We start from the raw sequence: 256967 nt of genomic DNA, 5'->3' as shown, positions 1-256967 counted from the left end.
CTGTCACTTTGGAAATTTCCCCATTAATATTTCCTATTATTTTTGGTAAAGTTAAGCTTTCAAAGTTAAGAGTTTCTTCTAAAGTGTTTTTATTTTATAAATATTACTTTTATAAATATTAAGTACTAGTAAATGTGTAAATAAACATTATATAATGGTTATGGTATAGGGGTTCCAGATGACTGACAGGCAATGTCTCGTCAGACAGTCAATAGGTGTGGTTATGGTATATAAGATCTACAATGTCTAGGTCTACAGTCATATCGTCGACCATTAATGGTCGACAGTCAAATGGTCGACGGTGTCCAAAGGTCGACATTGAAAAAGTCAACAGGGTCCAAAGGTTGACAGTGAAAAGGTAGACAGGGTCCAAAGGTCAATAATTAAAACAACAAACTATCACCCTAAGCGTGCAGGACGCTGTGGACCTGACACCGGATTCCCAAGGCGTTAGTATTAATACATCTAATGCGAATCATTTGGGAATATGGAAGTCCTTGTTTAAGACCCATAACCCTTTTAGTGGCAATGTTGCTGTGTGCAAAGAAATGCCAGTATTGCTCACAGCAACTCTTCTTTTAGTGTAGATAATTACAAATAAAGCCAAGTCAATTAATTGAAGTTTAGTTAAATATTGCACCAAAAAAAGTCACTGTGAACAACGCTGGCATATTTAGCGGATATTTTGAGGATCTCTTACAGCAAAGCTGGCACTCAAAAGGGTTAATAAAAAGTTTTGCTTGTCAATTTTCACACCTATTTTGACATTCCCTTGGCACTCAAAGAATTAAGGGGTTTATACACGGCTTGGGCTGTTAAGGCCCATACACACTACACGATATCGTTCCCAATATCGTTCAGAAAGGGCTTTATGAATGATATTATGAACAATATCATCCAGTGTGTATGCTGTGCATTGTTAACGATGCGCACTCCCACGCATCATTAACGACCCCCTGCCCTCGTCCAGCATGTTCGGAAGAGGGAGGACATAATCAACGATGGCCATGGTGCAGCATGACTGTTGTTCCTCTGCTGCTGTTGCCCCCCCTCCCCCAAGTGTATATGCACTTGCCAATGCCGTGCACCCCCACCGGGTCCCACCGCCGCCAATATTGGGGTATAGTACATAGTCTGTACGTCCCTTAACATTAGACTGCTGTGATTATTGCTGTAAAAGTTGTATCTTGTGAACTTCATTTTGAACACCATAAGCGCAATACAGGATCAGCTAATTGCATAGTATTTTTACTAAAATACAATTTCAGATTTAAAAAAAACCCTAAAAAAAAAAAACACAACAAGTAGAAGATGTGGATTGATATTGACACTGACACCTTCAGATTGTGGGAACTGTTGTGGACAAGCAGTGAGCACAGCCTTGCAGCATTGTATTGTATGAGAATGTAACACTGCTTAGTATAAACACAGGTATATGGATGCATAAGGTACAAATGGTAAAACATACTGTTACGTAATACTGTGCTGGATTTTTAAAGAGTCACCCATAAAATTGCTAATTTAATCACCATATAAATTGCTGCATACTGAAAGGACTATACATTAACTTGCTAATTCAATCAGAGAGCTTTCAAAAGAGAGACAATGAGATGCAGCTGTCATTGTCTACATGACATTACCTATTCATCCCTAAGCTGTATATCAAAACAGTGACTGCTCCCTGACAGAAGGTGTGAATGTGTTACCTTTCCACTGCCAACCATCTAGGAGGCACACAGCACTGAAAACAGAACAGCAGGGATCAAAAGACACCACTAACCCACTATTTGATCTATTTTTTTTCTTCCATACACAGTGATACCACTTTTACACTAGAATCCTGGGTAGGACCTGGAATTTGAACACAGGAAATTTCCAGGGCATGCTCTGCATCAGACCCCATTCATATCCATTTTACACCACCGCAAAAACGCAGTGTCCCTTTACACAGGACTTCTACCCAGGTCCTGACCTGGGTAGAACACAGCTAGGACCTTGGTAGAGTGCGGTGTAAACGGGTCATCAGACCTGGCTCCCGTTTACATCAATGGGGGGACGCACAACCTGTGGACTGCATCATCCGCCGGTTGGACGGGGATGGGGGGGGGACACAAACAGCCCCCGCTGCTATCTGCTATACTCTGCAGACAGCAGCGACGGCTGTGTGCGGCATCCATTCACCTCCCAGACAAGGGCTGGAGGGAACACGAGGGCTGGGGGGAGCCCAGCAGCTTACCTTAGTGCTGGTTTTGCCCCCAGCACATCAGTCCGGATCCCGGCGGCGGCGATCGGCGCTTGGAGATGATATCATCTCCAAGCAGCGGCTCAGGAACCGTCTGCACCGAGTGGGGGAGAGCTCCGTTGTAAAAGGTAACATATGCCAGGTCGCACCCGGCTTGAAGCTATGTCCAAAAACCCGGGTGCGACGTTTTGGTATAAAAGGGGTATTACACTGCACTTCAGTCTGGGTTATTTCCGGGTAATGCCCTTTTACACTGAAAATGGATCAGCCCTGTCTTTTCTTGCTGCTGTCATTAAAAATGGTCTGTTCATGATAAGGGGAGAAAAGGAACAGGAAACTCTTTAAGTTTTTTTGCTTTATTATTCTGAAAATATGCATAAAAGTTTTCATACATTTGTAATCTTTATATATATATAGATGTTATACATTCTCATAATGAAAGATAAAGATGCATATGAGTAAGAACAGGCAAAAACTTGGAAAATAGACCAATAGTAAAACTTTGTGCCAAAAAGTTTAACATCTTAGAACACTTTCCAAAACTGTGTTTCGTAACACACTACATCAGTGGTCAGGGAACAGGGGTAAATTACCCCAAATGGGGTAAATTACTGGGGGTAATGGAAAGTCTACTCGCATATAAAGCTATTAACCATACTGCACCAGCATATATCTCTTTACTTATCACAAAATATCTCCCATCTCAGCAACTCCACTCTGTTCAAGATCTGTGTCTCTTCTGCACGGATCACTAGCTCCCATTCACTATTACAGGACTTTCATCGGGCTGCTCCCACCCTATGGAATTCCCTTCCACGCACAATAAGACTCTCTACTAGCCTCCAAACTTTTAAGTGTTCCCTAAAAACTCACCTGTTCAGGCAAGCATATCATATTTAAGTACCACAAGCATAACCCTATGAGGCACTTATGTATTATATAGCTTCTCTTCTGGACCTGCAACTTGGTGGGACTGCTATGCTATTACTTCACTGGCTCCCCATTCCTTTCCAGGTTCTCTTTAAACTCCTCACCACCACCTAGAAAGTCTCTCTCCTCCTCCACTACTCCTTAGCTCTTCACTGATCTCTATCCACACTCCCTCCCGTCCTCTTCGCTCCGCCGCCGACTGACCTCTCACCGAATCACCTCCTCCCACTCCCATGTCCAAGACTTCTCTCGCGCTGCCCCCCTGCACTGGAACAACCTCCCGCCACCGATCAGGCTTTCTGATTCCCTTACCTCCTTCAAGCGCTCCCTCGAAACCCACTTATTCCGATTAGCCTATCCCTCCTCTTCCTAACCTCTTTTGCTCCTCCTATCCTGCCTACCCTACCCCTCCATCCGTTCCTACTTAGCCTATTGTTTTTCATTCGTCCACCCACCTCCTTTTAGTCTCTTAACTCTTATGAGTAGGGCTCTCCTTCCTCACGTACTCACCCTACCTCTTTACCTCACCAGTGCTCCTGCACGGTTCTTCTCTTCCTTTACTTCATCTTCAGTCTCCTCGACAATTTCCACACCTACTTCAGAACTGATGCTGATTTTAGTTCTACCAGCTATACCCCTATATATGCTGTATTTTATCAACACACCCCGTACGTTACCTTGTAATTTGTTTTTTTGTTTGCTATGTACGGCGCTGCGGACACTTTGTGGCGCCTTATAAATAAACGTACTACTACTACTGGTGCCTCTCCCTGTGTTTCCCTCCTACAGATGTAGCGCCGCTCATTCAGTGCTGGGGCTCACCAGACCACATCTACTGGCGAGCAGACGCTACATCTGACTGGGATGTGCATCCCAGTTTCATGTCACCAGTGGACGGGAACCCTGCCGGTCTCTGCTTCAAGGGACCCCACTGCAGCCCCGTTCAAAGGACCCCACTTTTCTGCAGGTTCTAACACTATTGCTCAAAATGGCTACAATACACATAGCTATCACATTAATGCTTGATTCAAGGCATGCTATCTGGTCTAAAGCTCACAGTAGACTATGCTTTTAAAGGTGAGCAGTTACCGACACACCTGTCACTAATCATCTAGGGAAATGGCCAACATGAGCTATGAAGTACAGGTGCAAGAGAGAATGTAACCACAATAAGACTAATTAAAAAATGAATCTAATAAACATTATACACTAAACATCGGCACACCTTCCCTAGTTTTGGGGTGCCCTATGGCTTGTGACCACATTGTTTAAACAGAAATTGTAGGGGGCTCTGCACTCACTAAATTAAATGATATAAAAAAATAGTGGAGATTTAGTTCATGTATTGATCAATGCATTTAAGCCTGCAGCCCCCTTCACTGGCCCCGACTTTTCTGAAGGTCCTAACACTATCGCTGAAAATGGCTACAATACACATAGCTATCACATTAATGTTTGATTCCAGGCATGCTATCTGGTCTAAAGCTCCCAGCAGACTATGCTAATTTTTAATCCTCCACAGCAACGTTTCAGTGCTCACGCATCGTCATCAGGCTCACACAGCACACTTTCCACAAACAATACATATCCCACAGTGTAGGACGCCAAGCAAGCCCCCAACACAGGGTGCAAAGCCAATTCACATATCACAGGTGATTCAATCAAAATATCTTGTGAGAGGACGGATCCTCTCCAGTGCAAAAACAGATACAAATTTACAAGTGCTGACTTGCATATTAAAACAAACAGTGTATCAAATATCAAAGTATTGAAATATTAAAATCTTGCAGCATGATTTTTTTCCCACACAAAATAACATATCAGGAACAGTATTAATTAAATAATATGGCCACATATCACCAATATAAAGTTAAAGTATATTAATACTAACAAACTCGAACATCATTAGCAGTGTACCCTGAAATTAGAGGAGCCACTATTAATAATTATAAGAGATAATTAAGTCCGACTGACTCATTCAGGCCATTAGGTGTCACAGTGTTGAGGCGGACTATCCATCTCGCCTCACACTGTAATAATCTTAACCCGCGGTTACCTCCCCTGAAGTTATCTTTGATATGATCAATCATCCTATATTTCAAGGATGTCAAGGTGTGTGAATGAGTGTCAAAATGCCAGGCAACCGGCTGCTCACTCTGACCCACAGTGATCGCCTTTTTCATGGCAGACCTATGGGCCGCCATCCTTTCTTTAAAGGAACTTTTCATGGTATCACATGCTTTGTGATACCATGAGCATTTATTTTAGCAGTAGAGAAGTAACTTACACCACCATTGTTACTATGTGGAACGTTGCTGCATTGCTGGAGTGCACATGGTTTTGCCCATTTTCCAAACAAATTTGTACTGCGATCAGATCTGAATAAGGGCCTCTGTGTAACACGTTGTTACTTTTCTTTAAATCGAGTAATCTTAATAGAACTATAATATTTTTCTTTTTTTATCATTAGCATGTACAATACAAAAAAATGAATTCGGTTTAGAATTTTTCATACATGCACAATTGCAACAATTATTTAAATAGCTTAACATCGGCATTGCATGTGAGCGTGTTTGTATGATTGTAAAGTGAACTCACACACAAGGTTGGTGGTTTAAAAGTTGTTTCCAAACTAGTGGCCAAAGAAAACAAATCATCTGTACGCAAGCACCTACATTTTAGTGGTTACATTGCAGAAACAAGCTGTACAAATTTACGGTCTTCTGTACAAGGGTGAATTCACTTTGTTCTTACTTTAGAAAGCAAAATTCTGTGCTCCCAAACTGTCGCTTTTGGTGATTGGTGAAGTTGTAACATTATGTATTTAAAAAAAAAAGTGTGTGAGTCTATTGTAATATGTATTGTGCAACTATTTATTTTTTTACAGTTTCTTATATAGAGCAGGGTTGCCGACCCTCCCGGAATTTCCGGGAGTCTCCCGAAAATCGGGTCCCCCTCCCGGCCCCCCGGAAGGGTGGGCAACCCTCCCGGATTCAGGGGGGACCCCCGCTGACCCCTGGATCGCGGCATTAAAATGCCGAAATCCTCGGGTCTCAGAGGAGGGGGCGGAGCTAAAACGGCACAATCGCGTCATTTTAGCCCCGCCCCCTCCATGGAGATCCGTGAATTAGCTGCTTTAACAGCATGGGGGCGGGGCTTCAAGATGTCACTCGCAAGCCCCGCCCCTGAGTGGCTGCTGAATCTCTCCTCTCCAGGCTTCTCCCGGAGAGGAGAATCTTAAAGTCGGCAACCCTGATATAGAGCACACATATTCTGCATCGCTTTACAGTCCCTGCCCCAGTGTAGTTTACAATCTATATTCCCTACCACATGTACATACACACACACATTCTAGGGTTAATTTGTTGGGAGCCAATGAACCTACCAGTATATTTTTGGATTGCGGGAGGAAACCGGAGTACCCGGAGGAAACCCACGCAAGTGCGGGGAGAATATACAAACTGTGTTTGCGCCCCTGAGTATCCTACTCCTGTTTTAGATGAGCTTTCAAACTATCATTCACCTCAAAGTACACATAAGCACATTACTTACTGATAAACAGTAACCAAGGTAATTCAATTATCTGCTGATAAAAGACAAATGTAACATGTCAACAAAGGTGACAACTCTAGAGAGACACACTTGAGAAACAACTATACAAAATACAAGTCTACAAAACATAGCAGCTAGTGAATTTATCAAAGTACAGTTTAGAAAACTGTAACCTCAAAGCACATTATATTACTATCAATAATAAGTTTCTTATATAGCGCAGCAAATTCCATTGCACTTTGGCATATGGGGGAAAATGTTATAGGGTGAGAGAATCAGAAAGAATCAAAACTGGTTTTACAGTGTAAATGATTGCTACTTAAAAAAATAATAATGGATATTTCTTACCAAATCTCTCACTTTCTGATTCTCTCACCCTATTACATTTCCGCCCATGATGTTTGATTTTATAGCTGCGCACACATTTTTTATAAAATGTCCCTCATATCTGAATTTATTGTAGTTAATATTGCTCTGAAAGATGGGCATTGATAGACAGACACATCCCTTTGTAATTTTGGTTTTAAAAAAAATTCAGTATATATAAGATACGCATAAACAACTATAAGCCGCCATGACAGGGTTGACATCTGTCAGTGCATTATAAAGCTACCTCGCTCTTTCTCCATATGTACACACACACACATATGCATCTCGGTAACAATATTTTCAACTGCTGGAACTTTTCACACGTGTGTCAAATACATCAGTAAACATCACAATGGATTTTATATACAGTATATAACAGGCAGCACAGACGGTGTAATGTTTGGCATTACTGCTTCACAGCACTGAGGTCATCGGTTCGCTTTCCACCATGGCCTTAACTGTGTGGTTATACGGTCGTTAGGTTGACACATAATATGTCTACGTGCATTCGGTCGACAGCTGAAAGTCGACATGGCTTAGGTCGACCCATGAAATAGGTGGACATTGCTAAGGTTAAAAGTGTTGGAAAGTCAACACAAGCATTAGGTCGACAGTCATCATATTTCACAGGCTTTTTTTTGCCGACATGTGCCGACAGGAGGTATTTCATGCCCTAACATCCACTAGGATGTGGAGGGAGAACAGAGTAGTGTGCCGAGTGTAGCGAGCCATGTGAGGGGACGCAGTACACTTTGACGGTGTCCATGTCAACCATGTCGGGACAAAGAAAGTGGAAAAACTCATGTCGACCTTTTGACTGTCGACCTAGCCATTGTAGACCAATGCTTGTGTTGATCTTCCAACACCGTCGACCTATTTCATGTGTCGACCTAAGCCATGTCGCCCTTCAGTGGTCGACCCAGTGACCCATGCCCACTGTGTGGAGCTTGTATATATTCCATGTGCTTGCATGGGTTTCCTCTGGGAAATTCAGTTTTCTATCACAATCCTAAACTATAATATTAGGTTTATGCAGTTCCAACAAAATGATCTAGGGCAGCGGTGGGGAACCTCTGGTCCGCGGGCCGTATCCGGCCCTCGGAGTCGGTCTTTGTTTCCCGCCCGACAGCTGTACAGCGAGTCAAGTACAGGGGAAATCTCACGAGAGGTACCGACCTCTCGCGAGATTTCCCGACCTCTCGCGAGATTTCCCCTGTATGAGACTCCCTGCACAGCCAAAGGACCACACAGACCGGCGACTCGTAACCTGCGGCAGCCGCCGGAGTGTCGGACGGCTGCGCAGGACGAATTGTATGTTTTTTTGTTTTTTTTTAATGGCCCCCAGGGAATTATGCCTCAATGCAAACGGCCCTTTGAACCCAAAAGGTTCCCCACCCCTGATCTAGGGAATACAGATTATAAACTCCACTGCAGCAGGGACTGCTGTGAATGGCCAAAATATTTGTAAAGTGCTGCAGAATATGTGTGCACTTTATAAATAAAGGCCCATACACACTGGGCAACTTTGAGCTGAAAATCGCTCAAAACACCAGGTTTGAGCAGCTTTCAGCTCAAAGCCACCCAGTGTGTATGACCCGGCGATGAGTGGTGAGCGCTGCTGCACGATCCCGCAACATCGCCAGGAAGGCCGTTCATCTGCTGGTTATACCAGCAGATGAGCAGCTTTCAGGACAGCTTTGCATAGCGCTCCGCTATGCAATGCTGTCCTCCCCCCTCCATCGGCTCCGGGCTGGGGGAAAGCCGCTCAGTATGTATGCACTGAGCGGCTTTCCCCCCAGCGATGAATGTGATCATCGCTGTCCATACACACTGGGCATAGTTGCCCAGTGTGTATGGGCCTTAACCGATGATAATATTTATAGAAGACTTTATTGAGTTCACAAAATACAGTTAAAGAAACTTGTCAGGAAACATGAGCAGTCTTAAGGAAGTTGTAATAATTTAAGGTAAGTTTTCGTAATGAGCATGATGAGTTGTGAACGGCTCTGGCGTCCATACAGGATAAAATATACATCAAGTTTACTGAAGTACGCTAAACAGTTACAGACAAGTTTACAAATCTGGATACAGTATATAAATAAATACAAAAGGAAAAATGGCCCTGTTCACAAGTACATACCTTCAAGAGTTGCATTCATTGTAAAAATCAAAATATATAATATTACAATAATTTACAATGCAACAATATTCTACGGTTCCTTAAAAAAAAAAAAAAAAAAAAATAATAGTAATGAACAGTGCCTGGGGAACGCTAATCACATTAGCTTGACATTTGGTTTAACCCCTTCCTGACAGCTAGTTTTTGCGTTCCTGACAGAGCCATTTTTTTCAAATCTGACATGTCTCACTTAAGTGGGGATAACTTTTTTTTGCTTTTACTTATCCCAGTGATTTTGAGATTGTTTTCTCGTGACACATTGTACTTCAAGTTAGTGGTAAATTTGGGTCGATACAGTCTGTGTTTTTTTGTGAAAAATACCAAAATATCGTGAAAAAATGGAAAATTTAGCGATTTGCAAAATGTTAAATTTTCTGCTTGTGAGACAAATAATCTTACCACTCAAAATAGTGAATAACTAACATAGACCATATGTCTACTTTATGTTGACATCATTATTTCAACTTCCTTTTAATTTTTTGGGACACTAGGAGGCTTACAATATGAATAGCAAATTCTCAAATTTTCAAGAAAATTTCAAACACTGATTTTTTTAGGGACCAGTTCAGTTCTGATGTGACTTTGAGGGACTTGTATGTGAGACACCCCCATAAATGATGCCATTTCAAAAACTGCACCCCTCACAGTATTCAAAACAGCATTTTGAAAGTTTGTTAACCCTTTAGGTGTTTCACAGGAATTAAAACAAAGTGTAGGTGAAATTTCAAAATTTCTTTTTTTTTGCAGATTTGCAATTTTAATACATTTTTCTAAGGAACACAGTACATTTTACTAGAGAAATGTGACTAAAAATTGATTCCCCCAATTCTTTTGTTTTCATAAATATCCTATATGTGGCCCTAGTGTGCACGGTGACCAAACCACAGGCTTCATAATAGAAGGAGCACCTACTTGATTTTGGAGCCTCCTTTTTATGAGATTATTTTTTAGGCACCATGTAGGTTTCTAGGCACCATAACATGCTAAAAGTTAGGAACCCCCCCACAAGTGACCCCATTTTGCAAACTACACCCCTCAGGGAATTCATCTAGGGGTATAGTGTACATTTCAAACCCGCAGGGGTTTCACCAATTGTGGTACAACTGGGCAGTGAAAATGAAAAATTATTTTTTTTACACAAAAATGCAGTTCTGGCTCCAAATTTGTCATTTTCAGAAGGTATGAAGGAGACAAAGCACCCCAAAATCTGTGCCCCAATTTCTCCCGAGTACGGCAATGCCTCACATGTGACCAAAAAATACCAGTTGGGTGCATGGCAGGACTCAAAAGGGAAGGAGTGATTTTTGGATTTTGCAGCTCAGATTCTGGTGGAATTTTGGTGGGTGCTATGTCGCATTAGCAAGACCCCCCAAGCACCAATACAGTAGAACCCCCCCACAAGTCACCCCATTTTGCAAACTACACCCCTCAGGGAATTCATCTAGGGGTATAGTGTACATTTCAAACCCCCAGGGGTTTCACCAATTTTGATACAAGTGGGCAGTGAAAATGAAAAATTACATTTTTTTACACAAAAATGCAGTTCTGGCTCAAAATTTTTCATTTTCAGAAGGTATGAAGGAGAAAAAGCACCCCAAAATCTGTGCCCCAATTTCTCCCGAGTACGGCAATGCCTCACATGTGACCAAAAAATACCAGTTGGGTGCATGGCAGGACTCAGAAGGGAAGGAGTGATTTTTGGATTTTGCAGCACAGATTCTGGTGGAATGAATGGTGGGTGCTATGTTGCACCAATACAGTGGAACCCCCCCACAAGTCACCCCATTTTGCAAAGTACACCCCTCAGGGAATTCATCTAGGGGTATAGTGTACATTTCAAACCCCCAGGGGTTTCACCAATTTTGATACAAGTGGGCAGTGAAAATGAAAAATTACATTTTTTTACACAAAAATGCAGTTCTGGCTCACAATTTTTCATTTTCAGAAGGTATGAAGGAGAAAAAGCACCCCAAAATATGTGCCCCAATTTCTTCCGAGTACGGCAATGCCTCACATGTGACCAAAAAATACCAGTTGGGTGCATGGCAGGACTCAGAACGGAAGGAGTGATTTTTGGATTTTGCGGCTCAGATTCTGGTGGAATTTTGGTGGGTGCTATGTCGCATTAGCAAGACCCCCCAAGCACCAATACAGTGGAACCCCCCCACAAGTCACCCCATTTTGAAAACTACACCCCTCAGGGAATTCATCTAGGGGTATAGTGTACATTTAAAACCCCCAGGGGTTTCACCAATTTTGATACAAGTGGGCAGTGAACATGAAAAATTACATTTTTTACACAAAAATGCAGTTCTGGCTCAAAATTTTTCATTTTCAGAAGATATGAAGGAGAAAAAGCACCCCAAAATCTGTGCCCCAATTTCTCCCGAGTACGGCAATGCCTCACATGTGACCAAAAAATACCAGTTGGGTGCATGGCAGGACTCAAAAGGGAAGGAGTGATTTTTGGATTTTGCAGCTCAGATTCTGGTGGAATTTTGGTGGGTGCTATGTCGCATTAGCAAGACCCCCCAAGCACCAATACAGTAGAACCCCCCCACAAGTGACCCCATTTTGCAAACTACAACCCTCAGGGAATTCATCTAGGGGTATAGTGTACATTTAAAACCCCCAGGGGTTTCACCAATTTTGATACAAGTGGGCAGTGAAAAAGAAAAATTACATTTTTTACACAAAAATGCAGTTCTGGCTCAAAATTTTTCATTTTCAGAAGGTATGAAGGAGAAAAAGCACCCCAAAATCTGTGCCCCAATTTCTCCCGAGTACGGCAATGCCTCACATGTGACCAAAAAATACCAGTTGGGTGCATGGCAGGACTCAAAAGGGAAGGAGTGATTTTTGGATTTTGCAGCTCAGATTCTGGTGGAATTTTGGTGGGTGCTATGTCGCATTAGCAAGACCCCCCAAGCACCAATACAGTAGAACCCCCCCACAAGTGACCCCATTTTGCAAACTACACCCCTCAGGGAATTCATCTAGGGGTATAGTGTACATTTAAAACCCCCAGGGGTTTCACCAATTTTGATACAAGTGGGCAGTGAAAAAGAAAAATTACATTTTTTACACAAAAATGCAGTTCTGGCTCAAAATTTTTCATTTTCAGAAGGTATGAAGGAGAAAAAGCACCCCAAAATCTGTGCCCCAATTTCTCCCGAGTACGGCAATGCCTCACATGTGACCAAAAAATACCAGTTGGGTGCATGGCAGGACTCAGAAGGGAAGGAGTGATTTTTGGATTTTGCAGCACAGATTCTGGTGGAATGAATGGTGGGTGCTATGTTGCACCAATACAGTGGAACCCCCCCACAAGTCACCCCATTTTGCAAACTACACCCCTCAGGGAATTCATCTAGGGGTATAGTGTACATTTCAAACCCCCAGGGGTTTCACCAATTTTGATACAAGTGGGCAGTGAAAATGAAAAATTACATTTTTTTACACAAAAATGCAGTTCTGGCTCAAAATATTTCATTTTCACAAGGAATGAAGGAGACAAAGCACCCCAAAATCTGTGCCCCAATTTCTCCCGAGTACGGCAATGCCTCATGTGTGACCAAAAAGTGGCAGGACTCAGAAGGGAAGGAGTGATATTTGGAGTTTGCAGCACAAATTCTGGTGGAATTTTGGTGGGTGCTATGTCGCATTAGCAAGACCCCCCAAGCACCAATACAGTGGAACCCCCCCACAAGTCACCCCATTTTGAAAACTACACCCCTCAGGGAATTCATCTAGGGGTATAGTGTACATTTAAAACCCCCAGGGGTTTCACCAATTTTGATACAAGTGGGCAGTGAAAAAGAAAAATTACATTTTTTACACAAAAATGCAGTTCTGGCTCAAAATTTTTCATTTTCAGAAGGTATGAAGGAGAAAAAGCACCCCAAAATCTGTGCCCCAATATCTCCCGAGTACGGCAATGCCTCACATGTGACCAAAAAATACCAGTTGGGTGCATGGCAGGACTCAGAAGGGAAGGAGTGATTTTTGGATTTTGCGGCTCAGATTCTGGTGGAATGAATGGTGGGTGCTATGTGGCATTAGCAAGACCCCCGAAGCACGGTGAAATTATGAACCTAATATTCCATAGATGTGTGGTATATTTTAAAACACTCCTTTATACATAGGCCGGGTTTGTCGGGGCAAGTGTCACACTGGAAAATAGTTTGCTTTCTTATTCCCTTTTTATAGCAAACTTTGCACCTTTTTTGTGTCCTGCCCTTTTTTCCAGTGGAGGGGATTTCATCAGGAAAATGCTGCCCTGGTACAATACGGGGGCCAGTACTAGAAGTACTGGGGCCCTCTGCCTGCTGGTTCCCAAATATTAGGCCCTTTATGACTTCCTCTTGAAAGTGCATAAATGTCCCCCTCTGGCCGGTAGAACGGAATAGCACGTAAGCGTTATACAGTGCCATCTGGATGATATACACGGCCACCTTCTTGTACCAGATTTTTGTTTTCCGCAGGGCACTGTACGGCTTCAGTACCTGATCTGAAAGATCCACTCCGCCCATGTACCTATTGTAATCCAGGATACAATTAGGTTTTGAGGTGTGGGTACTGGTACCTCGTACAGGGACGGAGGTGGTACTGTCTCCGTGAATTGTTGTCAGTATAAGGACATCCCTCTTGTCCTTATATTTGACCAACAACATATTTTCGGTGCATATTCCCCTGCTTTCACCCCTTCTCATTACTTGGGCAATGTGCGTTTTTGGGAGGCCTCTTTGGTTCTTGCGCACAGTACCGCAAGCTGCTGTACCTCTTGAACCAAGGGCCTTAAACAGGGGGATGCTGGTGTAAAAGTTATCCACATAGAGGTGATAACCTTTATCCAGGAAGGGGTGCACTAAATCCCAGACAATTTTCCCACTAACACCTACGAGGGAGGGGGGGCATTCTGGCGGTTGAATTCTTGAATCCTTCCCTTCATAAACCCTAAACCTGTGGGTGTACCCTGAGGTGCTTTCACACAGTTTATACATTTTTATGCCATACCTTGCCCTCTTACTGGGAAGGTACTGGCGGAATTTAACCCTTCCTTTAAAATGTATAAGGGACTCGTCGATACAAATAAATTTTTCTGGGATGTACACCTCTTCAAATTTGGCACTGAAATGATCAATGACCGGCCTGACTTTGAATAGCCGGTCAAAGGTGGGATCATCTCTGGGTGGGCACTGTGCATTATCGGTGTAATGTATAAATTTAAGAATTGTCTCAAATCGAGTCCGGGGCATGGCCATACGGTAAAATGGAGTACTGTACAGAACATCTGTACTCCAATATTGCCTAATTTCTGGCTTTTTTACTATGCCCATATGAAACACCAGACCCCAAAACGTCATCATCTCTACTGCATCTACAGGGGTCCACCTAGCAAATGATGACGTGGGGTTTTGAGCAATAAACTGCTGGGCATATAAATTAGTTTGGTCCACCATTAAATTTATAAAATCATCAGAGAAAAATAATTTGAAAAAGTCAATTTCTCTGAGACCTGTGGAATCAAATTGGATTCCTGGCATGGCCAAAAACTCAGGAACCTGGGGCTCAAAATTGTCTGGTGGTGGGGTCCATACGAGATCAATTATTGGGGGGGGGGTCTCAGCTGATCTACGGGGGCGTCTTTGAGGGGGTCCCTCATCACCAGAGGAGGAAGAGGAGCTTAAGGCGAATCCTTCAAATTCCCCGCTTGCATCACTGCCTGTGTCAGAGTCAGAGGCAAGCATGGCATATGCCTCCTCCACTGAATACATTCTCCTGGATGACTGGGAGGACATTTGGGAGGACATTTGGGAGGACATTTGGGATGCCATTTTTATTTTTGTGTTACAGGTAGTGAAATGTTTCAACACGTGTATAGTGTAGGGGGGGGTACAAACTTTATTTCAACCCGGGGGGTATGTAGGTTGTAGTGTGTATGTAGTGTGCAGGAAAAAAAAATACTTTATACAAAAAAAAAAAATGGAGGGGTTAAAAAAAAAAAAAAATTGAAGGGGTTAAAAAAAAAATTGAAGGGGTTAAAAAAAAAAAATTGAAGGGGTTAAAAAAAAAAAAAAAAAAGGTCCTGCGCCAAAAATTGAGCACAGATGTTGGTCAGTAACGTCTGTCACTGAACAGCGCTCAAAGGCAACAGGAATTTGATCAAAAAAAAAAATATATAGATCAACCCTGTGCCGAAAAAGATGATCAGTGATGTACGTCACTGATCAGCGCACAGCGGCCACAGGACACCCACAAAATCACAGTGTGTGTAAAAAAAAAATTAAAAAAAGACCCCACAGCACACACACAAAAAAAAAAGGTGATCAGTGATGCGACACTGATTACCAGTGAGGTGCAGCAGGTGCACAACCTTTGGTGCAACTGACAGGTATATATAAAAAAAAAAAAACCTCTGTACCCCCAAAAAAGTTGCTGATCACCTCAGATATAGTGATCAGCACAAAAGGCGGGGGCAGCAGCCAAAAAATTTAGCACTCTCTATCACTCTCTGTCACTATCTCTCTCTATCTCTCTATCTCTCACTATCTATCACTCTATGACACTGCAGCAGCAGCACTGACAGGTATATCTATATATAAAAAAAAACCTGCGCCCCCAAAAAGTTGCTGATCAGTTAATTTATACTGATCAGCACAAAAGGAGGGGGCAGCAGTCAGTTATATCAAAAATATATAGCACAATCTGTCACTATCTCTCTCTATCTCTCTCTATCTCTCTCTCTCTATCTCTCTATAACTATCACACTGCAGCAGCACAAAATATAGCACTCTGTCACTAGGCCTCTCTATCTATCTCTCTCTCTCTATCTCTCTCTCTCTATCTATAACTATATCACACTGCAGCAGCACAAAATATAGCACTCTCTGACACTATCTCTCTCTCTATCTCTCTCTATCTCTCTCTATCTCTCTATAACTATCACACTGCAGCAGCACAAAATATAGCACTCTGTCACTAGGCCTCTCTATCTATCTCTCTCTCTCTATCTCTCTCTCTCTATCTATAACTAGATCACACTGCAGCAGCACAAAATATAGCACTCTCTGACACTATCTCTCTCTCTATCTCTCTCTATCTCTCTCTATCTCTCTCTATCTCTCTCTATCTCTCTCTATCTCTCTATCTATCTCTCTCTATCTATCTCTCTCTATCTAGCTAGTACACTGCAGCAGCACAATTTCACAGGAAGGCACAAGTAGTAACAGGATCCAGGAAGCAGTGATGAAGCAGCGATCAGGTAAGTATGGAGCAAGCTATGGAGCAAGGTTCTGGTCAGTATGGCGGCAGGGAGGTACGGTGACCGCACTGCACGCTATTCCAGACCGGAATGGCGTCTGCAGTGCAGTCACCGTTAGTTTAAATCCCCCTCCTTGGCTGTGATTGGTCCGTCGGTCCGACGAACCAATCACGGCCTTTGGGGGCGGGCGGGGTGCGGTGGGGTGACACCAGTGTCACCCTTACACCCCGCGGTGATTGGTGCTGTACTTTACAGCACCAATCACCTCTGATCCCGTGTCACCGGCGAACGTTATTCGCCGGTGACACAGGAAAACGCTGTAATTGGCTGTTCACACTGAACAGCCAATCACAGCGATCGCCGACGGGGGGGCGGCATCGCAGCCCCCCCTGGGCATGCACGGACATGTCTGCTGTCAGGGACAGCAGACATGTTGAAACTGTCACCGCGTCTATAGACGCGGTGACAGTTAAATGCCATGACGTACATTTACGCCATGTGTCGGGAAGTACTTCCCGACCATGACGTAAATGTACGTCAAATGTCGGGAAGGGGTTAACAGGTAGCACTAACCTTGAATGATTATCAAAGTTCTCAGATGTGACACACTAGCATCTTTGTGGTTTGAAAATTAACAGGATAACCTAGAGTTTAGGGTTGTTTGGGCAACACATTTTAATTTCAATACCTTTTGTTTGCAAGAAAGTTTTCAATAGAACGAAATTGCACTTATTTACCATATGAAACGCAGGCAGTACTCATGAGTTACTAATAGAACACTTGTTAGTACTGTACATAGAATTTTTGTACCAACAAATAAAAGAATCAGCGAAAAAAATCAAAACAATTTTCCAATCGCTACACTTGATGTTAAGAAAGCTAGTACAGATGAAGAATTAATTTATTAACAGTTTCTTATATAGTATAGCAAATTCCGTTAAACATTGATACAACAAACTGGGTATTTACAGACAGGTAAAGGTAGGAGGGCCCTGCTCGTAAGCTTACAATCTCTGGGGAAAATTAATATTATGGTAACTATAATATTTTGCCTCTGCCCTTCATCCCTCAATTCAAAGATATTATCTCTAGTCTAAAGGGAAAATGTAATAGGGGAGCTCTTCATGAGTTTGTTCGATGTTTTAAAATAGCAATAACTGAAAAGGCAAAACTAAAAAAAAAAAAATCTATTGTAAAGCGCAACGGAATCTGCTGCGCTATGTAAGAAACTGCAAATAAATAAAAAAAATAAATAAAACTAGGTTGCCTTTTAAATTATTGCACCAAAATATTGGGCAGACTCGCCAGGTCTGCAAGTCTAAGGGCTGTTTCACACAGTACGGTTCCTGCCGCACGGTGAAATCCCGTACGGTCAGGGAGCCGCGCCGCACTCAGAATTTTATAATGGCAGGGATGGCCACAGCCCGGCAGCCGTCCCTTCCAGTGGGGGGATCCGGCTGCAGCCGTGCGGCCGGGCCGTGGCCGTCCCGTGTGAATGGACACAATAGTGTCCATTCACAACTGCTGAGTGCGGCACGGCTCCCTGGCCGTACGGGATTTCACCGTGCGGCAGGAACCGTACTGTGTGAAACAGCCCTAAGGCTATTACATTTAGTCCTAGAGGTATTTACAAGAACATAAAATACATATCAACGCCTGTCCCTATGTGCAGAAAATATATAAAATTATAATGTGTGCATATTTTACATAGTGCAAATGTTATAAATATTTTTTTTTTGTTTTCAATACCTTGCATATTCCATTCACTGTAAGATCATTAGAACAGACATTACTAGTCATAGACAGTTTTGTGACATGGTTTTCCTTTTCCCTTCATCTTAAATATGGTGTACAAGGGACAGTGAAAAGGCTGGGTTGTGTCAAAAAAATGTAGCCTGTGGCTACAGGAAGCTGTATTTCTAGAAGGGGGATTCCTCTCTCTCCTATCACCCAGAGTGTCACATTTCACATGCACTCTGTACGAGAGTTTTTAATATGTGGGAGGTGGACAAAGGGGGGGGCGGGGGGGGGGGGGGGGGACACTTTGTTTGGTCAAAGAATTTTGGCTTCAGAAATCTCCTCACTGGAGAAAACTGGTCAGTCTGGATGGTGGAGGGGCAAGTGATAACCTGGAAGAGACAGGAAATGACTTAACCCATATACTGCCAATTGTTCAAATAAAACTTCATCTGTTTCTCAAGTCATTATATGGCACCCAGCAGTAGAGAGAGTCTCAAAGAAAGTGGACAGTGCTTAGGTGAAGAAAAAAATCTAAAGTGCATATAATCTATATATAATCATCTAAATACTGGAGTTATTATTTATTCATTCTAATAATCCCAATTGGTGACAGAAACCAGTACAAACCTAAATTGTCAGCTGAGTTATATAAAACTACATTTGGTACATAATTGTTATTTACTCATTTACCCCAAAATAAAATAACATCCCATTGATACTAATGTTAAAGATGCTTTTTACAGTCAGGTTTTCAACAAGATACATAATTGTAATGTAGAGCAAATCACTATATATATTTATTGATCTATTTATTTTTTTATTATATAAAAAAAAATTAAGCTGGAAAAAGAGATAAAATTGTGAGAGATAAAGTACCAACTCCTTTTCAAACAGTCTATAAAAAAGGTAACTTAGAAGTGGATTAGTTAATACTTTATCTCTCTCTCTCTCTCTCTCTCAGAGATTTGATGAATATCCGCGTTGATGTGAAATATTTCAGAAAAATTCACATTTCTTCCACTCCCTTTATTACAAAATTAATAGCATACATAATTTGATACAACTTTTATACCAACCAAATTAACCTGAGGACAATTAATTATGAATAAAACCTTAAAAAAAAGCGGTTTTCAATTTAGAAAAGTATGTATCTTATTTCTAATCATTTACGGTACTTGTGAGTTATCTGGGCGTCCGATTTGGGTACTTACGATTTGCATGCGATTTAGCATGCGATTTGCATAAGATTTGCTATTCATTTCATTACCCCACTATCCCCAAAGTGTGTCTATCAACGTGAACCCGAAGCGTGGCGAGCGCAGCGAGCCCGCGAGGGGCGGCGGTACGCGTCCTCCGACCTTTTCATGCCCTACTATCCACTAGGGCGTGGAGTGAGAATAGAATAGTGTGGCGAGCGCAGCGAGCCACCGAGCCCGAAGCGTGGCGAGCGCAGCGAGCCCCGCGAGGGGACGCGGACACCTGTGAAGCCCGCAAGGGCACGCGGATACCTGTGAAGGTGTCCGCGTCCCCTCGCGGGGCTCGCTGCGCTCGCCACGCTTCGGGCTCGGTGGCTCGCTGCGCTCGCCACACTATTCTATTCTCACTCCACGCCCTAGTGGATAGTAGGGCATGAAAAGGTCGGAGGACACGTACCGCCGCCCCTCGCGGGCTCGCTGCGCTCGCCACGCTTCGGGTTCACGTTGATAGACACACTTTGGGGATAGTGGGGTAATGAAATTAATAGCAAATCTTATTCAAATCGCATGCTAAATCGCAAATCGCATGCGATATCGCATGCAAATCGCAAATCGCATGCGATATCGCATGCGATATCGTATGCGATCTAGTACCAAAATCGGACGCCCAGATAACTCACAAGTACCTCATTTACTTGATACTCCCTCTTGCAGAATGTGTCTAGTGTAATCCTCTGTCTACTCCTGGCGCCCATTCACTTCAGGTATGAAATTTGAATGGTCTACTCTAGTATATAGTGTATAAAGCATGGTTGCTGACTTTCTGCCTGCTCTCTCCGGGAGAGAGCAGCCAGCTCAGTATGGCAGGGGGGCGGGCCCAAAGCCGGGAGGAAAAAGGGGCAGAGCCACGGCTGTGATGTGCTGTTTAGGGGCGTGGCTAGAGCGATCGCGTAATTTTAGCCCTTTATATTATATACAACAATGTGTGTTAAGTAACGTATATACAATGTCTCAATAAAAAAAAAAAATTGTTTAGAATTCTCTTCCAATGAGACACACTACCAATCTTGAAAGCGTCAGACGTGTTCTCAAAAGCTACCTCTTTATTAAAGTTTTCTAACTGACATCCTAACCCAGCATTCTAAGCCGATCTATAGTTGGAATTTAGAAATATTTTCCAGGAACGCTTTGCTGCTGAGATGCACAGGGCTGCTGAGAGGACCGGCAACATTTTTGGGGTGCAGCCTAATCGTAGAAGTTGTGACCACGCCCCCTTATGGAAAAATCAAGTAAAAAAAATATTGGTGAGGCAGGGGCAATTCGAGGAAGGGGAGCGATCACACTGCAACAGAGGCTTGGAAGCAGCTGCCTCTCCACAGTCTAGTACACTGCAGCCGGGAAGCGGTCATCTATTAGAATGAACTTAGGTCTACAGTCATTAGGTCGACTGACAGGAAGGTCGACCTGACTTAAGGTCGACATGACTTAAGGTCGAATTTGCATAAAGGTCGACATGAGGAAGGTCGACTGGTCATAAGGTCGACAGGCGGTATTTCATGCCCTAACATCCACTAGGGCGTGGAGGAGGTTATTAAAGCTGTGGTGAGCGAAGCGAGCCACCGTGCCTGAAGCATTGCGAGCGAAGCGAGCAATGCGAGGGTCCGATTCTCATTGCCAACTGTGTCCATGTCGATTGTGTCGACATTCGGTTAAAAAAACAGTAAAAAACCCATGTCGACCTTATGACCAGTCGACCTTCCTCATGTCGACCTTTATGCAAATTCAACCTTAAGTCATGTCGACCTTGGCCCATGTCGACCTTAAATCAGTTCGACCTTCCTGCCAGTCGACCTAGTGGGGTCGGCCTATTGACTGTAGACCTAAGTTCATTCTGACAGATGTACCGATTGCGCGATATGTCTTCTTCTTAACACATGTACGCTTTCATTTGGTCCATATTGTAAATCAGCAAATAATGTGTGCACTGCATATTAAATGATAGGTGAATATGTAAAGAAAAAAAAAGTCCCCATGTGTAAGGGAACACCTATCATTTAATATGTAATGCTTATGCAGTGCACACATAATTTGCTGATTTACAATATGGACCAAATGAAAGCGTACATGTGTTAAGAAGTAGACATATCGCATCAGCTGTGTAGCCCAGTAGATGGCTGATATATCCCTACAGATCTATTAGTCATCTGGTTGTGTGTACAGGTGGTTGTGCAACTGATGCAAGGTTTGCGGATGACTGACATCTCAACTGGGTGGGCCCATTTAAATGACTGCCCAGTTGTGACATCAGGCACGTCACAATGAGAGGATGATTGGTAAGTAAGTATATATACACTTACCAATGATATACCCAGCTATAATGTCATTTTCAAGCACTGTAAAATGACAGATAGAAGCTGGTGATCAGTACGTATATTCTCTCTCTCTCTCTCTCTCTACTTTATTTCTCTCCAAGAATTGATACATCTTGCCCAAAGCCAATTAAAATGTTGACAAGCAGAAAGGGGACACAGTTAAGTCTAACCCCCGACATGCTAATATTGCAATTACAAGCATTTTAATGGGTATGGGTCATTAGGTCGACCCATATTAGGTCGACCTGCATTGCGTAGAACACTGAAGGTCGACATGGCTTTTAATATAGCAATGTTCTACTGTTTTAAAACTTTGACCATACAATTTTTTATTAATTACTTAATTGTAATTAATTACAGTTCTTTTGAACTGGTTTAGCGCTGCTTCTTCCTTTTTCTCTTTCGACACATGAAATAGGTTGACATGGCTAAGGTCGACAGGGTTGGAAGGTCAACACAAGCATTAGGTTGGCAAGATCAACAGTTAAAAGGTCGACATGAGTTTTCACATTTTTTGTCCCGAATGTCAACATGAACACCATCAAAGGGTACCACTGTGGTCGCCATGCTTCGGGAACACTATTTATTTAGTGTTTTATATAGTGCAGCATAGTCTGTTACTCTTTCCAATTGGAAACAACAGTGATTAAACAAACTGGGTAGAAACAAACCAACATAGAGGTAGGAGGGCCCTGCTCGCAAGCTAACAATTCTCCCTCCATGCCCTATTGGATGGTAGGGCGTAAAATATCGCCTGTCGGCACATGTCGGCTAAAATAAAATAAAAAGTTAAAAACTTGTGTCAACCTTTTGGCCGTTGACCTGGCTATTTTAGTCATCCTAATGCTTGTGTCGACCTTACAACCCTGTCAACCTTAGGCTGACACATGACATAGGCCGACATGCAGGGCCGGTGCTAGGGTGTCCGGCGCCCTCCTGCAAACCATAAATTTTGCGCCTTTTCACATTGCCACAAGCTGCAGCCTGATTGTGGGAGCGTATGCAACATGCGTTCCTATGGAGGATCTCGGGTGCATGTACATGTATGCATACACCATCTCAGTGCTGTGTCCGCAAAATGTTGCAGGCACTAAAGGTGCCCATACACACTGCGAGAAGCGCATACGTTATGGGCTAGATCGCATCGCACGGCATGCATGCAATGTGTGTGTGATGTGATCCGAAAGCAGTACAAAAAGTATGTGCAACACATACTTTTTGTACTGTGCGATGCCCGCAGGAACGCACATCGCATCGCAAGCTGCTATTGCAGTGTGTATGGCCACCTTTACTCACATAACCCAGCCCATTATTTAAAAAGTGTCTAAATTAATATAAAAAAATTCTACAATTATTTAAAAAATTGGGTACTCTTTACTTAGATGGGCGCCCGTCGTGGTCATCGCGGGTACATTTATGTCTGGCCGCGACGCGACCGACGCGATGCCCGCGATTTCCCATTGAAACCCATGTTAAACATGGAAATCGTGTCGGTCGCGTCGCGGCCGGCCATAAATGTACCCGCGATGCCCGTGACGCGATGCTCCCGATTTGACATAGGAATCAATGTTAAAAGGCCCGATGGACACGATTTTACTGCTAAATGCCTCAATGGACCCGATTTGGCCATAGGAATCAATGTTAAATGGGCCACAGAGCCCAAATAAGCACAATTAACCCTTAAATGTCCCCCCAAATTTTTAACGCCACCCCACGATCCACGCCAACCCGAAGCGTGGCGAGCGGCGGCGGTACGCGTCCTCCGACCTTTTCATGCCCTACTATCCACTAGGGCGTGGAGTGAGAATAGAATAGTGTGGCGAGCGCAGCGAGCCACCGAGCCCCGCGAGGGGACGCGGATACCTTCACAGTTATACGCGTCCCCTCGCGGGCTTCACAGGTGTCCGTGGCGACGCGGACACCTGTGAAGCCCGCGAGGGGACGCGTCTACCTGTGAAGGTATCCGCGTCCCCTCGCCACGCTTCGGGCTCGGTGGCTCGCTGCGCTCGCCACACTATTCTATTCTCACTCCACGCCCTAGTGGATAGTAGGGCATGAAAAGGTCGGAGGACGCGTACCGCCGCCCCTCGCGGGCTCGCTGCGCTCGCCACGCTTCGGGTTGGCGTGGATCGTGGGGTGGCGTTAAAAATTTGGGGGGACATTTAAGGGTTAATTGTGCTTATTTGGGCTCTGTGGCCCATTTAACATTGATTCCTATGGCCAAATCGGGTCCATTGAGGCATTTAACAGTAAAATCGCGGTCAATCAGCCTTTTTAACATTGTTCCCTATGGGAAAATCGCGGTCATCGCGGGCATCGCGATTTACCCGCGATGACCGCGATTTCAATCGCTGGCGCCCATCTAGGTAAAGAGTACCAAAAATTGTTATAAACATGCAAGTGTCCGTGAGGAAGAGGGGGCAGGTCACAGGACAGTGTGTGGGCGGTGCAGGGAGCTGCTCAGCCTCTCCATACTGTGGCCGGCTGTCAGACAGGCACTGCGGGCGGTGTGCAGGCTGTGTGCACTCGCAGTGCAGGGAGCAGCTCTTTATACTGCCGCCCGCCCGCTGTCAGACAGGTGCTGCTGGCAGCGTGCAGGAGGCAGTGACAGTGAGGGCTGAGGCAGCTTTAGCAGAGCAGGGAGGGAGACAGCGCCTTTTCAGCATGGCGCCTCCCTGCTTTGCAGGAGCTGCTGAGTGGGTAGCGCCGGCCCTGCCGACATGGCTAAGCCCTGTTGACCTTTAGCAGTGGTTGATCTAATGACCGTATACCATTTTAACAGTGTCAGTTTTACAATTTTAGCATGATGTTAAAATAAATGGAGCGATAAACAGCCAGCCAATCAGCTCCTGTCTGACATTTTTCAAACACAGTCTGTGACATGACAGGTAGGATCTGATTGGCTGGCTGTTTATCACTCTATTTTATCACTATTGAAGCTTAGTGCATCTGGCCCTCTATCTGATAAAATGCTTGTAATTTAATTATGAAGATGTCTGGATTCTGGGGCTTGACCTAACCGTGTGATTGTTGACATTTTAAATGTCAAAATCAGAACTGCATACATGGTAGTGGTTGTAGTGTGCCAGACACATGCCAAAGAGCACAAAACGTGTCTGTGAAAGAATGACAGGTCCACTGGTAGATAATGAGTTAATTTCCTATCTTTTCTACAGGAATCCGCAGTACTAATCCTTTCAGGGTAGAAAAGGTTTTGTGATTCAATTACTAACAAATGGGACCCATCCCCCCAAGTCTGCAGTTTCAGAATGTTCTACTACCTGGTGTTCTCACCCGCTGGCTGCACAATACTCTCCCAGAACAATGCTGACCCTGTACTGTGATCTAATAGTGCACTGTGTATGTTTCTGTTACGGTATAAATACAAATATGCATATATGCATTATCATTTATATATTAAGATTTCTTTATTTATATTATACCAACATAAGACACTGGTGTGCTGTACAAGAGACATAAACTATGTCAATATATACAGAGGAGCTGATGCCGAGGTTGAACAGTACTGCGTTGACACTTGCAGGCATAAATATTTATTATGCAATTGCATGCACATGTAATGTTGGTAAGAACATGATCTATGCAGGTTTGTACACCAAATATATGAAAGATATGCTTAATTTATATTTAAAAATGTTTTCATGGTGAAATTGGCTGTTAAGGTATGTACACACAGTGAGATTTTGGCAGGAGATTTAGACTAGATAGTCAAAATCTCCTAGAAGGTTAGCCAAAATCTCCCTATTTTCCACCTGCTTAGTCAATATTGTCTAGCATTGATTGTTTAGCATAGATTGACTGTGCAGGCAAGGCAATTTTTGACTAGATCATAGACTATCATTACTAATACCATGTTCTCTTTGCTGCCCCTGCAAAAACCCGTGTTTTTCTTGCTGGATTGTTAGGGGGCACAGACCCCCTTCATACTGCACCTCAGACCCAGGAATTTCCCGTGTCTGCCCCTTTCACACTGCTTCCCCTGGTCTGCCTGCCAACAAGTGTGTGGAATCTGAGAGCAGCTTTGATTGGCTGTTGGGAAATTTGTAAAAATTGCTCTGATTGGCTGTTTTAAAAGCAGCTTTTATTGGCTGACTAAAGATGATCTCATTAAAGAGGCCTTCTTTCCCCAGCACACTGCATTGATTTTATCATGGCTATTACCCCATTTAATAAAATAATAATAATGACAAGACATTTCTGTTTTTATGTACATATTTTATTCATATGTGCAACAAAGTGCTTCACACTACAAAACGTACTGTTGTGTCATAGTTGCCTACCCTCCTGCATTTTGCAGGAGAGTCCCTGAAATAACAGCAATCTCCCTGTCTCCCTCATTAGTCTAACAATCTCCCTCATTTCACCTAGCCCACATTCCACTGTTACATTTTTTTGGGAAAAAAGGAATGAGAGACAGATACATTTATATTGAATCATCAGCACCATTTCCCAGCACTTTAGCAAGTAAATTAGCTCTTACTAACTGCTTTAGGCTCATCTACATTTTGATATACAGATGTAGCAGGCTACATCTTTGCCTGGAGCCCGCCAGAGCCGGCAGCGCTCACCAGTGAAAGGGATCAGGTGTGCGCCGGGCAAAGATGTAGCCTGTCGTCGCCGGTCCCCCTCGCTGCCGTACTGGGGGGGGGGTTGGGGCAGCGAGGGCGGGGGAGGCGGCAGGGACCGGCGGCAGGCTCCGTTACCACGGAGCACGCAAGCATCTCTTGCGCTGTTGATGTGTTGTGTGTGAACATATAGATAAACAATTTCTATATCAAAATATAAATAAAAATTATATAAAACTTTAGCACTTTTAAATAATGCCTAACATAACATATGTACAGGCCGGCCGAACAGACATGTAAAGAAAATACTGTAACCGGCTTAAACAGTTTTACAACTCTTGGTAACATGGGTAGACAAGGCTTAGGGCAGATGCAGGTTGCTCGTCACTATGTGGAGCAGCTGCATGCTCAGGGGCACGGCATGTAGTTGCTGGGTGTGGTGTTCCAGCTGTATACTCAGGGGCCTGGCGAGGTTTTGGTGGAGGGTGTGCTGTTCCAGCCGTGTACTCAGGGGCATTGGGAGGAATTGGTGGATGGTGTTGAGTTCCAGCCAGATACTCAGGGAAATGATGAGGCATTGGTGGAGGCTGTGACATACTGTGTGCCGCCATGCTTCCTTGGCCTGGGGGAAAAAAAATTGGTTTGCCCTCTGCTATACATTGGATAACTACCCTCAAAAGTATTGCGTGGTGGCTGGGGCTGTGCATAGCCTTGTGTCCTACATAAAAGGCTATTAAGGAACTCCATCTGTGTCTCTCGATTTTCGCGGCTTATACGCTCATGCATACCAACATTCGCTGAAATGAAAGAGTTCTGTAGCTCACGCTCATTGTCCATAAATCGCTGGTGGCGAGCATCTTCGTGCGCTTGCATAGATTCATCCATTTCCTTCAGGTGTTTGAGCATTACAGCGGTCATTGCCTTTGTGGCCCGCTTCTTCTGTTGTGGAACATTATAGACTATGGGAAGAACAAACACAACACATAAGTACAGCAGCCTATAATATTGATATTTCTGCACCTTTCAAAAATACATTGTTGGTGGCCATACACTAAGGCCATAAAGTCTGCATACCGGGTTCAGGGTGGTCAGAGGGGGATTGGTCATTCAGACCTGTTAGCAATGTTGCTGACAGGCCTGAATCAGATCCCTACTATACACGCACACGTTGGTGTTAATTCGATAAAAATACATAAATAAAAAAGCAGTGTTGGCTGATACGTGTTGGAGGCCTGTTCTCTCCTGCACAATAGCTACATGCTGCAACATTTTTTTTAAACTGTGGACTGTGTTATATTGGTGTGTGGAAAATTATGAAAAAAACGTACTGTTGCTGCGTAACTGCAGATGTGGACTCTCGGATCGGTGCGTCGCTTCACGGGCTGCACTACCATCAACTCGGTGCGCTGTTCCAGACGCTGATGGTGGTCGCTGCCTTGACGGCGGTAATGAAGCTTCACCCACTGTGGAAATCTGCGAGTGAACTGAAGTTTCCAGGACTTCATCTTGGACTGAGCAGGAATCCATTTCACTATCTCCAGGTCAATGGGTGCTGTTGCTGCTGCATTATCTTCGCACACACTTGCTGTACTGCCAGCAAAAGTGCTGGAGGAGGACAGTGAAATGGGGTTAGCCAATGCAGAGTTCCCAAAGATGACATTGCACTGGTCATAAAATGGGCAGTCCATAGGTTTTTGGCCAGTGGCGTAACTAGAAATTTTGCGCCCCCCTGCCAAAAAAGCTTCTGGCGCTCCCCACGCATATATTCATTCTTTTTTTTACCTATATGCTCGTTGCCAGGGGTTTCAGGCACTGTACGCACTGAGCTCCACAGAGAGAGAGAGGGGGAAATATGGTCAGAGAGGGGGGAGAGATGAATGGCAAGAAGAGGGGAACAGATGGTGGGCAATGGAGAGGGTGATAGATGCTGGGCAGGGAGAGGGTGATAGATGCTGGGCAGGGAGAGGGTGGTACATATGTGTGGAGAGAGAGTGGTACAGATGTGGGGAGAGGGTGGGGAGGAGACAGATACTGGGGAGGTGGGGACAGGTGCTGGACAAAGAGGGATTGGGGGACAGATAATGGGCATGAAGAGGGGGACAGATCCTGAGCAGAGAGGGATGGGGGACAGATAATGGGCAGTGAGAGGTGGACAGTGGCCTGTGGCGCTGTTACTGCCCCACATAGTGACAATCTCCATACTATTATACAATGTTGCCAGGTTCCAGGCTGGAAGGCTGTGTAGCAGGTGTCGAGGCTCGAGCACAGTGCAGGTCACAGCCAGCCACATAAAAGCACACCGTTGCACGTCTGCTGCGGGGACCAGCGCACGTATTAGGTGCAGATGCACTGCTTACCTGTCCAGTTGAGAGCAGGCACGTGCAGGCAGGGGGCAGCCTGCCAAAAGAGGATAGCAGCAGCAGGCTTTCAGAATACACATGAGTGGGGTGCGATCCCCAGTACAACTACCTCATGCGCATGTTTTGCTGGATGTCAAGTAGCACTCCATGGCTATCCCTGTCACACACCCAGGCACAGCCCCTGCACTTGCAGAGCCCGACTTGTCTCCTGGGGGGGGTGATCCACCCCGTGTATCCGTCCTCCTCCTCCCTGCGTACAGTCAGTCCTCTGGCTGTTTAGTACAGTATGTAGTGGCGGCGCTGCATGACACAGTTGTCATTATGAAAGTTGGGACACGTGCTGCTGCAGCTGAAGACACAGACTCGCGAGATGATGAAATCATCTCGCGAGAGTGTCAGCACAGCTCCGCAGCAGTGGAGGACTGCTGGCTGTGTGTGTGTCCCAACTACTGTCCTGATGTGCCGCCGTCTCTCCTTCAGAACTGGCCGCCCGCCTGTTCACCCACCTCCGCAAAATAAAAAAGTGTGTGTGTGTCGGCCCCCCCCCCCCCCCCCCTTCCTGCCCGACTGGGCCCATGTAAAGAGTACCCTCTCCCCCCCACTCTCAGCAGTCCGGTTGCCGGAACCCGGCGCCCACGCAGCCCCCTCTCCCCCAAGCAGCAGCGGGGGCTGCCTTACAGTATCTACGCCACTGTTTTTGGCATCACGTGCAAAAAACACGGGTCTGTGCCGTTCGGACTGACATACATCCGTGTATTACCCAGGAAAAACCCTGAAAAAATCCTGTGTGTAATTCCCGGGGCATAACACCTGGGAATTTCACAAAGACCCTTTTCACACAGAGACGCGACACTGGAAATTACCGCTCGCCCTGGCAAATACCCGGGTTTTCGCGGCAGTGAGAACGGGGTATTAGAAAAAAACGCTTAGTCAAAACGTGCAGTGCATCTAGCCAAAATCTCTCTCAAAATTGCTTAGTTAAAATTATCCATTAGCCAAAATCTCCCCTTGTGTATACCCCTTTAGGTGTGAATAACATATACAATTATTTTGGCTACAGGAAAACCGCGTGAATTGTTTTTCATGTTCTTAAATGGAGCTACTGTACTAGTGACAGCACAGCCTCGTATCAACCCAATCCTGCAAGCCTAAAATGGACCAAACCAAAGGGGAAAATTGACATGTTTGGTGAGATTTAATAGGATGAGAGATTCAGAAAGTGAGAGATTTGGTGAGAAATCTCTCACCCATAACTTCCATTTCCCCCCTATATTCCATATCTAAGCAGGGTGTATCTCATCAATCATAAATACTAAAGCAGGGTTGCCGACTTTTACAATCTCCTCTCCGGGAGAACCCCGGAGAGGAGACTGTCTACATCACTTCTGGGGGCGGGGCCTGATGGAGACATCATCAGTCCCTGCCCCCAGTAATGCAAATACGCGGGTCTCCGATGAGGAGGTGGGGCTAAATATGCGCGAATTGCATATTTAGCCCCGCCCCCTTCCACCAAATGCCGCAAATCGCGGCAATTTAACGCTTCCAACACCACAAGGTACATGAGGGAGGAAGGGGACAGCCGGAATCCGGGAGGGTTCCCCCCCCTTTCCGGGGGACCCGATTTTCGGGATCCTCCCCGCCATTCCAGGAGGGTTCGCAACCCTGTACTAAAGATTAGATTTCAGTGACACCATTAGGAATCACATACCGAATGTGTAATCGTATCTACTGCTGTTGTGAAACTGCACAAAATGTGAATACCCTGGCATAGATACTTTCTCCACCCTTCAGTTCCAGATGGCAACCACACTTGTATCCATATTCTAGACATTCAGTTTATACCCCTTTTTTTACACATACTACCTGGGATTTTAGTTACAGACCGCCTTTCACACTACATTCAGACCCGGGAAAACGAACGTCCAAATGAATCTCACCATACATCAAGCATTGTCAGTGAAACTGTAGACAACAGCTAGGAGCTGGTTTCATTTGTAAGGCAATATGCAATATACGCATCCTAAAGCCGAGGTTTACATTTATGGTTTTAGAGCTACAGAATCAAATGTGTTTTCTTTCCCCTGTAAGAAATGAAAAATAACTTATATTTCCAACTTGTGTGTTGTTTGAATAATATCATTAAAATCAAATGGCTAAAGTACGGTTATATAAATGTGGAATTGTTGCCCATAGCAACCAGATTATGACTATTATCTTCAGGTAGGTGCTAGATAAAAACTAATAGAATCAAGTTGGTTGCTATGGGTAACACCTCCTCTTCTAGAAATTCACACTTAAGTAATTATACCTTCAATTGTTATACACACAGCTAAGCAGTGTGACAGCTCTCCAAAATCAACATTAGTACCTCATATTCTTAACCCTTTGAGTGCCAACATCTGTGAGAGATGTTCAAAATGTTTGCAAGAAATGCCAACATCACTCACATTTGTTATATAGATTCAAATAAAAAATGTTGTAAAAAGATTATATTTCCTATATAAGATAAACATTACAGGTCATTATGATGAATAAAAATGTTTTATTGGCAACTTCCACATTTTGACAAATTCACTTGGCGCTCAAAGGGTTAAATAGAATAAAGTACCATTCTTATTGTTGTTGTTTTTTAAATAAAGGGAGTTTATACTAGTGAATAAGACTGATGTGTGCTTTGTACACAAATTGCTGTATAAATAGCCTGGAGCTGGAGGTGCACCCCAGTTAGGTTTTTGAATGGAAGTATGGTATATATTTTATTTATAAGTGGGATCTCAATATGGTGGCATATGGGGCCTGCAGCACCCTTATGTAATACAAAAAGACCTATATTAATAATGAAACCAAAGGTTTGTCTGTTCTTCAAAAAAAACTGCAGATAAATACATACACACATTTATATATATATATATATATATATATATATATATATATATATTAAACTATTAGTATCGGCAGCACTCACAATAGTGAACCAAGCATGCAATATTTGGCAACATTTCATTATATCAAGAGCCGATGATACAAAAAGATTATCAAACATGACGTCATGCCATACCTGTAGGGCATCGGCTTTAAGGTTTTTATGGGGGTATGGGTAAAAACCAGACCCGCACAAGACCCCGGAATGCCGGGCAGGCATCAAACTCTGCATTCCGGAGCTTGTAGTGTTCGGTCTGAGGGGTGTCCTGTCCCTTGGGGCTGCCTGTGACAGCTGTCACCAGGAAGAGGAGGGAGAGGATAAAGCCTCCCTGTATGGTCCGGTCATATAGCGAAAACCAGAACTGTCTGGACCACATGGGGAGGCTGTAACCTCCACTTCCCCATGTCGCGCCCCCCCCCCCCCCCCCCCCCCCCCCACAAGCTCCGGAATGCAGAGTTTGATGTCTGGTCCGGCATTCCGGGGTCTTGTCCGGGTCCTGTTTTTTACCCATACCCCCATAAAAACCTTAAAGCTGATGCCCTTAAGGTACGACATGACATCACGTTTAATCAACTTTTTGTATCATCGGCTCTTGTCCGGGTCCGATTTTTACTTTATCCTGGTTTTATGGATTTTGTGCTATTAGAGGAGTGTTGCTTCTGACAATTTATATATAAATTTGTGTGTATTTATATATAGTTTCTTATATAGCGCAGCATGTCCTGTTGCACTTTACAATTGGACACACACACACACACACACACACACACACACACACATACATGTACCTTTTGTATGGAAGTGTTTTAAGGCAGTGAAAGTATCCAGTGGAGCGTCAGATCTTTCTTGTGACATTAGACAGATACTACCACCATTTCTTTAATTGTACAACAAAGTTCTTTGTAATCACGTCCGGATTTATATTGAGCACCCTATTTATATAAAGCAGAATAGAGTCATGTATCAGTGCAAGACAGCAGCCTGCGTGCTCAGCCATAAGTACCCGGACTGATAGGTGACATGCACTGTGTGTGTGTGTGTGTATATGTATGTGATTACCCATGTGTGTTGTGTGTGTGGCGGGAATACTCGCAGCTCCTCTCTGGTGCTGAGACAAGGGTGGAACCGGCCACCACAACCACTTACCATAACAATAAGCAGTGGCCAGTACATACGCGGCTAAGGCCATTCACGCCACTAAAATGGTTGTTACTAAAGTTAATTAAATACGAAAAGAAGTTTAATTCACAAGACAACAAGTGACAGAAACCTGACTCTGCCTTTCATCCCCCCCAACCCCGCGGCCAATCAGAGCCCTGCATTCAAACAGCGCCCCTCCCTGTCACAGGCACGGAGAGGGAGGGGGTATATCTGTCACCAACTACTAGAAAGTATCCGTCACCTCCAGCAGCGGCTACACATCGCGACGACAGTAGCAGCGGACTCGCACCTGGGCGGCGCAGGTAACACGGAGCAGCAGAATGATGATGATGATGAGCGAGTTCCCACGTAAGTGTCTGTTGTACTGGCAGCGTGTCCTGTGTCAGCGTGCACCAGCCTCCTGCCTGTTGTGTTCCTACCTCGTTTAAACTCTGCTAATTACAGCCAGCAGGCGCTCATGTGCGCCCCATCCGGCCGCACGATGGTAGCAGTAACCTGTCCCGAAATCTGGGGAACAAAGACCGCACTGCGAGAACTTTTCTGCCCTATAAGTTAGTGCCCTGGTCGCTCTCCCAGGCAGCACGGGCAGCCTGTAACTAGCCAGGGCAGCGGGCTGCTGCGTGGTGTGAGTGGGACCCTGATGGTGTGAGTGGGGCTGGAGTATGAAGTGACAGCTGGAGGGAAATAGAGGGAGGAGGAGGAGGGGGCGCACAGAAGTTCCTGTTTCTCTTTGAAACAAAGAAACACCAGTCAGTCTGTCAGTGAGGAGAAGTTTACTTTGCAGGAGTTCTGTACCACCAGTGCCCCCCTCCCCAGCATGGAAGGGATCAGTGAGTATGAGATGGGTGATGGGGCATAAATGATGACGGGCACTGTTGGGGATGTCCAGACTGCCATGTGCGGGTCTGCCTTTGTCCCCAGCAGCAGCTCCTCATACTGATTGCTGCCTAGTAATAATGCCACAGAGCCCCCCCAGGTGTGGGGCCCGGGCTTCTCTGGATAGTGATGGAACGTCTCCCTGTGTGAGTGTGCGGGGACTGGCTGTGTCAGTTGGGATACTCGGGAGGTTCCATCAATTGTCACCTAAGTTCTCAGCGCGGTGTCTGTAGGAGAACAGCTCTCCTCGTGTCAGGCAGACGTGGGCAAGGTGAGAGCTAATGTAAGAGCTGTGATGTGATGCCATACTGAATTAGTCACAGGGGCTATCCTCTGTCTTCCAACAGGTAATTGGTAATAAGCCCTGTGTCCACATGGCCATGCCCTGTGCACGTACGCAGCGGCAGCCCACCTCCCCCATCCTGCTTCTTCTGGGAGAGGAGGAGGGGGGCGAGGAACATCCATTTGCTCTATTTGGTTGGTGGGAAGGACCTTGCTCTATTCTGCTTGTTTTGGAGGGAGAAGTTGTAGAGGTTTTTTTCCCCCCAAGCATTGTAACAATCACAGTCTGGGGGGTCTTAATCCTTTTGTTTTGTATGGATACAGTTGTAAAGGTTTCCAGTAACCCAAACACATCTATTTGTTGTAATATACCCATTTTGTTTCTCCATTGAAACATTACTATTCTATTTTTGCCTGGTGTTATCCAGGCGTGTAGTGCACAATAACAAATGGGCAATTTTGAAATTGAAGGGGACAAAAACATGTCGGCACGGACGGTGTAATGGTTAGCATTACTGCCTCACAGCACTTAGGTCATGGGTTAAATTCCCATCATGGCCCTAAATGTGCAGAGTTTGTATATTCTCCCTGTGCTTGCGTGGGTTTCCTCTGGATACTCCAATTTCCTCCCACACTCCAAAATGTACTGGTAGGTTAATTGGCTCCCAACAAAAATGAACCCTAGAATGTGTGTGCGGGGACATGTTTTAGGGAATATAGATTGTAAGCTCCACTGGGGCAGGGACTTGTGTGAATGTTTAAATCTTCTCTGTGAAGCACTGCGGAATATGTGTGCTCTATATATATATATAAAAAAAAAAAAAAAAAACTAATAAATGTAACTTAACTTTCCAAACAAAGTTCACTGCCTAAAGTTGATACATCTATCGTAAGTCTCCTTTTATTTTGATGTTGTCAAATGGTCTTTGCTGAGTTTCAGCCACTTGCAAATTGGGGGAGGGAGTGTTGGGAATGGGAAGAGGTGAGAAGAGGAATGTGTTAATAAATACTAGTGAGACAAAAGGTGTGCATGCCTCTTCCTGGGGCAAACAAACAATGTTGATGGCTATCTATAGACTAGAGAGGACCATGCTGTGCTGAATGTGTGTCCCTCACCCAGTAGCTGCAGCCATTATAAACCTATGTTCATGAAGGCATAATCTCTTCACTTTATTCACCAATGATGTCACCGTGGGATAGATGTATGAAGCGGTGATAACAGAGGCGAAGTGAAAGAGTGCCTGGTACTTTATCACCGGCCAATCAGCTCATAACTGTCCCCTTCTCTCTTTTTTTTTTTTTTTTTTTTTTTTTTTTTTAAATTTAAACCCAGTCTGTAATTTAACAATCAGGAGCTGATTGGCCGGTGCTAAAGTACCAGGCACTTTATCACTGCTTCATACATCTAACCCTGAATTCTTAGTAAACAATTGTGTACATTATCTTGATTATTTGTGTAGTTCTCAAAACAGCTTCCATAAAAATCTAAAGGTTTTTACAGTGGTAAATCAAATGCACATAGTGAAATATGGGATTGCAATAAAACTAGTGATGGGTAATGTGATGTTTTACTCATATGCACTTCTTTAGTTCACTTATACACATCCTGACTAATGTGATTTTTATGTCACAGGGCCAGACTTAATAGAGGAAATGGAATCTGTCCCCAAGACTGACAGTGATGTTGGGGAAGATGACAGCAGTGTGGAGTTGGAAGTGCCCGGTGCTAAAAGGAAACGCAGAGGAAATCTCCCCAAAGAGTCTGTGAAAATCCTGCGTGATTGGCTATATGAGCATCGCCACAACGCCTATCCATCCGAGGCAGAGAAAGCTATTTTGTCTGGACAAACTCGCCTCACTGTGCTGCAGGTATGTAGCTAGGAATGTGTGTGCTGGGGTATTCATCATGGTTTTGACTGTTCCTAACAGAATAAAACCAGGGCATCGTTGTTACATCAAGAAATACACATTTGTTTAATTTTTAATAAAATCTATCTATCAGTGCTTATTGAATCCAGTTTGCATGGCACACTGACAGTGCATATTTTCTATATCTCTTTGCTGGAGCACAGGTGTAGTCACAATTTAAAAAGGTTCACAGGTGGTTTTAATGATTTCATTGGTCAGGTGACATGAAGCACATGCACATTATACATACCTCCCAACATGACCCTTCCAGGAGGGACAGAATGCTCTATTCCTGGACTTCCTTTTTAATTTATGATTACCATAAATTTGTTCTTATAAGTTAACGTGTTTAAAACCAGTTATAGCATTCATAATTTAAGAGGGAAGTCCAGAAACGGGGCATTCTTTCCCTTCTGGAATGGGCCATGTTGGAAAGTGTATGGTTATATCTTGTTTTTCTACTGAACAAAAAATCCTAGGTTATTGCGCAGCAACTGGAGACTTAGTTCAGTGGAAAAGTAACCACCTGGGTCCATTCACCCAGGAATCCTTCCCTGGTACCCAGCAGGTTTTTACTGTGTGACGTTCCCAGTGAAGTCTAATAATAATGTTTATATGGCGCCACAAGGGTTCCGCAGCGCCTGCCATTAAATAGATAAACACGAATATAGTGATTTACAGTACAAATGCAAATTAGGACAAGTACATGGCAAACAACAGCTGCAGCTGAGGCAATTATAACCGTGGCAGAGATATACTCTTAAGGTGCCCATACACATTAAAATTATTGCATCTCGGTTTTGCGATATTGTGTACAATAATTGTAATGTGTATGGACACCTTTAGAAAAGCACATGAGGAGAGAGGCCCTGCTCGTTCATTCTCAACCCCCAATTCTGCATCTGTGAACTTATACCATGAATAGTGTGACTAGGATGACCGTGGTCCATTAATTTTGCTGCATCGTGTAAGGCTGGGAACAATTAAAGACAAGTTCAGTTGAGGAAGAAGAGATACAAAGTTTATCATTTTAAATGAACTCCAATGAAGATAGTTAAAATTAATATTTCTTTAGGTCTCCAAAAGTGCCCAGAACACTTTCAGTACACTAAAAATGAACCACAGCATTAAGAGACCACTTCTGGTGCTCAGTTGTATTAAACATGGTCTTAATAGTGTAGACCAATTATGCATATTAATTATAGTATAGGGTGCTACTAGCACAGCATTTGTTGTAGGCCTACAATACTGTTGACTTTGTTCAGATACTAAACTCATTTTCATCTCTGCAGATCTGCAACTGGTTCATTAATGCCCGTCGGCGAATACTGCCTGAAATGCTCCGGAAGGATGGGAAGGATCCCAACCAGTATACAATTTCTCGCAAGGGAAACAAGACGCCAGAGCCCGCTGCACCTGTTATGCATAGGGTGGCTGAGTTCCCCCCTGTTAAGCAGATTGAGCTCCCTTCAATTACACATATGGAACACAATACAATTCCTAGTATGTTGGTTGTTCCCCCTATGGCTTCTGGCATATTGCCTCTGATTTATCCCTTCAGGCACCCAATTCATGCTCTTGCCACAGTCAGTCATGAGCTGGTAATGCAGAAAGTGACACCCACCATGAAGGCTGAAGAAGGTGGCTCCTCAGCAGAGCTGCCCAACAAACGCAGTTTCTTCTCTTCTGAGTTTGGACAAACGCCCTCATCTTCCTCTCCTACTTGCGACGTTGAAGGTGCAAACATCAGCAGATTGCAGATCTTGGCGCATGTGGCTACACAATGCATAGCTGAAATGGAGGCTGAAGAGGCTAGGCGTGAAGCGGCTCGCTGTGCCCTGAATTCCTTACAAACTTCATATTCCATTAAGGAGGAACAATGTTAACCTGACCAAACTGCATTCTGGGTTTTTTGTTTTCTTAACCCCTAAGATTGTTCAAACCATTTCCTGGATTGTGATTGACTTATATTCTTTTATTTTAAGACCTACAATGAAGACCACAAAGGAGAGGCTAAACCAAAATGGAACCTACCATTTTTAACTCGGCAAAGAATGCACAAACCCCCATCTCTGACTTGGGGGCTCTTTGCAAAGAGACAAGGTCATAGGTTTTGTTTTTTATTGACTTCCAGTACTTATGCTGTTTACATTTGGTATCGAATCCCCCAACTGCTTTTATTTTATAGTTGGAATTTATATGATGGCAAATGGGCACCTTGAGACACTATGGGTGGGGTGGCCATATTAACTGAACCCTCTAGCACAGTGTTCTCCCAATATGCTGCTACCCCCCTCTGCACTTTATCGTCACAATGACCAAAGGTCACTCAGCAATAAATAGGAGTATCACTACAGCTGGCTTCTGGAGTAGGTGACTTGCACAGAACAATTCTTCAGCCTTCTCGGACATGCTCAGCATCTTGCATTGCTGCTTGGTGGTTCAAGTGTTTTGTGGGGAGGATTGGCAACTCATTCTCATTAACTGAGCTTCCTTCGTGACACTGTGTTTACTTAAAAAATCTTTTCTGATTTATGTACTTTGAAACTGTGAATGTTTAAATGCTGTTTATATGGTCAAAGAGTCAAGTATTTTTATTGGGTTGTGGCAGGGTTTTTTTTTTTTTTTCTTCCCATCTGACTCTTGTTGTTAATTATTTTTTGTAAGAAATAAAACAGTATTAGTTTGAAATGTATTTTTATACCATGACACTTAGTCATCTAAACTGTATAAGCATGTCTGCATTCAAGAGCATATTCTTTATAACAGGGTTAGATCCATTGAGTATTGTCCTTTAATGTATTATAAATCTGATTGTTCCCCAGTAAAACCACTAGATGGCGTTACATTTACACAAACCTCTAATCTCCTGTGTATTTTTTGCAGCCAGTTTATCTAGGAACCCTTTCACAAGTGTGTGTGTGTGTGTTTCATTCCCCCCTCCTTCTTCCTTTTTTTTTTTTTTTTAATATTGCTGCACATGTAAAAAGCTCGGGCGAAGCAACGTGAAAGGTCATAGACTTTTAAAAACTAAAATTCTAGAAATTACTACAAAGTTGCAGAACTTCTTGCTACTTTTATACTAATGTGTAAAATTATTTAGCTTATTCTGGGTATACACTATGCTGTTATTGTGTACAAAAGAATTTGAGTAGACACTAGTGTGTATACTCATAGGAGCGCTTAAAGTGTTGTGACCTCAATCTGAAGCAGCTGCTTGAATGGGGAGGGTCAGTCCCCAAAAATATATAGAAAAAACAGCACAAAAAGCAGCGCTACCAATTAAAGATGAGTGAATCAGATATCAAAAAGTAACAACAATTTATTAAAAACAATAATTAAAAATACATATATAGCAGCATTAATTATCCCATAGCATATGCATCACAAGTGGGCACAAATGGAGTGTGTGCACATAAACATTTGAAATAATGGCAATAAAAGGTGACCAGATCTCACGTGTCGGTATTCTACCCCGTCCGGGGTGGAGGATTAAAGTCCCGCACTGTCCACACTAGGTAGTCCCATATGAATTGGCGGAGTCCAGAGTAACGGCGATTTGTATTCCTGTGGGCTCACCGAGGGAGTGGCTGTTGTTATATGAGCCTACCTTCAACCTCGCGGCCAGATATCCAGGTAACGTCCAAGTTGGTGATGAATTGAGCCGTGGACTTCCAGGTGTTGTTTGGGAAATATGGTGGTCAGGTAATTGAGCAGGAACCTCCAAAGTGTAGGTTGAGATCTTGGTATCAAGGGGGGGGCCAACGCGTTTCGCTGTCCAAACGTCAGCTTTGCCTTGACAAATTCATCACCAACTTGGACGTTACCTGGATATCTGGCCGCGAGGTTGAAGGTAGGCTCATATAACAACAGCCACTCCCTCGGTGAGCCCACAGGAATACAAATCGCCGTTACTCTGGACTCCGCCAATTCATATGGGACTACCTAGTGTGGACAGTGCGGGACTTTAATCCTCCACCCCGGACGGGGTAGAATACCGACACGTGAGATCTGGTCACCTTTTATTGCCATTATTTCAAATGTTTATGTGCACACACTCCATTTGTGCCCACTTGTGATGCATATGCTATGGGATAATTAATGCTGCTATATATGTATTTTTAATTATTGTTTTTAATAAATTGTTACTTTTTGATATCTGATTCACTCATCTTTAATTGGTAGCGCTGCTTTTTGTGCTGTTTTTACTATGCTGTTATTGGTCTGATCCACGGTTTATCTGCAGATTGTACCAATAGTCGCATAATGTATAGCCACAACTGATCAGCAATGATTGAACGGCTGGGCTTGAGAAATGTTACAGTATGACCTACCGAATCAGATCAGTTAAGCATTGTGATATCTCAGTGTATGGCCACATCATCTGCTTGGTTTAGGCTGTGGGGTAAAATGTTTGACAACGTTTGCCCAGAATTATTATTATTTTTTTTTTTTTTCCTCTACAAATTATCATAGTAAACCTCTACAGAAAACTTATTGACTATTTGCAGCTTCCCCATTGTTAAAAAAATAAATCTATATTATACTGACATTGGGATGGAGATAGGTGTGTGTCTTTTTATATTACATGTGTTTTTTTGCACATGTGGGGTAAGTGTGTAGTATGTGTTTTTCATTTCTCTTACATAGGGCCAGATTCTCTAAGCTGCAAAAGTGATAAAATGGAGAGTGATAAACAGCCAGCCAATCAGCTCCTACCTGCCATGTCACAGACTGTGTTTGAAAAATGTCAGGTAGGAGCTGATTGGCTGGCTGTTTATCACTCTCCATTTTATCACTTTTGAAGCTTAGAGAATCTGGTCCAGAATTATTAAGATATATATTTCTTTTGTCGGGTCATAGGATTTCCAAAACTGAACAGTGGAAAAAATAAAATATATATGTTACTTCTATGTTAGTTGGGCGCCCACTATATAGTTAATACGCTGATACTCCCCACTATCCATGTCGGCATGGAGTTGATTTTATATAGTGTGGTGAGCGCAGCGAGGAGACGTGGAAAACTAAGCAAATAGCTTAGTGGGCGCCCAACTAACATAAAAAATATATATATATATTCCTACAATTTTTGCAGAATTTAGGGATACTCTGAATTACTAATATGCAACAGTTTTATATTTTAACTCATACTTTCATTAATGTAGAAGTTGTAAAAATTCTGTGCAATCCCACCATTCGATATTGTTAAGTTTTAGTTCATTACATGTTTTATGTGCAGGTCTTGCACATGTGTTTTTTATATAAAAATTTTATATATTTTTTTTTTTTCTTGTTACTTTGTAAATTTTAAGTGAAAATCCTTTTTGAGTGTATTCTGAACATATTTTTCCACTTAATTTTAAGCAACTGTTTTAAATATGGTTGGATGAAATGTAGGTACCATGTTGACAAAGCCAGTATTTGCTGTACATAAATTTAAATGAAAAATTTAATTTGACAGACTTAAAAGTGTTTTTTAAATAGAAAATCTGTTTCTTGCCTTCTTTTATTCCCACAAATCCTAAGTGAACTATTTCATACTTTGTAACAGGAAGAACTTTAAAAGCACATCCTGTCTTCTGAATTTATTTTATGTTGGCTGTTTTGAACACTTTGCGCTAAAGCCACTATAGATACCTACACAAACCCACTCAGTTATGGGTTCTGAAGTAAATGGCCTCTCACAACTGATAAGCTGTAGATATATTTTAAAATGCAATGCTTTTTTAGAAGAAAATTCTTGTCTATGTTACAACCTGATTGGGTGTAAATATGCTTGCCATTATTTATTTATTTGGTACTTGTGTACTTTCACAGCTCCCATCGCATGCCATATGTAGTGGCATGCGATGGGATGCGATTTTTAACAGAAATGCATCCAAATGCATTGAAATTAATATCAAACATGTTCAATGGCCCCCAAATGTCATTTTTTAGGCTGTACCACCCCCACTATCAACGCGAACCCGAAGCGTGGCGAGCGCAGCGGTACGCGTCCTACGACCTTGTCATACCCCCACTATCCACGTTGGCGTGGAGTTGAGAATGGAAAGTGTGGCGAGCCACCGTGCCTGAAGCGTGGCGAGCTGAAGCGGGCACCTGTGAAGCCCGCGAGTGAACGCGTATACCTGTGAAGGTATCAGTGTCCCCTCGCGGGGCTCGCTGCGCTCACCACACTTTCTATTCTCAACTCCACGCCGACGTGGATAGTGGGGGTATGAAAAGGTCGTAGGACGCATACCGCCGCCCCTCACGGGCTCGCTGCGCTTGCCATGCTTCGGGTTCGCGTTGATAGTGGGGGTGGTACAGCCTCAAAAATGACATTTGGGGGCCATTGAACATGTTTGATACTAATTTCAATGCATTTGGATGCATTTCTGTTAAAAATCGCATGCGATGCGATCGCATGTGATTTATTTTGCTATGCGATGGACATCGTGGGAGCCGTGATTGTACACAAGTACCATTTATTTATTTAGGTACTTGTTTCCTAGCAGGGCGCCCACTAAGCTATTTGCTTAGTGGGCTATTCTGCGTAGTGAAACCACATCGCATCACATGGCTTTTTGTGCCTTGTGATGTTTGCGATGCGATCTCTGTAGTGAAGTTATTCACTGCACCCTGAGTGAAATCGCATCGCACATCGCGTGAGATGAGGGGTGAGATTTAATAGGATGAGAGATTTGGTAAGAAATCTCCAGTTTTTTAAAGGGGCAATCATTTACACTGCTAAACCAGATTGATTTTGCAGTGTAAATGATTGTAACTTTAAAAAAACTGGAGATTTCTTACCAAATCTCTCACTTTCTGAATTTCTCATCCTATTAAATCTCACCCCTGATCGCAGTAGCTTATATGGTAAAACACCTAAAACAGCACCACTCTCCACGTCACCTTGAAGCGTGGCGAGCGGCGGCGGCGGAACGCGTCCTCCGACATTTTCATACCCCCATTATCCACGTCCGCGTGTAGTTGATGTTATATAGTGTGGCTAGCCACCGAGCCCAGAAGCGTGGCGAGCGCACGCGGATTACTTTACATGTATTCCGCGTGCGCTCGCCACACTTCGGGGTAGCGGCGTGGATAGTGGGGGTGTGAAAAGGTTGGAGGACGCGTTCCACTGCGCTCACCACGCTTTGGGGTGACGTGGAGAGTGGTGGTGTTTTACCATATGACCCTACTGAGATCGCATATCTCAGATCTCACGCCACAAAAAAAGGCCATGCGATGCGATTTCGGTAGAGGGAGCAGGGGGGGCTGGGGACGCTGCGGGGGACACAGGCGGCATAGAGCCGGGCAGGGGGAGCCGGCGGGAGCTGTCAGTGCTAGAAAAAAAAGGCTATACAATGAATGGGCAGCCTGTGATTGGCTGAGCGCTCTCTCAGCCAATTGCTGACTGGCTGAGAGAGCGCTCAGCCAATCACAGGCCGCCCATGCATTGTATGGGCTTTTTTTTATTCAATACTGACAGCTCCCGCCGGCTACCCCTGCCCGGCTCTATGCCGCCTGTGTCCCCCGCAGTGTCCCCAGCCCCCCCTACCGCCTCGCCGCCCCACTAGTAGGTCCCAAGTCGGGTGGTCGGACGTGCAGCAGGTCCGACCACCCGACGCAGATCCGATGCGCACGGGACCGCGCATCGGATCTGAGGGGACATCAAAACTAGCCGATTTTGGTCCGATTTCGGCCAGATCCGACTGATCTGGCTGAAATCTGACCAAAATCGGCTAGTGTATGGGGGCCTTTAGGGACTGAGCTTGTCTGGTTGCAGCACTTCAGGGTATCTCTACTTAACACTTAAGGCCCCCATACATTAGTCTGACTTGTCCTAGGGACAAATCTGACCTGATTTCCCCTGCAGCTCCCCGGGAGGGGGACACACGATTAGGCACTTGATGTGCCAAGTTTTGCATATGATAAATTGCATGGATTTATCATATGCAGTCCCCGGGGAGCTGCAGAAGGAGGGAGCCGTGCGGGGGACATCAGCAGGCGGGGGATGCCGGCTAATAGAGAGCCAGGCAGGGGGAGGCTGTGTAGGGAGCCGGGCAGGAGGAAGCTATTGCGGTGACAGCGGGAGCAGGGCGCCGGGCTGCACATAATCTTATGTGCAGCCCTCACGACTCCGATCCGATGCGCACGGTACTGCGCATCGGATGTGACGGGATGTCTACAAGTGCGTTTTGGGCCAATTTCACGCCCCGATTCTTCCGAATCGGGTGAAAATCGTGCCCAAAACACATAGTGTATGGGGGCCTATAGATTCACATTTTTCTCTGTATGTTTATAGAGAAATCTCCTATCTTTTTACTTTTGGGACACCCTCTTAGCACTAGTAATTACTTTCACATACCTTTTTAATATTCTATGACACCTTATACTATGTGACACTTGTGGTTAGGGAAGCCAATCCCGGGGCATTTTTTCAATCCCGGGATTGAAAAATGCTCAATCCCAGGATTTCCGGGATTGGCTTCCCTAATTTGAAAAAAACGCCCTGGCCACCCTGCACATTCACAGTACTTACATTTGCGGGTGCTGGGTGGGTGGGCGAGCGTGCAGATATTGCTGGGAGCCAGGTGAGCTGCAGGTATGTCTGCTAGCCGGGTTGCTGGGAGCCGTGTATGTCCGGAGGTCGGGTAGCTAGGCAGGGGGGCGGACGGGTGGTCGGGAAGCTGGGTGGGCGGTCGGGTAGCTGGGCAGGCGGTCGGGTAGCTTGGATGAGTAGCTGGGCGTGCACTGTGCTGGACTGATAAGGTGTTTTGAGCCGGGTTGCTGGGCGGCTGTGTGGCCTGCGCAGCGTGACAGCTGACCTCATCACGCTGCGCAGGCCGCACGCCGGGTATGGGAGAAGCCGGGCAGGGTCTGAGCGAGTGCTCAGACGCTTTCCGGAATTAGACTGCGCATGCGCAGTCTAATCCCAAAATCCTGGGATTGGAATCCCGGCATTTTGGGGGCCAAATCCCGGGATCCCGCCGATCCCGGGATTGGCCACCCTACTTGTGGTATAGTTTATGTAATGCCCCGGGTAGGGGCACTTTGGCTGGACTGGTCTGGGGCTGACCTGCGTTCCAGATGTGAACCCCAGAGTGTTAGGGTGTTTCGCTACGATCGCCACCTATTCTATTCTCCCTCTATGGGGATTGTGAAACCCCACGAGGGAGAATAGCCAGTGGCTGTCTGGCCCCCGTGTGTCGGGGTTTTGACTGTCGGGATCCCGACATCGGGTAAATGACTGTCCACCCCCCAAAATAATCATTAAGGTGTAGGGGAAATGTTGCCCAAATGAATGATAGTATCCACCAGTGGTTGGTGATCACCCATCCCGATGTCCCTGCACAGTACCTCTCTCACCCACAATATCAGTGTACATTATTCCACCCCCCTTGCCATGTCCATGCATGCATCTCTTCCTCTTTTTATCCCTGTAGAGCTTGACAACTCCACAGTAGCCAGTACTGTGCCCCACTGGTCCCAGTACCCAACAATGGTTGGTGCTCCTGATGTCCAGGTCCCTCAAGTGCCTTCACTGTCATCTCACACCAGTGCCATGTGCAGCAGTTATTTTACTACTAGGCCACCAATCACTGTGAAACATATCTACCCATACTGTACTTATAGAGTGCTCAAAGTGTGCCAGTATATGCTGGCCTAGTATACCAGAATTTGAAACATAGATTTTGGGTTATTTTTCGTTCCCTGAATCTCGATCCCCCGCTTCCACTGCGTCTCCCCCAACCTGGCTGAACAGACACCTGGGAGGTATACATGAGTAGCCAGTACCTGTCTACCTACTTCTGTGTGGAATGGCCCTGATCTGAACTGAGATGTCTCTGACATAAATTCAAATACAACTCTAGTAAAAGGTTCAAATTTTTTTTTTACAATTTTTGTAAATTAACAGTGCTATCAGAAATCCTGTCACATCAGGACGTCGGAAAGTCGGTAATGTCAAACAAGTAGCGTATTGGTCGTTCCTGAACTTCTTGACCAAGGCATGCTAGAATATCAGGATTTGTTCAAAGCACCTCTAGTCAAAAAGTTTATTATGTATAAAAAATTAAAGTAAATTGTGCTTACCTGTCACTCCCAGGTTCAGTTATGTGGTGGGAACATACAGAAGGAGAGTCTCTCATACAGCACCGGGAATCTCCAGAATGCCCCCACTGGTGATCGCCGGCGGAGAGGTGCTTCATCTGACTGGGACGCGAGAGCGTCTCAAACGCGTGCATGTCTCAGTCACTCGGCAACGGGGAGCGGAAACCCTGCCCTTCTCTACTTCGGGGGGGGGGGGGGTAGAAGGGAAGTGGCGGAGATCTCCATTGGAACGGGTCATGCGAGCATCTCGTGCACACGAGCTGAACAAGTCCTGCTCCATCTGTAGCTGTGGTTCTAATTGTCCATACCTTTTATGGTTGGCAGCCACCAGCACTGGTTTAGCCTATCATATATAATAATAATAAATAATTTGTTTTGGTCATGGACCCCCAACCTGAGGCACCCTTGCAAACATCCTGAGGCACCCCAAGGTGCCTAGGCACACGGTTTTGTAACCAATGGGTTAAGTCAATTTAATGATGATGGCGCTTACATTTAACATGATGGCGCTTACAAGTAAAGGGTTGTCAGTCAGCTCTTAACCCACAACTGCACACCTTGTGGGTTATTCTAGTTCACTCGCAAAGGCACAATCACTCTCTAATGGACAAAACCATGTGCACTGCAGGTGGGGCTGATGGAACGTGTGCAGAGAGAGTTAGATTTGGGTGGGGTTTGTACTTCACACTGATATCTAAATTGCAGTGTAAAAAATAAAGCAGCCAGTATTTACCCTGTACAGAAAAGATAAAACACCCAAATCTAACACTCTCTGCACATGTTACATCAACCCCACCTGCAGTGCATATAGTTTTGTCCATTAGAGAGTGATTGTGCCTTTGCGAGTGAACCAGAACAACCCTCCTTGTCAGAACCCTAGATGTGAAATCTCCAGACTTGGTTAGCGTGTGCTTTATGCTGCAGCTGATGGGGCAGGAGTATACCTGCATGTCTAATGGGCTAGGTAGCTGCACCTGATGATGTGTTGTTAGAGACACAGGATCGAAGCAGAAAGCAGGTAACTGGAGGAGGTGGTAAGGAAGAAACGTCCACCCTGGCACAACAGAGCTTATTCAAATGTCTGCACACTTTTTGTTATGTATGCTTTTAGAACAAACTGCAGTGTTTTGCATTTATATGGTCACAGTTAAGTCCAGGCTCGCTACTGCAGTAGGGAGAGTCTACCTCATTATCTGCAGCATTGATATTCCTGAAAGCTGAATCCATGCTTGTGCACCCTTTCAAGTCAATGGGAAGCAGTGACTTTACAACAGCATTAGTGTGAGTGATATACAGTACCTAGCAGGGGCGTGTTTACATGATGTCTTTGTACAGCACTATGTTAGAGAAAGATAAGTCCTACATTTCTCTGTGCAAAATAACAATGAATATATATTTTTTACTTATGGTCCAATCTAACATTATCCCAAATCAGCCTACTTCATCTGATTTACCTTATATCTATGCACATTACCTCGTGTAATTTCTCACAAATATATTTCTCTTTAAGTTACAATAAGGAATGACTTATCCTCTTCCAATTTTACTCCCCGTGCTGCGGTTGAAATGGCAATCTATAAATGTTCTGCAGACACAACTTAGCATTAATCGCACAGGCGTTAGCGGGAACCCTGTCGACCTAAACATATCTAATGACTTGTCAAACTAATGACCTGTCGACCTAGAAACATGTCAACCTTTTCCCATGTCGACCAAACGATTGTCGACCATCATGCTGTAGACCAAATGATCCCAGCCCGTTAGCGACTACCTTAGTCGTCTGTACATGCAGTTCAATCCTGACTATATCGTAAATGACATCATGCTCCTGGATGTGGCCACTGAACAATATCGTTTGTAACATCATTTAGTGTGACTGCACTTTATCGTTTGTCAGGTAGTTCAAGGGAAATTGATACACATTGCATTGTTTATTGTGTTGTCTAATGTGTACTAGTCACTTTTCTTTATTCCTGAATGCAAATGAATGTTGGTCTTCCTTTTGACAACTTGCATTTGCAGTAATGGGCTTTTTGGAAATAATTTTCTTTTCATCGGGTCTCTGGATACTAATATTAAAAGTAAATGTTCTAAATTGGTATTTAACTAATATTCCTCAATTGATAATTGGAGGATTTTAAATGTTCTGCTGCCTGTGCATATTTTTAAGCTGAGTACACACGGGGCAATTTTAAGCACATATCTCTGGCAATATGGTATTAAAATAGATGTTCTATAGTGCATCTTCCTTACCATTCCTACTATAAAGCTTTGTTCAGAGCCAGTCCTAGTTGTGACTTTTGAACTTACTCATTGAAATTTCCTGACTTAGCAGTAAGTATAATGCCCCGTACACACTATATGATATACAAGACCGCTGATTATCCTTAACAGCGGTGCCGTGAGAACAAACAACCTGCAGGTAATCACTTAACGATATCATTCAATGATGAATCGGTTTCCCAACCGAACATGCAGTCACTGACAATATCGTCAGACTGCATGTTCAGACGATAGGGGTTATCATTCATGATCTGCTAACAATATAGCGGGTACACACTGAACAATATGCATGATATCGTTAATGAAAATTATATAGGGTGTGGTCTAGTTGGCAACTGAGGTGGACGCAGGACACATGAGCTCTGGCTCAAGCCCTGGTCCAAGCGCTGCTCCCTACCTCTCCCCACAGCGGAGGGCTCCAGCATTTCACAGCTGCCCTTGCTGTTGACCCGGGGCTGTATCATGCAGGCAGCGGAGCCAGACTTTATGGAAAGAGGGGGGCCCTAGAATGCACACCCTGTAATGAGAGGTGCTACCTTGCTTAGACTTTTAGCTATATGCAAGACCGAGGGAGTTTGCAGGCACACTATGCACTCATTACTGCTAACATATATTCATTTTATAATTAATTTATGAGGTTGTAAGCATACATTTGGCCAAAGATATGTACCTGCCCAACGCGTTAAGGTCACCTCTTTAGAGCAGTTCCCAAGCACTATGGGGTTCATGCCTGGGGTGCCGGGCACTCCCAAACCAGTCCAGCAAAACCACCCAGATCATCACATAAATAAAATATAGCTGTGAAGTGTAATAGAGTGTAAAGTGTAATAGAATGTAGGGTATGTGTAAGCAACTAATAGTGATAAAGGGTGTGTCAAAAGTATATAAAAAAAAAGATTGTGAAAAAATACATATAAAAAAGACATACATAGAAAAATGATGATATGTTTATGTGAGTCTATGTGTAAAGTAGCGGAGCCAGGAGACCGACTTGTCTGATCTCTGATCTAGCAGCAGGTATAAAGGCCCCCATACACTAGGGCGACTTGTCCTTAGGACAAGTCGCCCCTGACCTTCCCCGGCTGCTCCCCGGGGGAGCTTGATTAGATTGGCACTTGATGTGCCATTTTTTACATGTGATAAATCGTCTCGATTTATCACATGTAAAAAAACCGGGGAGCAGGGGGGGCTACAGAGGTGGGAGCAGGGGGGCTGGGGACGCTGCGGGGGACACGTCTGTGTCCCCCGCTGCTGGGGACGCTGCGGGGGACAGCGTCTGTGCGAGGCGGTAGAGGGAGCAGGGGGGGCTGGGGACGCTGCGGGGGACACAGGCGGCATAGAGCCGGGCAGGGGGAGCCGGCCGGGAGCTGTCAGTAATGAATAAAAAAAAAAGCCCATACTATGAATGGGCAGCCTGTGATTGGCTGCTGAGAGCTCTCTCAGCCAATTGCTGACTGGCTGAGAGAGCGCTCAGCCAATCACAGGCCGCCCATTCATTGTATGGGCTTTTTTTTTTTTTCAATACTGACAGCTCCCGGCCGGCTCCCCCTGCCCGGCTCTATGCCGCCTGTGTCCCCCGCAGCGTCCCCAGCCCCCCCTGCTCCCTCCACCGCCGCACCGCCCCACTAGGTCCCAAGTCGGGTGGTCGGACGTGCAGCAGGTCCGACCACCCGACGCAGATCCGATGCGCACGGGACCGCGCATCGGATCTGAGGGGACATCAAAACTAGCTGATTTTGGTCCGATTTCGGCCAGATCCGACTGATCTGGCTGAAATCTGACCAAAATCGGCTAGTGTATGGGGGCCTTAAAGCTTTTGGCCGAATGGGATATCTCAGTTAAAGGGCCTTATTCTAGTTCACTCTTTCTGAAAAATTCCTTCTTAGATGGACAAAACCATGCGCACTGCAGATGTAACATGTGAATTAGATTTGGGTGAGTTATTTTGTTTCTGTGCAGGGTAAATACTGACTGCTTTATTTTTACACTGCAATATAGATCTCACTTTGAAGTAAAACCCCACCCAAATCTAATTCTCTCTGCACAAGTAACATCTGCCCCACCTGCAGTGCACATGGTTTTGTCCATCTAAGAAGGATTTTGTCAGAGTGAACTAGAATAAGGCCCAAAATCCCAAATTAATTAAAAGAGCAACCCCCTTCATATGGGGGTTTTTTTTTTTTCTTGCAGAGATATCTAAATAGACTTCCATGACCCGGCTTTTGCTGTGCCCTACACAATGTTAGATATTTTTGTTTGTCCCAGATGGGATTCACTAGGGGCCTATAACGGGATGCAGTTAATACGCTCGGCACGCTATTTTATTCTCCCTCTATGGGTGTCGTGGACATCCACAGAGGGAGAAAGTTTCGGGATTTCGGCGGTCGGGATCCCGACCGCCGAAATCCCGAAACTTTCTCCCTCTGTGGGTGTCCACGACACCCATAGAGGGAGAATAAAATAGCGTGCCGAGCGTAGCGAGGCACCGGGCCCGCTGCGTGGCGAGCGCAGCGAGCCCGCAAGGGGGGGCCATCCATGTCCCCCCCCCTTGTCGGGATTTCGGCGGTCGGGATTCCAGTGTCGGGATTCCGACCGCCGGCAAATCGTATCGGATCCCCTATAACACCTACTTTAGCTGAGTGTGTGGCCTGGTTGAAGGTATAATGTGATTATATGCTTATATGATAAGGTTGATTAATGCTATACTAAATATGTTCCAGGCTTTTCATGTCTTTAGGTCCCACCTCCCAATAATAGGATGCTGGTTATTTATATACCTTTACACTTTTTTACTCTTATACAGTTTAATTCCTTTAGTGTGTCTCTACTTTAGAGTTAAGGCCCTACTGAGTAATTATATATGTAAGAACTGAGAATTCTCTTTATTTAAAAAAAAAAATGTATGTGTGTCAACTTACCCGATATGGGTGGCAATGTTACTGCCTGTCCCCAAACCCATGTGGTTACTGTATTTACTGTTAGTTACTGTTTTTAATTTTCCCTACAGTAACAATGCTTTTTCTTCTTTTTCCTGATTCCTTCCTTTTCCAGGGGATTGTCTGACTTTATTTACACAAAATATTATATTATTCACCATGGTTGAGAATAAATGGTTTTAGAAAAAAATATACATATGCGTACCCAGTAATACTGAGTGATGGTTTATGTATATTCATTAAATGTTAAGGGGTTGAATTCTCTTAATAGGCACAAGGCAGGCGTGGTGATGTTACAGGAGACGCATTTTATTCTAGCTCTCCACCTGTGCTTCGGGACCGTAGATATCCGGTTGGCTATTTTTCCTATGGCCCCTTTAAAAGGAATAGAGTAGCCATTCTATTCCATGCATCTATATCCATTACCTTACACCAGGCATGTCCAAACTATGGCCCTCCAGCTGTTGTGAAACTACATGTCCCATCATGCCTTGCCACAGTTTTGCTGTTAGGGAATGCGAAAACTATGGCAAGGCATGCTGGGATGTGTAGTTTCACACTATCTGGAGGGCCATAGTTTGGACATGCCTGCCTTACACTCTTCATTAGAAGATAAAGATTTCATTACTAAGCTACAGGTATCTATTCGCCCATGGAGGCTTTCCTCCCATCTTTTGACAGATCCTGTAGTTAAATCCCATATAGAAGACAGTAGAATTTCATATTTTGCCTCAAACTCCCCGACGGACACCTCCACTACAGCATATTGGTGTGCTCTTATAGCCATATTCCGGGGAGCAGCTATATAAGCTGGTGCTCGCTATAAGCGTCCGTATGTACAGATACAAACTGATTTAGAAGAATTAGAGATGCTATAAGCGTCCGTACCTACAGTTACAATTTGATTTAAAATAATTAGAGAATTGGAAACACATAACCAGACATGCCCATCTAGGGAACTTCGTAAAGAGCTGTCAGCTGATAGAAGCCACCTTCAAAATCATTGAGCTGCAAGCACTCAGCCCACATTAAATACGGTACAGCAGAGCTTCTATTTAATGGATAATAGAGCAGGACGAATGTTGGCCTGTAGACTTCAGGTCCATACACACTGGGCGACTATGCCCAGCGTGTATGGACAGCGATGGTGACAATCGCTGCTGCGGGGAAAGCTGCTCAGTGCATACACACTGAGCGGCTTTTCCCCTGCCCAGCGCTGACAGAGGGGGGAGGACGGCTTTGCATAGCACAGAGCTATGCAAAGCCATCCTCAATCCAGCTCATCTGCTGGTATTACCAGCAGATGAGCGGCTTTCCCAGCGATGTTGCGGGAGCACACAGCAGCGCTCATCGCTGGGGCATACACACTGGGCGGCTTTGAGCTGAAAGCCGCTCAAACAGGCTGTTTTGAGCAGCTTTCAGCTCAAAGTCGCCCAGTGTGTATGGGCCTTTCAGGTCACAACAAGCCATAGAATTAAACGTATTTTGACTTCCACAAATACAAAGATAATCAACCCAGCTAAGATACAGTAGCTCAACAATTTGCTACATTTCATTCGCAACTTTATAATCTATCCTCTGACCCCAGTCTCAACTACTATAGTCCTTCCTATCCCACTCACCCTCTCCCATATGTGTCTCTAAATGGAATTTAGTTGCTGGCCGTGTTCAGGTATCAGAGCATCAAAATCATATTACTGTGCAAAAGATCTAATATTGGGATATTGCTTTTCATCCAAATAGCAGCAAAAAAATGAATGAAAAATAAAAACAATGCTTGCAGATCTGATCAGTCAGACCCTATAAATTACCGTGTAACTATGACATACATGTTGGCATGGCAATGATTTATAAATCGCTACTTGATAGAACAAATTATTTTGGTCATGAAATGTCTCAGATTCCCATAACTATTGATGAAGCCCATATAGATTCTTTGAAAACAATCGGCTCCTGATTGACATTTTTCAAACAGTCTGTGACATGGAAGTTAGGAGCTGATTGGTTGGTTGTTTATTGCTCTCCATTTTATCACTTTAGAAGCTAAGTGCATCTGGCCCTGTGTCTTTCTCGAATTGTTTAAATAATAAGCAGACATATAGACTAATCCCAGAAGCTAATAGTTTCAAAGAAAGAACAAAGAACATATGCCTTCTACTTAATGTTAAAAATATTACACTTAAAATGATAAATAATTAATACACTTAAAAACTTTCTTTGTGAAACATCTTGTTGGGAAAATATTAGTAAGTTACTGAAATAATATAGTGCAATTTTACATTGCATTAAAAGTGCCGAATCTAAAACAAAATATCTTTCCAATGGCAGAAACTGTGGGCAGCAATAGATGTTTCACCAGCTTCAGCAGGAATACAGTCACTCAATTAAGGCCGACATCTGAAATAGGTCAGCATGGCTAAGGTTAACAGGGTTGCAAGGTGGACACAAGCATTAAGTCAACAATGGGAAGTTTGACATGAGTTTTTCATGTTTTTTTTTTTTTTGAGTGGACATGTGCTGACAGGCGGCATTTCATACCCCTCCACCCACTACGGCATGGTGGGAGAATAAAAGTGTGTGCTCGAAGCATGGCGAGTGCAGTGGTACACTTAATACGGCGTCCATGTAGATTATGTCAACATTCACTGCAAAAAAAAAAAGTGAAAAACCATGTTGACCTTTTGACAGTCAAACCTTATGCTTGTGTTGACCTTCCAACACTGTCGACTTTAGCATGTCAACCTATTTCATGTTTTGACCTAAGCCCTGTCGACCTTCAGTGGTCCACCCTTGTGGGGTATGCTAGCAAGCCTGAGTTTATACCTGTGGGGTATGCTAGCAAGCCTGAGTTTATTCTACATCAGAGATATGCAACCTGTAAAACCAAAATATCCCATAATGCCATACTGCAGTTTTGCGCCACCCACAAAACTGTAGCAGGGCATGCTGGGAAATGTACTTCCATAGCAGCTTCAGTCCATCTCATTGCTAAACCCATTCTGTAAGTTGTAATGAAGTAGTTTGTGGTTGTTGGACGGTAATAATACTTTAACAGAAAAAAATTACATAAATCTAGAATAGATTATTTAAGATTTGTACATATATTATGATTCTTAAATAATAGTACAATTAATATCTTCTTATGCAAACTGCTATAGCCCTTTGTTTTATCACATTGCAGTGGACTTCATGCACAGAATATCACCGTTTTGCTTCATTATTACACACAATAATTTAGTAGACCATATTTTTTCTGTAGTTTATCTGTGTGTACTCAGCAGGAAGGCTTCATCCGACCTACATGGCACCATTGTGTTTGATAATGTGCAGTTTGGCCTGATCTATAATAGACTCATTTGAGGACAAACCACACTAAGGGCTTAATTCAGCATGGGTTGTTAATTAGAGAAAAAGCAGTTGCCTCCGATCAAAAAGAAGCCGCACAGAAAGAATGAATAACCGGCCTGTTCAAAATTATGACTACATCACAAAGAGCAATGCATTCGCAGATCGACGCAAAAACTGAACCATCAAACCATTTTTTCCATCTAAGTTTAGGGCTTTCATTAATCTGCACAGGTTCTCAAAGTTGGTCCTCAGTGCATGTTTTGCAGGTCTCCTCACAGAATCAAGTGAAATACTTAGCTCCTCCTGTGGATCTTTTAAAATGTGTCAGTAATGAGTGCACCTGTCGGGTGACCTGGAAAACGTGAACTATGTGGGGTTCTGAGGGCCGAGTTTGAGAAACACTGATCTAAAGGACCAAGCTGAAAGTGGTCATTGCTGATGTCAGAGACGCACCCAAAAATGCCTGGGTTTTCATAAACACCCAGAAAATTCCATGTTTCCACCCGAAAAAGCTGGCTTCCTGTTAAACTGCAGCAGCTATTCATACTTTTTTTGCAAATAATCATCCGGATTGCAAATTCTCAAATTAGTGATCCATGCTGAATTAGGCCCTAAGAAACGAGCAGACTCACGCACGGCAAGCCTATTTTGTTACAGTATGAATAGTCAATCCATGACTCAGGCTCTATTGCTCTTTATTGGGTGCATCCCTAGGAATAGATATTTTTGTTTTTTCCAAAATTCCAAAACATGTTTTTTTTTGTATTTAAATTTATTTTTGTCCTAAAAATCCTGTTTCCACGTCTACAAACGTGAAGTTCATTCCTGTCCATTGTCACGTGGGGAAGAAACCTACAATCATTAGTAAAGTCCTCAAAAAAGTGTCAGGGGGAGGGAGCTCATAATGCCATAGATGTATGATAATCATTGTCATTATACAGTGTGACTTTCCCATTATTGTTACATGGATACTCAGCATCACCATACAGAAGTGTTATTGGTATTCCGACACCTGGCACCCCTATACGTTTATAGAGAAGTGTGTTCATTAGTGTATAGAAAGTCCACATAATAATTAGAGGTTGCATATTATTGGTGAACAAATATTCATCATTTATACAGCGCAGCATGTTCAATGTTAATGTATAGGGATAAAAGTGCCAAATAACCTATGTATGGAGATACTATGCATCATTACACAGCCAAAGGAGTTCATTACTAGTGTATGGGCTTGGTCATTGTTATATAGTACAGTGTGCTTTATTTCTCATTATGTTGCTGGCCCACCTGGCAGACTACAGCTTTCAAGAGCGATATTATTCCCTCCATTCCAAAAATAGGGTCTAGATTGAGAAAAGAGATTCAGAAATTTAATGAAAACTTGGGTCAGCTGCTAGTGAGGTCAGCAATACATTGCAGTGCAGAGCCTGGTATTGATTGTGCAGAGCTGGTCATGAGTGCCCTCTGCTGGGAGCACAACACTGCATTTACATACGTTGCAGAGCAATGTGTTTGTCTAACTGGTGGAACAATGCATCGCAAGCCGCTGTTCTATTTCAACACATGGAATTTGGGGCTGTAGTTTCTGAGTGTTGATCGGCACCATACAAATCTGCATGCTCCTGCTCAGGAGGAAGAGGGATGCTAGGGGGGTGGAGTTTATTCCTTATTGCAATAGGTGCTACTTATACAGACAAGGGGAGTGATACAAAGATGGCATACCATCCAAAACGAGGGTGCAGTCTTTGTGCAATTGTGAGATTTTGAGTTGCCTTATTGCCTCGGCCCACGTAAGGAGAGGGGCTGCATAAAAGGAATACCCCTTCCAGAAACCTTCCACTTTGGGTCTCTTCCCCACATCGACATGAAAAGCCCCTTATTTTTAAGATAATTAGTTGAAAAGTCCTGACACATCATTTGTGGAGCACTCCTGGCAGCACCAGGTGTTTCCCAGGATTAGCAGCCTAGAATGAGCGTGCTCTTGTGCCTTCTCCCTGTGTCTCCCACTTGAGTCTGTAAGTTTATATATGCCAAACCCTGCATTCCCCATGATGTGCGCACTAGAGGCTCCAGAACTCAAAGTCGCGTCTGTGCCTCTGGCACATATATCTCGATGCTGTCCGCACTCTCTGTAGCAGAATTCTGACGCACCGATGCTGCGCGTTTAGCTGCCATAAGCCTTTTGCGGGCTTCCTGACGCTGTTTGTCACTGTTGGAGGTGCCTGGTGTCTTGTCACGGCTTAAGGGGGGCTTGGGCCGGGCTGGCTTCTTTGGCACAGGGGGAGGGGGCCTCTTTATCTCCTGTGAAATGAGAGAACAAGTGAAACATTATGAATATATTGTAGCTCTTTTTAATTCACTGGTGAATAAGATTCCCTTTTCCCTTCCTTGTAATAACTAATTTGCAAATAGGAAAACAGCAGAAAGAGATAATAGTTTAGAAAGACAGTAATTCTGGTGAAGGTAATAAAATATTGTGTTCATTTGAGAGGATAGCAAGTGGCACGGTTTTGGGTAGAGAAGACAAAGCCGTACAGAGACAAAAGTACACCAAGAACAAGGATGTGGAGAGAATAAGGCAGTTGTTGTGTTGCGGAGAGTCCTGCAGCTTGGGAAAGATGTTACAACTGTGATGGATAAAGACTGTGGAAGTAGCTTTGGGTATTACGATATAGGAGCTGCAGCACAGCACTGGTGCCTTGATAATGGTGGACACATTTTGGTTCTGTTGCAACAGTATTTGGACTCGGATAGTGGTTGGGTTTTCTGGTACAGACTGATTCAAATGGACAAATATTATGCCTTAAACAGAGTGCTCTAAAAGAAACTTGTTTGTTTAAAGATCTTGCAAAATGGCTCAAAGGGACTATGGCCCTTATTCTGGATCACTCGCAAAGGCAAATTCCATGTGCACTGCAAGTGGGGCAGATGTAACTTGTGCAGAGAGAATTAGATTTGGGTGGTGTTTTACTTCAAAGTGAGATCTATATTGCATTGTAAAAATAAAGCAGCCAGTATTTTCCCTGCACAAAAACAAAATCTCACCCAAATCGAAATCTCTCTGCAAATGTTAAATCAGCCCCACAGTACACATAGTTTTGTCCATTTGAGATGCAATTTGCCTTTGCAAGTGAACCAGAATAAGGGCCTATATTACCAAACCAATAAAAAACTACCATTTTGAAATGTATAAAGCCAAGCATTCTCACATGAAACTGTTTGTGCTAAGTAGTAAGAGGCCAGTATTAATATATATTATGGTACTTGTGTATTATCTGGGCGCCCATCGCATCGCATACCACTAATTAAGGTATGCGATGGGACCCGATTTCCGGGCGCACAGACCCGCACTGTGCGATAAAATATCGCATCACATGCCATTACAAATGGCATGCGATGCGATATTAAATTGTACAGGCACCCTGATGGGTGATTACTATGTTAAATGCACCCCCATTGTTAACGCCACCCCCACTATCAATGCCCACCCGAAGCGTGGCGAGCGCACGTCGGCGTGGAGTTGATTTTAGATAGTGTGGCGAGCGGACGCGGATTACATGTGAAGTAATCCGCGTCCCCTTGCGGGGCACGCTGCGCTTGCCACGCTTCGGGCTCGGTGGCTCGCTGCGCTCGCCACACTATCTAAAATCAACTCCACGCCGACGAGGATAGTGGGGGTATGAAAAGGTCAGAGGACACGTAACGTCGCCCCTCGCGGGCTCGCTGCGCTCGCCACGCTTCTGGTGGGTGTTGATAGTGGGGGTGGCGTTAACAATGGGGGTGCATTTAACATAGTAATTACCCATCAGGGTGCCTGTACAATTAAAAATCTGGTCCAATTTGGTTGCATCGCATGCAATCGGATCGCATGCGATGTGACCAAAACCATGCCGTACGATGGAAATCTTGGGCGCCCAGATAATACACAAGTACCTATATTATTATAGAATATATGTTATAAATAAATAAATAAGACTCTTAAAAGACTCACATTTCTATCAGGGGTGTCGCTCAACACCCAGCCATTGGCCTTGAGCTGGAAGAGTTCATCAAATTTCATGCTAATATCTTCTATGGAAAGCTGCAACAGGTCCCAGAATCCGGCAAGGTCCTGTGCTGAGGGGCGTGGGTTTGAGTTTGGATTCTAGAGATCAAATAAAAAGAAGCAGTTTTATTACTCTGTACCTTCCTCTGTTGCATTAAGCACTAAATCTGAACAATATACACTATTAAGAAAAGTCAACTGACTTTATACATGCTCTATCATGTCCCTCAAAGCCATGTGAGATCAGCTGCTTAGCAGAACTCCCTCAGTGAGTGTCTCATGAGCATAACTACGCCAAGGGATTAAAATGTCCTCAAAATCTTCTGTGCTTTCCACATTAAATCTCTATGCAACATGGGTATTTTCAGCTGTGATCCTCTTGCTTCTCTGCAGCATTCAACATTGCAGGTTTGTGTAATGTATCACAAGAAGTGCACAGGGGCTAATCAGAACATGAGTTGTTGACAATGATAGAATCACTTGCTCTTTGAAGAACATTAGGTATCGGTGGTGTCCTAGGTTAGCTGAAGGATGCATGTAGCATAACACAATTCTTACTGATGACAAATGTTGCTGTACAGTAGTGTGAATATAGTCCATCAGCAATGTGTGTGATTAGCAGATGCATTTTTATTAGAGATGTGAGGGTTTGGTTTTATCCGGATTACTCTATTCTTAAAGCGGGATCTTATTGGCTATCCAAAACATGTGACAGCCGATAGCCAGAGAAATCCGGGTAAAACCGAACCCGCACTTCTCTAGTTTTTATACAAACGCACACAGAAAAACATTAATTTTACCTTACTGTATCCATAAAATGGTAAAATATTTTAAAAAGTGGATAAAAAACTACAGATGGTGGTACACAGGTAGAAATCTAGTACAACTCATGACTTTACCCTGGTACCGTAAAGTTTGTTTTTGATATTGGCGTTCTTACAATTATCTGTTTACATTGCTCCCTCAGAGACCTGCGTTCCTGTCATGAGTTGCTGGAATATTCCAGTGCTGCCCAGTGGCGGAACCTGTGGGTTGTGCAAAAAATATAATTTGGCCCTCCTCCTCCACCCCAATCCAAGTTCGCAATATGCAAAAAAAGCAGTGGATGGCAGGGAGAGACAGGAAGAGGGTGAAAGGGTCAACAGTGGGCCCCTTAGTTCTCAGGTTCTCCGGTGCAATGCACATGCTGCACCAATAGTAGTTCTGCCTCTGGTGCTTCCCATGTACAGTTTTTATGTAGGTGTTACACTTATGATACTTTGCGGCATCCAAAATAATTCTGGGTATTGTGGCAGAGACAGCATCTGTCTCAGAAATGTGGAGAATCCAGACCAGGTTTTGGAGCAGTAGCAGGAGCAAGGTTGTGTAATCAGCAGCACCTGTGATCTCCTGATATAAGTGTTTTCAGGGCAGAGTGTAAATGCTCTTGATGGTGGTTTAGCTGCCCAAGCAATAAGGACAACTGGAGCATTTTGGAAGAGTCTGTACTATGCTATGATTACTTGTATGGTGCTGGCAGTACCTACACTTGCCTGTGACCTGACCTGGTATACTGTCTTCTGCTACCGAAAACGTAGATCAAAGACTTCATTGGAGTCCAGTGTATGTGCGTCTTTATCACAGTATATTTATTTATCCACTTTCATAATTATACTAGCGCTTGCCCATGGCTTCGCTCTTGTGGATATCTCATATTTCTCAGTGGAACGAAAGCTCGACATACATTGTTCAATCTACCTCGTATACAGGTCGTTCTAATCAATTGTATGTGCTATAAAACATATACAAACTGCTTACGACCGCAAGCCACCCCGACTGATCATATCTGCAGTGGAGCGACCTCTCAACCTGTGGGACCGCCATTGCACTTAAATACCTCATGATGTGCACATAATCGATCGCACGATCAGGCTAAATCATGCATTTGGGGCTATAATCGTTCTGATGTACGACCAACTTAAGACGCTTGGAGTTTAAGGCCTCTGGTTTTTCCTTCATTGCTCCTCTCACTGATGTCATATTGATATAAGACATCCCCCATTTTCTTTCTAGGTCACTAAGCTAGAGAATAGTGGAAATACAATCTGAATACATCCGGTACTTTTTTTGCGTGATGCTGGAACGAACAAACACATAGCTGCAGTCAGGAATGGGCGAGCTGCGGCTGGGAGCTTGTCAATTCCCGGCAGAATTAACCCGACTGCTTATGAAGTCAGGCTCGCTCTGCCAAGATCCCCTGTTCAATGCTGTTGGGGGACACAGCATTGAATAGGGCCCTGCAGCCATCTCCCAGTTGGGAATGGCTGTGGGAGGATTGACTAGCTCCCTAAAAGTCTGTTAGAAGTAGATTTCTAAAAAAAAAAAAAAAAAAAAAAATTTCTATGTATGAATACAACCCTTACAGTTTTATTAGTTATACACATTTTGGAATAAATGTACAGTACTTTATTTGAATGTTTCAGAAATAATAAAATATCTCTACATATTTATACTAGTATAATTACTTTAACATAAAAAAATGTAACACAACTAACTTCCTAAAGTAGTGAGCCCCTTTGGCCAGGTTATACTGGTGAAAAGAGAAGAAAACATAATCCACTGTGCTTGGCTTTAGTACACATTTAGTTGCAAATAAAGACTAGCAGACAGAGGCGTAGAACTAATGCACCCATCCAATAAAACTGAAACTCACAAATGAAAACCAAGTGATTCTCAGAACAATGTTCTATAAATGGAATCCTCTTACTTTCCTAGGACTCGTGCCGGAAATCCTGCTGTGTGAGGACTGTGATCGATGGGCTACTGTACTGCAAGCTTTTTATACCTCATTACACTGCAACAATAACTGCACATTAGAAAACTGAGAATTTGGGGGTCTATGGGCAGTATTCAATGAGGATAATTTGCCCTGTTTCACAGCGAATTTGTGCTATTTTTGCGTTGGAAGGTGATTTTTTTTTGGGTCAGAAAGTGAATCACCCTATTCAACGTGCACTTCTCGCTGTCTTTCTAAGTGATTTTCGCTGTGTGTCGCCATGTAGCAAATCGCCATCTTTTCATGGTGAAGTGGAAAGCGAACTTTTAAAATAAAGTTGTTGTTGTTACATTTGGTGTAAAAAAATCAGGAATTTTATTCTGAGCAGGGGCATGCTATTTTTATTCTTGTGCTTATATTATAGCACATGAATATATATTTAATTAAAAAAAAAAAATCTTTTAACACATAGCAGCCAGCAGGGGGCCGGGAGCCGAGAGCCGCTCATTAGATATTCATATATTCACTGCTCCCGATCATTACATATGCACGATCGGGTGCAGTGAATACCCGGTCCCCTGCTGGCTCTCCTGGGGGGCAGCCTGTGCTGCCTGGCTCCCGGGAAGCCCACCTCCCCCCCACATACGTTCTGAGGCAGGCAGGGAGACTTCCATCTCCCTGCCTGCCGCCGTCCTCAGGCTCCCTGCGGCGTCCGCTGCAGGGGTTCACATCCGCGGTCAGGGGCAGCGAGCCCCTACCTCATTGAATACTGTGTCAACGAGGGCTCCAGCCTTCCGGAACACGGCGATTAGGGACATTGAATACTGCCCTATGAGTTATTACAATTTATTATTATAAGAATTTTTGTCCAAAGCGCAGCGAGCTCGCGAGGGGCGGCGGTACGCGTCCTACGACCTTTTCATACCCCCACTATCCACGTCGGCGTGGAGTTGAGAATAGAATAGTGTGGCGAGCGCAGCGAGCCACCGAGCCCGAAGCATGGCGAGCGCAGCGGATACCTGTGAAGTCCGCGAAGGGACGCGTTTACCTGTGCAGGTATCCGCGTCCGCTCGCCACGCTTCGGTCTCGGTGGCTCGCTGCGCTCGCCACACTATTCTATTCTCAACTCCACGCCGACGTGGATAGTGGGGGTATGAAAAGGTCGTAGGACGCGTACCGCTGCCCCTCGCGGGCTCGCTGCGCTCACCACGCTTCGGGTTGACTTTGATCGTGGGGTGGCGTTAACAATTGTGGGGGCCATTTCACACTTTAGGGTGCATATTTGGCCTCTGTGGGCCATTTAACATTGTTTCCTATGGAAAAATCGGGTCAATTGAGGCATTGAACATGAAAATCGGGTCAATTGAGACATTTAACATTGTTCCCTATGGGAAATCGCGGGCATCGCGTCTGTCGCGTCGCACCCGATTTTTAGTGCATTCAATGGCCGCGATGCCCGCGATTTTTTTACCTGCGATGCCCACGATCAAAATCGTGGGCGCCTTGCTAGGTAAAGAGTACCGAAACATAAAACCAGTGTTGATCCTGCCACAGGCAGTCTTCGTGACCATAGACTCAGTTAGGGAGACCATGTTCCTCATTACTGCGCCACTGCCGTGTATGTGTACACAGTTGCGGAGGGCTTTGCAATGGCTCCAATGGGTGTCTATATCCTTTTTTTGGGAAGAAGCTTCGGTACTTGTTTCCTAGCACGGCGCCCATCGCATACTGTATTTAGTGATGTGCGTTGCGATACGAGCTTCCCTTTAATTTAACAGGAGTGCTTGTACAATGAAATATCCCATAGCATCGCATGCCATGCGACTGGTGTGAGGTCCAAAGCACCAGTTCAGACCCGTTCACACTGCATAAATAACAGGTCTGAACCATGTAGGATCCTTCTTTTTAACCGTTTTGAATCACAGGTTTTCTTAAACCGGTAATTTATTAAAACTGGCGCTTTCACACTGCAGCTATAACAGTTTTGAAACGGTTTCAAATCAGAAAAATACCGGGTTATAGCTGCGGTGTGAAAGGGGTATATTAAAGTGCTTGTTGAGAGGTGTCTGAATCACCAGTAATTTCTCAATGATGTGCATGATCAGCTAGGCAGCACGCACTGTGAGAAAAGTACAAGATTCGGTTGCAAAGCTGACTTGCATACAACTCTAAATCAGGCCTCTAATATACAAATAGAAGGGAAATGGTTGTAACAACATATCTGGCATATAGGTACATACATTTAATCATTTGTACATAGCAATACTATACAGCAGTTTAAAATATATATCTCTTGCTACATTCCCACTCTGGGGATTAAAGGCTTTACTAATTCTCCCATCATATCTCCTGAAATAGTGCAATTTCCAGCTCCATAATCTGCATGGCTCTGCACAAATCACTCCCTCACACTGATCTGTATAATGTGTATCTATTCAAAATGTAAATCCCACGCTGACTGACTAGCCATTTCTACTAACTTTATCTACTGCCTCTCATACAGCCCATAATCTTGCTGCCACCCATAACAGCCCATCTTAATATTCTTCCTGACAGTTAAAATTAAGTTTCCTTATTTCCACCATTTTGTACATTTCAGTGCCAATTGAAACAATAGAGAGAGCTATAGGGCGGGATGTACTAAAGGGAAAATGCGGTAAAATGGGAGTTTTACCGCATTTTCGTCCGCCCCGTCTCCGCTGGACAGGGTATCGCCACCCTATGGGCTTCTCTCGCCGCACGCGCCCCCCCCCCCCCCTCCCGTCCTCCATTGTCTCCTCCTCCCCCAGCAGGTGTCACAGCCGGGAGGACATCCGGCTGCAGGGGGGAGGAGGAGACGCAGGGGGAAACTGCCAGCCGGCGGGAAGTGATGAAGACTCCCGCACACCACATTACAGGTATCGCGGGGGTCTCAGTCACCGCAACCCGATGCTAGCCGCATATGTTAGTACACAGAAAATAATTTACATACACATGCTTTTTATCATCTCGCCACTGCAATCCATTTTGAATGCTGCTGCTAGGCTGATCTTCCTCACAAGACAGTCTGCTGATCTGCTCTGCCAGTCCCTCCATTGGTTGCCTGTATTTTACCACATTCAATATAAAATACTTCTACTCACATATAAAGCTATTAACCATACTACACCAATGTACATCTCTTTACTTAATTCAAAATATCTCCAGTTGACCACTTCGCTCTGCCCAAGATCTGCATCTGTCTTCTGCACGGATCACTAGCTCCCATTCACTATTACAGGACTTTTATCGGGTTGCTCCCACCCTATGGAATGCCCTTCCACGTATAATAAGACGTGGCCTCCAAACTTACAAGCATTCCCTGGGAACTCACCTCTTCAGCCAAGCCTATTATATTTAAGTACACATAACCCTCTGAGGCACTTATGTATCTTACAGCTTCCCTTCTGGAATTTCAACTTGGTGGCACTGCTATGCTATTACTGGTGCCTGTCCTTGCATTTCCCTCCAATTTTCATATAGATTGTAAGCTTGCAGCAGGGCCCTCCTACCTCCATGTTACCCAGTTTGTTTTATCACTGTCTACAATTGTAAAATGCAACAGAATTTGCTGCACTATATAAGAAACTGTGGTACATGTGTATTAGCAATATGCTTAGTGGGGTATTCTGCTTAAGGAAATCGCATCACATGGGCCATTTTAGTGCCATGCGATGCGATTTTCCTATGTAATTTCTTCACTGCTCTCTCCGCCCTGGGCCACTGCATCGCATCTGCCGCAAAATCGCATGCAATTTTATATGGTGTGCGATGCCATGATATTAGGAATACACTAATAAGATTGTATGTCCCCCAAATAGGTTTAAAGCCCCCCCCCCCCACTATCCACGCCACCCAGAAGCCTGGTGAGCGGTGGCGGAACGCGTCCTCCGACCTTTTCATTCCCCCAGCGCAGCGAGCCACCGAGCCCGAAACGTGGCGAGGGGACGCGGAATACATGTAAAGTAATCCGCGTCCCCTCGCCACACTTCAACTCCACGCCGACGTGGATAGTGGGGGAATGAAAAGGTCAGAGGACGTGTTCCGCCGCTGCACGATGGATAGTGGGGGGGGTGGGGGGGGGGGGTGTGTGCGTTAAAACCTATTTTGGGGACATACAATCATATTATTGTATAGTTAATATAATGGCATCGCACACCCTATAAAATCTCATTCGATCACATGCGATTTTGCGGGACATGCGATGCGATGAGATGGCCCGGGGCTGACAGAGCAGTGAATAAATTACACAAAAAATTGCAACGCATGCCCTGCAAAATCGCATGCGATGCGATTTCCCTACGGTGCCATATGTAGCAAAACTGGGCGCCGTGATAATACACAAGTACCGAAACTGTAAATAAAATAAATTCTGTTCAACAAGCAGCACATATAACAGGAGTCTCTTAGGTCTAATTTGGGTTCTTAGTATGGATTGGCTGCTCATACAGACAGACTGGCTATTGGGATACTTTTCCTGTCTGTAAAAGATGGGACAAAGGGGTTCATTCTGGTTGGCTCGCTAAGCAGTGGGAATTTGCTGCTTAGCGTGCCTTCTTATGCCGCCTGCCCGAATGGTCACCCCCACTGCCGCGTGAATATACCCGGTGCTTTGCGAATGGATGTTTTGCATAAACATCCATTCACAGGGTAGTGTGCGGGGCCAAAATCATTCGATTGTCAGCGACCATCGAATGATTTCTACCATGCTCACAAATGTCAGTCTGGGCTGACTTAGACTTGTGGCAGAGAACTGGGCGAGCAGCTGACGTCCTGTGATATCAGCACCCGCCCCCCAGCAAACAGATGCCCGCCTGGGTTCCCAAAGGGGCACCAGGAAATGCAGGGCGCCACAACGACTATACAAGTTGGCGAAGTCGCCCACACAGAAGCCCTGTACATTTGCATATGAGAATATGTGCATGCACAGAGCTTAAACATCGGTCCCCCATGCGAACACGATGGGGACAGAGTCAATTAGAATAAGGGCCAAAGTGCCACTATAAAGGAATAAAGCAAATTCCTTATCTGTCCCATATGAAGACTCATGGATCATAATAGGTTACATTTTCATTCACTGGAAGTTGTAATCAATGATGTCGTGCTTGCTGACACTATAACTTACAGATCAGTTTTCTTATTTTTTGCACATTATTTGTTTTGATGTGCAAGGCCTTCTGGGACGTTTGTGATCTTCGGCATTCTCCCGGCCATTGCTAAATCTTTTGTGCCATTCAAACACGCATACATGTGACATAAAGTATGCCCTGTAAGAATCGGTCAACATACTGAAAGATTCCTTGGGTGGTGGTGTTCAATTTAACACAATATTTTAAGCTAACATGTTGCTCTACTTTTGAATTAAGCTTTTTTATGACGCACAGGAAAAACAAAACTTCTGTGCGAGAGGGGAGAAACTTGCAAAACTAGCTAGGGCTAACACAAATTTAAAAAGTCAAAGTAACACTCAGAGAAAATTACAAGCATTGTTAATCTGCTAAAATAAAGACAAAAAAGTGAAAAGCCCAATCCATTTCATGGATCTCTTACCAGGTTTTGCTCACACAAGCCGCGGAACTGCTGGAATTTCTGTGACATCAGAAGCTGAGCACTGCCAACCGCACTGAGTAGCTTCCCAATCACTGTGAGCAGAAGGCAGAGGTCAGAGTAAGCAAATCCAAAGCAGAAAAAAATGTTCATTTGGGACATGAATTAGCCTCTCTTTTGCCAGATGGGCTCTTGGCAAACTGCAGAAAGATAGTTAATGGGAATACTGTCTGTGTCGGCTTGGTGTAGATCACTGTGCATGAAATCTCAGGTAATCGCATACTGCTGTAACAATATGGAATCTTATATAAGAAGCATGGAAAACACTCATTTATGTTAGGCCTCTCAGAGTCGGGGCAAAGCACATGCTCTACACCTGGGGTAGCCAACTCCAGTCCTAGAGAGCTACCAACAGTTAATGTTTTCCAGATCTCCTCACAGAATCACAAGTGAAGTAATTAGCTCCACCTGTGGACCTTTGAAAATGTTTCAGCTAGTAATGAGTGCACCTGTGCAGCAGCAGTCTGGAAAATGTGAACTATTGGTAGCTCTCGAGGACCGTAGTTGGCTAACACTGCTCTACACTGCTGCATGAAGATGGAAGATTTTTAGAATTGCAGCTATTGTTAGAAATGTTCTTTCCCGTATAAATAAGTGTCAAAACCTATAAATATCATGTACTCTGTAATGGAATATTAACCTTTGCTCCATAAAAGTCAATATATTGTTTAGTTTTAAATGGAGTCTGGAATCCAATCAAAACACTAATGGCTATGTACTTTAAATTCAAAGCATCATTTACTGTAAATGTGTTTAAAAGCATGCTTAACCCAAACATAAAGAACATGACTGCTGGACAGGAAAACCATTCCTTCTTCCCAAAACAGGACTGAATTAAAATGCATTGTATTTTTAGTTACTAGCCATTTATTTTTAAGGCATCTGTTATGTTTGGGGAGCACAGGCCTAGAGGAAAAGCAAGAAAATAGGAAGAATAAGACTTGGGCTTGATCAGGAGCCGGTTCTGTAAATTGTCTCTTAATATATACACACACACACACACACACACACACATATATAGGGAAATATAGAATCTGTACTGGGGCGTAGCGAGGGCAGAGCACAAGCTCCGGGCGCCGAAAGATCACAGGGTGCCGGAGCCATGCACCGCCAGCCCAGGTCGCCTGATGCCCGGCTGTGCCCCACAATTGTCAATTCAGTCTCCCGCTGGACCGCTAGGCTCTTGCGGTCCAGCAGCCAATCAGAAGCAGCATTGATGGCTGCTGGACTGCAAGGGTCTATTGGATAGCGGTCCAATGGGAGACTTGAAATGAAAATAGCGGCGGACAGCCGGGCACAGTGGGGAGCGTGCAAAACATGCCCTTGCTCCACCACTGAATCTGTATTGTGCTATAAAAACATTAACGTTAGAGATGCACTAACTGTAGGATTACATTTGACATTTGGGTGTATGCTAGGGATTTTTTTTTGCTTTTTAAAGATTTGGCTTCAGTCACTTCAATGAGCCAAGTCTAGATTTTCTGCACAAGGTGGATTAATTATTTCCAGTAGAGAACATTAACACTTTGGGGGAGATTCTCTAAGCTAAAAATGCGGTAAAAACCCCGTTATCGGGGTTTTTACCGCATTTTGGGATGCTGTAAGCATCCCCCGCCGGGTTACCGCGGCGGGGGGCATCGCCAGAAAAATCTGGCAATGCCCCATAGAAGCCAATGGGCTTCTATCGCAACCCTCCGCCGCCCCGCGCCGACCCGCATCGCCCCCTCACCTGTGTCCGGGCAGCACAGCGCAGTGCTGCCCGGACCTGTGACCTCCTCCCTGCACTGATCCTCTTCCGGGTACAGGGAGGAGGAGAGCCCGGCGCAGCAGCAGCGCCGGGTGTGTGAGGGAGGGGGGAGCCGCCGGGACCTGCTGGGCAATGTTCCCTCTAATTTTACGAAGGCTTTGTGCAGAAAAAGATATTGGCTGTGCAACTTTGGAAGCAAATGTACATTTTTGTGCGTCACATAACGTATACAGGCCTAGGTTTCGAGTTCTGTTGAGTTAATAAAGCAATTTGAATGTTTACAGACTTCACACACCACACATATAGACTATAGCAGTGATTTTCAACCTTATTAAACTCGTGGCACACTAAAACAAGATTTTAACCTTTGTGCGCTCAGTTGTAATGTCTGTGCGCGGGTTCGGCGAGTTGTGTGCGCGCGCACACGCGCACAGCTTAGAGGGAACACTGCTGCTGGGACCCGGCGACTCTCACCGCAAAGGACAGCTCTTAACGCAAGAGCTGTCCTTTGCCTTAATTATCGCATATGTTACAGCATATGCGATAATTAAATATGCGATGGGCGGCGAAGGGGGGGTGGAGATTCTTAGAGAATCTCCCCCTTTATATGTAAAGTAGGGTACAGAGTCTGTTTAGTATTCTGTAGAATCCATAATGTGTATTCAGCTATATGACTTATGTGCCATATTAAACAATCTAATTATTTAATTGAAGATGTGATGGAGGTGGTGAGCACTTTCTCCAGATTGACAGAAATGTACTAAAAGAAGAAACATTATAAAAACCTGGCATATCCCAGAATTTAAAATATACTGACGTGTTATGCTTTTAATATTGCTGCAGTTTTACATTTTTAGGGATAACCCCAGAGAAGCACTATACCAGCAGATAAAGACCAAGGCCAAGGCTCTGCCACCTAAACATAATCTGATACACCAGATGCAATAACCAAGATGGAGCTTTAAATACCTTCTTCACACATGTTGTTATCACCCGTTTCTCTTTGCATCTGTTTGCACCAGCCCTCTAGTCTTTCTGTTTCAGCTTGCAACAACTTCAGGAACCAGTGCCCGTCCCTGCGGCATGCCCCAGTCTGAGCTGGCTCTGAAGAAGGGGGAGAGGCTGCAGAGTCCAGCCAGGGGTCAGGAGGAGGAAGGGCTGAAGCCTCCATTTCCCCACCATCTCCATAGGAGAGGTGCTTTTTGGGGAGGGGTACCGGAGGGCCAGGGGCAGGTTGGCGAGCTGGAGGGCAGTCGGGCACACTTTTGTCAGATGAATTGCTGGGCTCTTGTGTATCAGAGTCTGTTTCTTGCTTCGAGGTCATGCTGCTGGAACGGCTATTTCTGTTTGGGAATGAAAAAAAATAAAAGGGAAATGAAATAAGTTATTGAGTTTCCAAAGAATGCTCATCATTCTGGAAGAGGGCATCACAAATAGTGGATCAGTCTCAGAAGAAGACATACTTTACTATAGATGAACACAACACAATAAATATGCAGTCTAAAAAAAATAAAACAAGGAATTGAATAGGGACTATAAGCTACAAAAAGAAAGGAATAGGCATAGATATTTAACAAAATATACATAAATACAGGACAACCTGCCACAATATATTAGTTACCACACATATCATACATATGCATTTATTTATGATGGGCATGATTCAGGAGCCATGCACATCAGAGCTGGCCATGACCAATTTGGCAAGATTGGTGACCCGCTGATGGCTGGCAGTGATATGATCACACTGGTGGGAGGTCACATAGTGTGTTGCCATCTGTTCTATGCTTCTCCCCACCTCGTTAGTGCCAGTGGATGGATGGTAGAGTTGCCACCAGATGTTATTTGTAAAAACAGCGGTATTACAGTACGTATTTTTGTTTTTGGCAATGCAGAAAAAAAAATGATGGCTGTTATGCCATCGCTGAAGGGTCATGTCTGTTGGCAGCTCCTCTTGGGTGACACGGAGGCTTGCCACCATGCCTGCTGGGAGCACCTAGGATTCGCCAATATGGCTGATGTCTAGGGCCAGTGGTTACTTTATACCAGTACGTTGGTGGAGCGACCATTTTAAACTATTTCCCTGGTGGTGCGGCCACTTTATACTATTAATGATAAATAATAATGTTATTTATATATCACTTTTTTCCTAGCCTTTCTCCTTAGCCTTTACAGCACAAAACCAGCTTAACAGTAGATACTAGTGAAATGTTGTTTAAATAGTGAAATACTGAAATTTTTAAGTCTTCTCACGTGGAGGTTTTTGAACTGCGAGGAGTTCAAGGCATTTTTGTACCATTACCAGTCCTTCATCAACAGTTCACAGAATCAAGCTGGGCAGTATGGAATCAGAAGCTGCTTCAAGTACCTTGTGCACTGGCCATATAGTGCTTTGAAAGTCAGTAAGCCAACCTTGAAAATTATTTGCCATCATACAAGTAGCCAGTGAAAGGAGTAGAGAATGGGTGTTATGTGGCTGGAACAGGACTTGTTGGTTAAAAGCCTGGCAGCTGCATTTTATACCATCTGAAAGCTGGTAGAAGGCATTGCAAAAATGTAGACGTGATGATACAAATGCAGGTATGACTTTAGGCAGATCTCCTGAGGGAACTATCCTAGTGGTTGTATTGATTGGATGGCCACTTTACATGGTAGTGGTGTGTGATAGAGGTCAAAATATAAAACTACCATGGTGGTGACGGAAGTGTGTGTGTGTGTGTGTGTGGGGTACCTTTAAAAAGTTATTTACTGATGCTGTCAAAATCGCTGTGAAGCGCTATGTCACAGTCTTGCCGCTTTCACCTACGCAACATATCACGCATCAGACCATTCCTCTCCACTGACGCGACCAAAATTCTCATTCACTCTCTTGTCATCTCCCGCCTTGACTACTGCAACATCCTTCTCTCTGGGCTACCTCTCACCCGCCTCGCACCTCTCCAATCCATTCTTAACGCTGCTGCTAGGCTCATCTTCCTCTCCCGCCGCTCTACCTCCGCCTCCCCCCTCTGTTTATCTCTTCACTGGCTCCCCATTCCTTTCCGAGTTCTCTTTAAACTCCTCACCACCACCTACAAGGCTCTCTCCTCCTCCACAGCTCCCTACCTCTCTTCACTGATCTCTATCCACACTCCCTCCCGTCCTCTTCGCTCCATCGCTGACCGCCGACTGACCTCTCACCTAATCACCTCCTCCCACTCCCGTGTCCAAGATTTCTCTCGCGCTGCCCCCCTGCACTGGAACAACCTCCCGCCACCCATCAGGCTATCTGATTCCCTTACCTCCTTCAAGCGCTCCCTCAAAACCCACTTTTTTCGACTAGCCTATCCCTCCTCCTAACCTCTTTTGATCCTCCTATCCTGCCTCCATTCTCCTCCGTTCCTACTTATCCTATTGTATTTCGTTCGTCCACCCACCTATTTTTAGTATGTTAACTCTTATGAGCAGGGCCCTCCTTCCTCACGTACTCACCCTACCTCATTACCTCACCTGTGCTCCTGTCCTGTTCTTCCCTTCCTCTACTTCATCTTCAGTCTCCTTGACAATTTTGACACCTACTTCTGAACTGATGCTGATTTTAGTTCTACCAGCTATACCCCTATTTATACTGTATCTTTCAACACACCCTGTACGTTACCTTGTAATTTGTTTTTTTTTTTTTGTTTGCTATGTACGGCGCTGCGGACACTTTGCGGCGCCTTATAAATAAACGTACTACTACTACTACTATGTGCTGAGCAATCCTCAGCAATCTACATTGCTCAGCAACACCTCCCCAAGTGTAGACCTCTCAAGTTAAGCTCATACTTATCTCCACGGAGAATTCTACACTTACATATGCACACCCCTAATTGTACTGAACTTGTGCATGCCCAAATCCATGCATGTATCCAAGTGTGTTCTAAGTTTCGGAGCTGCTGATCTAATACACCACATTGCTAATGCATAAATGGTCTGCTAGGAACGAAACACATGAAAACGTTTTAGGATGATTTTAGAGGGTAATTTTGATTGATCGAACGCGGCTGATTATCGATGAACTGCGCGTGCATATATGCCACAATGCAAGTGCGCGACACTGGCAGCAATGAACTCCTGCTACTCCTTTTGATCACTGGCCATGCACAAGTTGATTGACAGAAAGTAGGAGCCTGTGGGTGGTAGCCAGCCGTTTAGTGGGAGTACTAAGTACAATGCAGGCGAGCCAAAAGAAAGGTAGGCATGCCTAAGCATTTTAGGGGAGGGTATGTGATGTCAGCAACAGGCCGGATATGCCTGTTTTCATCACAGCCGCCGAGTAAGTCCAGGGCTGCTCTGAGCCTGCCAGTGAAAAAAACATTTGATGGTGAGCAGCTTGTGATGCGGGATTTGGACATATTCACACTGCTGCAAATAGATTTGCAGCCATTCACATCTATTTGTACAGCTCACACATTCATTTGCAAGGTGGAAATTCACTGTCTTAACTGAACGCTGGCCGCTGCAAATTTGAGGCCATGCGATCAGGTCTCAATTACCCCTTAGTTTCTGAATGAATGGAGCTATACATTACACTTGGTATTCAAGACCAGAAGTGAACAACAAATCCCAGCAATCTAATTGCATCAGGTAATATGTAAAAAGATTATTTTATTTTAACTTTATATTCATTGAAATATATATTAGATCTGCACTCAGTCCACCAATGAGATAAATGGGCGGTGCTCCAATTGAAAGGAATTGTAATCCCAAAATATCTTAGCAGGAAGTAGGCTCAGAAGTACAGCAGAATACATGGCTACCTGGTGCTATGTATCCTGTGGTACTGCTGTGATGTCTTGATAAAGATCCCTGCTGTGGATCTAATTGTCAACCAGATTTGATGATTTAACACAACTACTTAGGAAGTAAAAAGCGGTGAGTGCCCACTTTTCATTGATGTGAGGATGGATGGGAGAGCAGGACAAGGAATATTGCACAATAACCCATCCTAAAGAGCCATTGAGTATAAAGTGTGAATCAGGATTACCTCCACTCTTCTTCTACCTGGATCCCAACAGACTGGAATTTGGCAGGAGGGGGTGGCTCAGGGATAGGCACTGGTTGTATACTATCCACCTAGACAACAAAAAGACATAAAAAGGTGCTAAAATACTTTTGTTACAATTATTATCCTTTACTTATATGGCCAATTACAGAGGACATAAATGAATAAGCAAAAAAACAGTGATGTACAGTTGAATACAAGAGAGGACAAATACAGGGTACATAACTATAGCTGCGTATTTTGGTAAAACACGTGAATTCTTATGTTCGGTTACAAAATTCTTCTTAGTCTTCTAACATAAGAATTTCTCTCTTCTATATTTGGAGATTAGGAACATAATTTCTCCTAATAGAAAGGATCCCTACACAAATCCTGGGATCAGTGCAGTGAAAGTGCTATTTATTTTGTGTCCATAACTATAGCTGCATTAGCAGTGGACATTGGAGTAAGTATCCTCGTGGCAGGAAACCCCAGGATTTGGGGCCCATCAACGATTGTTTAAGTAAGAGAAGGAAAAGCACACGAGGAATGAGGGCCCTGTTCGTGACAGCCTACATTCTAATGGGGAGGGGCAGACAAACAGCGGTGACACAGATGATGGGGTTCCAATAGTGTATTATCTTAAACCTGATGCTTCTCCCATTAAATACACTGAGTAGTAATTGATAGAGGTAGTGCATAGTTTATATTTAATGCACTGCTAACCAATTGCAGAATGTCAGACTTAAGATCAGCAAACCAAACAGATATGAACAGGACAAGTTTATCTCAAACGGGACACCCAATGTAACATAAATAGACATCACATAGAGTTAGATTTATTCAGCATAACTATACTGGATTTAAACCAATTCGTTATGCTATTCGCACTGCAATGAGCGTTGAAGAAAAATTTCTCCAAAATGTAATAGCTTTGTGCACTGCATTGAAATCCTTTTAGGTCCCCACAGTAAGGGTAGCAAAGGGCAGCCTGCCCAGTATCCGTATGACTACATAGAGCAAGACGATCATTCACATGTGTTCAATAGTTTGGCCAATAACAGATGTGTATGCGTACATATTCCTGCGGGTTAAAAACTTTTTTTTTGTATCGCTGTCTCACCTGAATTCCAATGGAAGATAGTTTGCGTTTTGGGAGGGGTTCTGGGGCACGTGGCTCTTCTTTGATTTTTACGGCTGCATGTTTGGGGGGCACCTCAGGTGGAACTTGCCTGATGGGAGTTGGGGGGCAAACACGGGTCACACTGGGCGCCCGGGTACTTTCAAGGCTCTCAGTGGAGGTGCTGAGCCCAGATTGGCTGTTGCCTTCACTTTGCCCCTCCTGTGCATCCAGATAAGAGTCCTGGGCAGATTCAGTACTACTTTGTACAGTCACAGATATAAAGGGTTTGGAGGTGGTGCGAGGGGGAACCGGTGGGGGGGTCTTCTTGTAACCCACCAGACAAGAGGAGCCTATTGGAAATAAAGGAGAAGACAATTTATTATGCAGAACAATTTGTGTCTATCTAAACACATTTACTTAAAGTTTCACATGTAATTGTATTGAAAAGGTAACTGACCTTCTGATCTGGTAACAAACGCTAAATATAGTTTCCACATCTGTACATTCAGGCTATAAACATAGCTGTGCATGGTTTGTACCACAACCCCAATTAATAGTAAAGAACATGAATCATATTCATACAGAAATCAATAATCCAGCTTTATTAAATCATACAACCGAATAGACTAAACAAGAAGAAGCTGAAAGGAAGATCTATGGTCAGATATCAGGAGTCGACAAAAGCATAGTCTAGTATGGTTCGATTGCCAACTCCAAATATGTTTTTGTGAGTCAGCCCTGTTCTAAAAAAAAACTCCACGCTACAGACACCCTTCAGTATGTGACTCAGATGCTAGAACCTCCAGGATATTTCACATCTCACAAATAACTGAAGAAGAGCCCCTATCTTTTCACCCTACAACAGTGGTTCCCAAACATTTGTGAATCATGGCACCCTAGAGTATCAGATTTTCTTTACGGCACCCCTAAGTGAAAAGTTTCTGATTGAGAAATTTGTCCACATTTTATAATTGGAAGCATCTAGCACTAGTTTTGCCTATTACATTAACCATAAATAATTTCAATTGGTCCTGCTCCACCAATCCAGGACACCAGAAGGTTCCCCCGAGGCACCCCATGGTAACCACTCAGACTTTGGAAACCACTGCCCTACAAGATCCCAAAGAAACCAAGACCCACTCCTATTGTAACGTGTACTCTAGCTCCAGCTCGGCTTAAAGATCTGGGTAATGTTACCTAAGAATCAGAACATGGATATATAGATCCCCCAAGGCCCTCAGAGTACAATATTAGACCTACATGGATCAGTATTATACAGCATTCTGCATGCAGATACATCAGTGAAAAGAACACATCTTAATATCCCTATAAGGTTCAGAACTAGTAGCTGCACAGATTCTGCAATGAATTATGACACTGCAAGAGACAGAATATACAAAACGTGGAAAAACTAAAGCATGCACCAGGGGAAAAAACCAGGGAGGAGAAAGACGCGGATTCCTGCAAAAACTCATTGGAATGCAACACAGACAATAAAACTATGCACAAGCTATTCACATATTGCAACTCAATGTACAAATACAGACACATGCACACATCAAAACAGACAGGAAACTACAGACTCAGCACAGCAGAAACATACCAGACACATAGTATTACATTCTGCATAGTGCACATATGCAGACACACACCCATCATTTCAGGGATTAGCGTGTGACTGAATCCTGATTGCTTCCCTTGATGTCTGACCTACATTTCCTGCTCACATTAGTCGGTGACAGATCCAGAACAACTTATTCTGCTCATAGCAACTTTGCTTAAACTCACACTAAACACACAATTGTCTCTTTTTAACTCGGAAATGTCGAGACACTCTAATAATAATAATAATAATAATAATTAAAATATATATATATATATCTCTATCTCAATTTTTTATTTTATTTATTTATATAGACAAGCAAAGATTGGCGGCAGGTGTTTCCTGCTGTGGAATTATTGGGAGGGCCGCCGAACTTTACTTGTCTATTTGGGGACCAGGCAGTACTGAGGCCAGGAAGAGTACCCATCCAGCAATATTAATTATGTGGCTGTGCTGCTCCAACGCATATATATATATATATATATATATATATATATATATATATATATATATATATATATATATATATATATATATAACAAGATATGGGGGGTCCCCTTTCTGCGCTCTAGAACTATGGAGCAGCACCTCTGAGGGATCTTCTTTTAGGTAAGATCCAGGGAATAGAAATGAAAAAAGAAAGTGGGGTTTCAGAGGGTGCTAATATATCACAACAATTTTGATAAAAATGGTATTTATTACAACCTCAGTAAAAATTACAATTACAAAAATAAACAATGAAAATAAAACTCTGGTGAGACATTATGAGTCGCAATTGGAACGATGACACTGGTGGTATAGTCAATTCAGAATGGATTTGCTTATAGAGCAAAATCGAATAGAAAACCGAATGGGCATTGAATGGTTTCCCTACAGTCGATGCAGATTTGATCCCAATGCGCGCTTCCGTGTAGTGTAAATCGAATAGTCTTGTCATGTACAGAGCTGTACTACATAGTCAAATCTAATACATTTTGCGTACCACTTGATTCTATTCAAATCACTATATCAGGGCATAAAATAACAGATCTATCCATCAGCTTTATTAAACCCTAGAGTAAAATCTGTCTTTTACGCTAGCAAAACACCATGGAGACAATATACTATTATTATTTACCGATGGAGGGAAGAACCTGTGGCAAGCGCAGCAAGGGGCTTTGTTACACTCGCCCCCGTGTTGGAGTATCGGCAGTCTGGATTACGATGTCTGTTTACTGACCGTCAGAATCCCGACTGTTGGGGCGTCATACCACATCCCTTACTTGTACCTTGACAAGCCATATTACAATGCAAGGGGTGTGAATGCAATTTGTTTTATTTTAATTTTGTATGTATGGTATATGCTATGTGTTTTTGCATATAGTACTGGGCAGCTTTGTTTTTACATGGGAAGTTAAGTAAGCAGACTTTTCTTTCCAACCATCTGCACATCCTGAATCTGTGCCTCGTTACAGCGTAAAAGGGTGTCAAGTTATAGTGAGGCACCAAGACACTAAACCAACAATTAACATAAATAGATACAGAACTATTTTCATCTGGTCTAGAAAGTGATTAATTAAATCCAATTAGAATAGATTTACTGAAAGCCGCTTTAATAAATTGCCCAAATTCAGAAACCGAAAACAACAAGGCTACACTAGCTATAGAGCATCCACAATATAAAAAGTCACATAGGTAATTGGATTAGGGTGTGTGTGTGTGTATCCACACACCTCTAGTTGAGTATATCTAACCAAATATGTCAGTGTTGGCATTTTAGGGGACTAGACCTATTTTATGCCCCTTTCAGACCGCACTAAAATAATGGTATTTTGCCTTTTTTTTTTTTTTAAACGGTAATATGTGCGGTCTGAAAGGTGCGGAGTGATTTTACCATTTCCCAAAAAAAACGTTTTTTGGAAACTGTAAAAGAGCAGGGTCCTACCCGTTTCAGACCCTTTTTTTTGCTGCCTGAACGGGTCTAAAACGGTACCCAGGCAGCAGTGAACACTGTTGGTCCCCAGCGCAGTGCATATTTAATGAGCCGACTGCTCATTACATATGCACATATGTAATCCGCCCTTCATTACATATGCACATATGTAATGAGCAGCCAGCACTGCACTGCACTGCACTGCGTTGGCTCAGAGCAGATCAGCTACTGCTCACTGTCAGACCCCCTACCCATATGAGTGAGAGTAGTGAGAGAGAGAGCTGCTGCTGCTGCTGGGCTGGAGGGAGAGAGATGAGTGTCAGTGCTCACTCCCTGTAATGTAGGAGGGCAGAGTGATGCTGCTTTCACACCGCAAACCTGCTTTAGTCCAGGTATTTACATGCGATGTGACCCATTTAAAAAAAAAAAACGTTTTAAATACCTGGTCTAAGCAGGTTTTGCGTTGTGGAAGCAGCATTCGTCTAGTCAAAGGACCTGGCCATCTCAATATATAATCAGCAGGTTTTAGTGCAGTATATCTACCAGATGCACACAGCTAGATATATGATAAAATTTAAATAAAATAAACAATGAATCTTGTTTATATAACTAAGTTCTTTGGAATATACCCTTTGTTTGAAAAGCATCTAAACCATTTTATGCCCCTTTCCCACTGCAGGCTTTACACGGTAAAATGCCGTTTTTTTTAGCCTTTTTAAACGTCTAGAGCTGCAGTGGGAAAGCTCCAGGTTGCTTTACACGGGTAACAAATACCGGTATTTGTTACCCGTGTAAAAAGCAGTGTTTTTACCGTGTAAGAGACGTTTTTTTGGCGATGGGAAAGGGTTTTAAACGGTATTTTGAAATCATAATAAAGGTTAAGAACATGATTGGTGCATGTGATGTTTTTAATGGCAGGAAAGGTTTACTAGAGAGTTTAAACGTGTTGCTTTGTGGTTTACACGGGTAAGTGTGAATGGATGCTGCTTTCCCACTGCCTACCCGGGTAAAGACCCGTTTTTTTTAAATGGGTCTTTACCCGGGTAAGAGCCACAAAGACCCTTTCCCACTGCAGCTTTTAAACGGTAATTTACCGTTTAAAAGCAGTAAATGTCCCATTCACACTTACCCGTGTAAACCACAAAGCAACACGTTTAAACTCTCTAGTAAACCTTGCCTGTCATTAAAAACATCACATGCACCAATCATGTTCTTAACCTTTATTATTATTTCTAAATACCGTTTAAAACCCTTTCCCATTGCCAAAAAAACGTCTCTTACACGGGTAAAACACTGCTTTTTACCCGGTTAACAAATACCGGTATTTGTTACCCGGGTAAAGCAACCGGGAGTTTTCTCACTGCAGCTCTAGCCGTTTAAAAAGGCTAAAAAAACGGCATTTTACCGTGTAAAGCCTGCAGTGGGAAAGGGGCATAGGACAAAAACTGCTTTTAAACGTTATTTTAACATTTAAAAGCTGCAGTGGGAAAGGGTCTTTGTGGCTATTACCCGGGTAAAGACCCGTTTAAAAAAAACGGGTCTTTACCCGGGTAGGCAGTGGGAAAGCAGCATAAGTTTAAAAAAAATTTAAACTTGCTCACTAGGGGCCTTATTTTGGTTCATTCTTTCTGACAAAATCCTTCTTAGATGGACAAAACCATGTGCACTGCAGGGAGGGGGGGCAGATGTAACATGTGCAGAGAGAATTAGATTTGGGTGAGTAATTTTGTTTCTGTGCAGAGTAAATACTGGCTGCTTTATTTTTACACTGCAATATAGATCTCACTTTGAAGTAAAACCCCATCCAAATCTAATTCTCTCTGCACATGTTACATCTGCACCACCTGCAGTGCACATGGTTTTGCCCATCTAAGAAGGATTTTGTCAGAAAGAATGAACCAAAATAAGGCCCTAGATGCTTACTGACAAGCCTCAGATTATTTTACTTCTTTTAATATATGAATTAAATGGTAATTATTATATAATACTGTACATTGAGACATATTTAAATGAGTGGGAAGGTGGGGGTACTAATCACATATAAATTTGAATTTCACTTTACGGGCCATATTAAATTGATATATCGCGGCTGATCTCATGTCTAAAGCAATGGGAGATTGCAGGGCAATATCCATTTGATTTTTATTTTCTGCGCTCATTAAAGTTGGGTTGCAGATAACCCCTGGGAAAACTAATGGGTGTGAAGTGAAAAGTCCTGTTTGAGCACTCAAACAGATGACTTTTCAATCATTTGAGCTCGCCACTCCCGACCGGAGAAAAATTTGAATAGCTCCGTTTGGCGCCCTCTGAGGTCTGCCACCGGACACACATTTAAATACAGCCCTGATAATTTAACTTGCTTCTCCCACCTGGGTGTAAATTCCCTGAGATCCAGTAAAAAAAAAAAATCATTAATACAGGTTACCATTTATGATCACATGGGTTGTTCTGAATTACTTCTGACATTTTTTACTGATGCTTAAGTGCTAATATAATGTGTGCAAGATTCATGATGGTGTAGAGAACATGCACTGGATTAAACAGTAATATACCCCTTTCACATCGCAAAATGCAGGGTCGCACCGGGATGTTGAAACGGTTCAGTCCCAGGGAGACCCTGCATTTTGGTCTGTTCACATCCCCTCAGCCAAACGGCAATATTGCCAGTTCGCTGACGTCATCCGGGGATGCAATGCTGCTCCAAGCACTGCCTCCTCCTTTGGTGTGAATGGGAAACGGGTCACTCGACCCGATTAACCTGTTCACATCACAAAGCATCACGGCAACGAACCGTTAAGAACCCTTCTTTTTTACCAGTTCGTATTGCCATGTTGCTACAGGTTTGCGGTAACCCCTTTCACATTGCACCAATTGCTGGCCGAACCGGCAAGAAACCAGCATGAACCCGGTAATTAGGTGCGATGTGAAATGGGTATTAGTGTCTAGTGATTTAAAAAAAGAAAAACATGCATTATCTGTATAAGTGTTCTAAGGCAATACAGCTCCGATAATGAATGACTGATAATACAAGTGTATGCAGAAACGGGCAACATTTAATTGATTGTAATATAAGGTAATAGACTGTAGATACTTACTGTATGTAACCATCTGCTGAGAGGTGTGTGTGTGTGTGTGTGTGTGTGTGTGTGTGTGTGTGTGTGTAATCAACTGTTCAAGGACAACCCTAGAATTGCTTTGGAGTTGGTTTTAGGACTACATGACAGTAAAAATGCACACCTCTATAGATATGATAAATATGTAAAATGAATACTATGTTTGAGGTCAAAAACCCAGACTGTTGCCCAGAGTAAAGGTCAAGGACTAGATCGCATCGCATGCGATTTGCGTGTGATGTAATCCAAAACTAGTTAAAAAAGCACGGGCTGTACAGACTATGTGCTGTGCGATGGGATGTCCACGGGAGCACGCATCGCATTGCATGGCACCCTCGCACAATGTATGGGCACCTTAAGAGGACTTGTACTATTTGTATGAAGACCCTTCAATGTATTAATGAAATAAAACATGATTACTTTTATTAGCCACCAAGGCCATCAATTATTTATTGTTAAAGTGAGCTTTTTCCAGTTAAAAGAAGAAGGTGCCTATGCTAGAATCTGATGGCCGGTAACTAATACAAAATTCCATTCACAACATTCCTAACACACAGCTTCCTGAATTGGGGCTAGCTAGTAATATCACCCACCTGCAAGAAGCTCCATCTAGTGATCAGTGTGTGGTGCTGCCATGGCAAGCAATAGGAAGCAGCCTGTAATTGGTTGAAACTGTGGGATGTGTCTTAATGAAGCCACAGACTGGTCACTACAGGAAGCTTCAAGGGTAGGAGGTGAAAAAGATGAAACATCATCTTAAACTGAACATTTAAGCAGTGACAGCAATGCAGATTACAGTGTGCAATAATCTATAAAATCATGAAGTTACTCACTCTGCAAAAACACCCCTATGGGTTGAAAATAAGCTATCATGAAAAAGGACAGCCAAACAATGCATACATAAATGACCTCAAAATAATAAACATTAGAATTTGGAAACCAAATAACATGAAAGGAAAATAGTAAATTTGCTACACATACCAAACTAGGTATTTTCAGATCTGATACAATAGTAATCATTCCTTTCCTATGTTTTGGCATTAAATGACTAAATACAAACAATACTTTGATACAATGAACTATTAACGGTTTTCAATTAGTTCCTAATTTAAAACATTATTGTTAGAGTGGCCCCAACTTTACACTTGACAATCTAGCTATATCACATGCTGATTTTTATTTTAATCTACTGGAAAACTTTCACTTTTTACTTTAATGTATTGTATCAGGCATGCATATTATTATATGTCTGGCTTTGTCTCTAATCTCTCATTCCATTACTCTCCAGTAAATGGCCGCCAGGCCTCAGGTGGTGGTTTCTAAGCAACAGCTCAGTTTCCTCCACAGTGTTGCCGTGACAATGCTCAGCTAGGAGTCATCCTCATAACCCTTTTGTTAGTATAGCAACAAATTTAGGTCCAAGACTACATAGTAAATTAACATGATAACCAAGGTTTGTTTTTCTTAAGAAGTAACAAAAAATGGACAGAGCAGCAATCACATTTTGGCAAATATTCTAGTAGATTGTGGGCCATGTAGCAATGATTGTAGTATGCAGAATACATGTAACACATCTTTTAGAAGCAAATGCTCAGACTTTTGCTTGTGGTTTGCTAAAAGTTTTTTTAGTTCTATTTTTCTGTAGGTTTTTTTCAGAGAAAGGGTCAGTTAAGGGTCAACAGCCCGGTCTGTGGCAATCCCAGACTTATATTTGACTCCAAGCCAAATGCTTAAATTGCTAACAAAACAGGTGACAAGTCTTATTTAATTTAAACGCGTCAACACTGTACCATTTAGAAATAGGAAAGGAGTAGAGCCTACACATTGATGTCAGAAATTCTAGAAAATTGAAAGGCTACTTTCTCTTGGGCATTTGTACAGCGCACAAAAAAGCTGCCTCCACTGCATGCAAGTGGCCGAAACGCTACGGGTGAAATTGAATAGGATGAGCGAATCACAAAGTGAGAGATTTGGTCAGAAATCCTCAGGGTTTTTTTAAAGTGGCAATCATTTACACTTCAAAATCAAACTGGTTTTGCAGTGTAAATGATTGCCGCTTTGGTACTTGTATAGTTTCACAGAGGCAGTTACGTAGTCAGCGTAGAGTCCTTGTCAGAATCAGCATCGTGTTCCCGCAGCCAGCGTAGTTAGCGAAGTCAGCGTCGTGTTCCCGCAGCCAGCGTAGTTAGCGAAGTCAGCGTCCCTGTCAGTACGTTCTCGGCAGCGTTACACAGTTAGCGTAGTCGGTCATTATTGTTTCAGATGGATGACAGGTGTAAATGTGTTCCTGAAACACCCCCCCTATCCACGCCATCCTGAAGCGTGGCGAGCGCATGCTGTACGCGTCCTCCTGATCTGTACATAAACCCACTATCCACGTCGGCATGGAGTTGATTATATAAAGTGTGGTGAGCGGCCGCGTAAAACAAGCCCGAAGCGTGGCGAGCGTATGCGGATTACTTGACGAGCATTCCGCATCACCTCGCTGCGCTCGCCAACTCCACTCTGACGTAGATAGTGGGGGTATGAACAGGTCGGGACGGCGCATACTGCTTCCGCTCGCCATGCTTCGGGCTAGCGTGCATAGTGGGGGTTTGAAATGGAGGCATTTGGCAGTATGTAATATGGAGCACTGGCAAATACTTCCTTTATTGTGCATGAGACGCACTTGTGCACCACCCCCCCCCCCCCTTTGTGCACGAGACGCACACGCTACTGAACCCCTATCCTGTCCGTGTCCCTGAAGCAGACATGGGCAGGGTTGCCGTACCCTGCCGCAAGAATTACAGAGACGCACAAGCATATGAGATGCTAGTGCGTCTCAGGCAGATGGAGCGCCTCTCCCTCGGTGCCCGCATGATTGCCTCTCCGCCGGCGTCCGCCAGCACAGGGGATCTGGCGGTTACTGGCGCTGTGTGAGAGGCGCTCACTAGGCCTGCCAGGGATGCCGGGAACAGAGCAGCAGCTCGCGGGGACAATACGGTGACTACGCTGCATGATGGGGACACTACACTGACTACGCTAGGCAGCCGTTGGGCTATGCTGACAACGTAGTTTAGCCTACACTGAAAACGTAGCATAGCCTGCCGCCGTGGAACTACACAAGTACCGCCCTGGAGATTTCTTAACAAATTTCCCACTTTCTGAATCATGATGTAATATATTACTCACAAACATGGAAATCCCCTGTCTATGCATACTTAGGAGTATATGTATGAAGCAGTCAAAAGAGCTTTGAAGTAACATTTATTGAGTGCATTCTATAAAATAAATTATACATAGCAGCTGATTGGTTGCCATGGGCACCTCCTTCACACTGTTCACTGCTTCATACATCTACCCCTTTAAGCTGGGTACAAACCTAGATTTATCTGTCCAATCTGTCTGGTAGGAACAAAAATCTGGTAATGTATGGGAGCAAAGGACAATCAACCATTTGCTCTCAAACACTGGAAAAACACTGTTTAATCTCTTTGATTTAACACATTTATAATAACACTGTTTTTGTACGTTTTCCAGTGTTTAGGAACAAATGGTTTTATTATTTGTTCCAATACATTACCAGATTTTTGCACCCACCACAAAGATTGGACAGAAATCTTTAGGTGTGTACCCAGCTTCAGTCTCAAGGACCATTTACATTACATCTGATGACTGATGTAAAGCCCTGTGTGTACACACACACACACACACACACATTGATTTGCTTTCGATTTTCTACTAGATCTGGCATTAGATCTCCCCATTCAATTTAGCATTAGATCTGTACTTTTGCATTTGATTCGATTTCGATTTCACAGTGTAGGCACAATGTACTCATTCGATTTACTGGATCGAATTCGAGATTTTCTTGGCTGCACAGTCTATTTTTCTTTTCGAATTTGAGAAAATGGGAGCGCGCATCGAATCGAATGCAGATCGAAAGTGTCCTAAAAACCATTTGATGTGGCTTTGATTTTGCTTCTAGAAGCAAAATCTAATCGAAAACAGGGAAAAATCTAAGCGTGTGTACACAGCTTTACTGTGATAATGACTAGAAGGCCTTATGCATGGAAAATGAATGTCCTGTACTTCAGGTGCAGTAATCTCTAGCTAGAATGACTGTCTCTATAGTAACTATTGCTCTCCACGGTAGTCATCGCTATACTCACTAGAAGAGTAGGATGCTAATAAATATAACAGGCTGCAATCAAGCCTATACTACTTTTAAAAAACAGCTAGTATGGGCTCAATAGCAGCATCTCTTTTTTATTTTGAATGAATATTAAAATGCAAGTTAAATTTTATATAAGCTACAATATTTATGTACACATTTCATATCAAAGATGTTGCTGTTGTTTATTTGATGTAGTCTGTGCCAAAATAGGAAGTTATCTTGTTCAAGCCCAATGCACATGGAAACACACTTCTTAACCACATGCGATTACATTTTCAGTTTGCTCCCACTGAGATTAATGCAAGTAATGGGCAGTATTGATAGAAATCAGAATCGCCAAGATAAGGTGCTCAAAACGACACAGCACAGTGCAATTTTAAACAAGAAGTACAATGTCCTTAGGAACAATAATCTATTTTTTGTACACTTAGCATCTTAAACACACAATTTTAACACCAGTTAGTATGTAGCCTTAAAGTCTGATGGTTTCTCTAGTTGCATCAGCTGTAAATGAGCAGAGCAGCAGGGTGTGTGCAGGGCTAAATCTGGAACTAAGGCATTATAATTCTGTTATTACAGACATAACCAACCAAGCCTCCACCTCATTAAAAAGAATCACCACCTTTTTCTGGCAGTAAGCCAACTTTTTATTAATATAGCACCTACACAATATGAATATAGTACTTACACATTGATAAACACAGTCATTGATAATATGAAATGCCGGTGTTAATGCCACTACACTGAATTGGATTGGAATCAGGTTCATTACTAGACAAATGAAAATGATGATAATAATATTGCTACTCTATACACACACACCACTTATTACTTGCTTTCCACTAACATAACAAATATCTATTTAATGATGTGCACTCACTATCAACACGTTGCACATACAAAGTATAATAGTACCACACTTGGTATCTGCCTAATGAGAACACACTTGCACATAGTAAACAAAAACTCTGAACAGACAATATTACAAAGTGAAGCATTCATGCATATTATCAGGCATGAAGGAAACATATGATCCATGCTGGCAAACATGATTTACATGTATATTACAAGCCCTGCTGACAGATGACACAGAGTGTATCATATTATTGTAACAAATAAAGCTGGGGTCCTTGCAATTAAGCCCTGTGAAGGCAAATCTAGACAGACCTTGTGTGTTGTCCTCTGTTCTTCAAGTGGATCTTCCGTCTTGTGGGATGCTGAGTTGGGTGTATACTCAGTACCACCCTATTGTGTGTTAAATTACATAGGCTTACATTACATAACTGGTGAGTAATGGCACAAAGTCACCGCACCCTGCAGAGCATTGCACCCCCACACTATGGAGTATAAACCCACAACCCCTTCTTTAGTTCAAACCACCCCCACAATGAAAACCTTACATGGCTTTATTCTTGTAAATGAAATCAACAGGCTGCAGAGCATCACATCACTTGGCACCACATCACTCCTAGCGCCACAAAACTATAACGTTCCATAATAAGAATGATGGCATCTGATGCACAGTCACACAAAGCAAACTATAATAACATACAGAACAAAATGTTCTATTTTCTCTGCTGTGTTAAAAAGGGTTAAGTGCGGTGCTGTCATACTTAAAAGTACTGAGCTGGCAGTCACTCCCCTTTTTAAAGAGACGGCGATAAATGAAAGCTTTGGGCATTGTTCAGAAAAAAACGCCAGAGAAAAACCACCCCTCATGATATAATTGTGCAGCACACATAGCAGAGTATATGCATTTTCCCTAAATAGGACTTCTGGCAAGAAATAGCTTTATTTTGTATATTAAATTATGCTTTGTGGAAGGTTATTAACTGACTTCTATATCCTGCATGGAAGTTAAAGGAAAAGTGAGGGGGAGGAAGTGGGATGGGTTGTGCATGTGTGACACAAAGCAGTTGATGGGAACGCATGCCTTACAAACATCACTATCCAGGAAGTGACTAAATGCATTCTCTGCCAAAGCCGCATGTACAGCACGACTGAGTATGGACACACATACAACTGATTTCCTGCCAGCTGCTCAGCCATGCTTTCACAGACATCCAGATGGACAGCTGGGGTGCAGCTGCTTTTATGGGCACATCAATTTATCGGAGTGGACTATGCCTTGTGTACACTGATGTTTACTTATTATGGTACCCACTTATCAATGAGTTTTAGCTATTTATAACTTTTTGCATGAGATAAAGGGTGCTCCAGCCAATCAGCTCCAACACATGACTATTAGGAGCTGATTAGCTGGAGCACTTATCTTACGCAATGAGATTTAAATGGCTAACACTAGTTGAAAAATGGGCCCATAAGTAATTACCGTAAACATAACATTTACGATAAAATTAATAATAATGCAGCAAAATATTATATTACACGTGATATACATTATAATAGAGGAGCAGAAGTATACATTTCAAGTAAAAGTCCTGCTAGCTGGGCTTTCTCTAAGTATGATATATCATTGCTAATGTCACAAACCGGATAGTCACCATCATCCTGGCTTACTTGCATTATAGCCATTAATTGATTATTCACAGGAACCAGAGCAGATTAACTGTGACACAAAGCCTTAGCTGACACTCTAGACTTCTGTGAAAACTACTGCTAATGGCACGAGAAAACACAACAGCCAATCTGGGATCTACACATATATTCATGTGAATTTAGCCTATTAATCAACTAGAAAACAGTGGTATCACTACTAAACAGATGATACAGTAAGGATGCACCTTTATTTCGGTTTAGACAAGCAAATGGCCTACACTATCTTCTACCATACTTATGGCCCCTACACAGGTAGCGAGTCGCTGAGCGCTTTGAGCAAAGCTAGACCGCTCAGAATGCTTAGCATGATCACTCAGCACACATCGAGGTGCCAGCAATGTGTGCTGAGGGATCTGTCAGGGCCAGTGTTCTCCCCTGAGAACACTGGCCATGACCAATTAATAACCTATGTGCGAGTTCTTGATTGGCCCCAGATATGGGGCCACGCATTTACATCGCTGTGTAGATTACACATCAAGCAATATTCAGGCATTTTCTGAGCAATTTAGTGAAATTATTTAAAAAAAAAATCGCTCCGAAAATGCCTTAATATCGCTCCGTGTAGAAGGCCCATTAGAACTGACTTTAGAAATTAACTGCAAATTAAAGAGTTCGGCATGAGAACGGATTGCGGGGCCCAAATAGTTGAATTGGCCTCTATACGCTGTGGTGTGAATTTCGAAACCATTAGATTATCAAATGACTGCACATGCATTGAGATTGTAGTGCGCATGCAAGTAAAAATAGCAACAAATATAGGGAAAATATATCTCCTTGTAATCCCTTTGCATTTGGGGGGTGGTAACTGTCTTTTTTTCTGGGAGTGGCAGCAAAAACACAGGTGTGCCCTGGTGTTTTCAGGGAGGGCGTGTGACATCAGCGCTGGCCTCAATTAGCCTGCATCTGTCACACAGTTGTTGGAGGGTCAGACTTAAGGCCCCCATACATTATGCGATTTGGGACAGATTTCACCCGATTCGGACGAATCGCTCTGTGAAATCGTCCCAAATCGCATTTTTTGACACCCTATCCGACCCGATGCGCAGTCCCGTGCGCATCGGAGTCGGGCAGTCGCACCGGCTGCACATAAGATTTCCTAAATCTTATGTGCAGTCTCCGGGCAGGGTCAGCGGGCGGGGGACGCCGGGGAAGGTGAGCTGACAAATAGTCAGCAGGCGGGGACGCCGGGCATGGGGAGAGGCTGGCAGGGGCAGCTGACACTATAGACAGCGGGCGGGGGGACGCCGGTGAATCAGCGAGGGGAACCAGCTCACTGCTGGGCAGGAGGACCAGGCGGCAGACGCAGCTTCAATACAAACGAATGGGGAGGCAGTGATTGGCTGAGAGAGCTCTCTCAGCCAATCACTGGCTCCCCATTCTTTGTATTGGTTTTTTTATTCCTTGAAGCTGCGTCTGCCTGGTCCTGCCCAGCACGTGAGCTGTTCCTCTCCCCGGTGCACCGGCGTCCCCCCGCCCGCTGCCTATGTGTACACTGCCCCTGCCAGCCTCTCCCCATGCCCGCTCACCCTGCCCAGCTGTTCCCTGCTGCTCCCCAGCGTCCCCCACCCGGCTCTCCCCCTGCAGCTCCCCGGGGACTGTATATGATAAATCCATGAAATTTTTCATATGCAAAATTTGGCACATCAAGTGCCTAATCGTGTATCCCCTCCCGGGGAGCTGCAGGGGAAATCAAGTCCGACTTGTCCCTAGGACAAGTCGGACTAATGTATGGGGGCCTTTACATTTGCACAGAGTGGAAAAATAATTTGATGGTCCATGAATTGTATAGGGATGTGCAACATTTTTGCATTCCCTTGGGTGATCAGGTCTGATTCAGGGCCCATGTTGGAGAGATGCTTTATTTCAAAGTTGTGGTTTGGGTATTGAAAGGCAAATATCCCACCATTTTTTTTGTCATGAATTTGCTGCAAAAGGCACTGAGATAAAACTGCATTTTCACTCTGCGCAGTAAGGGCAATTTTTAGCAGAAGACATTTACAATCACACTTTGAAACACAAGCCATTCACAAGCTCTGTTGGATTCACACATTTCAAAATGAAGGTGTAACAATTCTGAAAATGATTACTATTTTTTTTTTTACTTTTGACAGAGCCACAATGTATTCATGCAAAAGGAGAAGTTATTACGGTCATTAGTGGATCTGTAAGGATTATTGATAGACGTATCTGCAGGCTAATGTTAAATAAATATAGGAAAATGCACTGCGGTCGAACAGATGCAAATCGATGCCAATGAAATCTGATAAAACAGCCTTCAAAATGTATGACATGCTACATGATTTAATAAGATGTATTTAAACATACTCCGAAAATGTCACCCTCCTAATTTCAACATATAGAGAATATGTATTGTGTACACATAAAAAGGTCTAGTTTAGCAGAGATGTGCAACACTGCAGGGCATTTTGTGTCACTAGGGTCTAGCCTAAAATTTCACTATGGAAATGGACCCAGTGCTGTGATCTCCCTAACAACTCCTCACTAGAGAGCTATATCCTTGTTTATACATCCTGTATTTATTCCTGAGAGACAGAACAGTAGTCAGCGATTGGCACAAATTGGACTGTCCAGACAATGCTGTAGCTGTAACATCTGACACATGATCGACTTATACAAATAGAGGATTAAGGATACATAAACAGCAATAACACTATACTAAAACAAAACTTCACTGTGTGGCATTTGTATGCTCTCTCCCCAATTGCATGGTCTCTCTCCACAGTCCTACATGCAAATGTGTTGTAGACAGTGAGGTGCGAAAAGGTAAGTAGCTCAGGAGGCAATGGCTAGTGCCAGAGCCAAATTATGAGCCCATGAGTTCATTTTCATATTATCCACAGGTGCATTAGTATATACTGCTGGAATGTGGGGAGTTTCCATGGGGGACATGCAGAAAAGGCGAGCAGGTGAGGCACTGCTTCATATATCATAGACTTTTTACTCCAGAGTTTTGACTATAATAAAAAAGTATTAGAATAATGCAAAGAAGATATTTAGAATATATTGTTTTTATATACTTTATACAGTCACTGTTGGCTCATACTGGAGTATGACTAGAAAGGCTCTGCCTCACCTCACCACATATCACTGGTTCTAGGTAATTCATTCACTCAAAATCTTTTTACAGAGACGAAACGCACCAGTGGTTTATTTTCAAGAATAGGTGAGACAGCACTTCACAACTTTCTATTGATGGGACCAGCAAAACATTAAGCCAAGTATATGCCAGATGCCATATTGTAAAAGTTTATATGCTGCAAAACCAGTCAGGCCGCTACATCGAAATACACTGAGCTGTAAATACACTAGGTTAGTGTAAAACTTTCTGGGTGGCTACCAATATACCCTTTTCAGACATACTCCAAAATCCCAAATTTTTGCACATAAACGCGCATCAATCCGGGATTTTGGTATGTCTGAAAGGGTCAACCTCCTTTTTACCTAGGTTGAGGACCCAGGATTTAGGACCCAGGTTGACCCTTTCAGACATAAGAAAAACCCGGGTTTTTCAGCAAATTATCGGATAGAACTGCTTCACCCAGTAATTTGCTGCTCTAAGTGTGCAGTCTGGGAAAATTACCCAGCAGTAAAAATGCTGGGTAATTCCCAGGTAGTATCAATACTTTCAGACATATTCCAATATCCCAGGTTTTTGCACATGAATGCGCATTAACCTGGGATTTTGGTACGCCTGAAAGGGTCAACCCGGGTGTCAAAACCCAGGTCTCTGACCCTTCTTTTTACCTGGGTTAAGGACCCAGGATTTTCGACCCGGGTTGACCTTTTGTGACATAAGAAAAACCCGGGTTTTTCAGCAAATTATCAGGTAGAACTGCTTCACCCAGTAATTTGCTGCTGTAAGTGTGAAAGGGTGCAGGCTGCACACGGGAAAATGACTGAGCAGTCAAAATGCCAGGTAATTCCCAGGTAGAATGTCTAAAAGGGGTAATATATTTACGCCTATATAATTTATTTATTTCAGACAGAAAAGTCTGAAAATCCTGGCAAATACACGTCATTTCAAATGCCGTCTCATTTTCTGGGAGCAGCCTGACCCCCCTTCACACAAAAGAACAAATTACCGGGTTGCAAATTTCTGCTTGGTAATTTGCTGAATAACACAGGTATTTATTTTGTGTGAAAGAGTCAACCAGGGTCATAAAACCCATGTCCTCGACCCTGGTCAAATCCATTTAGGACACGGGTGTACAGAAAAAGGACCAATGTTATTTACAAAATTATTGGGTAGAACTGCTTCACCCGGTAATTTTGTTTTCTGTCTGAAAGGGGTATTAGTCACAGTCTCCTGAGTTCAGAAGGAGTGCGTTCTATCAGAATTAACAAGCACATTTGGTATTTCTACTTATACCGTGTTCTCACTGCGAGTGAGAACTACACGGCTTTTACCCGGCATTAAAATGCTGGGGACTGCAGCGCTGGACCCCCGTTCTCACGTGCTAGGCAAATTCCTGGGTGAAGAAGTTCTGCCCGGTAATTTGCCTTTTAACACAAGTTTTTATGCAGTGAGAACGGGTCAACCGGTGTCTGCATACCCGGATCTCATACACCGGTAAAAAGAAGGGTTTTACCAGTGTATGAGATCCAGGTATGCGACCTGTTCACACTGCAAAAAAAAACATGTGTTAAAAGGCAAATTTCTGGGTTGACATGCTGGACCCGGGAATTTGTTGTTGTTTTAGCACATAGTATATAAAACTAGGTCACATATTTATGGGACTTAGATGCAAACCAGTGCAATGGATTTTGATTTATCTCTAATGTGCAAACTTTAGGTCATTACATCTTGAAATAGGTTTATTAATGGGCTGTATGGTTGCCACAAAAAAAGAAAAAGATTTCTAGAATGACTGCACACGTAATACAATCATAATAGTCTTTCTCTCGAAAATTGTGATTTTATATATGCATGTGCATTTTTACATATATTGTATGCATTTTTTTAATTGATCTTTACATTTGTGCAGATGATTAAACATTGTATTGTTTTACAATATAAACCTGGCCAAACAGGTTAAAGTCAGGTACAAACCTCAAAGATCTATCCAATCTAACTGATGGGAACAGAAATCTGGTAATTTTTTGGTGCAAGTCAGATAATTGTAGTCTATATTTACATACTATATTGTAACTCTCTGGTGAATTAAATGTTATATCAATTTTATTCAGGCGTGCTCTTCAGTATTGTGCAATTTAGCTTTTTGATATTTGGAGACAATAATCCAGAGGTTTTTAAACTCGGTCCTCAGTTCCCACGTCACCCAGCAGGAACACAGGTGTACTCCTTACTCTAAAGCCGTGTACACATGGCGTGATGTGCTAGCCAAAATTGTCTGGAAAGGTTAGCCAGAATCATACACAATGTGTACACTGTGATGATAGCAATGCGCAACCCAGTGGCAAAACTATCGCCTGGCCAAATAGACTGGGCAGGCAAGGCAATTCTTAAAAAGCTGCACACACAGTGTATTTGGCCTATGGCCAAATCAGCCTAGTCAAAACCGCCCATGGTCTTAGTCAAAATTGCTTTGCCTGCGTGTCCATATGTACACCTCTTTAATACATTTTAAGAGTTCCGCAGGTGGAGCTATTTATTTTTTATTTATTTTTTTTTAATTTTTTTTATTTGAGGCATGTTATTTCACATTACAATTTACCATAATGTCAAAAGCATACATTACAATGTTTAACACTTGCTCCATAACAATGAAAATAAAGGTATAATATTACTTTAACCGTGAATCATTTCTGAGTGGTTACTATTACATTCAAACACAAACTATGATGTATTTTTTTTTTTTTTTTTTTTGTTCTATGTTCGTTTGTCTATATCTTGCTAGCAGAGTTATCATACTATTTCACAATATTGGTGCAGAAATCATTTGGAGCTATTTATTTTACTTGCAATCATGCGAAAAAAACCTGGAAAACATGAACTATTTAGGGTAGTGATGACCAAGTTTGATAACCTATGAAATAATACGTGGATAAGTGGCATTTGCACAGCGCTCGGACAGGGGCTGAACCCTTAGCAGCTTACACCTGTAGGGGGGAGTCCTGTCCCCCCCCCCCCCCCCCTACCTTTTTAAGAATCTGATGCAGGTTTTTGGGGTGGTGTTAGCGCTCTAGGGTTGCCGTAAAGAGTGGATAATGTCTAAAGTCACTGGTAATTATGATCACCAATATATACAGTGTCCAGTGGGACAGGGAAGAATAGGGAAACATTACACAATCTTAGTAAAGCTCTGAGCCAATGGTGGTGCTGTATAAACAAACATTAACACAATTTAGCATAAAGCAACGCCTATGGTATGTTCTGTAAGAATTTAAATTGGAATTCAACAACCAGCTGAAGCCTCTAGGCAGACAACGCTATAATATTCTAAATATAGAACACTGAGGTGACATCAGCTAAGTATCTGTACTACTAAAGGGGAATAGGTTTGAATGAGAACACAAGAACTAATCACTTACAGATTAACACATACAGGTACTATTTAAAGGTATTATGACAGTATGTAGTCCCAAAGCAGGGGTTAAGTACATTGTAAGACTTTAGATGAACATTGTCAAACTGAACAAAACATTTTTTAGACAAATACACAAACGCAATACTATGGAACACATGTCCTAAACAAACGGGAGTGATAAAATGGATAGTGATAATCTACCAATCACCTCCTATCCCTACCATGGCAGTTAGTAGAAGAGTGGCTGATACTTTATCTCTCTCCACTTAATCACTGCATTTCCCATACGTACTGTATTTGCATTACCACATATGTGATGCAATGTCAAAAGTAATGCTGGTCAGGAAGCAGGCCACTGTACAGGTTAAGTCTTTACATTCATTTTTGGAACTTCAGAATGAACCCCTACAGTAGGCTTAAGGATGCAAATTGCTCTTCAATAACTTTATGTATATACAAGGCCGACATGGGTAAACAGGGCTGGTTGAATTATACCCCCTCCTGTTGCATATTAAATCATGATGAGATGCAGTAAGGTAGCCACCAACAACTCAGTATAGGCACAATCAGTATTTTCTTTAATATTATACTTATTGATTCAATTATAAATTCTAATAAAACAATGATGCAGCTGTATATACAATACAATACATAAGTCCTAGTTATATTACGTTGGCTCTTTCATTCCATTTATTTTTGCTATTATTATTTCATAATATCCTGTGTTCTGCCCTAGAGCTCAATGTATCTGTTTCCAGAATGTAGCATTTTATATATTGTAATAAGATATTATAAACTGATGTAGAGTTGAAAGCTTGGCTTGCATTTGCACTTACACTCTGTAAACAGATCGAACTGCAGACATTGACCTGTATGCAGAATTGTACACATCTATATGCTTGAAACAGCTGTCATCATTATTAGTGCACACATGCACCAACCCTATAACCGTTGCAAGACATCCATCTGATTCACACAAGTCAGTAATGCTTGCAATTGCACCTCCACACCCTCACTTAACTTGGCCTTCGTGCTAATGCCCCATGACAGTTACCCCCATTCAGGTGGCAGTGAAGTTGTGACAGATGTACACAACTCAGAACCACCCAAAGTGTGCTTGGGAGCAGGTTCAAACCTGATTGTACGGCTGCGTTTACGCAGCACTGACGATTATCAAATCACTGAGCATTCGTACGGTACACAGTACACATGCATGAGCTGTTTGTGCATTGGGAGCATGCGATGGCTAGCCATTGCAGGCTGCCCACAGGTGTGTCCCAGAAAACGTTGGCATTCTGCGGCCGTTGGGAGGGAGGGCCACTGACGTTAGGAGCGGCCTCCATCTTCTCACGAACATTGCAGCGCTGAGTCAAGACTTACTCAGCACTGCGACGAGGGGAAAACCATTCGATGGTGAGGGTTTTTCAATGGTTTTCCCCTCATGTGCATGGATGCGATTGCATTTGCAACCGTGCACATGGGCGTGGGGGATGTGGATGCTGCAGTGCAGCATTAACCTGTACGTTGTGCTCCAAAATCTCACAGCCCAACAATCAAGTCTACATCGAGCTCATAGTGCAAAATGGACTTCCATGTGTTCTGCATCAGCCCTGTAATGTGTAACTTATAAAGCTGCCCTGTACAGACTTTTCTCAGCAGAATAGCCTAAGCTATGAACAGAATGTGCTGCTTTTATCTTGTTTGCATTACCAACATTTACCCTACTAGCTTCCAAAAATATATATTGATCCTATGAATTACTGTAGGATGGGTTATAACGAATTATCTGCAGATAATTGTACAGTGTATGTACGAAAACGACCAGAGAATATTAATCTGACTGAATAATGCCAAATCATCCAGCATATATACGTCACAATATTTTGAAGTTGCAAGTCAGCCACTTTGGGTAGTGTATGAATCGCCACAGCCCACTGACTGACACTTCCCCTGTTCACAGTGGAGGAATGCAGCAAAGTCTCCTCCACATGGGAAGGAACCCAGGCATCGTGGCCATGTTTTTGCAGTGTATGGCCCTGATATCTATTGGGTGTGAGGCTGCTAGATAAAATGTTGGTCTGAAGGGCATTTATCTGACCATGTGTATGTCCAGCATAAGGTGGCTTCTGAAAGTATATGTTGTGGAGGACCTCATCATTTTTGGGTTACTGCAAATATAAAATATTTTTGTATGTCACTTTATTTAATAATCCTTTCAAAATGTTATTAATTATATGTTCACTGATGACCGGTATTATGCCCAGATTTTAAACCATATAGTAACGGTCTATCCCGTAGCAGCTTAGGGTTGCTTTTTTTGTTCTTCTATTGTTCTTATCTTGACCTTTACATTATGGTGTCATGGTATCCTTACTGGCAGTTGGCAGTGGAGGTTGACAGAGATCTGTGGCTGAGTCTTCCTTGCAGAATGGGAGACTAGTGTTCTCAAAAACACAAACCTTACCAATCCAATGCTTGTTTTCCTAAGCTCTGAACCAAGTGGGTTATAGGGACACATTATAATTATTAAACATAATATCTCTTAGAAAAGGGAAAATTATATATTATTTAAAATTAAACATAAAATGGGTGCCCCCTGGACAAAAAAAAAGTAAAGGGGGAAGCATCCCAAATTATTACAAAGATATTTTTAGCATGCAATATAGAATAGCTACACATATACTGGAGAGGGCCCTACTAGCATGATATATTTATAGGGTTACGGTATAGATGATAGACAATGTTTAGGTAGACAGTCAATATGGTCAAGCAAGTTGACAGCTAAGAATGGTCAACATACTTTAGGTCGACATAAGCTTTAGTTTAGTTTTTCATGTTTGTTGTGTCTGTCAACCTATATCTACATGTACACCGTATAAGTGTACCGCTTATTTATTATCAGTTTTTTTATATAGCACACACATATTCTGCAGCGCTTTACAGAGAATATTTGAACATTCACATCAGTCCATTCCCCAATGGAGCTTACAATTTATATTCTCACTCTATGCCCACTTGGATAGCAAAAGTATGAAAAAAAGTGTTGTTGTTTTTTTTTTTTTTAAATAACATAAAATCATGAAAAACCATGTCCATGTCGATCTTAAGCTTGTGTAGACCTTCTGTCAAAGTCGAGCTAGGGTATGTCAACCATTCTTAGGTGCTGACCTAGACATTGTCAACTCAGCGACCGCATACCATTTATAGTTATTACGAATAAAAGGAAGGCTGAACTTGGGGATCATGTCTTTTCAACCTGAATTAATGTAACTACTACCTAATCTAGTTTGTACAGTACATCTGCACCAGTTGGAAGACTAGAGTACAAAGTATAATCCTGCAGCCTGACCTTGTACCCCCCCAATCCAATAAACAGATCAGTCTTGGGGCTAATACACAACTAGCTTTATTTAGAAAGCAACCTGGGTTATACATTATTATGGTATAATCTCTCACATAAGGGTTTAGGCAATGTCCCAAATAAATTTGTTGACATCAATAAATTGCACATTACAAGTAGTCTACATCCAACCATCATCAGGTCCTACAACCTCAATTTTGATCCCATGAAGGCAAGCCAAGTCAATGGCTGGATACAATGTCATACATAGAAAAACAAGTGTACAAATATAGACAAAGCAGTGACATTTATATGACCCACAACAAGTTAGTATTAAGATCCTGTGTACCTTATTGAGGGTATCACCTGAAATGCCCTAGATCTTCAGTAGTCCCATGCTATGACAGTTGTTCAGCAGTGTAAGAAGAGCAGTAGCAGCTGTCCTAAAATGATCATGGTCAGAGCAGGCCTTCCCTCTGAACCAATCTCACCCACCCTAGGCTACGGTGCATCACAATGCTACCCAAACCCAGTACATCAGAGTTACCAAATCCTGAAGAGAACTGCAGTGATAGCAATCTCACAGATAGGTATAAAAAGTATCAAGCTAATAACAGGAAAACTGAGACCACATGGGGTAGCATGAAAAGCAGTATAGAACTGAGCAAACCGGTAGACAAACAATGATGTTCACAGTGCACTACAAAATATATTCGAGAAATCCACAGCAAACAATATCAGACAGAATGCTCCAAACACTAATGGTGGCATTACAGAGCAGACATGGGGCAAAAGGAAGTCTGTCAAAAAATAAAATGAACAATGCTTGTTATGTGCAGTGCAAGTTTAATTAGTATTTAAAACAATCCCAAACCATTAAAATCCTTGCATATCCAAAATAAAATGCTAAATGTGGCATATGCAGAGTCATTTCACTTTGCCAGCAAAAAAAACCAAGGGTTATCCCTGCCCAGACACAAAAATAGTGCCAACCTCAATGCCATGCGCCAAATAAAGCAATGCCAACTGGCACGATGAAGCTTGCATGCATGACAAAGGCAAGCAAAACATTTAAGCCACCCCAAAATAATCACCATCTATCCCCTGCGGTTGCAGAAAGCAATGGCACATTACCAATTTAACTTTCATTTTCCGATTACAAGCAGAACAATTGTACTCCTACAGTCCAGCAAGAGTGTGGCCCACATCCACATGCCAGCATCACTAGCAACTCTGCCTCTCCTCAAGCTACAGATCATGGAAGGATGCTAGAGAAAGAGCACGGCCAGCAGCTTACAGCTACTCCAGCATCCCAATGGTTAATCATCCCACCTATTATAGAACATAAGTATATTTCGCACATTTCCCAGCTGGCATTTGCTTTGCCCCACAGCATAGGAAAGGGCAGATATGAATGGCGAGCTCCAAGGGTGACATTTCTAAGCAATTAGGTACAGAAGAGGGCTGCATGCCCGGGTCACCCCGCTACAAATGAGTCACAGAGAAGAATGGCAGCCGCGGTGGGCAGGGGGCACATTACACACAGAGGGCAGGAAGACAGGGCACTCACATTGCCTCCACAGCACTTGAAACAAAGCCAGGGTGATGGAATCAGTGAGTGGGAGAGACAGGGAGGGGTTCCGTGCTTCTAGGGTCTCTAGGAGATTCTCAGCATGGGCACAAAGGGGTCCGGGTGCCAGATTGGAGAGGAGGGATGGCGGGGGCAGACGTGGACGGGGGGATCCGCCCTATTCATTCATAGGAAATTCTGCAGATGACTGAAGAAAACCCTACGGAGCCTCGGCTACATGTGTAGGATGAGCAGGCCGGAGGGGAGACGCGGCGGCTGTGGCTGGCTGGGGACGGCGATGCTGCTGCTGGCTGGGGGAGGCAGCTGCTCCCCAGGTGACAGAGACAAGGGACAGACACGGACACTTACCCTCCTGCCTGCTCCCTCTCTCTCTGCAGCGTCTCCCCTTTAAGAGGAGGGGCGGTTTGGGTTAAAGCCCAGCTCCGATACCCCTCCCCGCCATGACATCACCTCCAGCAAGCCAGGGCCTAGCCGCTGCCCATCATCATCCGCTCGCAGCCTCACACACATACAGCAGTGACGTAGTGGTCGTCGGCCGGGGAACAGATCACAGGCGGCAGTAGCCGCCGCTTGCAGAACAGACTATTTTTATTTTCTAAGCCACTTAGGCGCAGGCACGCATTAGGTGTAATGTACAGACAGCGGCAGCACAGGCGCCGTATATCCGCGCGGACGGGGGACACTAGTGCTGTACTACTGCTGTAATTACGTTACAATCAGCCATTTACCTTGTGGCCCCTGACGCCTGCAGGGTGGTTGCTGCTGCTGCACGCTGCACTGGTTCCCTGTGGCTGACTGACGCTCTCCTACAGGAGGAAACAAATGCAGGCGACCCTGTCTCCTAGGTGACTGTCAGTGGACCCTTCCCCTAACACACATACTGTACAATAGCAGGCACCTAGTATCAGTTTCTTTAGGTCTCCAGCCTAATAATATTCAAGTCTGTTTCTGTGTCCTGCTGTAATCCCCGCTCAGCTCTGACCTGTTATGTTGTTATTATTATCCTTTATTTATATGTGCCACAAGGTATCCACAGCACCCTATTACAGAATACAAAAATGAATAAGTGAAAAAGGCTGTGGGCGGGATGTTCTAACATCCGCCGGGTGTGGTATAGGGTACCGCCAGTCGGGGTACCGACAGTCATTAGCCCAACGTCGGAATCCCGACTGTCTGGACTCAGACAGCATGGTGAGCGCAACTAAGCCCCTTGCCGGGTCGCTGCGCTCGCCGGTCATGGACCCCCACGAGGGAAAATAGTAGGTGGCCATCGGGAACCCGGCTGTCGGTGTTATGCCTGTCGGGATCCCGACTGTCGGGGACCCCGTCCGGCACCCCTCTTCGCCAGACATAACCAGCCTCCGCATCCATACATACCCTCCATCATTTCATGGGCAGAAACCAGTACACATTCGGAATGGTGGTGTGGCTGTGGGCAAATGGGCGTGGTCACCGATAAAGGGGCATGGTTAAGCTCCCTTTCCAAATGTGTACTGGGCATTTTTTTCATATATATGCCGCTAGGCGCTCCCCCTCACCTCCCCACTGAATATGCCACTGAGCGCTCCCCCTCCCTGCTGAATATGCCGCTGAGAGCTCCCCCTCCCTGCTGAATATGCCACTGAGAGCTCCCCCTCCCCACTGAATATGCCACTGAGCACTCCCCCTCACCTCCCCGCTGAACACTCCCCTCACCTCCCACCTCAGAGATCCACCTATTTCAAAAGCTGTGTGAGCATCGGGGGTGGGGCCGCGGGCTGCATGAAGTCATGGCGCGACGCATGCTGTCCCAGGCTGCAATGCACCACTGGGAACAGGTGCACTTGGCTACATTATCTTACCCCGCCGTGTCTGATCAGACCATCACATAGCAAGCCTGGAGTCAGAGGAGCGGCTGGGAAATTTGAAAAAAAGCGGTACATTCGGTACATTTGTTTTTAGCTGGTACAGACCATAAAAAAACAGTACTGTACCGGCTAAATCGGTACAGTTGGAGGGTATGTCCATACTAATCACATATGCACTAACATATGCGATTATTAACGCAAAGGACAGCTCATGCGATAAGAGCTGTCCTTTCCAATGCGGCGCCATCCCTGGCCTTCTATGTCTAAAACCCAAAGTCCCTCTGCGTATGTGCAGAGTGACTGCGCCGGCTGCGGGGCATGCTGGGAGGATCCCTCACACACCACTTTATCTCTTTCAAATGATTAGTAAATAGACCCTTTAAGCTTGCCATCGTTTTGTACTGCTGAATGTGTCCATAAGCATAAGTTGTGTGCACAGCCTAACAATTGCTCAGAAAAATACAACAAAATGTATTCATATTAAAAAAAAAAAAAAAAAATTTAAATAATATCCATCCGTATGGACTGATATGCCATACTCATACTTAGGGCGAGATGTACTAAGCCTTCAAAAGTGATAAAATGGAGGGTGAAAAATAGTACAACCAATTCAATTACACCTTACAGTAGCACAAACTAGTCACATAGGGCCTTATTCTAATTCACTCTTTCTGACAAAATCCTTCTTGGATGGACAAAACCATGTGCACTGCAGGTGGGGCAGATATAACATGTGCAGAGAGAATTAGGTTAGGGTGAGTTATTTTGTTTCTGTGCAGGGTAAATACTGGCTGCTTTATTTTTACACTGCAATATGGATCTCACTTTGAAGTAAAACCCCACCCAAATCTAATTCTCTCTGCAGAAGTAACATCTGTCCCACCTGCAGTGCACATGGTTTTGTCCATCTAAGAAGGATTTTGTCAGAAAGAGTGAACTAGAATAAGGCCCATTGCGCCGCACATGGTGTCCCTGATTCACAATACATCACATATGCAGGGGTGCCGAGAGAGGGGGGGAGCAGGTACAATTTACCCGGGCCCGGGCCTGTCAGGGGGGCCCTGGTCTGGACACACAGGTTTTTTTTAATTTGGTGGCTAGTACCCCCAACATGACCCATTCCATTAGGTACAAAATACTCTGTTCCTGGACTTCCCTGCCAGTGGTAGTTACAGAGGTTGGACTCCAGCACAGTCCAAAATTCAAAGAGGGGCAGTCACATCAACTGAAAGTGAGTCCAGGACAGTGATGCTTGGGGTGGCAGTATATACTGTATGACCCCCCCTTTTTGAATATTGGACTGTGCTGCAGGCTCACATCTGTAACTGCCACTGGCAGGGAAGTCCAGGAACAGAGCATTTTGTAACTAATGGAATGGGCCATGTTGGAGGGTATGTGTAAATCCTTTGCAAAGAGCATGTAACCCCTGGCAGAGCATGTTAACCCCTGGCAGAGCATGTAAATCAGGGCAGACAGGTTAATCCCTGGCAGAGAATGTTAACCCATGGCAGAGCATGTTAACCCCTTAATATGCAATGAGCATTATGGTGTGTGGCATAGCGTGTAATAAGCATTATGGCATGTGGTATAATATGTAATGGGTGTGTGACGTGTAATAGGCATTACAGTGTAAATTTTTGTACGTGTATCCACCTTGGAAGCAGTGGCGTAACAACGGGTGCGCAGAGTGTGCGGGAGCTCCGTCCGTGGGGGCCCCAGGAAGTTGTTGTACCGGGGCCCAGGATTTCTCTTGGCGGCCCTGCACATATGCACAAAGTTCTCATTATTGTCTCTGGCTACTAACACATTTACATATTGCTATGGCATTATTATTACATCTCTATGTATTATTTAGTGTTGACATTATTGTAAACCAATGATATTAGAGGCTAGGAACTTCATGGAATAATGAACAGCTATTGTATGAGCAAAACCCTATAGAAGCCTATGGGCTTCTATCACCGACTACTGCAGATGTCTACCCCCTCCCTGTCCTCCATCAAACTCCCTCATCTCCCTAGCAGTATGTCAGAGCTGGATGTCATTCCTGCTGCAGGGGGAGAAGGAGGCGCCAGAGACAGTCATGCTGAGCCGGGGATGTGACGAAGAAACCCCCCCCCCCCCCCCCCCGCACACCACATCACAGGTATCACAGGGGTTCCTCCGTCACCGCTTTGCGATGTTAGGCACATATGTAAATACATGTGCGCTAGCAACGCTGCGGCGGCGCGGCGAGGGGCCGTGATGTATTTTAATACATCCCGCCCAGATTCTCTCACGGTCTGATTCTCTCACCCTATTACCTTTCACCCCTTATTTCCTTCATATCGCAAGTATATGAACTATGAGATAAAGGTGCAGTGTGCTGATTTTCATATAAAAGTATGTGTAATAACTGTAACCGCTGTCTAGCCTGTAAGAGCGTCCATAACATAAAGAAATAAAGAAAACATTTCCCCTAACTCAATTTTAGTAAAAGACTACAGCTGTTCAGGCCAAATAGAAGAACACTGAACAAGTGACACGGAATGCCATTATGTACTATTGAATCATATGGGCTTTTGACCTTTTGCATTTTGTCCCCAAATGTTAAATTTCTCTTTGCAGTATATTGGAGAGATAATAAAGTTATTTCATGATATAATGTGGTGATCTATAAAAAAAACTCTTGCCAGCTCCCAAAAGATCCCATCCTGGAGGATATGGTTTACATAAGTGATATTGTTGTTGCTATCACTCTGCTATCTCTCCATGCATGCTTTCAGAACTTGTTTTATTGACCCAGATCACCGTCCTAATGGAGAATAATTGCAGTATACTCTATCTCCTGTGCTCAGATAATTAATTGCAGAGTTACTGATAAAGTGCCTTAATCATATGGAAATGGGAGTTTATACGTATTCTTAGGGCCTGGTGTATCAAGCTTCAAAAATGTATAAAATGTATAAATAATCAGCGAGTCATCCCCCAACTGTCATTTTCAAACTGTGGGGCATATATATTAAGCCTTCAAAAGAGATAAATGCAAGGGTGATAAAAAGAGATAAACATCCAGCCAATCACATCCTAACTGTCATGTTGCAGGCTGTGTTTGAAAAAAGTCAGTAAGGAGCTGATTGGCTGGACGTTTATCTCTCTTTGTCACCCTTGCATTTATCTCTCGTTAAGGCTTAATACATCTTACCCACTGTCTGAAACATGGCAGTTAGGAGCTGATTGGCTGGTGCTTTATCTCTCTCCATTGTATAACTTTTTGAAGCTTGATACATCTGGTCCTTAATGTTTCATGTGTTTACTGCAGGAAAAAGCACCTATAAACAATTTAAGTGGATTTAGGTGTCCCTATAAAATGAAAACTATCAGTGTTTTTATTTCACTTTATTCTATTGCACAGCAGAATAAAAAGGGAACAGTACGCTTTCTACCTTAAGGCACAATGCATTCATCTGTATATGTCAGGCTTCAGTAAGAAACTTTTCAGTACAGGAAATCCTGTGTGCAATATAGGTGAACAGGAAAATAGTTATGATGAAGGGACCAGAAGAGCTGACTCAGTTGCGTTAATAAGATAATATCAGAAAATAGTAGGAATGGGACAGAATTCAAAATGGGCAATTCAGTAATTTTACGTTTAAAGGTATTAACAGGGCTTCAATGGGTGAATGCTGCACCATTAGCGCATAGGGTTGCCACCTTTGTTAGAAGAATATACCAGCTGCAATATATAATGGTTATTATAAATGCTGAAAGGAGATATGATTCTCTAACTGTTTAAGAACATCCATCCTTACATTTATTTAAAAAAAAAATCGTTACTGGAAAAATAGGGCCTTATTAAGAGAGTTACACTTTTTGTGCTACAAATGTATGTATGTATATATGTATGTACAGTATGTATATATGTATGTATGTGTGTGTATATATATATATATATATATATATTCTGAAAAAAGCATACTTTTGTGTGTGTGTTGAATAGCAGCTATAATATCAAGATAATGTCCGGCTCCAAACCCTTATATAGGGTACACACCAGAACGATCATAATCGTGCACTGATTTCCGTGAAATCGTATGATGGTAACACGATCTGTTGGAGAACACGATCTGCAAACGATCTGCTCACGATCTGTACCCAATCCAATGTAGATGACGAAACTTTAGTGCAGCAGGTAAAATCTCCAAAGCGATCAAATGACGCGCATCGGATCGGAATTGCATTGAAAACATGCGCAATGCTGCTCTTTTCACATACAATCGGTCGAAATTGCATTGAAATTGGAGGAATTGAGCCCAAATCGTTCTGGTGTGTACACAGCATTAGTATTTCTGCAACAGATATACTTGGCACAAAACAACATAGAGGTGCGAGTAGTAAATGCATGGGTCTTAGTACCGTATCTCTCCTCAATATCATAATGTTTAAAACACAACAGAGATTATTGTGAAAGAGTTATTGTTAAATTAGAAAATCATGTGTTCCATATAAAATGCCGTTAACTGCAAATTCCCATGAAGGGCACTATTCTATTAGCCTGAAATGTATTTTCAGCCGGTCAAAATGTCTGGATATCGTGATAAATATCCAATGGTCATTATCCCAGTATCCAATTAGCAGCTGTTTGTCTAAAAATAGACACACAACTGGTGAAAACGCTGAAATCAGGGATGTCTCCAAACCCATGTGTTTACGCCCATCTGACACCTGCTTATCAAGGATTAGGTTTCTAAGGAATGTCAAGCCTAATACCCAATAACAGCAGGTATCAGGGTTAAGGGACACCGGTAACAGGGCTCATAGGATAGCCCCGGCCAAACCAGCAGCTGTAAAGTACCACAGCTAATAGGATAGCATCCAAAGTCATTGTTTACAGCTTTTGGTACTGCTTTCCTAGCACGGCGCCCGTCTCATTGATTGTATGCCTTAAGTTTAAGGTACTTAAGGCATACAATCAACGCGATGGACCCGGTTTTTTAATCTCATGGATCTTATGCATCCATAAGATGCATGAGATCCATGAGATAAAAAATCGTGAGCCCCCAATAACCATTGTTAACGCCAAACCGAAGCGTGGCGAGCCCGCGAGGGGCGGCGGTACGCGTCCTCCGACCTTTTCATACCCCCACTATCTACATCGGCGTGGAGTTGATTCTATATAGTGTGGCGAGCGCAGCGAGCCACCGAGCCTGAAGCGTGGCGAGCGCACGCGGACTACTTTACATGTATTCTGCGTTCCCTCGCGGGGCTCGCTGCACTCGCCACACTTCGGGCTCGGTGGCTCGCTGCGCTCGCCACACTATATAAAATCAACTCCACGCCGACGTGGATAGTGATAGCACAGAGCTATGCAAAGCCGTCCTCAAAGCCGCTCATCTGCTGGTAATACCAGCAGATGAGTGGCTTTCCCGGCGATGATGCGGGAGTGCGCAGCAGCAGCGCTCACCGCTCATTGCCGGAGCATACACACTGGGTGGCTTTGAGCTGAAAGCCTCTCAAACTTGCTGTTTTAAGAGGCTTTCAGCTCAGTCACCCAGTGTGTGTGGGCATTTACATTTCCTACCATTCACAATGATGTTTGCTTTATAATTGTTGCACTTTGTATTTGCTACATAGGTAACCTTGGAATTGAATCAAGCTACACATTACAAAGTAAATAATCTGTATCTAAACTACATGAACACGCCTTTGCTATACACCATAAATGATTGTTTGCCCCTGTTCCACTTTTCCAGGCATGATTTCACACTTAAAGGTGCCCACACACTAGAAAGATCTGCGATCTTAAGATGTGCGCATAAATTAGCCTTCAAATCTTTGGTCTGCCCTGGACCAAAGATTTCAGGCAAGCGCACATCTTTACCAAAGATTTTTCTTAAGATCCCGTGTGCGTTCCTATGGATCGTTTGTTAAATCTTCTGATCTTTCGTGCAGCACGTAAGATCAGAAGATTCAGCTAAAGATCCACGGGAGCGCGCATCAGTCCGAAATCGGCCGATTTTCGACCGATTATCGGAAAACATCGGACGATATATCGGCCAATTTATCGGAAATCGGCCCAAAAATCGTTCTAGTGTGTGGGCACCTTTACAGCCAGTATGGAAATTAACAAACATTTACAAACATAACTAAATCAACTCAGATCATTAATAAAAATATTTCCATTCTAACATATTTATACAAAATGATTCTATACACAGTCTGCACCTAGTTTCACCTGTTCGTGAAAGGCAGCATATATTTTCTGCCTACCGAACAGGGAAACGCCACCCTCAGTGCATCAAGCGAACCTTATTCAGGTTAATTCATTCGCACATACCCGTGCAAATGGCAAACACACGCATGCACTATGCAATGCTACACCCATACCACATGCGAACGTGAGTGTTTGAAACGGTACCCAAATGGCGTGTCCACAAGCTCATCCTCTGTGTGTGCGTACAAACATCCTCTGTGGGTGAATTCATTTCAGAATCAGAATCAGAATCAACTTTATTGGCCAGGTGTGCTTGCGCACACTCGGAATTTGTTGTGGATATACAGTGCAGCATCAAGCAGGGATGAAGGGGGGGGGAGGCATTACATAGGTTACATTGACACATTTCATGCTGGCAACACATGCTCACCGAGTAGCACAGCTGTATAGCAGGGACAGTACAGTATCACACAGAGAATATATACCCGCCAAGCTGCACAGCGCCTAGGCAGCCATCAGCGGCGCCACTGGTCGCTGCAGCAGCCAGGTAGGTGACAATATAAGCAGGGACAGTACAGTGTCACACAGAGAACATATACCCACCAGGCTGCACAGCGCCTAGGCAGCCATCAGCGGCGCCACTGGTCGCTGCGGCAGCCAGGTAGGTGACAATATAAGCAGGGACAGTACAGTATCACACAGAGAACATATACCCGCCAAGCTGCACAGCGCCTAGGCACCGCACAGCCAGGTAGGTGACAATATAAGCAGGGACATTACAGTATCACACAGAACATATACCCGCCAAGCTGCACAGCGCCTAGGCAGCCATCAGCGGCGCCACTGGTCGCTGCAGCAGCTGGGTGGTAACAGTATGAGCAAAGATACCGCAGTTATAGCAGGGACAGTACAGTTATCACACAGGGGAAACACAGGGTACACAGGGGGTTACATATGCTGAGTGCACAGATCCTAGGCAGCCATTTGCGGCGCCAGCTTCCTGTAGGGGAACCAGCGTGGAGAGCCAGCAAGGGGGGGGAGGGGGAGAAAGAGTCACTGGGGCCTGATGGAGTCAGTGGGGCCTAGGGCTGGAGTTGGGCCCCCCCTGGCTTGAGTTCCAATGGACCAGACGTACCTCCTCCCTGGTGGGGTGGGGGGACGACGCCAGAGGCATAAAAGGTCTTCTGCAGCCTCTGGTGCTGGGGATCAGCAGCTGGGGCCTGCGGCCTGGTCGCTTCTCATATGTGGGTCAGCCGGGCGCCGGGGGGGGGGGGGTGGGGGTCCGCAACCGTCTTCGAGATCATGCCGCCAGGTCCTCCCTCCTGAGCCCTGAGCCACCAGTGTCTTCCCGGGGGCCAGCTCCGTGCCGCGGGTGTCTTCGGCAGCGGCGGTGTCCAGTGCCGCATTACCTTCCGGCTTCCTCCAGTGCCGCAATCCCTACCGGCTTCCTCCAGGCACCCTTCTGCAAGGAGGTCGTGGGTGGTGAGTGAGGGGACAGTGAGTGGACGGACACCAGTCGGTATTTTGGTCCGTCTGTGATCGATTAGCTTTCCCTGGCTCTGTCCTCGCAGTAGAAGTCTCGCAGACACGCTGCTGTGTATCGGTCGTGCCGGGCCATGGCGGTGCGGCCGGGAGGGTGGACACCGTGACCGTGCCGTCGGAAGCCGGTAGCTGCCGGTAGCTGCCGCCAGGTCACCTTCCATCACCCCCTCTGTCCTCCCTCGTCTGCATCTCCCCGCTGCTCTGGGGGCCGGGGATGTAAGCTCCGGTGGATGGGAGGCTCGCGTGTGTGCGACCATCCCCGGCCCCGACCGGAAGTATATATATATATATATTTGCAACTGTAACAATACGCACGCAGCCAACCTATTCTCCAACGATTAATTAATGACATGATTAGTCTCCTAAAATGCTGTTTAATGGAACTCATTTACTTATTTAGTGGGCAATTATAATTATGCAAACGTTTTAGTACATGGCTGATTGATATGTTTTACATGTATTAATTCCAATACTCAAATTAGATATATGTGTCCTACAGATGTTGTGGATATCAATGTAAAAAAAACATAGGTGCGCGTTTTTTTTAAATGTAAAAATACGTATTTATGTTTGCAATCTATACTGGCGTGGTTAAAGTGCACTGGAGGGCGGCAGTTCGCCCCTCGCCCCCCCCCCCCCCCCCCCCCCGTGGAAAGGGGGTACCTGCTGCGCTGTCTGGGGAGCGGGTAGGGGGGTCCATGCCGGCTTCTGTCAGGAGCCTGCAGTGGTGTCCTTGCCGCGCCGGGTACCTGCGGCGCTGTGTATAAAGCTGGCGGCGGCGGGGGGTCCCTGCAGTGAATAAGGAATAACTAGCGCTATCCACTGGGCTATGCGGCAGCGCGGGAAGCACTGCCGGGTTTGAAAACACTGGCTGCACGCTGATTGGCTGAGATTCAGCCAATCAGCGTGCGGCCAGTGTTCTCAAAACAGAAGCGTTTCCCGTGCCGCCGCATAGCGCTAGTTATTTCTTATTCACTGCAGGGACCCCCCGCCGCCGCCAGCTTTATACACAGCGCCGCAGGTACCCGCGCGGCAAGGACACCACTGCAGGCTCCTGTCAGACACCAGCATGGATCCCCCTGCCCGCTCCCCAGACGGCGCAACAGGTACCCCCGGCACCGGGGCGCCCCGTCCCTGACTCGCCTGGGGCGCTCCGGTATCTTGCACCGGCCCTGCCGCTAAGCTGCTTCCCTGCGAGGCTTGAGAGTCACATTTTTTGGGTGGGAATGATTTAGAGCTTGAGCACTGCAAGTGTTCGCACAGTGCTGTGAATCCAACACCCAGCACTGCCCACTTCTGCCCACTTTCAACTTTTTTGAATGAAACTTTATTTTTCATTAGCAACTAACGCTAGAAGGGCTAGTGGCGCTGTCAGTCCTATCGACTACAGTGTAGCAGCCCCATCAGCCCTGCTGGCCCCAAACCCCCCCCCCCCCCGAAAACCTGGGTCAAGTGGGGTACTTGCGGCAGAGGTAGCCCACAGTGTCTTGCACCGCCGGATGCCGAAATCCGGACACCAATCTCCCGCAGTGAAAGTGAAAGCTGCTTTCACTTTCCCTGCTCTCCCAGAGACCAGCGCCCATCTTCAGCGTGCAGTTCAGAGTCTCCTGGAGTGTGGGTGAGTTTCCCCTGTAAAACTGTCTACTGCTGTCATGCTTTTACAGTATTCACAGTAGTTGATTGGAGTCATAGGTGCCAATTTATGTTTTTGCTGGTGGGTGCTCAAGCCAAAAATATAGGGGAGTGGCTTCATGTGAAAGTGGCATGGCCACAAAATAATTCTGATTTATATTGCACAGCACAGTTGTCTCCAATATTCCAATTATGGCAACAGTGCCAAATACATAAATGCCCACACAGTGCCAAATACATAAATGCCCTAACAGTGCCAAATACATAAATGCCCACACAGTGCCAGATACATAAATGCCCACACAGTGCCAAATACATAAATGCCCCAACAGTGCCAAATACATAAATGCCCCAACAGTGCCAAATACATAAATGCCCCAACAGTGCCAAATACATAAATGCCCCTACAGTGCCAAATACATAAATGCTCCCACAGTGCAGGTACATAAATGCCCACACAGTACCTGTGCCAGCGACAAGGGAGTGCAGTGAGACACGGATGGGTGGGCCGCTGCTGAGCAGGTGGGTGCTCATCAATTTCCATGGGTGCTCGGGCCCTCAAGCACCCACAGAATCGGCACCTATGATTGGAGTGCATTTGCAGTTATTTGTACCAGCACTGTACTACTATAATTTGCATTTTATGTGACTGATGTGCTAGTCATTTCTACTTTCTCCTCTGTCAGCTCCATTTTATATATTGCTGTCCACTTTATTTATTTTTCCTCCTGTAACCAGAAGGGTTAGAGGTTAATTCCTCACAAGTCACATATTGAAATACAAATCACTCTAGGTTTCCCTACCATGCATTTACCTATTGTGTATATTAGTGCACCCCTGTGTTTTAACATTCTAAACGGGGGCACACATAGACAGTCTCCCTCAAGCTCATATCCTGTAAGGCTTTTGCTGCAGGTCTGCCTGCCTGAGCACAGTGAGCAGGATGTTATCCAGGAAGGTTTATGTGTCAACTGCTTTATCCCTCCTGGTCAGTCCTCTGCCCTGGTTGTACAGGAGCCTCCTTGGGCAACTTTTTAGCAGCTTAGTGGCACTTTATTAGATCGCCTCCAGCCTCCTATGGACACACCTGTGGCTATGACACCCATTGTGCAGGCCCCTCCGCCATGGGTGGATACCTTATCTAGGACGGTACAAATCTTGGTGCAGAATACTGTAGCAATGCAAAAATTACTGCCAGCTGCTATTCATGTTACTAAACACCAGCTCACCATATCCTCCTCCCCATCAGTTCCAGTGTTGGAGGAATATGATAATACTGGGGATGAGGGTGAGGAGAAGGATGACGATGATGATGATGAGGGTACCACTCTGCCAGGGTCAGGGGCACCAGAGGTACACACTACAGCGGTACCAGCCTTAATTGATGCTATACGACTTGTGCTCTTATCTAATGAAGACGAGCCGGCACCAGTAGCAAAACAAACTGACGTGTTTAAAAAAACAAAAAGTCATTAAATTCAGTTTCCACATTCTGATAACCTAATGGAAATCAGAATGGATCAATGGGAAGCTCTGGGGAAAAAGTCCTCTATATCCAAGAGGCTTCTTTCCAGATATCCTCTATCACCTGAGGATTGTAAGTTATGGGAGACACTCCCCCCCAGTCGATTCCCATGTAACCCGACTGGTTAAACCATTGGTGCTTAAAGGAGCCCACGGATAGGCGCATGGAACAATGCCTTAAGTCCATCTTTATGCTCACAGGGGCGACACAAAGACCCACTTTGGCTGTGTCCTGGGTTGCAAAAGCTTTTCTGCCATGGCTTCAAGTGCTGGAGGCTGCCGTCTGATGCATCAGAGGATGCCAGATTATGTGTCTCTCATATCAGACTGGCGGTATTGTATATTATGAAAGCTCTGTCCTAAGCTAAAAAGCCTCTGCCAATTCTGTACTGGTATGTCGCATTTTGTGGTTACGACCCTCGAAGGCTGATTTAGAGTCTAAAAAGTCCCTAGTAATTTTACCCTTTAAAGGGGACATAATGTTTGGGGAGGTACTTAAAAAAATTGTAGCTTCTCTGGCAGCTGCCAAGACCACGTGTCTCCCATCAGCTCTCCCGCTTCGACCTTAGTTTGCCCCTTTTCGGTCCTTTCATCCCCGAGGCAAGGCCAGAGGCCAAAGCTTCCCTCGCACATCCAGTGCTTCTAAGCCAGCCAAGTCTAAGCCCAAACAGGCCTGGGCCACTAGACAGCCCCCAGCTAAGCCTGACAAACCTACAGTATGATGGGGCGGGCCTCCCTCAAAGGGACCCCAAAGTGGGAGGCTGACCTCTGCACTTCACACAGCAGTAGCTCACCACCACAGCAGATGCTTGGGTGAGAGAAGTTGTTTCTCTGAGATACTCTGTATCATTCAAAAGACACCCCACAAAAGTATTTTGCACAGGCCTTCCATCCAACCCACAAAAAATGAAAAAGCTAAGAGAAATAATACACTCGCTGTTACAATCTCAAATGATTGTACCAGTCCCACAACATCAAAAAGGGATCGTATTTTATTTGACCCTGTTTCTAGTTCCGAAACCAAATGGGACTTACAGATCCGTTCTAAACTTAAAGGCACTATACAAGTTTGTCAAAGTGTTAAAATTCTGCAAGGAAATGTTGTGGATAATAGTAGTATTGGCAATGGAGCCGGGGACTATATGGTGTTTCTAGATATATGGGATGCTTATTTGCATATCCCTATTCAACCTTCACACCAGCAGTTGCACCATTTCACCATCCTAGCTTATCCCTTTCATTTCAGACCCTCCCATTTGGCCTAGCGATGGCACCCAGGATAAAAAAAAAAATCATGGCAGTCATGGCAGCCTGTCTACGACAACAGGGCATCAAAGTATTCCCTTACTTAGACAACCTCCTTCTAGGGGACAAATTACTGTAGGTTCTGTCCGCACACCTGCAGACAACAATAGCTGTTCTTCAGCAGCATGGATGACTTCTCAATTTGGAGAAATTGTCTCAAACACCACCTCAACGGATGCTGCATCTGGGGGCACTGCTGGACTCCCATGCACAGAGGCTATTTCTAATGCCAGACAAATATCAGACTTTGCAACAGAGAATATACCAATTCTTTCAATGCCCCATAGTCTCGATCAACCTGGTAATTCTGAGCCTTATGGTATCTATCAACGTTCAATATGGTCAGATGGGCGCAGTTTCACTCACGCCCTCTGCAGCATCACATCCTCCTAAAATGGGAGGATCCGATCCGATCAGAACCACATTTATGACTCTAACTCATCCTTCCAGTGGTGGCTTTAACTATCCCATCTGAACCAAGGACATCCATTTTGGTTCACCAATTGGATTCTCCTAAGCACCGATGCCAGCCTATGAGGCTGGGATCGAGGGATCCTCAAGCCAGCTTCTGTCAGGGCTCGGGTCTCTGGTGTTCCTGGCTGTGGCAGCAGTGGCCCAGTGGTGGATGCTGGAACACTGGAGGCTTTTGATATGGACAGTTCATATGAGTATCCCTGACACTGTGGGCACAGCTAGGTGGGGGGAGTTGACAAGACTCTGGTCAGAGGCGCGGAGTCTAACACCACTGACGGTTTTCACCAGGGACCCCTGCAAGGAGGTTTGGACTCCGCTGTGTTCGGTGGCTAGGTCGTGGCCCTCTGACCTGAGTTCCCCACAGCTATCTGGCGATGGACGGTGACTAGTGGCAGTGAGCTTGGAGCTTGGAACTGAGGAACTTGGAACTTGGTACTGGATACTTGGTCTGCGCTGGCCTGGGAGGCCGGAGAGATAACAGCGGCTTGGTGAGCCAATGGGTAGTCAACGGCCTGGAAGCCAACATGGAGGGTTGATGGCCTGGGAGCCGATACAGCACTGTAGATGGCCTGGGAGCCGGAGGAAGTGTTAACGACCTGGGAATCAACACAGTACTGCAGACAGCCTGGTAGCCGGAGGGAATTTGACGGCCTGGGAGCAGGAGGGGTATTGACGACCTGGTAGTCGACAGGAGCTTGTTGATGACCTGGGAGTTGACAGCATGGGAGCCAACATGGGAGTTGACAGGAAACTGGAGAGTTGACGCTTGTGTTGACTTGGGAGAAAAAAGGTGGTATGGCCCTTTTAAGGGCAATAGCAAACTCTGCTGGAAGATGCTGGAGCGCTCTATCATTTCCCTTGGGAGCTGGTGATGGCAGACAGCAAGGAAGATAACCTGGCAGTTGAGGATTGCCAGGGAGCTTTAATATCAGCAGCAGATGACAGCAGCAGTTTGCTCAGGGTTTTTCACAGGGTAATCACAGAGTCTCTGGACAGGATTATGGAGCCTTAGAACGCTGAGAACTGGATACGCACAGGAATCAGACAAGTTGTTCAAGGCAGGGAAAATGGGCCAGAGGCCTCAGCTATATCCCCTTTGTTGGTCTGTGATTGGCTGCAACCGCAGGAGCAATTAAGTCCAGGAAGTACCTGTGCACACCTTTGGTCACATGGGTCAGTGCACAGGTCAGAGTATCAAGGGAACATGGAAATCATTGGACAACAGAGTCATGTGATTGCAGGTGTCATGGCAGCGCCCATGTGGCGTGGGCCTGGCCTGGGACCAGCGTGGGACGCTGGCAAGAGTTGAGGGTAATGCCACTCAGATCCTGCCATGAAGAATACCCAGGGACAGTGCTGGACAGGGGCCTGCACCACAAGACACACCAGTGAGCGGTTAAGGAATGCGGACATGTGCGCAGATGCGAATGCGCACCCTCTTTTCTGACAGCTTCACGGACTCACTGTCAATTCCATGGAAGTTTTGTCTTCCATGCACCTTTCCTCCAGTGTACATGATACCCAGAGTTCTCAGGAAATTCAAACATGAAGGTGGGGATCTCCTATTGATAGCCCCATCATGGCCCTGACGTCACTGGTTTGTAGACCTGCAACGTCTGTCAGTACAGCAACCATTTTGTTTGCCTCTCCGATCGGACTTACCCAGTCAGGGGCCTTGCCTACACCCAGATCTACAGTGTCTGTCTTTGACAGCATTGCACTTGAGTTTGATATTATATAAAAGAAAGGATTCTCCCAAAAAGTAATCCAGACAATGCTCAAAGATCATAAACATGCTTTTGCCAGAATATACTATAGAGTATGGCATTCATATTTCTCCTGGTATGCGGCTCTGGGCTATGACACAAAAGTGTTCAAAACAGCAAGAATACTTGCTTTTTTACAGAGAGGCTTAGACCTGGGTCTGAGACTAGCTTCGGTACTTGTTTCCTAGCACGGCCACAACGATCATGATCGTGGTCATCGGGTGTAAAATCGTGGGCATCGCGGCCATCGCATGCACTAAAAAATCGGGTGCGATGGGCCAGACGCGATGCCCGCGATTTCCCCATAGAGAACAATGTTAAATGCCTCAATTTACCCGCGATGACCATGATTTCCCATAGGAAACAATGTGAAATGGCTCAATTTAACCAAATTATCATAGGAACAATGGTAAATGGCCCAAAAACACCCCTGAACATTGAAATGTCCCCCCAAAAGTAGTTTAGGCCACCCCGCGATCAACGCGAACCCGAAGCGTGGCGAGCGCAGCGAGCCCGCGATGGGTGGCGGTACGCGTCCTCCGACCTTTTCATACCCCCACTATCCACGTCGGCGTGGAGTTGAGAATAGAATAGTGTGGCGAGCGCAGCGAGCCCCGCGAGGGGACGCGGATACCTGTGAAGCCCGCGAAGGGACGCGTTTACCTGTGAAGGTATCCGCGTCCCCTCGCGGGGCTCGCTGCGCTCGCCACGCTTCGGGCTCGGTGGCTCGCTGCGCTCGCCACACTATTCTATTCTCAACTCCACGCCGACGTGGATAGTGGGGGTATGAAAAGGTCGGAGGACGCGTACCGCCGCCCCTCGCGGGCTCGCTGCGCTCGCCACGCTTCGGGTTCACGTTGATCGCGGGGTGGCGTGAAATACTTTTGGGGGGACATGTCAATGTTCAGGGGTGTTTTTTGGGGTTTCTGGCCCATTTACCATTGTTCCCTATGATGATTTGGGTAAATTGACCCATTTAACATTGTTTCCTATGGGAAATCGCGGTCATCGCGGGTAAATTGAGGCATTTAACATTGTTCCCTATGGGGAAATCGCGGCCATCGCGTGTGGACCGTTTAAGCATTTTTTGCCGCATACGACCCGACCGACGCGATTTTCACTGTTTTCAATGCATTTCAATGGAAAAATCGGGGGCATCGCGTCGGTCGCGTCGCAGGCCACTAAAAATTACACCCGATGGCCGCAATTGTGGCCGTGCTAGGAAACAAGTACCCTAGCTTCATTGAAAGTGCATATCTCAGCCCTTTCCATCTGGTTCCAATGGAAGATTGCATTTATCCCAGACATATGTACTTTTCTTCAAGGAGTGATACATATCCAACCCAGGGTTGCCGACTTTTATAGTCTCCTCTCCGGTAGAACCCCAGAGAGGAGACTGTCAACATCACTTCTGGGGGTGGGGCCTGATGGAGACATCATCAGTCCCTGTCCCCATTAAGGCAAATACTGCAATATGCGGGTCTCCGATGAGGGGACGGGGCTAAATAAGCGCAATTTGCATATTTAGCCCCGCCCTTCCACCGGAAAGCCGCGAATCACGGCAATTTAACGCTTCCATCGCCACCAGGTACATGAAGGGGGGGGGGGGCGCGGGATCTGGGACGGTTGCCCACCTTTCCGGGGGGGGGGGGGGGACCAGGAGGGGGACCTGATTTTTGGGATCCTCCCGGCCATTCCGCGAGGGTTGACAACCCTGATCCAACCTCCATATGTGCCACCAATGACACCGTGGGATCTGTCCTTAGTTTCGCAGGCTTTAGGGAACCTCCTTTCGAACCACTGCACACAGTAGACTTCAAGTGGCTCACAGCTAAGACGGTTTCCCTGTTGGCAATTGCGTCTGCTAGACGTGTATCGGACTTGACTGCTTTCTCATGCCGTCCCCCTTTTCTTATCTTCCACTCAGACAGGGCGGTTCTGAAAACCAGATCTACACACCTCCCTAAAGTTTCATATGAACCAGGAAATTGTTGCCTTTAACTCAGAGGATCTGTCTCAGGCTGAGTGTTCTTTGGATGTAGTTAGGGCTCTAACTGCTTTTATTCGGAAGTCAGATGCATTATTTGTGCTCTACAGTTTCCACAATAGGAGCTGGCCAGAGAACAAACAAACTGTGGCTCACTGGATACGATTGGTCATTCAGCAGGCTTACCAACAAGCTGATCTTCCATTACCACTGTGTATTCATGCACATTCTACCAGGTTGGTGGGTCCCTCATGGGCGGCATGCGAGGGGCGTTAGCTGAGCAAGTGTACAAGGCTGCAATGTGGTACTCTCCCTTGAGTACTGCTATTGGACATCCCCAATGTCACCCTGTGGGGATTTTGAAACCCAAAGAAGAAAGCAAGAGTTATGGTAGACTTATCTTCGGTTAACTCTCTTTCTTCGAGGTTCATGGGACCCACAGGGCATCCACCCTTAGGTATTCCTTGGGATATACAAGATGTGATTTAAACAACCTTTGTCACTACTTCCCTTACTCTGTCTATATAGGAGTGCTCTGGTATGTTCATCCCCTGTCTTCCTCTTTCTCTGCTTCCTGCTATTGACCGGTTAACAAAACTGAGGAGCTGAGACAGGGTTATAGGGGAGAGGAGCCGTGCATGCATCCTGGGATGCCTCAAAGCTTTGCTGATTGGTGCCACAGCCCTCTGGATCCACCTACATCACCAATGTCACCCTGTGGGTCCCATGAACCTCGAAGAAAGAGAGTTAACCAAAGGTAAGTCTATCATAACTCTCATTTTCCTGCAGCCTAACTCTCTCCAACCCCCCACGCAGTCCAACAATAACACTCTCAGCTAGTGCCTAAACCTAACCCCTGTACTCCACCCACTAAACCTAACCCTCTCACCCCACAGCCTAACCCTAATTCCCCCTTCTTGGTGTCTAAACCTCCTTCCCAGCAGCCTATCCTTAACCTTTCCATACCTGGCCTGACTCTAACCCACCCCACATACTCACTGATGGGCTGTTTGTATTCTGGCTTGGCAATATTGATCCTTCCGATGTTCCGGTGCTGATCTTCTATCACTGTATTTTGTCCACTGCCAGTGCATCAACAGACACACATCTTGTACAGAATGGAGCAGCAGTGTAACGGTGTAATTACCCTTTATTTATCTAATCTGAGCAGTGCTGACTAATCATGCTCCCCTGGAGGCACCTCCCTCCCTCCATCATATAGGGTAAGTGATGACGGTACTTTTTTACTAGAACGGCGCCCACGATTTCCATCCCCTGGAATACTGCGGCATGCGATGCATGCGATGCGATGAGATTTTTAATTGTACAAGCACCCATGCCATGAGATGTGATGGGTGCTTACAATGAGATGTAACCCCCAGTATACACTCCATCCCGAAGCGTGGCGAGCCCCACAATGGGCGGCGGTACGCATCCTCCGACTTTTTCATACTCCCTCTATCCACATTGGCATGGAGTTGATTTTAGACAGTGTGATGTGCGCAGCGAGCCACCGAGCCCGAAGCTTGGGGACACGGATTACTTTACATGTATTCCGCGTTCCCTCGCGGGGCTCGCTGCGCGAGGGGACACGGATTACTTTACATGTATTCCGCATCACCTCGCAGGGCTCACTGCGCTCGCCACGCTTTGGGCTCATATTCCGCGTCCCCTTGCGGGGCTTGCTGCTTTCGCCACACTATCTAAAATCGATGCAAAATCCGACGTGGATAGTGGGGGTATGAAAAGGTTGGAGGATGCGTACCACGGCCCCTCGCAGGGCACGCTGCGCTCGCAACGCTTCGGGATGGCATGGATACTGGGGGCTACATCTCATTGTAAGCACCCATCACATCTCATGGTATGGGTGCTTGTACAATTAAAAATCACATTGCACAACCTGGCCTGCCATCAGGAATTTTGGGGCTCGCAATGCTGTCCCGGGCATACCATTTGCTGGCATGCGATGCTATGCGATATTTAATTGTACAAGCATCGCACGCATCGCACACCACTAAATAAGGTACACAATGCCATGCGATGGGCACCGTGCTAGGAAACAAGGACCGTGATGACTTCCAGCCACTTCCCAGCATCACTGGCTTATTTATTTTTTATTTGAAAAGTGCAGAAAAAATACTATTTTAAATGTTCCAATGCAGTCACATTGCACCTTTCTTGCCAGTTTGCAACAGATGACATATGGCCTGAGTCAGAGTTGGATGTAATGCCAACTTTTTCGCAGATGAGCGATGTTTTGCTTCTGCACATCCTTGAGTATCCTTGGAAACCCTTACTGTGCATTCCAAAATTGCTTAAGATAGCTCATGCAGTCGATTATTAAATCACAATGAATGAGGAGACAAACGCAAAGCGATTGTAAATCTTGTTGGAGACTAAAAAAGGAAGTATTTATATATGCAAAAAAAACCTGTGTTGTGGGCAGGTCTGCCAATAGGGGGACGTTGTGTGTATAGCTGTCCCGGGCCCCGGCCTCTAGAAGGCTCATTTTGCCCACCGCAACCGCCCCCCCCCCCCCCCCCAACTGCCTCTGCTGTGCTGAACAAAGCAGGTCCCGGAGCGCAGGCTTATTCAACCCAGGACGCCGGCAGCCAATTAAAAAGCTGCCCTGGCTTTTGAGCCAATCAGAGCTCACGTACCGGCAGCCAATCAGAGCGGCTGCCAGTACACGAGCTCTGATTGGATCACCAGTCGGTGCTGCATTTTAATTGGCCGCCGACATCCTGAGTTGAAGAAGCCTGCGCTTCGGGACCTCCAGGCTGCAGCTCAGCTAACAGGAGATGGGGGAGCAGGATCTCGATTGTGATAAGTCAAGTGAGGAGTGGGAGGGGGGGCTGGAGCCCAGACTGGATTGGTCATTTCCAATCCGGGGCCCCAAAATTCCTGATGGCAGGCCTGGTTGTGTGCATGTAATGGAAGTGTATGTGGCCGAGTTCTCTCTCACAGTAACGCTGCCATAGTGAAAGTTAAATATTTCAATCAGCTTGACTCTGGCCCATAGCAACCATATAGTCTACTTACCTTGTATCTAGAACCTTCTAGAAGCTAATAGCTAGGATCTGATTGATTGTTATTGGTAGGTAACACCTCTAAGTGAGGGAGGAGGTGACATGCTAGTGTTTCCAATTTATCACTGTTGACCTTGTATAAAGAATATGAGCCATCAGTGGCGCTGGAACGTTTTTAGGTTGGGGGGGGCAAGATATAATCTCATTTTGGCGCCCCCTAAATTGCTATATGTTACCCCCTGATAGTTAATGAAATATGTTTTCATCAATAGTAATAGAGTAACAGAAAAACACTATAGTTTTATTAGTAACAAAATAACATTTGTCCAGCACATGCCCCCACATCCCTCATATGTCCAGCACATGTCCCTATAACCCTCATATGTCCAGCACATGCCCCCACATCCCTCATATGTCCAGCACATGTCCCTATAACCCTCATATGTCCAGCACATGCCCCCACATCCCTCATATGTCCAGCACATGTCCCCACACCACTCATTTGTCCAGCACATGTCCCTATAACCCTCATATGTCCAGCACATGTCCCTATAACCCTCATATGTCCAGCACATGTCCCTATAACCCTCATATGTCCAGCACATGCCCTCACATCCCTCATATGTCCAGCACATGCCCCCACATCCCTCATATGCCCAGCACATGCCCCCACATCCCTCATATGTCCAGCACATGCCCCCACATCCCTCATATGTCCAGCACATGCCCCCACATCCCTCATATGCCCAGCACATGCCCCTACATCCCTCATATGTCCAGCACATGTCCCCACATCCCTCATATGTTCAGCACATGTCCCTATAACCCTCATTTGCCCAGAACATGTCCCCACACCATTCATATGCCCAGAACATCAATTGTTCACACACTCCCCATAACTTAATACATCCCCAATGTACATTAACTCAAATTGTGAGCAAGTTTAGAGATCTCCTCAACTTACTTTTTTTGTTTTGCTGCCTGGATCCCTCCCATACACAGCAGGGCAGACACGCTGGCCGCAGCAGGATGGGGTTGGAGCGCGCTGGGGACCTGGATGCTAGATGCCATGCCCATGCGACGCTCGTCGCTGAAGCAGCAGGGGGCGGGCGGCCGCTGCGTCGGACACTGTAAGTGTCAATCAAACACCGCTGGGCAGGACGGCCGGCAGGGAGGGGACTGAGTCTGACAGGGAGGACGGATGGAGAGACCCGGCGCAGCGGCGCCAGCGCGCATAGCACTGCAGGATATGTGAGTGTAGAAAAGACCTCACACATACATCAAGACACAGACGGGCCCCGGCCGGGCTCTGGGGCCCTTCAGATCGCCGGGGCCCGTCACACATGTCCCCCTTGACCCCCCCCTGTCGCCGGCCCTGACAGCGCCCCCAGACAACGGTACTTTAGTACTTTTTGCCCCCTCGCCCATGTGAGCCATACAGTTCTAATTAGAGCAGCAGACGAAGGAGTGCACGGACCAGCAGGCAGATCTGCACAGTTGACGTTTCACTTTTTGCAAAGCCCATCTCAGAAATGTTTAAAAACTAGCATTTGTATATTTTGGCACTTTAGCTATGTATGGGATAGCATCATAGGAGCTGGAACAGTGGAGGCATTGGTGTGACTTGCACCCACTGAAATATTTGAGAGGCACCAGTCCTGGACCCAGTGCTGCCTTCATCTACAGTTAATACAGGCAGTATCAGGGTGGACATAATCCCCTTTCCAACTGCTCCAACTCCTCCCTCCCCACAGCCCTTCTCTGCCTGCCTCCAGAGCCCTCCTCCTTCCTTGCTCCCAGTTCCAACCTCTATAATGTGTGACTAATTATTGTGGGCTATCCCTTCCTCAAAGACCAGGAATGCACCCGCACACTACATATGTTTCTCACCTCTTCACCTTCAGCTCCCCTTTTTCCTCTCACACCATTTCCTCGTGACACCTCAATAAACAGTGAATGGGCCATTTAATGTTTGTATTTTACTTCTAATACACTACTATCCTCTATGCTGTTTTTCAGATAGGTGGTGTGGTGGGTAAGTCCAGCTGTCCTTGAGGGGGCATCTTTAGAGATTTAGGAGTGCCACAATGAAAATAAATCTTGACACCCCCCTTAAAAATGGTTGTGGCACCCCTGAATAGTGTCCAACACTGAATCAGACCAATAGATAAGTTTGAAAGTTAATCTTATTTCTGGGGCCCATATAATATATTTGGGGCTAATTCCCCAAAAAGGGGTGTTATCTGCAAATATTAATTATCACCTCTTCAGCTCCCCTTTTTCCCCTCACACCCTTCCTCATGACACCCCCTGAGATCACTTTAGCTTACACACTGCTGGGATGGGTTTCCTATCGGAGCACATGTTCCTGGATGTGATTATTTAAATACATATGAGCGAAAATATATTTCTTAATATATCGTCAACCGCGACAAGAAATTCTTGTCCAGCTGTCCTTGAAGGGGCACCTTTAGGGATTTAGGAGCGCCAAAATTAAAATAAATCTTGATGCCCCTCCCCCCCCCAAACTAAAAAAGGTTGTGGCACCCCCGGATAGCGGCCAACACTGAATCAGGCCAGTAGATAGGTTTGGAAGCTAATCTCATTTATGGGGCAACTTTATTATGTAATATTTGGGACTAATTCCCCAAAAATGGGTGTTAGCCGCAAATATTAATTATCACCTGAATATATCTAGGAGGATCCCTGCTGTGATCCCTCCTGCACCGCTGCCATCAGCAACCCCCATAGGTTTCTATGGGAGATGTAATGCTGTCCGATGTATCCACATCGGGCAGCATCGCAGTGGGTCCTGGACTTATTGCCATTCTGAGATGGCAGTAGCCCATTGTAACCTATAAGCTGCTCCTGCTGGTAGGATGGGATGGTGCGGTCAGCAGAGGCATAGCACTGACCACGCATGCACAAAACCCCTGGCACCTGGCGAAGGTTGTCCATGCGTCTCCAGGGACATACATTTAACCAAATCCCGCCCAGATCACATTGCATATGTAATCCTTTATTAAATGGGTCCTATGCGAGTAGGGTTAGGGTCAGCTCAAGTAAAAGTTCACAGAATAAAAAAATCATGCATGTTGCCCCAAACTTGAATAATATATCCTGTTTTTTGTTTGTTTGTTTTTTGGCGAAAAAAACTGTCAGACAGCAGAAATGTGCAGGGTACCTTTGCTGTTGAATAATTTGGCAAAAGCTACATAAAAATATTTACAAATATATAAAATAACTGTACTCTGCCATACAATACTGTTTAAATAAATAACACATGCAGGTGTGCGCCTGAAATTTGGGGGCATGGCCTCGCGACAAGGGGGCATGGCTTTCAAATGACATCACTCACGCGAGGCCACACCTCATTTTGCCACTGCTGCCCATCTGCCTGCGGGAATAGATGCTGTGCACATGTGCACAGCATCTATTCACTGCTGCCCAGCGGGTGGCAGTGGGAATTCCCTACTGCCCCCTCCTTAACCTGGGGCACTGGTGGCCCTGAGCGGGATTTATTATTTATTATTATTTATTAACAGTTTCTTATATAGCGCACACAGATTCCGCAGCGCTTTACAGAGAATATTTGACCATTCACATCAGTCTCTGCCCCAGTGGAGCTTACACTCTATATTCCCTACCACATGTACATGCACACACAGACATTCTAGGGTTAATTTTGTTGGGAGCCAATTAACCTACCTGTATATTTTTGGAATGTGGGAGGAAACCCACACAAGCACGGGGAGAATATACAAACTCTGCACAGTTAGGGCCATGGTGGGGATGAAACCCATGACCTCAATGCTGTGAGGCAGTAATGCTAACCATTACACCATCCGTTCTGCGGGAATGTCCCCCCCCCGGCGCGACTGCGAAACCCCCCCCCCCCGGCGCGACTGCGAAACCCCCCCCCCCCCTTCATACCCATACCTGTCGCGCTGCTGCCCGGCCGCATCTGCGTCACTGTCCCGTCACTCGCTCCCGGCACCGGCTCCTGCTGATAATGAAAAGTGACTCTTAGAAAATGGCTGCCAAAACTGTCTGCAATACGGGGGCAGCCATTTTCTAAGTGTCACTTTTCATTATCAGCAGGAGCCGGCGCCGGGAGCGAGTGACGGGCAGTGACCGCAGATGCGGCCGGGCAGCAGCGTAGCGGGTAACTATAGCACCGCAGCCCCCCAGGCGCCCATAGTTACTCTGCGCCTCCCCGCCATGGCGGGGGCTGCGGTAGCTTAGTTACGCCAGTGGTTATTACTGTATACATTCCTAACCCCCCATTTGATCACTGATATTATAGACAAGTGATTAACCCTTTGAGTGCCAACGTTGCTGTGAGAGATCCTCAAAATATCTGCAAAAAATGCCAACATCGATCACAGTGACTGTTATTTTTTTGTGTGAAATATTTAACTAAGCTTCGATTCATTGATTTGGCTGTATTTGTATTTATTTATACTAAATGTGATGCTGGCATTTTTGCGGATCTCTCACCACAACGTTGGCACTCAATGGGTTAATACATTCTGACTCGAAATTTGATGTATCATAGAGGAACACAGCATAAGTAAATAGCTGAATGGCCTCTAAATGCACTTTTTTTTATCCTGCCGTTGCTATAATAATTGTTTTCTTATTGGTTGCTGTGTTGAGTAAATCACGTATTTTATCTACCAGCCTTCTCCCATTAATTATTATCTAGTAGTGGGGTAAAGCTCTTTTTATTAAAAAAAAACCAGTGACTTGATTTAATCGATAAATCATTTATTTCAATGGTCTCTTTCTGCCAGGAAGAACTGGAGTAGCAGAGATACAAGAACCACCATGATATTTAATTTATAGATTGCATCTGGTCGGCGGTAGCCTGCAAATATATAGAGCAAAGCTACATTTAGCATTTCTCCTGCTAGATCCGCCACATTCATCACCAAAAGGGTCATTCTGAACAATGATCTATTAAGCATATCATATTCAAAGCAGTTCACTCAAGTCCAAATTCAGGATGGCTTGGTAAACGCCGAATCGTTATGCGCTGAAACGCAGCCCGGTCAAATGGCCAACCCCCCAGCCACCGAATCCTCTTGGTACCATGCGAGGGGAAGTACGTGAACACATTCCCTCCCATGCATCCTGAAGGGGAGAGAAATCATTTGATGGTCACTGATCATCGAATGATTTTTCTCCCCTTCAGAAATAAAAGTCAGTCTTAACTGAGCAGGGATCGGCATGCCTGCGTTCCCAGACGAGTGCCCAGCGTTTTCTTGGGGATGCCCATAAAATGATGGGCATCCCCCCTATTGTATGTGAACCTGCTGCCGGTGGCTCAAAGGGGACCACATGCGACGTCTCCACTCAGAGAAGTCGCACAAGCATATGGCATGACGTTCAGTATAAAGTGGAAAAGGCTAAATAGGGCTTAAATATATTTAGAGCAAAATACTTGAACAACCGTAAATAAATGTACTTGTAATAAGCAAAGGTTACTAAGTACATAAATAAGCAAAGTTTACTAAGTACATAAATATGTATGGAAGGTACCACATATGCTCTACAAAGGTGAAGTCAAACCTTTTGCTCATCTACTTACATTTTCCCATGCTTATATATGACCTATAGAAACAGCAAATTTCACCATTAATAATTCATTAACCCTTTGAGTGCCAACATCTCTGTGAAATATGTGCAAAATATCCACTAAAATTGCCAGCGTCGCTCACATTTGTTATATATATTCAAATAAAAAATGTGTAAAAAATGATTATATTTCCTGTATAAGGTAAACACTACAGGTAATTATGATGAATGGAATAGTTTGCTTGGCAATCTTCACACCTATTTTGACAAATTTACTTGTCACTTAAAGGGATTAATAAAAACTTTTGGTACATGTGTATTAGCAGGGCGCCCACTAAGCAAATTGCTTAGTGGGCAATTCTGCGTAAGAAAATCGCATCGCATGGGCTGTTTTAGTGCCGTGCGATGTGATGCGATTTTCCTATGTAATTTATTCACTGCTCTCTTGGCCCCGGCGGATCGCATCGCATCACATCGCATTGCACCTCCCACAAAATCACTTGTGATCGCATGCGATTTTATAGGGTATGATGCCATTACATTAGCTATACACTTGTATGACATGGAATGAGGTTTTAGGCACCCCCCACTATCCACACCACCCCGAAGTGTGGCGAGCGGCGGCAGAACTCGTCCTCCCGACCTTTTCATACCCCCACTATCCACCTAGGCGTGGAGTTGATTTGATATAGTCTGGCGAGTGCAGCGAGCCACGAGACCGAAGCGTGGCAAGCGAACCGAGCCCACGCTTTGGGCTCGGTGGTTCGATGCGCATGCCACACTATTTAAACTCAACTCCGCACAGATGTGGATAGTGGGGGTATACAACGCTTCGGGGTGGCGTGGATAGTGTGTGTGTGGGGGGGTGCCTAAAACCTCCTTGCATGTCATACAAGTGTATAGATAATATAATGGCATCGCACCCTATAAAATCGCATGTGATCACATGCGATTTTGCGGGAGGTGCGATGCGATGTGATCCACTGGGGCCAAGAGAGCAGTGAATAATTTACATAGGAAAATCGCATCGCATCACACGGCACAAAAACGGCCCATGCGATGTGATGCAATTTCCCTACGCTAGCGTACGTATGATAATTGGGCGCCCTGCTAATACACAAGTACCAAACTTTCTTTAAAAATATTCATTTATTTTTCCCTTTCTTCCATTTACCAAAGAGGCAGTCTGGTAAGTAGCACCCATGGTAGTAACATCTGGGTAGGGTTCTGTCTCTTCATTACCAACCCCAATAGTCTACAACACCTCAGTCAGATAACAGAGCTGGGAAATGGCTTCCTTTTGTAGGAAAAATTCAGCAATGGCCCGTGCTCTCAATGTGGCCTATATAGACCAGCACCATATATTTACCATTTAAGACATCATATTACAGTGCATGTGAACAAGAATGGGGATTATGCTAACCTTTAATTATCTAAGTACATATACCGCCATCATTTGTTGTCAGTAGTTTACAACACCGTATAGGTCTCAAAATGTGCTGATGTGTATCCCCATCTGGGAACAGATCCGCTATGATAAATGCTACCAACAATCTATCAGAGACATTGGTTTAAATGGCAGAAAGAACCAAATAAGCAAGTCATTTTACATTAGAATGCCCATTAAAAATGTATAGTTTTAGAGTTATACTACAAATATTGATATATGCCAATTATTTAGCAGACTGACTGAAACAGCACATTGATTGGAAAATTATTTTCCATTTGTGATAGCATTGTTTTCAATGTGTTTTGTGAAAAGTAATAATACAAGCAATTGACTTACTTAATAGGCACTTTGCACACAGCAAGGCACCTATAATAAGGTCATGAATAAGAAATATCTCTGCAGCATGAACTGATTTTACTAATAAATATATGAATAGTTCCTTTTATTTACTGTTTCACTATGCGAATGCTAAGGCAATAAAGAGAATGAAAAAAGCACACATAAACACTACCCAGCGGTTTCATACATTCCTGTTGGGAACATTGTTACATATATAAATAAAAAAAATAATTCAAAAATATCTGATGAATATATGTGGATGTAGCTAAGGCTGGTTACACACTTGCTAATATAACATGTGTACAGCTGACTAACGATATCAGATTCTGTGTATAGCCATTATACATTATCCGTGAACAAAATGGTCTGTGCAGCACTGCAAACCTGATATTGGGCCTTATTCTGGTTCACTCTTAGAAGCACATTCCTTCTCAAATGGACAAAACCATGTGCACTGCCGGTGGGGCAGATATAACATGTGCAGATAGAATTAGGTTAAGGCCCATAGATTGCATATATATATATATATATATATATATATATATATATATATATGCAATCTCTAATACTGCCATCATTTATTAATTGATTCCACCTTGCTCCAGTGCCAAAAAACGTGTACATACCATCCACATACCCTATGCAAGGGATAACAAAGGGAGGGGGTTAAATGGTGGGGATCGCCAAAAACAAGTGATCCTCGCCATTTGACCCCCGCAACGGCCGCTCACCCTATTTAATGCACCAGGGATTCCCCCAAACAGCGAGCCTCACTATTTTAACGACTGCATACGTCATTTCCCCCTCACTCCAAAAACCTAGCGAGGGGGAAACAGCGTGTGCAGGGGGTCAGTTGAATACTGACCCTGCGAGCTGTGACAGCGAGCAAGCTGCACTGCTCACTGTCACAGCTCGCAAAAGGCATTGAATACACCCCTATAACACAACCAGAGCTTCATGAGAAATGGCATTGTAGATGTAGATGGCAAGATGATCACATGGAACAATGCCAGGGATTGTACAGAGTGATTACCTGAATAATATTTAGAATAGTGCTGCATTATATGGTAATGAAATGACCTAGAATGGCCTGGGATAGTGTTATATGACACAGTGATACTTTATACAGCATTGCTGCAATTAGTTAAAGACTTATGGAGAGATTACATTGAGTTATGAATATGAATGAGCAACATATACTATGCCAGATAAAGCTTTATCTACTGTAATGCTCAGTCATTCTGGCAGATGTAGCACAGCTTTAAAAAGTTTATTGGCTTAGGGTGAGATGCATGACAGACTTTGGGGTTGATGTGTCTGAAGCAATGTGAGGCTCTGCAAGTTGTCTTAAGGACCTAGTCCTGCTATTGTTAACTCACCGATGTGTCTGGGGAGTGTCCGGCTGGTGATTGGTAAAGGGGGAGACATGGACTGCAAGGATGTAGTGTCGTCATCTTGGGAGCAGCCGGCCTGAATGGCACGGAGGTAGCTGTGGCTGCGGGAGCGGAAGTAATTGGGCAGATGGAGGTCAAAAGCTTCAGTTTGGGATGGTTCAGGGTTCCCAAACACAGCCTGAACCAAGGGGTAATGCTCTCTCTTTTCTTCTACTGCCATTGGGTACCGTACACTTTCCTCCTCTGGGACTTGAGACAGGGGGTAGCGCTCCCTCTGCTCTTCAGGCAACTGACACAAAGGGTATCGCTCCCTCTGCTCCTCAGTCACCTGACACAGTGAGTATCGTTCTCTCTCTTCTTCCTCTACTGGACAAAGCTGGAATCTTTCCTGTTCCTCGGGATCTTCGCATAAAGTGTATCTTTCTATCGGCTCTTCTGGAACCTGACACAAAGGGTACCGATCCCTGTGCTCCTCTGCCACTTGGCATAGCTGGTATCTTTCCCTCTGTTCTTCTATTTCTTGTGTTTGGTACTGTAGGAGGCAGAGTGGTTCAGGATCCTGTGATGGGAGAGAAATGTCACCATTTTTTATTATTTAAACACTCCAATAACTATTATGCCAATGAGCCAATTGTCATTCTTAAGGTGCCCATACACAGGTCCAACTTTTCTCAGGACAAGTCGGACCTGATTTCCCATGAACTCCCCTGGCAGCTCTCTGGGAGGGCTTCCATATGATTTGGCACTTGATGTGCCATTTTTTACATGCAATAAATGGCATGTGATTTATCACATGTATAAGGACTTCCTGGGAGCTGCCGTGGGGTTTAAGGGAAGTTTGGTGCGATACATTGCGGGTGCTACAAAACAACATAGATGTTCCACTGATGGATCTGATTCCGATTAATCCTATGTGCTGCACATAGGATCACAGAATCCGATCCAATGCTCAGGAATGCACATCGGGTCCGAACTGATGTCAAACATCTCTAATTTGGCCAGTTTTCATCCAATATATTGGACCTAATTGTCGGAATTGGATGAGAACAGGCCAAATCACACCAGTGTATGGGCACCTTTAGAGATGTTTTCCTACACTACATGTGAACAAAGGTGAACAAAAAAAATCCATTGGCCCAGGATGTCTCTTACTCCAAAGGCCCCAAGTTCTGTTTTAAAGACTAAGGGGGGTATGCAATCACCGTCGAGCATCTCCCGTAGGGGAGATGCTCGACGGGCCCTATTCAATGCTGTCTTCCCCGACAGCATTGAACAGGGTTTCCCGGCAGAACGAGCCCGACATCTCTAGCTGTCGGGCTCGTTCTGCCGAGAACATCCGGGAAGTGACGAGCTGCCGGCTGCAGCTCGTCACTTCCCGGCCGCAACTCGCGGCCACGCCCCCTTCTCATCCCGCTGCAGGCGGGACATTGAATCCCGCCTGCATGTTCTCGGTCGAGCTGACCGAGAACGGGACCGGGTCACGGCGGGCGAGCAAGCTTGCCTGCCGTGACCTGAAGATTGAATACCCCCCTAATAAGTTAATAAACACTTAAAGGACTGAATTCACAGAAGTGGTATTATGAATTTTTAGTCAAGTCATTTTAAAATGAGACATACCCTTCTTAGCGCTCACTAAAGGTGTTATGTCCTCATTTCAGTAATTGACAAACAAGAGTCATTTAATATTGGGGGTAATTCAGATGTGGTTGGAGTTGCTATCACTGCTGCTTCCTTGGTGATGCAGCACTAATACTGTAGCTCTATATGGTGATGCAGCAGGAGGCATCTATCACAAGTAGGTGCTCCTGCCGAAGTCGAGATCCCACCTGCATCATAGGATGCAGACATTGGATCACTCACCATCAGTTGGCTTGCGGGGGGATGAGGACGGGGATGATCCTGGACTTCACTAATGTTAAATACTAAATGCATATCACTATGGTATTTAGTATTGTTAATAAATGGTGCTCAAGGTTTTCTAAAGGTAATTGAAATAAAAAAAAACGTACTTGTGTAGTTGCACGGCAGCACTTTTCAGCGGATCACATGCAAATTGTATGCAAATCGCATGTGATATTTGCATACGATTCACATATGATTCGATACGCGATGCTATTTAGCACACCCCCACTATCCACGTCACCCCTAAGCATGGCGAGCGCCGCGGTACGCGTCCTCCCAACCTGTTCATACCCCCACTATCCACGTTGGCAGGGAGTTCATTTTATAAAGTGTGGCGAGCGCAGAGAGCCACCGAGCCCAAAGTGTGGTGAGCGGCCGTGTAAAACAAGCCCGTAGGGTGGCAAGTGGATGCGGAATACACGTCCAGTAATCCGTGTCCGCTCGCCACGCTTCGGGATAATTTTTTGTGTCCGTTTGCCTCACTTTATAAAATCAACTCCACGCCGATGTGGATAGTGGGGGTATGAACAGGTCACGAGGACGCGTACCACTGCGCTCGCCATGCTTAGGGGTGACGGGGATAGTGGGGGCATCGCGTATGGAATTGTATGCAAATCGTATGCAAATATCATGCAATATTTGCATAATATTTGCATGCTATTTGCATACAATTTGCATATGATGCAATCCGCAGGGAAGTGCCGCCGTGAAACTACGCAAGTACCAAAAAAAACAAATAACTCTACCGTTATTTCTTTAATGAGGGGTATTCAATGCAGCCGGCTAGGGTGGTTGTACTGTGAGGATAGCTTCTCCTCACTGAAAATAAGCCCTCCGCACCGTCAAACCCCCTCGCCGTATTCAATGTTTGGGCAGAGGCCGGTGAGGATTCCCTTAAATGGCGAGGTTTGCCGCAAATGCAGTGAGTCCCCTGCCATTTTAATGGCCACACTCGCCGTTTCCACCTCGTCTCAGGGCGAGTGGCGAGGATTCATAGAATACCCTTACGCAATCAGGGCATTGAATACCGGTCAATAGCGCTAATTATGTAGTCAATAATACATAATAAATAAATTACCTTTTTAACACATGAAACAAAATCAACCAGGTTTTTTTTTTTTTCATTTTAAAGAATTTTAAGGTTCAAATGAACAAATTATTTAATGTTACTAACTGCCAATATAAAAAAAATCAGAATGATAGTCAAATTGATTAGGAATGATAAAACTTTACTTTTGTTATTTGACCACGCTAAAACTGATAGAAGGCATGCTGGGATGTGTAGTTCATCAACAGCTGGAGGGCCGCTTATTGCCCACCCCTGTGACTAGCCTATAGTAGATTATGGGATACTGCATTGTGCAGTGCACTCTCCCAAGTTGACCCAGAAGCACAGTGATAGCTCTTCCCTGGGACAGGCTCATAATATATTTTTCATTGGTATGTTAAATACATGTGAAAATATTAATTTGTACTTCACAAATTTAAGCATTAAAAAATGTATCACATCCTCAAAAACAAAAGGTGTGTCGTATCATTTTTAGCTCTTCCTCTAAATGGCTAGGAACATTTCATCCTTCCTTACTACAATAGTATTAAAATTATTTTGACACTTTCCACTCAAAATAATCAAATGTAATGAAAATCGATTTTGAGGCATTCAATTAGCTGATTAAATAATTGCAACTAATTGATCCCACAGGGGCCAACCAGTTAGCCCTGACAGATGGAAATATTGTTGATTAGTTCAACCTGCACAGAGGTAGGCAATACAAAATTCCCAATAACCATAATCACAGCCATGAAAATGCATGGATCTGGGAACTTAAAGATATATGTTTGGAGGGCACTTTCGCACTTTAAAAAATGACTCCTTGAATCGGTAGAATGGAACCTGTGGCAAGCGCAGCGAGCCACTGAGCCCATAGGTTGGCGAGCCCACAAGGATCTTTTTTTTTGCGATAGCCCCCATCCCCTATCAGAGTACCAGTGGCTAAGATTCTGATGTCGGTAATACAATATTACTAATCCCCGTGGGTTTATTGAGAAGGGGTGATGCTAAAATGGCAAAATTCTAAAACAGGGGTGGGGAACCTCCGGCCCGCGGGCTGGATATGGCCACCACACCCAGTATGTCCGGCCCGCCCACCTGCCTATATTACAGCCGCCCGCCCGCCTATATTACAGAAGTATCATCCGCCCGGCCGCCTATATTTCATACCAGCCGCCGGGGATAGCTGCTGCCGCCGGGGAGATGTGCATAAGACGCGCCCGCCAATCACTGCCGGCGCATCCCATCCACAGCCACTGTGACTGGCGGGCGCGTCTTCTACACATCTCCCCGGCGGCAGCAGTAGCAGCCATCCCCGGCGCCTGGTATGTAATATAGGAGGGAGGGAGGGCGGGCGGGCGGATGATAATACATCAGTAATATAGGCGGGCGGGCGGCTGATACATCAGTTATATAGGCAGGCGGGCAGCTGATTAATCGGTAATATAGCCGGGCGGGTGGCGGGGGAGATGTGCAGAAGACGCGCCCGCCAATGCTGCTTCTCTCACCCTCCCTTCCCCTGTGACTGACACATCCAGGGGTTGTCATTTACCCCTGGATTCACCCCCAAACAGGTTAATGTGATTATGTCTGATTCTCATAATCAGACATAATCACATTAACCTGTTTGGGGGTGACACCCCCCCTTCCTCCACACTGTCACTTTTTATGGTGTCTCTGCCCACATGTATATGTCGCTGCCCGTGTGTATAATGCCCACATGTATATGCCGCTGCCCGTGTGTATAATGCCCACATGTATATGCCGCTGCCCTGTGTATAATGCCCACATGTATATGCCGCTGCCAGTGTGTATAAGCCCACATGTATATGCCGCTGCCCGTATGTATAATGCCCACATGTATATGTCGCTGCCCGTGTGTATAATGCCCACATGTATATGCCGCTGCCAGTGTGAATAATGCTCACATGTATATGCCGCTGCCCGTGTGTATAATGCCCACATGTATATGTCGCTGCCCGTGTGTATAATGCCCACATGTATATGCCGCTGCCAGTGTGAATAATGCTCACATGTATATGCCGCTGCCCGTGTGTATAATGCCCACATGTATATGACGCTGCACTGTGTATAATGCCCACATGTATATGTCGCTGTCAGTGTGTATAATGCCCACACGTATATACCGCTGCCCGTGTGTATAATGCCCACATGTATATGCCGCTGCCCTGTGTATAATGCCCACATGTATATGCCGCTGCCAGTGTGTATAAGCCCACATGTATATGCCGCTGCCCGTATGTATAATGCCCACATGTATATGTCGCTGCCCGTGTGTATAATGCCCACATGTATATGCCGCTGCCAGTGTGAATAATGCTCACATGTATATGCCGCTGCCCGTATGTATAATGCCCACATGTATATGTCGCTGCCCTGTGTATAATGCCCACATGTATATGCCGCTGCCAGTGTGAATAATGCTCACATGTATATGCCGCTGCCCGTATGTATAATGCCCACATGTATATGTCGCTGCCCGTGTGTATAATGCCCACATGTATATGCCGCTGCCAGTGTGAATAATGCTCACATGTATATGCCGCTGCCCGTGTGTATAATGCCCACATGTATATGACGCTGCACTGTGTATAATGCCCACATGTATATGTCGCTGTCAGTGTGTATAATGCCCACACGTATATACCGCTGCCCTGTGTATAATGCCCACATGTATATGCTGCTGCCCTTGTGTATTATGCCCACATGTATATCCCGGTGCCCTGTGTATAATGCCCACATGTATATGCCGCTGCCAGTGTGTATAAGCCCACATGTATATGCCGCTGTCAGTGTGTATAATGCCCACATGTATATGCCGCTGCCCTGTGTATAAGCCCACATGTATATGCCGATGCCCGCGTGTATAATGCCCACATGTATATGCCTCTGCCCTGTGTATAATGCCCACACGTATATGCCGCTGCCCTGTGTATAATGCCCACATGTATATGCCGCTGCCCTGTGTATTATGCCCACATGTATATGCCGCTGCCCGTGTGTATAATGCCCACATGTATATGCCGCTGCCCTGTGTATAATGCCCACATGTATATGCCGCTGCCCTTGTGTATTATGCTCACATGTATATGCCGGTGCCCTGTGTATAATGCCCACATGTATATGCCGCTGCCAGTGTGTATAATGCCCACATGTATATGCCGCTGCCCTTGTGTATAATGCCCACATGTATATGCCGCTGCCAGTGTGTATAATGCCCACATGTATATGCCGCTGCCCTGTGTATAATGCCCACATGTATATGCCGCTGCCCTGTGTATAATGCCCACGCGTATATGCCGATAATTGATAATTTTTATATGGCCCCCGAAGGGTTTTCAAATTTTCCAAATGGCCCTCGGTAGAAAAAAGGTTCCCCACCCCTGTTCTAATAGAATCTCATCATATTGGCAGGGTTAATATGCCTGCTTTCTCTTTTTTGTCAGGATAACGGGTGCGCTGTGCGCTAGTGTCCTGGATATTTCAGACTCTATAATATTGGGTGATCTTAATGGAAAGGACTTCTAAACATAATGAAGACAAAGCAATTAACTTATCATAAGATTTTATTGCTCATATATTTAATTATTTCATCTGTAACGCCCTCCGTTTTTTGTACTTGTGCATTATTGTTTGATCATTACTAACAGGGACTAACTGAGAGGTGCTCTGTTTATCTAGTGCAAGATAAACGCATTGTGTTTTTTTGTTATATCTCTCTCTTCTCTCCTCTGAACATGTGTGGCCGTCCAGTTGTCCTCCAAATTCATGCCAAGAAATCAAGTAATTTGCAGTTTATGCAAATACAGTTTACTCACGTTGACAATAAGATAATCTAGACCTATATTTTAATCATGAATAGCATTTTATTGCAAATACTGGCCACTAGGTGGACCTCTATAACATGTATAAAACTTCATAATTCAACACTGCAACCAGTATTTGTGGATTTTCTTAACCGCTTCAGTGGTATGCCTGGAAATTTCCAGGCATACCAATCATAAGTAGGTGTGCACCATTGGTGCCTCCAGTTGTCCACTGGCACACCACCTCTAGGGGCAACCCCCCCTCCCCACACACACACACACATAGCTCCCCATACCACTTTCCACCCCCAACAGTCACCACGCCAACGATCGTAAGCCGTGGCTCCCCTGCTGCTGCCCCCACCGCCATTCGCAGCAGTGACCAGGCCCCATACAGGAAAATTTGAGGCTGTTGTGAGCGCTCGGCAGTTCGGGTGCCCAAACACATAAATGCCCGAGCAGCCCCGAACTTCCCTGAGCGGCTGCAAATAGTCAAAGCCAGCAGCAACCCCAGGGAACAGGGGCTGCTGCAGAAGGCATCGGCTGCCCCTTCTGTGGTGAGTATTTCTGGGGCAGGACAGACCTGCCCTGGTAGGTTAATGATATAAAAAAAAAAAAAGATTCATACTGAACACACATACTTTTATTATGTTTGAATTGTTTTTTTGGTACTTGTTTCCTAGAACGGCCACAATCGCGGGCATCGTGTACCTTAAAGTTAAGGTACACGATGCCCGCGATGGACCCGATTTCCTTTGAAACCAGGTCCATTTTACCGTCAACGTGGATAGTAGGGGTATGAAAAGGTCGGAGGATGCGCACCGCCGCCGCTCGCGGGCTCGCTGCGCTCGCCACACTTCGGGTTGGCGTCAATCGTGGGGTGGCGGCGTTGAGGGGGTAAAATTGGGGGTCTGGGGAATATTTTACATTGAATCCAATGTAAAATAGGGTCGATCGAGTCGGTCGCATCGCATGTGATTTGGTCGCATGCGATGCGACCGACGCGATTTTTCCGACACGACCACCCCGATGCAAATCGGGGTGGCCGTGCTAGGAAACAAGTACCTTTTTTTTTTCTAGCATTTTAGTGATAGTTTCAAATACTATGTATTGCAAAAAAAATGAAAATTGAACAAGCAGCTTTCTAATAAACACAAAGTAAAAATACAAATGTACTTAAAGTCACTGAATAATGATTTTTAGTATTAAATATGTTTACATGTGTTTTTCTATCATTAAAAATGCATGTAAAATGAAAATAAAATTGCACCTGTGAAAGCATAGCCTAAGGCAGAGGTTCCTAAACTCCCCCATTATAGTCCAGAATTTAAGGATAGCCATACTTGAGTACAGATGAGCCGTGTACACACGGCAGCAAAAGGGTCTGAAATCGATGGGAATATGGTCGCTGACGACCATATTGCCAGTGATGGGAGTGTGCCCCGGCGATAAATCGCCGGGCGCGTGCTCCCGTTTTCAGCCCCATTATAATCGCTGGTCGCAGGAGCTTGCTCCTGCGACCAGCTGATTACCTCTGCAGCTTCCCCGGCAGAGGCTTCTTTTCATCAGCGACCATCTCTGGTCGCTGATGAAAAGGAGACACTGAGCAATATATTGCTAGCACTATATTGCAGAGCAATATATCTCCGCCGTGTGTACGCACCTATGGTTAAATCAAATTGACTGAGGTGCTAGTTCATACCCCTTTCAGACAGAAAAATCCCAAAAACCCAGGTATTTCCCGGATACAAAAACCCGGGTACAACTAGGCAGCAAGGGGCTGACCCCCTTTCACACAGGAGCAAAAACCCGGGTATTTCCCGTGTCGACCCCTTTCACACAGAAGCCGGATTTTTCCTGCAAAACTCTGTGTGTCATAAGAAAAGGACAGTTTTAAAGGCCACACAGAGATGAGGTCATCAAAAGTGGGTGGTGACTGCTCACTGCATTGCATTAACCATGGCATGACACAAGGATATGTTGTAAACAAGTTTTATTGTTTTTATATACTGGAAGGTACATGTTACCTCACATGGCTGTCAGTATATTTGCAATGTTTGAGTACACTGTGGCATCTTTGACTGTCCCAGTCATCTGTTTGCCGATATCCTCCTCCCCTCTTGCTTCTACCAGTGGGCCATACTATCCTTTTTTCAGCTCCCTAATGACCTCAGAGGCCAGCTCCATTGCCATGCCCTCCCAGCCATTCAGAGAAGCCTATCCTCACAACCAATCAGCCAGCACCCCACATGGAGAGCCAATCAGTGCCTTACAATGTGTAATAATCCCAAAAACCCGGGTCGTTTCCTTTCAGACAGCCGGCGACCCGGGTTTTTGGAATCCAGACCCGGGAAAAACCCAGGTAAATACCTGGGTCGAAGTCCCGGAACTTTAGACCCGTGTTGACCCTTTCAGACAGAAGAAAAACCCGGGTCGACACGGCAAGAGCAGGGAAATTCCCGGGTCTTTTTTTCTGTCTGAAAGGGGTATTAGTCACCTGTGCTAAAGGATGGATATCCTAAAAACCATTTGCAGTAGACTCTATTGCATTGCAGCATGGGCAGTGTAATGGTTAGCATTACTGCCTCACAGTGCTGAGGTCATGGGTTTGATTACCACAATGGCCCTAACTGTGCAGAGTTTATATATTCTCCCCGTGCTTGTGTGTGTTTACTCCAGGTGCTCTGGTTTCCTCCCACAATCCAAAAATCTACTGGTAGGTTAATTGGCTTCCAACAAAATGAACCCTAGATTGTCTGGTTGTGCATGTACATGTAGTAGGGAATATAGATTGTAAGCTCCACTGGTGCAGGGACTGATGCGAATGTTCAATATTCTCTGTAAAGCGCTGCGGAATATGTGTGTGCTATATAAGAAACTGTTAATAAATGACTAAATAAATACTAGAGATGAGTATTCACATGGTTCCTCCTACCTCTTAAACCATCCCTGTGGTGTCTCTTTGCCAAATTATAAAAACCTGACCCTTTTTCTCACCTGGCACAGGCTGCTCTCCTCTGTTACACTTTCAGTCAGTTGATTGTAATCCTCATCCCAGCTCGGAAACTTTGGAGGGGACAGAATGTCCATGGAGTCCACACGGTCCAGACTCCTGAGGGGAAACCGCAAAGAATGTTATAAAATATATGTCAGTTTTTATTTTTCAAGACAGACAAGTCAACCGATATAGGGGCAGATGTATTAAGCCTGGTGAAGAGATAAACTGGAGATAAATTGGAAGGAGATAACGCACCAGCCAATCAGATCCCAACTGTCATATTTCAAACACAGCTGATTGGCTGGTGCGTTAACTCTTCCAAGTTATCTCCACTTTATCTCCAGTTTATCTCTTCTCCAGGCTTAATAGATCTGCCCCATTGAGTGAAATACTTGCCTACTTTTGAAAACTAGTTTCAGGGAGGTTATAGTTGGTAGTAGAATTTTGCAAAGCGCCCCATTGAGGGGGTGTGTCATGCTCCACCCAAAGGGTGTGTCTAGTTCCATATATGGAATGATTGTGAAAAGAGATTGTGAGCATGGGTTTGTACTGCTACATCTGAGAGGAATCTTTTAAAATGACTGATATCCAAATGTAGATGAGCCCCAAAGCAGTTAGTAAGAGCTACTGTACTTGCTAAAGTCAATATAAATGTATCTATCACTCATTACATTTTTCCTCCAAAAATGTAACAGTGTAATGTGGGTTAGGAGAAATGAGGGACATTGCTAGACTTATAAGGGAGAGAGGGAGATTGCTGCTATTTCAGGGAGTCTCCTGCAGAATGCAGAAGGGTAGGCAACTACTGTTTGTATAGAGAAATTCAGTACAAAGTACCTAACGATACATAGATTAAAATAATTATTTATGGGGAGAATGCATCATTATTTTTTTTTACATATATACATAAATAAAGCAATGTTCAGAGTGTTTTGGGCTCTTGTTAGTTTCGGTGTCTTTGCATCCTGAACATTATCAGGAAAAAATACACATATAAAAAAAAGTGCATTTACTACATGTGCATATGTTCAGCTGAATGTATCTCTAGACTTATATCATACCTCCCAACATGACCCCCTCCAGGAGGGACTCAATGCTCTGCTCCTGCACTTCCCTCTTACATTGTAATTGTCATCACCTATGTTGAAGAACCTTTCTTAGCAATCTACCTGTTCAACACAAATGAGGGTAATCATACATTAATAAGAAAGTCCAGGAGCTATCCTCAGAGAGGGCTCCATGCTTTCATTTGGCGAAATCCAAGCCTCCTTCTCAGTCTCCACCAAGCACTTTTATTTCTCCAACTGCGACATTGGTTACAGAGCACAGCCCCCCCCCCCCAACAAAATAGTGCCAATACCCAAATACATCCTTCATAGACTTAATAGAACAAACACCAAGGGCTCCATCACCTGGTTGTACAATGTACTCACGGACCCGCAGCACCCTGTTAAAACACGCTCCCAATGTAAATAGGAGCATGATCTTACGAGCCCTCTATCTGATGACGACTGGAAAACCATCTTCCACAACTGTTTCCATATCTCCAAATGTCAGTCCCATACAGAACAATTCTACCAACTGGTACACAGGCTATATCGAACCCCGGCCCTCCTCCACTCAATTTGGCCATCCTCCCCCAACACATGTTGGAGACAATGTGGAGGAGTGGGAACACTACTCCATATATTCTGGTCTTGCCCTAAACTGAAGGGGATGTGGACTAGGGTATTCACGTTGCTTTCGGATCTCTCCGGTGTCCCCATATCTCCACACCCGAAAATAGCTATATTCCATTTGTTCCCGGATTTTGTCCCTAAAGATACCCATTATGTGCTCGGCCATATCCTAATATCGGCCAAGCTGTTTCTGGCCAGTCACTGGTGGACGCCTCTGGTTCCTACGACCCTAACTATCGAAGAAGCGGTCCATAACCACTTCCGACTTGAAACGGAGGGTTCCGCCTGCGTTACTTCCTATACGCCTGCTACAGCAAAGTGGATGGCCTGGCTCGCTTAAAAAATAGCGAAGGCTTAAACATACACCTCAGAAAGAGCTATCCGCACACACACGATTTCTACATTCTTTCTAGAGTCAACTATAGTTAAAAGTGGAATTCCACTGAAGACTTCTGTATTGTTATAACCGTATGTCTGTACCGATTGTATATTTATTACTTGTTATTGCAAGTTGTAAAGTGTTGTTTCCCCCCCCCCCCCTCTTTTTCATTCTGTACACCCCCCCCTCCCCCCCCCCTTAGCGGTCTATTCGACACGCTCTTCAAAATCCAATCAAAATTCAATCTTTAAAAAAAGAAAGTCCAGGAGCAGAGCAATGTGTCATGTTGGGATGTATGGTATATAGTTCTATAACAAATATGCTTTATAAACAATATCATTCAGTGGCCACATCCAGGAGCATTCTGTCGTTGACAATACAGGGGGTGATTCTGGTCTGGTCGCTATGTTGAGAATTTGCAACGGTGACCAATGTTTTCTGCCTGCTTATTTGCATGTGCAGGCCTTCACTGCGGGCACCCTCGGAGACTTGCATAGTCTCTGTGGCACTCACAGTGGGGGGCATGGGGGCGTGCAGGAGGCGCGTTTCCCGAGCATACCCACGAAAATGCTTGGTGCACCCAGGAAAACGCTGGGCATCCACATGTGAATGGGGCCGGCTGCCAGCCTTCGGTGGGCAGGCAGCTGATGTCACCGGATGTTCACGGAGCAGGGAACCACTAATCTAAGGCACCAGGGTGTGACTTAGATTAGAGAGCGCTTCAGAGATGGCCACCCATGCAAGGCACACTTACCCGTGGATACAAATACCTTAGCTTGGTCCATATATGACCAGTGACAATAATATATATGGTTAATTGGACATAACTAGTTCATCTTCACACCATATATTTCTCCGCTTGAAGCGGATTCAGCATCTCAAATATACCCTGAATACAATATATGGAGGTTGAGCATAGTACCGATTAGCTAAAAACTTCTGGACTGGTATAATTAAATTAACGTTTCTATACATCTATGAGTATAACTGGGTTTGTTTTAATTAATTAGACTTTTATTTCCATAAGCTGTGAAAGTTGCTGCTTACAATTGTTACATTTATGTTTTATTTGATTGATAAGTCTGATGATTTATCTGATCACTCTCTATATATAATTAATTGGTTGTGAAATAGTGACCCAGTAATCTATCTGGGAGCTGCTCTGTAGTTAAAGCATTTGATCTATTCTGTTAATTTTTAAGGTGGTTTAGGCAGTTCAGTATATCAGCAGGAGTAGGGTGGGATTTGTCTTAAACTGGTCACACCCGGTTTGTGCTTTAAACCTTTGCACCCGATTATCTATGAGATCATTCAAATGATGCACTAGTCATTTGTTAAATAAAAATGGTTGTTTCAAAAATTCACTGAAAGGTGGTGCTATGAATGTTCCAAAGGGTTATACATTGTAATGTCCAATCACCTGCACATTAATGGTTAATATGCTTGCTCAATATTTCATGTTATTTAATAAATGACACGGGCATCATTTGAATTATCTGTAGTTTCAGTTTTGTCTCATTCTGAGCAGTAGAGCCCTCTAAAGTGAGCCTGGTAACGTATTTTTCGCTAACCCTGTATTTGATGCACTGTCAATAAAAGTAATAAGGTCATTGGGTCACCAGCAAGTTGTTAGGCAGTCATTAAGTTGAAACCATTAGGTCGACATATGTCTAGGTCGACATGGGTTAGGTTGACAGTCAAAAGGTTAACATGGGGTTTTCCATTGTTTTTTGATCCGACATGTGCCGACAAGCGGTATTTCATGCCCTACCATCCACAAGGGCGTGGTGGGAGAATAAAATAGTGTGCCGAGAGTAACAAGGCACCAAGCCCGAAGCATGGCAAGCACAACGAGCCATGGGAGGGGACACGATGCACTTTAACCTGTGTCCATGTCGACTATGTCGACATCCGGGTAAAAAACCAGCGAACAACCTCATGTCGACCTTTTGACTGCCAACCTAACCCATGTCATCCTTTTTGCATGTCGACCTAGACACATGTTGACCTAAATGCATGTTGACCTAAATGCATGTCAAACTAATAACTGTCTAACAACTTGCTGGTGACCAATTGATCCACACACCCCCCCCCCCCTACAGTTCATGGCAACAGTCCTTCTACAAAACTGTCTCCGGGTGGCAGTATCTGCACAGGAAAGGGTTGTGTAACTGTAGGACCATTAGCCTATTCTTGTATGGCATCCACATAAACTTGTGCTGGTGTTATAATATATAAAAAATAATTCTGGTACCTCTGCGTGGTGCTCTGCTCGCTTAATGACTGTTGTGTGGCCTTGAGGTAGCTCTGCCTCCTAGCTGCAGTTTTGGGGGAAGGTTGGGGGCTTCCTTCTGAGTCCTCACTGTCTGCATCACCCATAGCTTTAATGTAGCTTCCACTGCGCATACGTCTGCATGGAATGTCATCGTCCTTACATGGGGCTCCGGTCCACTCCCCACTTGGCACCTGTAAGTCATACACAAGACTGCAATATGTGGTAACAGAGCAATGCAACAGTTTTATAACAAAGACACTCAAATAAATATGGTTGGAATGCAATCTGTATTCCGATAGAGTTATATAGTCTAAACTTTTAAATATGATTTTTTGGTACTTATGTAATATCTGGACTTCCATTTTTCTTATGAGACCGCGTCCCCTCGCGGGGCTCGCTGCGCTCACCACACTTCGGGCACGGTGGCTCGCTGCGCTCGCCACACTATATAAAATCAACTCCATGCGTAGTTGGATAGTAGGGGTATGAAAAAATGGGGTGCATTTAACATGGGAGTCCAGATAATACATAAGTACTGATTTTTTAATGTGGAGTAAGTCTTTAATGGAAAAGTTATCTATCTAATCACATTTTTTTATGTTTTCCCTGCATGGGTTTTTTATGTATTTTATTTAATTTAAGTTTTCACTTAACTTAGCTCATCATCCTTACCCACCTGAAGATACTGGTAGCTGAGGTCCTGATGACAAGACTTGGACTTGACCAGTGCTTTGTCTATAGTGGCTGATGCCTTCTGACACACCTCTCGGGCATGACTAAGTGTTAGTGTTGACCAAGACCCTCTTTTTAGTGAGGATGTAGAGCTAACAGGGACCACCTCGTGGGGAGCAGGTAGAGGGGATAAAGTGAGAGTTGGGGGCTGGAAGGGCGTGAACTTGAGGTCATTATTGCTTTTGGATGCCTTCAACATGCTCTCACTAATAGTATTATATCCACTCAAAAAATGTCGATTTCCATGATCAGGTCGCCTTCCAAGAGTCATCATGCCCGCTGGGTTACGGTAACTGCCTGTGTCACTATCTAAATTATCATCTGAACTCCACCATCCAGAAACTGTTCCACTCCGTGCTTGGCCCTTGCCATCTCCCTTTCCACGCTCTTTGCTCTTACTCCGTTTTGTTCCTTTAGTGTCCTCTGATGACCCTTTTTTGCCATTCACGCTGGCCCTTCCACCTCCCTCAAGGGACTGGGACTTTGCAAAGAGTTTTTGCACAGAGTGGACAAGATGTCGGATGCGTCCAGGACTTTCACTACGGTCCTTTCCCTCTGGGGCTCCCCGCTGAAACTGAAGAGTGCTGAAACCATCTCTGTGAATGGGCAGCTGCTTTTCAAACTGGTCCAGGAGGCTGGCAGGAAGGCGGTTGATTTTGGCAGGGGGTGCATGAGGGGTAGGATATGGTGGAGTCTCCTCAGGAGCTTCATAGTGAGAATTAAAATGGATTCGAGGAAAGGTGCTACTGTTTGAGAGTTGGTTGTTGAGCGGGTACAGGCAATCAGGGTGCAGTGAGTTTTCAGGGTATCGAGGTTCTGGTGGGTAGGCTTCTGTGGAACTGATTAGGTAAGGGGTCCGGTCTTGTGGAACATACAGGGAGTCTGAATGTGAGTCTAGGTTTCCGGACAGGTGCCGGCCACGGGCGTCCCCCAGACCCTTCATTGCAGTCGGCACCTGCAAATCATCTCGTTACAGATTGATGATGTGGCAGTCACAAGCCCTGAAAAAAGAAAGCTGCCTTTTAATACGATCCACTATTACTTGACCTGATTATCAAATAACCCAAAATTATTAAAAGTGCTCAGATGTCTTTCAGCATAAAGGAACACAGTTTAACGCCTATTACAATAGCATTAGATTTACATTGTTGTCCGCACTGCTGTCATGTGATTTTCCAAATACCCTAGGGAAACTCATCCTAGTACCTACAGGATGTCTCATCATTTACAACAATAATTCATCCCTTTGTTCAGCTGTCCTGTAAACTTCCTGATTGATTTATTAGAGCAGCCAGCCCATCTATTCTTTCTAAGAGGTTGCACACTGTTTTATTATATTGCCTCTTCTCTTGCCTGTATGCCCTCACATCTTTTCTCAATTACCCCATGCAAACAATGTTTTAAAGAACAATTAATTCTCTTACACAATAATATCTGTCATTAATACATGTCAATTCCAATAGAGTATATTCTTATTGCCTGTCACCTCTGTGCTATCACAATCTCTGCTCGGTCTCACAGCATTCGTCTGTGAATAATACAGTATCACTAGCCCTCTCTTACTCCCATCCCTTGGCTCGGGATTAGAGTTAAGAACTCTGTTAGAAATTACAATTTCTGCCTCCTCACCCCCACTTGTGTTCTCTACAACATAAAGGTGGACAGGGGGGAGAGAAGCCCTCCCCAATGCTGCAGATCAAACACACACAATCCTCAGAGATTAATCTGGATGATATTAATCTGTTCAATTTAACCTTTCTACCTGTGGTGCACAGCTATCATGGATTCTCTATCAATACACAGCCATCTACCACCCTGCTGTATCTGCTCTCTGGTACCGTTATCCCTCTCTCCATCCTCCATTCTCCCTCTGCCTGCTGTCTCGCATCTCTGTTATCCTCTTTCTATGATTTTCTTCAGCCGGATCCTCTCTTTCACGCTGCCTATAATATACAGCTGTGGGCAAACCAAACCATTAGTTACTACAACATCTGAGCTACTTTTAACCTATCATAATGAAATCAACATCTAAGCAAAGAAAATTATCGTAGAATTTACTACCTGGGATAAAAGGCCTAATTCAGTACCGCTCGCTAAGCAGCGGCCGTTTGCTGCTTAGCGAGTGCCTTAACACCACCCAGCTGAAAGTCCGCCCCCTGCCACCAAGTCCCCTCAGTAACATACGCAAACACCATCCCCTCGCATGCGGCCGAAGGGGAGAGAAATCATTTGATGGTGGCGAACATCTAATGGTTTCTCTCCCCTTTGGAAATAAGTCAGTCTAAACTGACTTTTATTTCTGTCGGCATCTGCCGAAGAGAGGGTGGGTGGTGACGTAATGTGATGTCAGCAACTGGCCCCCAGCAGGCATTGGCCCACCCGCTTTCCCAGGGGAATGGGCAGCGTTTTCATGGGGACCCCCTGATTCCCCCCCCCCCTGGATGTCCCCCTACCCAAGATAATGCCTCGGCAAGTGTGATACTTGCCAAAGGCATTCGCACAGTGGGGCTGCACAAGCACATAATCGCGCATGCGCAGTCCACAGACAGGGCCGGTGCAAGGCTTCTCAGCACCCTAGGCAACTAGGCAAAACTTCAACCTACTCCCCCCCCCCACCCAATTTTTTTTAGATCATGTGGTCATCTAATCCCCGTGACCCCCCCCCCCCCCCCCCGAAGGTGGCCAAGACCCCTGCTTTTCCTGGAGGTCCTCTGCACCCCCCCTTTGCCACCCACAACAGAGTGCAAGGAGGAGGGGGCAGCAATGTAGGAAGTATGTCTCAAGGGAAAGTATTGAGGTGAGGTCTTAGAAGTTCCACGGCCGCCACCTGCATTAACAACAAGGATCCTCATAGACATCCTTGATTTTTTGATTTGTAGACTTGGTGACGCCCCCTAGATCACGGCGCCCTAGGCAGATGCCTAAAGCTGCCTAGTGGTAGAGCCGGCCCTGTCCACAGAACATCGGAACGGGCCCAAATTCAGCTACTTCCAGACTCACCCCTAAACTGTGATCAACTGAGGATAACTAACCTTCTAATAGTATACTTAGCAGTGCTTTCCTTTCACTAATTATAATAACTGACAGTAACTGTAAGAATATCTAGATATTTTTTAAGGAACAAAGTTTAAAACTTACAAGCTTTGTCTATGCTGTTAATGGCTTCTCTTCATCCTGATCTGCCCCATTAGGTTTGGACAGATATTATATAGCAGCATTCACTTGCATTCCTTATTGTCAAGGATATTAAGTGTTATTATTGGAAAATATCCATTAAGCAGCTGACAGTGTTTAATTTTGGACCATGTTCTAGTTGAGAGTGTCAAGGGATATAACCTTGTTCTAAATACCAAGATGTACACTTCCTTATTCCCCCTCCTGCCTCACTGTTTCTAATGTCCATCACATCTATTCCTTTATACAACCCTTATTTAACCCCACAAGAACACACTCAAGTTTATATATAGGATTATACACTAGTATTCTCTTGTACACACCAGCTTTCATCTTCATGTATCCGCCTATTTTTCCTTGTCACTCTACCTCTGTTCCATGGATTTTTCCATCTTTGTCTTGCCACCGATTCTCCTCCCTCTGCAAACTCTGACTATTTTTTATCCTGCAGGATAGAAAAAAAAGGTAGCAGGTTGAGAACAAGAAGGGGGGTAGGAGACTTGAAAGAGAAGATTGAATGAGAGGGAAAGAAAGGCTGCAGCCAGGACATAGAGCGGGATTCAGAGAGAAATGGGAAGAGCTTTTTAGAGGAAATAAGCAGAGTACAATGAAATAGTGATGAGGCTTGAAGGACCCTAAGCTGAAGATATAAATGACTAGATTTACACAGGACACAGAGGAAAATGTGTTTGAAGAGAGAGATATATATATATAAAGAAGCTTCTGGACAAAACAGGGATACACAAAGCAGTTAATAAAGATAAAGCATAACTCCAATCATTTAATTGGTGTGAATAATTTTTACAGGAAGCTAGAGTAGTGTCAGTAAAGAAGCAGCATCAGTGAAATGTAGGAGGGACTGAGTTTGCCGGCCAAACTCCGATGAATTGTTAAAGCAGCAATCATTGCCACTTTAAAAAAATAAGAGTTTGGCCAGCGTCCCACTGTAGATCATGGAAGGACAAAGTACCATGTTAAAGAGGTAAGAAATAGTGAATGGATGGAATAATGGTGGACGATTCCCATGTCATATGCAGATGATGTAGTGAAATGAAGATGTCAGTATCATGGAGAAGATGCAAGGAAGTATTACGCTGAAGGGAAGGTTACATTAAATATGTGAGAATGTAGCATAGTAAATAGGTCAAGAAGAATTATATTGGATCGGAATATCATAGTGCAGAGGTGATGACATAAGGGAGAAATGAAAAAGTATCATAGTGTAGGCTTAAATGATTTATACCTCTGGTGTGAGAATGTATTATATTGTATAGGAGGAAATAGTGCATTGGAGAGGTAAGGATGTGCAATAGATGAAGAAGCGCTGTTGGGTACAAAAGTGAGGCACAAAAGAAATAGCATAGTATAAGGTATGGAAGAGTCTTGGTGGAGAGGCACAAAAGCATGTTGGAGAAGGAAACCGTTTAGTGCAAAATCATAGAAAGCAGTCATAGGGTAAATACATGTATTAGGTCGCAAGGTAAGGATGTAGTTTTGTGAATGAGAAGGGATTTTATGTAAAGGTAAGGAGATATGAAATGAAAGTAGTTAGGATGTATCATAGTGGAAAGGTAATGGCGTAATAAGATGACTGAATCAGGGTAACCAAATGTAAAGTCTATGCAAATTTCCAACTTGTGTGAATTAAATGCACAGTTGAGGTGATCATCCACAATCTGGGGGCCCCTACAGTCTCATAAGCAGGGCCTTTGTCTGGTGGCCACTATACTGTATAATCATAGGCGAATCTAGAATTATGGTAATGGGTGGTCCCAGATCTAGACATAATGGTAGGGGGACCTTTGCGCGGCGTAGCCGCGCGCCAAAAAGGGGTGTGGCCTCATGGGAAGGAGGCGTGGCATCACAAAAAGGGGTGTGGTATTAAACTTTAGACCATACACAGTAATGCCCATTACACATTTTAGCAAACTCCGTAATACCCATTACACATAAAGCCACACGCCGTAATGCCAATAACACATAAGGCCACACACCATAATGCCCATTACACATTGTGCCACACATCATGATGCCCATTACATACTATATAACAAACCGTAATGCCCATTACATATTTGCCACATAAGTGCTGCTTACCTACGTGCTCCTTGCTAGGGGGTTCTTGCTTGATGGCACCATAGTACCCATTACACATGATGCCGCACACCATAGTACCCATTACACATGATGCCACACACTATAGTACCCATTACACATGATGCCGCACACCATAGTACCCATTACACATGATGCCGCGCACCATAGTACCCATTACACATGATGCTGCACACATAATGGCCCTTACACATGATGCTGCACACATAATGCTTCTTACACATGATGCTGCACACATAATGCCCCTTCCACATGATGCTGCACACTGTCATTCCCCTTACACATTAAGTCACACATTATGTGTAATGCCCCCACATACCGCCACTTGTAGCATCCCTTAAGCAATGCCCCCAAAAGTGCCACTTACTGTAAATTTTTATATGAGCCTTCGCTGCTGCTGCAGGGAGAGATGGAGAGCGGTGCAGCTGCATCTATGGGGAGAGGAGCAGAGCGCAGCGCAGAGCACGCTCCCACTCCCCTCCTAGTGCCCCTCTAGCCGAGTGGACATTTGAAATATTGTGCGTGCTGTTGTTGTGCGTGACGTTGGGGGAGCACGCCGGGCGCCGGCACCACATGATTAAAGGGGGGGCGGGCTGAGGTGAAAGCGGGGAGAAGAATTGGAGCGGAAGCTGCAGGATCATGCAGGGACATTCCCAGGCTGACCCCTTATACATCAGCCTAGTCCCTGCATTTTCTGGTGTGAGGGGGAGAGACAACCACTCCTCTCTCCCTACCCCCCTTTAACCAACCAGCTCTATCTTCGGAACCAAATGACCCATTTACATGAGACCAGTATCATATTGAAGAACTTTTGAGTTGGCTTCGAATGATTTTGGTCCCGTGAAACTGGGCTGTTTGGTTCCAGAGAAATCTGTCCTCAAAGAACATAAACATGTCATGAAATTACATTTAAGAAATGAAAAAAAAAAAAATGGTTTAACCTCAATATCCCTGGAACCAATTAACCCATATGGATCCAGCCTGGTATCAGATTGAAGGCCCAGCGATTTGGGTTTGACTGAGATCAACCTCGAGCTTCAGTGATGCCGAAGGGGGAACTGGCAGCCGTTGAACTGGGTGGGGGTCGGAATTAGCGGGTCCCATGTTACAGGGGCGGATCCAGGATAAAATGACAGGGGGGGCACCATGATAAAAGAGGGTTTAGGTGGGGGAGGGGCAGTGTTAGTGGTGCCAGTGTACATGCTAAGAGAGCGGCAGAGAGAGGGTGGGAATGGGATTAAAAATAGGCCCTGGCAGTTAAAGTACGCAGGCCCACCATGGCGACAAATGTGAAGGACGTAATTGTGCGTGCGCCGAAGGCACGCTCCAGAAAAGGGGGTGTGGCCACTCAACAGGGGGCGTGTCCTTGAGTGTAGTGTACAACACCATATACAACTTCTACACATTATGCAACAAAATACTACACCCCATTATACTTGCCCCTTACACATGATGCCAAATGGAATGAGCCAAAATTCACATAATGCCACACGGATTGAGCCAGAATTTACATAATGCCAAATGGATTGAGACAAAATTCACATATTGCCACATGGCTTGAGCCATAATTCACATAATGCCACACAGATTAAGCCAAAATTCACAATACGCTTCATAAACAGGGACATTGTGCGCCAAAGGCGCTCATTAAACATTTACACCATAATGTCCATTACACGTTAAGTTACACGCTATTATGTCCATTATGTATTATGCCAAACACCATAATGCCTATTAAAAATTATGCTACATAAGTGCTGCTTATCTACATGCTCATTGCCAAGGGTTCCATGCTCATTGCCAGAGGTTCCATGCTTGTTGCCATGTGGGATTACATGCTCATTGCCAAGGTGGAATACATGCTCGCGCTAAACGGGGACAGCTGCCGCCAGGCAGAAGTGATAGCCACTGACAGTGGCAGAGCCTGGCTGTATTCAGAGCACTGCAGGTCCCGGCTATTTGAAAAAATACCCCTTTCACACCAGAAAATGCATTCCCAGGTTGGCCCCTTTTACACCAGCCTAGTCCCTGCATTTTCTGGTATGAGGGGGAGAGAAAACCACCCCTTCCCCCCTTTAACCAGTTTTCTAATTTAACCGGCTATATCTTCGGAACCAACTGACTCATTTACATGAGACAAATATCATATTGAAGAACTTTTGAGTGGGCTTTGAATGATTTTGGTCCAGTGAAACTGGAATGTTTGGTTCCAGAGTTATCTGCCCTCAAAGAACATGAACAGCCATGAAATTACATTTCAAAAATAAAAAAATTGGTTTACATGCAATATCTCTGAAACCGATTGACCGATATGGACCAGCCTGGTAACATATTGAAGGCCCAGCGATTTGGAATGGAATGAGATCAACCACAAGCTTCTGCGATGCCAGGGGGGTAACTGGCAGCCGCCGGAACCGGGTGGGGGGGTCGGAATTGACGGGTCCCATATTATCCTATGGGGAAAAAAACGTTACAGCTTTGCCAGGCGATATCTCCGGTTCCCGGGAGGCTAGAGACACGGGGCTGGGCTCATTGGAAAGCCCTGGTCCTCGGCTACAAAAATAATGACAGGGGGGGCACGTGCCCAGGTGCCCCCCCCCTGAATCCGCCACTGCCATGTTATCCTATAAGGAAAACGTTCCAGCTTTGCCTGGCAGTATCTCCGGTTCCCAGGGGGCTAGAGACACGGGGCTGGGCTTGTTGGAAAGCCCCATCACTCAGCTACAAAATGGGCTAATGGGTGGTCCTGTGCACCCCCGGACCACCCCCTAGATTCGCCTATGTGTATAATATCTATTTCAAATCTGGTGGTTGCTGTCTGTTGCAAAGGTAAGTGTATAGCACTCTCTTAATCTGGTGGCTAATGTATAGCAAACCACCCAATCTGGTAACAAGGGTATCTAAGTCCTACAAATATGGACTACAATACAATTCTCAGTCAGGGGACCCTTGTATAGCAGACGCCACTAATGTTATTCGGTGGCTCATTGCCAAACTGAATTTTGGAATACTCTCCCCTATCTGTGAAACTGCGAAAGTACGTAACCGAGTTGGTACGTGTTATAGTGAAGAGTTGAGAAACTATATTGCAGAGGTGATAATTATAATAATGGCTGAGACTTTACCACTTTCTACAAGAAATGCCATATTTCAATGTTTTAGAAACACTCTATGGTATGAGACACGTATTCTCCCCAATGACCCAACAATATCTCTTGTGGAATAATACTTATATGACTTGGATTAGCACGATGGTTGTAACTTTTTTGTCATAATTGCTTTGAAATGGTTGTCTTGATTTTGTGATACTTATACTGTATGTATTGTGTTGTCACACCTTGAGGCTTTAAAAGAAGAAAGTGTTTAAAAAAATATAATGCCTGAGACAACAACATAGCAGGGTGAAGAGGAAATACATCAGAGAAGTGAGCAAGAATCAGAGCAGAAGTGTGAAAGTAATAATGGAAATGTGAGGAAGTATACTTAAAAATAACATTACTATAACAGCATAAAAAATAGTGTCAGGTATTAATTAGAGTGAAGAATTATATCAGACGAAGAAGCATTATAGTGAGAAACTATACTGAAGAAATGAGAAAGCATCTTGGTGTAAAGGTGAGGAAGCACTGAGAGAAATGTAATGGATACAATTATTATAACAGAGGAAGTATATCAGAACAAATTCATTTTAATAACTGTGAACATTACTCAACTAAAATGCAAGTGAAGAAATGGGAATATACAATTACTATATTATTAGTCTAGGTAGCAACTGGGATGCAAGTCACAAGGCTGGTGTTGGAGGATACCAAACAAATTTAGCATATCCTGGAAAGTCAATCAAAAAATAGCACCTATTCTCCTAATGTGAGTGTGTGCTGACCAATGATTTGATCTAGTGAGCATCCCAAGTAGTGTAGTGACAATGTACGTGGCAAGTTGTCAAACATTGGAGGTCTTTAAGCAATGGAGCTACTCCCTGGTGTAGGACTATCCATGTACAACAATCAGTTGGTTTGAAAGTAAAGGTGGCCATACATCAGAAAGACATTGCACTTAATCATACAATTTCAATGGATTGTAAACTGGATTGTGTGCAGATTGTGTGCGCATCGTGTGCACACAATCATACAATGCCGGCCCCGGGAGATTGGATTTTTGGTCCTCTGATCTGAGGTGCTGCACGTCAGATCAGTTGGGATTGGGAGCAGATTGCATGTGCAATCTGTCTTTAGATGGCTCATACAACCAGAGTCATGTGACACTCCCTCTCTGACTAGCAGAGAAGAGAGATGCAGCTTCTGGGCAGCCCGTAGCAGTGAAGTTGCTGGGAGCTGCAGACGTTTCCAGTGGCAGATGGGCGGGCGGCTGAAAAGAGCGGTTGACATCCTTTTGCACAATTCTGTCACTACTCTGAAAACAGAGGATTGCTGCATTCGGGCTATTTAATAATGGCATAACACAGCAGATGCGAGCAGATTGGTAGTTGCTGACAACCTGTAAATTAAAAAAATAAAATAAAAAAAATGGATTTTTGGTACTCCTATCCTTTTGATCCTAAAGGCCAGCCCTCTATTTAAATGAAGCTTCAATCATACAATCATGCAGCAGATGGATTGTATGACGGATTCTATGACAGATTGCAAGTACATTGGGGGGGATGCTCTTACATCCGTGCCCCCTTACCGCCGCCCATCGCCGGCTACCGCAAACATAATTATCGCATATGATCTAACTGTCTGGCTGTCTTTTGCGTTGACCTGGCGATGAGAGGCGGGTCCCAGCGGCTCCCCGCTCCCTCTGGAGCTGCTGCTGCAGGGGGGGCTGGCTCTCCTCCTCCCTGCCCCCCGAAGAGGATGTGCAGTGCAGGGGGAGGAGGTCACAGGTCCAGGCATCACAGCTCTGTGCTGCCCGGACGCAGGTGAGGGGGGCCGGTGCGGGGCGGCGAGGGGTCGCGTTAGAAGCCCATAGTCTTCTATGGGGCATCGCCAGATTTTTCTTTGGACAACAAGTTGGACAAGTGTAAGGGGACCTTAACAATCATGATTGTGTCCAATTTCCCTTCAACTCCCCGACAGTCCCATTGTGTGTTCAAAAACCACCAAGGACTGCCGGAGAGTTGAAGGGAAATTTGACACAATCATGATTGTTAAGGCCCCCTTACACTTGTCCAACTTGTTGTCCAACAAGTTGGACCTGATTGACTTGAGATTTATCCTATGTGCAGGAGGATCAATCTCTTGGTTCGAACCAAAGCGCATGGGATCCTACAGCATCAGGCATATCAGATTTTGTCAAATAAATTGGCCCAATCCATCTGAATTGGGTCAAATCTGACAAAATCTCACAAGTGTAAGGAGTCCTACTCTCATTTCTGGGTGTGAAATTCTGTTTCAGTGTACTGATAGTGTTAGTACTCAGGTATGTTGAAGGTGCTGCTGGGATAAGAATAGAGATAGACACATTGCCTGTTTAATACTGATGCATTTACGGAGGCCATGCTGCAATCTGGTGTTTCAAGTGATTGTCTAGGGAATATTGTTGTAAAACCATGTCCTACATGGGAATTGCCTCTGCAAAGTTTGAGTTTGTCAGCAGGATTGTTTGAGAACCCCAGAGACTGTGAAAGTTTAGGGAGGGAGCCATCTGGAAGCCTTAGGGATTCAATGAAAGCGTTTTAGTTGTACTATTGGATGAAGATAGGTGCTTCTCCCAAGATCCTAGGCATGGTAGAAAAAAAAGAATATATAAACTACAATTCTGTCTGTCTTGTATTCTGTCTATATAGTGATTGTAATTTTGAGGAAGAAATCTCAAGAGTGTCATTTTGGTACAGGTTGCGTATCCCTTATCCAAAATGCTCGAGACCAGAAGAATTTTGGATAATGGATGATTCCGTATTTTGGAATATTTTTATATTTGAATGATGTATTTGAGGTATCTTGCATTTATGTTGTATAAGCACATGAAATACACACAAATAGAATTTATGTGTGCATGAAACAAGGTTTTAAAACATGAAACAAAGTTTTTGTACAATCTCAAACACTGAATTTGAATGCCAAGCAATCATATCCTTGCACATACTGTATTTAGTGGCAGTTACATATCATTTCCCCAGTAGTGCCGGTTACAGATGTACCCAGTAGGTTTTTAGCAAACAATAAAAAGTAAAAGTACATTTTGGTGATCAGTTTGGGAACCACTGCTCTAGATATTGCTAAGAAAGAAGCTTTTGAGTGATATATTTTAAAATATTGTCTAGGGGCTACACTCGTTAGTGACCCCCCTCTCCCCTATCTGCTGAACATGCTGGTCAATTTGGCTATATAGCGAAACGGCCCACATGTTGAGCGGGTCCAGTGACGTCATTGAATGTTATTGTTTACCAATATTGTTCAATATGTATACTCAATATCGGCCAACCGTGGAACCAGGAAATGGTAACACAGAAGGGAAGTGTTGTAGTAGATGCGAGATAACATAACGGACAGGTAGAAAAAGGGAATGCATAGAACAAAATGATTATTTTGAATATATGAAATAGTCTTCAATGAGTGAGCCAAAGGAATGGGAGCCACTCAAAGAAATAATCCAAAAACATTACATAGGCTTTAATGGTTTTCAGCAAGGAATAATGTTATGTTATGACAAGGATGAAATAAAAGAGCTTGTGATAAACTGAGTAAGGTGACAGCTGCTGTGTTGAGTGAGTACAGCTGCTCATATTACATTGAATACCTCTGTGTGCAGAGCTCCAATATGGACCATACTGTGAGGAACCAACCATCAGATAATGGCTAGAAAAGGGAGAAAGAGCATGGTGAGTTGTAAAACATGTACAATTACCTCTACAATTAAATGTAGCAGTAGGAGCACAATGGTATAAACTGAACAACCAAATGAATTGGGCAGAGGAATGATGTAAAGCAATAGAAGGCGTTACAGCAAGATGAACAGGCTGAGCAGTTACATTAAGAGATAAGAACTGGAGGTGCTACATAGATATGTATAATTTATTTATGTAGGATTAGTATACATTTCTAAGACCGCACAGACCTCGAAAGTGCCAATGGGTTGAAGTAATGTGCAAGGTTGCCAAAATTAAATACAGATATAAAAATAAAGGATAAAGGGAGGACCCAGCTCATCAGAGAGCTTACATACTCATTGGAAGGGAGCACAGCTGGATCAAAAGGTGTGTGTGTGAGACTGGATAAGCAACCCCTGGACAGTTCGCTAAGTAAATGATTCATCATTTTAGTGAATGCAGTATTGTAGAATGTTAAGGGGAAGAGCCCGAATGCAGGAGGTTGAGAATGGGGCGAGAGGAGAGAACATGAGAAAATGGTTGTACATAAGTTGCTCAAGTAGTTTGGAGGGAAAGGGGAGAAGAGTCATGTAGTTAAAGAAAATGATAGGTGGTTGCTTGTTTAAATGGGCTATGAAAATAAGCCAGTGAACAGAGACAGGTTGCAGAGATGAGGTACAGCTAATCCTGCAGTCTAGTACGGAGAGTGGAGAGGTTAGACAGAAATATGCTGGATGGGGCAATTCGTAGGGTTAGATGAGAAGAACGGTGTTGGTAGCAGAATGGATCAGTGGTTTCCAAACTTTGTCCTCAATGCACCCTAATAGTCCATGTTTTAGGGATATCCATGCTTGAACACAGCTGGCTTAATACTGTAAGTACCTCTGTCAATCTGATTAACCAATCTGTGCTCAAGCATGGATACTATGGACTGGATATTAGAGAAGTGACATATTATGCTATGCAAGTAAAAGGCAGTGTTGCAAGATGAAAAGATGAGTTGTTTTTTTTTTTTTTTTTTTTTTAAACTCTTTATTTTTACAGTGGCAAACAACACAGCAAGAAAAAGCAAACAACAGTACCGTGCTATACCTGAATTTCTAAAGAAAACATATAATGTAGATGAGTTTATAGTGTGAGCAGCCTGCCCTGGTTCAAGATTATATCTAGTGATGCCCAGCACTGTGGTTGAATTTTGGATCAATGGAGACTATGGACCTTATTCTGGCTCACATGCAGCGCTGCAAAATGCCGGGTCACTGTTGGGAGCTGTAACTTGGAAATGCCGGGTTGCTCCCAGGACTGACCTGTGTCCAAATCCCAGGTGCGACCTGGCATTTGGGATGTAATAGGGGTATTATTAATCTGTAACATCATGTATGCACCAGCAGTATTTTCTATATATATATATATATATATATATATATATATATATATATATATATATATATATATATATATATATATATATGTATATATATATATATATGACACAATGCAGTGGCACTCCCACAGGACTATCACCAAAAAAAACTGTCAGACCACTCTGGGGTTCCGTTCAACGTTTCAGTCGGGTAGACTTTTATCAAGAACAAGGCTTGTTTTTGATAAAAGTCTACCCGACTGAAACGTCGAACGGAACCCCAGAGTGGTCTGACAGTTTTTTTTGGTGATAGTCCTGTGGGAGTGCCGCTGCATTGTGTCTTCTATCTGTTGGTTCATTTGTACATTGATGGCACCCGGGCAAATAATTTGATTACAATTGGTGGAGTGCCAGCCTATTGGTTCATATATATATATATATATATATATATATATATATATATATATATATATATATATATATATATAGACCGGAAGGTTCCCCAGCTCCCACCGGACACCGGAAAACAGACACGTCACTGCAGCAATTTCTTCAAACTGTGAAATTTATTGTAGCGCCCCCGTTTGAAGAAATTGCTGCAGTGACGTTTCTGTTTTCCAGTGTCTGGTGGGAGCTGGGGAACCTTCCTGTCTACTGATTCTTTGACAAAGGCACGCAGCTTGTGCATTATTTGTGGAGAGTGCTGGTCCTTTGGCTGTATATCAAGGGCTCCAGGCCATGCACTCTCTAATGGGTAGACAAACCAATGGTGGCTGACCACACACCCTCTGGGCAATGGCCACACTCCTAAACATGACCCCTTCCCAATGCCCAGTCTGACACTGGTGAATTGGAGAAACACTAAAGGAGAAAGTAAGGGAAAGAAGTCTTGTGTGGCTGCAAAGCATACTTTCCTACCTTGAGAGTCTCCTCGGGAGGGGTGTGGTATGACCAGGGCTATTTTTGTGCAGGCTCCAACAGGAACTGTGGCCCTTGTTCTAGTTCACTCTTTCTGACAAAATATTTCTTAGATGGACAAAACCATTTGCACTGCAGGTGAGGCAGGTGTAAAACCCCACCCAAATCTAATTATCTCTGCACAAGTAACACCTGCCTCACCTGCAGTGCACATGGTTTTGTCCATCTAAGAAATACTTTGTCAGAAAGAGTGAACTAGAATAAGGGCCTCAGTTCCTGCTGGAGCCTGCACAAAAATAGCCCTGGGTATGACACACCAACAGTCGGGATTCCGACAGTCATTTCTCCGACGTCAGAATCCCGACTGCACAGCAGGGGGAGCGCAATGAAGCCCCTTGCGGGCTCGCTGCGCTCGCCACGCTGCGGGCACGGTGGCGAGCTGTGCTCGCCACCTATTTTATTCTCCCTCTATGGGGGAGCAGTCGGGATTCCGACGTCGGAGTAATGACTGTCGGAATTCCGACTGTCGGGGAGCCGTCCGGCACCCCCCCGGGAGTCATGCATGTCAGATGCATGTCTGTACTTGAGTTTTATTTCACAACCTGTGACAAATCGCAGGCAATTTATCTTACTGCATACACCTGTACCATACAATTTATCTGATGGGCTGTACTACAGGGTGCTAGGGGGGCTGGCCTAAATAGTACTGCTGAATTCGTCCAATAATTCAGCAAAAAACACAACTGGAAAATACTCATTTTCCAGGTATATTTGGCTGAAGGAAGCCTGTACGGATCAGTCAGATCCGTGCACGCTTCTTAGTGTAATAAAATATATTTTTTTAAACAAAGTGGTCCCTCCACCTGGCTATAACCAGCCCCGGGCTCATCGAGCCGGTCCTGGTTACAGAAATACAGGGGAATAAAAGCTGGGGTCCCCCTGTATTTCTATAACCAGCACCAGGCGCTTGAGCCCAGTCCTGGTTCCCAAAATACGGGGGACAAAAGGAGTAGGGGTCCCCCGTATTTTGGAAGCCAACACCGGGCTCAAACAGCCAGTGGTGTCATGCCACATCCGGGGGACACTTTTTACATAAGGTCCACCAGCCAAAGCATGATCACCATGGCTGGTCAGCCCGGCGCAGGTCCCTGGAGGAGTGGGGACCCCCAATAAAGGCCCCCCCCTCCAGGGGAACCCCAGCCCAGGCTGAAGCCCGGGGCTGTCCCCGCTACCCCTGGGCTGTGGGTGCCGTGCTGATGGCATTGTAATAAAAGAATACAGCATTGGTGGCCAGTGGAAGCACCCGCCTCGGGAGGATTTTATCCTGTGTTCAAGGCTGCTGTTGCTGCCGGGAAAGAGGAGGGGGAGGGTGGCGGGGTCGCTGACTTGCTTAGTGGGGAGATACCAGAGGAGAGGAGACGGGCACCAGGTGGCTGGAGACCTGGCAGTGTGACGTCTCGCACGGCTAGGTGTGGGGTGTCTGATGAGCGGCCACCCAGCAATTAATTTCTTTTTCAGCAGTACGACCTAGGAGGTGCAATGCAATGTGCATGTGAACGTGCATTGCTTTGCACCTCTTCTTATGTACATGCAATCTGGGCACTATACATGCGATTTATCACTGAAATCACATGTAAATTGCCAAAATTGCATGTAAATTGCCCTAGTGTAAGGGGGCCTTAACTCTCTCTGCACCTGTTACATCTGCCCCACCTGCAGTGCATATGGTTTTGTGCATTAGCAAACCAAATGTGCTTTGCGTATTAACCTGAAACACCCCTATTGTGAGGCGATAAATTACATCAAAGTGAAGGTGGAAAGTAGAGAATACATTGATAGTGTGGATTTCAAAGGATGGGTTCTGGTGGTATGGATCAGAAGTACCCTATGGGGAAAGTAGAATAGTTAGATGCAATGGCTGGCTAGCACCACTGAGCCAATAATAGTGGTTAATGGTACAATGAGGTCCCATGACTTGCAGCCAAAAACAAGTGAAGTTATCAACCGAGTTCCTATGGTAAACTGGATATATATGATATTCTAGTGCTTATGAACAATATTCGGTACTTGTGTAATATCTGGGCACTCGATTTTTTCATTGTATTGCATCGCATCGCATGCAATATAGTGGCATACAATTCATGCGATGCGATTTTTCATTGTAAAGACCCGATTTTTAATTGTATAGTCACCCATGGGTGATTTCACACCCCCACTATCCAACTACACATGGAGTTGACTTTATATAGTGTCACGAGCGCAGCTAACCACCGAGCCCGAAGCGTGGCAAACGGCCGCAGAATACATGTAAAGTAATCCGCGTGCGCTCGCCGCGCTTCAGGCGCGGTGGCTCGCTGCACTCGCCACACTATATAAAGTCAACTCCATGCGTAGTTGGATAGTGGGGGTATGAAATCACCCATGGGTGACTATACAATTAAAAATCGGGTCTTTACAATGAAAGATCGCATCGCATGCCTTAAGTAGTGGCATGTGATGAAAAAATCGGGCGCCCAGATAATACACAAGTACCCAATATTCTGACTTTTGTGTAATTTCTGAATGTAATCATAAAGACCTGATGCAGAAAAGTCCTAACTGGTTGATTTATCATTAGATCCGCATGTCTAATGCAAGGATAATGCATCATATTTCATGCAGAGATGTACACAAGTTAGATGTAATTGTCACCCACATTGTATGCAGGAAATAAATGTGTATAGTAACCATATGCAAAGTTGTATGCATATTCATGAGAGGAACATCCCTATCCATACACGCGTACATCTAATGCTTGTCTTCATAAGTGCACACGTGCAATAGCCCTATCCTTGGTGGAAATCAGGGATTCCCAAACTTTTTTTTTTAAATAGAGTAATTTTTATTGAAATTTTAGATAACTTAAAAACCTAAAGTAACAAGACAGAGCATATGTAGTGATACATAAGATGATAGAATTGGGCACGATATCACACAATGAGTATATAATACAGTATAGTAGATAGCATATATAACGGAGTTTGTAGCATAGTGTATTACCCCGCTCAAAGGATGGTCAAAATAGTATATAAACCCGAAGGCGCCATTTGAGTAAACTAGCATAAAGATTGGCAGGAATATTGTTAAAATGGTACAGTACAGCATTAAGGTGTATAAGTGCAGCCTCTCCACTACATATAAAAAAGGGGTAGCGAATTTCTACCATAATAAAAAAAAATTGTCTTGCCACAAACTACATCTTAAATATAAAAGTAAACCTCCCTAACAACCCAGTAAACCCAAAATAAACCTCCCCATTACCCCCCACCCTGTATAACCTAACCCAACTCAAGGCATACTTGGATACCCTAAAACCCCGACTAACTATAATCATGCAGATAACAGGGGGCAATAGACTAGTGGTCCTCAGACAAAACTAAACGCGTCCTCACAGTGACATCAGGATAGGACTGTCACCATTTTAGCTAAAATTAACCAAAAAAGACTAATCAGCAATAATGTAATCCCTGGCAGCAGCTTAAAGAGTCTCTGCAGGAGAATTGAGTCCTTCGCCACAGTAAAGGCACCGGATGGAAAAGAGAACTGCAGCAGCAGCAGCAGCACGCCCAGAATCAGACCCGCCGGCGCGGCCGTCAGACAGGGCTGCAGTTGGAGTCTACGGAAGGGAGGGATCCAAAATGGCGCACAGCAGCAAGGAGGACAGAGGCCCAGGTAATCGTAGCAAGCTATGTGGGACACACAGTAGAGCCGCGGATGACACAGGATAGGCAGGAGAGGCTCTGGATGGTAAGTGGGGCAGCACAGATGGCGTAATGGTTAGCATTACTGCCTCACAGCACTGAGGTCATGGGTTTGATTCTACCATGGCTCTAACTGTGCAGAGTTCGTATATTATCCTCATGCTTGCGTGGGTTTCCTCCGGGTACTCCGGTTTCCTCCCACAATCCAAAAATATACTGGTAGGCTAATTGGATCCCAACAACAATTAACCCTAGAATGTATGTATGTGCGTGTACGTGTGTATGTGGTAGGTAATATAGATTGTAAGCTCCACTGGGGCAGGGACTGATGTGAATGTTCAACTATACTTTGTAAAGCGCTGCGGAATATGTGTGCGCTATATAAGAAACGGTTAATAAATAAATAATGAATAAATAAGGGAGAGGGAGAAGGAGGCTCACGATCCTTGGGACAGGATAAATAAGCAGGATGTTAATGGAGCCCACACGCCACACGTATGTTCACTGATCTGGCCAAGCCACAAACTTCACAAACTTTATTGAATTGCGGCACCCTAGCGTATCAGAATATTGGAAAATACATATAGAATACAATATTAAATTAAGTGAATGGTGCCTTTACTGTCATCCTTATGTTTATTTATGTGGTGGCTTACATTTGTGCTTCTGATTGTCCACATGTTTTACTATTGGTCGTTTAGCTATCACTTTATGGGGTCCATTTTTTTGGAATTTTTCCAAGGCCACTTTAAATACCCATTCCTCCCATGACACCAGTTATGCCCCTTTCAGACCGCACTTATTACCTGGTATTTTCTGTTTTTTTTTACTGTTTCAAAACAGTAATATGTGCAGTGTGAAAGGTCCAGAGTGAATTTACTGGTTCCAGAAAACCGGTATTTCTAAACGGTAAAAAAGCAGGGTCTTACCCGTTTCAGACCCATTTTTTTGCAGTCTGAATGTGAACGGACAAAAACGGCATTGAAACTGTAATATACTGGTAATATACCATTTAAGATATGCGGTGTGAAAGGGGTTTTAGCTGTCTGACCCATTTTTAGAATCTTTGAAAATACCGGGTCAATGCCATTTTTGCGGTGTGAAAGCAGCATAAAGGGCATTATAATGGAATTAGAATAAAGTGGCAGACACAACTGTGCAGGAAAAGACCCAAGGACAGCTACAACTGTGTCCAACTCAGAATCAGGCCCTATGAGGAAGGATCCTGCCCCTTCAATGGACCCCACCCCCTCAACAGACTCCGCCTCCATGAGGGTTGGTTCCAGAGATTTCATGGCTGCTTTTCAAACCCATTCAGCTCCTGGGATTTATTCAGTGCTGAGAGGGTGAGTGTGTGTGTGTGTAAGGTTTTACTGAGTTCTGGCACTGTGAGTGTGTGCGTTGGGAGGTTAATGAGTGCTTGTGGGTGTGGGTTAATGAGTGCTGGCAATGTATGTGGGTTAATGTATCCTGGCAGGGTTATAATGTGTGTGTAAAGGAAAAGGGGGGGGGGGTGATAAAAGGTGCTGATATATATACAGATATGTATTAAAAATGTGTATTAGAGGCTTTGTAAAGCATTTTGGGGCACATAATGAAATGCTTTAAAGAAGGATTCTACATTTTCTCCATATATTTGCTCCAATAATATCATTATATGTACAGGTTCCTTTCAGTTTAAGGTAACTCAAAGCCTGGCACCACACAATACTGGTGTGATGGCTGTCATTACATTGAATATAATTGACACGTTACAGGTATTGATTGCAACTGATTGGATGGCTTTAGCACCTGTAGCCATTCCCTGGGGTGTATGGGATGCAGAGGTGGGATTTATGAAAGATTTATGTTGGGTAGAGGTCTTTTTAATTGCTTAATCTTCAGGCAACCAAGGTGTTAATAAACATTTGCATTTCAATTAAGCAAATGTACCATGGCACAGAAAATCCTAAATAATTAAATAGAAGCATAACAGGATCAGCAAAACAGTAAACACAGGAGAAGTTATATAAGGGCTGCAAAAGGAAGAAATAGCAGGGGTTATAAGCAGGGGTATTAGACATAATGGATTTAGAGAAACAAGATAATAGTAAGAGTGATAAAAAGAAAGTAATAGTAATAAGAATTAGTATCAATATAAATATATAATCTGAAATCTGAGGAATTCTAGAGAATATTAATGGGAATTATTTCATCCTAATAGGATAATCTAATGTGCTAGAAAAATAGGTAATAGTAGGCACCAGTACAGTAGTGAAAATGCAATACCAGATAAAGGGCCTTATTCTGGTCCACTCCTTCTGGCAAATTCCTTCTTATACCCCTTTTACACCGCCGAAAAATCCGGGTCAGCGGCGGGTCAGACCCGGATCTTCGTCAGTGTAAATCCCTAACGCCGTGTCCCTTTACACGGGACTTCTACCCAGGTCCTGACCTGGGTAGAACACGGCTAGGACCTGGGTAGAGGGCGGTGTAAATGGGAACGCCGGGTCGGACGACCCGGCTCCCATTTACATGAATGGGGAACGTCCAACCTGCGGACCGCAGCGTCCGCAGGTTGGACGGGTTGTCAGCCTGACAGTCACTGACAGCCGGCGCTGCTGTCTGCTATACCCTGCAGACAGCAGCGGCGGCGGGGGAGTGAGGTGAACGGATGCCTGTGTGCGGCATCCATTCACCTCCTGTGCGACGGCGGGGGGAGTGTGCGCGGGGACTGGGGGCAGCCTAGCAGCTTACCTTAGTGCTGGGCTGCCCCCAGCAGCGTTCCGGTCCGGCGGCGGCGGTGATTGGCACTTGGAGATGACATCGCGCTGTCATCTCCAAGCTTGGGGGGGGCTTGCGGGTGCGGGTCGGGCTGTCCGCCGGTGTAAATGGCACTAAACGCCAGGTCGCACCTGGCTTGAACCTGGGTCTAAAAAAGCCGGGTGCGACCCGGCGTTTTGGTGTAAAAGGGGTATGAGATGGACAAAACCATGTGCACTTCAGGTGGGGTAGATGTTACTTGTGCAGAGAGAATTAAATTTGGATGGGGTTTTACTTCAAACTGATATCTATATTGCAGTGTAAAAATAAAGCATTCAGTATGTACCCTGCACAGAAACAAAAAAACTCACCCAAATCTAATTCTCTCTGCACATTTTACATCTGCCCCCTGCAGTGCACATGGTTTTGTCTATCCAAGAAGGAATTTGAACCAAAATAACCAAAATAACCCCCTGTATTACAAAGAGGAGATAATAGGCAGGAAAGTTACAGGGATGTGGCACAGTAGTAGGGCTTAATAAGGGACGTTTTAAACTGGTCATACACATACGCTATGGCCCATTTTCACACAATTTCAATAAATTGTGTTAAAAGTGCCATATCCTATATTGTATGTGTGTTACCTCTGGATCCAATCCAATGCATGGTCCTGTGCACATCGAAAAAGATCAGGAGATTGCCATGGCTGCCACAAGGATTTGTCAGATCCTGTGGCAGTGAATGGCTTTGCATAAAATACACATTGAAATTTAATAGGATGAGAGATTCAGAAAGTGAGAGATTTGGTAAGAAATCTCCAGTTTTTTTAAAGCAGCAATCATTTACACTGCAAAACCAGTTTGATTTTGCAGTGTAAATGATTGCCGCTTTAAAAAAACTGGATTTCTTACCAAATCTCTCACTTCCTGAATCTCTCATCCTATAAAATTTCACCCATTGTATGCAAAAGGAGCGCATACAATGTATCATATGCAATCCTGCAGCCCGGGAAGCTGGCTCCATTCGATGACAGACAGTACAGTAGTTGCAGTACCGTATGCAAGGCTGCATGTGATACCTTGGCTTTCTGTATGGGGAGCTTAAGCATGGTGGTGATAGTCAGGCAAAGGGGCATATATATTATCTGTGAGATTTCATCTGAATGTACATTTCTAGGTATTATGGTAGGGAAAACATTGCTTATTAAACATGTAGGGCTGGATTATAGATTTCTTGTAACATTTTCAATATAATATGGTTATACAATTATTAGAAGTGGAATGTGCAAATACTTTGTGGGTAATATTGGGATAATTCCTCCATTAAAGGTTTTAACCCTTTGATTGGCAAGTGAATTTGTCAAAATAGGTGTGAAAATTGCCAAGCAAACATTTTTTATTCATCCTAATGATACCTTATATAGGAAACATAATCTTTTTTTTTTTTTACACAACATCTTTCATTTTAATTTATATAAAGAATGTGAGCGGCACTGGAATTTAGAACATCTCATGGAGATGTTGGCAATCAAAGGGTTAAGTATATTCGTGTTTGAGTCTAATGGTTAAATTAAATTGACAGAGGTTCTAATGAAGTTTTTTTGGTACTCTTTACCTAGAACGGCGCCCATCCTGGTGATCGCGTGATCGCGGGCAGTACATAAACGGCCGCGACGCGATGCCCGCGATCACCGCGATTTTCCCATAGGGAACAATGTTAAAAAGCCAGATTGACCGCGATTTTGCATTCAATGCCTCAATGCCCGCGATTTTTCCATAGGAATCAATGTTAAATGGGCTACAGAGCCCAAATAGGCTCAATTAACCCTTAAATGTCACCCCAATTTTTTTACGCCACCCCACGATCCACTCCAACCCGAAGCGTGGCGAGCGCAGCGAGCCCGCGAGGGGCGGCGGTACGCGTCCTCCGACCTTTTCATGCCCTACTATCCACGTCGGCGTGGAGTTGAGAATAGAATAGTGTGGCGAGCGCAGCGAGCCACCGAGCCCGAAGCGTGGCGAGGGGACGCGGATACCTTCACAGTTATACGCGTCCCCTCGCGGACTTCACAGGTGTCCGTGGCGACGCCGACACCTGTGAAGCCCGCGAAGGGACGCGTTTACCTGTGAAGGTATCCGCGTCCCCTCGCGGGGCTCGCTGCGCTCGCCACGCTTCGGGCTCGGTGGCTCGCTGCGCTCGCCACACTATTCTATTCTCAACTCCACGCCGACGTGGATAGTAGGGCATGAAAAGGTCGGAGGACGCGTACCGCCGCCCCTCGCGGGCTCGCTGCGCTCGCCACGCTTCGGGTTGGCGTGGATCGTGGGGTGGCGTAAAAAAATTGGGGTGACATTTAAGGGTTAATTGGGTCTATTTGGGCTCTGTAGCCCATTTAACATTGATTCCTATGGGAAAATCGCGGGCATTGAGGCATTTTACATTAAAATCGCGGTCAATTAGGCTTTTTAACATTGTTCCCTATGGGAAAATCGCGGTCATCGCGGGTACACGATTTTGATGTACCCGCGATTTACCCGCGATGCCCGCGATGACCGCGATTTTTTACACCCGACGCCCGCGATTCTGATCGCGGGCGCCGTTCTAGGTAAAGAGTACCGTTTTTTTTTAATTATTATATTTTTATTTACAAGGCGCCACAAGTGGTACGCAGCGCCTTACATATTCCAGCATGGATATCTTTAAAACCTGGACTGTAAAAGTTTGGAAAACTATGGTATGGGGTACAGGGGGAATGGGGCTGAAGAGCCATCAGTAATGCTAAGATGGATAGCTTGGCTACCAAGCGAAAATGAGATGTTGTCAACTATATGAAGAGTAGGGACCAGTGAGAGAATATAATCCAGGTTAAGGGCCAGATGCAGTAAGCTTCAAGTGGAGCAGGATAAACAACCAGCCAATCAGCTCCTACGTGCCATGTTACAGACTGTGTTTGAAATATGACAGGTAGGAGCTGATTGGTTAGTTGTTTAACACTCTCCAATTTATCACTTTTTGAAGCTTAGCCAGATTTACTATCTTTAGTCACTCTGAATCAATGCTGTGTCATACAATACCAAAGGAGATGGCCTGGTGATATTTGGAAAATCCTGGATAGAGAAGAGCTCAGGGGAGGAGAGGCAGATTTGTGTTTCATGGAGGTATTTGAGCATGTGATTTCACCAAGAGAAGAGAGAGAAAACAGCATGGGTCCCACTAAAGAGCCTTTAGGAATGCAATAGAAAGAAGCAGATGAGGGGATATTGTAGTAAAAGGTGAGACAATGAAGGAGTATTCAGAAAGGTACAAGGATATCCAAGAGGGGTGTGGAGGGCCCCAATAAGAAGTGAGCGTGTAAAAAAAAAAAAAAAACCCAGCACAGAGGTCGACGAGGATCGGAATGGATCAAAGGCTCAGGTGATTGTAAACAAGTCACTCAAGTCATTTAGAAACAAGAGGAGGTAGTACAACCACTACTGGATCTGCAGACAGGAGACATGGGCAACCAGAGCTTCCAGAGAAAATAGATAAGGGTCAATGCCATTTAGCAGTCAATGAGTTCAGGGGGGCTTATTAGCAGGGGGGGGGTAGGGAGAAGAGGGGTCCCCCCTTCCCCCTTGCTAATAAGCCCCCCCCCCCCCCCTTGACTCAGTGACTGCTAAATGGCATACACATAGAGAAAGACTTTCTGTCATGGTGGTAGTGGGAAAGATGTCCACTGTGATAGAATATAGGAGGAAGTGTGGGAGAATGGTATTGGGGCATCAGTCCTGTGACATATTTTAATTCAAAATGTCCAAAGAAAATAGTTCACAGAAATGTGTGTTTGTGCCCTATTTCTTCAGTATAAAACACATTCACACATGTTATAAAGGGATGGAGGCTTACATTGCATTAGACTGGAGGAATCATCAAAGAGAGCAATAGCGGATAAATGTTAATTAATAAGTAAATGAAACATGAAATAATGAGGAAATATTGTTACAATGAAAATAGTTAACATTTGGAAATGTTCTAAATAGTTTTTATACAAAATTATATTCTGTATTAGACTTGTTCGACATTTTGTTGCAATATTCTGGGCAGGATGCTTTTACAGTTATCGCCCCCCCCTTCCCCCCCGGCACCGCATTCTTAATAATCGCATATGCTCTAACATGCGATTATAACACAAGGGACAGCTCTGGCGATAACAGCTGTCCCTTGTGATGCAGCTCCGGTGCTGGACTTACGAGTCTGAGACCCAGGAATCCGTCTGTGCATGCTGCAGGGCATGCTGCAAGTGATCTGTGGTGGACCCCTCACACAGTGCTGCGATAAGAAGTCCATTGGCTTCTGCACTAAATCACCAGCAACCGCTGACAATTCCCTCCGCATCGCTGACGCGGTGGATCGGGGTTAGAGCATACGGAAATGCAGTAAAAACCCTGATAATGGGGTTTTTACCGCATTTCTGGTTTAGAGCATCCCACCCTTTGTATGTGTTTTGACAGTGTTCCCAGCCTTGGACAAGCGACACCACACATCAGAATAAATGACCAATCAGCACCCTCCAAATGGCAATTTACAAACATAGTGTGAAGTAGCATCACATGGAATGGTGAAATAAAGATAGAACCTGTATTTCCAGACTTTACACTATGGCCCTCATTCTGATTCACTCGCAAATCAGCGGTATTTTGCTGCTTTGCAAGCCAACATGAACGGCCAGCCGCTGCTGGATGCCAAATGTCCCCCCAAGTCTGCGAATGGATATATTGCAACCCTGAAATCATTTGATGGTTCTCGACCATCGAAAGATTTCTCAATTGCTCACTAATGTAAGTCACTCGCTGGTGACTTAGATTAGCAGCGCCTTAGAACAGGGCGGGCAGCTGACATCCAGTGATGTTAGCTGTCCGCCCCCCAGAAGGCAGGAAGCTGCCCCCGCTCACATGGGGATGACCCAGATTTTTCCTTGGTGCATCCAGTCTCCTGCATGCCCCCCCCCCCCCCCCCCCCCCCCCCGCTGCAAGCACCTCAGAGATTATGCAAGTCTCTGAGGCCTCCCGCAGTGAAGACCTGCATATGTGCATATTCGCTTAACATTGGTCGCCGTTGCAAATTTGCAACTGTGCAACCCGACCAGAATGAGGGCCTATAATTATCTCTATGACATGTTCTCTATCTTGATTTGCCTGAAACTTAGAAACCAGTACATCCCTACGTAATAAACATTGGCTAATAGTGTGTACACACGGTAAGATTTGGCTTCCGATGTTCCCGATATAGGGAACATCGGAAGCCAAATCGCATGCAAATTGCATGCTTTTTTTAGGGCTTGCGAGCACAATGTGCTGCCGAGGTGTGCTCCCGTGTGAGCGCATCGGCAGCACTGCACTATATAGTGTAAATTGTGCCCCTCTAGCATGCGGGTCCTGATGCAATCTGATTGCATCTCACGGCATATCCTGCGGTGTGTACACACCTTAACAGATGGGTACAGAGCATGTCCCCAAAGACACAGCCAGTTTAGTACATATCAATAAACACACATTAAGAAGAAACAAAAAGCCAATAATACATTGTACTGTCATGCGCTGCTTCAGTATATTGACCCTTTATCAGTTCGTCCCCTCCCTCTCAGCTTCCTTTCATCTTACACTCCATCCTTCACATGTCCTTCATTTGGTCTAATTTCTAAGCGCTCAGTGTAGAAATCAGACCCCTTACTGCTTCTTAATTAATATCATTAACAGGATTAAATGTCTGTATATCTGAGAACTCCACGCTTACTTGACATTCTCCCTTATCTCAGTTTTTATTACTACCCCTGCTAAGCACAACTAAGCCACCAACGTCTGCATATTACTATCAGCAATGTGTACAGCCAAACCACTAATTCTAACCATTGACACAACAGAGGTCATTTACATAAGCACTAAACTGACAGAATTACAAATAACATTGGGGCCGATTCAGATCAGTTCGGTCGGGTCCGAATTCGGCCTGTTTTCAATGGTGGGGGGTCTGTGCATGCATATACGTAAATATGTGCATGTGTAGACCCTCTGCGGGAACACCATGGGAACACAGGCCTGTTGATGTCTGCTTGGGGGAGGGGGTGTGACGTCACATGACATCAGCGTCCTCCCCGAATTTCGGAGATCAGTGGCCATCTGAAAAGTAAGTGTTGACTTACTATGTTGGCAGAAAATATAAATGAGATCACAGGAGTGGCAATATTGCAGTTAGAAGCGGATACAGTCATTAGGTTGAACCTATTTAAGTCGACATGTATTAGGAAAACCACAGGCAGTATTTCATGCCCTACCATCCACTAGGGCAGTGATTTTCAACCTTTTTACCTTGCGGCACACTAAATATGTTTTTAAAATTGCCAAGGCACACCATGAGATCCCCACAGGGCAAAACACATTGGCCCCCACAGGAAAAAACCAAACCTATTGCCCCCCATATAAAAAAAACAATAACACTGGTCCCCACAGGTAACACAAATAAAATACATTGGCCCTTTAAATGAAAAAAAGAGACCAGTAAATAACAGTTGAACTGGTGGCGGCTGTAAACTAGTTTGGGCATCTCTAGATCTGGAGGCACACTTGAGAACAGCTCAAGGCACACTAGTGTGCCACGGCACAGTGGTTGAAAAACACTGCACTAGGGCATGGTGGGAGAATAAAATAGTGTGCCGAGTGTAGCGAGGCACCGTGCTCGAAGCAAACGTGGTCCATTTTTTAGTGTCCATGTCGAATGTGTCGACATTTGGAACAAAAAAGAGAAAAACCCCATGTGACCTTTTGACTGTCGTAATGCTTGTGTTGACCTAATGTCCCTGTTGACCTAACCCATGTCGACCTTCAGTCAAGCCATGTGAGGGGAGATGGAACACTTTGACAGTGTCCATGTTAACCATGTTGACATTCGGGGAAAAAAAACTTGAAAAAACTCATGTCGACCTTTTCACTGTCAACCTTGTCATTGTCGACCCAATGCTTGTGTCGACATTCTAATCCTATTGACCTTAGCCATGTCAACCTATTTCAAGTGTCAGGCCGGGGATCCACACAAGCAGCGGGCTCAAATGACAGGACAGGCAGCGTATGAAGATGACGCAGCTCTCCGGCGCCCTCACTGCAGCTGGTGAGCTGCTTCATCTGCGCCCGCCATCTGACCTGTCCTCTGTGCCCGCTGCCTGTGTGGATCCCCGGCCTGCACAGAGAACCAGCAACCGGGGTGAGTACTCGCTGCCATCCCGCCACCATCAAGCCGCCTGCACGCCTCCTCCCCACCTCCTGACGGCCTCCTCCCCGCCCCTTCACACACCAGAAAATGAAGGGACTTTTCTGGTGTGAAAGGGGCCAGCCCGTGAATGGCCCGGCATGATCCCTGGGCCATATTCCCAGGTGGGTCCCTCCATTTTCTAAGGGGTATTAGCCAGATTTTGACCTGCACAGTATATTGGTTGGTCAATTTAAGACACAAATACACCAATTGGTTAAACATACTTGCACAAGAGTCCCACCTGACAAAAAGCAGGAATCATATTCCAGGTTTGGACTGCACATGGCTGTTGGCCTGGGTATGCATCAGCAGGGGCAGATGAATATATGAGAGTATGTGATATAGTAACCATACGGGTAATTTACTAAGATGGGAGTTCTTTTTCACATGGGATGTTGCTATGGGCAACCAATTAGCTATTATCTATTATCTTCTAGAAGGTGCTAAACAAATAAGTATATTCTGGTTGGTTTCCCATAGCAACATCCCATGTGAAATAGAACTCCTCTTTTAGTAAATTTCAGCCATAAGCTACTATAGGATAACACAGTCTTCAAATGTTGTCAGCAGCCAGGGCCGCGTTACAGGCTGCCTCACATTCCAGGGCTTGGTATATCTGACGGCATAGCCTGTGGGATGCTTTGTGGTCAGAAATGGAGGGACTATGGCAGATATTGGAGATCTCCACTGTCCTTCTTCCTTCCAAAATCCTGGGGAGGTTATCTGGCAGATATTCCACACATATACTGTGACGAATATGCCTCTTATTAGGAAGTACAGTAATTGGGATACCTGGCATTGCCCGGGTTAAAATATGGACCTTCAAGTACATCTGCAGCCTTCAGTTTTTACACTGTCCTAGCATATTACCCCTTCTGAAAAGGATCCAACTGTTTGCGAACATGGTTTTAGGTGTGAAAATAATCAAACTAGCTATTAAAGAATTAATTTAGCTAGAAAATAACTAATCTAGCTATTTCTGTAGAGCATATAGCCACTGTTACCTCAACAATGAGGTATAAAGAATGTTCTTTGCTTTTCATTGGAGACCATGGCTAGTAACTGTCAATGCAGGTACAGTGTGAATGTTGGTCCTCTGGCTCACGGATCATTCATTGGAGCTCTGCCTGCCCCCCATTGGTACATAGCAGCTGGTGCCTTCAGATCAGTGCAGTCTTTGGCACTGGGAGAGTTGCTTAAACAAAAATTTTAATTCAGAGTCTTTATAGCCTCATTGGTGGACAACATGTAGATTACTATGGGCATGACGAAATGCATGGCCAAAAACTTGATCCTGGTCAAACAAAACCACCATGACAAATTTGACAGTTGCAAAACTCTGGCCATACATAAAGGACAAATAGACACCTTTTCTTGCTTGTTACATACTGTAGATAGTGATTTAAATTCAACCAAAAACACTCCTTCTTTACACACTGCATTATTACTGGTGCCATATCCAAACCGTCTAACTCACGTTTTACGCTGCTCCTATTACTGCTTCTGACACCACAGTTGTTGGCACCATGCTCAATAACAGTGGGAGGATTTGCCAAGGTAACTACCAGACCCCTATTGATTTATAACTGTGAGTGATGTAATTGCCTTACATGTTGTCTGATACTCTACTTTCTTCATTAGAACTATTAATCTTCTTTTAGTTGCTGAAATGTTAACAGAGCCTTATTAAGACCTAAGGGACACAAGGCAAGATTCTAATTTGGGGTCTATTCTCCCTCTCACATTGTAAAAAAACCAAAACAACATAAAAACAGTTTACTGTAACCTGGTCCCTCTGGGCCCCGGGCAAATGGATATTCGCCTTACTAATAAGAAACATTATTTCTGCAGCACAAATGAAAGGGACCCAGAGAATTCTGAAATGCTAATTTGTTTAAAAATAGCATTTGTCATGATATGAAACTGTTTGCATGAAATATATACACGTTAACCCATCAAAATCCATTGTAACAGTAGCCATGTTCCTGTGGCCAGGAGATATTCTGTTTGCACATTGTGTTTTTGACCAGCAGCAGATTTGGCATCATTGAGAACATTACCACTGCGTTGAAGAAATCAACAGACAGATTGTGTGCCTCAGATGCTAAATCACCCACTTATATTCTAAATGATATATTAAACATTAATAGATGCATTGATGACATTTTTTATGGAAACACTTGGCATATGTGACTACACCAAAGCAAAAGGCACATACTGTATGCCATTATGCAGTTGACAGAACTCTCATGGAGCTGGTGTGGTGGTTGCTGACATTATTTGTAGGGTTTGCCAATACCCCGAGCAGGGAAGTAAAGTTTAACATATTAATGTTTTATATCAGAGACAGCCATAAGGGTTTTGGACTTTGTTGTGCAGGTTTCATCCCTCTGATTGTTTCCTATATACAGTATGAACCATTGGACACTGGTAGAAAGACAGGTAGTGACACTCGGTGACATGAAGGGAACTAGAGCATAGATGTCAAGAATGAATTAGAAACAGATGGGCAGTTTGCTGCCAGGGGACAGCAGAATCAGGTCAGAGGAATAGATGATTCAGTACCAGGGTACTGTATCACAAGAAACAGTACAAATGGAGTACACAAGGAAAATCATTAATTGGACCAGATCAGAATAATGACGTTTTTTTTTTTTTTTTTTACTGAGAGATTTAACAGAAACAGACTCTGGAGTACATGTATGTAGCCTAATACACTGGCACTGACTAGTAGTGTCCAGAGACTTCAACACATAGAGAGAAATTTGGTGCTATACGTGACATCACATTTTACATTTGAAACTGATAGGTGCGCACATCCCTGTAGGATCCACAGTAGCAGCCATAGGAGCAGAGGGGAGATGCCAGTAGTCCCCACAGCAACTGGGGAAGGATGTCTGGCAACAGGGAAAACAGAGCACTGAGACCAGTAGGGGAGACCAGCACCCACATGTTACAGCACCACTGCCACCCTGGGAGACCCAGAATCACTGGACCTAGCAAGAGGGAACCGTGCTCCAGTGTGCTGTGGCAGCTGTGGGTTTTCAATGTATAGCGAATGGGCCCCAATTATTAATTGTTACCATTTAAAAAGGCGTCTTTGGCAACATAACTGAATAGCCTGACTCATTATATATAAAGTGACGTTTAGTTTTACTCTGACCTTGGGTGATAATACTGACAACTGATGTATTGTGCTTTTGTGCTCATGCACAAGCAGGGGCCCTGTGATAGGTCAGATGGAAGGCTAGTGGACAGTTGGTGGAGGAATGACAGTTGGGGATTGGCAGTTGGTCTGAAAAAAAAGTGTGAAGAGAAGAATTTATGTTTCAGATATCATGTGAGGTGGAGATATCAAGGTTGGATAGTTATAAACCAGACAGACATGTAGGTGGATCTGCCAACGAGCTGTTATCAAGCAGTATATTGGAATCAGCTGCTCTGTGTCGGTCTGGACACCCAACCGGTTGGGCATTTGAATTTGCCTACACAGCTCTGACATGCAGCAAGCACGCGGGTGGTCAGTGTGGTGTCTGTATGCATAGCCAGAAGCGCTTTTTTTTAGCTATATATCAACCAATATTTTTGTGAACAACTTCATTCACAGACATATAAAGTGTACATGCCCATGGATAGGCCAATGATATAAAGGCCATTTTCTGGAAAGACCAAAATATATAATTGAAGATACTTCCAGATTAATACAGGAGTCTGTGCAGAAAACCTTTACAGAGTGACATAGACTTTCAGCAAGGACCAAATTCAGGGATTCCACCCATTATCAGTGCTGTGTCTGCACATGCCAGCTGTTAAATACACTGTCTGCTAATCATACACCAACAGGGGAATGTAATAGCCTGTGAAAAGCAGGAAGTGTGACACTTTGTGCCAGTTTTTTTTTTAAAGTGGCAATCATTTACATGGGAAAACTGACCTGGTTTGTATTCAAACCACATCCGGTTTGCGTACAAGTTGATTCAAGACCAATGTGGTTGCAGAATAAAACCACCCAGATCACATCTCTTTGTGTATGTCCTAGGTACTGTCCTTATCTTTCTGCCAAGCTGGGGAGAATATCTCTGGTTAGTATCTGACCAAGAACTTCCCAGTTGTAAGCATTGCTACCACTACACCCTCACCACCCGTGGATACCACACTTGAATTGTTTTGGACTCTGCTCTTTCTTGTTTCCCCTGGCTGTGTCTGCTTACTGTCTTGACCTTCACTTCTTTCCATTATTAGCTTATAAAAAAAACCTACTCCAGTGGATCCTAACCATTTTTGAATTACGGTGTCCCTGAGTATCAGAATTTTTTTTTACAGCACTCCTAGGCCTACACACTAAATTGTGTTTACACCTCATCTGTAGGGCCAGTTATGTTTAACAGAACAGGATTGACTTTTGTTTATACACATTTTGGTTTATACCAATAATGTTGAATTGTTCATGGACCTTGAATCCAGGACACACCTGCAAGTCCCCCAAAACACCCCAGGGTGCCATGGCGCACAGTATGGGAACCACTGGCTTATTCAATTATGTACCTGTGCAGCCTAAGTATACTAAGTCTGTTTTATGTCTTTACTATCCTGTTACCAGGCCCAGCGATAGGGAGGTCAAGGGGGACAACTGTGACGGACCCAACGATCTGAGGGGCCCCAGAACATGGCTGTGGTGGCAGTGATCTACTCAGCCACCCGATGTGTGTCCCCGGCCGCTCCGCCCCTTGATGTGTGTGCCTGGCCTCTCTACGTTTGATGTGTGCCCACCGCCGCCTGGCCACCTGATGTGTGGCACCTGCCACACGGACACCTTATTTGAGCTCCTGGCTGCATGGCTGCCTGATATGTGTCCCCCGCACTCGGCTGCTTGATGTGCAGTCCTGGGCGGAGGTGAGGAGGCAGCTGTTAGCGCGCCCATCAGGACCTGGTAAGCATGGTAAGTACAGCGGAGGGCACCAAGCCAGAGATGCGCTTCTCTCTGCTGGCTATCCCCTGCCAATCAGGGCTTGCGGATCGGCACCCACAGTTACTGATTGACTGTCGGAACGCAAGCTCCAATTGGCTCACAAGTCCGCACCGCATTTGAAATATCTGCTGAGAGAGGAGCAGGACCAGAAATGTGCTCCACTCCCCTCCTCTCCCTGTCTTCCGGCTATATCAGCAGCAGCTCCCTGCAGCAGCAGTGAAAATAATGTAAATTACACTACTTTGAGCATTGTGTGAGGGACACTATAAAGGGCAACATATACAGGAGTATTGGTGCATTACATTGTGTTATATAATATGTAATAGACATTACAGTGTGATATAATGTGGGATGGGCATTACGGTGTGCAGCAATATGTGTGATGGGCATTATGTTGTACGGCATAATGTGTAATGGGCATTATGGTGTGTGTTATAATGTGTAATGGGCACTATGGTGTGTGGCATAATGTGTAATGGCATTACAGTGTGTGGCATAATATGTAATGGGGATTACGGTGTGCGACATAATGTGGGATTGGCATTACTGTGTGAAGTATAATGTGGGATGGGCAATACGGTGTGTGTGGCATAATTTGAATGCATTACATGTGTGACATTGGACCTTACTCAGGTCCATTCGCAAGCGTTCACACAGGGGGTAATGTTTTTTGAATACGCATGTGCATGGGCCCACAGTGAACAAACTGTTCACTGGTGCACGCACCCGCCCTAGTGGGTGGGGGACGTGCAGGGGTGTGAAGGGCTGGTCCATTAGCATATGGGAACGCCCAGAATTTCTTGTGCATTCTCGTGCTAATGCAGCCGTGATGGACATGCAGGGGGTGGGCAGCTGTCATCACCGGGTGTCAATGTACAAGATTTCTGTTGCCGACCTTGCCTGTTACAATTGTTCCCTTCATTGTATGCATATCCTTTTGCTTCAGTTGTGCACCACAAATGTCTGCTGTAGCATACAGTACCTCCCAACATGGCCCATGCCAGGAGGGACAAACTACTCTGCTGCTGGACTTTCCTCTTAATGTATGATTACCATCACCTGTTTTCGAACAGGTTAACGAATAAGAAAGGTGTTTCTCCACAGGTAATGGATTAAGAGGAAAGCCCAGGAGCAGAGTAATGTGTCCCTCCTGGAGAGGGTCATGTTGGGAGGTAATGGTATGCTGTAGCAGTGAGTTTTATTTCCTGTGACTCCAGTCCTGCTTTCTGCTCAGTCTGATTTTCTGTATGACTACCTGTCCAGCCTTCCTTCCAGCCACTATGGTCCCTCCATTGAGCTTATTATACATAACACCTTTTCTTGAGCTTTATACAGTTTGTATGGAGGAAAAGTAGGCAACAGGAAGAAATGTTGCAAACAGAGTGATAGATCCATGGAATAGTCTCCCAGCAGCAGTGGTTTACAGTAAATGCATTTAAGAAATCTATGGAACAAATATAATGTTACATCTAAACCTTTGGGAGAAAAATAAAAATATATTTAAATAAAAACTCCCATTTATAATGTGCAGACTGTGGGGCATATGCATCATCACTTGGAAAGAGATAAAGTACAAACCAATCAGCTCCTGTGATTTTTCAAACACAGCCTCTAAGGGCTATTTCACACTATGCGGGTGCCGGCGGACGGGAAAATACCGCACGGCTTAAAAGCCGTGCCGTCCCTGCAGTGTGTAATGGACTGCTATTTGTCCATTCAAAATAGAAAGGTTCTGCCATCCGGATTTTTGCCGTCCAGTCAAAACCGAAGTGTGTGCCTAAGGGCTATTTTACACGCTCCGGCTTAGGCCAGATGGCGAAACCCCGCACGGCCAGTAAGCCGTGCCACACACCGTAGTTAATAATGGACACAAATGTGTCCATTCTAGGGTTACCACCTAGTCCCTTTAATTCCGGACACATGTTAATTACACAGGTTCTGTGGCAGTTTAAAATCAGGTGAAGTGAAGTCTTGAAGTCAGCCAGCCACAGAACCTGTGTAATTAATATGTGTCCGGAATTAAAGGGACTAGGTGGTAACCCTAGTCCATTCACAAGGGAGGGCCCAGTCGCCCGGTTGCAGCTGGATCCCACCACTGGAAGGGACGGCTGCTGGGCTGTGGCCATCCCCACCATTGTAAACTGCTGTGTGCGGCACGGCTTCCTGGCCGTGTGGGGTTTCGCCACTGACAACTACTGCGCGGGGCACGGCTTTTGGACGTGCAGGATTTCGCCGTCCGGCAGGAGCCGGAGTGTGTGAAATAGCTCTTAAGCTTCTAAAACTGAGAAGAGAAGGTGCTGCCCATAACAACCAATCAGACTCTAGCTAATATTTCTCTGTTGCAATTCTAGAAAATGATTGACAGAATCTGATTAGCTGCTATGGGTAACATAAATTTATGTTGCTGCACATGTTGCTGGATGTCATATATACCAGGCTTTAAACTCCATTACACTTATAAAGATACTAGGTCTACAGCAGTGGTTCCCAACCCTGGTCCTCAAGTACCCCCAACAGTGCACGTTTTCCAGGTCACCTGGCAGGTGCACAGATTATTCAGGCACATTTTAAAAGATCCACAGGTGGCGCTAATTATTTCACTGATTCCATGTGGAGACCTGCAAAACGTGCAATGTTGGGGGTAATTGAGGACCAGGGTTGGGAACCACTGGTCTACAGCATACTATATTAGATCTACAGCATGATGGGCGACATGGGGAAAGGTCAACATGGATCAAGGTTGACATGCCATTAGGTCGACACAAGCATTAGGTCGACATGGGCAAAGTCGACAGTCAAAAGGTCGACATGGGGTTTTTCACTGTTTTTTGAGCCGATGTGCCAACAGGTGGTATTTCATGCCCTATCATCCACTAGGGCAGTGATGGCTAACCTTGACACTCCAGTTGTTGTGAAACTACACATCCCAGCATGGACACTGAATCAGTGGTCTGAGAAATTACTTCCACCACCTCTCCACGACCACTTTAATCCCTCCCCTTGCGTAATAGAGAGTCTCATCAGACTCTAAACACACCTTGGTTTGCCAACAGATCTAGAATGTCCTGGCATAATCCAAAATTCCAGGACTATGGTGCTTAATGTACCAGTTTTTCAGTTTATGATCGCTCCCATGAACAACTCTCACCATACCTCTCAAAATGACCTTTTTCAGGAGGGACAAAATGCTCTGTTCCTGGACAAAATGCTCTGTTCCTGGACAAAATGCTCTGTTCCTGGGGCTACATCACAGTCTAAAATTCTAAAAGGGGAACCACACCCTCTGCCACCCCAAACACTGCCAAACATAACCAGCCGGGACTCATTGGCAGTTGTTTTGGCTCCCATATTTCAATTTTGGACTGTGCCGCAGCCTCTGCAACTGTCACTGGCAAAGAAGTCCAGGAACAGAGCATGTTGGCCCTCCTGAAATGGGTTGTTTTAGGAGGTATGCTGTTGCGCTTGTTTCTTGTACTGTTTGTTGAAAAAAGGGAAATGCAGCTATATGCTGTATGTGGATTTAATCATTGCAAGCCATTTATCATACAATAATATTTTGTTATACAAGGAGTTTTGTTATTACAGGAAGTGCTGTTGCATCCATTATTCAGTATGACTTACAGGTACTAGAGTCCCACTTTTGCAGTTCCCTAGAGTCCTGTGGTGATTTGCACACAGACCACTTTACAAGAAAAACTTCAAAATTAATTTACATTTGTAAATACATAGACATGTATGGTAAATACATAGACATAAATTAGAAACCTATTAGGAGCAAGGTTGCAAGATACACCAAGCATACACATTTTGAAGACCTAAGATCAAACCGAGGCTTGCAACATTTCAGCATTATTCTAAATTTGTCCTGCATTCTTAAGCCTGGTAGACAAGCATAGTACTTGGGCTATTCAGATTTATAAGATGATCTCAGCTACTGTAATATAAATTCCATGCAAAAGAATATCCAACTAATTAGTGTAGGAGAGCTAGGGATCTTAATTGTCAACAGTAATATTACATTTCATGTTCCAAATATTCAAATCATTGCAAAATTATGATCATTCTTCAAGATAATTAAAATATTTTCTTAGGTGATGGATGATCTGCTTAAACGTTTGAAGTTATGTACTCTGGAATTCTATTAAAGAAAACTATATACATCATTTAAAAATGTATTGGCCCTCTCCCTCATTTCAGAGATAGAGATTAATGGTTCTTATCGCATTGCTATGTTATCATGTGATCAGATTTAAGGTCACAACTGACATCCATAGTGGAACTTCCTTTGGTCTAACCACATGATCAGAATAATATGGCCATCGTCAGTACTATTTTTCTGGAAAAATAGGTTCAGGAACTGCAGGTCTGGGGGTGGATCAATTAATAAAAAAAAAACATATATAATAGAGAGAGGGAGGGAGAGATAGATGTATATATTGTATTTAGAAACAAAGGCACTCACAGGTGACTTTAAAATAAAACTTATCTTATGAAAAGTACATTTTCAGTTCCTGATGATGTCATATTTAATTAGAGGTTCAGGAACTGAGTTCCTGCTGGTTCCTGCTGAAAAATAGCACTGGCCATCGTTCAGCAGAGTTTCACACACTGTTATTTTCATGGTTGACATTGTTGAGGAGAGTGCTCAGTGCTGTCTCCTTCACTGAAGGGTTCCTGATGCCACAGCGACCTCCAAACCAGTGTTCTTTTACACTGCATGGCTTGTCCACTCATGTTCATTCTCCGTCCTCCATGAGACAAGTACAGGCCCCTAAATGACTCCCTAAGAGACACTGGGCAGACACACCATCGAGCCTACTATAACCTATATCAGTGTAATCCTGCTAGGCATAGCATACACATGTGGTCCACCAGGGGGGTTTGGGAGAGGTCTACACATACATAATGCGTCTACACAGTGCATAGAGTCCCAATTTTAACAAGATAGATGTTAGGAGGTATGTATGCATTCCACATGCATCTAGTGTTCTACTTGGTTAATAAACAGATCCCTGGTTAAGCTTAAGCTATTGTGTGGACTGACCTCCGCCACACACTGTTACCACCTATATCAATATCCATAGGTTCTACCTATAGACATTATTAATTAATCCTGACTTCAATCACATATATGGCAAAACCGATCAAGTTTTACCCTACTTTTTATGTTATCAATTTACACCTTTGAAAGTTTTTCAATAAAATGACACTGCTGGAGAACAGAAATTTTGATTAGTCTATTTAGTATGTGTATTACTGTTTTCGATTCATTCTATTATGAACAATTTTTAAAAACCTGCAATTCCCTTTTCACCTTAGCTGCACTGTTCTCTTTCCCTGAGAACTGTTGTCTGTATAGTTGAGTGAAGCTCTGGGTGGAGGACTAGGCTAATCAATACTTAGGGGTCAGCCTAATTAGGCTAATCTATACTTAAGGGACCTTCCAATTAAGGGCTAGTTGTGATTTGTTTCATGAAAATCGCAGACATCGCACAAATGCGCACTTCTGATAATTCTCCAGTCCAATTAAAAATGCCTCAGAGAGAAGTGCATTAAAAAGTGGGGTGACTTCTCTGGACCCCCCCAAAAAAACAACAATTTTGTTTGCAGAAGCATACAAAAGGCTGTTAATGTGCACAAGTACTGGAGATATTTAAATGGCTGATATGTGCATTTATTTATTTTTAAAAGACAAATCATAAAAAGCTAATATTTTATGTTTCATGCAAAAAAATAAATGAAAAAAGTAGGAAAAAGTTGCTTTTGAGGTACTTTTAGGTGACTAATCAAAATATATTAAAACATTTTTCAAACAAATAATCTTTTTTTAAATGAGGGTGCATAACGCAACAAAATATTAGAGTATCTTAATTGTTAACTGATAAAAACAATGTTCTAACCATGCATTTAAATTAAAGCAGCTAGTCTCTTAAAAAAAAAGAAAAAGTTACACCCAACCCTTGTGGCACAATATATAACAAGAAAATATAGGTGAGCAGCGCTGCAGGTGGTAGAGGCAATGTTAATTCTCCAATGCTCAGATGACTGAATCTCCTCTTTTTATAGTGGGAGAGAATCCTGCACTAACATATGAATTCATTCAGATAATTTATGCTCCCAAACGTTCCTCTGAATATATGTGATCACACTTGCATAACAATTCTTTCAGGTGTTCATGTAAAGGTATCTTTGCCAATGATTTCTCAGCAAGACAAAACCACATTTACATGTAAATTCTATCTCAAATGCGGATAAAGGTATCTTTACACTTTCCGAGAGATGATGCTCAGATGGTTCATAGATTTTTTTTTTAATCTAAAGAGATAAAAACCAAATACATAAAAATCCTAAAATCTATAAAAACATGTAGGGAATGATGGGACGGCAGAATAGTTCAATAGTTTATGTAAGTGTGATCTACACATATATTCAGAGGGACGTTTTACGAATGAATTCATATGTAAATGCAGGATTTTTCATCACTATAGAAAGAGGAGATTCAATTATCTGAGTCTTGTTGAATTACCATTGCCTCTACCATCTAATTTGAGACTACTTTTTTAAAACCCTAAAAATGTATTCATTAGGGTGGTGGTCCAAGGGATTCTGTGTCCCGACATTTAAACTAAAATAAAGATGTTCCCTGCCATCTCTCACCCTCAATGAGGTGAAAATGGAAAAGTGTGAGTTTACTCTGACTGGTCCAATGCGAGTTTCTAATTGGATTGCAAATTGATGCGAACACGCAGAAGTACCAGCAACTCGCACCTCGCAACTCTACCTGATAAGATTGACCCCTTATTGTCATAACTAATCAGCTGCTTTACAGATGGAAAAACATTCCAACTTGTAGTCTCTCTGCAGCATTAAGAATAAACTATGGGCTGAACTGATTCAAAGATGTACACAAACTCAATGTTTCTGCAGTTGATTGATTATTTGCGGTCTGGGCATGCATCTAAATTGTCGTGTTTCTCTTTCAGTTGGGGTCCCACAGAAGATTTATCTGTAAAGTGATTGACAGGGACCATTTCTGAAAGTTAATGAGGGACTTGTGGTACAAGTTCTGGCATGTTGTGACCATTTTGGGGACGTATTTGAGGCTGCGACTGCAATCCAGTACATAATGTAGCTGCAATTTTTCTGGCATCTTACTTCCTGCGGTCATGCTGGGTGACCATGGGACTACTCCAAGCTTTGATTATCGACTGATATGCATCTTTGTATAGGACTCCCATAGCCACCGATGGGCATCTCAATACTAATTCAGAAGGCAGCAACAGTAGAATATTTTCGCACAGTTGCTAAATACCAATTCACACGAGTATGCATTTGCTGACTTTCTGTATTAGGTCCCATGTGCAGCAACATAGAGACACCTCAGACCCATCTCAAATAGGTTCATTAAAAACACTTAACAATGGCCTTATATTGGGGCTAATTCAGTAAGCCCCACAGATTACTGAAAATTGCTAATTGCGATTTTATCAAACCTGTGGGTGTGCCCCTTATAAACTGTGGTCGCAATGTGAAAAATGTGACGCCATTGTGGGGACGCAGCCCAGACAACAGCTATAAAAGTAAATTAAAAATGAAATACGATTATATCACAGAAAAATGTCCGTGTTATTCAATACGCAGGTCAGAATATGACATTGGTAATTGTACATGTTAAAAATACATATGACGTTCATGTAAGTGGTTCCCTGTGACATTTCCAACGTGCAATTCAGATTGCATTAGCCATTTGGTAAAATATCTGTAATAAGTCACATTGTGGTAAATTTACTAAGATGGGAGTTCTATTGAAGATGAGATGTTGCCCATAGCAACCAATCAGATTCTACTTATTATTTATTTAGCACCTTCTAGAAGATAATAAATAGCATTCCTTCTTTAATAGAACTCCCATATTATTAAATTACCCCATAGAATCTACATTACCATTAAGGGCCTTATTCTGGTCGATGCGTAATTTTCCGAATTCTTTCGGATGGCGTTTTTTAGCCATCTGCGCATGCATAGGCAACGCAATACGCATGTGCCACGCACGGTCCCCGTACTCGTTCTCACTAATACTGTACAGAAATGTGCACCGCATTCACTCGGGAAATATGGGCGTAATATGGGCGTCATTCGGAACTACACAAGGGCGTAGTTTCAAAGTGGGCTAAATTGGGCGTAAATATGGGCGTACACGAGGGAGTGCACTAACTCTGGTAGGCGTGCATTCGGACAGAACACCGACTGCAAACGAACCAACAGCCAGGAAATATGCGGTCTTCATAAGCAAGTATTACTTTGCGGACACCACTCGGTCATGCGCTAGGCATTCAGATCGCCCAATTAGTACGTCCGCAGCTGAACCACTGTCAGATGAACACAATACAATCCACTCCTCTACTCATTACTCATTAATTACACTCTTTTCATTGCTTCAATTGGAACCATTGCAGCCTAAATGGACCATTACAAAACACACAAATATATGCTGAAAGCACAGCTGCATTTTTTAGACACATTTACACTGCAAAGAAAAACAAAATTTTGAAAAACTGCGCTGTTTAGCTGGCACCATGTAAAAATACACCTTCACACCAATTTATTTTAGAAATGATGGTTCTTGTGTAGCATCAATATTTATTAGAATATAAAAAAAGTTTTTATTCAGGTGGCCACCTTAGAATATAACAGTAATATTACACATAATATAAAACATGAGAATTAATAAATATAGAAAGTTTTTTTTTAAATAATAACATTCTGCTTTGATCGGGATGCAAGGGCACCTTGGGAAATGACTTGTCGCTGGGACAGTAATATAAAGTCTTTAGTTTGGGTTTGCAACAAGTATAGCAGCTGTAAATATGGGTATTTGAGAAAATAATACGGTCTGATCAGTCGTAAAGTGCCAGTTAGGCATATCTCACCTGCGCCTCCGTGCGCTGCGGCTTTTGATGGTGGGTATTGTTGAGTGTCCCTCCGGTACGGGTGCGGGGAGGGGAGCGGACCGGCTGAGGTGGTGAACGGGTCTTGGCTCTTACCCTCTGAGGAGCTCTCACCGATAGCTGTTAATTGCCAGCGGCGCTTCTCTCACAAGGGCTGCGGTGATCAGTGGGAGCGTTCGGGAGATGAGGACCTGTGATGGAAGGGTCCGTGCTGGTCTCCCGGCTGACACCTCACTGATGGTTGTTGTTACCAGCAGCGCTTCTCTCACAAAGGCTGCGGTGATCAGTGAGAGTGCTCGGGAGCTGTGGACCTGTGATGGTGGGGTCCAAGCTGTTCTCCCGGTAGCAGTACCATGTGGGAGCGTTCGGGAGATGAGGACCTGTGATGGAAGGGTCCGTGCTGGTCTCCCGGCTGACACCTCACTGATGGTTGTTGTTACCAGCAGCGCTTCTCTCACAAAGGCTGCGGTGATCAGTGAGAGTGCTCGGGAGCTGTGGACCTGTGATGGTGGGGTCCAAGCTGGTCTCCCGGTTGACTGCCAGCTAAACAGCGCAGTTTTTCAAAATTTAGTTTTTCTCTGTATTTTTCAGGCTACCTAACTAGACACACGTAAGTGTGCCTAAGATTGGGTTAGCTATAGTGTACTTACACTGGTGCACTAAAAAAACTGCAGCTAAATTAAAAATCTGATTATAGTATTGATCTATCTAGTTATATTCCTATATACCTATTTGTATAGGTAAAAATACCAACAATTTCTTATAAGCGCCCCGATGGTGACTCTTTTTTAAAGCGCCACCACACCTCCCTTTACAATTACACTGCAAGCCATGGACAGAACTTGGTATCACTAATATAAATATACATCTGTCCGTTCTGACGCTGTAAGACCGTGCAGAATTTGTGTGTGGCCACCGAACACGCACAGTTTGGATGTAGTCCGTAAACACACCCTCTTCTTAAAAAATGAGTCCGTCCGAATGCGGAGGACCTGTGGGCATTTGTTCTTACAATGTCCACACAGCGTGGCGTGCGGTCCACTCCGAAAGAATTCAGAAATTTAAGCACCAACCAGAATAACCTCCTAAATGTGGAGGATATTCTATCGGAATTTATTATGGTGGATGTTGCAGTGAAAAGTTAGTTCTAAAGATGAGATTCCTGGTTAATATAGTCATTGTGTAGTCAATGTGCAACATAATGAGCATCAAGGGCAGAGCCACACCTCTACCCCAAGATGAGTTCATGCAGATTCTAGGTGTGGGGACGTGCGGTGAGGTAAATGGCTGAGGAGTCCCTGGCAAGTACCAGAGCCAGATTTTCACACACTATATGAGCCCAGAGGTACATGCTGGCATTATACACATGTGCAGCAGTAAATATTGCTGGAGATTCGCTGAGTTTTGATAAGAGATGTGCAGAAAAGATAGTATTGTTGACATACTTTATAAATTCAAAACTCCGGCGTATACGTCGTGCCTCACCCACCGCATGCCACTGGTACAGTTAATAGTCCATCATCTGCAGATCATGGGAGTCAGGAGGACTCGGGTGCCTGAACTCTCCCGAGTCCCGCCGAGCTGCGCCGACCATCCCCGAGCCTGCCGCCTTCGTCACTGATGCAGGGGAGCGCCAGTGTATGATCGCCGGAATGGAGGGGGTGGGGGGGAGGCAACAGGAGGGGGGGCGATGGGGAGACCTCTAAAGCTAGTGCGTCATTGGTGCTCAGCTGGAGGCACCACTGGCACGCACCCAATGCATAGTGGTATGCCCGGAAAATTTTCCCGGGACAGATAAACTGGATATAAAGTGGAAGGAGATAACGCACCAGCCAATAAACTCACAATTGTCATATTTTAAACACAGCTGATTGGCTGGTGCGTTAACTCCTTTCACTGTATCTCCAGTTTATCTCTTCGCCAGGCTTAATAAATCAGGCATGGTGTGGGTGACAATGGAGAGTGTGCATAGTGTATCACCACACTCAGTGATGCCTCTGGGTATGGCCAAACTAAAGGTCTATATATGTAAAGCAAACTGTTTCCCAGGAGAGCTTGGATGAGGGGAAAAACTGGTGAGGATTGCCCACACCAACCATGCAATAACATTTGTGCAATAATAAAAATTAATTATCAATAAAACAGATCATATGTGGACTATACAGTGAGACCTATAAAACTTTAGCTCATAAGAAAATAACCTGCAATCCTTTTTTTTTGTAATAAAAGCAGCTCTTGAAGAAAGAAGAGAGTAAAAAACCAACACAGAGACATATAAACATACAACATATAAATAATAATAGCAGTAATAGAAAACTTCTATCACATAAGAAAACTTTGCTCAGTTTATCTCAAGATGGAATGCACAGAGGATTAAAGTAAACCAGAGTGGCCTCAAGTGGGAATCATTGGGAATCAAAATATTGGATAATTTTGGGAAGCATCCAGCCTCACATAACCTGAGACCAGTTTTGCTGAATCTCTTCCCCGAGTCCAGAAGACCTGGAAGCAAAGGAGGTGACCCATACAGCTAGTGAGTAAGGGTTCCTTATCACTATTAGTGGACACTTTGACCTATGGAATTATTTACTGGTACCTGCATGTCCAGCAAATATATGTAAAGTGCAGTTTTATCTACCCTGGACTTTATGTCCTACATAAGTAGCACATTTCATTCAGCCGAACACCACTGCCTGATATTCATCTGCTCTGTTGACAGTGGTAGATATAGTCCAGGTGATTCAAGCTTCAGAGTAGCCACAGAGTTATCACTGGTGCATGGACCAGCTAGAGTGAACCATCCTATTTACTGGACACCATGACTATGCATTATATAACATCTCAGCTGGTTTTACCTCTCTGGAACTTGTAAGATATGTGAGCATGTATAGCACCTCGCTTATTGTTTTAATGATAAACTGACTGCAATTATTAATATGTCATCTGAGAAATTACTTTTTTACCATAATCTTGATCATTAGCCCAATAACTCTAAAACCAGTTTTGGATCCATACCAAGGATTACATTATCTAGATATTGACATGCATCTCCAGTATTGAACACATTATTCTCCATTTAATACACTGAATAATGTTATGGATATTTTTTTTATGGAATCCCTCTGATATATGTATTTTTATGTGGGATTATTTTTGTATGTGTATGACAGATTGTTGATGCTACTTATTTGATGCTATTGTTCAATTGGCCAATGCATGTGACTATATGCAGTATAGTTATACTCCTAGCCATCTATTAGTTTAACCAGAAAATACCCACCAATAGGAAATGTCTTACAAAGCAACAGTTACCAAGTGGAATGACCATAGTTTATCCGATAGATAAGGGACAATAGGGCAGATGTATTAAGCCTTAACAAGAGATAAATGCAAGGGTGATAAAGAGCCAGATTCTCTAAGCTTCAAAAGTGATAAAATAGAGAGTGATAAACAGCCAACCAATCAGCTCCTGCCTGGCAATTTTCAAACACAGTCTGTGACATGGCAGGTAGGAGCTGATTGGCTGGCTGTTTATCACTCTCCATTTTAGCACTTTTGAAGTTTAGAGAATCTGGCCCCATGAGAGATAAACGTCCAGCCAATCAGCTCCTTACAGACTTTTTTCAAACACAGCCTGTAACATGGCAGTTAGCAGGTGATTGGCTGGACGTTTATCTCTCTTTACCACACTTGCATTTATCTCTTGTTAAGGCTTAATACATCTGCCCCAATGTGTACTCCGCTGCTTTTAGAATACTTTGTTTGGTATTGTAAAAATGGAATCTTTTTAAAGTGTCTCTGGGATAAGTATTCAAGACAAATCTAGGCTTAGGAAGTTTATGGATGCCATCAAAATATCTTGGGCTGCTTTAGAAGGTAGATTAAGAAAAAAATCATGCACCAAAAGTTCCACATTAGGGTCAGGGATACCCCTCATTTTTTTATGAATTCCGCCTAGACCTGTCCTCAAAATCTGACACTTTATCAAGCAGTTCATTATGAGACGCTATGACTTCCTTCTGCATCTTCATTTCCAGGTGGTCCATGTGGTCACAAATCCCAGTAACCAAAAGGTCAACCTAAAAACCAGTATGAGACACTGTTTGCACAGTTAAGGGTGCACTAATACCAATAGTAAGACCCAAGTCTCAAGAGTAAGGATCCCTTGGGGAGCAGGAGTAGCTTGCAGGGAAGCAGCGGAGCTCCAAGGCTGCAGTGCCAACCTCATCACTGCACTGGTAATTGTCCAATCTTTTGTGGTCTCTGCCAGGATGCTGCTCCAGAAAGCCTAGCAGGTAGCATGATGTTCAATGTGGAGCCAGCAGAGCAGGCAGGTTGGCCCACTAAGCAGTGACAGCAGTCACAAAAAGTCCCTCTCCCTGAACAGGTGGTAAGTGGAATAAGAAGGCAGCTTTGACGTGAGTAGCTGAGGCTGTTCAGTGTACCAGAATACTTGTAATGTGGTCATAGATGGCCGGTGGTGGGAGGGTATGGAGTGAGTAAGGAAGCCCAGGATCAAAATACTCACTGAGTGCAACTAGTGTTCTTGAGGCCAGCCCAGATGGTCATGTCTCTTGGGGACATGGAAAATGCTGATTTTCAATATTATAGCAGCGGTGTGGTAGGGGCGCCTTATAAACTGTGTTAAGGACGCTTTGTGGTTTGCCAGAAATCGTCTCATATTGCGGAGGGAGAGAATGTCCGTTCAGGACTGCCGCAGGCTGGTTCACAGCCTGCTCAGAGACTATTCCATTCGGGATAGCCCTGAGGAAGAAGAGGACTAAACCCCTTTCTTCTGGTCCTTTCCCCTTGTTTGGACTGTTTTATAAGACTTTGGGACCGTGGCCCCTTCCCCCTCACTTCACAATGTCTGTTGTTTTGTTGATGTATTTCTATTTATTGCCCTCCCCTTATACGTGTCTGTCTGGTCAATAAAGCTTCGGGCATGTGATTCCTCCTCCCTCACCCCCTACCCTCCACACCCATAGTCTTGTATACTGTAGTGTAAATGTTACCGTTAGAATGCATAGTGCATAGTATAGTCTATAGTGTGAGTTTATCTTGTGCTGTATTTTATAATATGTACTATACTGTTTGCATGTGTACTGTGTTTTGGCTGTGCTGCGACACAGTATATGTGTGATATTTGTTATCGTCTGTTTTTTGCATTCTTTATGTACAATAAAGACCTGCTTTTTCAATCAAAAAAGGGGTTACAGAAAGGCACATATGTCCAAGATGGCAGTAAGGCCCTGCAAATTATTAATGATAATATTATTTTTATTATTATTATTTTTTATTAATAAGCACATTTTAGGGACAAGTTTTAGAAGCATGCATTAGGTCTAATACTAAATGCAGCATTATTGTTTGCTTCAATATAAGTGCTCAGGGGCAAACGCAGGATTTTCAGAAGGGGGTTTCCAGAGGTGCGGAGCAAAGTACGGAGATGGACACACTTAGGTGACCCAGTATATGTTTTGATGTCCCGCGGGTGGTAGGGGGTATTATATCTACCGCTCAGCATGTAGGATCTGGATCAGTAATTTCCACTAATTACCCCTTTACTGCACAGATGGTGGGAGATGAGGTGGGAGAAGGGGGCATTGGGCTGAATAAAGGGGCCTTGATACATAACTTCCAGGGTGGTAGGGGATGTTTAATATGCAGAGGAGGGGTGTATAGTGGAGTGGGCTCATTATTCATAATTTTCTGGTGGGAGGACAACTTGCTTGACTACAGATATCTCCAGTTTCCGGAAATAGATTTCTTAGATTTTAATGGAATTAAAAACTAGAGAATCCCACCTACCAAATGGTGTTGGGGACGAGGGGATCAGAGTTCAGGAGGCAGAGCAATCTGCCAAGGAGTATATAAAACTACATACCAGGTGTGCGGAGCTGGAGCAGTAACCAGCTGCTGGAAGGCTGATATCTCTGGTTCTGGGCACAGTAGAGACAAGCTTCTAGTGTCCTTCAAAGGGGGAGAGTTACAGATTTTGGAATATATCCTCAGAAAAACTCTACGTCAGACAGAACCTGAAATATCTGACTGGGAACAGCAATTAACAGGCTTGGATGGGGACCACTGCTTTGAAGTCAGATATCTCCGGTTCCCAAGGTCTGATTTTAAAAGTTCGGTACTTGTTTCCTAGAACGGCCACAATCGTGAGTGATCGTGGCTCTTAATTAAGGGACACGATCCTCACGATGTGGCCGATTTTTTACCATTTTTTCCCTTTGAATGACAGAAATCGGGTCAATCGGTCGGTCGCGACCAATTAAAATCGGCCGCGATGCGACCGACCGATTGACCCGATTTTTCCATAGACTTCAATGTTAAAAAATCTTTTAACATTGAAATCGGGAGGATCGCGTCGGTCTTGTGCCATTATAATGGCACAAGATGAGATGGACTTGATTAAGTCCATCTCACATAGGGAAAAATGATAAAAAAGGTGAAATGGGCCAATATGACCCATTTCACATTTTTTATGTGCCCGCCATGACCCCACGATAGACGTCAACCCGAAGCGTGGCGAGCGCAGCGAGCCCGCGAGGGGCGGCGGTGCGCGTCCTCCGACCTTTTCATTCCCCTACTATCCACTAGGGCGTGGAGTGAGAATAGAATAGTGTGGCGAGCGCAGCGAGCCACCGAGCCCGAAGCGTGGCGAGCGCAGCGAGCCCCGCGAGGGGACGCGTATACCTGTGAAGTTATACGCGTCCCCTCGCGGGGCTCGCTGCGCTCGCCACGCTTCGGGCTCGGTGGCTCGCTGCGCTCGCCACACTATTCTATTCTCACTCCACGCCCTAGTGGATAGTAGGGGAATGAAAAGGTCGGAGGACGCGCACCGCCGCCCCTCGCGGGCTCGCTGCGCTCGCCACGCTTCGGGTTGACGTCTATCGTGGGGTCTAGCCCACTTAGTAACATTTGGGGGGGCAATTGAAAATAATCAGGTGAAAAAAAAAAAAAAATCGGGTGAAAAATCGGTCGGTCGGATCGGTCGCATCGCATGCGACCAAATCGCATGCGATGCGATCGATCCGATTTTTTATCTTACGACCACAACGATCTAAATCGTTGTGGCCGTGCTAGGAAACAAGTACCAAAAGTTCTTGTACTCTTGGAAAGAGGGGACCCTCAGCTTTCAGACAATGGCCCTTAGATTCCTGTGGGGATTTCTGGGTACTCGGATACCCCCCCTGCGTGCGCTACTGGTGCTAAGGGGAGTATGCCTAAGCAAGTTAGCTACACTCCCAGACAATTACCTTCCCAAATCATGAGATACTTATCCTTCTGAGGAAGCCGCTGAGTTGAAGGTGGGGAAACGCGTTAAGGAGACAAGGAAAATCGCCAGGTGCCGGTACCACTAAGGCTACACAGATACTCCTGCTGCCCTGCTCCCAAGTGTGGAAGAACCCCAAAAGGCTGCATTGCTGTGCAGAGAATTAGCAGCCGGGACACCACCACCTTATGCCAAAGGTCCAAAATCAGAGGAGTGGCAAGTTATAGCTCAGTTGAGCTCTGTTTACATGTCTTATATCTGACTAACCCATACTAAACAAAGCATGCATGCTATTTACTAACTACCTTGGAGCTGTGAGAGAGCTAACCAATGGTCGCAAAGCTGACTGCTGCATAACTATTAAGTGTGAAATACTAATCAGTGGTGACCAAGAACTACCTAAGCTGCCTATCAAGCCCCATTAACCCTACACTGTAGGCGCAGTAGAAACCAAAATATTTTACAAACAGGTTCCTACCAACTGAACCTTTTTATAATTTTTTATTTTTCTTACTGTCTTTTACTTTATGCATGTGTGTGGTATTGGCCGGTACCTGCATTGAATGTAATTGTCATATTGAATATTTTATTGTGTGGAATAAATACACAGTACATATATACAATTTTATTAGAAAATAAAATATCTTAATTATATACCTGGCTCAGCGCTATCTCTAAACTTTTTGTTTAGGTCTAATACTAAATGCAGCCATATTGTTTGCTTCTATATAAGTGCTAAGGGGAGTATGCCTAAGCAAGTTAGCTACACTCCCAGCCAATTACCTTCCCAAATCATGAGATAGACTGGGGCATCTGTCTCGACTCTCTGGACAAAATCCTCATTGTACAAATCGCATATCCCATTAAATAATGAGAGCAACTCTTACAAAGTGCAAATTATTTGCTGTTCGGTGCAAAAGCTACATTGGACCCACCATGTGTTTTGATTCATGAAAGTGCATCAAGATTACAGCACAGCATTATGGGTTGACGGAGTGACAAGGATTCATTTGTGGAGGAGCAGAAGCTTGTGCAAGCAGAGCGAGGAGTGGAGAAATTACATTTCCTCTTGCAGAGCAAGATTACTGATGGTTATTGTTAAATTTAATTTCTATCTACAACTCATGTATGGAATGGAGGTAGCAGTACATAGTAAATCAAGAACACTCACACTTACAGTAGGTTCCACTGTGCTCCATTGAAACACTGGTGCCTTTATTCATCCCAAGCACCAGAATAGTCCTAGCCTTGTATAATACATCACACACATAATTTCATGCAGCAATCTGCAGTGCGATAACAGGAACTGAGAGTGAAGAGAAAGTACCGATGTTGCAATGAATAATAATGCCAATTGCACTTTAGCCACACACTACCCAAAGGCAATATCTAGTTATTTTTTTACTTTTAGTTGAAGAACCCATTTAAAGGCATTTTAATTATACAACTATGGGGACACACTTCAAATGCCAGCATGACTCCTAATTAAAAGGAAAGATAACATGACAACAATGTAATTGTTTTTTTATAATGATATTTGTTTTATCCAAATGTAGACATTGAGCAGCATCAAGAAAGATTCCAATTGTAATGTTACAATATTAAACTTTTTCATGCATAGAGGCCACTTCAGTGGACAGCTGTTTTTAAGTCATTTGGTAATATTGTACTGTACTCTGCAATGCAAAGGCTGTTTGAGAATTTCGGCAAACTTGGCTGTTCTATTAAAGTGGCAATCATTTACAAGGCAAAACCAGGTTAGTATTGCCTTTTAAATTATTGCTACTTTGAAAATACAGGCAGGCTTGCTGAAATTCCTAGACAGCATGCACATTGCCCATTACTGCCTACAGAAACTGTGTTTTGACATTACTATTGAATGGTGTTCAAGCCTTTGGACCTCTATTAAACTTTGATGTCCCCTAATGGCAGCTTTTAATCCCTACAAAAACAAAGAGGTCAAAATAAAAGGTGCCAATCCCTTCATGGTAAAACAAAAAAATTAAACGAAAGTAATGTTTATAATAATATGGTAGCTGTAGATGTTTTGATCAAAGTTGATGTAAAATCCTATGTCCACTTCAGTGGATGCCATGTAATACAAAGATCCATGCTACGTGCAAGTCTTATTCTACCATATAGGTAGAGAGTTAGATTTGGGTGTTATTTTGTTTACCCCCCCCCCCCCCCCATGGTTTCGTCCATTAAAGAGAGAATTTGCTTTTACGAGTTAACCAGATTCAGGGACATCCTCTGTTCTCACACTCTGCAAACATTCATAATTGGGAGAATACCAGAAAACTATTCTTCAATGATGGTCTTGCCAAAATAGGAATGTAAAAGGTGAAAGAATGTTATGTTCAATCATTACCTCAGGGGTTCCCAAACTTTTTTGAATCACGGCGCCCTAGAGCATCAAAATATTTTTGAGGCACCCCTAGGCCAAATGCTTCTTATTGAGAAAATCTGATTTTTTTTTTTTATTAAGTGCATTGTGTTAATATGTCACAGTAACTGGGAGGGGCAGGATTTGCTTCTAATTGTCCATGTATGTTATGATTGGCAGCCACAAGCACTGGTTTTGCCTGTTACATTGTCCATAAATAATATGAATTGATCCTGGTCCACCAACCCAAGGCGCCCCAAGCGCAAGTGTCCTGAGGCACCCCAGGGTGCAGAGGGCCGAGGCACACAGTTTGGGAACCACTGCATTACCTGCTTTACTAAATACGATTTTGAAAATTGTTTATTTTCTTTCCCACTGTTACAATGTGCAACAAAAATGTTGTCAGCGTCAAAATATCTCATTTATATGGTATACTAGTCATGCCTTTAGATCCATTTTCAACTCAGTTTGGGCTGCGAAATTCAGAAAATATTGTAAGAAAGCTGCGCTTGTATCGGTCATATCACATTATAACCACTATATAGTTATTATAATAATATAATAAAGTTTAAAGCTTACAGCAGGGTCCTTTAGAATTTACCATGGTAAAAGGTACTGATCTGAACATACATATGGAGATATCATTTCCATATTGGTAATATTTAGTAGAACAATTGTCAGCAGGATGAGCCATGATTGACTGTAGAAGGATATCTTTATAAATGTGTGTGTACTTATAGGGTTAATGTTGGACTTGCTTTAATTAATGATTATTGTACATTTTATCATACATTAAGGGCCTTATTCTGGTTCACTCTCAGAGGCAAATTCCTTCTCAAATGGACAAAACCATGTGCACGGCAGGGGGGGCAGATATAACATGTGCAGAGAGAATTAGATTTGGGTGAGTTATTTTGTTCCTGTGCAGGGAAAATATTGACTGCTTTATTTGTACACTGCAATATATATATCTCACTTTGGGGGTATGCAATCTGCTGCCGCTCTTTCCGACGTGGGAAAAACAGCAGCTCCCTATTCAATGCTGTCATTAACGACAGCATTGATGCGGGATCACGGCAGAACCGGCCCGACTTCAGAAGCTGTCGGGCCCGTTCTGCCGATAATGGCCATGGATTGTCGTGATCCAGGCCGCAGATCGACAATCCATGGCCATTTTCACGGCCACGCCCCCTTTGCGCCCATCAGCAGGCGGGACATTGAATCCCGTCTGTCGTTATGCGGTCAATCTGACCGCAAATGGGCCAGGATCACAGATGTTTTATGGCACAAATATAACTAGCTAAATTAAAGCACGTTGACCTTTTGCTGGTGACATCATCTTGCTAGGGGCAGAGAACTACCCCAAAAGAGACTGGAAATTTCCATGTGTATGTATGCAGACATTACCATAATGAAATGTATACTGTTCCACAGTGAATTTGTTTTGCAGTTAAAAGTTTAATACATATCTTTAAAATGTAATTGTTATCTACGGCTCCTAGAACAAGACAGAAAAAACGTGATTTTTAAATATTATTCTGTTACTGGTTAAAGATTTCCTGATTCAGTTCCATCCCCCCTCTCCCTGATTCAAGGTAATTATTGCAGCCGGCTTCTGCCATATTTGGATTTGCTACATCGTTTAGCTAGCAATAGCCTTTCACACTCAAACGAGTCACATGCTGCACAGGAGAGAAATGACATGAGTAAAATGCAGAGATGAGAGAGATGAAAACACATTTACCAATGAGTTATCTGGGAACAGATGGACGATTCTTATTGGCTGGATGATCCCTCATTCATAAAATCTCTACTTGAGTACAATAAAGCATAGGCGTATACAAGCATTGTATCATTAATAGACAGTGGCAATTGAACTCTTATTTTTAAACTGATAAGTGTTTAATCTGACATTGACTGAGACAAGAAACACGCATCCTGAGAACACTCAGAAAGCCAATGTGCAAACCGTATCTCACATTGCGCATGCAAGAAAAAGTACTGACTCCTGTCATAACATAAAGACCTCTATATTCAGAATCGCATCGTTATCGCGCACAGATCGCATGCAGATCGTAAGGGTTTTAACCCTTTTGATCCGATGCGTGCTCCCGTATCGCACGGCAAAAAGTCTTTGCTGCCTTGACTGTATAGTGCAGATCTGCACTATATAGTCAAAATTGTATGCCATCGCATGCATCCCGTGCGATGCGATCGCATCGGGGATCACATCGCATGGCACATCTCACCGTGTGTACACACCATTAGAGGGGAGTTCTATTTCACCATACCCTCCAACATGACCCATCCCATTAGGTACAAAATGCTCTGTTCCTGGACTTCCCTGCCAGTGACAGTTACAGATGTGAGCCTACAGCACAGTCCAATATTCAAAGAGGGGGGGTCACATCAACTCTCAGTGATGTTTGGGATGGCAGCTGGTGTGGCTCCCCTTTTTGAATATTGGACTGTGCTGCAGGCTCACATCTGTAACTGCCACTGGCAGGGAAGTCCAGGAACAGAGCATTTTGTACCTAATGGAATGGGTCATGTTGGAGGGTATGTTTCACATGGGATGTTGCTATGGGCAACCAATCAGAATCTACTTTTTATTTGATACTTGTTTCCTAGCACGGCGCCCACGATTTTCAATCGTATGGCATCTTATGCATTGTATCGCATCGCATGCCATATAGCCGCATGCGATGCTATGCGATTTTGGCCCCCCTATACTATTTTTAATTGTATAAGCACCCTAATGGGTGCTTACAATGTTAAATGCACCCCCACGCCACCCCCAAAGCGGTGCGTGCGCAGCGAGCCCGCGAGGGGTGGTGGTACGCGTCCTCCGACCTTTTCATACCCCCACTATCCACGTCGATGTGGAGTTGATTTTAGAGAGTGTGGCGAGCCCGAAGCGTGGCAAGCGCAGCGAGTCCCGCGAGGGGACCCGTATTACTTTACATGTATTCCGCGTCCCCTCGCGGGGCTTGCCACGCTTCTGGGTCGGTGGCTGGCTGCACTCACCATACTATCTAAAGTCAACTCCACGCCGAATGGATAGTGGGGGTATGAATAGGTTGGAGGACGCGTACCGCCGCCCCTCGCGGGCTTGCTGCGCTCGCCACGCTTTGGGTTGGCATTACAGGGGGTGGCATGGGGGTGCTTTTAACATTGTAAGCACCCATTACGGTGCTTATACAATTAATAATCTTATAAGGGGGCCATTTAACATAAAAAACACCGATTAGGGTGCTTATACAATTTTAAATCGTATACCATTGTATATGGCATACAATGACATACAATGCGATGGTATACGATTTTAAATTGTATAACATCCGGTGCCATGGCACCACATCGCATCGCATACCATTGTAAGGCTTATGGTATACGATACGATGGGCGCCATGCTAGGAAACAAGTACCTTTTATTTATTTAGCACCTTTTAGAACAGTGGTTCTCAACCTTGGTCCTTAGGACTCCCACACAGTGCACGTTTTCCATGTCTCCACACAGATTCACGAGTGAAATAATTAGCACCACCTGTGGATCTTTTCAAATGTGTCAGTGAGTAATGAGTGCACCTGTGTACATGCTGGGTGACCTAGAAAATGTGAACTGTGTGGGGGTCTTGAGGACTGAGATTGAGAACCACTGTAGATAATAAACAGGATCTGATTGGTTGCCCATAGCAACATCCCATGTGTAGCCAGCACACAGAGTGTGTTTTATTGGTACGAGCATTGGCTTATACTTTTTATTTGGAGTTCATTTGTCTCCTAAATAAATCTGTTGTTTATGTGCACCATGGAGCGCCCCTTTTTTCTTTGTTTTTCCCAGATTTGATCATCCTTGACCCTTGATGCCTTGTGCTTAATCAAAAGGGAGCAGCAGTCTTATATTGGACTTTGGTGATATATTCCCCGACAAAGGGTTGATTTGCTGGACCAAAATTGGACTTTATCTTTAGTCAGCGCCGCTCACACTGAACTCTATTCCAATATATATATATCTATATATATATATACTAGGTGATTCATCGCGCCCTACGGGCGCTCTTCACACCGTCGTAAGGGGCTGCGCCCCCTTAATTTGTGAACGTTTGTATATGAGAAATATGGTTAGAATTGTATGAAAGATGCCCTGTATTGCAACTTAGGTGTCCGCGAATCGCGGGAGGGGGGGTCGCGGAGGGTGCTGCGAATTGCAGGAGGGGGGGTCGCGGGGGGTGCCGCGAATTGCAAGAGGGGGGGTTGTGGGGGGGTGGATGCTGCGAATCGTGGGAGGGGAGGGATTGCAGAGAATCGCGGGAGGGGGGTCGCGGGGTGGGTTGCCGCAAATCGCGGGAGGGGGGTTACGGGGGCGGGGGTTGCGGCGAATCATGGTAGGGGGGGTCGCGGGGGGTGTGCCGTGAATCACAGGAGGGGGGGTCACGGGGTGGGGTGCCGAGAATCGCGGGGGGTGGGGGGGTGACGCGAATCGCCACAAGAAAAAATCAACACAGAAAGGTCAACACATGTAAATGTTGACATAAGTGTGGCACTTCATTGGTGTCCATGTCGACACATGAGAATGAATATGAAAACATTAAAAAAATGAAAAAAAAAAACTTCAAAAACTCATGTCAACCTTTTTCATTGTCAACCATAGCCATGTCAGTGTTTTCCATGTGCAATTTAATTCTGGAGCTGCCGCGAATCGCGGGGGGGTGCCGCGAATTGCGGGAGGGGGGGTCGCGGAGGTGGGTGCCGCGAATCGCGGGAGGGGGGGTTACGGGGCGGGGGTTGCGGCGAATCATGGGAGGGGGGGTCGCGGGGGTGTGCCGTGAATCACGGGAGGGGGGGTCACGGGGTGGGGTGCCGAGAATCGCGGGGGAGGTGTGTGTGTGTGTGCCGTGAATCGCGGGAGTGGGGGTTGTGGGGGGGGTGTGACGCAAATCGCCACAAGAAAAAATCAACACAGAAACGTCAACACATGTAAATGTTGACATAAGTGTGGCACTTCATTGGTGTCCATGTCGACACATGAGAATGAATATGAAAATATTCAAAAAATGAAAAAAAAACTTCAAAAACTCATGTCAACCTTTTTCATTGTCGACCATAGCCATGTCAGTGTTTTCCATGTGCAATTTAATTCTGGAGCTGCCGCGAATCACGGGGGGTGCCGCGAATTGCGGGAGGGGGGGGTCGCGGGGTTGGGTGCCGCGAATCGCGGGAGGGCGGGGTTCACAGGGGTTCCGGTGGGGGGTTGCCGCGAATTGCGGGAGGTGGGGGGTCACGGGGGGTGCCGCGAATCGCGGGAGGGGGGGTTGCGGGGGGGTGTGACGCGAATCGCCACAAGAAAAAATCAACACAGAAAGGTCAACACATGTAAATGTTGACATAAGTGTGCCACTTCATTGGTGTCCATGTCGACACATGACAATGAATATGAAAAAATAAAAAAAATTAAAAATAAATCTTCAAAAACTCATGTCAACCTTTTTCATTGTCGACCATAGCCATGTAAGTGTTTTGCATGTGCCATTTAATCCTGGGGCTGCTGCGAATTGCGGGGGGGGGGGGTGCCGCGAATCGCGGGGTCGCAGGGGGGGTGCCGCCAATCGTGCAAGGGGGGGTCGCGGCGGGGTTCTTTTTGCCGCGAATCGCGGGAGGGAGGTCCCGGGGGGGGGGTGTTTTTTCCGTGAATCGGGGGGGGGGTCACGGGGGAGGGTTTGCCGCGATTCGCGGGAGGGGGGGTCGCGGGGTGGTGGTTATGCCGCGAATTGCGGGAGGGGTCGTGGGGGGGTTCTTTTTGCAGCGAATTGCGGGAGGGGGGGTCGCGGGGGTGTTTTTGCTGCGAATCGCGGTAGGGGGGGTCGCGGGGGAGCGGGTGTTTTTGCCGCGAATCGCGGGAGGGGGGGGGGCGGGCGGGGGGGGGAGGTTTTGCCGCAAATCGCGGGAGGGGGGCGCTCACCTGGTGGCTGTGGAGTAGCAGTGCTGGGCAACATGGGAAGGCAGTGGGTGTCTGGCACTGTCTGTGGGCTCACTGGGCTGGTTCTCTGTCACATACCTCCCAACATGACCCTCTCCAGGAGGGACACAATGCTCTGTTTCTAGACTTCCCCTTAATGTATGATTGCCATCACCTGTTTTAAACAGGTTAATTTCTCAGAAAGGTGTTCAGCACAGATGAAGGCAATCACACATTAAGAGGAAAGTCCAGGAACAGAGCGTTATAGACACAGACACCCACTTTGAGTGACAGATGTAGCCAAATATATAGGAGATATATATATATATATATATATATATATATATATATATATATATATATATATATAGATCCTGGAGGCGGCACTCCAAACAAGCCAAATAATGCCAGCAAGGCGGATGATGACACTTAAGAAGCAGGTGCCCTCCGGTAAGCTGGTTGTTGAACGCAGCTATATGTAGAAGTCAGACGGTGGCACTCAGAACAAAATGACACATAGGTGCCTATGTGTCATTTTGTTCTGAGTGCCACCGTCTGACTTTTATATATATATATATATATATATATATATATATATATGTATATATGTGTATATATATATATATACACACACACACACACACACACATGTTTTAGTGGTTAATAGTTAATTTTTATCAATTAACAAAATGAAAAGGGAGTCAACAGAAGAGACATTTAAATTAAACATTTGGTGTGACCATCCTTTGCCTTTAAAACCACATCCAATCTTCTAGATGCACTTGCACAAAGTTTTTGAAGGGAATCCGCAGGGAGGTTGTTCCAAACATCTTGAGGAACTAATCACAGATCTTCTGGGGATGTAAGATTGCTCAAATCCTTCTGTCTTTTCATGTAATCACAGACAGGTTTGATGATGTTGAGATCAGGGCTCTGTGGGGGCCATATCATCACTTCAAAGACTCCTTGTTCTTCTTTACAGGCTGCTGTCCTGCTGCAGCCAAATAGATGCCTCCCTAGTGTTTATTGCATGGTAGATAATTACCTGCCTATTTCTCAGCATTAAGAACACCATTAATCATCATAACCAAATCCAAATCTCCATTTGCTGAAATGCAGTCCCAAACATGCAACAGATCTCCACCATGTTTCACTGTAGCCTGCAGACACTGAGGGGTAGATTTATTAAGCTCGGTCCGGTGATAAAGTGTCTGGATTTTATCACCGGCCAATCGGCTCCTACCTTTCATTTTTCAAACCAAACCTGTAACCTCACAGTTAGAAGCTGATTGGCCGGTGATAAAAAACAGACATTTTATCACTTCACCAGCTTAATAAATCTGCCCCTCATAATTGTTCCACACTGCAGCCCTATGGTGAACAAACTGCTTTCTGTTACAAATCTAGATATCAAATATTTTTTTGCAACCCAGTTCCTATGTTTTCGGGCATAGTTGAGTCGCTTAACCTTGTTTTCACATCAAAGGTATGGCTTTTTCCCTGCAATTTCTCCATGAAGACCACTTCTGACTCCCGTCCCTGAACAGTAAATGTACCTGGGCCCCACTGGTTTCTGGCCGTTCTGAGCCGATGGCACTGCTGGGTATTTTCTGATTTTGAATGGAACTGCGCATTATGTGTTTTTCATCTGATGCATTAAGTTTACTTGGCTGACCACTGCATCTACGGTTCTTAGTTTTAACTTATCTTTGTGCTTCTTCAAAAGACCTTGAACAGACCATTTTGAAACCCCAGTCTGTTTTGAAATCTTTGCCTGGAAGAGACCTTGCTGATGCAGTATAACAACATTGTGTCTTGTTCCTTTGCACAGTCTTGCCATTGTGTATGACCTGTAACATGAAATCATACAGTGCTGAAATCTGCTCATGGCCCTAGCCAGATCCCAAGCAGTAGTATGCATGAATTGTAAAAAACTTCTTTCTGCAATCGGAGCTTGATGAACAGGACCCGCTAAAACGCTTAGTGTGGCCAGGCCTTAATGGCTCTCTGTGCATGACATTTGATTCACCAACATAAATCCAAATTGAGGCCTACAAAAGTAATGCTCTTGCTTTTAAAATCAATTCTTTGCATATTTTTTTTTATTAAGGTAGTGTCCCCCACTGGGTGAGTTTTTTAGGGGGAGCGCAACCAGGCCCTGCCCCCGGCAACCCGGTGTGGCATTGCAGAACATCGCAGACTGTCACACAGTTGGGGGGCCGAGGGGAAGGGGACGTGCGGCCGAGCAGTCGGAGACGGGCAGCAAAGAAGCTGAGTTCAGCCATCAGCTCAGCGGTGCTGACCGACGCTAAACTATCATGAGAATTTTCCTGGGCTTGCCAGTCTGGACACTGAGGCATAGCCCGGAAAATTCTCGGGATTACCACTAAAGGGGTTAATTCGATTGTAAAGGAATGAAAAGGGGTTTTATACTGTGCCAGTTGTAGAGACAAAAACAGAGACAAAAACAAGAAGTCAAACATGAAATTAAATATCCCCTCAGGTCAATTACTGTAACTTGTACTTGGGCAATGATGAAAGTCTGGCACAAATGACAATGTAAAAACACAGGAAGGCACAAAAAAAGGATAACGCTTATAAAACATTCAGAGTAATCATACATTTAAAGCATCTTTTCATGACAGAATTGTTATCCTCCTATAAAGCCATTTATGCATTAACAAAGTATTACGTCTTATGTGACTTGTTATGTGATAAGTATTGGCTTGTCTTGCAGAAAAGCTAAAAGTAATGCTACTACTATGCTGTAAGCTAATAAAGGCCTTACCTAATAGAATCACTAAAATTACAATTTATTTCCCCATCAAAAGACATACAATGATCTCAATATATATATATATATATATATATATATATATATATATATACATACATACATACATACATACATACATACATACATACATACATACATACAGTATATACGTCTGATACCATCTGTAGTGGGATACAAAATATGATACACAAGTCCAACACCAGAGGCAGGGCGCTTATTCTTTAAAAATAACCCAGTAAATATCTGCTAACATATGGATTTTTATTGCACAATTTCTCATCTTTCCTGGATAATGCTGAAGTATTAAAGCAAATCAGCATTACAAGTTACTGCTTACTGGCCCCAATTTGTGAGATGAAACATGCATAATTTACAATGAGTTTCAGCACCATGGACAGCTCATAAAAATGTTGTCAAGGTTGCTGGGGAAGTCTTAAGCTACTGTAGGTGTAAGATAGTACTTCAGGAGTTGCGTCATTGTTATTATGTACCCGGATATCTGAGGGAGGTGAATCAGACCAAATGTTTGAGATAAATACAGGAAAAGTATTTTTACATTGGCCCACTCTCCTTCCCCCACACTACTAGCACAGACAGATTGTCCAGAAATAAATCCTTAAATTATCTGTGAGTCGTCCTTGGCAATACAAAGGTTAAAGGTTTATAAGCACCAAGTTATTTTAGAAATGTCTGTTAATTAATCATCTGGGAACCAATAGTGTTGTAATAAGGACATCATTAACACTATCAAATACAATATATGTAAAACAAGTGTAAAGAGATGTAAAGTTATCTATTTTGTATAGGTACAATTTTAAAATACAGTGAATATTTTTAATGATTTATGATTAGAATAAAGGTTTTCTAGTGGAACTACAGGTATAGTTTGTTTTTAATAGTTTTTAATGGCTTATTTTTTTGTGCTGCAAACCAATAGGAACCTGTATAATCTAAAATGGCTGATAGTGTTGCTTTTAGTTCAGATAGCCTGAGTCTGGGTAATATAGGCAATGGTGCAAGAGATGTCACAAGGAACAGATGTCACAAAGAAGAGATGCCAATATATAAGGAGTTCAGCTGACAGTTCATTGCACAGGATCAGATTTCAGCTGATTATATGCAGTCAGGGACCATTTTGGGAGGTAACAGCAAATTTTGTAAAACACAGATGTACTGTGCAAAAAACACATATGTGCTGTGCAAAAAACACAGATGTGCTGCATTTTCATGGAGTTGTGATCCTATATGCAGAAAAAATGGGGCTCAGTTTCCAAATCCATTCTGTGAGCCCATAGGGTTATTGAGATGGTTGATTTGTGAAAGAGCTGGGATCACTGCTTCATATTTGTACAAAGTTGCTTAGATTTGCAATGTTTGCATCCTTATTGGTCTTTAACCAATGTTGAATTATTTTGCCATCAATAGGGGAGAAGCAGATGGTTTCCCACCATCGATGATGTATAAGCAATGGTAATTTTTTTTATTACAGTGCTAGGAAACAGAGCTTAGCTCCGCCCCTTACACTTCAGCAAAGCCACACTCCCTGGCTCATTGGCCCTCGGCCTACTGAATTGCACAGCATGGGTAACCACTGGTGGGTGAAACCAAACATGGTTCCCTTGTAGGTGGTTTCTGACCATCGCAGTTACCTATCAATGGTACCATCGATGGTGACCTTTTGATAGGTAACTTACCGATGGCCATCCTTCCTCTCAATACATTACCAGACATCTACATCATTAGCATATTTTCGCATATGTGCTGCACATGAGATTGCAGCTGTGAATGCATTAGCCTACATCTCTGAATCAGGCCCAGAGTGTAGTCTAGCTGCTTTCTAGAGGTCTTGTAGAACTATTATGAGACTGCACTTCCAGAGATTCCCAATGTTTTCAATTAGCGCAATAATTTAAAAAGTAAAACTATACCATTTAAAAATAATTTTCCATGATTATTACTTTGCCTACCAGTACGTGTTTGGACTGCAGGAGTAAACAGAAGCACCCGGAGAAAACCCTCACATATGCTTTGAAGACCACTTCTATGTGTGACATTTGTATGTTAAATGACATAACAAATGCACATAGAGCACATATATTGGGGAGCTATTGGTATAAAAATACCAATACTGATTAATGAACGCAGTACGGATTATTGCAGTGGGAAAATAAGTAGGACGAGAGCAGACCATTGTGTGCCAGCTGAAATGGATCATATTAGAATAAAAGTAAACTCTATATTACCAGAATACGTTTGCATGATTAGGGACTTCTCTAATACAGATGCCCCACTTACTATATTTAAAATATGCATGCACAGTTCCACATCAATGTTTCACTGCTGCATGCATTGCACATCCAGATCAGTAAGGATGCAGATCACATACACTGTCGTTCTCCTTGTAGAAACTAAGAGCATCTACAATCTGCAATACATCACACCACCCCTCTAGACACATTTACCAGTAGCACAATATCTGTTCCCATTCTTCTTACTCATTTTTTCTGTTGCAATAAACTATACTATTAATAGGTGTGAAAGGTGTTTTTCATATAAATAAATAAATAGTCATTCACATGGGTTATTGCAATTTAAAAACAATTAAGCAGAAGGGAAGAGGTACATCTCACAAGATATGTCTGGGGAAAGATAAGTTTTATACAGTACAACAGTCAGCTTACCCAGAGAAATTCCCAGAATGCACTGCAGCTAAACTCGGTGACACTGATCCCAGCAGGCTTCATACAAACATAGACTATACCCTGGTGGTACAGTGCAGAGCAAAAAGCACACTATGTAAGTACAGTAGGTGAAGGGCCTAACCGAATACAGGACTGCCAAACTTCTAAATATGCATTTTTTAAATGGCTATTTTGAGGACCAAGCGACAGTGCATGTTATACATCCTCCTCCATCTCTGTTACCTGTCCTGGAAGAGATTCCCATGCACCTTATTTGTAAAAGTTGATATTTCTCCATTAGGTTATGTCTCATACACCTTACAGACTATCCCTCCTACAGTCTCCTGAGTCATAGTCTTTAACCTCTAGAGATTTATACAGTGGTACATGCTTACTTTTCTTTATAGGGGTTAATTTGGTAGTCTTACCCAAGGCACTTTGCATGAGAATGGTTTTCTATATTGTCTGAAACATCTGAGAATCCACATGACCTTGTAATGTCCTTGCCATGCTAGCATGTAATTGCATGATTCTGTCTGCCCCCAAACCAAGAGGATGAATTACATTCCTCTAACGCAAAGACAGAAATTAACCCTTTAGCACATTCAATTTGAATTCACCATGCACTGTAACATAGAGGTTAAAATGTGAGGCTGTACAGCATTAATAATGTGTGAAATGTAATTGGTCCTTAACTGTAATTAAAGAACCTACAGCAAACTTTGGGAGAGAACCTCTGTATTATTCTAAGAAACATCTGTAAAGATCATTTAGGCTACATGTTCTGACAAAAACAAAAAATATAGGCCAGTGAAACAGAGAAGAGGGAAATAAATTCACAAATAGTACAGCAGAGCTATGCTGGAATATAAGACTGGATAAAAGAGAAAGGTTATGAGCGGGAGCTGCAAAGAATCCTACATGGTACAGGGAAACGTCTTGTCAGATCCCATGACAGGAAGACCTACACAAGTTACACAGAGAGCTTGTTACAAAAGAACAGCATACTCATACAATCTGCCCCATGTTCTGAACCTTCGAACGGTTTACACCAAATACTGTATAAATATCAGTTTATGTTATTACAGTACATATGAATAAAGTTTATTTGATATTATGTCATATAGTAACAGTATGCAACAGCACAGTCAGATAATTATGTCTTAACACAGGGGTTCCCAATCTTTTTTGAATCCCAGCACCCTAAAGTATTAGTATGAGAATTTTTTCACGGCACCCCTACGCCAAAAAAAAAGAAAAGCCGATAAATATAATGCTAAGCATATTGGGTTTATATGCAATTCTTATGGTCAATTATGTGGTAAAGGACAGGATTTGCTTCTGTTTTTACACATTTTATGACTGGCAGCCACCAGCACTGGTTTTGCCTATAAATAAGTAACCATAAATAATTTGAATTGGTCCTGGACCACCAACCCGGGGCACCACTGCAAGTGTCCCGAGGCACCCCAGGGAGCCATGGCACACAGATTGGGAACCACTGTCTTAACATATTATTGTGTGCTTTTTATTATAAAACTATCCCTCCTGTATATATCTTGCAGCTCAGTATTGAAATACAAGTATAGCACACCAGATATGCACATTAGGCACTTTATTTTACGCCAACCAAAAACATGTTGACTAAATTGATGTCATGGCGTCCTGTCACGGTGTTTGTGACTGTAAGGATGGAAAGTTGAAAAGAAGAATCTGAATAGTGTATATGAAGAATGAAGGGTTGTGACTGCAAGAGGAAAAGGAGACAGATGCTGGGGTTCTGGATGTGAGGAGAGGGAGGGTAGCAGATGATGGCGAGCAGGATTAACCTGAGGGAACACAGTGCAGATTACACAGGAGAGCAGAGACCAAAGGAGGAGGTTTGGAGGGGGTGGGGACTGAAAATGTAGTGCTGCGGGGAAAGTCAACTAGGCATTAGAGAAAAGAAAGTAGAAATATGGAATTTGGGATAGGAATAAAGTAACATTAGGGCATGACAAGATCTAAACTTGTAGAGACAGGACAATAAGAACTTAATTAAATAGAGACTAAATAGAATGAACTTGAAATTTGCAAGAATAACAAGATTATAATGGGATTCTAAATGAAGGCAGAGCTCATGAGGCAGATGTGCTAGGCCTTGGGTAGTTTTAAAGTTGAGAGAGAGAAAGAGAGACATAAAGGTCTAGCCAATCAGTTCTTGTCATTTTTAAAATACAGCCTGTGACATGACAGTTAGGAGCTGATTGGCTGGTAGTTTATCTCTGTCAACTTTATCACTCTCCAAGGCTTAGTACATCTCCCCTTGAGAAAATGATACAGAGAATGCATAACCTTACAAAACAAATAAAAGCACAAGGGTATTTAAAATGAAAGCACTGAGACATATGGAGGAATGAACCAATCATCATTTGCTCTGTTTATTCCAACAAAATATTTGCACTGTATTAATAAGTCCCCGCACAGATTATCCCTTGATACCTCATAGTGCCTCATGCAACAGAATGGCACCAAGAACTGTACATTGGTGACCTAAAGCAGCAGCTAATGTGGCTGGAGACACTGACCTGGTAGCACAGACACACTGGATCAGGATAAGGGAGTAAGCTACAGTGGAGAGGCCCAGAACAGGATTAAACAGGTAGCACAAGAAATAAATGAAGAGCAGAATGAACAGTCACAGAAACAACAAAGGTAAAGAAAATCAGAGATGTCAGTGAATAAGAGGGATAGACTGGAATACATATTAGGGCTGTGAGATAAACACTTCAAGGGATTAGATAGAAAGAAATGGAAGACAGCATGAGGGAGTAGCAGATGAGAGCACTGAAGAGCATGGAACGAGAGATCAGATAGAAAGAAGGAAAACAAGAGCAGAATGGTATAGAGGTACACAATGTAAGACAGGAGGGATAGTAGAAGAAACAGTAGGAGCAGTGAAACAACACACAGGGGAAAGAGTCAAATCATGTGTGGGGCAAAGAGGAAATGAGGCTGCAGCAAGCACTGGGAAGTTTTAACCCCTGCAACCTGTATCTCCACCAACCTCAATCTCCATGTCTGGCACACAAGCATCACTCAAACATAATTTATTCAAGATAAAAGTGTACATTGTACGACACCATCATAGGCCTGTGAATCAGACTTTTTTGTGCTCTGAGTTTGCAATCACAGCTAATACATATTATCCATCTAGAGGTGTGGTTAGGTAGCAATGATGTCAGCATGCAGGAAGCACTGCATGGCATCAGCAGTGACATCACAGGATGTGACAAACAGATTACACTGTGAAGTATTTTGTTTAGAGGTAAACAGTGAGATACAGTTCCAGAGTAGGATGATGGGAAATATATACAATTTGTCTGTATGTATATATATATATATATATATATATATATATATATATATATACGTAGGTATGTACATACACACACACACACACAAACAAAATGTGGGTAAACTAGACTTAATACAATCAAGCCCAGACAGACCAGGGTAAAGCGGCTACATTACACTATATCTACATTTAGCACAACCCAGTCTGCATTTCAGAGCAGGGCTGGGAAGTAAGAAGGTCTGTACAAGTCAAATATACAAGGAACTCAATAACCGCACAAGAAGCATAGCCCCACGGGGGTTATGCTGGAATAGCAAAACCCGCTGAAGGACACTGGACATCACTGAGGTTTAACACTGGGTTAAACATACCACAATACAGATATTTAACTGTAGTGAAATGGGCCCTGCAATCCTGCAATGTATTCCAGGACTTGCACTCTGTGTACATTAGTAGCTGTAGCATTCTCAGGACCTAACACAACATCCTTAATTACTGTAGCATTTTAAAGGTTAACATTACCCCCACCCTGTGGATTATCAACACCTCACTCCTATCAATGACCAGCATATTTGCTGCATCCTCTGCAAATATGGGAGCTAAAATGAAGCCCCCCATCACCCAAAATGTCACTCATGCAAAGCTTAGGATCCAGCTCATAAACAGCATGTCTTACCTGTACTCCAATGTGCAAGATGCAGTACAGCTCCTCTCACTCTCTCCAGCCTTGCTTCTTCTATGTCTTCAGGTGAAAACTGGCTGCATCCCCCCTTAGTCGCCAACAACACTACCACCTCCTTCTCTCCACCTCTCCTCCCCCCTCTCCTCCTTCTACAGCTTTACAAAGGTCTCTCTCTCTCTCTCCCTTCACCTCCTCCAGCCCCCCTGCAACAATCTGTTTGGGTGTCCCCCTTTTTCTCCCCCCACCCCCTATAACCCACTCTGGTGGATGATGGAGAGCAGAGATGCTGTGACTGTGGCTGGTGCTGATGCAGGATCTCTGTGGTGGTGCTGCTGCTGCTCTGCTGCCTCCCCACAGAGGAGAGAGAGAGAGAGAGGGAGAGAGGAGGGAGGAGGAGAAGAGCAGGGCTGGAATCCTGCAGGGATGAGGGATCTAGGACACAGGATCTGGAACTGTCTGTGTGACTGTGTACACATAACCACTATGCACTTCTCATACATGTAGACCTTGCAATAGTCATCCAGTACTGACAGCGAGAAGGATGGCTTATTCTGTATTAATATATTATTTCATAACTGCAGTATACACATTTCCCTGTATACAGGCACTCTTTAACATTCTAGATCAGTATAAACAAAATCATATGCTAGTTGAATATATATATGCTTGTCTATATCTGAAAGGAGTAAGGACACATAAACTGGTACTGGGTGATTTCTACTGTTAGGGTGCTTTAATGCAACAAATCATCATTTTATTAAATGTCTAAGCATGTATTGCAAACTATATCTCTTATTAAACAATGGCCTGTTCTGCTCCAAGTGTGTGGGAACATGAAGTTGTCTTTTTGCATCAAAGCTCAATGGTTCTGATTCCTAAATTAACATTAGAATAAACTTAGATACAGCCAGACATGTAGATGGTGTTTGTAGTTGGTGATGTGCTTGATCACCACGTGTTAGGACCTAGAATTACAGAGTCTGAGCTAGTAATTACTTGGATACACAGTAAACTGCATGGGATTTAACTCAGTAATTATGTGTCTTTTACAGCTTTCTAAACTTATAAAATACACAAACTCTGGGAAATCCCCTAATATACAGCAAGTGGCTGAATGCAGCTCTGTACGCAGTACACATGGGAATCCATTACAAAAAAAAAAGGCAAACTAAAAGTTTGTACAAGTAAAGGTGATCTGTGTATATTTCTGTACACGGCACAATTATGTCAATTTGATTCCCAGTATGAGCTGCATTTAACACACAGCTGTAAAAGTCCCACGGATGCTCAGAAGTGCCCTGCGCACGCATCCCAAGGCTAATTATCTGTTAAACGTCAGAGACACTGCACTTTCAGTTGGGGAGAGTGAGAAACATTCTATTAACCTCAGTGCATTCACTTCTGCTTTTATGAATTGCAAGGGACAATGCCTGTGGGTATGGGGAAATGTGTTTCATCCTGTTGTTTACAGATGTTAACAAATACTACACAGAAGCATGGATTTTGATGCCAGTGTCACCTTAAAGTTTGTTCAAGCACAATTCACTTACACTGACTACATGCCATTATTATGACATCTAGGAAGACTGACTTGTACACATCTCTGGCACAGCACTATCCATGTGCGTCGTTTCATTGTCACCATCAGCATGTGATTGCACCAGCCCACTGCTCGGTGCAAGAGATCCTTACAGTTATATATTTTCCCCTATGTGCAATTCTGCATAACATACAGTGCTGTTGACACACCAAATGTGTACTCTCCCAGGAGTTACAGGAGGCTCCCGATTTTTGGGTTAGCCCACCGGACCCCTGAAATTGCAGGCAGATTTCCCATATCCTGCCCACACTTTAGCGAAGTGGGCAGGGTGGAGGGGTAATCACTGACATACAGTAGGAGCAAGTTTCATCTTTGCTCCTTTGGTCATGGCTAGCCATGGCTATTCTATTGTTCTCAGCTGCAATACAATACGTATTGCAGTTGAGAACAATAGAATAGCCATGGCTAGCCATGGCCAAAGGAGCAAAGATGAAACTTGCTCCTACTGTATGTGTGTCCGAGGGACCATAATGATGCAAATTAAGTTATTTTAGCCTTTTCCCCTAACCCTCGAATCCCTGCATTCCCCCTGCAGCATCTGCTCACTGGGCTTCTCCATGAGAGGAGAATTAAAAAGTAGATAAGTACAGTATAACCAAATCCCTAGTGACTACCCTGTTATACTCCTTCAGCTACAAGATGAGTTCATTTTATTCCCATAAAACACCAAAACTAATAGAAATCTCTTGAACTCAATATATTTTGAATGATTTTATATTTCCTTTTTGCTCATAAGATGCACAATATGCCACACTGTAATGCCCCAATAATATACACACAGCTTAAAGCACCCAATAATGGATAAGAACAGAACAGAACAGTGGACTGCTCTAAAGTGATCTTCTATGAGCCCTGATCTGAATTCTAGCAAACATCTATGGAAATGGTTAAAACCATGCAGTCCGGAGAAGGCAGCCATCACACCTGCTGCAGCTGATATGGAGGAGTGGGCCAAACAACCTGTAGACAGGTACAGAAGTTTCATTTAGAGATATAGAAATAACTTGATTGCCTTTAAAGATTATGTAACACAAAATGAGGCTATTGTTCCCTTCCTGTATGTCCATGCCATTCAATTTAATTATTGAAAACATTAAGTTGCATTAAAAATTAAAAATAAAAGCAAAGTATGATTTCCACTGTATATAGAATAAATGGCATCCATTAATATTGCGGCAATAACAAACTAGACAGTCAATAACTTGATCTCAAAAGGTCGGCAGGTTCAGAGCAAGCTTGCCCTGACTGGAACTTGATTTCTTTGTTGCACAACCCATCGCAAACTTTACATATCAATGATTTAGATAACCCATTATTGCAGGCCTGGCCAACCTGTGGCTCTCCAGATGTTGTCAAACTACAAATCCCATCATGCCTTGCCACAGTTTTGCTATAAGGGAGTGTTAAAACTGTGGCAAGGCATTGGGATTTGTAGTTTCACAACATCTGGAGAGCCACAGGTTGGCCTGTCCTGCATTATTGCATACCACATGTTTAGCCTGGAGAACAGTTTGTTCCACTCTCAAAGTATCAAGTATGTTTCTCTTATTCGGCCCTCCAAATCATCCCTTATTTTTTAAATATGGTACAAAGGTGGTCTTCAATACACTTACCAATTTTTATGTGCTGAAATCTTGGTCCCACTCACTAATTCTCAACTCCAGCAGAAATTACCCTCTCTAATAATAATCGTATTCCCCTTCTTACAAGTATTTAGCTATTGTCCCGTTCCGTGAGCTTGCTGAAGCACCAGCCGGAGTGTAACGGAGGCTGGGTGCTTTAATGTAGGGCTGTTACATGAACGACAGAATGGAGTGAAGCAACCTTTTTTAATGAAGATACTGCGGTACAAAGATATGGATGATGACACTATGAAATAACTGTGGATAGAAGACAATAATGATAATACTTATTGAAGAAGCTTGAAGATGATTGGATGATTGGAAGATTGGATGATTGAAAGATTGGATGATTGAAAGATTGGATGATTGGATGATAAAATGATTGAAGAATAACAAAGAAGGAATGGGAATAAGATGAAGTCCAATGTAGTACTTGCTGAATGAGGTCGTGGCTGCCAGGATACCAGGGATACTGGCCATGGATATTGACCGTCAGGAATGCAGGAAGAAGATGACACATTTGGGGTGTTTAACCTTGTCCTTATCCTAAGAGGAGTTCTGTGGGAGGATATGGCTTGAGCAGTGGACGACCAGCAGGAATATCTCGATGGACTTCACCCAGAAGTTTAGAGGAGTCAGCCTGCAGCGGATAATGCAGGAATTGTCAGGGATGCACAGAGATGCTATCGGGTGGACAACATTGTACTGACTGCCGGTCTGGTCCGGCTAGTCAGTATTTAAGTGCTGAGCTAAAAAATGATTGGCTGCAAGAGTGACCTCACGGCTGGAGCCGCGTAGCATAGGTTGTGGATACCAACAAAGACAAAAGATTTGGACTAATATATCATGCGCTTAAATAGCAGCCCCAAAACCACAACCAAAAAATTGGAGAACCACTTCAGAGGTTAGTTACATACAATACCGTGTGGAATTTGGTAGGTAATCAAGGCGCTTTGCAAACATTCAAGGTGAAACCTAAAAAACAAAAGAAAAAACCACAATAGTGTAATATGGTTTTAACAGTACATAACAGTTCAATTAAAACTGGAGTCGACTCGTACCGAATTAAATGGTCTACATATGAGGTAGACAATAAGGCGTAGGGAGGGACATATGCTTGTCACAATGGAACCAAGAACTCCTCTCACTTTCTTTAGATGCTGATAAATCTCAAACGGATAAGAGAAACTTCATGGTGCAGTATAACATACTTTTATTCACACACAATTAAAACATCACACAATGTAAGGGATCTCAGGACTCTCACCATTCAATTATGTCCACAAGTGATTGTAGACACAAAAGCATGAGATGTAAAACCATCTCAGGCGTCCATGGATACTGGCTGTAAGGTGAAGTCCGTCTGGTCCCCTTCCAGAGTGTTTTCAAACGACCACTGCCAACTGGTTTCGATACCTTGCGGTATCTTTCTCAAGGCACCAACAAGATGGCCACCGCCCGTTGTGGCGACAGAAACCAGCCTGAGGCCTAGAATGACGCGGACACCATCATGGCGGATCGTGCCTCACGCCAGAGGCAGATTGGCCCACCGGGAAACCGGGCGATTTCCCGGTGGGCCGCCCGATTCCAGGCATGTAGTGGCCGCTCACCACCATTGCTGGGCCGCGGCGGACCGTGCGACAGACATCTCCACGGCCGGCGCAACACTTTTGCCCAAAACTATGTTTGCTTCCTAACCATCGGCTGTTACAGCAGTCAAAATGGCTGCGGGAGGGCTGGTGCGCATGCGCAGACGCACGCAGCTTCTCATGTGTGAGAGGCTGGGCTGCTCCTGTGATCTGATCCCCGGCAGGCAGCTGCGCGCAGGAGAGGTTGCGCGCGCTGGGGATCAGATCAACATCAGGATCTGGGCAGGCAGCTCTGGCGCTGGCAGAGCAGAGGCAGGTAAGAGGAGGAGGCGGGACACAGAGTGTCACTCGTCCTCCGGGCTCCGGCTCCTGCAGCCATGTGACCTGCTGTGAGCTGTGACTGTCACTGTCACAGCTCAGCAGCTGCCTCTGGTCGGACGGCGCGCGGGGGGGGGCATACCTGGCACTGTGGGGGGCATATCTGGCACTGTGGGGGGCATACCGGGGGCATACCTGACACTGTGGGGGGCATATCTGGCACTGTGGGGGCATACCGGGGGCATACCTGGCACTGTGGGGGCAGTGGCGTAACTATGAATTGGGCGCCCCCCCACCGTTAATGGGAGGCGCCCCCCGCCGTACCGCACCCCCCCCCCCCCCGCCCGCAGCCTTACCTGTCTTGCTGGTCCCATCCCGGCTCCCTTGCTGGCTTCATTCTTCTGCTAGTGAGACGGACCAACACAAAATGTCCGCCCCCATACAGCAGACAGTTTCAGAGAACTGTCTGCTATATGGGGCGGACATTTTTTTTGTGGTCCGTCTCACTAGCAGAAGAATGACCACCAGTGAAGTCAGGTAAGGCTGCGGGCGGCGGATTGGCGGGCGGCAGATGGGCGGGCGGGAGGGGGCTAACTATAGCACCACAGCCCCCCGGCGCCCACACATGCACAGCGCCCCCCCGCGGCCGCGGGGGCTGCGGTGCTATAGTTACGCCTCTGTGTGAGGGGGCATACCTGGCACTGTGGGGGGCATATCTGGCACTGTGGGGGGCATACCTAGGACTGGGGGCATATCTGGCACTGGGGGGGGCATGTCTGGCACTGTGGGGGGCGCATATCTGGCACTGTGGGGGGCATATCTGGCACTGTGGGGGGCATACCTAGCACTGTGGGGGGGGGCATATCTGGCACTGTGGGGGGCATACCTAGCACTGTGTGGGGCATATCGCGCACTGGGGCATATCTGGCACTGTGGGGGGCATATCTGGCACGGGGGGCATATCTGGCACTGTGGGGGCATATCTGGTACTGTCTGGCACTGTGGGGGCATACGTGGCACTGTGGGGGCATATTTGGTACTGTCTGGCACTGTGGGGGCATACCTAGCACTGTGGGGGACATACCTGGCACTGTAGGGGGGGACATACCTGGCACTGTGGGGGGGCATACCTGGCACTGTGGGGGGGGGGGGGGGGCATACCTGGCAATGTGGGGGGGCATACCTGGCACTGTGGGGGGCATATCTGGCACTGTGGGGGGGCATACATAGTTACATAGTTACATAGTAGCTAGTACTGTGGGGGGCATATCTGGCACTGTGGGGGGCATATCTGGCACTGTGGGGGCATACCTAGCACTGTGGGGGCATAACTGGCACTGGGGGCATATCTGGCACTGTGGAGGCATATCTGGTACTGTCTGGCACTGTGGGGGCATATGTGGCACTGTGGGGGCATATTTGGTAGTCTGGAACTGTGGGGCATATGTGTGGCACTGTGGGGGCATATCTGGCACTGTGTGGGCATATTAGTAATGGGCATTATGGTGTGGGGCATAATGTGTAATGGGCATGTAGTATACTTATGTAATGGTTGTGTGGGACGTATAATGGGCATTCCGGTGTGATTTTGGCGCGCACTTTCCCTGTTGTCCTTAGTTTAAAAAAAATTGTTGAGCCCTGGCATAACTCGTAGTGGGCATTATGGCCTTTGGTGCGCACTGTCACTATTGTCCTTCTTTCAAGAAAAATTGTTGAGCCCTGGCATAACGTGTAATAGGCACTATGGCATGTGGTATAATATGGATGTGTGACGTGTAATAGGCATTATGGTGTAAATTTTTGGTGCATTTTGTTGCTGGTTCTTTTTTCATTGTCCACTCATGGCATAACATTTAATGGGCATCACGGTGTGTGCCATAATGTATAATGGGCTTCAGTGTGTGGCATAACGTGTCATGGGCATTAGTGTGTGACGTAACGTGTATGTGGCATTACCATGTGCAAAATCAAAAATAGATTTGAAGCAAATGTAAAAAAACAACAACCATAAGGGGGGTCAAGGGGCAAGGGTGGGGCCTGTAGGTCAAATGTTTTTGTTTGTATTTTCCTGTGGAGTGTCAATGTGCTATTTATTAAAAATGGGGGCCAGAGTGTTTTATTTATCATTATTGAGGCCTATATGTTTTTTTTTTTTCTGTAGTGGTGAATGGGTTTGTTTTCTTTTTTCTCCAGTGGACGGACAATGTTTGTGACAGTGGACGTCTCAATTCTTATATTCGAACGCTTTATAGTGGCAATAGTATCAACTTAAACATTTAAAACTAGCAAGGAAGGCTGCAACTGTGTCTAACTCCATATCCCACCCCTTTTGACAGACCCCACCCTTTAACAGGCTCCGCCCCCATTAGGGCTGCTCTGAGAAATTTCCCGGGCTGGTTTTCCATCCCAATCCGCCCTTGCCTCACGCTACCCGGAGCCAGCACGCCAAGACACTGCACACCAGAACTGACACCCGGCAAATAGACATGGAGCATGTAGCAGGTCGGACGAGAAAGTCGGCTCCTGATTAGCCGCTAGGCGGCCAATAGAATCATTCTGAGGAAAGGCGCGGAAGATGAAACATCTCTGCGCCTCTCCAGTCCGTGAGCGGGTACCAGCCTGGAGCAGCGCGTCTGCCGGAGAAGATGCCGGGGTCGTAGCCGGGGACCAGGTGAGTAGGATTTCCTTCCTCAGGTACCCCTTTTGGACTACTTCGGATCCTGGACCCCGGAGACATCAGCCCTGGAGCCCAGGACCCCGGACCAGCCCCAGAACCAGGACCAAGGCCCCGGAACCGGACTCTTCTGCCCTGGAGCCCCGGACCCCGGACCCAGGATCCAGGGACCGACCTACGGGCTCAAGGTAGGTAAGTATCAGTATGTGTGTGTTATGTATGTATTAAACTTTTATTTTTCAGGGTGTCAGTGTGTTTTATTCAACTATTTTTTGTACTGTAGAACTACAAGTGCCAGCGGGCCCTTTAATGCCCCGCATGCTGGGACTTGTGGATCTCCAAGTCCCAGCATGCGGGGTAGGCTTGCTGGGACTCATAGTTCTACAGTAGAAAACAATAGTTTTTATTCTTTTTTTTTTATACTTTGCATCAGCCCGATGCCCACCGCCCAGGGGCATCGGGGACAGCCCCGGACTTTCAGCATGGGCTGGTAAGTCCTGGAGGGGGGGACCCCTTCATTGGGGGTCCCCACTTTCCCAGGACCCCTGCCCATGCTGACCAGCCACGGGGATAATGCTTTGGCCGCGGGACCTTATATAATAAGTGTCCCCCGGCTGTGGCATTACCCTGCTGGCTGGTTGGGTCTGGTGCTGGTTCTTAAAAATATGGGGGACCCCTAGTCATTTTGTCCCCCGTATTTTGGGAACCAGCGCTGGACCTTGAGCCTGGTGCTGGTTTCATTAAATCAAGGGAACCCCTATTTGTTTGTCCCTCTGATTTTATGATACCAGCACCGGCTTTTTGAGCCTGGGGCTGGTTATGCTTAGGGGGGGGGACCGCACGCCATTTTTTTTCCTTTTTTTTTGTTTTAACTATTTTTTTACAACAGAACCATGCACAGATCTCAATGATCTGTGCATGTTTCTGATAAAATCGCCAGGCAGAACCTGGTCTATTTTTTTTTTTGCGATTTTTAGTAACCTTAAACCATTAAATATGCGAGTTCTATCCTTTTGAATGGGAAAACATCTGGATGCGATTTTTAGTCTAACTAAAAATCGCACCTTTAAAAATGCGATTTTTGCCGCAAATCGCACCCTATAAAATATGCGATTTTCGGGAAATGCCCGAAAACTGCATATTTTGCGGAAAAAATCGCAAAAAAACAAAAACCGCCTCCCATTACATTTTGCCCTCTGTGTCTGTTTCTGCCACAGACACTCTGCTGAGGTCCCCATCTTGCAGCATGGGGAGACAGTCCTCTAAATATGATTGCTGACTCTTCCTCATCTTCTGAAGAGGAATTGATATTTAAGAAAAGGAGGCTCATTAACCTTGTCAGGTTGGAAGATAGTAGGGAAGCCTCTGAGGAGGAAGGAGAGCTTAGTCAGGCTGCAGACTCTCCTTCTCCCCTTCCATACTTGCACAGGGTGCTGAAAAAGTGCACTGATAAAAAAAAAACATTGGTCTCATATTTCTTTAAGAGACGCCTGTTCAGGCAAGAATGTCTCTTTTCCAGGTATTGCCTGTGGCAGGAATTACTTGGAGGTCCTTAACAGACCATTATCACCTGCCCATGGCTGGCACATAATCCCTACCTCTGACCAGCAGCATGCGCAGTACCGCACACACAAATGGACTAGTAAGTATGGGTCACAGTACCCAGCTCGCTCTTATAAGGAGCAGAACTTACCCCAGGTAGACTGGCAGTCCGAGGGGCTGGTAAGAAAGAGTGCCTCCACTCGCAGGGATGAATACAACGGCTTACAGATGGCCCAGTTGCTCTCACTGGTAAAATGCCCCATCCTAGTTATTTTGAGTGCACCCAGTTGGCTTTTAGAACAGCCCTTATTAAGGAGGATGAGATGGTTCTCCAAAACCACACAGGTATTCCCAGCATCCTTGCACTGTTTGCGCCAGAGATAGACCTGGCTCTCTGCATTACTGGGAGTGAAGGCCTTAGCTGATCCCACTGATAAGCTACTCAGAAAGATACAGTTCAAAGTGGCAGATGCTGCTGGTCCTCTGTTATTCATCCTTGATAAAGCGGAGAAGGAAGGGGCCACTGCAGGTTCCCTAGACTCCCTAATGGCCTCCAAAAGGGCCCTCAAAAAAGCAGTCAGTTGGGCCATGCTCATAATTGGTCAAATCTTTTACCTCATTTCCAATGACCACAGAACTCATTGGCTAATGAATGCAGGCTTTACAGAAATAGCTCCTAGGCCAGTTGATGTCCCCAACCTGGATGATTCGGACCTTTTCAGCCTGACTTCAGTGATGTGGTCAAACTCTGTTACAAGGCCAGGAAATCCTTTGCAAACTTAAAGGGTCCTCAAACCTTCAAACGGCCCTTTCATCAGGAGGGTCATTCTGCCAGAGCCAGCGGTTTGGCCTGTGAGCAATGTGGCACCCACAGAGCTTCCAGGGGAAGTTTTTCCTGAACTCAAGTAGCGAGAGGTACAGGACCAGCACTTCCCATCCAAAGAAAGACAGAGGTTATGGTAAGTTAGATGCCGATTCAACCTCTTCCCGGTCTTTCACATGCATTAACCTCCTGGGAACAAATTACCACAGACAGGTGGTTACTAAAAATAGTAAAAGAAGGTTTATCCCTTCCCCTTTGGCGTTTCCCTCACCAGACACGTCCTTTTACAAATAACGCCAGTCCCATCCTAGATGAGGTACTGTCCAACAGGACAAAATAGAGCTAACAGACAGTTCCAAGAGAGGGTGGGTCAGCCATCTATTCCCAGTAAGAAAACAACATGGTTCAAACAAACCAGTTTTGAATGTAAAATCTCTAAACCAGTATATAAAGCCACGGACTTTCCGTATGGAAGGGTTATCAGACATTACCTTCATACAGTCTCAGAATAATTTCTGTATAAAAATAGATCTGAAAGAGGCCTTCCACACAATACAAATACATCCAAACCACAGGAGACTTCTAAGGTTTTGGTGGAAAGAAATTCTCTACCAATGGACTGTTATGGTCTTTGGCCTGTCTAATGCCCCTTACATGTTCACACGCCTAATGAAGGCAGTGATAATACACCTCAGACAGTCAGGAAATAGCAGTACACGATGCTGCTCGTGAGCGGGTCGTCACAGGAACGTACGACCCGCTCACGAGCTGACGGAGCCGCCGTCCGGCACAGAAAAGAACCCTGATGTGATTGCGATCCGATCGCAACCCACACCCACTACAATGGTAGTTTATGAGATCCTACCTGCAGCAGGTAGGATCTCAGAAAAGAACTAACAACCTGCGGGGCCGCGCATCGGATTGGGATCGCATCAAAAGGGCAGCGAAATGGGCCAAAACATGGCCGATTTACATACATACATCGGTCGAGATTGTATCTAAATTGGCTCGTTTTGGGCCATATCATCCTGTGTGTAGCCCACATAAGATAATGCTTTGATTGGGTCATTTTATAGCGCTTGTTTATTTTCTCTTTCCTATTATGTCAACCCTTTTAAGTGTGTAATCTGTGAACTGCAGGCTGATTAGTTTCAGGCATATGTCTGAAAGCCGTGGGTTAAATTCCATGATATTATCCTGATCACAGTCAATAAGTCCTCTCCCTTTCTAATCCTAAATCAGGAACATGTGGCTTATGTTTCTCATAGCAATCTATCCTAATGGCTGTTACAGGAAGATTTCTCTGTCACAGTTCTGACCTTGACAGCACTCAGGAGGGGGCTGTCATCAGAAATCTACTCCTGCCCTAAAGGACCCGAATTCAGTGCTGCCATTCTATATTCAGTAATATCACATGCTGCCATGTCATGTGAGATTCACTGTTCTGTGATCTGTCAGGCTGGTCCGTCATTTATTATACTATGAAATGCTATTTTGGGGAAACAATATGCTTGCTGCCCCATGATATTCTCTGCCACTATGCTTAACAATATGGGGGTTATTCAGACCTAATCGCTGCTCTGCTAAATTGCAGAGCCCTGTGATCAGGTTTAAGCCACCAGGGCCGGACTGGCCATCTGGCACTTCTGGCAAATGCCAGTACACAAGTACACGTGGGCAGCATGGATGGTGTAATGGTTAGCATTACTGCCTCACAGCGCTGAGGTCATGGGGTCGATCCCCACCATGCCCTAACTGTGCAGAGTTTGTATATTCTCCCCGTGCTTGCGTGGGTTTCTTCCGGGTACTCCGGTTTCCTCCCACAATCCAAAAATATCCAGGTAGGTTAATTGGCTTCCAACAAAATTAACCCTAGAATGTCTGTGTGTGCGTTTACATGTGGCAGGGAATATAGATTGTAAGCTCCACTGGGGCAGGGACTGATGTGAATGTTCAAAAAGCGCTGCGGAATATGTATGCACTATATAAGACTGTTAATAAATAAATAAATGTCCAGGTGGGACAATTTGTTAATCCAGCGTTTCGGCGCACAAAGAGAACCGTTGGTCCAGCAGCTCTCTCTGTGTGCCGATCGGGTCCACGAGAGAGGGGGCATCATATACTTCCCTATCACATAATATATTCCCCTCCCATCCCGGCATGTGCGTCACACGTCAGTGTGTGCGTCGCGTGCACAAATGACAGGGCCAATTCGTTGGCCCAGTCCATCCCTGTACGCCACCCTGCCCCGTGCAAGCCTGTGAATTGCTTAGCAAGGCATACGAATATTATCTGGATTAGTGATTAGTTTCAAATCCATTCGCAAGCCCCTCATCATCAAATGATTTTTCCAGTGTGTGTAGCCTGTGTGTAGTTCAGTACTTACTCAGCGGATTGGAGCTGTCACACGACGTCCTCTCTCATGAGCTCAAAGATCTATTATTCTATCGATAAGCGCTTGCGCTGCATATTCGCAGCCTTGCGATCAGGTCTGAATAACCCCCTATGCAGGGCCATCTTAATGCATGGGCTTACTGGGCAGCTGCCCTAGGGCACCACAATTCCAGGGGCCTTCGAGCAGGGGTTAGGTGGTACCTCTGGAGATTCTTGTGAGGCTAGTAGATAGAGGGGGTGCCCTTGAGTGGTGAAGAGACCCGGGGTTGCTGACCCAAGGCCCAAAATTGCAGCTTCCCGGGCAGCGTGGCGGTGGACAGCTACGGAGGAGTTTGAATCTGTAAGGATCCAAAATCCTCCAATCAAGACTGACAGCTGGGCAGCCAATCGGGGCGCGTCACGTGTGAGCCCCTCCCAGCGTCTGATGAGAGACACTGCGAGGCAGGAGGAGGAAGAGAGGTCTCCAGGAGCCCAGCTGCACTGCGCAAAGAAGAGGAAGAAGCGGCAGTGGAGGAAGAAGTAGCAGGAGGCCCAGAAGTCACCGGAGGAGTGCCCTCCGGTGACTTCTAGAAGAAGGATCCCTAGAGCTGGTGGAAGATCTGGCTGCAGCAGCAGAGGAGGAAGATGTCTGGGAGCAGGTGGTAGTTGCAGTGATCCCATCTTGATGAGTAAGTGGCCCTCGGTGGCCACCACCTATATTTAGAACCCCCTAGACCACCAGGCACCGGGCGCAAGGCCCGTGGGTGTGTTCAGGCCCTCCCGGCCTGTGTCCTAGTAGCCCTACTGGCCTGTGCCCTGGACATAGTCTCCGGCCCGAGTCCTTCCCAGGCCCCAGGTCTGTCCCCCCCCAGCATCAGGCCTCCTGCCTGTCCCACACATTAGGCCTCCTGCCTGTTCCCCCTATTCAGGCCCAAGGCCTGTGCCCTCACCCAGGCCACAAGGCCTGTGCCTCCACCCAAGTCTCAAGGCTTGTGTTCTAATCCAGGCGTTAGGCCTGTCAGCCATTTTAGGCCTAGCAGGGGCCTGTCAGCCATTTTAGGCCTAACAGAGGCCTGTCAGACATTTTGGGCCTACATGTTGCAGCGGCAGCAGGACCTTCACCCCCCCCTGCCAATGTGTATCCAGTTGTCGATGCTGATCCAATGCTGGCAGCAGCGAACATCGTGTTGTGTATATGGGCCTTTACAGTGATAAGATATTTAAATTAACAGGAACCTTATGAACAATTTGACATATAATCCAAATAAATCAGGTAAATTCCATCATCTGCCTGGATTTATTTATTATCGACAAATCAAACTCAGCAACGGCTCCTAGCATTAACTACACTCAGGATAGTAGTAGTAGTAGTACGTTTATTTATAAGGCGCTGCAAAGTGTCCGCAGCGCCGTACATAGCAAACAAAAACAAATGACAAGGTAATGTACAGGGTGTGTTGAAAAATACAGTATAAATAGGGGTATAGCTGGTAGAAATAAAATCAGCATCAGTTCAGAAGTAGGTGTCAAAATTGTCGAGGAGACTGAAGATGAAGTAGAGGAAGGGAAGAACAGGACAGGAGCACTGGTGAGGTAAAGAGGTAGGGTGAGTATGTGAGGCAGGAGGACCCTACATAAGAGTTAACATACTAAAAATAGGTGTGTGGACGAACGAAAAACAACAGGATAAGTAGGAACGGAGGGGAACGGAGGCAGGATAGGAGGATCAAAAGAGGTTAGGAGGAGGGATAGGCTAGTCGAAAAAAGGATAGGATAGTATAGAATCTCCATCAGTGGGCTCACAGTGAACAATTATAGTGAACATTTTAAATGTTCAAATAATAGGTCCAAATATTGCTTTCAGCCCACTCATTCGAGCCCACCCAAACAAAGCCGTCAGTCACAGCTGCAGCAAATGCACACTGTGTGCTCTCAGTCGCACTGGTCTAGAACTGGCACCAATATGCAGTTACAGCTGCCAAGGAATGACAATGTCCCCTGTGACATTAATATAGTGACTACACAAGGATAGTAGACCTGTGAGGACTGTTTGTGGGCAGCAGCTGTAAAATACAAGCCTCAAACATTGTGCTTCTGAGTGTTATACGTGATATGTAGGACTAGTGTAGTAAGGCGACATAATTGTGCTTGCGGCTACATACTGAATTGTGAATTGGGCTGCATAACGATGTACACATTGAGGTCATATAGCGGGCTATTTGTAGAAGTTATATAATGAACCATGCTTTAAGTGTGTCCGATACTTAATGTGTCCTTTTTAAAAAAAACAACAACATTTTTTGCTTTGGCACATGTATGAATATGGTGATGTGGAAGGAGGAGAGGAAAGAACCAAAAAGTCTGATTTGACTTTAAAAATTAACACTGGGGGTGAAATGTAATAGGGTGAGATAATCAGAACATGAGAGATTTGGTAAGAAATCTCCACTATTTTTTAAACGGCAATCATTTACACTTCAAAGTCAAACTGGTTTTGCAGTGTAAATGATTGCAGCTTTAAAATACTGGAGATTTCTTACCAAATCTCTCACTTTTTGAATCGCTCATCCTATTTATATTTCACCCTGGATACCAGCACAGTCACATTACAGTATAGTCTCCCAAACAACTTGTGTTAGAGCTGCTCTGGGACCACACTAATGCTGTGTTCACACTGCGTGTGTGAACTACACAGCATTTACCCAGCATTTAAATGCCAGGAGCGGCGGCAATGGGCATATTTATTTATATTTATACCATGTTCTCATTGCCGCCCCTGCAATATCCCTGGTTTTTGTTTCCGTGTTTTTGCACATTAAACCCGGGAAATTCCAGTGTCTGCCCCGTGTACACTGCTTCCCTGGTCTGCCCTGCTAGAGCGGCTTTTATTGGCTTTTTAAAGAGCAGCTTTGATTGTCCATATGGGCACCACCACTCTTCCTCCGGTTGAGATCATGCACCCTGGAGTACCGCTTATTAAGTACTTTAAGTTTGTTCACAACCTGTGGCTGGGTTTTATGAAGTATATTTGATATGTTGTAGCACACTGTTGAATCCTTGACAGTGCCAGTCGATCGCTTATTTATTTCCTCCTCCCTTCTCACAGCCAGCAGCTCCAGCACCTCCTCATCCCTCCAGTGAGCCATGTCTCTTCTCCTCTTTGCAGCATTGAATGGATGTTACCTGATCTTATTCCCCAATCAGCTGGCTTTTTCACATCCTATATGGAAAACCTTGGTCGTGCCTGTTCACACTGGCAGACACCCGGGTAATTCCCAGGAATAACCCTGCAAAAAACCTGTGTGTAATTCCCAGGGCATTACACCGCGAATTTCACTCACACCCATTCACACTGAGACAGGACATGGGAAATTACTGCTTGCCCTGGCAAAAATCCGGGTTTTTGCGGCAGTGAGAACGGAGTATTACTAATGTAAACTTCTTGCTGCTCGGTAAGTATCGTATTCCTTCTAGGAATTTCCTCTTCTTCAAAAGAACATACAGTAGCTTTTCAAAAGTTTTATTTCAGAATTTTCACACAAAATGGATATTCAGCAATACAATGTAACTTTTTGCTCACACAGGAGTAGACATATAAAATACACAACCATTTTGAGTTCAAGTTTTATTTCACCAGAACATGACTGAAATCCTCCTTGTCAGATCATACGATGCAATAGCATATACCCTTACCTGGGATGCTAGAATGCAATAGATAACAAATATTTATACTATAATAATGACATGAGATTAGGTCAATAACCACGTCTCCCCTAATAAGGAGATATTACTCAGATATTATTGCGCAATAATCTATTTATATGCAATGCCTGTATCTTTATGAGAATAACGGTACCCTTCTCTTACAGGTCCGAGTTCTCCAAGAATCCCCTCTACAACAAATCCGCAGAGGGGCCAAACTCTACATCACAGGTGAAAAATTACATACTAAGCAGGAATGACTATAATTAGATTCTTTAACTTATACTATATAAGAAATGTAACATTACTTGCTAGCAGAAATTTAGGTGGAAATTTACCAATATGGATTCGTAAAAAATAGGTGTATTCGTAGGCAGAAATACACCTATTTTTTACACATTTGTATTTTCGGGATTTACTATCCCGAAAATACAACAATTCGTATTCCTAATGATGGGACATTCGTATTTGTATTTACAAATACGAATGTCTACACCATCGATAGGATACGACAGGAATCACCATTCAAAAGAATGGTGGTTCCTGATTTACTGAGCAGCCGTATTGATGATATTGCTGCTAATTGGTGTAAAACAGGCACGAAAATACGACAGGAAAATACACCTTGATGTTCCTGTCGTATTTGGCTTTAGCCTGCACGGATCAGTCAGATCCGTGCAGGCTTTAGTGTAAAAAAAAAGGAAAATTAAATAAATAAATAAAAAAAACAGCGTGGGGTCCCCCCCCACAGCTGTAACCAGCACCAGGCTGAAAGAGCCGGGCCGGTTATTAAAAATCAGGGAACCCGACAAATAGGGGTTCCCTGATTTTTAACAACCAGCCCCAGGCTCCAGGTCCGGGGCTGGTTCCCAAAATACGGGGGACAAAATGACTAGGGGTCCCCCGTATTTTAAGAACCAGCCCAGGCCAAACCAGCCAGCAGGGTAATGTCACAGCCGGGGGGAGACTTTTTATATAAGTCCCCCCGGCCAAAGCATTAACCCTCTGACCAGTCAGCCTGGCCAGGGGCCCTGGGGGAGTGGGGACCCCCCCAATAAAGGGGTCCCCCCCTCCAGGACTTACCTGACCAGGCTGAAGCCTGGTGCTGTCCTCGATGCCCCTGGGCGGTGGGCATCGAGCTGATCTTGGTGTAAAAAAAAGATGAATAAACTATTGTTTTAAACTGTGGAACTATGAGTCCCAGCAAGCCTCCCCTGGAAGCTGGGACTTGGAGAACCACAAGTCCCAGCCTGCGGGGCATTAAAGGGCCCGCTGGGTCTTGTAGTTCCACAGTAAAAAAATAGTTAAATAAATACACACTGACACCTGAAAAATAAAAGTTTAATACATACATTACACACACACTGATACTTACCTATCTTGATCCCGTAGGTAGGTTCCAGAGTCTTGATCCGGTGCCTTGTCCTGGTTCCGGATCATGTCGTCATTCTTCACCATGTCGATCTTCATGTCGGCGTCAGGTCTGGGTCCGAAGAAATCCATGGTGGACCTGTGGAAGGAAATCCAACTCACCCAGGTCCTCCATGGAAGTTCTTCTGGCTTGGTCCGACGTAGTCCAGGGCTTCTTCCTTCTACTTCCATCTTCTTACTTCTTTTTCAAGCTGCCGGCGACTCCAGCAAGCTCCCCGACTGTCAGAGCCGCAGAGATCCTTCCTCCTCGGCGTGTCTACTCAGAATGAATTCTGGCCAATCAGGAGCCGACTTTCCTGGCTCCTGATTGGCCGCTAGGCGGCTCCTGATTGGCCAGAATTCATTCTTAGTACAGACGCCGAGGAGGAAGGATCTCTGCGGCTCTGACAGTCGGGGAGCTTGCTGGAGTCGCCAGCAGCTTGAAAAAGAAGCAAGAAGATGGAAGAAGAAGGAAGAAGCCCTGGACTACATCGGACCAAGCCAGAAGAACTTCCATGGAGGACCTGGGTGAGTTGGATTTCCTTCCACAGGTCCACCATGGATTTCTTCGGACCCGGACCTGACGCCGACATGAAGATCGACATGGTGAAGAATGACGACATGATCCAAAACCAGGACAAGGCACCGGATCAAGACTCTGGGACCTACCTACGGGATCAAGATAGGTAAGTATCAGTGTGTGTGTAATGTATGTATTAAACTTTTATTTTTCAGGTGTCAGTGTGTATTTATTTAATCTCCAAGGAGAGATAGAAAAGGTTTATGGACTACTTAAAGCCTTTGAAAAAACTCAGGAATATAAGGAGAGAGATGTAAAAGTAAATCAAAATATAAAAGAATTTGAACATGAACTTATATACCGAAAGGAAAATAAATTAACTAGAGATGTACAGGATTATGAGAGAGGGGAGGTACATAGTTACAATAGAAATACCATGAGAACATAAGAAAATTACAACAGAACAAGAACTACATACAGAAATAATTATAAGGAAACTGATAAAAAAGTGAGATTTGGAGGCGAAAGAGGGAGAGAAAGTACAAACTACACACCCAATAAGAACAAAGAAAAATTTCAACAGAGAAATAGATTTAATGGGAGAAATAAAGATTTCCAATACACAAGTGGGAGTAGGTTCGAACCACTGAGAGATGCACAATCTCCATACAATAAATATCTGACTAGAAATAGAAGATTAGAGAGTGCACCTACAGACACAGAGGACGAGTGGACAGCATCCCCTAATCAAGATTTTTTAGGGGCACACCAAATAGGTCCCCTGATTGGCCCTCTAAAAAGAACAAGAAGAGAAGAAGAGGCAGTAGGGGAGGAAAACAGGTCAACAAAAAGCCAGTGCATAAGATAAGTCCTAAAATTAAGGGCATTTTTAACCTCTCATCAAAAAAATTGACACCAGATGAAATTAAACTTTTAGAATGAGGGTTGAATTTCGCACCTTCATCAAAACCTAATTTATTCAAACTGTTTGTGGACCTGAATAGGTATACACGCACCCTTAGTAGGAAACGTTTCTTTGCAACACAAAACATGAAACAAAAAAAGATTGAGGGTACCCCAATTATGCTAGATTTGGATGATAAAATAGCTCTGGAAATGCTGGAATCCTTAGAGAACGAACAAGAAGGTGGAGAAGAACCTGTGGATACACAGATGAAAATATATGACCTAAAAAGAACATCAAACTTTAAATGTCAATCTGAGTTTTACCCTTTACAGTACAAAGGACCATTTGTAGAATGTTTTTACAAAACAACCTTAGATCAATTAAAAAAAATTATGTGATAAGGCAGATAAACAAAATACTAAAGACAACTTAAATTCAGGAGAACGTAGGGCTTTAAAATGCCTATATGCCGATAAAAGTATCATCATTAAGCAGGCTGACAAGGGCGGTGGGGTCGTCATACTCGATACTGTAGACTATATAGAAGAGTCGTATAGACAATTGAATAATAACGAATTCTACAGATTGTTGAGCGGCAACCCCACCGCCCTGTATCAGAAAGCCCTGCGTGATCTACTAGATACAGCCCTGGCCGGGGGCGCTATTACCAAAGATACCTTTCACTTTTTGTATAACTCACATCCTGTCACACCCACATTTTACTTTTTGCCCAAAATTCACAAAACCCTGCACAAACCCCCTGGGAGACCAATTATTTCGGGTGTTGGGTCCCTCACTAATAATTTATCCGCTTTTGTTGATTATTATTTACAGGGTCACGTGGAGGGTCTGAGGTCAAATATAAGAGACACACAACAATTCCTGAATTTAATAAATACGGTAACATGAAATGAGCGCTATACATTAGTGACATGTGACGTAGAGGCACTGTACTCAAATATACCCCATAAATTGGGTGTACAGACTGTACAAAAATATCTGGAGAAAGACACCTCTATCTCTGACCCTCTGCGTGAGCTTATAATTAATGCAATTTACTTTATCCTTGAGCACAATTATTTTTTATTCAATGCACAATATTATTTACAGACACGGGGGACGGCGATGGGGACCAGGTTCGCGCCGAGCTTTGCAAACCTATACATGGGTGCCTTCGAGGAGGAGCATGTTTGGTGCGAGCAGTTCGGTGCGAACCTGGTCCTCTACGCAAGCTTTATCGATGATTTGTTCATAATTTGGGATGGGGATTCAAACTCACTTAATAATTTCTTTGATAATTTGAATTTTAACACATATGGATTGAAATTCACTTGTAGTCACCACCCTACACAAATTAATTTTTTGGACATAGCGCTCTCGGCCAATATAAACAAACTGGATACAGAAACTTATATAAAACCTGTTGACCAAAGTAGATACTTAGAATTTATAAGTTCACATGCCACAAAATGGAAAACAAACATTCCTTAAAGTCAAATGGTAAGAATTAGACGTAACTGTTCGACAGAACAAGCCTTTCATAAACAAGCTGAGGGGTTGATTCACTCATTCAAAGATCAAGGGTACCCAAACCAATTGCTAGATCAGGCCTATGAAGAGGTAAAACAGATTGACAGGGAACATCTATTAATAGATAGAAACAATAAAAAAATAGGTAAAAATAGAAAAAATACCTCCCGTGAAGAGAACCAAAACAACGAGAGGAGTGTATCATTTGTGACACAATATAATAGTTTTGCATATGAGATCAAAAAAATTGTAAATCGAAACAGTCAAATTCTATTACAAGACAACCTATTGAAGGATGTAATAGAACAAGGTGGAAAAGTCATATTCCGCAAAGCTGAAAACTTAAAATCAAAATGAGTGTCAAGTCACTTCTCCATGACAAAAACCCCGTCTATAGAACCGAATATAAAAAACTGGCTCCCACCACTACCTGAAGGCTATCACAAATGTGGTAACCATAAGTGCTACACATGTCAGACAGCAGGAAATAAAAAAAGTATTGAGTTCGATTCTTATGAAACTAAAGAAAAGTTTAAAATCAAAGGACACCTTAACTGCAGATCCACATTCGTAGTCTATGTAATAGACTGCGCTTGTGGACTGCAGTACGTTGGGCGTACAACAAGAATTCTACATGCTAGATACCTCGAACACAGAAGAAACATCTTGGGAGGTATCCGTACACATCCTCTTTCCAAACACATCTCCTCTTGCCAAGAAAACTGTGTGAATAAAATACAAATAAAAGCTATAGAACAAATAAAGAAAACAATAAGAGGAGGAGATAGGTTTGGAAACTTATGCCGTAGGGAGGCATATTGGATATTCAGACTAGCCACATTAATACCTAAGGGTCTGAACGACTGTGTAGAACTTAACAATATATAGTATGTAATGTCTGAATACACACATATACATTTTATATATATAAAAAAAACTCTTTTTGATATATGGTTTAGTATATCGAATAGATCTCCCTTTTCCTTCCATCTACCTTTATCAGACGATATGAGTATCGATGTTAATATTAAGATTGATAGCAAATGATAATATGGGAATACCTATCTGTTTTATATTGACATTTATAATAAGTTCAACTAGAATCAAGCTTTATATGAGTTGATTAATAATAGATATGACCATCTCTACCCCTTCTCCCCTTCAATACATCTGTCCTTTATAAACCAAATTCTCTACTTTTGAAATATATCTGAAATTATCCATTCCACTACCCTCTCCCTCCCTTCCCCTCCCCCCCCCCTCCCCCCCTCCCCCCCTCCCCCCCCTCCCCCCCCTGTGTGGTTTGTTGTTTGTTGTTTTTTAAATAATAATACAAATAAAAATGATCAGAATTGATAATAAATTAGTTAATTAATAATGTATATATATCATGTTCTATATATAGTAGTTAGTGAAAAATATGAATTATAGCTATACTCTGCTTAGCATATACAGATCAATTATGATCTAAGTAGTTACTATGTAAAAGTTACTAGAAATGGCGACATTCTTATGTTAAAAAGTATAATTTTATTGTAGTAGATTAGCGTATATTTGTGTGTATATATAAAATATTCTTTTTTTTTGTGTGATCATGTTAATGTGCTTTTAATCATATAAAAGTCTGTGATATCCGTGAATAATTTAATTCATATATATATACATCTGTATTATATAAAAATGGACTGAAAATTGAATGCTGCATATAACAATCAGTGTGCAGAACAACAGCAGCACACGTGACATAAAATCCACCAATGCGAGTCCTCAAATGAAAACGAGGCGTGAGTGTATAATGATGCGCACACGTGATATACAAAGGAATGAACACTTCCGCATATGTGAAAAAGAGACGTGAGCGTGAGTGAAACGCAACCCAGACGCTTGGCGCGTCCAAACGAAAACGAGGCTTGGCTGGATCAAACAGCGCAAGAACACACAAAACCCAGAACGCCATAAAAACCAGGCGCCGGAGACGCATTACATCTACGTCCTTCTGATGAAGCGGCCGACTGTGAAAGGCCGAGAAACGCGTTAAGGAGACCAGACGCTGACCGCTACTTTATTGTGCCTTCCTGCATACTCTCCACCTCCGTGATCGCACCTCTTCCTGTGGACCTCACTCTGGGAGCTGTTTTGCATCCAAGCAAAGAATCAACAGCCGGATAAAAATCCCACACAGCTCGACTGAGTGACTGAACCAGAGGCGGGCAGGTTATAGCTCAATTGAGCACCATTCATTCCTTCCATGTTTTCATCATTTAACCCCTTCTAACCATAAAAGCATGCATGCCATAATTTACTAACCTGGACTAAGCTGTGAGAGAGCTAACCGTCCATCTGCTTACTAAACTACATTAAAAACTGGAGAGAGAGAGAGTGGATTAATAATTACTGCAGCAAGTCACTAACAAATTTTATTGCTTAATTCTGCTTTATTTTTATTTTTGTTTTTTTTATATATTGAAGTACCGGCCGGTATCTGATTACCAATTGTATTAATTGTGCTATTTAATAAATTTTAAATTTGTTATTTGAATCAGTGCTGCCTCTGAAATTTTCCTTCTTGTTTCTGTGCCTAAGGGGCTGGGGTGTCCCCTTATCAGAGACAGCAGCAGATTCGACTATATAGAATTGCTCTCTGCCACCTTTTTTCTTTTGCTATACAGGCTGGCCCCCTTCCCTGTAACTGCAATGTCTCTAAATGACAGGCTGACTTTGTCTGACTTTCAAGATTAGCTGTGGCTCTGACTGCCTTGACAGGGTACACTGTGCTTGTGCTGCAGGCTTAACTGGGGGGAGGACCTGTACTGTGTTTTGGGGTTGTATTATTACTCACCACACCCCTTCGCATGACTCTCTCCTCAGGACTGCCTGGACTCCCCCTCAGCTAGTATCAGTCACCGTCTACGCTGTCTCCTTTCCGGCCTGTATAATGAAGGCACCGCCTTCTCTATGAAGCTGCGGCCCGCCTTCCGGAACTCCATCTCAGGACTCCCACGAGGAAGCTGCCGATCACCACCTCTGGAGAGATGGCCTGAAGCCCAGACACCACCTCCGGTAAGTCTTTACTTGACTCCAGCACCGCTGTCCATCGCCATTAAGCTGCGCAGCTCTGCTTGCTCTAAACTCCTGAGGGAGACTGCGCGCCCCCTGTAACGGCTGTCACAATTTATATCTCCCTGCTTGCGCTCCCTCTGTTTACCCGCCCTCAGCGCGAGCTTGAAATGTGACAGTCCTACACCACATGTGCACCGAGTCTGTTGGCTGGATCAACCCATCTCTCCCTTCTGGGGGGGATTCAGCAGTCCATATCCATAATAAATGTACTTATACTTTCTATGGAAATCTGGGTTGCCTATATATATAAAATATAAAAGTGAGTGCCATCTTGCCTTTTTTCATTATATATATATATATATATATATATATATATATATATATATATGGCTTTACAGTAAAGTCCATACTGCCCTCTGTGAGGGTATTTAGGAGGTCCACCCATTAATTAAGTAACAAGGATTTTCTATGAAAGTGTTATTAAATACAAAGGCGGTTAATGGCTCCTATGGAGCTGGGATATACCCAGGGCGGATTGGGAATTAAAACAAGCCCGGGTAATATCTTGAAGCAGCCCTGATGGGGGGGGGGGGGGGGGTGTTGTTGCGCGCCCGATTTTTTTAGGGGCGTGGCCTATCAGCATGGGGGTGTGACCTATTTCAACGAGGGCACGCCCAATTTTTGCAGCTGAGTTTAAAAAAAAAAGCTAAAGTTCACATTATGCAATGGAATAAGAAGACACAGGGTGAGAGGGGGTTGGTGCAGGGTGAGAGGGGTTGGTAATGAAGGGTGAGAAGGGGGTGACGAGGGGTGAGAGTAGAGTGGCAGGGTGGAAGAGGATGCAGGGAGGGAGGGGGGACGGAGGGTGGCTTACAATGCTGGGAGGGGAGATGCAGGGTGGCTGAGAATGAAGGGAGGGAAGACTTACACAGGGTGGCACAGGACGCAGAGTGTGAGGGGGGCATGATGGCACAAGATGCAGGGTAGGAGGGGGAATGCAGAGTGGCAGAGGATGCAGGGAGGGGAGTCAATAAGTGGTGGAGGATGCAGGGAGGGGAGACAGTGATGCCCATTATACATATGCCACACACCGTGATGCCTATTATACATATGCCACACACCGTGATGCCCATTATACATTTGCCACACACCATGATGCTATTATACATATGCTGCATACTGTGATGCCCAATATACATATGCCAAACAACGTGATGCTCCTTATACATATGCCACACACCGTGATGCCCATTATACATATGCCACACATGTGATGCCCATTATACATATGCCACACACCGTGATGCCCATTATACATATGCCACACACCGTGATGCCCATTATACATATGCCACATCGTGATGCCCATTATACATATGCCACACACTGTGATGCCCATTATACATATACCACACACCGTGATGCCCAATATACATATGCCAAACACCGTGATGCCCATTATTCATATGGCTGAAATGACTGGTTTGTCAAGCGTGCAATGTCCTATTACAACCTAAGAATGGGTGGGCGGGCTCAGGGACAATTCCATCTTGCACGCCTTTTTTTGCCATTATGTGCTTTTTGAGGGCTACTTTTTCAAACTGCCATACTGTCTGCTAATCACGGAGTTGAGCAATGAGATTATTATGTGGATTGCTTTTCGTTACGAAATTAAATTATTATATGAATGATGCACTATTTTTGGGGATAATGTCTTCTTTTATTGTGGGTGGGCCCAGTGGTAATTCCATCATGCACCTCTTTGCCATTATGTGCTTTTTGGGGCCCAGTTTTTTTTGTACTTATGTAGTATCTGGGCGCCCGATTTTGTGATTGTATGCCTTACTTTAAGGCATACAATCAAATGCATCAAATGCAATCGGCAAAATCGCATCGAATCGCATCCGATATCGCATGACGATTTTGCATAGGATTCAATGTTAACAAGGTCCTGTTCATTTCCCCACTATCCAAGTGGGCATAGAGTTGATTTTATATAGCGTGGCAAGCGCAGCGAGCCATCGAGCCCGAAGCGTGGCGAGCGCAGCAAGCCCCGCGAGGGACGTGGAAAACATAAGTAATCCGCGGCTGCTCGCCATGCTTCGGGCTTGGTGGAAAATCGCATCGGATCGCATGCGATATCGGATGCAATTCGATGCGATTCGATGCGATTTTTCCGACCCGATTTTAAAATCGGGCGCCCAGATACTACATACTGTAAGTACCGGGTTTTTTTTTTTTTAGGCGGCTTATTGGGTATTAAACTGATAAGAAAAAGATACACACAGATACATACTTGCAGAACAAGTCAGTGCTGCACGAAATGCCCATTGTTCCTCGGCTGCACATCGTAAACACGATCAAGCCAGATGGGGGTCTTTTTGAGGCCTAGGGTGAGATTTAATAGGATGAGAGATTCAGAAAGTTACATAGTTACATAGTAGGTAAGGCTGAAAAAAGACTTGCGTCCATCTAGTTCAACCTGGTATAGATATCCATTGCTGATTTGGTAGGTTCTGGTATTTTACAGACAATTTATATTTCTTATTTGTACCCATGGATGTTTTTCTCCAGTAAATGTTTGTCCAACTTTGCCTTGAACGCATTTAATGAGCCAGCCGTTACCACCTCTCTGGGAAGAGAGTTCCAGAGTTTGACTGTTCTGACTGTAAAGAAATTCTTTCTACTAGCTGAATGAAATCTTTTTTCTTCTAATCTATACTCATGCCCTCGCGCCCTAGATTCCTTTCTAGTAGAAAATAGGGTGTGTGACAGTTCCTTATATTGGCCCTTGATATACTTGTACATGTTGAGCATGTCCCCCCTTAAACGTCTCTTTTCTAATGTAAATAGTCCCAAATTGCTTAATCTCTCCCCGTAGCTTAAATTCTCCATTCCCCTAATAAGCTTTGTTGCTCGCCTTTGGACTTTTTCTAATTCTATGATGTCCTTTTTATAGTGTGGGGCCCAGAACTGTACTCCGTACTCTAGGTGAGGTCTCACCAATGCTTTATATAGTGGCATAATTACCCTTGAGTCCCTAGTTTCCATTCCCCTCTTAATACATGCCAGAATTTTGTTGGCCTTTTTTGTAGCTATATTACAATGGGCACTACATCCTAGATTGCTGTCTATTTGGACTCCTAGATCCTTTTCAAGTATGGAATTACCCAGTTCCTCTCCGCTAAGGTTGTAACTTGCACACTGGTTGTGTCTCCCAAGGTGCATAACCTTACATTTATCTACATTGAACCTCATCTTCCATTTTTTTGCCCACTCATCTAGAATTGCAAGATCATTTTGAAGCATGGTGACATCTTCTGGTGATTTGATGACTTTGCTAAGTTTTGTATCATCCGCAAAGATGGATACATTGCTGAGTAACCCTATCCCAATATTGTTAATAAAAATGTTAAACAAAATGGGCCCCAAAACCAAACCCTGAGGCACTCCACTTAGTACCGGTATCATATCTGATACGGCACCATTCACAACCACTCTTTGTTCTCTATTACATAGCCAATTCCCTACCCATCTGCAGATATTTTCACCCAATCCTAGGTTCTCCATTTTATTAATCAATCTCTTGTGTGGGACAGTATCAAATGCTTTAGCGAAATCTAGGAAAATCACATCTACAGCATTTCCATTATCGAGGTTTTTGCTAACCTCTTCATAGAACCCTAGTAGATTAGTTTGGCATGAACGATTTTTCACGAACCCATGTTGGTTAGTACTGAGTAGACGGTGATGATCTAAATATTCCTGGATACCATCCCTTAAAAATCCTTCAAATAGTTTACCCACAATTGATGTTAAACTAACGGGTCTGTATTTAGTGGGATCTTCCTTTTTTCCTTTTTTGAATATTGGCACTACCTCTGCTATTCTCCAGTCTTTTGGTACTATACCTGATGATAGTGACTTTCTAAAGATATAATATAGGGGGGTAGCTAGTTCATCCCTTAATTCCATTAATACCCTCGGATGAATCCCATCTGGCCCTGGTGACTTATTTGTTTTGAGTTTGCTTAGCCTCAGTATTATTTCCTTCGGCATGAAATCCACAATGAGATCTGGCTTATGTGTCCCGTTTGTGGTAAATGTTTGTTCCACAGTCTGCTCTCCCTTAGTAAATACTGATGAGAAGAACTCATTTAACAGTTTTGCTTTTCCCTTGTCCTCAGTAACACTTTTTCCACTAGTATCAGTTAGTGGGCCTATGTTTTCCTTAATTAAACGTTTACTATTTATGTATTTAAAAAACTTCTTTGGGTTGGTTTTGCTTTCAGTGGCTATGCACTCTTCATATAATATTTTAGCTGCTTTGATTACCCCTTTACAAGTTTTGAGAGATTACAAAGTGAGAGATTTGGTAGGAGATTTCCAGTTTTTTTAAAGCGGCAATCATTTACACTGCAAAATCAAAACTGGTTTGAGTAAACCACTAGGTAGGCGCACTGAGTGCCACTGCCAAGCAGTACCTCATAATAAAATTAATTATTATAAATTCTGCTGGTGCCACTTTTGTGGCTTAGCATAGTTATCCAGCTACCTCGGTGCAACCTTTTGCCCTAAAAACAATATTGTGAGGTGTGAGGTGTTCAGAATAGACTGGAAATGAGTGGAAATTAATGTTATTGAGGTTAATATAGCGTAGGAGCAAACCCCCCCCCCCCCCTCCCCAAAATTCTGCGATTTTAGCAGTTTTTATGCTATTTTAACAAAAAAATCAGAACCCAAAAAACTAAAAATCCAAACACAAAACACTTAGGAGGTGTTTTGCCAAAACCCATTAGAACCCAAAACCTCAAGGTAATCAGAACCCAAAACCCAAAACCCGAAAAGTGGCCGGTGCACATCCCTAATATATATACACAATATTGCAATCTGTGGCACTCACGTTACTGGATAAAAAAACAACAGCAACTACTGTATGATCTTCATCAATGTTTTGGTTATTTATTTAACCGTCATCAGGATACAGTGAATAAGAAAACATAATTACCTTAAATAGAAGAACACCCAGTGATCTCCATGCTGCTTGTTGGACCACGCACACGCCACTGCAACCAGGGGCAGGGTTGATCTACAGGTAGTCAGATAGTAGATATATATAATCAGTCACTTTTGAGGTGTAGCCCCTCAAACACCATGCCTCCATCTCAGAAGTTCCCTATGGGATAATTCTGTTTGTTCCATTCACGACCGTGCCCTTATAATATAGATATTATATAACTATGTGATATATCTATATGTTCTAATTACTTTTTTCTAACTACTATCAGTGCAGTACAAAATAACCATTTAATGGCTTTCATTAATACTTTCTCTAAGTGAGTTTTAGGGGGTAATTTACTAAGATGTGTATTCTATTTCACATAGGATGTTGCTATGGGCACCCAATCAGAATCTACTTATTTATTTAGTACCTTCTAGAAGATAATAGATACTTGCTGATTGGTTGCCCATAGCGGGATGCAGTTAAAATCCCAGCGGTCGGGATCCCGGCATTCAGAATCCTGACGCCGGAATCCCGACCGCCGAAATCCCGACACTTTCTCCCTCCGTGGGTGTCCACGAAACCCCTGGAGGGAGAATAAATTAGTGTGCCGAGCGTAGCGAGGCACCGGGCCCACTGCGTGGCGAGCGCAGCGAGCCCGCAAGAGGGGGCGATCCACGTCCCCCCCTTGTCGGGATTTCGGCGGTCGGGATTCCGGCGTCGGGATTTTGAACGCCGGGATCCCGACCGCCGGGATTTCATACTGAATCCCCCATAGCAACATCCCATGTGAAATAGAACTCCCATCTTAGTAAATTTCCTCCCCAGAAACCATTTCTGTCCCAAGATGCTGCTGATGCAATGCATGGATTCATTCATTACTATCTTCATCATTTGCTTATACTGTAAATCATTTTCTGTTCACTTCATGGCAAACAATTGTGCAGTGTTAGCTGGGTGCCTGCGGATTAGGTGCTTCTCTATTCCCAACTTCTCAACCTTACATACCATTGCCAACCTCTTTTCCTGTCCAACTATATATACAGGACTTGTCTTTTCTTTTTTTAGGGAACTGGGAGAGCTAGCAGTTATGAATCCATTATTGCATAAAGCACAATCTTATCTACATTGTTAGGATAGAGCTACCACTTGACCTGATTTTTCAAGCAAGCGCAGGTTATTGCCGCTGGAAAGGCCTGAAAACAGATTCTCCATTACTCTGTATTTTTTCAGGAAATCCTTTTATTTATTCTCACCCGCACTGCTCATTAATTCCTTTATGGTAAACTATCTGCTTGCTTGCTATGGAAGGTTGTGTTATGCATTTGTGTTGGCTATCCAAGCAGGATAATGTGATATATGAAATATACACAGCATCTTATAAATGACTCCCTCAAATCATAAAAAGAACATAGACCAAATAGTTAAAGCAATGTTTTAAAACAGTGTAAAAACACACAATAGGAAATACAGTATTTTATTATAGTTATTAGTTTATATATCAGCTGTATATTCTGTTGCACTTTACAATGGGAACAATACTAATAGAAAAAAACTGGTCAATAACAGTTAGACATAGAAGTAAGAGGGCCATCATTGCAATCTTTCTATCTATAGGGTACTAGGTATTGATACCCAATTAGAGACGTTAAGAGGCTGGAGAGAGACAGTGGATGATGCTGGAGAGAGGAAACGGGTAATGATGTGAAGAAGCAGTGGGTGGCGCTGAGGAGCAGTAAGTGATGATGAAGCAGAACTGTCCCAAGGCAAAGGAGAACTAGGCAAATGCCTAGGGGCATGCATCTCGTACAACTGAGCCAGCAGCAGTGGGAGCATTAGTGCAGGGAGCAGAGATAGTGGAGGCAGCGGCTGGGCAGTAACAAATATGGCCACCTTTCTTGGATGAGGGCTGCTGTACATACCCAGCCGGAGCAGCTCCTCCTCCCTTGGGCCTTTGTGGAGTCCACAGAAAGACCATGCACCGATTCACTCTCTGCAGCCAGCCCAGGCTTCAATAAATACAGATTCCAGGTTGGGTAGATGCTGTGCAGTGGTTACAGGGATGAGTGGGATTGTGTTATAATAATGTGTGGCATATGTGTAAGTGGCATTACTTTGTGGCATATGGGTACTAACACGTGGCATAATGTGTAAGAGGTATTGTTGTGTGGCATTATATGTAATAGGGCATTACTAATGTGTGACATAATGGGGGAAATTTACTAAGATGAATTTGGGAAAAAAATTCGTAGGTACTTGTGAATTATCCTGGCTGCCGATTTTGTCCTTAAGTTTAGTTAATTTAAGGACACCCGACCGACGCGATGCCCGCGATTTAGCCCCAAATCGGGGGCATCGCGTCGGTCGTGGCCGTTATAAGGAGCCGCGTCACGATGCCCGCGATTTCCCATAGACAGTAATGTTAAAAGACACGATGGACCCGATTTCCCATAGACAGTAATGTTAAAAGACGCGATGGACCCGATTTCCCATAGACAGCAATGTTAAAATAAAATGACAATGTGAAATTGGCCAATATGGGCATTTCACATTGGATATGTTTTTAAAAAAAATGTTTCATGGCCCCCCACCACCGTTAACGCCACCCCGCTATTGACGCCAACCCGAAGCGTGGCGAGCGCACGCGGATACCTTCACAGGTATCCGCGTGCCCTTGCGGGCTTCACAGGTGTCCGCGTCCCCTCGCGGGGCTCGCTGCACTCGCCACGCTTCGGGCTCGGTGGCTCGCTGCGCTCGCCACACTATTCTATTCTCGACTCCACGCCGACGTGGATAGTAGGGGTATGAAAAGGTCGGAGGACGCGTACCGCCGCCGCTCGCCACGCTTCGGGTTGTCGTCAATAGCGGGGTGGCGTTAACGGTGGTGGGGGGCCATGAAACATTTTTTTTTAAAACATATCCAATGTGAAATGCCCATATTGGCCAATTTCACATTGTCATTTTATTTTAACATTGCTGTCTATGGGAAATCGGGTCCATCGCGTCTTTTAACATTACTGTCTATGGGAAATCGGGTCGGAAATCGGGTCCATCGTGTCTTTTAACATTACTGTCTATGGGAAATCGCGGGCATCGCGTCGCGGCTCCTTATAACGGCCACGACCGACGCGATGCCCACGATTTCGGGCGCGATGAAAAAATCGGCAGCCCGGATAACTCACAAGTACCAATTCGTATTTTGACAAAAATAAGATTATTCGTATTGATGGGACCCCGGACCCCAGGGACCTACCTACGAGCTCAAGATAGGTAAGTATCTGTATGAAAGGGCTTTGGCTGTATTAAAGTTTTATTTTTCATGTGTCAGTGTGTGTGTTTATTTTACTATTTATAATACTGTTGAACTACAAGTGCCAACGGGCCCTTTAATGCCCCGCATGCTGGGTATTGTGGTTCTCCAAGTCCCAGCATGTGGGGGAGGCTTGCTGGGACTCATAGTTCTACAATATTAAACAATAGTTTATTCTATTTTTTACACTTTAATTAGCCCAGTGACCACAGCACACAGTCACCGGGGACAACACCAGGCATCAGCCTAGTCAGGTAAGTCCTGGAGGGGGGTGGGGCTTTATTGGGGGGTCCCCACTCCCCCCAGGGCCCCTGGCCAGACTGACTGGTCGGTAGGGTGAATGTTTTGGCCGCGGGACCTTATATAATAAGTGTCCCCTAGCTGTGACATTACCCTGCTGGCTGGTTGAGCCTGAGGCTGGTTCCTAAAATCCCCTACTCATTTTGTCCCCCGTATTTTGGGAACCAGCCCCGGCCCTGGTGCTGGTTTTAAAAAAACCGGGGAACCCCTATTTCCTGATTTTTTATTACCAGCCCCGGCTCTTTCAGCCTGGTGCTGGTTACGGCTGTGGGGGGGACCCCACGCCGTTTTTAAAATTTATTTATTTTTCTATTTTTTTTTACACATTGCAGCCTGCACAGATGTGACTGATCCGTGCAGACTGCCTATACGAATTTGTAATAGCGGGCGTATATATATGGCCTCTAATACGAATCAATAGGCCATCGGAGGTTTACAAAGCAGTCGTATTTGACTGCTTTGTAAATTCCCCTCCGGAACACAAATTTGCATACGGCTGAAACTGCCGTATGCAGTCGTATTCAGTCGTATTAAGAATACAAATACAATATATCGTATTCGTAATCTTAGTAAATTTCCCCCAATGTGTAAGGAACATTACTGTGTGGCATTAGTTATATAAGGGCATTACTAATGTTTAGCATAATGTGTAAGGTGCATTATTGTGTGCATTATGTGTATAAGTGTCGCTTAGCATAATGTATAAAGTGCACCACTGTGCAGCATAACGTGTATAAAGGGAACTACTATCTGTTGCAGTGTGAATAAGGAGCAATACAGTGTGGTGTGTTGTGGTGTGGTGTAATGTGAATAAGGAGCAATGGGTCAGGGGTGGATCTAGCAAAAGTGCTATTGGGCACCAACCAAAATCTTGCCTAGGGCATCAGTTAGCTAGGGCGGATCTGCGGTGGGGAGAGGCAGTGACTGATGCAGTAGGTGACACTGGGGAATTGCTGTGGAGAGGCTGTGGGTGACGTGGGGAGGGCAGTGGGTAATGCTTGGAAGAGACTTTGGAGATGCAATTGGTTACTATGGGGAGAAATGTAGACACCACAGCAGCACTCACATCCACACACCCTCATTCATAAAAGAAAACCCAGCAGCACTTCCATTCACCATTTACCCCCCCACTGCACTCACCACTCACTTCATTCATCTGGGCAGATCTTCTCCATTCTGAAGGGAATGGCATCCGTGTGGGTTATCTCATGTCTGCTCGTCAGACATATGAAAACGTCATTGCCTGCTGATGCCACCAGAGGAGAGGTACGGTCACTGGAGCGCAAAGGTACTCTGCTGCCTGTAGCGCTGCCCACCACATGCATCAATTCACTTCTTTAAATATGCGTGGAAGGGTGGCTTTTGTGGCTGGTACCAGTAGGCAGCGCACAGCGAAGAGAAGCTAGCCTTCATGCTGCTGTGGCCGGGTGGAAGTGGAACAATTATAACTGACTGACCCCTGTATAGCAGTGGAGCAAGCCAGGGAAAGTGCCTCTCCTGCCGGCACTCCCTTGCAATGCTTTACCCCACTGACCACATCGCGACGACCCTCTACCAACCCTCACATTCTGCTCATTTCTGGAAATTGGCACTTAAAAGTCATAGTAATTATGATGGCAACTGCATGATTTTGAACCTGTTATCTATGGGTGTTGCTAAAATGGTCAAAATATTAATTAGAATGCATGTCCACATAATATTGGCTGTGCAGGATACTTCCAGAGGAAGGTTCTCTACGCCAGAATCCTCCTCTGGCTCTTACAATAGAATAAAGACAAAGTAATATATATATAGACATATAATTGCAGGGATAACCCTTCCTTAGTTCTGGAAATATTAGAATCCTGCTATTGACTGTAAGAGTATAGCCATGAATCTGTATTGTACAGATGCCTATGAGTAAAGATTATAGGTACAATTGGTCATTATTAGGCCACATGGGTGGAAAGTTGTTGAACAGGGACTGTGGGAATCTAAGCTCACTGTGTGTAGAAGCCGTTCAGTTGGTTTGAATTATTGATGCGATCCAGGAATGATCTCACTTAGTTTATGGAGCCTGTAACTAGACATTACCTAAATGCTCATCTTATTAATGGCTGCCACTTTAAATAAAGTACAGTAATTGTTCATTAGAAGCTCCATCATTGAGATGGTTGCTAATGTTCGCTTACCTAGAGCTGTGGGTTCTGACCTCCAAGTGGGTCGCAACAATCTCAGCATGAGGTTACGACTCCATGTTGCTGACTGTCAGGCTGATGACGCCTCTGATTTCTCAGGCAGTGACCCAAAGAGTCTGAAAAATCAGTTGAATTGTCTGTTATTTCAGACACTTCTCATATTATGTGCCTCTGCAATGCTGACATTCATGTGCGGTCTGCACATGTGTGGCCACCATTCTGCAGTAACTTGCTGGGGTCCTGTAATCATTTTTATAAGGCGTCTACTGAATTATACTGATTGAGCTTTAACCTTTACTTAACTTTATAAGGCCTAGAAATAACTCACACTTACACTTATTCTAAAATAAAGACACAGACACCAACTGCATAAGTTTAAATGGTTATATATATTTATTTATTTAACATGGTATGACCCTTATCTGTAAAAGGGATGGCAAAGAAAGAATGCTTGAGACCAGCTCCAGTACGGGGTGTTAAACATGGCAGCAACTGAAACGCCCCAATCCATAACACCCCCTATCGTAAGGAACAATCCACGCTGTGACCGATTCCGCGCCCATTCTATGGCATGCAAGGACACTTCCAGGAAGTGTCCAACGTCCCCCTGCTGAGTCGGGACTCACCAGCCATCCTGGTAAAGGGGGTGGGGGCAATACCGCACAGCGACCACCTGACACCTCACCTGACCGCTAGCCAAGAGTGCCTTCTCAACGATTTTTAATTAAAGTTATAGAAGCCAAATTAGGTGAATAGCCCAAAGGCCAGGTAGCACAGAGATAGAAAGGGAACAGGGATTGTTCATTTGTTCATTTTCCTATTTACTAAAACCCGGCCGCACCGATACCGCATTGAAGAGTATCGCCACCTTTGGGTGGTGATACCTTATAGAAGCTTTTCCCCGCCCGCCGCCTCTGACGCAACCCCGCCACCTTCCCCCCCCCTCCCCCTCCCTTGGGCTTACCTTCCTGAAAGGTCCTCCTGGACCCCGGAAGGTAAACCCCTCATGCCCCTAGCAAGGCAGCCGGACGTCCTTCCGGCTGCAGGGGGAGGAGGAGGCATTGGGGACAGCCTGCTTAGCTGTCCCCGGCGTGAGGAGAGAAGCAGGTGGCAGGGAGATGACTGAGACCCCCGCACACCACAGTACAGGTATCGCGTGGGGCCTCCGTCACTGCACCACGATGCCAGTCGCATATGTTAGTACATATGCGCTGGCATCACGCCGAACGGTGATGTATTTTAATACATCCCACCCTAGGTAACACATTTTCATTTGTACCCTACCAGGAGTAGATTGGGAACTTAAAAGTGACAGTGGAAAATATCCTACTGGCAGCTATGCAATTCAGTGAGCATGTATTCTAATGTGGTAGACACCAAAAAATCTTGACACCAAATAATAAAAAAAAAACTTTATTTTAAAAGATCACAGTTCACACCAAAAAAAGATGGTGATTGCTACACGGCGAAAATCACTTAGAAAGCAATTCGCCATCTGATCATTGAATACACTCACAGCGAATCACATTGAAAAACCCATTGAAAAACCACAGCGAATTACGGCAACTATCAGACGGCGAATTGTCCGTCATTCACTGTTCGCCGTCGGCGAATAGTGCATGTTGAATGGGGCAAATCAGTTTTTTAGTAAAAAGATTCACCTTAGAGCACGAAAATAGCACACATTCTCTGTAGAACATGGCGAATCAGCCTCATTGAATACTGCCCATTGAAGGGGAGCTGCGCTGAGATACACAGACAATCACGCACAAGGCATGTGAGCAGTGCTATAGCATAAAATAATATATAATTCACTGGTGTTAAATTTATGACCACATAAAAAGAACAAAATATATAAAAATACATATATCACATAAAAGACCTTTGATAAAGCTGCAGTTGGCAGTGAAACGCGTCAGTGGCTCCTTTCACACCCAGGACATACTATTGTGGACCCTCATCCCATTGTGGACATCTTTGTTCCGGCTCTTTCCATCCATCATTGCCTCTTCTTTGCTTTCAAAATTGGCAGGCACCGCACCTTGGACCCCTCCAGTGGCTTACTATTCCAACTGGCCACCTGTGTGAGAGGACGTCGCTCTTTGTGTGCGGAAGCCTGAATACCTACCTCCAGCGGTAGCCTACAGCCCGGCAATCATAGTGAGGACTACCATTGCATGAGGAGAGGAGCCTACCACACAGATATCAATACAGAAGAACTGGTAAAGTGCACTTACCTTGTGACTCGTTTCCATTTGGGCCCAAATCCACACCCCCAATTTCCTTGAGATGTGAAAGTGTCATTCATTTTATTAATTGTATTAATATTCTTTTATGTGATATATGTATTGTAATATATTTTGTTTTGTTTTGTAAAACTAACAATTTTTCAAACACCAGTAAATTATATATTTTTTTATGCTATAGCGCTGCTCACATGCCTTGGGTGTGATTGTCTGTGTATTTTTGTTTCGGTGGGGACTGACTATCCCCCCTTCTGAGTAGCTGCTTACCCAGAAATCCAGCCCCTGTCAAAGTGCCTGATTATTCTTTGTGAATTTTTCCTTGAGCTGCGCTGAGAGCCTGAGGAGATATGAGAAGACTATGAAGATAATCTCAGATGATGAGCATGTGAGTGGTGAGTGCTGCTGTGGTGTTATTAGTGAATGGGGGTGTGTGAGTGCTGCTGTGGTGTTATTAGTGAATGGGGGGGGGGTGATTGCTGCTGGGATGTCTCTCCTCATTGTCACTGTTTCTACCAGCATCACCTACTACCTATCACCCACTGCTTCTCCCCAACCTTTACCTAGCTTTACCCACTGTCTGCTACTCACGGTCTCTCTCATTTTAGTCCTTTTTCTGTACTTCCCAGCAAACCCTCTCCTGCCGGTTACGGTAAAAATGGCAGATAATGTCTAGGTCGACAGTCAGTAGTTCAACCGCTAATGGTCGACAGTGACTAGGTTGACACCTTGAAATGGTTGTAATACCCTGCTATACATTGTATTGTGTGTGATGATAAAGCACGCGAGAGTGAATTTGTTTACAGTGGTGGATAATTCCCAGCAGCCTCGGTAGCTGCACAAAAAGTCAGTAGAATGTCACATGACAAGTGTCAGGAGGCGAGTGTGCAGCAGTTGGGCAGTGCAGTCACTGCAGTCTGTGAGGAGAGGTCAAGAGTGCGGCAGACAGCGAGAGCATGGAGGACGCTTATACTTACTGGGGGCATGCGGAGACGGCTCTTTGGTGGCAGGGATTTCCTCTCGAGTTCTTGCTGTCACTCATGGGACTGCAAACGATAAAATGAGAGGCGTGGTGGCCGCTGAGAGGGGGGAGCGGGTACTAATTACCCATGCCCGGGCTTGCTGGAGAGGGCCCGGTGGGGGCCCTGGTCCGACCCCCTCACCCTCCATTCCTCCCGGGCAGCAGCAGCAGCACACACATACAGCATGTGGTGTGCTGACAGCAGGCTCAGCATGAGCGTCTCACTGACAGCATGAGAGCTCATGCTGAGCTTGCTGTCAGCACAGCACATGCTGTATGTGTGTACTGCTGCTGCTAAAGGGGTGGGGGGATAATAACACTCCTGCCTCTACTTTAGAGGGGTTTTTCACTCCCCGTAAAATTTTGGGGATGTGGCCTAATCGCGGGAGGTGGCCATGCCTCCTGTGATTAGGCCACCCCCCATTTTACCGGGGCCTAGCATACCTCTCGGCGGCCATGGTGGTGAGCCCCAAAATACATTCATACCAGCCCACGAAAGAAGTGTTCTCATATTCACCTACACCGCTGTATACAGTTTAAAGATATTTTACCTCAGAAAAGAACATTTTACCTCAGAGAGCTAAAGTCAGCTACTGTATATTTATACACAGTTGCAGACAGAAAAGAGACATTTTACCTCAGAAAGGCTGCAGTAAGCTATGGTTATATACAGCTGCAGATAGAAAAGATGATAACTGTACAACAGGCAGACATTTATTTGGTTCCTCATCAGAAGGAGAAAATAAGTAATTTTCCCTGACTAATATTATTTGATGGAGAATTAGTGACTGTAATAAGCAATAAGGTGCAAAGACTTACACGCTTAAGCTGGGTACACATATATACAGTTGTTGGGCCGTTTTTCCATTCTGGGACAAATGGCCATTCGATTGTATAGGTGTTTACACTGTCCCGATTCCTGCTGTGCGATCGATAAATGGCCAAAAACGGTCTTGTCCATCCATAAACGGTCGGTTGAAGGTTCAGTGCTGTTTAATATTCATCTGACCGGACGGGCCCATATCGGAACAAAAGCGCAGTGTGTACACATGTTCGATCAATATGCTGCCCGTTCTTGTGATTATACTCCCAAAGCTGGAACGCCCTTCACCTCTCCCTCATTATATTTTCCTGCCATAACATGTATATTTAAAGAAATAATCGTTAAACCCCACTGGCTGACGACATGTAGATGCGCACCCCATCTTTATAGCTATTTGCCGTACGTCTGTCCCTAGTCACCCTGCCAGATGACTACATGTAGACGCACATCCCATCTTTATAGCTATTTGCCGTACGTCTGTCCCTAGTCACCCTGCCGGCTGACTAGGTGTGGACGCGCACCCCATCTTTATAGCTATTTGCCGTACATCTGTCCCTAGTCACCCCACCGGCTGACTACATGTAGATGCGCACCCCATCTTTATAGTGGTTTGCCATACATCTGTCCCTAGTCACCCCACCGGCTGACTACATGTAGACGCGCACCTCATCTTTGTAGAGGTTTGCCATACGTCTGTCCCTAGTCACCCCACCCGCTGATGGCCAGCTACACCGTTCTTCGGAGCGGTTTGCCGGACTTAATTTTTTACGTGGCACTACAAGTACCTGTGCAGCAGGGGTGTTAACCATCATGCAATGACAATCGAGAGAGTGTGTATGGTGGAACAACCTTTTTCTTGCGATTGTTTGGACAGGAGTAGATTGGATGTCGCAAGTAAAATTATATAGGTGTGTGCATGCGTATCGGTTGGTGTTTGTGGACGGCCGGTCACGTGTATGGTCGATCGAACGCTCGCAAGAAAACAGGGATGGTATAGATGTGTACCGTACCCAGCTTTAGGCAAAGGATGTGAAGAAAAGTGCAGAGAGGATATATACAGTGTTGTTACAGTATTGTTACAAAGTGAGAAAGCCAGCAATTATTACCTGATTCACTTTCATTTGTGGGTTACTAATAAGCCCACTGTGCGGGACTTCAATCTACAAAACAAATAAAGACGCTTTGGATATAGTGACTACTACCTAATAGTAGTACAATAGTATAATAGTTTACAGCTGCAGTGGGTATATTATTGCCCAAAAATAAATAAGTATTTTAGCATATCATAGTGATAATATTGTCATTTTGATGTAATGTGAAAGATCTGTGTTGAATATATATATATAAATATCTTGTTGGTATTACATAAGCTAAAAGTTTGCAAATAAATTGAGATTTGTTACAGGCAGCCTGAAGAAAGAATTTTCTGGATTGAGACTCTTTGTTCTAGCTCCAGTTTAATAAAATTGTCTTAGAGATGGAGCCCCTCTCATTCACTGCCAGCAGAATGTACCCGCTGGCGAGCACTGGTGGAGAGGGACTCCATTAGACTGGGACGCACGAGCGTCTCACATGCATGCGTGTCCCAGTTAGTCGGCAGCTGGGCGGCGGGACCCTGTCCATCTCCACTTTAGGAAATGGGCAGAGTTATTGGGGTGCAGGAGGGTGGCGGGGACCAGCGGCAGGGACCTCCGTCAGAACGGGGCGTGCACTGCCTGTTCTGATGGCTGGCGGCCATCCCCTGCAAGCATGAGAGGGGCTCCATCTGTATCCATCTATCGCCAGCCCCTGCAAGCATGAGAGGGGCTCCATCTGTATTTCTGTGTTTTGTGTCACTATACCTTTTAATGTTTTAACTTGTAAAATAAAGTACCTGACATTCAAAAGAAAGAAACATCGCTGTGGACATTCCTACCGTTAATATACTTACCTACTAGAATAAAGGGGAATTAATTAATATAATTTCCTGTTCATTACATGGTCAACATACCTCAGGTCGACATTGACAAAAGGTTGACACAAGCTTATGATTGACATAGACATGGTCGAGGTGAGTTTTTCCCATTTTCCGGTGTCAACATGGACACCATATCAGTTTACTGTCAACCATAAGCTTGTGTAAACCTTTTGTTAACGTTGACCTTGGGTATGTCGACCATTGCAAGGTGTTGATCTAGTCACTGTCGACCACTAGTGGTCAACCTTATGACTGTGGACCTAGACATTGTATACACAGTGACCGCATACCTCCTGCCATATATGTACAGTGCATGGCATCAACTCTCACTCAATACAATATGTATAAAATAAGAAATGATAAATTATTCATTCCTGAATCAACCCAGGATTAAATATTTACAATATGTAAATAAATAAAATCTTATTTGAAGGGAAACATCATACTGCTACTACACACCGGCTGCCATAACCCTGGGTTTTTAGATGTGCGAATGGGCCAGGCAGGCCTGGATTAAAGTGGCAGAGTCTCTTTTCTGATTTTTACACTTCTGGTGCCAAACATTTGGATAAGGGATACTCAGCCTCTACTACTTAAAAGAGCTGCAAATTTGGATTCCCCTGTGCATGTCAAAAAATAGACATATTGGACTCAAAGTGGTTTTAATAGACCAACAATGAAGGTGTTGTTTCAGATTAGTGCAGTTTTTTCAAACATTCATTGAAAATCTCCCATTATGACAGCTGACTTCAGTATTTCCGCACCATTTCCATGCTGGTTTACTCAGGGACAAAATAATATTTCTTGAAAATAATCAAGGATAAAGGACTCCTATAACAGTCAATGGGAGACATTCAGACCTGATCGCTGCTGGACGATTTAGCAGAGCCCTCGATCAGATAGCCATCACTCAAACAGAGAACCCACTCTGTGTAAGTCTGGGCATGACTTGCGAAAACCACGCATCAGCAGCTAGCTGCAAGTCTATTTGCAACTCACTCCCCATTTAATGATTTCCCCAGTCTGTGCATAACCCATAACCTACTCTTCCTGTGCGATAGTTTCAGGCTGATTGATGCCGGAGCTGACATCACACAACCTCCCTGAAAATGTTTGGAACGCCTGCCCCTGAAAAAGCTTGGAACACCTGCGGTTTTCCTGACACTCCCAGAAAATAGCCAGATAACACCTACAAACAGCGGCAAGGTGATTCACCTTGTGAAGAGCTAGTGATTAGAATAGACGCAGGATTATGTCGCTGTTTGGGGTCACACATACGTGCTAAGATCCATATCCATGGACAGAAATTCAATAATAGGCCACCTTACGGAATCGCACAACAGCGAGCAGATCTGAATCGGGTCAAATATCTGCACTTTCCCACAAGCCAAGCCTGTTGGAAGACAACAGGGCTTCGTAACTAGATGCAAAGTTAAAACTTACAGCAACCAATTGTATTTATCTGTCTGGTGCAAATCTTAAAAAATTCCCAGTTGCAATTCACCTTTACATATTTGGGGGGGGGGGGGGGGGGGGGGTTTGCGTAGTTCTATACCCCATTTGGGAAAAAGTTATTACTCCAAATCTGTATCCTGGCCCTCTAGGAACATTAAAAAAAAATCCCGCTCAGTAGCGTTGCAGAGGCAGTTATTCCAGTTCAATGGAAATCCACCACTCAACCCTCATTGAAGGAATGGTTTTCCAGAATATATTCACCTAGGTTTGGAGAAACAGCAAGAGTTTTCTTCTATCCGGTTCTCTTGGCTTGAGTTTTAATAATCTGTGGCATATACTGCAGTTTTAGGTTAAGATTTGCTCACTTTAGGTATGCTACCTTTTTTTGTTCCTTCATGTATATTGTTTGAATGTATACTTTGTATTTAGCTGTAATTAATTGCATCAATTTGTTATCTTGATGACAATGGCTTTTTGTTTGATGCTCATTTGGTTTTTCAATTTGTTTAGAAAATTTCAATAAACATATATTTAAAAAAATTCCCATTTATGTCAATTGTCAAAACTTAACTGAAGCATCGTAACAGGCAAACTAACTCATTCAAAAGCATTTTTGGCATCACCCATCGGAAGACTGAGAAAATGCAATTAGTATGTGTGATGCAGTAGATTTAATTACCCTTTTCACATAATTAGCTGCCTGTAGGTCTAAAATGAAGCAAGCCTAGTTGAAGCTGATTAAAATGTTCAAAAATAAACTACCTTTTTTACATCGGAAAAATAAAAAATGTAAGTGACCTCTATAAAAATAAAGTTGAAGATGTTTCTGTTGTAGTATAATTTTTAGTATATATATATATATATATATATATATATATATACACATATATGTACATAGGAGAGTCCCGGCACTCGCAAACAATAGACAGCTACTCAGGTGCCTTTCTTTCCCTGGGGGGGGGGGGGGGGGGGAGTATATCCAAACGAAGTAGATGGCACTCAGGAGGTTTCATATACACTGCGCGGCGGCAGGTAATACAGTGAACAAAAGAAGACAAAGCAAGTCTTAAAGTGTCAACGTTTTGGGTATTAACCCTTTATTAAGACATGTCTTGATGTCTTGATAAAGGGTTAATACCCAAAACGCCGCACAGTGTATATGAAACCTCCTGAGTGCCATCTACTTTGTTTGGATATATATATATATATATACATATATATGTGTGTTTTAATTAAATACTATTATTGACTCGGATATATAAGTCCTACGTCTCTTATCAGCCCCCTCAGGTGATCTCAGATGTGATCTTCCTATGCAGGTCATTTATACATTTTGCATGGAATCCCTGTTCTCCTCCCCCATCATTCCCACCTTCCTTTTCCTTTAATTTTCTTGTCTTCTATTTTCTTTTTGCCTCCGCTATTAGCTATTTAACATTCTGCTGTATATTCCATGTATTTTATCATTAGTTTCTTGATTTCACTAATTTCAATTCATATTATCCATCATTGCTTTTGTTTTAGAGAGGGTTATATACATTATGATTTCTTAATACAAATATTTGCAGTTAGCATGGTTGGGGCAAACAAACTAAAAAGATAAGTCAATCTATTCCTGTGTATGGATTAGCTGTGTTGATCTAGAGAAGGCAAATGAATACCACAGCAAGCAGCTGTCAATTTATCTTTGCAGTGGAAAACATCCTTTGTGACCCCTTACATTAAAATTGGATGAAGCGTTTAATATCCTGGACAGCACACACTTTACTGCAACTTTTGTTAATTGATTTGCTTTTACTTTTGAACTTCTCTCAAGGCCTGATTCAGAGAGAGATGGTTTTGCACAGCAACTGCATCTTTGAATGCACCTGATTTTCAAAAATAAGCTAATGCCTGCTGAAGGAAAAAGGCACCTTCAGTGCTGCATTTATACATAGACACAGCGTCAGATCACCTTGTGATGTTGGGGCCATCAGCCATCTGATGAGACCTAAGGCCGGTTGCACCAAGCTTCAAAAAGCAATTAAGGAGAGAGTGATAACCAACCAGCTCCTAACTGCCATGTTACAGGCTGGGTTTCAACAAGTAGGAGCCAATTGGCTGGTTGTTTATCACTCTCCACCCTATAACTTTTTGAAGCTCTGCACAACTGGCCGTTAAGCTTACTTAGAATGGCCTCCTCCTGCCCACAAACTTTTCTTTCACTCATGGTTAGTGGTTGGGTGGAGCCATTTATTGTCAAATAACTGTGTTTACTCTTTTTAAATCATAATGACAACAGAAACTACCCAAATGACCCTGTTTAAAAGTTTACATATCCCAGTAGTTAATACTATGTATTGCCCCCTTTAACATGAATAACAGCTTGAGTCTTTTGTGGTAGTTGTGGATGAGGCTCTTTATTTTCTCAGATGGTTAAGATGCCCTTTCTTCTTGGCAAAAAGCCTTCAGTTCCTGTAAATTCTTGGGCTTTCTTGCATGAACTGCACGTTTGAGATCTCCCCAGACTTGAGATGGCACTTTATTCTGCTGTAGCCAATGACAGGTCAATTTGGCCTTGTGTTTTGGATCATTGTCATGTTGGAACATCCAAGTACGTCCCATGTGCAGTTTCCTGTTAGGAGCCGCCATGTGTCCGCAGACTCCGGGGGCACTACTGTCACAGGACAGCGCCGGAGCCGCTGGATACAGCGGGCGGCGCCATGTTTCCCGGCTTCTGCCGGACGTCGGGGCGGAAGCGTTGGGCGTTGCTTAGAAAGGGCCCAAACTTCCGCCCTTCGCACAGTGGCTGACGTCACAGCCGGCGGGTGCGAGTTATGAATAAATAGCCGGCATCTGCTGGGAACAGAAGAAATAGGCGGCGTCTGACAGTTACAGCTTCTGATCTTGCTTGTCAGTGTGTTTGAAGTGTTCCTGGTTCCTGGACGCTCTGCCTGTCAGTCCTGCCTGCTCCTGCTGCCTTGAGTCTTCTCAGCATGCTCCAGCATTCCTACAGCTATAGGGTCTTCTATTAGCCTGTTATATTTCTTTACTGGTGTCAGCCTGTGCATTGTTGCATTTATATTTCTTTATTGGTCACCTCTCTGCATTTTTGCATTCATATTGGGTCCCCATAGGGAGGTTCCAGCCTGCCCGTTCCTTGGGTTAGTTAGTCATCCTCTTGCGCGCCAACCGCTTCTGTGGATACGTTGTCTCCTGTGAAAACCTGGCAGCATCGGGGTTGGAGCCGGC

The 256967-nt window shown here is 44.3% G+C and overlaps 2 protein-coding genes across 8 annotated transcripts; one reads left to right on the top strand and one right to left on the bottom strand.

Annotated features, from left to right (window-relative positions):
* The first annotated feature begins 32974 nt into the window (after positions 1-32974).
* Positions 32975-39747, top strand: TGIF2 (TGFB induced factor homeobox 2). Of its 4 annotated transcripts, none has more exons than XM_083147777.1 (3): positions 32975-33176; positions 35666-35901; positions 37233-39747. In XM_083147777.1, the coding sequence occupies exons 2-3, from the start codon at positions 35686-35688 to the stop codon at positions 37824-37826; spliced, it is 810 nt and encodes a 269-aa protein (XP_083003903.1). In that variant the 5' UTR covers positions 32975-33176; positions 35666-35685; the 3' UTR covers positions 37827-39747. The 4 variants fall into 4 exon arrangements, with proteins under 4 accessions (XP_083003903.1, XP_083003901.1, XP_083003902.1 ...); XM_083147775.1 differs by having other exon boundaries at positions 32977-33222; positions 37233-39746; XM_083147776.1 differs by lacking the exon at positions 32975-33176 and adding an exon at positions 33566-33704.
* Positions 39748-54334: 14587 nt separating this feature from the next.
* Positions 54335-211982, bottom strand: DLGAP4 (DLG associated protein 4). 4 transcript variants are annotated; one of them, XM_083147772.1, is made up of 13 exons: positions 211773-211982; positions 156621-156679; positions 148088-148209; positions 144535-145591; positions 143838-144049; positions 139525-139639; positions 129733-130306; positions 74903-75252; positions 73783-73871; positions 69744-70117; positions 66971-67062; positions 58594-58746; positions 54335-56903 (listed from the first exon to the last, which is right to left on the bottom strand). In XM_083147772.1, the coding sequence occupies exons 4-13, from the start codon at positions 145531-145533 to the stop codon at positions 56679-56681; spliced, it is 3183 nt and encodes a 1060-aa protein (XP_083003898.1). In that variant the 5' UTR covers positions 145534-145591; positions 148088-148209; positions 156621-156679; positions 211773-211982; the 3' UTR covers positions 54335-56678. The 4 variants fall into 4 exon arrangements, with proteins under 4 accessions (XP_083003898.1, XP_083003900.1, XP_083003897.1 ...); XM_083147774.1 differs by having other exon boundaries at positions 148134-148209; XM_083147771.1 differs by lacking the exon at positions 156621-156679.
* Between the last annotated feature and the right edge of the window lie 44985 nt (positions 211983-256967).

This window comes from Crinia signifera, chromosome 6 (assembly GCF_055691185.1).
Source record: "Crinia signifera chromosome 6, ASM5569118v1, whole genome shotgun sequence".
NCBI lineage: Eukaryota > Metazoa > Chordata > Amphibia > Anura > Myobatrachidae > Crinia > Crinia signifera.
This window is presented reverse-complemented; position numbering and strand designations above follow the sequence as displayed.

Coding starts and splice junctions, on each gene's coding strand:
- DLGAP4 (XM_083147772.1), bottom strand. CDS start 145,533: ATGAAGGGTCTGGGGGACGCCCGTGGCCGGCACCTGTCCGGAAACCTA. Junction 75,253..129,732: donor GACACTCCCCAGACACATCG/GTGAGTTAACAA, acceptor TATTTCCAATAG/GCTCCTCTTGTCTGGTGGGT. Junction 58,747..66,970: donor GCTTGTGTGAGCAAAACCTG/GTAAGAGATCCA, acceptor TTTGATCTCTAG/AATCCAAACTCAAACCCACG.
- TGIF2 (XM_083147775.1), top strand. CDS start 33,195: ATGATGATGATGATGAGCGAGTTCCCAC. Junction 33,223..35,665: donor GATGATGAGCGAGTTCCCAC/GTAAGTGTCTGT, acceptor TTTATGTCACAG/GGCCAGACTTAATAGAGGAA. Junction 35,902..37,232: donor CTCGCCTCACTGTGCTGCAG/GTATGTAGCTAG, acceptor TCATCTCTGCAG/ATCTGCAACTGGTTCATTAA.